Source organism: Heterocephalus glaber, unplaced genomic scaffold, assembly GCF_053883595.1.
Source record: "Heterocephalus glaber isolate CG9 unplaced genomic scaffold, H.glaber_assembly_v1.0 deba00000281, whole genome shotgun sequence".
Classification (NCBI taxonomy): domain Eukaryota; kingdom Metazoa; phylum Chordata; class Mammalia; order Rodentia; family Bathyergidae; genus Heterocephalus; species Heterocephalus glaber.
Window position 1 is genome coordinate 13,599,913 of NW_028258139.1, and position 221,173 is coordinate 13,821,085.

At 55.0% G+C, this 221,173-nt stretch overlaps 3 protein-coding genes and 2 pseudogenes across 10 annotated transcripts; 3 read left to right on the forward strand and 2 right to left on the reverse strand.

The window, feature by feature from the left end:
• The first annotated feature begins 35,797 nt into the window (after nt 1-35,797).
• Arc (activity regulated cytoskeleton associated protein) lies at nt 35,798-39,196 on the forward strand. Its single transcript, XM_004837875.2, has 3 exons — nt 35,798-37,762; nt 37,985-38,123; nt 38,357-39,196. The coding sequence occupies exon 1, from the start codon at nt 35,955-35,957 to the stop codon at nt 37,146-37,148; it is 1,194 nt and encodes a 397-aa protein (XP_004837932.1). The 5' UTR covers nt 35,798-35,954; the 3' UTR covers nt 37,149-37,762; nt 37,985-38,123; nt 38,357-39,196.
• Nucleotides 39,197-60,725: 21,529 nt separating this feature from the next.
• Nucleotides 60,726-99,909, forward strand: LOC101715296 (maestro heat-like repeat family member 5). The gene is given in 27 exon segments (XM_087186864.1): nt 60,726-61,100; nt 62,115-62,207; nt 62,675-62,791; nt 63,013-63,132; nt 63,686-63,827; nt 64,358-64,365; nt 64,501-64,623; nt 64,742-64,818; nt 65,456-65,597; nt 70,914-71,014; nt 72,854-72,977; nt 75,445-75,750; nt 76,795-77,714; nt 78,743-78,848; nt 78,851-78,889; nt 80,023-80,207; nt 80,439-80,575; nt 80,799-80,911; nt 81,077-81,220; nt 81,643-81,819; nt 83,100-83,255; nt 84,259-84,381; nt 90,408-90,510; nt 90,675-90,850; nt 90,853-95,350; nt 95,843-95,968; nt 96,053-99,909. Coding segments are annotated over 25 exon segments (4,083 nt in total). The 5' UTR covers nt 60,726-60,911; the 3' UTR covers nt 91,015-95,350; nt 95,843-95,968; nt 96,053-99,909.
• LOC147830236 (U6 spliceosomal RNA) lies at nt 98,233-98,329 on the reverse strand (annotated as a pseudogene).
• A 16,684-nt stretch (nt 99,910-116,593) lies between the features above and the next one.
• Nucleotides 116,594-192,807, reverse strand: Adgrb1 (adhesion G protein-coupled receptor B1). Of its 8 annotated transcripts, XM_087186890.1 has the most exons (32): nt 192,689-192,807; nt 179,302-180,299; nt 169,633-169,794; nt 168,804-168,914; nt 168,217-168,381; nt 167,949-168,113; nt 167,532-167,696; nt 167,033-167,197; nt 166,785-166,886; nt 165,504-165,610; nt 165,165-165,359; nt 164,815-164,883; nt 164,167-164,275; nt 159,696-159,839; nt 159,195-159,270; nt 158,931-159,033; nt 157,815-157,858; nt 143,083-143,227; nt 136,776-136,879; nt 135,048-135,150; nt 134,195-134,345; nt 133,598-133,667; nt 132,333-132,399; nt 130,428-130,513; nt 128,738-128,836; nt 125,524-125,695; nt 123,517-123,612; nt 121,779-121,833; nt 118,937-119,625; nt 117,967-118,002; nt 117,693-117,800; nt 116,594-117,386 (listed from the first exon to the last, which is right to left on the reverse strand). In XM_087186890.1, exons 2-32 carry the CDS (start codon nt 180,083-180,085, stop codon nt 117,186-117,188), a joined length of 4,848 nt encoding a protein of 1,615 aa, XP_087043016.1. In that variant the 5' UTR covers nt 180,086-180,299; nt 192,689-192,807; the 3' UTR covers nt 116,594-117,185. The 8 variants fall into 8 exon arrangements, with proteins under 8 accessions (XP_087043016.1, XP_087043006.1, XP_087043003.1 ...); XM_087186880.1 differs by lacking the exon at nt 192,689-192,807 and having other exon boundaries at nt 116,594-117,383; nt 121,794-121,833; XM_087186877.1 differs by lacking the exon at nt 192,689-192,807 and having other exon boundaries at nt 121,794-121,833.
• On the forward strand, nt 190,116-193,404 carry LOC147830237 (uncharacterized; annotated as a pseudogene).
• The last annotated feature ends 27,769 nt before the right edge of the window (nt 193,405-221,173 follow it).

Here is a 221,173-nt window from a genome sequence, read left to right on the forward strand (position 1 = left end):
CATAGTGACATACTCACCTGGCCCCTTCCCCTTGCAGACATTTCCTGTGTCCTTGTCAAGGGCCTGCCATGTTGCCATTGAGGACCCTGCAGGCCACTTCCTGGAAGGTCTGTTTACCAGGGCTGACCCCAGCTTCCTGAAGGTTGTGATAACAAGACATAGGGTCCTCCAGGCGAGGACTGCGGACCCCGCTGGGGTCTTAAGGTCCCTTAAGGGGTCTCCATTCTCAGTATGACCTCTCCAGACATAGTCCTGTGTTGTGTCTGGCCAGTGCTGCCACGAGAGGAGGCCCAGAGTGGGATGGGAGATTAGGACTCCATAGTGCAGCTCTCCTTAGGTAAGACAAGCAGCTTGTACTTCTGGGGTGCCGGGGGAACGCGGAATCCAGGCTCACTCAGCTGTTTTACAGGTAGGTGGTCCTAAGGCTCTTTGTCCTGGGAGTTGGTGTCTAGAGTGCTGGGGCCTGCTCTGCCTGGACTGCCTGGCCTACAAGTGCCAGAGAAGACCATCCTGGCTGGTAACTAGTCAGAGGGAGGCAGCTGCTCCCTGGCTGTGGGAGACTGGAATTCCTGTTGGATAGAGCAGCAGACATGGGTTGGTGTGGGCCGCCAGTGAGGATGCATCATTCCCAGGCAGCCAGCCATTGTCCATGGCAAGGAGTGTGAGAAGGAGACCAGGGCTCTCCGATGGGTGGAGGAGGACAGCAAAGTTTGGGCCAAACCGGGATCCATCCCCATGACATCTGTGGGAACATCTAGCTGCTCTCTGGGAGGAGGCAACATGGGTCCTGCCCAGCACGGTGGGTGTCCTGGCATATAAATGGGGGGGGGGCGGTAACACTCTGGATATGAGTGTCAGGACTGGATGGTCCTGTGGCCTGGCTCACCATGGAACCAAGAGGGATAGGCAGTGGGCCGAATGGCAGAGCCTGGGCAAGCAGCCGTGCTTTCCTGTTTGCCCAACACCCTCAGTGTTCCACCACAGTGGCCTGGAAGTGGGGTCCAGGGTCCTCAAGCCTTCAGTGTACGTAGTCAGACATTCCCAAGCACCACAACTTGGGCAGAGGAGGTAAACCATGGAGCTGTTTGAGCAGCGGGGGCTCTGAGGGTGTAATATCCTCACCAGAGCAGGGATTCCTGGGCCCCGCCCAGAAGCTCCGGTGGAGATGTGAAGCAAAAACTTCTGCCACAGCAGTGCTGATAGGGCTCTATCCCTGTCTGACCCCTCAGGAATGGGATGTTAGACCTTTGACCTCCGTCTCCATGATGGCTATGTTACAGACTGCACTTGGCTGTCCCCCCAAATCATCTGTTGAAATCCTAGCCCCCAGTGGGATAGTGTCAGAGGCGAGGCTTCTGGGAATTGAGTAGGTTTAGGTGAGGTCACAGGTGGCAGATTTGAGCCCTTAGAAGAAAAGGAGACTAAAGCTGGGCATTCGGCAGAAAGTCTGCCGTCCACACACCAGGAGAGGCCCTTGGCAGAAACCTGATCTGCCAGCATCTTAAAGTTGCACTCCAGCCTCCAGAGCTGGAAGCGGTCAGTTCCTTGTACTTAAGCCACCTGGTCTGGCCTTTTGTTACAGCAGCCTTAAGGGATGGAGACAGGTAGTAAGGAGAGGACAAAGTGTAGCCAACGCTGCCATCACCTAACAGTGCCAGCCATGGGCCAGGCATGGGGGTCTTGCAACAAGTGAGACATGCCCCCCTCCTTAAGGCTCACCAGTGTCAGGGGAATGGGACAGGCCTACCCATCTCACCCTGACCTGGGCAGAGGAGGTAAGCATGGAGCCAGGACCTGCCCGATGGCTGACAGAGATCCCAGTCTGCTTCTGTACAGGTGACCCAGGTAAAGAATAGCTTGACCATGGCAGACCCCGGCTTTTTGTCCACATGTGTCTCCCCGGACCACAGGTTTCACAGCAGCTGTGCCAGCCCTCCCACATAGTGTCTGTTTCCAGCTTCCTGTGAAAACTGCCATGGATACATGTGTATCTTATACTCTCCTCACCTTCCCCATTGCTTGTGCCAGGTTCCAGGCTCAGAACAGGTCTCAGGCAGATCCCCTGCTGTTCTGACTCAGGTCAACTTCTCCAGGGACAGGGACACCTGGGTATGCATCGACAGACAGAAGCAGGGCCCGGAGTACAGCTGTAGGCCAGTGCTGACCCCAACCCTTCCCTTCCTTCCTCTCTGGTCTCCCCTTCTGAGGTCCTAGTCTGAGCCCTGTGTGGCACCAGGGCTAGCCTGCTCTGCCTGTGTCCCCCTTCCTTCCCTGCCCACTGTTCTTTCTCCAGGTCTGCTGGCTTCCTCAGAGGCCAGGGACACTGCTTCCTATACAGGGCAAGTGAGGGACCTGGGATGCAGAGGGCTCCACCTGAGTTGGGGATACCCAAGACCTATCTGCTTCAGTCAAGGTGATCCTTGCGGGACCCTGCATCCTGGCCGTTTCCCCACTCCCCTGGCCTGGATTGGGGGGCCACCAGGCCATCTCCCCCAGGCAACACTGCAGAGCTTTAATGACAGCAGCCTCCTCAGTGTGGCATGTGGGTAGGGCTGTCCTCTCTCCTGGACTTGCAGGGTGTGGGGTCTTTGAGGGGTTCTTCACAGTTGTCTAGGGAGGGAGGCTCTGTCAGGGCTGGCAGAGACAGGAGCAGAATAGGAGACCATTACTCATGGGGGCTGAGCTTAGTGAAGAGGGCTGCTGAGGACATGAGCTGTTGGGAGGTGATGCTACAGTTGGGCCCAAGTCTGTGGGACCCAGGGCTGAGGTCCTCTGTCTATGACCCTGGCCCTTAGTGAGGGAACACCCCGAATTGGGTATGTGGCAGCCAGGACAGGAGTGGGGAGGCAGCAGGTCTGGGGCTGTGGAGGTAGCCTGTGCTCCCCTCATTTACAGGAAGCCCTCTGCCTGCTTATCCTCACCTGGTGTTGGCCCTCTGCCAGTCACGTCCCTGTTCATGGGACAGTACATTTTAGCACAGAGTTTTATTTTTGTCTGTAAGGCCTGTAGTACAGTGCTCCTTCAGTGACAGGAATGGCTGCATTTCATGAAGACACATGAATCTCTCTCTTGTGGTTCCAAAAACAGGCCATCAGGTCCCACTGCACCTTGTTTAACTGAACAGCAGGCAGTGTTTAAAACGACAGAGAAGAGAGGTCTGGGAATGGGTAGCTGGGAGAGGACCCCCTACTCCATGTGGGAGGCCATGGCGGGCTCTGGTGGGGTGGGGGATGTGCCAGGGTGGGTGCAGAACCTCCTGGCCTCCTTGGACTTGGCCCAGCCCTGGTCTAGATGGTCCTTAAACCAGAGTTCCTCTTCAGCAGAGCTACCCTTGGGCCCCTTAGCACCCTGGACATCCCGTCTCCGTGTATTCCTGGAACCAGACAGGGTCCACTTCTCTCTGGCCACAGGGCTCCAACCTCTAGCACCTCTCCCATGCCCTGTCCACCCCCAGCCCAGGCACAGACACAAGGCCCTGCCCCACAGGGTCTTGCCCAGCCTGGAGACAGCTGCCCCTACAAGATGGAGAGTTAGGCCCACAGCTCTCAAAAAAGGTTTACAAAATTTTGCTTTTCTTCTTGTAACTAAAACAAGTGAAAAAGCCAGGCTTTCTAGCTTTCTATTGAACTCAAAGAACTCATTGAATTGTCTCCCCTCATGCCATCTACAGGGGCAGTAAGTGCATTATGGGGTCCTCCTCTGCTAGTGTTTACATCTGTGTCCTTTGCTTGAGTCTTCAAGGCAGCCTTGGGGGATCCCCTGTGGCAGGGCCAAGTCAGGGTCTCTGTTCTGGCTTGGAGGACACCACCTCTGTGCAGAGCATAAAGCCGCAACAATTTGGGTGCCCACCCTGCTCCTGGTGGGCAGGGGATTGGACAGGAACCCTCTTGTCCTGCTTTCTTAGAGGCCCACCGGCTACACCCATCCCTCCCCAGGCACCATGCACACTGCTGCTTGTGTGCATGTGATGTATATGTGCCAGCAGCCAGCATGCCCACCAGGATCATCTGTGCCCACCTGCCTCAGTCTACCAGGATCAACCCAGGAATGTTTTCATTCAGACCTATGAGCATGACAGGTTCGTGCCCTGCTGATGCAGGAGTGCACACCCTGGTGGCTTTTCATGGTTCTCATTGAAATTACAGGAGCAAATTCCAGAATCCCAGGAACTCTGCCAAAGCTTTTGGCAGCCTGATCCTTGGCCACAACCCGTTGTGGCCCAGACGAACAGTCAGTCCCACCTATCCGATGCCCACCATGGGGAACCTTGCCCCTTGGTATCTTCTTGGCCCAGGCCCATCCACACTTGATGCTAGGTAAAAACAAAGGGATGAAGGGGCACCCATAGCTCCTAGGTACTAACTGCCAAAGACCCTACCCTGATCGCCTGTCACCTACATGGGATGCCAGCTGTGTGCAGGGCCCTGTGTTGCTGCTGGTTCACAGCAGGTTAAGTGCCTCTCACAATGGGCAGCCAGGCCTCCACAGCCTCCACACTGCGATCAAGGGCTTCTGAGACTTTCTTATTGATTTCATTTTATTTGCTGACATTAAGTGGCACTGTGGGCAGGCAGGCCTGGCTTCCTGGTTCATAAATGGGATCAGAGTGTCATTGTGAGTCCTTTAAAAGCATCACAAAGGACAGCTACGCCTGTCACCTGCCTCTAGTGTTTCATCTTGCATCAGCTGCTGTGGCTTCTGCAGCCCTCCCAGTCCTCCCCACCACTTGAGCCCTCAGCTGGGCTGGTGTTGAACTTGGAAGTCTAAGTCTATAGGCCATTCATGTACTGAAAACCAAGGGGTGCTGCCCGGGGTGGGGTGCAGGACTCCATATTTATGAAGCATCCCAAATAGGCAAAATCAGAAACACAAGTGGGGTCCTGGGGGCTGGGTGGTGGGGGGTCCTTACTTAATTGGGCAGAGCCTCTGTTGTGGAAATGAGAGTGGTGAATGAAATAAGACTACAAATTGTTCACTCATAGTGGCTACAGAGGTGCTGTTTATTAAGTATGGTTTAAACAGCCAAACCTGAAGGATGTGGACAGAAGATTCAGAGGAGAATACAGGGCCACCCAGAGCCCAGCAACAGCAGGGGTCCTGCAGGGACATAGGGGATGGTAGGACCACCGGAGCCAGGACTGAGTCACTGGTGGAAGCTGCGACCATGAGCTGAGTCACCAGTGGAACCTGGAACCATAGCCTGAGAAATCACACCACACAGGAGGTAGGAAAGAAGGGAAAGAGGGAAAGAAACACCCACCTGTCCCTCTTGTCCTGTCTCTCTCTCTCCATCACCCACCCGGCTGGAGCTCAGTTGACAACTTGTCTGGAAGGACAGAGGCTACATCCCATGGCCAGCCATGTAGTCAGGAAGGATGGCCAGGAAAGGGGAGCCGGACCCATGGGGGCTACCCAGGACTTTCCCATGTCACTCCATCACTGCCTACGTGCTGTGGGCCCTTCACTGCCCCATCCCGATGCTCAGTCCATGGGGTAGATTTGGGCCTGGAAAAATCAGGGAGGAGTCAGACCACATGGTGGAGCAGAGCCCAGGGTCATGTCCTTGGAGGGATGTAATGGATGGAGTGAGCCTGGTGGGGAACCCACAGGCTCCAGGAAGCAATTGGCCAGGCCTGCCAATGGCTGCCCATCCAGGGAAACTGCTCCCTCTTTTGTCACATTTATTGAGTGCCCACTATGTGCAGGCTCTAGGGATACCATTGTGAATAAGAACAATGCCCTGTGGACAGAGTCCCAGCCAGAAGGAAGCAGATGAGGAGAGAGGCCTTGACCAATTGCTGCATGTTTGCCATGAGCTCAGGTGTCTGTGGGCTTGGGGAGTGCAGACATCAGCTGCAATTGGAGACCAATTGGAGCAATTGGAGCCTGCACACATAGTTAGATCTGATTCCGTGTGGCAAAGGCAGAAATCTGTGAGGTTAAGCAAAAACACTGCAGCATATCCACCTCAAAGCTGTTACTGTGGGTCGTGAGTCATGCAGAACATGCCGAATCAGCCCACTGCAGACAGGCAGGTCTGCGGACGCTGTACCAAGGTGGCGAGTCACACGGAACATGACAAATCAGCTCATGCCCCGGCAGCAATCCACTGGACACCCGCCCCGCCCCGCCCCACTCCTCTGGCTTCTTCTCTGTGCAGCCACTCGGTTCCACACTACAAAGATGCAGAGGACACCAGACCACTGTACTGGGTAAGTTGGAGTCATCTTCACCTCCCGTCAGGACCGGGACTATCTTCAGGGGAAGGGCAGCTGGAACCTGCAATACAACTCTGCAGAGTTCAACCCTACAGGAGGACAGGGAGCTCAACTTGGGACTTGCAGCCAGAAATCTGCCTGAATCTCACGGGTCTGCAGCTAGCTTGCTGAGACTCATTGATTTATATCTGCACACTGCTACCCACGTTGTCTATTGTGACAGCAGAGACCTACCCTGAAAGAGGCCCTTCATCTTCATGGTTGTTTTTTATTCCCAAAATTAGTATTATTAGTTTGGATTTTTTTTTTCTCTTTTCTTTTCTTTTGCTCCTCTTATCTTTAATTTTTTTCCCACTCTTTGCAAATATTTGTTTTTCTCTCCTTTTTTCTTTTCTTTTCTTCTTTCTTTTCTCTTTCCTTTCTCTCTCTCTTACATTCGCTCTCTTGCTCTCCCACATTGTTCATCTTCCCTTTTTGTCCCTGTTTTGGTCCTCACTGGGAGTTCTTCTTTATTTTCCTATTATTCTCTTTTTCCTTCTCACCTGTGTCCTCTGGCCACATTGCTAACCTTCCCCTATCCTTCTTCCCATCTGTCCCTCCCTCCCCAACCCCTTCTAACTCCCCATCCCAAAGGGTAAAGTTGTTATATTGAAGAGTTTATTCACTATATGTTGGGTTGGTCCTCAATCTTGATTTAATTCACAAAGCTAAAGGTGACAGATTAATAACTACCACAAAATGTCATTTTTGAAGATGTACTTGATGCAATGGTGCTGCTGATTGTATCACTTGGGCTAAGGTGTTGGTGTTGATCTAGTCAATGAACCTTCCTAGTATAAGGAAAATGAGATAGCCTTAGAATCATTAGAGACTCAAAACTTAAAGACCAGCTATATCTGGAAGACACCTCTGAGAAGCAATCATTCCTTAAGGGTTCTAATTACAAGCAACAAAGATACCTACAATAAGCAATTTCAAACTATCAAACCAGAAGTTAAACCAAGGACAGTACCAAAAACAAAAATGAGAAGACATTGAAGCAAGGCACAAACTCAGACTTCCACCCCACCAAGGGTAAATCCTGGGGGAAATGAGATGGAGAAGTCCCATAACCTACCACCTGGATATCCTGAACTGATAGCACAGGAAGTAACAAAACAGATGAATGAGGCTCTAGAAAAATTCAAAGCAGAAATAATCTCCCAGATATCTACAGAGATGGTGAGCAGAGTGAAAGACATGATCAGAGGATCTAGAACAGAAACACATAAAAAAATAGATGAGCTCAGAAACATGCTGGAAGCCATGAATACCCAGCATAAGAAAGAAATGGAAACCATGAAACAGATTCAGACAGATATTCAGGAGATCAAAAACTCCGTTGAAAGTATCCACAGCAGATTAAGGGAATCTGAAGATAAAATATCACATATAGAAGACAGGATCACAGTTAGAGACCATGAAAATAGAGATTTCTTAAAAATAGTAAGGGACCATGAGAAATCAATCCAACAACTGCTAGACGATTCAAAGAAGAATAACATAAGACTGTTGGGGGTCCATGAAAAAACAGGAGAAAGCACAATTGACATAAAAATCTGTTCACAGAAGTAATAGTGGAAAACTTCCTAGACAGAAGTAGAGAATTGGACATACAGATAAGTGAGGCATATAGAACTCCAACTAACCATGATAAAAAAAAATCTACATCTAGACATATAATAGTCAAAATCCCAGAAACCCAACAGAGAAACAAAACCCTACAAGCAGTTAGAGAAAAACAAATCACCTACAAAGGAAAGCCCATCAGAATCATGGCAGACTTCTCAACACAAACCCTCAAATCAAGGAGAGCCTGGAGTGAAGTATTTCAAGCCCTAAAAGAAAATAACTTCCAACCTAGACTGTTGTATTCTGCAAAATTATCTTTCAAAATCAATGGGGAAATCAGATACTTCCAAAACAAAGAACACCTGAGAAATTTCATGAACACCAAACCAGCACTACAAGCAATTCTAAACAATATCCTAGAAAAAAGCAATGAAGGTCACAACTCCACAAGGCCCAACAGAGGGAAGCCACCAGGCAAGGTAAGACACTAAAGGGAAAGGGGGAAAAAATAAGAAATAAAGGAGCCAACAAAAGTAAAACATCATGACAAGGATAAATCAATATCTATCAATCATAACCCTCAATGTTAATGGCCTCAATTCACCAATCAAAAGAAATAGACTGACAGAATGGATTAAAAAGGAAAATGCAACAATATGCTGTATACAAGAAACACACCTAACTCAAAAGGAAATCCATAGACTGAAAGTAAAAGGATGGAAAACAGTTCTCCACATCACAGGAACCCAGAAGAAAGCAGGGGTAGCAATCTTATTTGCCAACAAAGTAGATTTCAAACCAAAACTAATTAAGAGAGACAAAGATGGTCACTACATCCTTGTGAAGGGAACAATCCAAGAGGAAGAGATGACAATCCTAAATATATATGCACCAAATACAAATGCCCCCAACTATACAAAACAAATGTTAATAGACATGAAAAAGCAAATAAACACTAACACAATTGTAGTGGGGGACCTCAATACCCCACTATCACAAATAGACAGATCATCTAGACAAAAAGTTAACAAGGAAATTCTAGAACTGAACCAAGCTATTGAACAAATGGGCTTAATAGATGTTTACAGAGTATTCCACCCCACAAAATCAGAATACACATTCTTTTCGGCTGCACACAGGTCATTCTCCAGAATAGACCACATGCTAGCTCATAGGACATGTCTAAGTAAATGTAAAAGAACTGAAGTTACCCTCTATATATTATCAGACCATAGTGCAATACAATTGGAGATCAATAACGTAAGAAACTGCAAAACCCCAACAAATACATGGAAACTGAATAACACCCTCTTGAACAACCAATGGGTCACAGAAGTAATTAAAGAAGAAATTAAACAGTTTCTACAAGTAAATGAAAATGCCACTACAACATACAGAAATCTATGGGACACAATGAAAGCAGTTCTATGAGGGAAATTCATAGCAGTGAATGCCCATATTAGGAAAACAGAGAAAACTCAGATAAATAACCTAATTCAGAACCTCAAGCTCCTAGAAAAGGAAGAGCATAACGAATCCAAAGCTCGTACAGGAGAGGAAATTATAAAGATCAGGGCGGAAATCAATGCAATGGAGACTAAGAGAACAATACCAAAAAATCAGTGAATCAAATTGTTGGTTTTTTGAAAGAATAAATAAAATCGATAAACCTTTAGCCATCCTTATCAAAAAAAGGAAAGAAAAGGCACAAATACATGCAATTAAGAATGAAAAAGGTGAAGCCACAACAGATCTAACAGAAAGCCAGAGGATCATCAGTACCTACTTTGAGAACCTCTACTCCAATAAAATGGAAAACACAGAAGAAATGGGCAGATTCCTAGACACATATGAATTGCCAAAGTTAAATGAAGAAGATATAGAAATTCTAAACACCCCAATTATAATGAGGGAAATTGAAAATGTAATAAAATATTTACCAACAAAGAAAAGCCCAGGTCCAGATGGCTTCACTGCTGAATTTTACAAGACATTTAAAGAAGAACTATTGCCATTACTCTTTAAACTCATCAAGGAAATTGAAAGGAAAGCAAGGCTTCCAAATTCATTCCTGGAAGCAAGTGTTGCTTTGATTCCAAAACCAGGGAAAGACCCAACCCAAAAAGAGAACTACAGGCCAATCTCCCTAATGAACATAGATGCAAAAATCCTCAGCAAGATACTGGCAAACAGAATACAGAGGGTCATCAAGAAGATCATACACCCGGACCAAGTTGGATTTATCCCAGGGATGCAAGGATGGTTCAACATTCATAAATCAATAAATGTAATATCCATATTAACAGTGTCAAGAACAAAAACATATGATCATCTCAATAGATGCAGAAAAAGCATTCCACAAAATCCAGCACCCATTCATGATAAAAACCCTACAGAAAATTGGAAGAGAAGGTCTTTATCTTAACCTGATTAAGGCTATCTATGAAAAACCAACAGTCAACATCATACTAAATGGTCAAAAACTGAAAACTTTCACGCTAAAATCAGGAACGAGACAAAGATGCCCACTATCACCCCTCCTGTTCAATATTGTTCTGGAAACATTAGCCACAGCAATTAGAAAAGAGAAAGAAACAAAAGGAATAAAGATAGGAAAAAAAGAAGTGAAACTGTCATTATTTGCTGATGATATGATACTTTACATAGAAGACCCAAAAAACTCCGCCAGAAGACTTCTAGACTTAATTGACAGATTCAGTAGAGTAGCCGGATACAAGGTCAACACTCAAAAAACAATAGCCTTGTACACAAATAACAGACTCACTGAGAGAGAAATTAGGGAAAAAATTTCTTTTACAATAGCATCCAAAAAAATGAAATATCCGTGAATCAATCTAACAAAGGAAGCAAAAGACCTCTGCACTGAAAATTACAGCACTCTGAAAAAAGAGATGGAGGAGGATACCAGAAAATGGAAAGACATTCCTTGATCCTGGGTAGGAAGAACCAATATAGTGAAAATAGCCCTACTTCCAAAACTATTATATAGATTCAATGCAATGCCAATTGAAATTCCAACAATATACTTCACAGAACTAGAGAATACAATCCAAAAATTCATTTGGAACCATAAGAGACCTAGAATAGCTAAAGCAATTCTAAGCAACAGAGACTTGGCTGGGGGTATCACAATCCCCAACTTGAAACTATACTACAAAGCTACTATGATAAAATCAGCATGGTACTAGCAAAGAAACAGATGTGAGGATCAGTGGAATAGATTAGAAGATGCAGAAACAACTCCAGACATGCTCAGCCACCTCATCTTTGACAAAGGAGCCAACCACCCTCATTGGAGGAAAGATAGCCTATTTAATAAATGGTGTTGGAAAAACTGGATTTCAAACAGCCAAAGATTAAAACTAGACCCATATCTCTATCACCATGCACTAAACTAAGATCGAAGTGGATTAAAGATCTAAATATTAAGACAGAAACACCAAACTTGCTGGAAGATAAGTTAGGTAGAACTCTTGAAGACATTGGCATAGGAAAAGACTTTATGAACAAAACCTCAGCAGCACGGGAACTAGCACAAAGAATCAATAACTGGAATCTCATTGGTTTAAAAAGCTTCTGCACTGCAAAAGAAACCACCAACAGAGCTAACAGACAACCTACAATATGGGAAAATTTTTTTAGCTGCTGTACCTCAGACAAAGGGCTACTATCTAGAATATATAAAGAACTGAAAAAAATCAGACCCCCCAAATTCAAAGACCCAATTCAAAAATGGGCATCTGAAATGAAGAGACATTTCTCAGACAAGGAAGTAAAAACAGCAAACAAATATATGAAAAAATGTTCAACATCACTGGTCACTCAAGAGATGCAGATGAAAACAACACTGAGATTCCACCTCACCCCAGAAAGAATGACTGCTATCAAGAAATCAACCAATAACAAATGCTGGTGGGGTTGTGGGGAGAAGGGAACCCTTCTCCATTGCTGGTGGGAGTGCAGACTGGTGCAACCACTGTGGAAGTCAGTATGGAGATACCTCAAAGAATCAGGACTAGAGGTCCCATTTGACCCAGCTATTCCCCTGCTGGGGATCTTCCCCAAAGAATTAAAAGAATCATACCACAGTGATATATGTGCACCCATGTTTATAGCAGCACAGTTTGTAATAGCTAAAGCTTGGAAGCAGCCCAGTGCCCATGAACTGGAAACCGGATAAAGAAGATGTGTTTTTTTTATAAAATGGAGTACTACTAAGCCACAAAGAATGAAAAACTAGAGTCATTTATAGCTAAATGGATGCATATTGAGGCCATACTCTTAAGTGAAATAAATAGGACACACGTGTAAATAACGAATAGTTTCTCTAGTGTGAGAAACTGATAGTGTAAATAAGGGTTAAAATGATTAAAATGAATAATTGATAATTTGAAATAGGAAAAAAGGTCCAAAGACGAAGGAGTGAAGGGAGGGGAAGGGGAAAGGAAAAACTATGAGAAAAGAAAAAAAAATGGAAATGAAATCTATGTAAATAGGGAAGGGCAGAGGGGGTGAGGGGCGCACAGGTAATGGGGAAAAAAAATAAGAACCAAGATACATCATGTACAGGTACAAGCACCTAATGATAAATGTAAACGAATTGTATACCTAAAATGTACCAATACGGGAACAAGAACAAAAAAAAAGCTGTTACTGTGTCGGGCTCAGCCAACGAACTTCCTCATTCATTCACTTCAGTCACTCATTGCTTCACTCATCCACCAACCTCCCTATCAACTCACCGATGCATGCATGTATCCATCCATCCACCCACCCACCCACCCTTCCATCCACCCATTCATCTGTTAAACTATTCATCTATTCATTCATCTCCCCATCTGCCTGCTCCTCCATTCATCATTTATTTTTCCACCCAGACATACACATTCCTTCTACCTACCCATCTGTCTACTCATTGACCTATTCACCCACCTGGCACCCACTCATCCATCTACCTCCTCATGCCTCCATCCATCCATCACCATCCAATCATTGACCTGTCCTTTTGTCCCTCTGTCTGTCCATCTGACACTGTGACCATTAATCATTATTGTCAATTTGACTAGATTAAGAAACTCATAGTAGATTAGTAAAGTACACTTCTGGGTGTGTCTTTGGGGTGTTTCCAGAGATGACTGGCATGTAGGCCAGCAAACTAAGCTTGCAGTCCCTATGAAATAAAAGGGGAAGGAGAGAAAGTCAACCTACTTTTGTAAAGCTCATTCTGCTTGAGCAGGGACATCTTTTGTTACTGCCACTGCCTGTGGACATCAGACTCCAGCTTCTTCAACCTTTCAGTGCAAACTAATTATCAACAACTCTTCAGGAAGCTTCCAGGCCTTCATTTTTAGACTGATGCCACATCCTTCATCCCCCTTGTTCTGTGGCTTCCAGGTTCTTGTATCAAGCAGTTACTGGATCTTCTGATTGTCCAATGAAGACAACCATTGTGAACTCTTCCTGCCTCTGATTCTGTAAGCTTCCGTAATAAATTCCCTTGAACAATTATACGTATATATTCTATTGATTCTGTTCCTCTAGAGAATCTAACCAACACAGCCTCCTGAAAACAGTAGTGGTACCCAGAAGCAGAGCTCACAATGGATTCCTTGTCAGTCATTTGCTCTGATGTCATAACCCCCTCTCCAAGGGCTGGGGATTTAGCTCAGTGGTTCCGCCACCTGCCTCCCCTCTCCAGGCATTCCCACCTTAGAGATGGAGAGTGGGAGCCCAGAAAGGGGCAGCAAGGTTGCAGTTTGGACTAGCTGAGCACTGGGATGTCTCCTTGACCCCGATGATCCTTCTTCCTCCTTTTCCTCCTCCTCCTCCTCCTCCTCCTCCTCCTCCTCCTCCTCCTCCTCCTCCTCCTCCTCCTCCTCCCATCTTGATATCAGCTCTGCTTCTGGGGCACGGGCTATACTGGTTTCCTCGTTATATCCTACATGTAAGAATTTTCCCAGCCTATTTCACAGATGGAGGTCTGAGGCCCCAGTAGGCGGGTGTGCCCCATGTCCATTCTCTCAGGTGCCCACTAGGGAGGCAGGCAGTCCCAAGGCTTCTAAGTCATCCTGTGGCCCACCTGCTGCCCCTTGAAAGTCACCAGGGCCCTGCAATGATTAAACCCCACCAAGTCTGGGAACTGGGGAAAGGGGGAGGAACCTCAGCATGGGGCCTGGGTCTTTCAGTGATGAAAGGTTCCAGGCCCAGATACACAGCCACCTGGGGTCATGGTCATGCTTCTACTTCCTGTAGAGCACTCCACCTCCCAGACCATGCCCAGACAACCCCAGGGCTGGCTTTTCACCCTGTAGTCCCCTGCCCTGTGGTTTCTATCCTAATCCTAGTGCCAAGGTGCAGCCTGAGCTGTCTGTGGTTCACTAGGGGAGCTCTTACCACCCCACCACCCCAGAGTCACCATGTTTTGGGGCCAAGTCAGCATGGCTCCATCAGCTTGGGACTCTCCTGGCCTCTTTAGCCTGGTTGTGTGGCCCCCATCCTCTGGATGCAGAGCAGACCTGTAGCCCCTGCTGGGGGCTTGGTGCCTCTCATCTTCATTGTTTCTTCCACTTCTATCCTGAATCATCTTCAAACATTTTTGAGCACCTGCAGTGTTCCAGGTCCTGGCCTGGGCCTTGGCATCCTCTAAGGGTTTATGATGCGAAAAACATACAGGTCCCAGGGCAGTCACCTGTGCTCAGTGAGTGATGTTGCCTCCCTGCTCCACATTCTCCGGGTCCAAGTCTTATCACCTGGCCCCCTGCCTCCACCCTATTTTCAGCTTGGCCGAGGGGAAACATTCTTTCTCTAGGTGAGAGATGGAACACTTGGCTAAGCTTCCTGGGACACTGATATTCCCCATTAAGTGAGGCCAGCATCCAGCAGACCCAGGCCCCATTCCTGCACCTTGCCCTTTGCCAGGGGATAGGCCAGTCAGCCACTCTGGGCATTGCATAGGTGGGAATAGCCCCTGGTAGGGGAGGTGCGGGCAACAGGGGATGCCCCAGCCCAGACCAGACCACAAGATCACAATCTGCTTGGCCTTCTTTGGAGTACAGGTGACCTAGAGATCAAGACAGTGGGAAGCAGGAGCTCAGGGCCACAGGGATTTGCGGGCTGGCTTTGCAGGCAGTCCTCCTGCCCTGTCCCTGCTGGCCCACGCAGAGGAAAGGCAGGCTCCTTTAGGATGGGCAGAGCCTCACTCCTTGAGAGGGACTTGCTGAGAGCCTCAGGGGAGGGAACCCAAGGAGCAGGTGCATAGTGGGTGGAAGGCCATGAAAGAGGGGTTTATACTGTGCCTTGGCTTCAGAGCCTGGCATGCAGTAGGTCCTAGGACCAAGAGTCAAAGGAGTGCCTGTTGCTTCCTCAGCCACCAGCTCTCTACAGCTCACATAGCCCAGGGCCACCTGCCTGCTGCCTCCCTGGAGGAAGTGGCGCCTGGGCTGCTGCCAGCCTCCTCGTGTCCTGGGCCACCCAGGCTACTGTGGAGATCGTAGTCTGGCCCTGGGCATGATCAGACAATGGCTTGGAGGGTGCTCATGGGACCAGGACCTGACTTCTCTCCCCTGGGGACTCAGACCCCTCAGTGGGGCCAGAGGAGCCTAGGAAGATGGGGACCCCAGCTCGGCATTGTCCCTGGCTTGGAAGGCCCTCCCATTTGTCAAGAGCTGGTAGCCCCCCAAGGCTACCCCATCTCTGTCCCAACTTGGCATCACCTTCTGTCATCCCTGGGCAGCTCTTGCCTTCAGGCCTTTGTGCTCCTCAGCTCATCTGGCCCTAACCACCTTGGAGGCTGATGGGTGGACTGGGTCCCTGCTGTGTGGACCCTTGAGGGTCACACAGCTCAGGGGGCAATGGAAAACCCAAGACAATCATGTGAGTCAGTGTGGTCAGTGCCAGAGTCAAAGCTGTGGTCACAGTGAACACTGGGGTTGGGTGAGGCATTGAGCAGGGCCCAGTTCTTCTAAGGGGCTCTGTGGTTTGATATGGTTTATTTGTGTGTCCCTCAAGGCTCATGGGCTGGAAGCTTGGTCTCCAGTGTAATGATGTGAGAGGATCTTTTAGAGGAGGGACCTAGTAGGAGATCTGCAGGTCATTGGGGTCCCTCCCTTGGAAGGTATTAAGACAGTCCTCATGGAACCCTGGTTAGTTCTTGCCAGAGTGGTGGTATAAAGACCAAGACTGACCCCTTTCCCTTTCTCTGGCTTTCTGTCTTGCCACATGATCTCTCCCTCTTGCCTGAGCTCCCACCATGATGCTATATCTCATGAGACCCTCACCAGGGCCAAGACAATGATGGTACCATGCCACTGAACCTCCAAAACTGTGAGCTAAATAAACTTCTTTTCTTTATCATGTTCCAAGCCTTGGGTAGTTTGTCACAGCAACAGAAAATGCACAAACATAGGGGTCCAGGATTCTGTAAACTGAGTAAGTCTCTGCATGTGCCTCCCTGTCTCTTAGTATTACTGAGATGTGGGCAGCAGGCTTCAAGTCCTGGATGAAGCTCTGATTGTGCTGGGGGCATAGTCTCAGGCACCCCCCCACACCTGTTCATCTGATTATCCATTTGAGGATGTGGCTCAGCAGAGCCCTTGCAGCCTGGCCCAGTGGTGCCCCAGATGGGGGATAGCCGGTCTCATACAGACCTGGAAGACTTGACTCCTGACTGCTTGCTTCTGCTTCTCAAACCACATGCTGGTACCTGGCTCTGGGCCTTGGCACAGGCCTCCTTCTCATCTGAAAGATTCATCCTGAGCCTTCAGGTGGCTGGCTCCTTATTACCCTTCAGGTTCAGCTCATAATCGGCACCCCAGAGGTTTCACTGGACACTCCACAGCAGTGGGTCTCCCTGTCTGTAACCCTGGCTGACTGGCTCCTTCCTCCCATTGCTTAAAGTGCCTCCACAAGGGGTTTCCTGGAGCAGTCTACTTGCCCCAGGGGTGACCCAGGGCCTTAGACACTCAAAGCCACAGAGAGGAGGTAGGGCCCACAGGAATCCACCCAAGGCTATGTAGGAACAAAACCACTGCAAAAGAACAGGTGTAAGTCCATTGGGGTAGCAAAAGCATGGTGGGCTAACTTAGCTGTTAGAGACTTGGTGCTAGTTTCATTGGGGGAATGGCGATGCCTTGTTATATTTCCCAGAAGCCAATATCATAGGACAAGAACAAAGTCCTTCCCAGTGAAATGATGTGACTGGGTTTGCTCCAAGATAATCCAGGAAGAGCAAGAAAGGACAGACACAGAGAGGGCCATTTGGTGGAGGCCAGGTGCTGAGCACCCTCCTTCTGCTTCTCCTACTCCTGTGTGTGCCAGGTTCACCATGGTGAACACCTTCCCCATCCCTGGCAAGGAAGGCTGCACCCTGCCAAGAGCCCTGGCACTCAGCAGCCACTCACTGAGGGACTTATGGTGATGGGAACTGTGCTGCAGCCACACCGGAAAGGGCTCTCAGGCCCACCCCAGGGCTCATTCCTCTTGGCAGGCTGTGCCCTGGGCTTTATCCCAGAAGCCTCTTGCTGGCTGACGCCAAGGTTCCCAGACACAAAGGCCTCTTTCCGCTGCTGCAGAGGAGGCTGGATACCTGGGAGGTGAGTCAGCCAGTGAGGGTGGTGAGTAACTGCCTGTGTCAGCTGCACCTGTGTGGGGAGCAGCAGGGAGGGTCTAGGGAGGAGGAGAGGAGGGAGGGAGGAACCAGGCTCCAGGACTGAGCCACCCCTTCATTCTCTCCCTTCCCTCCCTTCCTTCCTGTCCCCTCTGACCCATGCCTCTGCCCTCCATGCCTTGGGCACCTGTTCAGCCCACATGTCGTGGACTGCCAGACCTCCAGCCCCTTGCCGGGCTCCACTGGGGCACAGGTGCCCACATGTCTGGGGCCCGCAGGGCCAGGATGAGGATGCAGCCTGGACAGGCAGGAGTCTCCCTGTGGGCCAGCCCTGGGCAGCCAGTGAGCTGGGGTGTGCAGACACAGTAGGACACTGAGCTGCAGTGGCTCCTGGTGTCTAGCCCCATTGACAGCAGCCCAGGCAGAGGTGACAGACAGACTAGTTGTCACCACCAATCTCACAGCCTCTCCAAGGACAGACGCCCACCTGGGGGCAAAGGCAATGCTGCCCAGTATAGACACTGAGGGCTGTGACACCCCACCTATCACAGACCAGGGCACTTTTATATTCTCTGAGACAATGCAGTGTCCCCTGCTGGCCTCCTGTGGAATGTCAAGTGGGCCTGAGGTCTGGCAGTGATTGTGGGATATGGATCAATAGGGGCTGATAGAGGGTCAACAGAGAGTAGGATCAGACCAGCACTGACCCCAGAATATATGCCAAACCCCACTAACCCTGACCCTGATAACACTGAATTTTGACCCTGTCACACTGACCGCTCATCCTGGTCACAGGCTGAACTCTGACGTTGTTAACAGTCAGTCTGGGCCCTACTCATAATATTGAATCTTGATCCCAGTCACAGTCCACGTCCTGCCCCTGATCACATACTGAACCCTAATCCTGGTCACAGGCAGAGCTCTGATCCTAGCCACAGGCCTTGTCCTGACCCTCATCATGCACTGAGTCCTGATCCTTGTCACAGCCAAAGCCCTAACCCCGATCACATGCTGAGCTGTGACCCCTCTCTTCTGTGGATCACCCAGGAAGCCAGGGAGCTGGGAACCCTACTGTGTTTTGTTCTTAGAAGCCCAGAGCTATCCTGACTTTTCCCCTCATGTGACTAAGTGCTGTCCTTGGCCACAGTCTGCAACCCACCCCCACCACAACTCCATACGGAGTGAGGCTCCAGGCCCTCTGAGTGACAATCAGCCTCCTGGGGGTGGGTGGGTGACTGTGGAGCTGACTCACTGTACAGTGGGAGAGAGTATGCATGCCATAGCTTAGTCCCCAGTTCAGACCCAGGGCTGCTGCCTTCTGCTGGGGTGGGCAGGACTCCTGGGGCTGAGCCAAGACCCCTCCACTCCAGGCTGCAGAACACCTCCCCCACTCTCCCACTGGGGCCTGCCTCTTTGCTACAAGGGTCAGGAGGTTATCCTGAGGAGAGATGGAGGTCAGTAGGCCTGGGAATGGTGCTCATGGCTGTTTCCTAGACACACACCCACCTCCAGGGTCCCACAGACATGCTGGGCCCAGGACCTAGAGGTGGGGTTCAGATGTAGTACATACTTTCCCAGAGAGGCCACTGGAGCTAGGCGGAGACCTTGAGAACTGAAGGCAATCACCCTGGAGGGGGTGGGGCCATAATCTGAGGGGTGTGGCTATGGTCCAGGACGGGTGGGACCATGGTCCTGCAGGGGATAAGGCCCTGGAGAAGGTCCCGGAGAAGATCCTGGAGAAGGTGGAGCCACTGCCCTGGAGGGGGCGGGGTCGTGTCCTGAGAGGGCAGGACTATAGTTTAGGAAGGGATCAAGCTATGGCCCTGGAGGGGGTGAGGCAGCCTCCAGGGTGGCTGGACCCGCTTGTGAGTTCTCTATGTAGTCAGGGCTATGCAGCTGGGCTTTATTCAGACTGCAGTTGTGAAATGGATAGCTCAGCAGAGTGAGGGACAAGGAGAGCTCAGCTTGTTCTGGCCAGTGAGCTCTGTGTGGCCCCATGAGGGAGAGGGAGCCACAGTCTCATCAGAGAGGATGCCCTGAGCTTTGCAGCCTGGACCTGGCAGAGCAGGGCAGGTAGACTACTGGAGAGCCAGGGACAGCCTGTGTGGTGGCTTTTGACATCTGTAGGATCCCAGCAAGCCTCTGAGGGGGGACCATCATTGACATTTTCTAGAGAAGGACCTGGAGGGAGCAAGGGCAGAGGTGCCTGCTGCCCTGGCCCTCTGCACTCCCTTTTCCCTCTGGGATCCACGAACTGTTTCCTTGGAGCCTCTAAAGAGAGAGACTGGGCTCAGGTAGCCCAGAAGCAGCTGCTGAACAGGGGTGGGTTGGGGTGAGGTAGGTGCTGGGCCCTGTCCGAGGTGCTGAAGGGCCAGCGTCTGGGTGCATATTGCTGGGCCACAAAAGGCAGCAAGGGTGGGCAGCTTGTCTGAGGGCAGCCGGTGTGGCCTGTGTGTGCATAACCGCATGTTGCACACCTGCATAACTTGGCACGGAGGCAGAATCCTGTCCTCCCCGCCTACCACCCAACTGGGACAAGTGCCACTCACACCCCTCCTGTCCCCTCATCTCCATTCTGGGATCCCAGCCACAGGAACTGATGTGGCTGCCTCATATCCCACAGAGAGGTAGGGGGAAGGTGCCTGTGCAAGGCCCCCTCAGGAACAGGCCCCTCCTGTGACTGCTGCCTCTGCCCTGCGGCTTCTCCCCCAGGCAGGAGGCGCCCAGGCACATGGAGGTCCAGAGAGGTCAAGGCCCACCCTCTGTAATACACACCCACAAATGTCGGAGAAGGAAGGACAGAGGGGCCCTTGTCCCCAGTTGTGAGCAGAGCCGCTTGCCCCGCCCATCCTCCCTCTGCTCTGCTAGGGGGGCTTCTTTGGCTCTGGAGTTTGTCCCAGCTCCCAGGAGCCCTCCGAGTCCTGCCCCACCAGATAGTGGGAAGGGGTTTGCTTTACCACTGCTGCTGGCATGGGGACACAGAGAGCAGTCCCTAGGCCATCGCATGGGCAGCAGCAAAGAAGGGACAGGCCCCCTTGGCTGTGTGATCTCCAACTCCAGCAAGGGATAGTTCACCACTCCCTTCCCTTTGGAGGACAGAGGGGTGCTCTGCCCTTCCCAGCCAGGTCAAGACCACTGGCCGATGACAATGCCAGCAGAACCTGCCCTATGTCCCACATTAGACTCAGAGCTGGGTTCTGTGGAGAACAAGCCCTTGCTTGGATCCTTTCTCTGCCTAGTCCTATGACCAGAGCAAAAGGCCTTATCTTAGGCTCTGCCTCCGGGGAGCTTGGCATGGGCATGGCCACTCCGTAGGGCCAGCATTACTAACCAGGTTGCCTCAGAAGTGCTGGGAGATGGTTTCTCATGATCTCACACCTTTGCACATGGCCGAGAGTGTCTGCTCAGGTCTGTCCCAATAGTCCCCTCGACCAGGACCTGAGCAGAATACACTTGGACCACAAGTTCAGACCCAGAGCCAGAACCCTTTTGTTCTGAACCCAGAGGCGGGCCTCCCTGGGGAGGGTGCTCGGAGAGAGCTCAGGAAGAGGCTGAAGAGGGAGCATGACCTTCCAACCAAGACAGCAGCAGTAGCAAGGGCACAGTGACATGTGCGTGGGCACCTGCTCTTCCTGGGCTGCAAGTGCTCACCCAGCAGAGGGTGGGGGTTCTGGATGCTAGAGCTGGCCCGAGGAAGCACGGTGCTACTCACACATCACTGGCTGAGCAGAGGAGGCTCAGGTTGTTGGTCACTGCCCTCTGTGTTATCTCTAGGCCTCAGCAGTCCTCTCCGGGAGGTGATGGGCTGGCTCCTGCCTACAGCTTTCTTGGCTATTTCTCATCTCAAGGTCCCTGTCCCTTCCCCAAGGTGAAGTCGTCTCCAGGTCTTGGCACTTTCTACCTGGGGTAACCGTCACCTGCAAACAAGCCCGAGCTCCTTAAGGGCAGAGATGTGATGAGTCATCTCTGGGCTTCCCCAGGACATGCCATCCTCAAAGAAAGTCACCAATAAACAGCCATGGAATAAAAAAGATAAATCAACATGAAGTCCTTTGACACACAAACGAGGAGTGCAGTGAAGAATCTGATCCTCTGGTGAAAACATGGCAAACAAGTCTCCACTCTTGAGACCTCTGGCTGCCAAGGTTCTCCTGTCTCTGCTCCCAGGACTTTGTTCTTCTTGGGCCTTCCCAGTGTGTGTGGCCTCATGTTCCTGGCCTAAAGAGGAGGAGCTCCATAGGCTCATGAGCTGACCGCAGCTCAGCCATGCTCACTGTAGCCACTCAGGCCCAGTGCCTAAGATCCCAGCAGCACAGGCCTCCTCCTCCTGAGCCAATCCTGGTGCACACTTGTGGAACCCCTGGAGGGCTCTGTTCCAGCAGTAGGTGCACACTGGGCCCAATGAGGACTGCAGTTGGTTTCTCTGTCCTTGGCCTCAAATCATGAATGAGAGAGGGGAAGAGACAGGGTGGAACTGGTTGGTGGAAGAGTGGGAGGTTAGAGTGGATGACATAGGTGTATAGGAAGTGATTGCTCTCATCATGGGGTGAGGTATACTGATGATGAGAATGGCTATGATTGGACAGATGTTGAGCATTGAGAGTGGTGATGAAAGTAATGAAGGTAGCGCTCGTGAGGATAACCATGTCAGTAGTAGTAATAAAAATACAAGTGACAGGGACCGGGATGTAGCTCAGTGGCGCCATAACTGCCTGGCAAGTGCAAGGTCCTGAGTTCAATCCCCAGTATCAGAAAAAAAAAAATACAAATGATAGCTGGGCATGGTGGAGCATGGCTGTAGTCCCAGCACTCCAGAGGCTGAGGCAGGAGGGTTGCTGCAAGTTCGAGGCCATCCTGGTCTGCATAGTGAGTTCAAGGCCAGTCTGAACTACCTAGCAAGGCTCTGTCTCAAAGGCAAACAAACAAGGGCTGAGGATTTCGCTCAGTGGTGCTGTCGTCTGCCTCGCAAGCACAGGGTCCTGAGTTGGATCCCAGGTACCAACAACAAAAAAAAGCAAAAACAAACAAACAAAAAAGATAAAAGTGATGGGAAGAAGTTGATATTAATAAAGGGGATGGGAAAGGTGGTCCTGATTGTGGTGATGATGATGGTGATGGGGGTCACGCTGACTGTGGTAGTGAGGGTGAAGGTGCTAATGATGATGATATGGTGATTATGGTGTCGAGGGTGAGGAGGCAGTGCTGATGGTAATAATGGCGACGGTGGTGGTAGTGATACCGCTATCAGCAGTGACGGTGATGGTAGCAGAGAGGCTGACAACAGTCATAGTCCTGGAGGTGTTCCAGGTGATGGGTTGGGGCACATTGAGAGCATTAGTGTCAGCGGTAGAACTGGTGATAGTGGCATTTGGTTTTGGTAGAAGCGAGGGTGCTGGCCGGGCGGGTGCCACGGGTGAAGATAAGGGTGGTGATTGTGACTGTCAGGCTTGGAGGTCCCGAGGAGACTGAAATTCTTAGCAGAACCAGCTCAGCCACTTGTCTGTGAGTCCAAGCCATACTTCCCTCCGAGGCCTTGTGTTAAGTGTGGGCTTGCAGTGGAAGTCCTTTGGGTCTCTTGAAGGATTCCCCCCATGGAGGCTATGACATGGCCCCTCCTTCTCTGTCCAGAAAGACAGAAAAAGGCTGAGGGGCCAGGGTGCCCCTTGCGGCTGCCTTTCCCTCATCTTTGGCCTCCTGCATGCACTGGAGGGAGAGTGTGTTGCGACCCCTCTGCAGAGCAGTGGGGCCAAGGCTTCAATCCCTTCCTGCAAGTCCCACTTGCCCTCAGATTTCACCCTGGCCAGGTGAGGCAAGAGCAGTAAAGACACCATGTGTTCCCATCATTGTTGAAGAAATCTGTGGTCAGAGGAGGGGAAGTGACCAAGTGACCCACAGCAGGGTCCCTTCCCGGCACTGAGGCAAGCCCTCCTTAGGCTGCAGACTCCTTTTGGCTGGATTGTTACCCACCCTGGTTCCCAGGCCTGGTTTTGTCCTCTCCCTGTGGGCCCCTCTCCTTCAGCCTCGCCTGTAATGGAGAAGGGAGGCAGGAGGTCTGTGAAAGACAGAAAAAGGAAGGTAGGGATAAAAAAGAGGAGAAGGAGCCAGGAGAAAAGCTCCCTTAGTCGATTTAGGGAATAGCTTGGGCCGCCAAGCCGCTATGCCCAGAGCGTGAGAGTCCACACGGTCTCCAGCAGTGTGGAAATCTTTCCCCTTCTCATTTTATTAATAAAGCAGGGCAGCAAAGTCACTTGGCTCCCCCCATAAACGTGTCATTCTGCTGACTAATTCTTTTTAATTAGAAACAAGGAGGACAAAAAAATGTTGTCCTTGGGAGGCTTGACAAGTGTGGATTTCAGGAGGCTGAGCTGCTGTCACCCACCCACTGTCCCTGGCATCCCAGGTTCCCTTGCCATCCAGCCCGGAGGCTGAAGTCTCAGACTTAGGCCCCATGGTTCTGGGCACAGACTGAGCCAAGCAGCCTGGGTGGTGGGCAGATGCTGTTATAGGCCCTGAAGGGGGAGACACCCACACCCGCTTCTGAAGGAGGCCATAGTGCCATCTGCCATCTTCACGGAGTATTCTCCTTGCTCTTTACTCAGTCAGGACAGACAAGGACCTCATGGCATGAGTGTTTGGGGGTGCCAGCATGTGTGGGAGCCAAGGGTGGGTAACATCTCTCGGAGTCAGAGGATGTCCTGCACATGGGGACCTGAGGCCAGCCTTCAATGGCCAGAGGCAAGACCAGGCAAGGGGCATGGCCCAAGCTCCCTTGAAGTGACCCTTATCGCTCCTGGGCTCTCCTGTCAGTCTGCCACAACCACAGGCCTGCCTCCGGCTGGGGAAGGCTCGATGACCTGGAGTTTTCTCAATAGAAGCCCAGCTCAGGACCAGTGCAAGCCACCTCCAAGTATAATCACTGTAATAACAGCTGAGGCAGCTAACATTTAGCAAGAACTTTATGTGCCAGGCACTGCTGATTTAATCCTCCCCACCCTCCGCTGGGTGGGCGCTATTGTCATCCTAGTTATGATTACTGAAAGTGCTGGCAGGTTCTTTATTGTTGTTGAGCTATTTCACGTTGAGAGGATTGAAGGTCAGACGTCAGAACACAAAATGGGTATTTGAGAAAATGCTTTAAAATTCATCAGACCCCCTTACCTCTGGTACTCCCAGCAAGAGAAGCATCTCCTTAGTGATGAAATGTCCTTTGAGCTCCTATGTGGAAACAGGAGGGCTTGAAAGCCTCTCCAAAACAACCATATCCTCTGCACCCACCCCTGAGTCCAGGAGCTGCTCAGCAGCTGTGGTTGCCTCTGATCCCTGATCCCAAGTGGAAGGTTCTGGAGACCCAAGACAGAGCATCCTCTTCACTACCAGAACAGCCAAGCTACCATCCATGATCATGCACTCCCAGGAGAGCCACCCTGTGGATGGAAGGAGGAGAGGGGTCTGTGTAGTCAGAGAGCCAAACCCACAGCCCCGGGAGGCCAGGTGTCCTAGGTGTCACTTTCAAGGTTGTCTCATGACAGGAAACATAGCTCTCAATTGGGATACCCTCTCTTTTCCACCAGCTGGGAAAGTGAATGTAAATCTTTGCCCAAGGACACATAGCCAATAATGAGCATGGGACCTGAGCCTATGATTGTCTCCTTCAAAACCCTTACCTTTCATTAGTAAAAGATTTTGCCAGCCAGGAAGCAACTTGGAATTGAGGTGGTCATGTTGGTAATAAACGTGGTGGCAGCACTGTGAGTTGTGACGACGACGAAGGTGTTGATGATGGGAATGGTGGTGATTGGCAGCAGCAGTGACATGTGGTTGGTGATGACCATGAAGTTAGGGAGGTCATGGGCATGGTGGTGATGACAGTGGGAGGGCAGAGGCAGGGTGGTGATAATGGTGACAGTGGGGAGGTAGTAGGTGTGATGTGATAGTGAAGCAATGGGGAAGTCATGTGGATGCTGGTGATGATAATAAGAGGTGATGGGTGGAGTGGTGTTGAGGACAGAAGTAACGGTGGTGGCGGCGGCGGTGGTCACACTGGTTGTATTGGTAACCGGTATATGGCTGACAGGACCAAGGTGGGGATATTGAGTGCAGTGAAGATAGTGATGGAGGCGACTGGGGTGTGGTAGGAACTGTTGTTTTGTTGGTGAAGAAAGTGATGGTGAAGACAGTCATCATGACGGGGATGACAGTAGTGGTGACTGATGGCGATGGTGCTGCCATCGTGGCCTTGGCTGGGGCAGGTGCAGGGCTCACCTTGGGGTGGCTGTGGGCGTAGAAGAGGCAGTATGGGTGACGTGGTGGTTTTAGTGCTTGTAATGTTGGGGAGGGGACAATGGTTTGGAGTCATGGTGGCAACGGTAACAGCGGCCATGGTGATGATGGTACAGTGCTGGCATGTGCCGTGGCGTGCTGGTAGGCGTGGTGGTGTTGGTGGAGAATGACTGTGACAGGGGGCTGAGAGAGCTGCTGTGACAGTGATTATGTCCTCTTGCCAATGAGACCTTCACAGTCCAGGGAGGTGCCAGAGCTGCCTGGAAGAGAACACTGGATCTTAGGGGAGCCACCTCTGGAGAACGGCATCCGTGTGGCTCTCTCCTGCACCCGCAGCATCTACCTGGGAGGGATGGGACATTCTCCTCCTGCCCTGGTTCATCTCTCCAGTGGAAACAGATTTTCAGGGGCTCCTGAGATAGCATTCTACTTTCGATTAGAAAAATCCAGCGTCCCCTTGGTTCAGTGAAGAAGTTTCTTAGTGTGAGGTGGCCTAGCTCTAAATCAAGGACCCATCTTCCACTTCCTCCTCCTCCTGATGGATGACAGGCATATGGAAGTGAATAGTCCTAGAACTGGGGTGCAGGAGGGGTACACAAATCACAGCTGATAGAGATACATGGGCCATGGCCCACTCCCTCCTCTGGCCTAGGTGGGCTCAGTGGAGTCCTGAGGCTGGGGTTGGGTAGAGAGAGGAAGGTCCAGGGCCTCATTGTCTCCCAACTCCACTGTGGAAGGGCAGCAGTGCCTGGGCCTGAAGGCTGCTTCACCCTCCCTGCCCAAGCATCCTACCTGGCTTCTGTCTACCGGCTTCCAGGGCTCTATCTCAGGCCAGGGGGACCTGACCTATTAAGGGCCCAAGGCTGATGTCTGGGTCTATCTGGCCTCTGCTCAGAGGTTCCCTTGTAACAAGGTATCCCAGACCAGAGTGGGACAAACCCCTTCCTTAGCCCTGCCTGCAGATGGCAAACAGGCCCTGGGGTTCTAGGAGAGCTGAGAAGGGTAGGAGAGCTTTCTAGGTAAGGGGCAGGGGCCATCAGAGCCCTGCCTGGCCCCTGTCCAGGGATGGTCAGAGTAGTGCAAATAGTCTAGGTGGGTGCTGACTGCACCCTGACCTTCCCTGACCACCCACTCTGGGTTTGTAGGAGGCTCTCACTGCTCTGGGGAAGGCAAGCACCAGGCAGATTCTCCGTGAGGTTCCTTACTCCTTCATTGCTCCCAGCCTTACCCAGCTCTCAGCCTGCCATACCCTTCCAGGCCCCTAGGTCCCAACCAGAAGATCTTGGACCACGAAGGAGACACCCTAGCCCAGGTCCTACCGTTGCTGAGCCCTGGGGCTCCTCTTGCCAATGATTCCTTGGCAGGAGAAGAAGCCACAGCCCCACCGGGTCTTGTGAGTCAGACAAAAGAAAGTAGATGAGAATGCAACCTCAGAGCCAGAAGGTCCGGCTTCAGCTCAAGCTCAGCCTTCTACTTAGTCTCCAGGCCTCAGTTTTCCCATTTGTAAAGTGGGGTGACAGTGATTGTCCTCCCAGGCTGTTCTGAGGCTCAGTGAGATGTTCAGCACCCAGTTGAGCCCCCAAGGACTCCTGCTTCACCTCCTTTTCCAGAAATATCAGAGAACAACACTGGTGTCCTGCCAGCCCTGGAACTAGGAAGGGGGCCCTAGCTGGCAGGACCAGGTCCAGCACAAAATGGAAACCCAAGTGCTTTCTTCAAAAAAACAATAAGCATTGAACAGCAGATTACTAAGGCCAGCACAGACCACTCTGAGCCCAAGGTCCTGTGTGGCCACCCAGGTCACACACCTTGGACAGCCTCCAGCAGGAACCTGAGAACCTGAGCTGAAGGGTCATGTGGGTCACACCACAGGGTGTGAAGGGGACTCCACATTGAGCCTCCCAGTGAGCTGATAGTGCCTTAGAGACCATGTTTATCAAGGCACCCCTGCTGGTGTCGGGGAGATATCAAACTGAGAGCAAGAAACAGGAGGTTCTGGCCCTGCTGACACTTTCTGGTGAGGCTGAGATCCTGGCTCACGCCTGGTGCCTGGGAGACCCATGGCAGACAGAGAGGTGGCCATGCCCAGGCACCTGGAAGAGGTAGGAAGCCAGCTTGGGGCACCAAGTGCCTGCAGCTGTGTAGGACTTAGGAGCCTGCAGCCAGAGGACACCAGGTCAGGACCAGGAGAGAGGACTTGGCCTGAGGTCTCAGCCTAGGGGGCCTGTGGGTGTGGAGGAGCTGGCCCAGTCCAGGGAGAAGAAGGCAGCCGAGAAGGGTGAGGGCCCACATCCCAGCCCCAGGGAGATGTGCGCAGCCAGATAAAGATGGCCAGGGCTCAAGGCCTCAAGGGGTGCAGGAGGGCTCTGGTGTCCTCAGTTGGGTCCTTCCCAGTCCAGGGCTCTGCGCTCACCAGACCTGGCCCCTGTAAGAGATGATGTATCCCTCCACTGGTGGCACCACCGGGTGGTCAAGGTGAGGAGTGTTCGGAAGCCACACTGTCCCCATAATGTGGCTCTCACGGTATGCCCAACGCCAAGCATATATCCCTCAGCCTGGGCAGCGTCCCTAGGGTCTGCAGGGCAGAAGAGCTGCTGGGCTGGGCCGAGCGGGGCCATCCTGCCCCTCCTGTGGATACACAGGTCCTTCTGGGCCCAGGACCCTGGGGTTCGGTGGATGAGATCCTGAGGTCCAGGGAGCAGAGGTCCATCACAGATGGTCACACAGCTCCTAGTGGGTGGGGCAACTTGGCCTGATCTCTGGCCTCCCAGCTCAGGACTCGGGCTGTTCACTTCCGGTGGGGTTCAGGCCAGGCAGGGGTCCCTTCGGGGTGGTCCCGGGGCGGCCGCAAGCTGGTGGTGGTGGCAGCGGCAGCGCAGAGCCTGCCTGCGTGGGGAAGTTCCTAGCAGCGTCACCACACAGCTATTCTCAGTCTTTCTCCTTTTATGGTGGCGGAAGTGAGCCGCAGCTGCTAGGCTGGCTCCAGGGAGGCATTTAAATGGAAATGCAGAGAACAGCAGGAAAGCACAGCCGAAGGGGTGTGTGTGTGTGTGTGTGTGTGTGTGTGTGTGGCTGTCCCGGACACCACCCACTCCTGGCACAGGTCCTGAACACCCGGCCTCTCAGGGCGTCTGCTTGGGCCAGCTGGTAGCAAAAACCCCTTCCCGATGGAGGGTCCAGACACCCTCAGGGTTCCTGCAGCATGATTCAGGATGGGTAGGTGTTCAGGGAGACGGTGGGGTTGGCACTTGACCTGGCTAGGGCCCCAGTGGGCCAGGGATAGGAAGTGGCCACTTGGCTCTGACCCCCACCCAGCTCCAGAACCTCCTGGTGGCCTTCCTCACACCCGTACAACTCAGCTGCTGGGCTCCCTGGAGACCCTCGTCCCTGACCCGCTGGGCCCATTGCTGGGCCACTGGCCCTGCTGTGATCCCTACCTGCCTGTGCCCCTGTCCTCATGTCCTCCTAGGTTGCAGTGGCCCTGGGCCACACCAGGCTCAAGGCCAGCACTGTGGCCAACACGAAGGGGGCCCTGTGCTCGCACTTCCGCTCTCCCCGGCGCCCTAGCTGCTGCCCCCAGAGGCAAGCTCAGCCAGCCCTGCTGGCCCGGCCCACCGGGCTACCCCTTCCACCCAGCCATCCTTCCTCACTTCTGGGCTGCTGGCCCCAGCACACTTGACCAGCAGAGATTCTGAGGGGATACAGGCACACTCCGCGTGCTCGGAGCAAGGCCAGGGCTGGCTGGCAGTAGGTGTGTACGAGAAAGCCTCAGTAAGTGTGCAAGAAGAAGCTTCGACCGGATCAGAAAGCAGAAGGGTGTTCCACTACCTGCACGGGAGCACACACAGCCACAGATTTGCATGGACATCGCCAAGATGCCATTCATGCTCAGGGATCCAGTGGGAGTGTGCACAGGGCAGCTCAAGGCACAGAAGCCCAGGTAGCCCTCCTGCCAGTGCAGAGACTGGTTCAGGCTGTGTGTGTGTGTGTGTGCGTGTGTGTGTGTGTGTTTGTGTACTGGGGATTGAACCCAGAACTTTTGCACTGAGTTTCATCCCCAGCCCCCCCCCCTTTTTTTTTATTTTGAGACAGGGTCTCACTAAGTTGTCCAGGCTGGACTCATAATTGCCATTGTCCTGCCTCAGCCTCCTGTGCAGCTGGGATTACAAACATGCACAACCACACTTGGTTAGGCTGCTTGTGTTTTAACACTGTGCCAGTGTCTGTCCATTGAACGAGGGGTGGTAGGCAGGAGGGTGGGCTGGTATTCTGGGCGGACTGAAGCTCCTTGTCATGGGTCCAGCCAGCTCTTCCTCCTCTAGCCCACTCGACCCACACTGAGAAGAGCAGCCTTTTAGTCCAATCTGACCCCTGCGTGATTTGGGGAGGGGCCCGAGGGGCTGGTATGTGCATGAGGCCATGCGCTGCCTGAAGGAGACACAGGACAAGAGGTCTTCAGGCCTGTTCAGTGGGCTCTGGTGCTCAGACTCGGCCGCGGGCAGGCTGTGCTGAAGGCAGCCAGGACAATCTCTTTTGGCCCAGCTCCATCTGGCATTTCTGCCTCCCAGCTGTCTCCTAGCACATGCACCCCGATCTGTACCACAGTGCCCACTAGGGCAGTGCAGTCAGCCCAACTGCTTCCCAACAAGAGCCCTGGGGAGATGCCTGCTGGTGTCCTTCAGAGAATTCCAAAGCTGGGGCTGGGACTGGGGCCACCTGCTGGCCCTGACACGCTGCAGAGGGGCTGTGGCTCCACTGGCAGCAGGCAAGGGCCTCTGAGGGAAACCGAGGCCAGGGAAAGTATGGAGGCTGAGGGAACTCACCCAAGGTGGCATGGGACACAAAATGTCCATGGGAACCTGGAAGTCTTCCCCAGAGTATCTCACCCTGACTCTACTCTTCCTTGCTGTGTGGCCTCTGTTTCCCTTCTGAGTAATGTGTGAGGCTGGGAGAGGTGAGGAAGAGATGTCCCCTGAGGGTGGGCTCTCACACCCTGTGCCCTTTTGGAGGCCAGGTGGGCAAAGGGCTGAGCCTCTGGGGCCCGAAGGGACTCCTAGGCACCGTGAGTGGCAGGGCTATGCCGGATCTGTGGAAAAGTACCGAACTCCCTTAGGGGCTGGACTGGAAGAGCCGAGGCAGGAGGCAGGAGGCAGGAAGGAGAAGGGAGGAGGGAGGAGGGTCTGGTGTGTGGGGGCCCGGAAGGCACAGGCTGACTGTTCCAGGGACCAGGATGCACCAGCACACAGCCTGCCAGACGGAAGAGGAAGGAAGGGGGGGGGGTCAGGGAGAAAATGTTCCTGCTGCTCTGGAGGGGGTGTCTGGGGAGGAAGGAGCCTGTCACCTGGGCCCCCTGGGCCCCCCATCCCCTGCTTGCCACTTGCCAGCTCAGTGGGCTGGGCACTTGTGCCCACCTCTCAGGACCTCTGCCTGGGGATGGAGATGCCTTTGTGGGAAGTTAAAAAAGAACAGCTGTGTCCTGGTTTCTCCACTTTTCTTAGCCTCCCCCTTTCCCCACCCCAGGCCTTTGCCTCCTTCTTTGGTCTCCTCCCTCCTCCAGTCCCAGTGCATCCCTGTGCCCTCTGTGGAGTCTGGGAGTCTCACCCCTCAGCTCCCGGCTTCTGTCTCCCCCCCACCACTCAGCCCCATGTGGGCCAGATGTGGGCAGTGGAGGAGGCTGGAGGTCACTCCTCACAGGGCCAGTGGGGGGAGTAGTGTCCTTCCTTCCCCAGCAGCTCACCCACACATCAGCCCTATTTCAACTTCTGAAGGCAAAGGGGGCTGGTGGAGAGAGGAAGCGCCCAGAACCCTCTCCTGAGGGGCCCAGGGGGCGCCACCTACTCACCTCTAGTCCCAGACATGGCCATGGCGCTGTGAGGAGGGGCTCATAGCAGGAGGAGCTGGGGTGGTGTTCAGGCTTCCAAGACAGCTCCCTGCAGCCCCCAGCCCCAGCACTGCCACCCCTGCTGTAGATGGAAAGGTAAGGCTTAGGTGAGCAGCCACTTAGTCTCTGCCTAGGGAAGGATAGAAAAGGGTGCTTTCCTCAGTTCCTCAGGACCCCTGCCAAGCACCTGGGAAGCCCTACTTGTGCGAAGGAGGTGACAGCCAGAGCTGGAGGGGCTGGGAGCCAGCTGTGGCCCCTTAGGCCAGAACAGCAAAGGACACCAGGCATAAAGATGTGGACGGAGGCTGCCCATTGGAGCCCTTGGCAAGGAGCTGCAGTGGCCTCCCTGGGGACCCAGGGCCAGCCTGGTCCTTCTCCCCCAGCCCCACTGGGGAGGGTGTGGTGTTGGAATGAGGCTAGGTGACCCGGAGTGACCCCGGAGAACAGCAGGACTGGGGAGCCTGAACCATAGGGCTGGGCAGGAGATTCTACAGGTCAGCCAGAGCGAGGGGCAGAAAATCTGTACACCTCAAGGTGATGGGGCAAAGGGCAGATGACAGCAAGAGGGCCCCAGGTCACCACTGTACCCCTCCCTGCTGCCCCAGCTGCTTGCTCAAGGAAGACAAGGTGGGGGTCCCCACAGCTCAGACCAGTAGGGGCAACAGAAGCCCTGGAGAATGTTGTACATGTGTGTATGAGTGCAAACAGGTGTGTTCCATATGTGTGCATACACATACATGTGAGTGTGCATGGGTGGTCAGGTGGGGGAGGGCACTCTGCCCCGAAGCAGCTGCCCTCGCCCTCAGCTGCTCAGTGCCTACTGTAGGTAGGGGTTGGGGAGGCCTTAGTGGGCCAGACCCCCATTCTCTGGCCGCAGCCACCCCTGTGAAAACTCTGGCAGTCAGTGGAGCACAGGATGGTGGGTGCCAACCAGGCTGTGTCCAGGCCCTTGGAGCCAGGCAGGGATGGCTGAAGCCACCACAAGGGGGCCAGGGAACTTGTTAGGGAACTTGTGCTCTGAGGAGCAGGGTGGAGGTTCAGGGGAAAGGATGTGCTGTTAGGTATCCTTTGTACTTGCGGGGGCCAAGGCTGTCCATGAGCACCTGGGAGACAAGCATGAGTCCGTCAGGATGTCACAAGTCACCAAGCAGTTTCAGGCATGGGGTAGAGAATCAGGACAGGGAGGCTGGAGAGGCCTGAGACTGGTGGGGCGGGCTCCATGAGACTGTGCACTGGGGAGGGAGACCCCAGGCTGAATCGGGTGTTGCTGCAATCCTGGACCAGAATCTGGGGGCAGGAAGCCTGGAGCCCTGGGGAAGAGGCCAGAACAGAGAGCCATTTGCATCAAGGCTGCTAGATCTTAGTGCCGTGCATGCCCTTGTGGTCGCCCTGGCCTGCCCCTTTGCCTGCAGGACCTCTCTTTCTCTGGTCCTCCAGAGTCCTGCTCTGAGCCCTCCAGACCTCCAAAAACAGACCTGCTTGGCCCTGTGAGCATGGGACCTCTGGTTCCCTCTCTGCACAGGCCCAGCCCCCAGCCCCTAACCCCTCCCCAGCAGACCGGCACTCAGCCCCAGCCCCTCTAGTCAGGAAACAGGCTGGCTGGTGAAGCCGGAGGAGCAAAGGGCCCTCTTATAAGAGGCTTCCCATCCCCATCCCGGGCAGCAGGGAGCCAGCCCAGCCTCCTTCCCAGAGGCAGAAAAATGGAGCCTCAGGCTTCAATGTGGGGGTTTGCTGAGGGCTTCTGGGGTGATAATTGGGCAGCGATTAAGTGTTCCCAGAGCAGCAGCTGTCTCCTGTCACCTGTCACCATGACCCTACGTTCACGGCTTCTGCAGACCCTGCAGGGAGCGGGTGGGGACTCTGTGGGTCCTGGCCTCACTCCTTCCCCTGAGCCTCCCTTCACTCTACAAAGCACCTCCCATAGCAGTGGTGTGGATGGGCAATGGGAGGAGGTGGTGGTGGGCCAGGGTATCCGGGGGGTACCGGGCCACCTCACCAAGGGTCTGGTTTAAGCTGAGCCCTGAGCTGCTCTCTGGACTACCTTGGAAACTCCTCCCTCTGTCCATCCCTGAAAAGGGCTGCTGCTGGCCTTCCAGACCCAGTGTGGCAGTGCGGCACTCCCTGACACAATCACCAAGCTTTGCGTCCCCACGGGCATGGCCCCTGGCTCTTGCACGCATGGACACAGGTCCAGTCTCAAGCTGTCTGGTCAGCCCAACCCCAGAGCAGCTGGCTCCTGTGTCCAGGTGCCTCTGGGCTCAGATGGCCCTGCAGCCTCCAGCTCCTGGGATTCCTCCACGGGAAGGGAAGGTGCCAGTTGGTTCTCAGTCCTGCAGTTTCTCTACCTAGCTCCCCCTCCTAGTGGTGTGCCCCTCCAGCCTCCCTTCTTCATTCGTTCGCCCACTCACCTTTAATTAGAAATGCCAGGAGAGCCATTTTGGGGGAGTTTTTTTTTCCCCAGAAAGACATTCCCCTCAGGGGAGGAAGCCCAGGAGAAGGGGGAGGGGGCAAAGAGAGGAGGGAGGGGCTGATGTGGGGATTCCATTGGGAAGGAGAACAAGACAGGTGGGTTGGGGGCTCTGGGGATGTGTGTACATGCAGGGCTCTGAGTGGGGGATGAGTGTATGCCAGTCCCTGAGTGGGGGCTGTGAGTATATTCAGGGCTCTGAGTGGGGGTTGAGTGTGGGCAGGGGTCTGAGTGAGGAATGAGTGTATGCAGGGGTCTGGGTGGGGGTTGAGTGTGGGCAGGGGTCTGAGTGAGGATGAGTGTATGCAGGGCTCGGGGTAGGGGATGAGTGTATTCGAGTCGCTGAGTGGGGGGATGAGTGTATGCAGGGATCTGCGTGGGGGTTGAGTGTGGGCCGGGGTCTGAGGGGGAGGATGAGTGTACGGCAGGCCCTGAGTGAGGGGTATGAGTGTGTATGTGGGGCTCTGTGAGGGGAGTGTGGGGTGCATGAGTGTGCAGTGTGCCTGTGTTTGAGAGAATGACAGGGAGCAGCAGCAGAGGACATGGTGCCCTGGCTGTCACTGTCACTGCGCATCTGTGGGCCTCTGCCAGGGGTAGTGGTGTCACCTATTCCCAGGTAATATCAGAAAATAAGAGGCCCAGAACCACCCATCCAATCCAGCACTGCAGTAACCCTGGAGGGGCGTCTGCCTCTGTCCCTCCCCTACTGCACACGAGTTGCCAGGGAAGCTGAAGGGGCCTCCCTCCCCAGGGAATCTCAGCTTCCGGAGCCCCATTCCTTATATGGCATCTTGCTTTCCCCTGCCTCTCCCGGCCGCCAGGGCTGCCAGCGCCCTTCTCCACCTCCCTCCTTCTCCCGCTCCTCCCCTCCTCCCTCCCTGTTCCTGACAGAAGTCCTGGAGCCTCTGGCCAGGCTTCGGCTGTGACCTGAGGGCTCAGGCCCAGCACTCTTCACCCTTCCATTGGCTAAATGACCCTGCACCTCCTCTGACACCCCTTTACCGCCCCCCCCATCTCTGTAGCCAAGTAGCAACTTCCAAATACCCCGGGGCCTAAATGAAGTCCTGGGCCTCACTCACCAATGGCCTGGCTGTGGGGCACTGCGGAGTTCAGTCCAGCCACATCCAGTCCCTGTGTCAACAACCGCACCCATGCGGGGGCCCAGGCAGAGCCTCAGGTGGGTGTTCATCCTTCCCACAGAACCAGAGGATAGGCCAGGCTCTGGACTTGGCCCCGCGGGCAGGGGTGGGAGGACACTGGGTGGGTGTAGACTCCCTGGCCCCCTATCTGAAGGCAGAGGGGCCTGGAGGGGAGGGTCTGCTAGGGCTCCCCACCAGTGGTCCATCCTGTAAAGCCAGGCTGGGCAGGGGCAGGGCAGCAAGGACCCAGAAGAGCAGTGTCCAGCGGGCCCCTCTTTTGGGAAAGAGATCATGAGGCTCTGGGAGGGGGCACCAGTTAGCCACCTGCCTTTGCCCGCCCTCGCTGCAAAGACGTGGCAAAGTCCCCCAGGCTGAACAAGCCAGCCTGGTGGGAGGCGCGCGGCAGCATTAGTCACCCCGAGTGTGCAGGGGGCGGGCCCTAGCTTGCTCTGAGCCCCGGAGGTGAGAGTGGGCGAGGGAGGCGGGGCCTACGGCGGGCGGGGCGCGGGCTGCCAATGGGAGCCGGCGCGGGGAGAGAAGCCGCCCACGGCCGCGGGCTGCATAAAGCGCCGGTGGCGGCGGCTCGGCGCAGAGCTCGGCAGAGTTCCCAGCACCTGCCAGCTTCCTGCTGATCAGACCGCAGCGCCTGCCGCCCTGCAGTCGCCGGCCGCTGCGCCTGTCCGAGCGCCACTGCCAGTCCCCGCCAGTTCGGAATCCCACCGCCAGCGCTCAGATGGAGCTGGACCACAGGACGAGCGGTGGCCTCCACGCCTATCCCGGGCCGCGGGGCGCGCCAGCGGCCAAGCCTAATGTGATCCTGCAGATCGGTAAGTGCCGGGCCGAGATGCTGGAGCACGTGCGGAGGACCCACCGGCACCTACTGGCCGAGGTGTCCAAGCAGGTCGAGCGCGAGCTGAAGGGGCTGCACAGGTCGGTGGGCAAGCTGGAAAACAACCTGGACGGCTATGTGCCCACGGGCGACTCGCAGCGCTGGAAGAAGTCCATCAAGGCCTGCCTTTGCCGCTGCCAGGAGACCATCGCCAACCTGGAACGCTGGGTCAAGCGCGAGATGCACGTGTGGCGAGAAGTCTTCTACAGGCTGGAGAGGTGGGCGGACCGCCTCGAGTCCATGGGTGGCAAGTACCCGGTGGGCAGCGAGCCGGCCCGCCACACCGTCTCTGTGGGTGTCGGGGGTCCCGAGAGCTACTGCCACGAAGCTGATGGCTACGATTACACCGTCAGCCCCTATGCCATCACCCCTCCGCCTGCAGCTGGTGAGCTGCCGGGACAGGAACCAGCTGAGGCCCAGCAGTACCCACCATGGGAGCCAGGAGAGGACGGGCAGCCAAGCCCTGGAGTGGACACACAGATCTTCGAGGACCCACGGGAGTTCCTGAGCCACCTGGAGGAGTACCTCCGGCAGGTGGGTGGCTCTGAGGAGTACTGGCTGTCCCAGATCCAGAACCACATGAATGGGCCAGCCAAGAAGTGGTGGGAGTTCAAGCAGGGCTCAGTGAAGAACTGGGTGGAGTTCAAGAAGGAGTTCCTGCAGTACAGTGAGGGCACTCTGTCCCGGGAGGCCATCCAGCGTGAGCTAGACCTGCCGCAGAAGCAGGGCGAGCCACTGGACCAGTTCCTGTGGCGCAAGCGGGACCTGTACCAGACACTGTATGTGGACGCTGAGGAGGAGGAGATTATCCAGTACGTGGTGGGCACCTTGCAGCCCAAGCTGAAGCGCTTTCTACGACATCCACTACCCAAGACCCTGGAACAGCTCATCCAGAGGGGCATGGAGGTGCAGGATGACCTGGAGCAGGTGGCCGAGCCAGCCGGGCCCCCACTGCCTGCTGAAGATGAGGCCGAGGAGGCCCTTACACCTGCCCTTACCAGTGAGTCTGTGGCCAGTGACCGGACTCAGCCTGAGTAGAGGGCATCCCAGAGCCCCTGGCCTGCCTGCCACATCCAGCCTGTGGCCTTTGCCAACCAGGACTTGAGCTTTGGCTGACTCACACAGGGGCAGCCCTTGTCTAGCCAGGCCACCTCTAGGCCTCCCGGCCCTGCCCATACAGACACATGGCATCTAGCTGTGTGCAACATCCCAAACAGCAAAGGAGCCCCTCCCCTGAAGGGCTCCTGCCTGTCACCCTCCCCTCTTGTCTGTCTTCCTGGCCCTGGCCCTGCTTGGGCTGGCAAGTGGCTCCACCCTCCCGACTCTCAGGCCATCATAGTCCATCCTCAGCTTCCTCATTCTGCTCCAATGCCTGGGCCCTCTAGACACTCTGAAAACCAAGTGTCCGAAGACAGGGCCCAGTGGGCTCCAAGCCCCTGGGGCACCCAGGGCAGAAGCTAAGGCAGAACCAGTGCCAAAGGAACCTCAACTTTGGAGACGCCACCCCTGGCAGGCACTGCTGAGCCAGCTGACACCCTCCTCGCCTCCAAGAACAGTTGGCCAGCCTTGGGCAGCTTGGCCTTCCTCCCCAGGGAGAGCCAAATCCACAAATGCAACAGCAGCAGCAGCAGACCTGACGTCCTGGCCTTGAGGTGAGTCCCAGGCCCCAGGGCATCTTAGAACTGGGAGGGTCCATGTTGCAGGTTCATTTTCCAAGTAAAACTACTGAGGCTCAGAGGTTTTCCCAGCAAGTTAGCTGCAAGGAAGGCGGGTGGGTGCAGAGTCCCCAAGGAACAGGAGAGGGCTGGGTAGGAGGCAGCACTGGGGGAGCCTGCAGAGTCAGCTCACAGGGACCATGTTCTTTCTCATCCCAGCACAGTGATTCATGGCAACCTGGAGAAGGATCAGAACTCAGTTCCATGACTCACCAGGCAGAGGGTCCCAGAGGGCCTGAATCGTCAAATCTGACTGAGGCAGCAGCCAGAACCTTTGGAGCCAGGAGAATGACAACAGGTAAGGGAGTCCCATCCCTTGTGCCCAAGAGTGTCCCTCATCCATCCTAACCAGACACAAGCCCCTTCTCAGGCCTCAGTTCCTGGGCATTCCCTACCCTTCTGGGCAATCTGAGAGGCTCTTCCTGGATCCCAGATTTCCATCCCATCTGTCACCTACCCCTGTCCTTCCTGTGGGCCCAAATGTAAGCAGGCACTGTTGCTGACAGCCTGGCCTTTTCCTCTTTCCTTCAGGTCTCAAGGCTGTCTCCAGAACTTTGCTGTTGCATCTTGCACTGTCCTCTTCCCTCTCTCGAAGCAGCCTGCACAGAAGTCCCAGGACAGCCGAGAGAGGGCAGCTACGGAGAGGAAGCAGCCCGGCAGAGGGCAGCACCCCAGCTCTACCCAAGAGCTGGTGATGAAGACAGGCCAGCATGAGGGCCAAGGCCTGCCACTATGCCTGCCCCGCTGGCCACCAGCTGCCTACCTCCAGAGCCACTGCAGCTGGAGCGGGGGTCTGCTACCCTGGCATGCCCCCTGCTCGCTGTATGGCCATTGCCTGCTGCCAGAGCCTTTCAGGAGCTCTGAGGCCAGGCCCCAGCTGCTACTCCTGCCCAATGGCTACAAACCCAGCCCCAGGAGAGCCCCAGGCTTCTGTTCCTAGGCAGTCCCAGGCTCTCTGTCCTGCTCTGCTGTTGCCTAGGATGGACCCCTGTCACTGCCCTAGCACCAGCACCCTGGTGCCGGGAGTCCCTGGTGTCTGCAGCCCGAGGAGGTCCTAGTTGGAGGTTCCTCTTTCTGCCTTGCCCACTGTGTTCCAGATTCTGGGGACCAGCTCTGCTGGTCCTCCACCCTGTGCCCCTGCCAGCCCCCACAGATTTTATTTTTTGCACATAAGCCATGACCTTTACTCATTGGCTGGCACCAGCCACACAGAAGCCCTGAGGCCTGGGAAGACCATGGGCACCTCAAGAGGGTGTGACTGCCCCCTACCAGACCCGGCCATGAGTTTCCAGCCAGGATGTGTACCCCTGCCACTTACCTCGAAGACAGGCTCTTTTTTATAAGATTTTGTTAATAAAACACTGAAACTTCTCAGAGTGTTTGTGTTGTTTATCTGAGGTTATTAGTGGGTGGGAGCAGATGTGGGGAGGCTCCCTGGCCTGAGGTGACTTTGAAGCCTCCATGGGTACAGAAAGGGGGCTCAGTCAGGGTCCTAGATCCTGGAAAGGCCCAAGGCCTCCACACCCAGAGACCAGCTCCACCCCCCTCCCCCCAAGCCTGGCTCCCAGCCTGAGGTAGTGGTGCAGGATAGGAGCTGATTTCTGCTGAGCTGAGGACTGTCTCTCAGTGAGACTAGCTGGAGTTCAGGTGGGCAGCAGGGCCTGTGCAGGGTCTCCACTGCCCACACAGCCTGCTCAGGCCCTGTAGTCAAGGTGACATGATCAGTGTAGGAAGGGGACCCTGGCCAGCCCTGGCTGCAGGATGCCGGAGATGGTCTTCCTAAGCCTCATTTTCCTCATCTGCAAAGGGCAGACTATCACTGATACTACCTGTGCCTAGGCCAAGAACTTGGCAAAGAGAGAATTTTGCGGCCTGTGGGAGGTCAGCCTCCCCTGCCTCTGGAGAGGGTGCCAGTTTCCCAAGGGGAAGGAGAGATGGCCTGGTGTTGGTTCCGACCCCTGTACTCATCAGTGTTTGATGGGAAGCAGGACTCAGAGGAGACAGGCAGTGAGAAGGTAGAGTCTCCCCGGGCCAGCAGAAAATCTGCCACGCAGTTGGAACTCTGGGCAGGGCCTGAAGCTGGCATCCACAGGTGGGATTTCTTCTGCAGCAGAGAAGCCTCAGGGCTGCCCCACAGCCTTTCAGCAGGCTGGGTCAGGCCGTCCACATGGTGCAGGATAGTTGTCCTTAAGCCCACAGACCCTGGGCTTTCCTCACCCCACAAACACCCTCAGCACAGTCTCTGGAGTGGGGTTCGAACGGCTGGATGCACCCTGGCTGGCCGGACTATCTCAGCTTCCATGGTCATGAGCAGGTGCCTATCAGCTACCCCTGGCCTCTCAGGTGGGATTGCTGTGTTCAGAGGGGCCAGGCCAGGGCATCAAGGGCATTTTGGGTGGTGCCAGCCAGGCCCAGCAGAGGGGCACCTACTGGGCTTCTGGCCAAAGTGCAGCCCTCCCCACACCTGCCAAGGAGAGAATAGAGCCTGCAGGCCACGGAGAGTAGATCTGGGAGACAGGACACAGAAGGAGCAGCGAGGAGGGCACCTGCCACCAGGAAATATCATCACGCTTGTCCCAGGCCACAATGTGCACTGGATAAAAGGCTGCCTCTTCTTTACTCTCCCCTTTTGCTTTTAAATAATGAAACTGCTGCACAGAGGTAGGAGAAAAGTCAGGGACTAGAGGCAGCACCACTTGCATACACAGCAACCCAAGGAAAGCTGAGGGTTGTCCGTCCGGAAGTCACCCAACCTCATGACTGGCAGGCTGTCCGAGCACCAACGATGGTACAGCTCCATGGCTGTTTCCAAGAAAACAGGTGGAGAGACATGTGGGGGCTGAGGAGCCTACCCCACACCTCCAAATCCCATCACCGCCCTGACCATCTGCCCAGCCAGGTATCACCACTCAGTCTCATCTCCTGACTGCAGAATGGGTAAACTGAGGCACAGAATGAAGTGGTGCTTTCCCAGGACTTTGAAACAGACTGGGGCTGGAGCAAGGGCTCCTAAGGAATGCTGAGGGCTCATCTTGCAGGTCCTGCATGGTGGGGTCTGGCTTAACCCAAGCACTGCCTCAGGGAGCCGGTGCCACAGGCACCTGAGCCACATAGGTGCTCAGGATGTCATTAGCTGCTGCCTCAAAGACTCAGCCAGGGGATTTTCTGTCCTGCAAGGTCAGGCTGAGTGCAGGAATCACATCTGGGTGCTGAGAAACCACAGAAATTGGGAAGTAGGGAGCAGACCCTCATACTGCAGGCCCTAACCTTAGGGCTTCCTCTGAGAAAAGGAGCATCAAATATCTGCCTCCTGCTAGATGCAGGGGAGCAAAGGCAGATGAAGGAGAGTCATCCTCATGTGAGGGGACCCAAGGGCTGGATACAGGGAAGGAAGGCTGTGGGGAGTGCGGGTATCAGGAGGCCTGTGCCAGGAGGGACAGGAGGGCACATGAGGGCCCGAACAGCTCACTTCCTGGGTTCCCACCCCAACTGGACCCTTCCCACAGAGTAAGAGCCCATGACAGCCAAGAACCTGACCCCACCGTATGAAGACCACCCTCTAGGATCTGTCCCAGTGGCCTAGCCCAGTCCTCTGGCCCTCCCCAAGGGCACACTGAAAGTGGGGTACCCCTCTCTCAATAGGGGTTGCAGGCTGGGTACTGACAGGAGAAGGGGAGGTAGGGGAGAAAAGAGGCTCCAGGCAGGGCAGGGATGAAGGGAGAGGGGAGAGCCCAAAGCCCTCCCGTGTGGCCCTTCTGACCCCTGGCCTCGGGCACCCAGAGACCCCTCATTCCTGTAGGGTGAGGGTGGGAGGCTCCTGGTGCCACCTCATGTCGCCTGGTCTGTTCCCAGCTCCGGGGCTTCTCCCACGCTCCCCTGGAGCTCCCAGCCTGTGGCCTATGTTCGCACTACGTGAGCCCACTTCCTCTGGGAGGGGGCCGGGCAAGCCCCTTGGCTGGGGAGGTGGAGCAACTACAGGGATAATAGCTTCCCCACAGGGTCCCCAGGCCAGCCACCACCGATTCTCCCTGGGATGGAGTCACAGAGCTGGAACGGCCATTCCTTGTGTGGATGGGGAAACTGAGGCCCAAGAGAGCCAGGGAGTCACTAGGTAAGCCCAATGGCTTCCCATGCAAGTCCATGCTTCCTCAAGGCACTTCTCTTTTCTCCTGCCCTTCTCCAAACCAGCGGCCCCTCTTTGCCCACTCCAAACTGACCCCGACCTAAACGACCACAGTTAACTCCAGGGCTGCCCCAGCCACCTCCTGGACCTTGGGGGCAGCCTGGTCCGAGGGTGGAGCAGAAGCTTCCCCCATTTCCCGTCCCCGTGGGAACCCCAGTCTGCACAGTGGGTGCGCTCACCAAGCCCCCATCCTGACAGCAGGCTCTCTCCCCTCCCCATTTCCTGGGCCAGAATGGCCCCCAACTGTCACCCTAACCCTAACCCTGACCCTAACCCTGACCAGGCTCGGGCAAGCTCAACTTCCTAACCCAGGTGACAGCCTGCAAAGCAGCTTTGGGCTGTGTCCTGCGCTGGCAGATTGCCACTGTGGGGAAGTCACCCTCGTGTTTAATCACAGCCACGAACCACACCCCATGGCAGAGGACTGTGGCTCCAGCCCCTTTTCACACCCTTCTCAGCTTCCCTGGAACTTCAGAAATGGCTCTCTCTCTCTCCTCTGCCCTCTGTCTCCTCGCCTCTTTCTCTCCCTCTCCTTTCTCTCCCCACTTTCCTCTCCTCTCTCTCACTTCTCTTCCCTCCCTCCCCTCTCTTCCCCTCTTCTTTCTCTCTCCCTCTCACCCCCTGTGTCGTTTCCCTTACTGTCAGCTCATTCCCCTACTCCATCCCCCATGCTAGGATGCTTAGAACACTCCTGGATTCCTCCCTGGTCTGCCTGGTTCCTGGAGACAGAGCCCCACTCCCGGTAACTAAAATTCGGACAGAAGAGTCTTGGCTCAGGCCTCTGGGCCACCTCCTCAGCCGCTTGACAGAGCCCAATTCCAGGACAGGTCATCCTTGCCTACCCAGGAGGCCCAGATCCTCTTCTCTGGAGGCTCAGGGGCTGTGCCCGAGCCCACTCGCCCTTGCCTCCCTCTCCACAGTCCTCTGTCCCCTTCCCATCCTGCTCAGCACTCTGTCCCTCTAGGATCCCTAAAGCAGAGCTTGAGCGGACAGGCAGGACCCCTGCCCCTGCCTGCTGCTCCCCGGCCTCTCCCCTGCCCACCTCTGCCCACTGTATCCCTTCAGAAGGGCTCTTCCTCTCATGGGCCCCCAGGGCACAGCAGCCGGTCCTGAGTCCCTTTATGTCCACGCTGGACCCCAGCCCTGTACGGAGTGCTCCAAGCCTTGGCTGGGGTCAATGAGAACACCTCAGGGCACCCTCAAGGAGGCAAGTCTTGCTGGGGGACTGTCCCCAAACACAGCAGCTCTGAGGAGGGGGGACCTCTGGACAGGAAGTCCTGGCCAGGATGGCTCAGCTCTTTCCTCAGCGGGGAGGGAAGGTCAGGCAGCCTCCGCACTGTCCTCAACACAGCCCTTGCCTGCCTGCCTGCCACTCTGGATGCTCCGCGAGGGCCATGAAACCACCTTTCTGAAGAGAATGTGCCAAACTCCTGCTCACCCTCCACAGCTCCTGCCCAGAGACCACCCTGCCCTTCACTGCGTGCCATGGACATCCTTGACCCTCCCTGCTTTGCACTGGCACTTGCCCAGTGTTCCCTGAGGATAGAGATCCCTGCTCCCCTCCCTGGCAGCACGCTCCCAGAATGAACCCTCTGCACTCCCCCACCCCCACCCTCAGGGCCAGGATCCTGCTGCTGCCTGTCTGGCGTTGTCCCTGCCAGGAGACCGGGCTATGGAGGAGGCTATTTTTAGCATCTGCTATCCCCCGTAATTATCTTGTCTCTGCTTTGCCCTGGCACCTGCTACAGTCCCACTGGAAAATGTCAGTCCACCTCCCCATGCTCATGGCCATTGGGAATCTAGGGGGTCAGTGTCTCAAGGTGAGGGGTGGTGATTGCAGTCAAGAGCCTCCTTCATTCACACCCCACCTTTCCGGGGCCACTCTGTCTCTTCTGGAGATGTTGGCTCACCCCAAAAAGGCCAGGACAGCCTCAAAGGAGGTTTGGATGCTGCCCAGCGTAATAGGGAGAGGAGAGTGGCGGGGGCTTTCAGAAAGCAGCTCCTCTTGTGACTCCACAGCCCTCAAAATAGGGCCTGGCCTCAGTGAGCAGACTCTCTGGTCCTGGGATGAAGCAGGAGACTTGCGGTTCACTCAGACGCATTATTCCCTGGATCCTGTCCTTGGTAAGAAGGTGCCCTGTGTACTCTGGTTGCTCCTTGAAGCTGTGAAGCGACATGACTGGGGCTCTTCCTTCCAGTCCCTGCAGGTAGGTCTCTCACTGGCAGGGCCTCCCTGTCCAGGGCAGATGGGCAGGAAGTAGGCACGTGTGGGAAGGGTTGACCTGGATTGGACTTGTTTCTCAGCCTGAGGTCTCCAGCCTGCAGCGACTGGTAGAGTGGGGCTAGACCCCACCGTAGACCACACATCAGGTTTGTGAGGTTGTTGATGCCATAGACTCCCCTGCTTCCAAGCCTCAAGGCCAATTGCTGACTCCAGTCCTCACGCGGTGGCAGGAATCGCCCTTCCTTGGGGATGCAGCCCATCTGAGCTCCAGCATCCTCCTAGCAGCTTTTCTCTGTCACACCTCCTGGCTGACCAGTGTCCTAATGGCTCAATCCTCCACTGCAGGCGGGTGCAGCACAAGCTGTCTTCCACAGGAAGTCCCCGTGATACCTGTCCAGAGGATGTCCGTGTCACAGATAGGCTCTGGTCCTTGCCCATATCCATATTGCGGGCTAGGAGACTGTCCAGGTCACTGACCCTGCCCTTTCCCAACCACCCCTTGTGGGATGCAGTCACCTCTGTGCCCATTCCTATGTCAGGTGCCTCTGCACTCCTCCATCTGGCCAGGCCCTCTCACCCCATGTCACCACTGTGGTGGGCAGAGTGGCCCCAAATGTCTCCACTCCAATTTAGGTTAACTGGCCTGGCACACAAGGCAGAGTGCTCGCCACGCACCTCAAGATGAGATGGCCTGGTGTCATCACAAGGAATTGCAAGACGGATAGGAGGGCTGAGACAGGACAGAGCCACGGTGGCCTCAAAGGTGGAGAAAGGTGCCAGAGCCCCAGAGGGCAGGGGCAGGGGCTGTAGAGGTTTCTCTGCAGAGCCTCGAGGATGGTGCAGCTCCAGCTGCTGGCTCCTTGGTCTTAGCTCAGGGCAACCCAGGGTTGGGCTCTGACTGCGGAACTCAGAAAGCTCAGTGTGTGTTGCGTGGGGCACTGAGTCTGCTGTCATTTGTCACGGCCTCCTCTGGGACTGGGGTCCCAGCTCAGCTGCCTGGCCTGTGTAGATCTCTGGGCTGCCTGGCCCTGGCCCTCCTCTCCTTTGTGTGGTCTCTCCATGTTTCAGTTTCCTCACCTGTAAGATGGAGGAAGGTTGATGCCTTAGTTATTTTCTCATTGCTGGGACAAAATACCCAACACTCAAAGTTAAAGGAGGAAAGGTTTATTGTAGCTCATAGTTTGCAGAGGTTTCAGTTTATAGTTGGCTCTCTCAAAAGCAGGGCAGCATGCAGAGGCCGGTGCAGAGGAGAAAGAGTCCAAGGCAGGCAGAAGGCAGCAATGCAGCAAGGGAAGGCCAGCAGCTCTCTCTGTCCCTTATATTTCATCCTGGCCACATGCTCTTTGAGAGAGTAGCACTCAGTGTCTTAATCCTAGCATTGCACCATTAATCTCAGCATCAGATCCTTCATCCCATCCTCACACACCCGAGATCCAGCCACCTCCAAAGAACTCTACCTATGTCCACAGGAGGCTTTGGGGGGCATCCAGATAGAAGCCAAAACAAATGGTGTCTGCTAGAGCTGCTGCAGGATTGGGCGCAGGCCAGATGAGGGAGGACAGCCACCTCGGCTACTGCCCTTGAGGAGCCAGCCCCGGCTCTGGCTGCACCTGAGCATCAAAGGCAAAGCTGGCCCATGCATGTGGCTGACAGAGATGGCGAGGGTGGAGACTGGGTGTCTGAGGGGCCTGGGACAGCCTGGGGTGTCCTGGGGGTTCCTTTCCCCACTGCTGCTCATTTTAGAAGCTGTTTTTTTATTCACTGTCTCTGAATTTCTAACTCTCCCCTCCTCCATCTAGGCGTTGCTATGGGAACCAGCCAGGGCACCCACGGCTTCCCTGATAGAGGGTTCCACAGACCCTGGGAGTCCTCGAGAATGTGTGTGCGTGTGTGTGAGTGTGTGTGTGTGTGTGTGTGTGTGTGTGTACCTATGCACATGCACATAAGGGTTGGGCTTGAGAAGGTCCCTGGGGCTTTGGTTGAGGCAAAAGCCAGAGAGAAGTGGGATGCTTAGAAACCTCCTCCTTGCCCTGTGTCCACACTCCCATCCAGGGCACAACTGCATAACTGACACCCTCCCTTTCTTCAAGGCGGCACACTATTATCCCCACCAGGGGCTGTTACATGTCCCCACAGTCTAGGGACATCACTGTCACAGGGGCCTCAACTCCCTTCCCATTGTCTGCTGCTCCTCCCTCCCCTGGCCCAGCTCCCTTCCCCCTTCAGGCCTGGGCTTCCCAACAGTAAGAACAGTCGTGGCCAGGTGCAGGGCAGCGGGCCCAGCTCCTCCAGTGCGCCCTCCCAGCACACAAGGTTTCCCTCCTCATGCCCTGGCTTCCCTTTCTGTATAGGTAGCACTTGGTTGTAGTCACATCACCAAAACGTCCCGCACTCCCTCAGGCTCAGGCCACCTGAAGGAGAGCTGCAGGAGGTAGGCAGTCAGGGGCAGCTCTGTGCCCAACCCTAGCCTGGAGCGGCCATCCTCACTGACAGCAGCCCCCGCCTGTCACTGCTTCCCGCCCACTGAGAGTTCCGTGCCTGGAGTCCCAAGCAGCTGTGTGGGTGGATAGGAGCCCTGGGGCTTGCCCCCCCCCCCCAGGCTGCTGCCTCCTCCCTCTGTCTCCACCCTGGCCGGTGGTGTGGAGGGACCCACGGGGCAGAAGAGTGGTCTACAGAGAGGACACCATGGAAAGGCAGAAAGTGGGGGGTCTCATCTATGCAGGGTCTTGTACCCCACAAGGCCAGGCTCCCAGGGGATGGGCCAGGTCTCCCCGTCTGAGAAGCCCTCTAGGGCTGAGCCAGGCCTTCTCCCTCAGCCAGGGCTGGGGGTTGGGGTAAGCCTCTCCCCTGAGGCAGAGCTCCAGCCCTGAGCCAGATCTTCCCGCTCAGACTCAGACAGGGATGCAGGGCTGGGTCCTTTCTGCATGGGGGTTAAGTAAATACATAGTTAAGATTAATTTCCTCCCTTTCTCCTGTTTTCTGGTGCAGCTGGTAGAAAGCGCTAAGTCACACTGGTGGCTCACTTTATGCTTCTCTTACATGGTGCTGCCTGAGGCCGCCCACATGCCCTTGTCCAAGAGGCCCACAAGAGGCTGCTGGTGGGGACACAACAGGGACTGACCTTCCTGAGCAGGGGGTCAGGTGAGCCTTGGGGGAGACCCAAGGTTGGTGACTTGTACCACTCCCCCAGCAGGGCAGCATGGATGTGCATGTGACCCTGGGCCCCCCTCTCCTCAGCTTCCTCACTCTGGGCAGGGCAAGCAGGGACCTCACCGGCCCTGTGCCCTGGGAAAACCTTTACTCGGGCTCTGAGGCCCAGTGGGCTGGCCACTGTGGCCCCAGAGGCCCAGATTGGGGCTGAACCCACATGGCTGAGGAAGTGTCCTTCAAACTATGAATTATGCCAAGGCCCTGAGTGGTTGTTGCCAGTCTGACTCTGGCCAGTCTGCAGTACAGGCCACCCCCTCCAGGGGCGGACATCCACCAGCAGCTGGTCTTGTGCTCTCTGGGCCCAGTCCAGTTCCACTAGTCAGGAGGCCCAGGTCAGCCCTGCCCTGTGCAGCCACCAAGGCTTTGCCAGAGCTTGCAGACAGAGTGAAGACCCAGGTGTTGCCAACACAGACCTCCACTCCAGCCTCAGCTCCGAGGGAGTCTCCAGGCAGGGCCAGCACTGCACCAGCTTCCTCTCTCTAGTACTACTGTCATTACATGTCTGCCCAGGAAGGGACGAAACATTCCATCAGGACATGCTTCTGTGTCTCACACCTGTCCTCCCACAGGCACGAGTACTTAGCCCACAGGACTCGGCCTGGAGAGGAGCGCACGGACTTCCCTGTCACCCAGGGTGCAGTGAGCTGCCACACTGAGGTGGGGTGGGGCCCATAGCAGGGGCGGGAACAGAGCCCGCTGTCTGTCTTCCCCAGTTACCACCCAGGGCATGCCCCGCCCACATACACCCCCAAAGCCCTCCATCAGGAGCCTTCTGGGGGATCAGAGACCTAGGCTCCATGCTTGTCCCCCATGCACCAGCAGGTGACCTCTGCCAGGCAACCCAGTTTTCCTAGATCTCTGCTTCCCATCTTCAGAGAACATCAGTATCTTAGGTGGAGCTCCCTGCCAGGGACTGTGTGGTGCTCCTGTTGCACAGGCTGCCTGCAGCTTCTGCACCTGCGGGGAGGAGCAGGGTGGCTCCACCTGGGCCAGGTGTGTGCCAGACACAGAGGACAGCAGGCAAGGGGGTGGCCTAGCCAAGGAGCCCCACTTACCAGGGCAGCAGCCATGCTTCTGGAGCTGAGGGTTGGCTCTGGCTGACCCCGTCAGCCCTGTGCCCACCTCAAAGCCTCAGCCAAGTATCCCTGCTCTCCAGCACCGCCTCGCCCCTCCTGGTCACACTCTAGAGTCAGGAATCAGCCTACTTCTGGCCTCCTCAGCCAGGGAAGAGATATTAGAAAGGTTTTTAAATGTACCTAGGTGTAGTGGAGTGGCACATGCCTGCAATCCCAGCACTTGGGAGGCTGAGGCAGGAGGATTGCTGGGTGTTCAAGGCCAGCCTGGGCTACATAGTGAGTTCAAGGCCAGCCTGAACTACATAGCAAGACCCTGTCTCAAAAAATTTAAAAAAGGTTTTAAAAAGTAAAACCATGATTCATTCAAACATAGAGGAAATACATGTCAAGGATTTTATTTAACCCATTAATGAATGGGGGGACAGCACAAGATGAATACCAGCTTGTAATTTAAAACACAAAGAGGTCCCAGTTCTTGCAAATCCCCTGGAGAAGACCACTGATTGTTCAAGGGGCTGCTGAGCCAGCTCCACTTAGTCTGCTCTAAAAGTCAGAAGAGAGGGGACATGCCCCATGTTATTTTAGGAAACTGGGATGACGCTGATGCCAGACCAACCAGAAAGAGCTCTCAGGAGAAGGGTGGCAAGGGGGCTGGCATTATCACAGCAGAAAGGAAGGCGGAGGTTGGAGGGACAGCCTGTCCCCAGGTGAAGGCCGATTAATAAGCTGCATTGGGGAGGGACAGACACACAGACAGAATAGGACAGAAACTCTGGGTCACAGAATGGCCCAGCCAGCCTTGCTGCTCTGTAGGGCAGCCAGTGTGTGCCCAAGACCCCCACAAACCCACTGGAGCCCTACTGTGCAGAGCCCTGGGGCCCCCACCCCTAGCCTCATGCCCTGGGAGAAAAGGAGGCAGTGGGATGGTGCCGCCTTGGGGGTCCCTGACTAGGGGTTGCAGCTGGGATTCCCTGCCATTGCCACTGCCCAGATGCATAATCCAGCTTTGACTATTCTTTTGCTCCATCCTTCCGTCTGTCTGCTCACTCACTCAGTCATTCAACAAACTTTGAGGATTACAAAGTGTCAGAGGAATAAGGCAAAATCATTTTATTCCAAGGTTATTAAAATCTCCCAAGAGAGAATGATAAGGGAGGAAGAGCCTACAGCTCCTAGGCAAGGAGGTCAAAGTAGGACCGCGGTTCTCCCAGCCAGGGCCGGAAAGTCTCATGGAAGGAGAAGCCAAGTTTTCAGTCTTTCACTCCTTCTTCTCTCAGCCAGACCTCCCTCGCAGGCACTCTCCATGTGCACACCCGTCCTCCACGGGCATCGGCTGAGCACTCCGGGTCAGAGTCATTCTCTGCTACAGCCAGCAGGGAACTTGCGAGTCTGAGAGGGCAGGGAGGGGTCCTGAGGCTCAGAAGGGACAGCCTGGGCTCATGCTGGCCACAGCAGAGGACCAAGCAGCCTTCTGCTCAGTGCCTTTAGTTCCTACTGGCCCTCGGGGGCACTGGCACAGGAGGGGAGGGTTGCTGCTTCCTGCAGTCCAGGGTGCGGGCCTGAGACCCAGAGCCTTTGGGCCTCTCTCCACAGCTCCTTCCTCTGGGGCCTGGTTGCCTTGGCCTTCGAGCCCTTTCTGTCCTTCAGGGCCCATGTCCTGGGCTAGACAGGATCTTGGCGGCCATCCCTACCTTGCTCCCTTCTCAGCCTCCTGAGCACAGTCCTGCCTCAGTGGGAGCCTCAAACCTTCTTGGAATGCCTACAGTGCCTTCCCAAAACTGCAGCCTTGCCCTTGTCCAAATGCCCTGGGCCCACACCTAAGCCTGTGGTAGAAAAGTCGAACGGCCATGGCTGGGCCAAGGCCCTTGCCTGCTGCATTCTGTGCCCAAGACTGGTGAGGCCTTATTTCATTTGTCAAAGGGCAGAAGGCAGGAAAGGAGAGAGGGCGGAAGCCATTCTGCCCAGTGGCCTTAGACCTAACAGGCCCCTCGCTGCATACTTGTTAGGCAGGTAGTTAGACCTTAGCAGACCGGAGGAACAAAAGGGGCAGGTCCAAAATAGCAAGCAGTGCCAGTTTGGTAAAGACACAAAGACTCCAGTGTCTAATACCTTTATAATCATTTATTAAGTCTCAACTCCAAGGTGACACCATAGAGCACAATGACATCTTAAGGTACATCATGCACATCCCTTCTGATATCTGCTTCCCTGGTGGTCTAACTCCGGAACAAGGCATACTGCATTCCTGGCTGCCGTAGCCTACAGCCTAATGATGTCAGGAAAGAAACGTTCTTTAAAGACCCTCCTGCCTTGGGTTAAGACCTGCCTTAAAATAAGAACTTGGGTTTTGTAAGTTTCTTACATGATTAATGCACCCGAGGAAACAATGAACATCTAAAAAAGGACAGGAAGACATTTTGGATTTCCAAAGTATCTTCTAAACAAAAAGTTGATAAGCATCATAATTATCCCAGTTCCCTGGGGGGATGCATAGGACTATATCCAAACTCACACTTAGTGTAGGTGCCTTCATGGTACTGCCTGCCATCTCACTTGAGGGTGTTACCTCTCTCCATATCCATTTTACAATAAGTTCTACCTACACTTCTGCATGGCTGCTTATGTGTCTTGACTGAATTCTTTCATCAAGGTCACAAAGAACTGAGGACAAAGAAAGTGAGGGGCCGGTTCCTCCCTGCATGAGGGCCCTACTTCCTAGTAATACCATGGCTTCTTTGAGGCCTCAGGCTCTGCTCTGCTCAGATCTCTGCATGTTGTTCCTTCACCCTGGAGCCCCAGCACTGCTTCCCAGCCTGTGCATGGCTGGCTTCTTCCCCTTTCAGTAGAACATCACTTGCCTTGACACCATCTACTCATGCCTGTAAGACCGGGGGCCTTACCAAACGCTCCGAGGAGCTGACTGTAGTGAAGCACACCCAGGGATCCCAGCGGTGCCTCCAGAATGTAAGACCAAGAGCCTTACCAAACGCTCTGAGGAGCTGACTGCAGCGAAGAACACCCGGAAAGGAACACACCGGACAAGTTGGAAAGTAAAACAGACCTTTATTAGTCTGGCCAGAGGGCACTCCCGAAGCAAAATAGCTTAGAGAGGCAGCTGGCTCAGAGTCCGAGGCTGTTTTTATAGGGGGTTGAGGGGGAAGTTAACATATAGAATTAAAGAAAAGGGGACAAAGGTTAGTGGTCGACCGTCACGTATTGATGGTCAGCAGACATTTGCAGCTTGTTCTAAAAATTGTGGTGTCTGGAACATCAGTTCCAGGCAAACAAGGAGTTGAGTAGTTTACTTTGGGACTTTAGGTCTGCTACAGATTTTTATCTAGTGTCCCAAAACTAACAAGCATCTTTATCCATCAACTCACATTTAATCACAATGGAGCTGGAGAAAAGGAACAAAGGTTATGCAGTCCCACAGCCCAGCCAGATGCATCTTCCTCTCATGTCTGGCCCTGGGGTTGGACTGACTCTATCCCAGTACCTTACAAATAAACTCACTTAACCTCATCACCACCATAGCTGAAGGTGTTATCCTATAGGGGAAACCAAGGCAGAGAAGCTCAGGAATCTGCAGAAGGCTGACACCAGACCGAACCTCAAATCACTGAGAGCCTATTGTACTGTCAGCTCCGTTTGCCTGCAGAGGCCATTGTGGCAGTGAGAGTAAATGAGAGATGTGATATTCCCAGGCTCCTACCATGTTAGGGGAGCAATGAGCCAGCTGGACCTGGTTCTGGTGCCATGTTGACCCTCCAGAGGACCTTGGGCTCATTTTAGTCTCATTATAGCCATAAAAACACACTGGCGCCATGGCAGATCCAACTGTACCCACATTAGGAAGAAAATAGAAGGCACTAGATCCCTCAAAACCTCCTGCCCTCCTCTGAGCAGTTCTGGTGACAGCTAGCACACTGCATTATTGTCACTAGCCCTGTTAAAACCCAGCCCAGCCCTGCCATGGAGAAGGTACCTTAGGAGCAGGAATCCTTTTCCCACAGTTGGCCCTGGAATAACATCTCCGATGTCTCCTACAGCCATTTGATTGTCTGCAGATAGATTAAGTAGAAGAGCCTGCAGTTTTGGTCACAGGCCCACAGCCCCAGCTAGAAGAGAACAGCTTATAGCACTCATCCATGTTCCTGCCTGGCCCTGGTGGGCTCAGGCAAACACTACCACACAGGCCGCCTGTGGGAGATCTGCCTAGCACTATTGCAGCAAATATAAAACTCACAGTGTTTTAGTGTTGCAGCTCTAGGTGGTATAACAGAGTCAGGCAGAAAAGAACCGAACGCACACCCTGGAAGTTGGAGGCAGGCTTCTTTTGCTAGCAGACTGATCGGGAGATTTCTCCACAAAGTGATCAGTCCCGTCTTGATGGTGAACAGGGTTTATATAGATTTGGGAAAGGAGGGTAAGGATGTAGTGGCAAGGCAAGACACCCAACATTAGTTCATTGGTCAAGGTAGATACATTCAGCTTATACAATTGGATAGAAAGGCACACTAGGATTTACCTCATTTACATATGGTAGGAAGCAGGGGTCACAGAAACTCCACTGAGGACAAAGGAGAATGAAGGAAAACATGTCCAGCAAGTCTGAGTGAGACCCGGATGGACATGTTTCAGGTGTGGGAGGGGTCAGAGCTAGGAGGAGCCTCTTATTTGCTACCCTGTCAGCTGCAGCTGATGACTGCCTTGTTGCCTTTCTCCTTTTGAGGAATCAGTTATTCTATGCAGAATAAACGAATGAGTCAGCAGGTGGCAGGCAGGGCCACAGGTGACAGGAGGCAGAGCAGACCCTAGTGGTGCTAGTCTAGGATCTGCCTGTGAGTCCTGGCTCTTGCTGCCACCCCATCCTGATCCCTTGGCCTTGGCCTTCCGGGTAGTTGGATCAAACGCAAATTTGCCAAACATAGGGGCAGTGTGAGGCTTGCGTGGAGTGAATAGTTTTCTAGAGTTCCTGTGTGAAGGAAGCAGTTTGGGGGGGGGGTGTCCCAGGCCCCCCAGGATCTGCCCATCCCAGGACACATATCAGCCAAGAGATCTTGTCAGGGTAAGGGGCCCCTTGGAAAGGGGGGTGCAGACTGTCTCTCACGCAGTGCTCTGAGCCTCAAGGTAAATGTGTTTTTCCAAAGTAGTGTTCACAAATCACTAAGGAGCAGTGCCAGTGATCCAGAACAACCATGGCCCATTATAATAAGGCATTTTGACCCAGCGACAAGTTGGAGCCCTGTCCCGTCTCACAGGGGCATGGAAGCGTGGCTGTGTCCAGACCCTTGTTCTTGTCAGAGCCTCCCCATCTCTCCAGGGCAGGGTGGCATGGAATGACCCCACCTGTGCCTTCCTGTGGGCTTCCTCAGGGGTCCATCCCTCCACACAGCTGCTCATTCTTCTCGGCTCCCTCTGCACATCCTCTGGTGCTAGCTTGGCCAGGAGGGCTTTGGCATTCACTGCAAGACCTCTGCCCAGACAGTGGCAACTCCTGGGTTTTCTCACCTCAAGGCTCAGAAAAGCCACTGTCTGTCAGAATTCCCTCCCCAGCCCAAGGACACTTTCCAGCTGCCCCTTACTTCCCATGGGAAGGCTCCTCCATTGCTCTTTGGGGGAAACAATCTTAGAAATAAGTAAGCGAAGACGTAGTCATAGGAAGGCTCATCTGATTTTAAATAAGGCTCTCAAGCATGAGCCATGCCCTGGAGATGGCCAAGTCCTACACTGGGGTCAGTCCTGGTGTCCCACAGCAGTGGTGCCTGGGGGCCTCAGGGGCTGTGCATCCTCCAGGTAGCTGGCCTCCTGCCAGCCACAGCCAGTGCCCAGTCTGTCACCTAAGTGTCTCCAGTGGGGGTGTTTATAGGATGGAGATCTTCAGATAGGAGGGTAGCAGTTGGCTCAGCCATACCTCCTCCAGCTGTCACTCTGGCTGGTCCTGAATCTGAGACCAGAATTGACCACGATGTGCTCCTGGAGGAGTCAGGAGTCCTGCTGGACATTGCCTGGGTCCCATGGGCATCTGGACAGCTATATGCTATGTCTTTCCACATGTCAGACACTCTTGGAACATGGCCTGGGCAGCTGGGCTAGTGGTGCTGTTGGACAGTATGGTGCCCAGTGATTCCTGGCTCTTGCCTTGTTCAGACAACTGATGAATATAACAGTTTAACATTTATTGAAGAAAAAGAGAAGAGAAGAAAGGAAAGGAGAGGAAAAGAAGGAAGAGAAAAGAAGGTACACCTGCATGCAGGACGGCCCACTGCAAGAACAAGAGGGCAGTGGTAGTGAAGTTAATGGCTATCATTTGTATCTTCTTTTAGTGTCAGATCTAGGCTGTTCCTTGGAGAGCTTCAAAGCTGCTCTCTCTGCACATGCATCTCCGTCGTGATTTGACAGCTCTCTGTGATCAACAGGTCAAGCCAGGTTGTCCAGCCATAATCTGCCACATCCTGATCTGCCTCACCCACAGAGCTGGTGGCTCAGGGACGTATGAGGCCACACCTTGTGATCCAGCAAGCCCAGAGCTATGCAATGAGTGCAGATTGCTAGGCTCCCGGTGCCCGAGGCTCCCTCTCCAGGGATATAGTTTCCTCTTGGTGGCTGTCAGTCAGGATGGGAAGGATCTTAGAAGGGGAACCCTGGCCACTGGCTCTTTCTGGTTCCCCTACTCAGCTGACAAGAGCCTGACTTTCAAACCTGCCACTGCTGTCACCAGCGCATTCTGCCCTGTGGGGACATTTGCTGAGAAGTGCCTGCAGCACTGTCAGTTGAAGACGGAATTCTCAGGGTTGAACTTCCTTCAACTTTCAGGCAGTGGCTGTTGGGACCAGGTTCCTCAAGACTCCCCAGGGCCTCTGAATGGCCTTCTTGGGACACAGGCCCACCGAGTCCTGGAGAGAGTAACTCACTGACCCAAAAGGAGTCTCTCAGGGAAGGTATCTGTTCTCACCCTGCCCGAGATGGATACTGAGGTGGCCTGGGGGAGGCTGAGCAGCTTGGTCTTGGGACTGATCCAGTTTTAAGTGCCTCAGAGTCCCCACATCTGTTCCCTGAGAACAAAACCCCACAGTGGGGGCTCAGCAATCCTCTCAAAACGCTTCTCCAGGGCAGCTGGTGGTGAAGAGGCTTTTTGGGACATAGAGCCACACTGTGCCCTGAGAAGGAGTCTTTTCCTCTCTTCCCTCCTTGTCCTTCCCCAGCCGTTGTCACTTGTCAGGGAGATTTCCATGGTGGATTCAGTTTCTTCCCTGCCTGCCTCGACTTACTTTCTCCTGGTGTCTCCCTCACAGCCAGAAGTCTCTCCAGACATGCAGGTGACATTCAGAGAACCCCAACAAACTGCTGCTCAGGGGTGAATGGGTGGGAAGTCATGCCTGGCTGGGTCCAGTCAGTTTCTCTGGCACTGATTCCTGGACACGGGAGCGGAGGCTGAGTGACTATACTAAGACACCACTGTTTCTGGGGACAGCCTCCTGGAGTCCCCCTTGGATGTTGGCACAGGCACAAAAAATGGAACCAGAGACCAAAGTCCTCAGCAAGTTTGCCCTCAGGCTGAGCCTTGACTCAGGTGGTCCCGCCTGACCAGGCAGCAAGTGCCCTAGAAGGCCTGAGCCCTCCCTGTCTTCCCCTCAGGCTCCTCAGGGACTCCAGGCTCCTGACCTAGGGACTGGGGAGAGCCCCAGGCAAGCTCCTGTGTCCAGCTCCCCACTTCAGCCCCCCCCCCAGACCCAAAGGCAGTGTGTGATGGCCTTTTTTGTTCCTTTTTAAAAGCTACATCTCCTTTTTTTTTTCTTCCTGATAAGAGCAGCTCGTGCCACTGCAAATACATTGGAAAATTTCAAAAAGGATTCAGAAAGCAAAATTGCCTGGAACCCCAAGGCCCAGAGATAACTGCATTTTAAATTAGAATTGAATGGCTTTTCTTTCCCTTTGCATCCCAGCAAGCTCCACGTCACCAAGCAGTCTGGAGAAAGTGAGTATTCAAGCTTCCTATTCTTCGCTCTTTTTGAGCATGTGTGGCTATTTTAAACCTGAGAAGAATCCTGGAGTAGTGAATTTTTAATCATTTCTAATTTTTTCTGGAGATTGAATTCCTGGATGGGGGATTCCCAGCCAAGCAGCCGTGCCTTGGCTGGGAATCTGTGAGGGCATCACCTGGCCAGGCTCTTGGGGCTTCTGAGTTTGTCCTTCTTGGCACTCACTCTTGTCCTTTACCATCCTTACATGTGAATAACAGGTCTTCTATTTGTCTCTTTGCTTAGCCTGGAGGTCATTTCTGAGCCTTTGAACCCATAGGAGTCATTGTCATCTACCTGAGCTGCAAGTCAGGAAGGCAGCTGCCTTCACACATAGGCCGGCTGGGCCCATCCCGCAGCACAGTCAGCAGCTGCCCAGGGACAGGGTAAAAAGGAGCAGGGCAGGGCCAAGGGCTGGGAGGCTAACAGGGAGGGAGGGACGGAGGATTGTGCAGGGCAGTGGGAAGGATGGGCCCATGCCCTTCTCCCCAGACCTGAAGAGGAGGCTTGTGGTTCCCCGGGGGAGGAGGGGCTATGGCTGGCTGCAGGGCTATAGCGGGGTGGCGGGGGGGGGGCTGGCAAGATAGGCTTTGGGGCTGGGGTAGCCTTTCTCTAACAGAGCAGTAGGGAGTCAGAAGGGCCTAAGAGGCCCAGTCTCTGGGTCTCTCTAGGCAGCTGTGGCCAGGCAGGGCCTGGTTGGCCCATGACAGAGAGGAAGGACATTCTAGATGGGAGGGCTTGGAGCAGGTGGGGTACACAAGGACAGGAGGCCTGTGCCAGGCAATGAGTGACCTGGGGCAGGAGCATGGGTCAGGGCAGGTGGTTGCTAGGATCTGGAGGTTCCTGATCTCCCTGCCCAGAAGCTTTCCAGCCCACATCTGCCTTCTCTGGCCAAATTATTCTTTGGACTTGGTTGCCCCAGGCAACCCCAGCCCCCACTTCCTTGGCTTGCTGTCTGACCCTGACATGGCATTCCCTGAGTCTCAGCTCCCTTCCTCCAGGAAGCCTGCCAGAAACACTCCCATTGGCACTTCTACCTCAGCCTTGGCATGCAGTGAACTGAGAGGGGCTTTTGCCACCGCCATAAAGAGTTCTAGGGACCAATTTATGAAAGGGTTTTGTCCTCCTGAGAAAACTGTCTCCTTCAAGTGCAGAGGCCTGGTTCTGCAGCTGTGATGAGCAGGGCCTGGGCTTGGGTGCACGTCAGGGGAGGGGCGTTCAGCAAAAGCCAGGACTGAGTGTGAAAATGCACACATGTCCCAGGGCTCAGGCCCAGGCAGGGGGATGGCATCCTCTAGTGTTGTGAGGAAGGCAGGCTCCCTCCAGCCCTCCCCATTCCTACCCAGTGGGCAACACCTATGTCTGAGTGTGGGTGGGGTAGACAGCCAGGGGTTCAGAGTCAATGGGGAGAGGGTGCTGGGCTGAGTCGCATTGGATGCCAAAGGGGACAGGCAGACAGGGCAAGGGCAGCGGAGACCCTCAGAACCAGCACAGCCCTGGGAGTTTGCCCAGGTTACTGAGCAGGGACTTGGCCATCCACTGGGTCCAGGGGCTTCTGGCCATCAGTGATGCCCACAGGCTGCGGCCCAGAGATGGCTGGGTGCTGTGTGCCTCTGAGAGTGGCAGGGCCTGGGCTTGAAGGCTGGCAGACAGCAGCCCCTTCTCCCTTCACCCAGGTCCCACAGGTACCTCCCAGCCCTGCCCTGCCACCTCCACTGTGGGGTTAGGGCTGGTGAGGCTTGGGGTGACTGGATTATGAGCAGGTCAGGCTTGTAGTGATCAGTTTTGGGGTGATCATGGGCATCCCTGCATAGCCTCACTCTGGTTCTGGCCAGGGTCTGTCCCTGCCAGGTGCTGTCACCCTGAGACGCTAGGTCCCACGCTGACCCCCTGTGGTGGTTGTTTCCATAGACCCCTCACAATGTTCAGCCACTTGTCACCTCGGGAGGAGCAGGAGCTGGAACTTGGTGAGCAAACACTTGGGGCAGCCCATGTGCTGCTGGGTGTGGGGTAGGGGGTGCTCACATTCCCACTGCAGAGGAGCATGAGGTCTATTCTTTCCCTGGCTGTCTGATGTAGGGACTGGGATGACACACCCTCAGAAGGCTTGTTACCCTGTGGGAGGGCAGGGGCAGGGTTTGGTGCTAGGCCCTCTGTTCCTATTGTCTCCTTTCCCTTCAGGGCCATGGTCCAGGGGCAAGATGGCCACAGCCAGGGCTGTACCCCAGGAACCCTAGGAACGGTCAGACAGGTTGGGCACCTCCTGCCACCCAGCTGAGCAGGGACTTCATAACCACCCCTCTGCTGCCCCTCCTTGTCCTCAGGGCTTTGGGGACGCAGGGAAGGCAGCTGTTGCAAATACAACACCTGAGCTGAAGAGTGGTCCCAGTGCCTGACTGGTAGATAATGGGTGGGTTGTTATTGGGTAATTGAGTCATGCAAGAGTGAAAGAGTAGCTCCCCGAATACTCAGGAACTGTTTCCACTCTGTCCCCTCAGCTCTGTGCATCCAGGCCAGCTCTCTAAGGCACTGGACCAACTGCCGCCCACAGTGCTAGGCCTGCACACACCCAGCCTGCAAAGCCTCTTTAACCCCACAGGCGCTCAGGCCTGCTGGTCAGGCTTACTCCTGAGCCTGCTGGTCAGTGGCCTACAGCCTTTGGTGCTGAAGGAGGCCAGACAAGCATGCACCATGGGGAGCCCCCCTGCTGCCCATCCATAAACGAGAGAGAGGTGTCACATGGGTGCATTGAGGTTGGATGTGGTATGCATGCTTTGTAATGCTGATTGCCTGATGGTTCAAGTAAAAAAAAATCCATAATCATGTCCAAAGGTAAAAACCACTAAGGCCACAGCACAGGGACTGAAGTACTTGTCCTGTGACCCTGAAACACCGTCCAGGTCCTGGCCACAGCATTCGGTCAGGGCAAGGACACTCTGAAGCTCACAGCCAGGCCCTCCCTAGGAAAGGGAGGCCAAGCCATAGGTTGGACAGTGTAGGGGCCTTCGAGGTGACACCAGAGCTCTGGCCTAAGGACATGAGTCATGGGGGCTGAGTTTGCTAATGAGTAATGACAAACCAGTGACACAGCCGTACCTGACCCAGAGACTGACTTTACTTCCATCCCAAGATGATGCTGGCTTTGCAGTCATTTTCTTCACGTATCAAAGTACTGATGATCACTGTAAAAGCACTGGACTATGCAGAAATTCCTATGTACCATCATCATAGAGCTTCCAGAGCTCATCCTATTTATGAGAAAGGAACTTATCATATGTGTGGTTCTGCTCTTGATTTTTTTATTTCTAATTTGATACCAGCTTCTAAGTGATTTTTCAGAAGAAGAATCCCCTCCCCACATACAAACCAAGGTGTGAGAATGTATTTGTTCACATTCTTTCATCTTTATCCCACTGACAGTTAAAAAAGCACATCTCATTTTTCATGCTCATTTCTTTCATTATCAGCAATGCGGGCCATCTTTCCACTTAATTACTGGCTCACAGGTTCCTTTCCTTGTGTTTAAGGCTGTGGAGGGAATCCTTTGCTGAATGACTGGAAGAAGCCTTTCTTTCCTTTGCAATAATGGGGATTTAACCCAGGGCCTTTGCACTGAGCTGCTACAACCCCAGGCCTTTTTATTTTATTTTTTATTTTTGAGACAGACGGCGTCTTCTAAAGTCTCTAAGTTGTACGGGTTGGGCTGGAACTTGCGATCCTCCTCCCTCAGGCTCTCAGTGCTGGGCTTGTTGTCACAGGTGAAGCAAATAATTTTGAGTTTTTACTTGCAGTGGTCAATGGGTGGTTCGGGCCCAAGAAACTATGTTGCTGTCTGTAAGAGTTGTTTTCCTTAGGTTTCTGTCTTGGTTTCATATTTACAACGCCCTCCCCCAACTCTGGATTAGAGATGATAAAATTCATAATCTTCTCTGTACGCTTATGGTTTTAGCTCTACAATATAAACATGTCAACTGTTTGCTCTCTATTTTGGTGTAGGAGTAGGTTGGGGTACAGGTAACTTGCTGTTCCACACCACTGGCCATTGCTGTGGTACCACTGGTCCATCCACATTTTCCTAGTGGGTCTGAAGTTTTGAGTTGTGGTATGGATGGCCTGGGTCCCAGCTCTGTCCCCAGGCTGTTCAGCTGCACACAGGCCCTGCCGCCTGGGTTGGTTGACAGGGCTCTGCAACATGTCTCCCCCTATGTGCTATGCTTTCCATTTCCTCCAAATGCATTTTAAAGAAAGCAGTTTCTGCAGATCCAATAGGGATCCTGCATACACAGGTGCTGGAGGAGGAGGGGCTGAAGTCTCCCAGGCAACCTGTGAGGATTATGGGGCCTGAGATCACATGGACTGACAGGCGGCTCTCATGCTACTTTTGTGCTCTGGGCCTTCTGCAGACTGTTCAGACTCAGGGCTCCTGGGAGGTGTGAGAGAGTGCTGCAGTGACTCCTCACCCTTGGAGAGACAGTTAATCAGGAGGATCAGGGCCATGTCAGCCACAGAGCAGGACCGGGCATTGGACATCCTTTGTTACTACCTGGGAGGGCACAGCCAGGTAAGTCCCGAGGGTGTCTCCTTGCTGGGCAAGAGCCCTCTGTGGCCCTGACCCCTGCAGGGTCTTGGGGGACTCGGGGGGAGCCTGAGTCCCCTCTAGGGCTCACTGCATGGCTGGCACCACCATCAACCACCATTGGGCTCCCAAGGCCTTCATACTATTGGAATTCCTGACCTTCTACCAGGAAGTGCCAGAAGGTGGGAGGGAGTCAGGGCACAGGTGGCTACTCCACATCAGCAGGTGATGGGGCAGACACCCAAGAGCGGGGATCCTGTCCCCTCCACCCCATGCCCACCTAGAGCCTCCTACTGATCTGCATTCCCAAAACCCCCACCCCTCAGGCCTGCTGTGATCTCAGACTGGCTTTGGGCATAGAGTGGTAGTGGTAGGACCCCAGCACACTATGAACGTTAGGGAACCTTTTAGACCAGCTTGAAGGCCTGAATGGCACCAGAAGTCATGTAGATCCTGGGGTGGGCAGGGCTGTCTGGGCCCCTCTCCTCAGCGTCTGCTCCAATCTTTATCTCTAGCCTCTGGAGCCTGCAACCACTTCTTAGGGCCACTGTGAGTGACAGATTCTTTGAGCTCTAAGGGCTGAGAGAGGAAATACAGCAGGGCCTGTGTGCTCACAGAGGCCCTGTTACAAGAATACACAGATGGGCTCAGATTGGGGGGTGGGGGTAGGGAAAAGTGTCCAGTCTGAGGGAACTAGCTATGCAAAGGCCCAGGGGCCAGCATGGCAGCAGCATAAAGGGCAGGAGCACTCCCAGTGTCAACTTGCTGGCCACATTAAGCTATGCAGCCTCTGTGCAAAAGGTAGGAATCTGCTGGGGTCTGTAGCAGAAATCAGTGTGGCCAGAATCACTCAGGTTTGAGTCCCTAGCTGCTGTATGGCTTTGTCCTTCACCCCTTCCCCACCCAGCAGGCTCTCACTTCTGTCCACACTGGGCTATGTCCCTTACTGGTGGGGCAGGAGGTGAGGGTCTGAGCACTGAGCACTGAGCTCTGCCACAGCGCCTGGGGCAGCAGAATGCTATGGACACAAACATCAGCATGCAGAAGCTTCTGGAGTCCCTGTGCCTGGCACTGGAGCAGGCCAGGAAGAAGGTTAGTGCCAGGCCAGGGCCACTTGGAGCCCCTCAAGAGGGCTGGAGGTGACAGAACCCAGCCCAAATCCATAGGAAGTGCTGAGAGGCTCAGGGGCTTCATGAGCAGTCTCCTCACCCAGGGCAGAGCAGGTTGTCCCCACCACTCTTGACCACAGCCCAGCCTAGGAGCGAGCAGGGAGCACAGTGACACTCAGGGTGTGCCTTAAGGGGCCCAGAACTGGAGGGTGGTACAGTAGTCAGCACTGGGTTTGGGCATCACCTGCAACAGTCAGTACACACAGAGCAATCCTCGGGGTGCTCAGACCCTCCCCTCAGAGCACTGCACATGGATACCAGTGTGACCCACCCTTGGGCCACCAGGCCCTCCCCACAGGGCCCTGCACACAGACAAGCCCCAGGCCAGGGGTGGGCACAGCCCCAGCTGGCCACTGGCTCAGTGCTTAATCCTCGCCTTCTGCTGCCCAGACCCTCCTCTTCCACCTCTTTGGGCTGATCCTTTGTGAGTGCACAAGTGTGGCAGTGGTGAAGAGCCACCTCTCCTGCCTTCTGGAGCTGTCCCACCAGGACGCCAGCCAGCGGGAGGTGCGTTAGGCCCTTGAGGTCCCTGGCTCTCTTAATCCTGCCAGCCTTGTCCCTTGACCCTTACTCCAGTATCCACTGCTCAAAGCAAGGAGCAATGTCGGGGCGCTGATGGGCTCCACCCAGCAGACGGTGTTCTCACGGCAAGGAGCGGGTCCTCGGGAGACCAGAAACGTCCAACACTGTCCCCTGGGGGCTGATCCCTGGTATCCCACCCCCCACAGGACATCGCACTGGCTGTGGGCTTGGCATCCACTACGCACCTGGAGGAGGTGTGGTCCCTGCTGGAACACCTGGGCAGCACCTGGTTCTTGAGGTGGAGGAACCTGTCCTCTGAAGGACAGGTAGAGAGGCCCCTGGTGGCCATTCTGCAGAGGGAAGTGCAGAGCGGGGAGGGCCTCGGCCTTGGCGCCTGATGGTAACATGGGATCCCGGCGGGCTGGTATGTGGGACAAGGCTGGATGAAGACGTTCTCTGTACTTCTCTGTTCCTGGAACCCCATGAGCAGAATTCGGAGCTGCCATTGGGTGCAGGATCTGAGGCCATGGGGCCTGCAGGTGCTGTGTGTAACCCAGGCCTCAGTTTCTTCTCGGTGCACCTGACCCAGGAGGGTATGCTGAGCAGCTTCATTTTCTTAGCCACTCCCTGCCCCGGTTGCCTTGCTGGAAGGGGTAGGCAACGGAAGACCTGCCTGTGTGAGGGTGCTGGCTGGAGGGTCTTTCTGGAAGAGAGGGCTGGCCCCAGGCCTGGGACCTGGTTCCTGTGGGCTATGGACACAGCTGGCCACCACCTGGACCTGTGCCAAGGGCTCAGCTTCCCTGGGCTGGAGGCTGGTGTGAGCTGGGAGGGCCTGGGGTGGGTTGGGGCTCATAGCCCCTGCCACTCGCTCACTTGCAGCACCCAGACACAGACATGCACAGGAAATGGGTCAGCAGCACTGCCTTGTTGTGCTATGGACAGATGGCCACACATGCCAAGGAGCAGATCCTGCCCTGCGTAGACAGCATCACCTCGAGGATGGTGCACTACTTTTCCTGCAGCCACTGCATGAGCCCCGGTCTCTTCAGGGGCGGGTGAGAGGGCAGGGTGCCTCAGGTCCCCTCACTTGTCCCTGTGCCGACCTCTGAGCCAGTGGGGCCTGACCCAGGGGTGTAGCCAGGCAAAGCCCATGGGTCCTGCTCCCTGAATGCAGGGTCCTAGGCCCCAGCTGCAGGGTTAGGCCCTAGGACAGGGCCTAACTGGATTGGGCAATGAGGCAGGCAAAGAAGGCTGTGTGCCTTTCACATCTCTGAAGGATCCACCCTGGGACTCCAGCAACCCAGGAAACACAGCCAAGGGGCTGGGTCTCATCACCTGGACGGCCAGAGCTGCCTGAGTTTCCGGGGCGAGGGGTGCATATGTTATGATGTTGCATGTGCGGTGTACATACGCTGTGGTATGTAGATGTGCAGTGTCTAAGTCATGTTCTGTGGGTGCTCTGTGGATGTGTGTGAAGATGTGCTGTGAGGGTGTGTGTGTGTGTGTGTGGATTGTGTGCGGGGTGGATATGAGTGTGAGAGTGATGTGCAGATGTATGTGTGGGGGTGTGCTGCGTGTGCGTGTGCACTGCGTGGACCTGTGTGTGCACCTGCACTCTCTGGTACCCTGGTCAAGATTGGCAGTGTGGCAGATTTCTGTCACCTGTCCTCTGACCTGGGCACTTGTTACTGTAGGACAATGTCCTTAAAGCCAGCTTCCTTTCAGCTGCTGTCCTGCTGACCAGCGTTCTCAGGTGCGACTATGGTGTCCAGAGGTACAAGTTCACCCGGATACCAGAGTTCATCCAGTGCCTCCTGGTGAGTGACACGCCAGGTGTCCTGCCCTGTGGGGACTCAAGGATCACCCAGAGGGCAAGGAAACTCAGTGGCTGGGCCAGATGCTACTGCCACCTGGGCTCTTCTTCTGCCCTCCCAGTGCATCCTCCAGGAGGAGCCCAACTTCCTAGCCACCCTTTTCTGGCAGAAGATCATCTTGGTCATTATGGGGCTCAGGTAACCTCCCTGGGGTCCAGGACAAAGACAGGTCAGGCCCTCTGAGGATAAAGGAGGCTCAGCATGCCAAGGATGAGGGACAGGGACAGCCCTGCTAAAACAGTGCTGGGTGGGTTGAGGCTGGGACAAATCATGCATGGGAGATTAGGTTTGCTTTGTTTCATGACTAAGGTATGTTTATAATGCTGACACACACCAAGCCCTGACCTAAGTTGCATCTGAGACTACTCCTGTCCCTCGCTGAGCCCTAACTCTGGTCAGACAAAAAGCCCTGACCTTGTTGCCCTTTAATCCTTGACCTTGGCCACAGATTAAGTACTGACCTTTGTCACCAGGTGACCCCTGGTTGCATTCAGCCTTGTCTTGACCAAAGAATAATTCTTAATTTTCTCGCAAGAGCCAAAGAACCCAATGGAATGAAGCCAAGGAGTTGGGTTGGCTGCAGACCCTGTTGTCACAGGTTCTTTCCAGTCCAAATATGCCCCCCTTTCCCCAGGCCCAGCCTACCTGGAGTCTGAGGCAGGCTTGCATGCGGATCACATCCTCACTAAGTTGTGCCTACCAGATTTGTAGGGAGCCCCAGTCAGACCTCTACCTGAGCCCTGACTGCAAAGGAGTCTTCCTGGGTTTCTTGCAGCAATCTGCAGCCCAGCCTCCAGCCCTGGGTCAAGTCCAGGGTCCTAGAAGCCTGCCTACAGAGTGTGTATGTGCTGCCGCCTACAGAGGAGCTGCCCAGCAGCCTGCCTTCACTGGACCCATCCCCTGACATCGATGTCATGGTGACTGCCTGCTCTAACCATCCTCTCTCTGTCTGGGCTAGGGGCAGGGGGCTGGGAGCTGTCAATCCCTGCTTGGGGAAGCGGCCGAGGAAGGAGTTGGGGGTCCAGGCTTGGTTCCACCCTGGCTGCAACACAGACTTGCTATGACCTTGGGAAAACCCCAGCCCCGGGTGTCTTGCAATTCTGTGAGCTGTGTCCAGCTTTCACAAATCAGCTTCACTGAGCCCACAAACTCCCCACAGCCTCAGGTGCTCCTGGTCCTTTGTCCTCAGCTAGGCGGGCAGGGGACTTGCGGGCAGGGGACTTGCAGGCAGTCACACACATGTCTCCCACTGCTTCTGCCCACAGTCAGCATACAGCAAGGGCTTAGCAAATCCCAGGAACAAAAAGAGTGTCCCCTCCACCACAACTACACCCCAGACTGGGACAGCTCTGTCCTTGGATGGGGCACAGCTACCTCGATGGTTAGGTGCTGCCCCCCCCACCCTTGTATGGGGCCTATAGCAACAGTGGAAAATGCATGTCCCCACAGCCACACGCAGGTTAGCAGGTACAGCAAGATCCATGGAACAGGCCAGGTGGGAGCTGAGCTATGTGCCTGGGCTGGCCTCCTGGGGAAGTCTGCTAGACAGAGGCCAGCATAGCTGTTCACTGGGCATTCTCTCCTGCAGAAAGGGAGGGTGCTGCAGGAATCTGAGGAGGTGGCGGGATCTTGAGGAAGCCCATCTCCCGGGAATCACCAGGGCGTGGCAGCCGTCTTGTGGGAGACCTGGCTCTCTGCTGCTCATCGGGGCCTGGCCAGTCCCTGAGCTGTGCTCCAACAACAGAGAGACTGTATCAGGCAATTCTTGGAGCTCTCTGCAGCTGGGGAATGGGTTCCAGAGCCTTCAGAAGGGCCAATAGTAGGCCTGCCTTCTACCACAAATGTCTACTTTGGCCCAGGTGAGTCCTAGCACCCAGGTCTACACTGGGTGTCAGACACCCAGCCACAGGAAGTGATTCACGAAGAGCTGTGTTTTAACAGGTTGATTAAAGTAAAACTGAGACACAGAACACCACACACATTCAGAGTGTGTACTTGCGCATGTTTTGACAGATATATATGTGAAACCATCATCAAAATCAAGACTGTCAGTTTCCAAAGCTTCCTGTGCCCCTCAGGATCCTCCCTCTGGGTCCTCTGTGGGTGCTTCTTATCTCTCTACACTGACACACTAGCCCACTCCATCACTGAGCATACATTTGCACTTTTTTGTTTTGTTTTTGTTTTTGGTACCAGGGATCAAACTTGGCTCCTTGCACCTGTGCAGCAGGCGGCGAAACTACTGAGCTAAATCCCCGGCCCTACATTTGCACTTTTAAGAATTTAATGTGAACAGAATCACACAGTACTCATTTACTTTGTCTGGGTTTTTTCATGAGTGATGTTGAGATCATCCGCGCTGTGGCTTGCATGGTAGACCATTCTCCCCTGTTGAGGGCCATTTCATTTCCTGGATATGCTCCTGCTCTCTGGATGAGGGGCATGGGTTCATTTCCAGGTGTGGCTGTTACAGGCGAGGCTGCTGTGAACTTTCGTGTTCAGTTCTCCATACCGACATATGCTTCAGTGTTCGCTGGGTCAATACCTAAGTGTGGTCAGTAGGTCATATGACAGGTGAATGTTTAACTTTTTAGCAAATTTTGCCCAACTGTTTTCCAAAGAAGCTGCACTACTTCACATCCAACAGCAGTGTCCTAGATGCTGGTGGTTCCACATCCTTGACAGCACTGGGCACCGTGAATCTTTGGCACATGAACCATTGTGATGTGTGTAGCTTACTGTGGTTTTAAGTCTCATTTTCTTACTAATGATGTTGGGCATCTTTTCATGTGCTCATTTGGCATCTCTATATCTTTGGTGAAGTGTCTGAATGTCACAGCTGCTTTTAAAATTAGGTGAACTCTTCAGATATATAATTTTTAGATTTCCTCTTATACTCTAGTTGTGAGTCTTTTATCTGATATGTGATTTGAATATATTTTCTCCCAATTTGTGGTTTCTTATCCTCTTAATAGTGTCTTCTGAAGAGCAGAAGTTGTTAATGCTGAGGAAATCTAATTCGAAGTAGTTTTTTCCTTCATGGACTATGCTTTGGGCATTGTACCTAGAAAATGTTTTCTTAGCCAAAGGTCACAAGATTTTATCTTGTATTTTTTTGCTTGAAGTTTTATGCCCAGGATTTATATGTAGGTCCATATCTTAGCCCACTTGGGTAGCTGTAACAAAATATCATAGCTCAGGTGGCTTCTAAACAGACATGTGCTCCTCACAGTTCTGCAGGACAAAAGTTTGAAATCAGGGTGCCAGGTGACTGGTTTCAGTGAGGGCTGCTTCCAGGATGCAGATGTTGACTTCTCCATTTCCTCATCTGACAGGAAGAAGGCTAGAGAACTCTCTGGGATCCCTTTCATATGGGCATTTATCCCATCACCAGGGCTTCACCTCATGACTAATTCGCCTCCCAGAGCCCTCACCTGGTGTTAGGATTTCAGCATATATATTTGAAAGGACACAAATAGTCCACAACTATCCATAATCTATTTTGAATTAATTCCTGTAAGATACATTGTACAGATTGAAGTTTAATTCTTTGCATATGAATATCTTCCTGTTCCAGAATCACTTGTTAAAAAGACCATAATTTCTCTATTCAATTATCTTCACACTTTTGTGAAAAATTAATGGGTTTATATCCCATATATCCATAAGATAATTCACAGGATTTTGTACTTGGCTTTTCTTTTCTCCCTGAGGTAACTAGGGATTGAATCCAGGGGGAAATGAGCTACATCTCTAGCCTTTTTATTTTTTTATTTTGTGACACGGTCTTGCTAAGTTGCCAAGATGGCATTGAAGTCTTGATCTTCCTGTCTCAGCATCCCCAGTAGCTGGGATTACAGGCATGGTCCACTGTACCTGGCTTTATACTTGCCTTATTTGAATAAGGGCAGTTTACTTCTTCCTTTCAAATCTGGCTGCTTTTTCTCTCTCACTCTTAATTTATTGCACTCACTAGAACTTCTGGTACAGCTTTGAATACTGGTGGTGAGAGTGGGTATTCTCAGCTTGCTCCCAGCCTGAGCGGGGGAGCATCCAGTCTCACCATTCACCCTGATGTCATTAGGAAGTGACATCTCTATTGCGGGTACACTTCTTTGTTCTGAAACTGATTCCATCTGTAATGCGGTAGCCCTTCCTCCGTGCTTTCCCTTTTAACCTGTTTGTGTCATTATATCTAAAGTTTGTTTTTTGAAGGAGACCTGATTAGATTAGGTCTTGCTTTTCATACAGTGTGCTAGTTTCTGCCTTCTCCTGGAGGTGGGGCTCTAGCCCATTCATATATAGGGAAGTTGGGGTTGTGCTACTGTCTTGCCATTTAGTTTCCATTTGTCTATATAGTCTTCACTCCTCTCTTCATCTCTTTCTGCCTTCTTTCAAGTGATTTAACATTTTTATGGAGACTTTTTTCTTCTTAGTGATAGCCATTGAGGGTTGGTTTTTTTTTTCTGGTGAATGTGTTAGGATTTATAGTATACGTCTTTAATCCCCCTCTCTCTTGGTCCTGTACATTCATATCTATACTTATACCTATGTCTATATTTATATCTATGGGTCCTAAATACACACCTAGATATATTTTTCTATCCATAGATCATATACCATTACTTATAATTTTATCTATCACTAGACTTAGATCTGTCTATCTATATATCTATTGATTTTTTAAAAATATTCTGCCTGAGAGCTCCTGTTGTTCTCATGGTTGAGTGTACATGTGTGTAGAGATTGAAAAATCACTTGGTTGAAAATCCCTGATACATGGATTTGAGTAACACAATTGAATAAGCATGATGTGATAGTTAGTGGATTTCCACTCAGGTTGCTGTGACTAGGAACTATGCCCAGAACTTTGTGAACTCTGGGGACTGTCCCCTCTTCTCCCCTAGGAGGCTACTTTCCCGAGCCCTGGGTAGTGTCCACACCCTCTGCAGTGACACTCAGCCAGGACTCGAGGGCCCCTCTCAGAAGTTGCTCCTTCGAGCAGCCCTCTCCTCTTCCTCTCTCTGTCCCATGCTGTCACGGCCTTGCCTTCCAGCCGGCCCTCCACCAGTGGGAGAAAGGCACAGAAGAGCCTGGGAGTAGTCTTGGTGGCCCTGGGATCTGCAAGAAGTGGCTGCCCCACTGCCTGACAACTCTCCTCCTCTAGGACAATGAGAATCAGCGGCCAACACATGATGGAAAACTCGTTTAGATGCTCACTCTTGTTGTTGGATTTTTCTCTTCTTGTCTTTCTTCTTCACCTGTGCTGGGTGATCCTTGAGGCAGTGCCCGGTCCGTAGTGCATCTTGGCCTTGTGCTCAGGAAGTTCTCTGTCTGTGAGAAAAGGATTCCAGTTGTACGTACACTTGCATCCACAGTATGTCCAGCTCTTTCAGATGCTGAGGAATCTCCAGCCCTCAGGCCGACTAGGGGTAGATCATAGCAGGATTGAGCACAGTGGCACTTGGGCATGGCCCTGTTACAGAATATTTGTGCCTGAGTGGATGCCACTGCCGTCCCTCAAGTGCTTGTGTGACTCCACATGTGTGATTATTACTCACACTCAATGAAACTCTTTCACCTGCTTATCCCATGGTCCTCAGGGAGCTGTCAGGGCCAACTGCTCCCAGGGCAACAGACCCAGGCAATAGATCTAAGGGTGGCTTTGTACCTGCTGGGCTTTCTTTTTCTTGGTACCGGGGATTGAACTTGGGACCTTATGCTCACAAGGCAGGCGCCAGAACCACTGAGCTAAATCCCTGGCCCATAAGGCAGCAGTCTTTTTTTTTTTTGGTACCGGGGATCGAACTCAGGTCCTTGCACTTGAGCAGCAGGTGGAGAAACCACTAAGCTAAATCCCCAGCCCCCTGCTGGGCTTTCATACCAGAGGACATCAGCCAAAAACACACTCTGGGAGAACGAAGAGGGTCAAGAGAAAGGAGGGTGCCTAGCTGGCCCCAAGGGACACAGTGTCACAGAGCAAAAGACAGAGGCACAGCATCAGGGAGCTGGAGAGACCCTAGTTGTACAAGAGGACCCTGCCTGAACAACTAGGCTATCCCTTCCCTGCGATACCTACATCGTCCTATCCACGGCGGACTCTGTGGTTCCGCATGGCTCTTACCTGCAGAGTCTGTCCTCAACCACTGGGGCAAGGCCAAGGCAGACACTTTGAGGCCGCACAGGCAGGGAAGGCAAGGGTGTGACACCAACTGACCTGGTTCCCCTGCTAGGTGCTATACAAGAAGACAATGCGCGCCCTCTACCTGCTCCTCCAGAGCTTCTTCTCCGAGAACCCCAGCATGGATGAGGTCTGCTTCCTCCTGCAGGTGAGGTGGGCTCCAGCCCCAGCCAAGCAGCCTGCTGTGCTGTGAGAGAGAGAAGAGGAGAGGGAAGCACAGAGGGAGGCAGATAGACTCACCACACCCCCTGGGATCCTTCCTCAGCACCAGTCAGGCATGGAGGTCTCTCCTCCACAGGGGCCTGCTGCATGGTCCAGTGGAACCTGTATTGTCTCAGGAATCAGAGGGCTTCAGTGATGGCAGGTGATCTGTGAAACTTGGCAGATTTTTGCCTACTGCATGCTCCCACAGTGCTGCCCAAGTTGTTCTTCACTGGCAAGCGGTGCAGCGGGAGTAGATGTCCTTGTGGAGGGGCGGACAGCACCTGTGACTGGCCCTGGGCACTGTGCTTCACAAGGGTTAATCCCTGTAGCCCAGAGGGACTCCAGTGTCCCCACTTTACATAGAAGGGAAACAGGCCTGAGAGGGCCTCACCCCTGACCTCCTGATGGCTGGAGATGGAGAACGGGAAACCCTGTTCTGTATAAGCCCAGGCCCTGCCCAGGACATTCAGGCACAGGTGTGTCCCCAAGAATGCCACATGGCTCAAAGGGAAGTATGAGGCCTGCTTGCCCAAATTGGGTGCTTTCCTCTTGCCTCTGAAGGGAACTTGTCCAGCCCGAAGCTGCTCTGTGACAGCCTGGGGCCCAGGGAGGGATGAAGGAGGCTGGAGTGCAGACCAGGCTTGGGACAGCCTGGCTGGAAGCAAGGGGGGTCAAGGGGGGTCCTCTGCAGTTCTGTGGCTACCTCTGGCCAGGCTGGTACTGAGGGGGAGCAGGCACAGTCCTCTGTGGCTCTGTGGGTTCTCTACCAGGGCAGCTATGAAAAGGCTGAGCCTCCTGAAGAGCCAGACTCCTAGCTATGAAAGGCTTTTGTCTCATTTGGGGCTGTGCCAAGTTGCCAATGCCCACTATCAGAATTGGCCAGAGCTTGATTTGGGTTGAGGCTGCAGCTGATCAGTTTAGGACATAGTTGTCCCCTCTACCCTTCCCCCATTGGACAGAAGCTCCCTTGGGACGGGAGCCCAGGTGTGCGGGTCAATGTTTAGCACTGTCCTTAAGGGCTTGGGGTCAGGTGACAGGACTAACATCCAGGGAGCTAGTGGTCCAGCCAGGAGCAGAGAGTCCAGGGACAGGGGAGGTAGGAGCAGAGCTGGAGGAGCAGGAGGAGGCTGTGTCCAACCCCCTGAAGTGACTCAGGAAACAGTGGAAAGAGAGATTGCTAAATTCCTCACCTGGCCTCCTTTGCTCCCCACCCTTTGCCGATGCAGCATAAGGCCCTTTGGGATGCTGTCTCCAGAGACACAGGGCTCGTGGGTTTCCTGAGAATCTGGAAGCTCTGGTATTGCCTATGGTGTTATGAAAGAGTACAGTACTGATCCTGGCCTGGTTCTGGCCTACAGCTCCCAAAGCCCTCAGACTCTCAGAATTGTAAAGTGCTCTTTAAATGAAAGATAAGTTAATATACTCCATTTATTGCCAGTTGCTCCAAAGTGGGGGCACTCATGAGTACCGAGCCCTCAGCCTGGGGATCTGATCCACTCCCAGGTAGACAGTGTCAGAACTGAGAGCAACTGGAAGATGCCTAGGTGGTGTCCTGTGGACTTGTTGGCTGGTGTTGCCCTGCCTGTGTGAGAGTAGGAAATCATGTGGTCTTGCATCTGAGGTGGCTCCAGGCCCAACCTGGAGGATGGCCCCTTAGCTGAAGGAACTGGCCCATGCCCAGTGGGGAGGCTGATGTTCTGGCTGGTCACGTTTACCCCTGTTAGTTAGCCCCACGCTGTGTTGGGTTGGAGTTGGGATAGAGGTGAGCCCATGGGCACTGGTCCTCAGGCCTGCTCGCCCATCTCAACACATGGAACACTGGCTGCAGTCAGGTAAGAGCCATGAGCGGCAGCGGGCTGTACAATCCATCCTCCTGCTTCTGCAGTATGTGGTGGACACCCTGAAGTCAACAGTGAGTCTCTGCCCACTGCCCCAGGGAGCACCTATGTAGGGTGCACAAGGTGGATCCACCTGGTAGACCATTCCAGGAGCACCCAAGGACTAGAACTGTCTGCACATGCAAGCTACTGGCTGTATTGGGAGAAGACAAATACTCTGCCCTGAGTCCTCATGCCTGGGGCTGAGGCTGCTACAGTTCAAATAGGAGGATTGAAGGAAACTGGGCAGGAAGGCTATGGAGGCAGGAAGGGAGGGCACTTCGGCTACCTGGGAGAAGAGTGATCCCTGAGGAAATAGCCCTAGAGGGACAAAGAGCCCATAGTGGTAGGAGGAACCAAAGAAGCCAAGCAATTTTGGAAATGAACCAAGTAGGAGTGTTGGTAAGACATGAGTAGAAAAGAACAGAGGGTGAAGAATTAGGTCCCTCTTCCATGGCCTGCGAGGTGCCATGTGGGAAAGGAAAACCCTTTGGTCAGGGTGTGCTGGGACAAGCAGAGCTCCTTATAGGAACAGCAGTGTCCCAGCTCCCAGCAGAAGCAAAAGAGCATCAGAAGGCTCAGAACTGGGTGCAAACCCAGAACCATGACATCTGTAGAGGAGGAAAGATCCTCTTTACACAGTCGGGATAGGCAGAGACTACCTGGACAGAAGGCAGAAGGCTGTAGCTGTGGGGGAAATAATGATTAAATAGAATTCATGAAAATTAGAAACTCGTGCATCAAGAGACAGGACCCAGACCAGCAGAAAAAGTGCACGATGAGTGCACCTAACAAAGAACTTGATGTGGAAAATATAATGACTGCAGCTCGGTACAAAGGTAGCCCAAATGGGCAAAAGACTTAAATAGGCATATTGTAAAGCACATGAAGTCAAACAAGCTTGGCATAATTTGTTACAAAGTAAATGCAAATCAAAATCACAATGAGATAGAAACCCATACATACCCACTAGGAGGGTACAATGAAAGACTGGTGATACCAAGCGTGGCAGGGCTGGACCAGCCAGAAGCACCAGACAATGACAGTGGGAGTGTACGTGGGGAGGACCACTCAGCAGTTTCTGTGAGAGTTAAGCAGGTTGTCTCTGATGACACTCTCCACACACCTCATCAGAATGGTCCCGGGTGGATGAGCCCAGCCTCCGGGCTGCTTCCACCCAGGTCCTAACTGCTTGGCTCAAAAGCAGATCCTGGCCAATTCAAGGTCTGCTATGTCTACTCCCTGCATCTCTGAGGCTGGATACTAAGAGGAGAGATTGCAGACTAACCCCCTCCCTCAACGTGCACATACACAGATACACACACACACCCCTACACACACTGTGGTTGTAAAGATTGCAAGAGACACACACTAGCATTTTTCACACTACTTTACTTTATTGAAGTAAAATTTACATACAGTAAAATGGTCCAACAAAATGTTGTTAAGCAGTGTATGACTATACATTCAACAACGGAAAGGAAAACATGAACATAATGACAGAATAGATATGAAATATCAAAAGATAAATGGTGGGCCGGGGAGTGGTGCCACCACCTGCCTCACAAGTGCAAGGTTCTGAGTTTGATTCCCCATACCAAAAAAAAAAAAAAGATACTCAAAAGATAAACGGTAACTATAAAAAAAGTCAAATAGAAATTGTTAAAATACAGACTATAGTACTTGAAGTGAAAAAGCCACTGGATTCTGTTTACTAGTGGGTCAGACACTGCAGGAGAATACATCAGTGAACCTAAAGACAAGACAACTGAACCTACCAAAATTAAAGGAAAAAGACTAGAGAAAAAATAATCAGAGGATGGGATGTACTCAGTAGTAGAACACTTGCCGAGCTTGCAAGACCCTGAGTTTTATCAAAAAAGAAAAAGTTAAAAATAATCAAAGCAGGGCCAGGGATATAGCTCAGTGGCCCAGTACCTGCCTGCCAACCGTGAGGCCCTGAGTTCAATCCCTAGTACAAAAACAAAAACAAAACAACAAAAAACAAAGCAGCAGTGAGCTGTGGAACAACATCAAGTGAAACTGGAGCCAAGGAGAGAGGGAGAGGTCAGGGACAGAAAGAAGTTGAAGACACAACACCTGAACTTACTTGAATTCTATGAAAAATATAAACTTAGAGATCCGAGAATATCAATGAACCCCCCAAAAGATAAACACAAAAACCCACACCGAGGCACAGCACAACCAAAAACTGTTGGAAATGGGAATGATAATGATAAATGGGAAAATCTTACAGTTGCCCAAAGGAAGAAATGTGAGCCTCCAGGGGATAAGGATGAACTCCACCTAATTTCTCATTATTGGCAACAATAAGGATTCCTTCCACAGAGGAGGATGCTGAGGACAGAGAGGCACAGGGCTGACCTGGGTTGGAACAAGAGCCCCTTTCTGACCCAGCCAGGGCACTTCCTATAAGATGCTGGGCTGAAGAGGGGGGCCCAGGAAGCCAGGCCTGGCTCCGCTTCTTTCCCCCATCCCTAGGAAGAGGCCATGCCTTCTCCACTGGGCCTCCAGTTAGGCCTGCTGACCCTGCTGTGGTGGGACAAGGATGCAGAGACCCAGAGCTCTGCCCTCCAGTGTGTCTATCTACTCCTGCAGCTTTCCATGCAGCAGAAGGGTGAGCTGCAGAAAAGGGGCAGAGGCAGGGAGCCCCCTCCCCAGGTGGGCCAGACCTATAACTTTGAGTCTTGCACAGGGATAATGGTGGACCTGCGCCAGAGGAAGGCAAAGTGCTTCAAGGTCAGGGCCTCTGGAAAAGGGGAATCGGAAGTCCAACACTTGGTGAAGGTGAGGCCTTCCAGAGCTGGGGGGACTGGATGAACCCACTGGACTCCCAAACTTCCCAAGAGGATTGGATTTCTCTGATCCCCTCAGCAGTTATCCAATGGGGCCAAGGGGGTCCTGAATGGCCTATGCCTGGGAGCAAGTGGGGCACAGTCAGGATGGAACACCCTAACAGACCCTGCCCTTCCAAGGGAGAGGACACTATCTCTGCCTCACCTTGCAGATTCTGTCCAAACATGAGGGCATTTGGAACTGCAGGCCCGAGGTCTTCCTGGGCCTCCTCTGGGGCTCTGTGGGAGGGAGACAGCTCATCTTGCTTTGCAGGGGATGCCCTGCCTTGGCACTGCCCCTTTGCCCAGGCAGCCTGGAATGGCCCTGCCCCCTGCTCCCTCCCTGCCCTCCCTCTGCTTTCCTTCTCAGACCCAGCCCTCCTCCCCCAGCACTGCACTAGGAGACCTCGGGTAGAATATCCCATCTTTCTGGGCCTTGGTTTCCTCGCCTTCCAAATGAGGTTCCTTTAGGTCTGAGACCCTCATGCCCCTGGAGAGGGTGAAGTAGGACAGTGTCACCTTTGTGCAGCTGGAGTCCCCTGGGCCACACACCCAGCTGAGCCTGTGTCTCAGGTGCTCCCTCTCAAAAGACAGTGGGCAGGGATCTGTGTTCACCAAGGACTTGTTCTCAGGGGAAGTAGGGTGAGGGAAGTGAGGTAGGGTAAGGGCAGGAGCCACAGGGAGCTGTGAGCTATACACAGGCAGAGCACTGGCCACTGGCTGCTGGGTGGGGACCCTACTGTCCCAGGCAAAGATGCTTCCTCCCATTGCCCCAGGAAAATTCTCCAGAGAAAGGGCAGCTGGGAACTATCAAGTGACAGCCCGTGGCTCAGCCTGTGAGCAGCTGAGGCAGCTGGGCCCTTCTGGGGTCCCCATATGTGCCCAAGGCATCTACATGGAGGTGCACACGGTCCTTGTTCCATCTCTGGGAATAGCCTAGCCTGCAGCCCCGGAGCAGTGCTGACCAGGGCCCCTCGCTCCCTTGCCCTGGGTACAGGCCTTCGACAAGGTCCTGAGTGTGGCACAGCACACACAGCTGGTGCTCACACTGGTGCACAGCCTCAGCAGCTGGAGTCTACTTCAGTCTCAGCTAGCCTGCAAGCTCCTCCTGAGGATCTTTGAGGGCCCAGGCATCAAGCTGGAGCAGGTAGGCTGGCACTCAGGCTCCCCTGGATGGGCATGGTGCCTGTCCTCAGTCTGGCCTGTGTCCCCCTGCACGAGAAGGGGAGTGGACGGCCATACACCAAGGCTATACGTACTATCCACGTGTGTGCACCCACAGGCCGCACCTCCCACCAGAGACCACTGGGGCCTCTTTCGGCAGCCTCCTCCCAGCAACCCTTTCTCAGCTGCCTTTGCCCTTCTTCTGGGGGCAGGCTGGGTGAGTAACAGGTCCTGGGGAGGCCACCAGACCTCTGGCCCCTACTCCTGTCTCAACAGTGCCCTCCAGATGCAGTTGCAGAGACGCACTGCCTCCCTGGCAGCCTGCCAGAGACTGAGTGAGGCAGTCCGGCTTGGCCAGTGTAATGTAATTCAAGATGCACCCCACACTGATGTCACACACTGCTGCCTGGCCCTACCAACTCAGTTGCTCCACACTTGCCCTTTGTGGAGGTGGCATCCCACCTTCCCAGGGACCAACAGGCAGAGTGAGGGTGTGCAAATTGGCAGAGCGGCACAAGCTCTGAGAGCCACTCAGAGGGGCCCCACCCAGGATCTCAGAGGCCCCCTGCAGTCTACTCTCTGGGCCCGTCCTGTGCAGGTGGCCGAAGTCCTGCATAGCCTCTTCCAGGAGCTGCCAAACATCCACTTTAAGAAGGCCCAGCAGCCCATGATGAAAGCCATGATGGCTCTAGGGACCCAGCACACACTGGAGGTGGCCGAAGTGCTCCTGTCCCTGTGCCACCCCTCAGGGAGGTAGGTTTCCTCCTCAGCCTGCCACCCCAGGGGGGATGTTGTGTGGCCTCCCAGCAATGCCTGGGCTCTGTCACAGGCACCAGGAGGCACATGCCTGAGGGCTTCTGCCAGGCACACCGCCTTCCTGGAATCCAGGCCCAGGGTCCACAGTCCCCAAGGGTATCCTGATCCAAGGTCATTGAGTGGGGGCTCCCAGGGTCCCAGAAGGGGGATTCAGCATGGAAATATCTCTCAGGCTCGAGAGATTCCATTGGCCAACCTGCTGCAGAGCCGGAGATCAGGTGGGTGCCACAAAGACAATGACCCTTGCAAGCTGCCCTGTGACCTGAGGGCCTGAGAGCCAGAGTCCTGGGTATGCTCTGCTCCAGCCACCATGCTGGCTACAGCTGGGTTTTCTGAGTGTACTCTGTGGGTGACAAACCCTTGATCTACAAACCGTGGGCAGGCCTGAGGGGAGTGTAGCCCAGAAGTGTGTTAGGAGTGCAGGGCCAGGAGCCTTGTGTCACCATTGCACAGATGGTGGACTCTTTGCAGTCAGATGGGTGCTGGGACTTGGCCCATCTCAGGGTGCACAGGGAGCCCTTGCCAGGAAGCCTGGTGGAGACATTCAAAGCCATGACTGCAGTGCTCCCTGGATTTGGGGGCCATCTGAGGAGTTTGTCCCTCCTTTTCCTGAAGAAGAGACAGGCGGAGGAGGGCCTTCTCTTGGTCACAGGGGAAGGGTAGAGAAGGGTGGGAGTACATGCAAATGCCAGGCAAAGCTACCTCTGCTCAGAGCCTGGGGCAGCCCCTCCATCAGTCATCAGAACAAAGGCTGGGGACCCCTCCCCAGTCACCTCTCCTGAGGGTCCTGACTGTGTCCACATCACCACATCCAGCAGGTCACCCTGCTGATGGTCAGCGGGGGAGCCACCACTTACTGGTGTGTAGAAGGCCTCCTCTTCATCCAGAAGTTCCTCTGGGGTTGTGAGGCAGCACAGCCTTCACACCCACATGGCCAGTGGTGGCATAGGCGCCTGTCTCCCTAGGCAGATTCTAACCCTGTGGATGGCCCTGGCTGCCAACTGCCAGCTGGCTCAAAAGGTCATGAACCTGCTCTACATGAAGCTCAAGCTCCACCCCCCACTTGCAAGGTCACCCAGCCTACCCACCAGGTCCAGCTCATCTCCCTTCTGGTGAGCTGGGCCCCAGGCTCTGCATTGAGGGGTCCAGTGGGGTCCCAGGGTGACACTGTGCTACTACCAGAGGTCTGGCCCTCTGCCAGGCCCTTGTCAGTTTGTGACTGCACAATTTTGGGGAGACTATTGTCATTTGTGAATATGGGCACCATGCTGCCCCTGCACATGTGAACCACTGAGTGCCTGGGACACTGGCTGATTGGTCAGGGGCCTGGCCATAGGGCCTCACTGTTGCCATTAGTACTAATTTCTCCATGAGGGTGCCAGTGCAGAAAGATCAAATACCCCATACACTCATAGCAAGGGGCCCCCAGGTCACATTAGGAAACAAAGCAGCAGAGAGCCCTGGCTGCCCTCAGGGGCTCACAGTCACAAAAGATGCCATACTGTGGGGACAAGAACCATGAGAGCAGATGGAGGGGTGGAAAGAGATTGAAGGAGACTTCAGGGAGGGCAGGTGAGGTTTGGGAGAGCAGCAGGGCAGGCTTAGGCGGTGAAGAACACTGTGGTCCGTGGGTTCCCTATAGAAGCAACAGGAAGCCTGGGAATTTGACTAGGAATGACCTGGCAAGCTCAGCACTTTGACAAGAGGACTCTGGGGCCAGGGAAGGAGCAGTGGAGCCTATAGTGCCTCTAGAAATGGGAAAAACCAGGGGGCATGGTGACCACAGGATTGTTTAGGGGCAAGTGCCCAGGGGTGCAGTGACCATTCATAGCCCCACGCTAAGGAAATAGGGCCAGATGGGGTCAGAAACAGAAACCAGAGACCCAGGTTAGGAAGCCAGTGAGATCGAGAGAGACATTCACCAAGGATGGGTCTGGAGGGGACCTTTCCACAGCAAGGCTAGAGAGAGCCTGGCAGGTCACCAGAGGGTAGAGCCAAGCAAAGGTAGGGGTCCAGGCAAATTTAGGGGGTTGGGGCACAGCTCAGCCTGTCCTGTCTCTGGCTGATGCAGGAGGGGGTTAGCCAGCCCAGGTTCAGCTACAAGCACCCAACAGTTCCTGATACTGAGTCCCAGGGTGAGATCAGGTAAAGGCAGTGGGATCTGGGGACAAATGGACCTGTGGCCATTGCTGCCCACTTCTCCACTCATTGGGCACCTCTGGGCCTGCTCTACCACCCACTGCAGGCCTTGGACACCATTTATGAGCTCCTCTACACCCAAGAGTACAGGGCTACAGTCCACTGGGCTTTTGCGGGGATCCTTCTGGGCCTGCTCACACAGGTACACTACCTATTTGAGCTGAACATGGTCGAGGGCTTCTTGGACTACCAGGAAGACATCCTGGACTCCAAGCCCCTTGGCTCCTGCAGGTGAGATGTGAGGCAGCCTCAGGCCCAGTTCCCCTCCTCCACTTCTGGACCCTCCTATTGGTCCAGGGATCCTCCCAATAGGTGCTAGGTGTTGAGGGCTCAGGAAGGAATGGACTGTTCCACAGGGAGGGGCAGGGGACAGTGAAGTCCTGAGCAAGGGGAACCCAGAGCGCAGCAGCTGGCCCAGGTCCCAGGGCCTCCATCTCCTCCCAACACCTTTCATCACCCCAGGACCTGCCTAGAAGCACTGAAGGGCCTCTTCTGGACCACTCAGTACTGGGAGGTGTTCACCCACGTCAAGCTGCTCAGGGGCTGGGAGCTCTTTGAACACCTGGAGACCTAAACAGAGGGAGTGACCCTCCCGGCCAGGTGATCCCCAAGCTCAGATGCCCTGGCTGGGAGGGTCCGGATCACACCCTGATGGGAGTCCTGCTGGCAACTTATCCCATTGGATCAGGCATCCAACTCCACTGCCTGACCAGTGCCTGAGATCTGTGGCAGTGTCCTGCCAGCCCCACCCCCATCCTTACCCTCTGCCTGGTCAGAGAATTGGGACCTCGGAGATCCTGTTTCTGCTTCTTCCATCTGACGGGGCCATGGCCCTTTATGGCTGTGAGGTTAAGGCTGTCTTGGGGCAGCCCATCATCTCCCTGAAGAGCACTGAGATGCGAGACAACATCGTGGCCACCCTCATCATTGGAGAGGTCAACCTCTCCCTGGCCACCCACACTCTGCTCCTTACACTGTCCCCTGCCCTTTAGGAAGAAGGTCCAAGCTGGACTTTCCTTCTGTCATTGATATGAAGGCATCCTGACTTCTGCCTGACACATGTCATGGGCTGACTTTCCCTGACTGTGCTGACCCTCCAGTTTCTCAACAGCTCAGAGGTCTCTAAGCACGTGGCCCAGAAGACCATGAACAATCTTCTGAGCCTGGGCCTGAAGAGCCCCAACTGGCTGGTGCGGGCCATGAGCCTGAAGGGCCTCAGGAGCATCCTGATGAACCCCAAGAAGGTGAGAAGGAGATGGGGATATTTGTGGGAGATGTCCCTTCCATCCCAGGAGGATTGCAGGGAGGAGTCCAAAGAAAAGCCACCAAGGTAGGCAGATGGGGAAGCCATATCAACCAGTGCAGACAGCACTGTGCAGGGTGGGGATTCTGATTCTGCAGGGAGCTCTGAGTTCAGCACTGTTAGCCTACTTCTGGGTCTCCCAGAACAGGACCATCGCCTCATGACGCTATCCCAGGGGTAAAGGGCCTTGCTTCTATCCATCTTCCTGTCCAGCCTGAAGGGGAGGCAGGGAGTGAGACTGTGGCCAGTCCAGCTAGGGTCTTGGTCCTCCGTCCTGGAGATGGGCAGGTACAGGCTGGAGGAGGGTCAGCAGTCCAGGCGCCCTGCCCCACTGGGGTGGTGGTGGGGGGTGTCTCCCCGCAGGTTGCCCTGCTCCATGGCAGGCTCAGGGATCTGCTGGACAGCCTACGGCAGCCGGAGCCCCAGGACCCCCTGGGCCTGATAGTGATCCTGGGAGACATCCTGCACCGCCTGGGCCTCCGGGATATCGGCGCCATCAGCGTTCAGATTGCCCAGCACCTGCTGCAGTTTTTCGAGCATGTGAGGGGAGCAGGGCGCGCGCGCGCGGGGTCCGGGGTGGGGGGTGGGGGGTGGGGGTTGCAGGGGTATGGCTTTGATATGGGCGGGGTATGAGTCTCCCGGAAACCTGCGATCCTGGAGCCCTGCACCCCTGCCAGCCAGGACTATACGCAGGCTCTTCTGAGCCCACCAATCAGAGAGGCCGTCGCCGTTCTATGGCGGGCTTGTGGGTACTGTCCTCTGGCTGAGCAGCCCGGCCGAGAACCTAGAAGCGGATGAGAGGTTCCGTCTGAGTCTCGGAGCGCTAGTGGTGGCCGCGGAGCGCTAGTGGTGGCCTGAGGGAACCACCACTCCATTTAAAAATCGTGCTCACCGCCCACTCCAAGAGGCAGTGAAGGCGAGGCCTCGGGCTGGAAAGAGGGCCTGGGGGCTGTGGTAGGGGAGAGAAGGGAGACCCAGGTTCTCGTTTAGAAAGACCCTGGGGCAGCTGCTAGGAGAATGCCGGGAAGGGGAGCCGCCTGAGCGGAGCATATGGTTTCAGGGATGTGCATAATGTAGGCGAGGTCGGCAGGGAGCGAGTGAGGGGCTTAAACTGTGCAAGGGGAGCAGCAGGAAGAGGGGATGCAAGACTCCATGGAAACTGATTGGACGACCGGTTAGCTGGGGAGGTGGGAGGGGGAAGCTGCCGTTGGTTCCTGCAGGTGAGGAGAGGGCGGCAGCAGGAGTCTGGCTGGGGCAGCACAGGGCTCAGCCTTTCGTGGAGGCGTGGGGAGGGGTCTGGGTTAAGATTGAAGAGGTGGGGATCAGTATCACCAAGGCTGCCAGTAGTGCACACCAATGGAGGTGCTGGACTCAACCCTTACCTTAAATCAAGGACAAAGGCAATGTTACTACCTTTTATTTACAAACAATGAAACTGAGTCACAAAGAGAAGGAAACTTGCTACTGTCACAGAGCCAGAAAGGGACAGATCTAGCACCAAGGTCTGCCTGAGGACCTATAGAGCAACCAAACAGAGCAAATGCAGAAGGCTGCTCAAGACTGAAGGGGGTGTGGTGAGCAGAGCAGGAGGATCAGGGAGAGGGGGCAGGGAGAGGACAGTTGGAGCTAAAGGGAATGAGTTGGATTCAGGTGCCCAGGGGCTGCTGGTCAGTGGGTTTAGGGTGATGTTGGCTGGCCCTGACTGCCCATGGCCAAAGTGAGGCAGGTGCTGTCCATAGCAAGTCACAGGCAGAGCTGGAAGGCTTGAAGGGATTTGGTGTGTTGCCTGCCAGAGCAGAAGGCCTACTCCTGTCCCCTAGGAGAGGGCAGAGGTTCGTGGAAGTGCCATCTTCTTGTTTGGAGATGTCATCTACAGCCGTGGCAGGAAGTTCCAGCAGCCGCTCAAGAATTTGGCCTTCCAGGCCCTGGTCCCTCTGCTCTTCCACTTAGCCGACCCCTGCCAGGAGGTGGTTATGGTGAGCAGGCTTCCCGGGCTGGGGTGGCCGGAGAGCCTAGGCTGTGGGAAGACCCAGATCTATGAATGGAGACCAGAACTAGGCTGGGCCAGACAGAGCAGGTTGGGCCTCGTCTTGAAGGTGAGTCTGCGGATGGAGAAACGACCACATTCCTGTGATAGTCCTTTGGCCACCTGCTGTCAGCTTTTCTACTCCTGCTGCTCTGTCAGCCCAGGGTCTCGGGCACCTCCACTGGCTGCAGAAATCTTCTCCTCCCCTGCCTAAAACCAGCCTTGGGAGTACGGCATCCAGGATCTTCTGCCTCCACTCCTCTTCCCTGGCCAGTGGGCCAGACTGTGTCCTCCTCAAGGGCACCAAGAGTCTCATTACATGACCCCCAGGTTTTATGGGCCCTGCCTTTGTGTAGTGTCTCTGACCTCCTGTAACACCCCTTTTCACTTCTGGACAGGGCCCTGCTTCTTTTCCCTGGACACCTGATCTGGCCTCTACTTTTTACCAGTAGGCCAGGCACCACTTCTGCTGGCCCTGGACAACTGCTCTGTGCAGACCTGTACCCTGTAACCCTTATACCACCCAAGGGCCTCTCCACTCATCCCAGACCTCACATTCAACAACCAAACAACCCACCAAGCTTCCTTCTCCACTGTGGGAAGTTAAGCCTCTTTCCCAGACTTAGAAAGTATAATTCTTTTCTCTGAGGCAAGGGGGCCCAAGCAGACTCCTTGGGTGGCATCTCCTCCTTGGCCTCAGGTAGGAGGCCTGGGCAGCCAAGGTGACCACTGGCCTCTCTGTAAGCTTTGTGCAGGTCCAATGGGGCTTAGGATGGGGACACTTTGTTGGGTCCCCCTTCCCTGGGCAGGCAGATGGCATGGCCAGGACCCCAGGTGTCCTGGGAGAGTATCCCTGCAGAATCCTGCTCCCCTTGGGGTCTGTCTGGGAGGGACACGAGGATGGGGTAGAGGCTGGGGACATTCTGAGTGACCTATCTGTTTTGCATCCACAGGGGACCAAGTTCACCTTCTTTCGTTGCACCATCTTGCTAAAGCGGGAGTTCCAGAAGGAGCTATTCAGCCAGTTGACATGGGGCTGAGGGCTGGAGGCTGAGTATGACATTTTTGTCTACATGGTAAGATGTGAGCCCCCTGTGGGAGAAGGGCTGGGGACAAGGGGGAGGAGATGGATGTGTACAGTCACCCCAGCCCTGAGGAGGGTTGAGGGAGGGGATGGACAGGTGGTCCTGCTGATGTTTAAGTGAAGGAGGGTGGAGCATACCTCCTCTCAGCCCACAGGCCTCACAATAGCTACTAGCCTCCCTTCCTTCCCTCCAGCATTGGAGGGTTCCTTTTCCATTCTGTGCTTCAAGGTGACTGTCCTATACCCCCAGGGCTTGGACTTGGAAGGCCAGAAAAACAGGATGATTTGCTACTATATTTTGTCCTGGTCACCTCCCTCCTCCCCGAGGATGAAGGGCAGAGCCACTTCCTGCTTGAATGTGGAGGAAGGAAAACATGTAAGGAGGGGAAAACCAGTGAAAAGTCTCCTGGTAGTGCCAGCCAAAGTGGCCCCAACAGTCCCTGATGGGCCACATTTAGAAGCTGTGGACAGTTGGAGGATGGAAAAGGCCAAATCTCTGGGACAGGAGCAGTCTGGGAGGCTTCCTGCAGTAGACAAAGCCAGGTGGTCTCAGAAAAGGATGGAAGTTTCCTTTCAGGGGTGGGGGGAGTAGCACTGCCTTGAGAGTTGAGCTCACCAGGAGCAAACAGACTGGGCTCCCAGCCACAAGTGCCCTCTCAGGTTCTTCCCCAGTCTTTGTAGGGTTGTCTTTGCTTGGAAATGTATGTGGATTCCTCCAGCACTTCAGGTGTGGATTCTGGGCTGGTTATTTGTGTTGAACTTGTTTTTGCAGTCAGTGACTTGTGCGTTTGCTTTGCTGATGGTGTCTCTGGTTGCGCAGAAGTTTCCAAGTCCAGTATAGTGTAACTGGAAGTAGTCCTGTCTGCAGTTTATGCTTTGGGGTCTTGTTCAAAACCTCCTCCCTGTTCCTTATAATAGTACCGCATCCAGCAGGTCCTAGAGGGGCCTCCATGTTGAATGCAATGCTGAGCTCCTTGCCTGTGGGAAGGGATGCTGCTTACCCATTGTCCACAGTGGTGCCACCTGTCACCTTATAGTTGGTGATGGTGACAACAGAAGCCTGGACCCTGGGAGGGAGCCCAAACACCTCAATTCTGACTTTAAGTGTTTGGTGTCTATCAGAGTCCACTTAGGAGGCCGGCAGGCACAGCCACTTGAGCAGGGAAAGCTTAATGTAAAGAGGCATGATCTGCAGTTGGAAATGAGTTATAGTATAAGGGGGCAAAAGCCTTAAACAGCACCCATACAGTGCCATGTATAACATATAATAAGTAATATCCACTCCCCTGAGGTGGGCGCCCAGAACCCCTCCAGAAATGCCAGAAAAAACCTCTCCTAGATCACATGGAGCAGAGGATACAAGATCATCCTGGGTATCTGGAGGCAGCTACTACTGCAGGGCTGCAAGAGCTGACCCTGGAGACCTGGGTGCAGCCTTGCCCCCTGCAGGGTCCCTGCATTGCTGCCTCCTGTGCTGAGGGCTGATCAGACCCTCGGATACCTGTAGGGGGGATCAGTGGGGAATAAAGAGAGACAGAGACAATATTCAAGGTACAAGGTGGGCAGGAGGAACCTGCCTGTAGTGGACAGACTCAATAATCTCCAGTTGACCCACTTTTATTAGCAAGCAAGAAGCACGGGGGTAGGGGTAGTGTACTTTTCATGAACAGCAAGGTCAGTAAATGTGTCAGCATGTAAATGTGTAAACTAGTAAGTGGGGAACAAGTTAATGGCAAACAGATCCTTCTGTATACCCAGAAAACTGCATTCTTTATATTGTCTTCAGTAGATGTCATCTTGCCCTAGGAGTGCTATGTTTGTGAGTTTTCTACACACAACCACGAAGCCTGTGGTTTTCCTCTAACTTCTCTGTTCCTAAAGCAAGTTACAATGGCCTTGGATCCCACAGACCCAAGTCATGTAGCCTGGCCCCCGACACTTCTGGATCTTCAGGGCCAGCTATGAAGGGGTGGATAGACAACCCAGATCTGTGTTCACAGAGCAGGCAAAATGGGTGAATTTGAATCTGAAAGACAAAAAAAGAAAATTGGCAGTGGGCACAAGGGTCTGTATCTCAGATGTGTTTGACCTCATTCTGTTGTATTTCACATAGTTTCACCTCAGTTTCTTGTTTTCATCTTCTTTGCCTCTATTTTTTTTTTGCACTTTATTAAATTCTTTTATTGGTACATTGTAGGTATACAATGTAATTACATTTCTCATTGGGAATTGTACCTTTGCATAATGCATCTTGGTTCTTATTTCTTCCCCATTCCTAGCCCTCCCTTCACCCTCTCCACCCGTCCCTATTTACAAAGACTTTATTTTCATTTTTTCCATTTCTCATCATTTTTCCTTTCCCTTCTTTCCTTTCCCCTGCCCCTCCCACTACCCCTACCCCTTTGGACCTTTTCTTCCTATTTTGCACTATTGATTATTCATTCTAATCATTGGTACATTTTAGGTATACAATATAATGACATTCATCACTGGAAATTTGCACCTTTACATAGTCTCTCTTGGTTCTTATTTTTCACCCTTGCCCAGCCCTCCCTTCAACCCCTCCAGTCCTCCCTATTTACAAAGATTTTGTTCCTATTTTTCCATTTTCTCATATTAATCCCATTCCCTTCTATCCTTTCCCCTAGCCCTCCCACTTCCTTCTTTGCCTCTTGATGCTTCATTTTGGGTTGCTTTCCAGCTTTATCTTCCAGTCCCGAAATCATTTTCCTCCATCTCTGATTTGCTCTTTGAAACATCCACTGCCTGATGTTTGTGAGCCACTTGCTCCCTTCAAGGGTCTTGCCTTTGTCTTCTGAGTTCCCATTCCCATAAATGTGACCATTTAAGAAAGTAGCCATTGTCTGCTCAGTGGCTGACCTCGCTGAATCCCTGTGCTCAAATTCTCACCCCTGCTCACTTTCCCTCATTATCTCAACCCTTGTCCTGTGTGTGGTTCAACTTTCCCTGGGGATCTTGGGTCTTGCACTCATGCATCTCCGTGGTTGCTGCTGACATGGGATGGATTTGCTGTTAGGCTCCTAGGTCGGCCTAGAATGCAGGCCCTGTAAATCCCAATTCTAATTCTTATGTGGCCCTCACCCACGGGTGTCATGCCTCAGGAAATTGTTCTTTTCCCAGATAAGCTGAAAACGATCTATTTTGGGTCTTTTCCCTGTCCTTGGGGTCTTCCCAGTCTGCTGACAGGGCCCCTCTTCTTCCCTTGGCTCTCAGGCCTTAGGGCTGATTTCTGCATGGGTGGCAGGGTTGACTCCACCCTCCACATGGGGAAACAGCCTCACACTCAGGGTGGCCTGAGCTTCAGCTCTGGGGCTTCAGGTACTGGTTGTGTCCTGCCAAGTTCTGCCCTTGGGTGTTCTACTTTTGAGCTAGTTTAGCAAAGCAGTTGAAAAGAAATTTGTTGTTAACAGATTCTTTCATCTTGGAGTTATTTCCTTGTACGGAGAGGAATATGCATTACCATTTGTGTTTTATTTAATATTCAGCTTTATAAATATTGTTAATTCATCAAAATGTCCTTTTAAAGCATTAAAAGTCAACATTGCTAACATTACATTTGCCAATTACTGAGTGATCCATACATTAAAACTTATTTCACAGAATTTCCCCGAACATATTGATGACATACTTATTGGCACACCTCTGAGTACTTAATTAAAATACTGCTTTAAAGTATCAGATTTTCTAGGCATTTCCAACACTGCAGACAAGGGTAGGGTGTCTTCGGATCACTTGATCTTGCATCTGATCTCCCTCCTCCTCCTCTTCCTCTTCCTCCTTCTTCTCTTCCTCCTCTTCCTCCTTCTCCTTTTCCTCTTGTTCTTCCTTTCCCACTCAGCCTTTAGGGCTTTCACAACTCTGCAAGATGGCTATGGTTTTATTAGACCCCAAAGGAAGCAGCTGTCTGGCAGTACCCCCTCACCCAGGGCACAGGGTTGCTGACCTCTGGGCCTGGCTGCAGTGACTTTTGCTTGCCCCAGCAGACTTTCTTTCTCAGAAATCTTGGCTTCTCTGTGTCCTGGTGTACCCACAGGTGGTGTGCAAGGTCAGGATACTCCTCCTCCGGGCTGCCACCTTGTGATAACTGAATCCCATTAGGTCATGGCTCTCTGCCTCTCACCACATGGGCCCCTGAGATTAAGCCTCTCCTGCCAGCTGCTGGGCAGGGATACGGGACTGCCCCATGCCACAGGCTGACTGCCCCTTTTGCCCCCACAGTCCTCTCCATCCCTGTCCTGGACTGCTCACAGCCCTGATTGCACAACCATAAGGAGCTAGCTTACACCAACATCTTGTTTTTTTAAAATCCTAAGTACAGAAACAAAATACCCATAGTTAATTACAGGCTTCCCCAGTTTGTCAGACCAGAAATAAGTCGCATGTGATGAATTGCAGCTTCCCTTCCTGTTGGTCAGTGCCTCCTTTCTGCTTGTATCATGATTCCCTTGTCTGTAGCCTGTGTCACCTGCTGGGGCAATTAACCACAGCACCACAGTGGGCTGAACAAAGGGACATCCACATTCCCCTCCCAGCACCAGGAATGCCTGTCCACTGGGAATCTGCCCAAGCCTCTCCCCTGGCTTCCACACCCCCTAGGCTGGTGGCGCCATAGTTCCACTATGAGGTGTTCTCCCTCTCTGTGTGTCTGTCACTGCATCACACTTCCCCCTCTTATAAAGACACTGGGCATATTGGGTCAGGGTCCTTCCCAGTGATGTCATTTTACTTTGATCAGCTCTGTAAGACCTTGTGCCTGAATGAGGTCACATTCTGAGATGCTGGGGGTCAGGAATTCAACTTGTTCATTTTTGGACACAACTCCACCCTTGTGGCCATTGGAAGATTGGGTTTATTTTGGGGATTGCTGTTCCCATCAACAGCTTCATGGCTTCCATGCTCGACCCATTCCATCTAGGGAAACAGATACCCCTTTCCCTTCAACCTTTTTCCTTTTGAGTATTGCCCTGGACATTTTAGGAAGCACTCTTCTTTCTGCCAACATTAGAATGTTCCAGACCCTTCCTAATTTTTTTCCCACTCCAAGACAGGGTCAACTGCAGGGAGTCCTGGGTCCAGGCTGCTCTGGAGAACATGCTCATGGTTTGGTGGTAGCCAAACTACCTGGAATGCACAGTGCCCTCAGGTCTGCTGATGACTGAGGTGCTCTTATATGTTGAAGGTGGACCAAATTGAGAAGGATCTGGGTTTGCAAGGAGGATATCAGAGTCCGAGGCGTGGCTAGATGTGGAAGTCCAGACTGCCGGGGATCTGTTCCCACAGAGCTCAGGTGGAGGGGTCACAACTTAGCTCTGTGTTAGGCAGATGGTGGGTGCCCATCAGTGGGTCTGGGCTGGGCAGGAATGGCCAGATGTTAGTGCCCAGCCATGGGAGTGGTCAGGGCAGCATGACAGCATGGATATGGCTCCAGGGTCTGAGGGGTGGCCTGGGGCCAAGTGCCAGGGTGGTAGACTTGTTAGAGCTCTTTGTCATGCCAGTGGCAAAGAAGCCAGTTCAAACAGGCTCAGACAATAAACTGATCTACATAAGGGAGAATTCTGGGAGACGCTGCTCTAAATGAAGCCTCCTGACTTCGCCCTCTTGGGAGCTGGCTTCATCCTCAGGGTTCCTCTCCTAGAGGTGTCAGCCCTGTGGTTATACATGTCCCCCCCACGCCCACACCTGCAGACCTCTGCTCCTCACCTGACCACACTCCCTGCATTCCATCATCCCCTGGCTCAGTGCTGCACTGGGGTGGACTGGGGGAGAGTGGAGGATGTCCAGGATGAGGTTAGGAAGAGGTCACGGATACGGCTGGTCTGGATGGTTTGACCCCTCACCCCCAATCCTGAGGTAGAGGTGAGTAGAGAAGCTGGGCCTGCAGGGCTCTGGTAACTGCCCTTCTCACTTTCTGGAATGGGTACTGGGGAAGGGGTGCTGGGGCCACCAGTGGGGGCCTTGGCTGGAGGCATGTTACAGAGGCCACCTCTTCTCCCCTAGGTGGAGAGCAACATTGGCAGCCACCACTGGTTTCTCATGCAAGCCCTGACCTACCTGGGCAGCCCCCATAGGAACCTGAAGCTGGCAGCTATGAAGTTCATTGGTAAGCACTGCCCTGGCAACCTTACTCGCCCCTCCTTATTGCATCCTCCTCACTCCCTACCCCGGCCTGCATAGGAGATGGCCTTAACTTCCCTATGAGAGGCCAGACAACCCGATGGCCAGCATCCTCCGTGGCAGGAGATGCCAGGCCCACCTGACTTCCAGGGGGCATGCTGCAGGACTACTTTCTGGACCTCTGCTTCCGCCTGAAGAAGAGTGATGCAAAAACCCTCAAGAAATGTGAGCTGGGCCAGTGGCCAGAAGGGCGGCCTCTTCCCAATACTCCCAGGGTACCTCTGGCTGAGGGTGAGGCCTCCCTTCCACACTGGGATCTGAGGACAGGCTGTGTCCCCTGAGGGTGCCCCAGGCTCCATGGCCATGCAGTCGGACCATGCTCTCCCCTGCAGATTTCAATGCCCTCCAGGAGGATCCAGATGACCTGTGCCGCAGGTTCTACCTGAGCTTCTCAGAAGACATCATGGAGCTGTCCCGCTATGTGGCCTAGAGCAGGGTTCAGCAGCCACTCAGCCTGTCCCTTCCCTGTCTTTGTTGAGTTCTATTTTAATTAAATGCTGCCAGAATGCACCCTGGCCTCCTGGCTCTGCCTGCCCACACCCATGCATACAGCCAGGTGTATGTGTGGCCTGGGCTCTCCCCTCTGGCCAGACACCAGCAGCTGCAGGGACCAGGGAGCCCAGGACCGGGGGGTCATCTTCCACAGCTCCTCCCTACCCTCTCCTATCCTTAGCACGACCTGGATGGTCCCACATACTGCCTGGTCTAGGCTGCCGGCCTCCCTTCATGCTCCGCCCACTCCCCACTCCTCAGCCCAAGTGGAATCTTCTCTGTGCACCTCTGAACCCTTGTCCTGACCCAAGGATCCTGATGATTTGCCACCTCCCCATCTACTCACTCTGCTTTAGCTGTGAGCCCCTCACATGCCCAGCCCAGGGGATACCCTCTCCCTCCTTCCAATTTGGCTGTGTCTCTGCTGTGTGGATTCCTGGTGTGGACACCTACCCACCACACCACCAGTGCACACAGTTTCTCCGTTCCTCAGCTTAGTACAAGCTCCTCAGCAGTGTCCATGGCCCCTGCTTCCCATGGTGGCATTAGGACCCAGGTGGTTGGCTGGTGTGACACTGAGGCTCCTTAGCTCATAGTGACTGTGCAGTGAGTGCAAATGCTCAGGGGGATTGGCGCCTTGGATGTGGTTCTTATCCCACAGTAGTACCACGGCCTGCCCAGGGGAAGCTCAGATGCCTGCAGCAGCTGCCCCAGACACAGGTGATGGGCCATGTCAGATGCCCAGACATCACCTAGGACCTCCACCTCATAGCCACATCCCAGAGAGGCAGACTCATAGGGAAGATGGGGCTTGAGCTCAGCCATGGAGGCATCTGGAGTGAGGGGGAAGGCAGCTGGGGGACCTGAGGCTGTCTGTCCAAGGGGCTGAGCCTGAGAGTACCCAGCCAGCTTTGCCTTTCCCAGCAGGCTGAGGGCAGAAGCCCAAGGCCAGAGCTCTGCTCCCCACAGTGGCCATTATTCCATGCCTAGCCAACTGTCTCCAGTGGAAGACTGTGTGACAGGTATGCTGAGGGCCAGGGAGTAGGGCAGCGGGGTTTGAGGCACAGGTGCATCTGGCCGGACCTCAGGAGCCAAGAACAGCAGGCATGGGTCTGGATGGGTCAGGCTGTGCTGACAGGTTTCTAAGATCGGTGAACGGGGGAACTGAGGCCATGGTGTGGGAGGAGGGTGTGCATGGGGGAGCACCAGCTGGGGACAGAATTGTGTTTGGTGGGGTCAGAAGGCTGGATGGTTTTTAACCTCTCCGGTGAGCAGAATAGATGCTCCAAAGACCCCTCCCACTAGACAACTGCTTGATCTTGAATAAACTGCAATAAATGTACTTTTTAATGTATTGCTGGAAAATTCTAAAGGCTTAAAAACCAAAGCCAAAATTGAACCCCAAACAGTGAGCTGACCCCAGAACAGCCAAAGAATCAGGAAAACCCCCTGGGGACTTAGGCTGTGGCAGGACTGGGGTTGGAAGGCCCCACTGAGCATTTGGTTTGTACTCACTGCATGGTCACTATGAGCTAGGGAGCATTAGTGCCACATTAGCCAGCCACCCAGGGTCCTAATGCCAAGATGGGAAGCAGGGGCCATGGGCACTGCTGAGGAGCTTGTACTGGACTGGGAATGGGGGAGATTGTGTGCACTGGTGTGTGTGTGTGTGTGTGTGTGTGTGTGTGTGTGTAAGGTGTCTACAACAGGAATCCACATAGCAGAGACCCACAAAATTGGAGGGAGGTGGAGGGCTCCCCTGGCTCGCATGAAGAGGAGGTGAAACCCAGGCTGCACCAGGGCAGGACTCTGGAAGGGGCCCCTGGGGCAACACCCTCCCATTCCAAGCAGAAATGCAAAGCTGCCCTGCAAGAAGGTGCTCTGTGACCCTTAACCCTGATGTGTCATTTCATTGGATTAAGAAATGACTAACAGAGTAGTAAACCATACTCTGGGTGTGTCCAGATGGGTCATGGAGGAGGGATCTTGGGGGCTATATATAGTCCCTTGCCTGTTCCTCCCCAGCACTATCTACCTGCTCTGGCTTCCCAGCTGCCATGAGCTAAGTAGCTTTGTTTCTCCACACCCTTCTACCATGATGCCTGTGCCTTGGGGCCAGTTGACCCTGAACTGAATCCTCTGTGACCATGAGTCAAGTTAAACCTCTGTAGTTTGTTAGTGTCAGGTGCTACATCCCAGCAACTGGAAGGCTAACACATGCTCCCGCTTCAGCACTTGTCTACACAGACAGAATGCATTAAACCCTATGCAAGCTCCCAGGGAGAGCAAACAGACCCGGGACAGAAGCCCCACTGGGTCAGCAGAGAAGGCTTAATGGCATCAGGCTCCCAGGGACTTCAGATCCTGGAACGAGCAAGTACATCAGTCAAAATGCTTATGTATGCAACATCACAGAAGCAAGAGCAGAGACAAGAAATGAGCAAGGATAGGGAAACCTCAAAAAGGACCAAGCAGATGTGAAAGATGATTCAGAATTTTGAGATAGAAGAAAATATGATGTTAAATCTCAATGGCTAAATTAATAGCCTATTAGGCACAGCTGGAGAGAGCACTAATGAGCTGAAAGCCAGATATGGAACCACCAGAAATTCTCCAGAATCTAAAGTCAAATGAAATATGACACACACCTTGGAGTACAGACAGATAGAAATCCACAGGTGAACATAAGGTGCAGAACACAAAAGAAAATCTTTAACCAGAAGGGAAAAGAGGCTTCTGACCCCAATCAACAGACTTGACTGGCAATGACAGCAGCCCGAAGAGAAAGGATGACACTTTCCTGAGGAAGGATGAGGTTCCCAGCATCATGAACCCAGCAGAACTAACTTGCAGGTGTGAAAGTGAAATAAACATGTTTTCAGATACACCAGAACTGAGCATGTGTTGTCCTGGTGGCTACAGACACAGGCAGCTGTTGCAATGGACACAAATGTGTACTCTAGAAAAAGGGCAACAGAATAGGAATCCATGGCAACAGGAGCACTAAGAAACACAGTCTCAAATACCATGAGCAGAATCTTAGCAAATGCTAAGACCTACTGTAAAATCATGGTGGTCAACTTAAAAAAGCAGTAACAGAAGAGAAAAACAGTGTGTTTTGGCTGAAAAGCAAACCAACAGAGCACCAGAGAGCTCATATCCAGGTTCACAAACAGGTACCTGATGTGCAGCAAAGATGGAAGAACAAACTAACAGAGACAGGATGAATTATTACAGTGCTCATGTTGGACATTAGCTTTCTATGTGTAGAAAAACAAAACTGGCTCCATATCTGATGCCACACCAAAGTTAGCACAAGAACTCCATAGGCAAGAAAGGGTTCAAAGTTAGTAGAATATGAAATAGAAGGTCATTATAACCTATGGGTGGTGGAGTACTTCATAGGCAAACTTCAGAAGCACAAACTATTGGACAAAATGTGATGTATTTGATTATGACAAAATTAAAATGAAAAACACAACACAAAAGCTGGAGAAAATGGAAGGCAGTCCACAACAAGCCAGAACTACAATTCTGGACAATACCACAGTCACTGGATTTCTCTCTAATGAAGGACATCATGGATAAAATGGAGAAACAGGCCAAGCATGAGGCTCCTGCAGTAGCTGAATGAACTGTCCAGGCCATACCAGAACCACAGCCAAGGAATCCAGTGAGGCAGCAGCCCTAGCAGAATGGGTCATGAGCACAGGTGGAATTTACAGCAGAGGGTTCCCCTAAGCCCCAAGTGTATAGAAAGGAGCATAAACTGAGTAATAATCAGGGAAATGCACATTAATAAAATGATATATCACTTCATGCCTCTCGTTGGTGTTTGGAGTTGGAGAGAAGGTGAGGACAGAGCTGTGGTGCATCCTGATAGCTGCAGTGCTGTTTTGTTGTGGAGATGGTCTGAAGCCATATGGCCACCTGAAGTCTACGAGTTGCTGAAGCCATCCATCCCAGCCCTGAGCTTACCAACCATGCCATTTTCATACCAGGCCCAGAGGGGGCTGTGTGAGGATGCACCTGTAGCAGTGTTTGTCATGGCAGAGTTTGAGAATGGTGAGGGAAGGCTTGATACAGAACTGTGAAGCAGTGAGTAGTAATGGATTAGGCCCTGGTCAAACTCTGGGAAATACAGAGAAAAATTTTCCATACTGTCTCCCACTGTGTGTAACCAGACCTCCTGTTTGTACGTGGAGCAGCCAAGGTCCCTGAGAAGCCAGGACCAGTAGAAGCAGTGTGGAACTCACTGTACCCCTGAACTGGAGGTGAGTCTCACTGCCTCCCTCCTCCCCCTGGTACCTCCTGACTTGAACTCCAGGTCAGCTTGAAACCCAGACATGTTCATCAGGTGCAGGAAGAAAGTGCGTCAAGACAAGCCCTCTGTCTGTGGTCCCAGGGGTTGGAAACAGGATTCCTGCATGTGAGGAATCAGAGGGAGGGGCTCCCCCAATGAGTTTTATGTCCTCTGCTACTCCAGTCCCCAGGAGTCTGGAAGGAAGAAGTGGTACAGTGCCAGCCAAGGAGACATTGAGACTTGGAAATAAGAGTTTGGTGAGGGAAGGGTACTGCTCCCCAGAGCACCTCACCTAGGAGGTAGAATCACTCACACAATATGCAAATCCGAACCCACCACCAACGTCCCAGCTTTCTCATAGGGAGGCTAGAATGGGGTACCCTAAGAGTGTAAATATATTGAGGGGTTACACAGAGGACAGAGCTTGGAAAAGCAACCCCAGAGAGTTGTGTGTGATCCGCAGGTTGCCCTGTCCTAGATCCACTCCTGATCCCAGACTAGACCACTGCCCAGGCCTCACACGTATGCTGGGGTACAGACTGGAAAACTTCTAGAGCTGAACCAGCATCAGAACTGCAGCTCCGAGAAGGTGAAGCTGGCAATGTGAACTTAACTGAGCAGACTGGATGCAAAAGCAAACAAAAAATTAACATTCTTCATTGTATTTCAACAGGACCCAGAACTTCACAACAAAATATTCACAGTGTCTAGGATGCAACCCAGAATTATATGAATGAAAAACCTGGAAAAAATCTCAGCAATCACAAGAGACAAAACTCAACAGACATTTTAATCATAAGAAGACTCGGGCTGGGGATTTAGCTCAGTGGTTTCACTGCTTGCTGTGCAAGCGCAAGGACCCGAGTTCGATCCCCAGTACCAAAAAAAAAAAAAGAAGAAGACTCCATGGCTGAAGTTATCAATGACTTTAAGCAAGTATTGTAACCATGCCCAAGAGGTGATTAAATGAACAGAATACTAGAACATTTCAAAAGACAAACAGAAGTTAGAAAAAGAATCAAATGTCAAGACAGGGTAGTGTTGGTGACAGAATATAAAAGTCAATCCACAGGACAGACTAGACAGCCCAGAATGAAGCCACTCAAACAATCCACTGATCCTTGACAAAGGAGCAAGGCCACACAGAAATGCAAAGATAGTGTTACCTGCCATCTTTGGCCAAAACCAACTCAGGATGGATCTTAGACCTAAGCAAAGCATGCAAAACTATGAAACTCCTAGAAGATAATGGAGAAAAAATCTGGAGCAGCACGGATCTGGCAAAGAGTATTTAGACACAACATCAAACACATAACATTGAAAGAAAAAATGTCAGATGGCTTTAAAAACTTCTGCTCTTCAAAGATACTGCTTCTAGAATGAAGAGAGACAAGCTGCAGATTAGGAAGCAACTTACAAAGTGCCTATCTGATAAAGAGCTGTTATCCAAAATATACAAAGGACCTTAAAAATTTGTATTGCATATATTTGTGCACGCGGTGATTACATTCAGCTTGGAGTGCTGATACATATAGGTACTTATCAAATCTTGATCACTTTTATTCCCCATCTTTGTCCTTTCATTCCTTTCCTAGATCCCTTTCCCATCTCTGTAAGTACCTTCCTGTTTCTTCATGGCTCTTTCATTTTGCTCTGTAAGTTATTTAGATTTTGGATCTTTCATATTAGAGAAACCATGCAATATTTAACCTTATGTGTCTCATTTATTTCATGTAATATTATGGCTATATCACTTATTTCATGTAATATTATGGTCTCAAGATCCATCCATTTTCTTACAAATGACTCAAATCTATCCTTCTTTATTGCTGAGTAGTACTCCACAGTGTATATTATACCACATTTTCTTTATCTATTCATCTGTTGATGGGCATATAGGGACTTCCGTGATTTAGCCAGTGTAAGTTGTGCTGCTATAAACATGAATATGCTTGTATTATTGTAATATGATGACTAGTTCTTGTGGGAATATATCCAAGAGAGGTAGAGCTGTGTCAAATAGAATTTCTATTTTTAGTTTTTTGAGACATCTTTATACTGATTTCCATAGCGATTGTACTAGTTTACATTCCCACCAACAATGTAGCATGGTTCCTTTTTCTCCACAGCCTAACTGGCACATGTTGTTTTTTGAGTCCTTGATCACAGCCATTCTTAATGGCATAAGATAGAATCTCAGTGTTTTGATTTGCAGTACTCTAGCGGCCAAAGATACCGAACATTTTTCATGTACTTATTGGCCATTTGTTGCATAACAAATGAAGTCTGAGAAGTCTCTGTTAATTTCAGCTGCCAATTTTTTGATTGGGTCTTTTACTTTGGGGGCCATAATTGTTTTGAGTTCTTTATATAGTCTAGATATTAGTCCTCTGTTTGAGGAGTAGCTGGCAAATTTTTTTCCATTCTGTAAGCTGCCTCTTCATTCTGTTGGTTGTGTCCTTTGCTGTGCAGAAGGTTTTTAATTTGATATGATCCCATCTGTTGATTCTTGATGTTATGTCTTGCGCAATTGGGGCTCTGTTCAGAAAGTCCTTGCCTATGCCTGTGCCTTCAGGAGTTTCACCAGTTTTTTCTTTCAGTAGATCCAGTCTTTGTTTTTATATATGTCTTTGATCTATTTTTATTGGATTCTAGTACAAGGTAAGAGATCTGTATCTAGATTCATTCTTCTGCATATGGATAATTAGTTTCCCAAGCACCATTTGTTTAAAACATTGTCTTTTCTCCAGCGTATATCACTGGCCCCTTTATCAAAAATCAATGGCTGAAGGTGCCTGAGGTTGTTTCTACATCCTCCATTCTATTCTATTGGTCAATATGTCTTTTTGTGCCAGAACCATGTTATTTTGTATGTCATCCTTGCACAGGGGCCATGCTAATCTTCTCTGTATCGTTCCAATTTTAGTATATGTGCTGTCGAAGCAAGCACAGAACCAGGTTGTTTTTATAACTAAAACTTTGTAGTACAACTTGAAGTTTGGTGTTGTAATGCTTCCTGCCTTGTTCTTATTGCTTATCTGGGTCTCTTCTGGTTCCATACATATCTTAGAATTATTTTTTCTAGTTCTGTATAAAAAAAAGTGATGGTATTTTGTTTGAAATCAATTAAATCGATGTATCATATTTGATAATGTGACCATTTTGGTAATATTAGTTCTGCCTGTATTGCCCAGCAATCCAAGAACAGAGGATGTCTTTCCATTTTCTAATGTCCTCTTCAATCTCTTTTTTTAGAGCAATACAATTTTTATTGTAGAGGTCTTTTACTTTCTTAAATTTTTTTTTTTTTTGGTACCAGGGATCGAACTCGGGTCCTTGCACTTGTGAGGCAGGCGGTGGAACCACTGAGCTAAATCCCTGGCCCCTTACTTTCTTGATTAGGTTAATTCCTAGGTATTTTTTAGTCTATCATGAATGTAATTGTTTTCCTGATTTCTTTCTCAATGGGCTTATTCTTGGTGTATAGGAATGCTATTTATTTTATATTCTGCCATTTTGTAGAATGTGCTTATTAGTTCTAAGATTCTTCTGATGGTTTTTTTTTTAGATCTTCTATGTTAAGGATCATATCATCTGCAAATAAGGATAGTTTGATTCCTTCCTTTCCTACTCAAGTCCCTATTATTTCGTTCTCTTGCCTGATTACTCTGGCTAAAGTTTCAATGTACTATTTTGAACTAGAGCGGTGAGAGCAGACACCCTTATCTTGTTCCTGAGTTTAGAGGAAATGCATTAAGTTTTTCCTCATTTAGTATGATGTTGGCAGTAGGTTGTTATAAATGGCTTTTATCAGTTTAAGGTAAGATTCTTCTATACCTTTTTCATCAAGGATTTTATCACGAATGGATATTGCATTTTGTCAAAACCTTTTTCCACTTCCATTGAGATGTTCATGTGATTTTTATCCTTCTGTTTATGTGACGTATTATGTTTATTGATTCATGCATGTTGAACCATCCTTGCAACCTTGGGATGAACCCACTTGGTAATGATATATGATCTTTTTAGGGTTTGTATTCTGTTTGAAAGTATTTTATTGAAGTTTTTTGTATTCATGTTCATTGAGGAAATTAGGCTGTAATTCTTAAAACTCAACAATAAGAAAACAACTTGATTAAAAATGGGCAAAAGATCTGAACTAGCCAGGTGTGGTGGCACATGCTTATAATCCTAGTCCCCTGGGAGGTAAGAGCAGAAGGACTGTGGGTTTGAGCTCAGACTGGTTGTCTAAATGACTTAGTGATATCCTGTACCAACACAAAAAACAAAAAAGGCTTGGGATGTAGCTCAGAGTGAAGGCCCTGGGTTCAGTCACCAGTACTGCAAAGCAAAATCTGACCAGGCACCTCACCAAAGAGGATACATAGGTGGCAAATAAGCATGTGAAAAGATGTTCCATGTCATATAACATCTGGGAATTTCAAATTAAAATAACTCAGCAATAGCAGTGTATACATATATTAGAATGTTTTTTTAAAAAAAAACCCAAAACAAAACAAAAAACCAACAACCTGGTAACACTACCATGTTCCTGAGCCTGTGGTACAATAGCAACTCTTGCTCATTGCTGCTGAGAAAGCAAAGCGGTACAGCCACATAGAAGACAGTTCTGTGGTTTCTTACAAAACTAAATATGGTCTTACCACCTGACCCAGCAGTCTGAGGCCTTTACTCAAAGGTGTTGAAAACTTAATGTCCACATGAAATCCTGTGTGCAGGTGTATACACCAGGCTTTAGGCACAGTTGCCCAAACTGGAAGCAACTCAGATGCCTTAACAGGTGAGTGGGTAAGTACTTTGTAATACATCCAGAAGACAGGCTGTTACTCACTGCTGACATGAAATGACCCATGAAGTCACAAAAGACAGAGAAACCATAAATGCACTTTACCGAATAGGCTGCTGGCTGTGGGATTCCCTCTGTATGACATTAAGGAGCTGGCAAAACTATGGAGACAGGGGAAGATCAGCAATTGCCAGGAGTGAGGGAAGTGGGAGAGGGGTGGAACAGACAACACACAGTAGGTTTGGGTGTGGGAGAGTGTTCTGCAAAGTACTGTGATGGTGGATAAAAGTCAATGATGCATGTGTTAAAACCCACAGAATATACACTGCAAAGAATGAGCCTTCATGAAAACTGTGGATGTTGGTTGCTAATAATGTGTCAATATTGGCTCATTAATTGTAACAAATACACCACACTAATGCCAGATGCTAATAATAGCGGAAACTGTGGGAGTGGGTGGAGGTGTGTGTGTGTATAACTCTATAAAAATAAAATGCTGAATGAAAAGTAAACAAAATGTAAAAAGAATAGAATTTTTAGAAATGAAAACATACAATAACTGAACTAAGAAAAATTCACTGGATGGTCGCACAAGCACAATGGAAATAAAACAAATTTGAGGATAGATAAATAGAAATTATCTAACCTGAGCAACAGAACAGGAGAAGATGAACAAAATTGAAGTGAGGAGCCAGGCATTTAGCTCAGTGTTTTCGCCACCTGCTGCGCAAGTGCAAGAACCTGAATTCGATCCCCGGTACCAAAAAAAACAAAAAAACAAAAATGAAGTGAGATGGAGGTACCTGAAAATCAAATGTCTAACACCTGCATCTTCACAGCTCTTGACGGAGGGAGAGTGGTGTAGGAATGGTGTTGGGAGGAAGATAGATAAATATTGTCCATTTTTGGCAAAGACAAACTTACAGATACAGATATGAGCTCAAAACAAGATAAATGAAAAGAATTCTGTGTTCAAACTCATCATGATTGCATTAGTCAGCCTTCATTCCTTCTCCTGAGACATGATATCTGGCACCCACAATTTAAAGGTGGAGAGATTTAATTTGTTTCACAATTTCAGGGGACTCAGTCCATGGTTGGTTGACTCCAAGGCACCTTCATGGTGAAAGGGCATGGTGGAGCAAAGCTGCTCAGTTCACAGCATCTGGGAAACAGAGCAGGGAACAATGCCCAATAAGAAGAGTCTAGGGATCTGACGTAATTCCCAAAGTCGTACCTCCATGAGCCACCCAAATACACCCAGCAGTGGGCTTCACTACTCCCAAGCCAGTCAAGTTGACAGTTAAGCTTAGTGGCCACAGTGATCATGGTGCTGAAGCCTAAAGGCAAAGAAAAAGATCCTGGAGCAACCGGAAGAGCATATAGGTAGAACAGTGACTCCAAAGACAGCAAGTTTCTCATTAGAAAACACAGAGGCCAGAAAGTGGGGAAGCTGTCTTAGCTACTTGTCTCATTGCTGAGACAAAATACCTGACACCCAAAGTTAAAGGAGGAAAGGTTTATTTGGCTCACAGTTTGTAGACGTTTCAGTTCGTAGTTGGCTGGCTCCAAGGCAGGGTGACATGGCAGAGGGGCGTCACAGAGGAGAAACAGTCCACAGCAAGCAGGCAGATAGGAGCACATTAGCTCTCTTTCTGTCTCTTACCTTTTATGCAGGCTACTCACACCCTAGGGCAGTGTAGCACTCGCATCCTTAATCCTAGCCAGAACTATGCCAAACAAGTCAGTGGAATGATTCAGTAATCATACACCTTGATGCCAGAACCACACACTCTAGATCCAGCCACCTCTTTTTCAGAGGTTAGCCCTCCTCGTGACTGCATGAGGCTTTGGGGGAGCATCTAGACACAAGCCATAACAGGAGCAGAACTTCATAATGCTGAAAGAAAGAACTGTTGATGAGAATTCTATATCCAGTGAAAATACTTTTCAAGAATATAGGTGAAATAAAGGCATCCTCAGATGGAAGAATACTTTGATGTAGTTTGTACACTCTTTATAAAACTTTGCTCGAAATGAGTCTAAATGTAAAATGCAAAACTTTTAGAATAAAATATGAGAAAATCTTTGGGACTGGGGTTAGGAAAGGAGGTGTTCAATGTGACACCAAAAGATTAATCCAAAAAGAACATATATAACAAGCTTTGTTCTGCAAAAGACACTCTCAAGAGAATAAAGGGAAGAGTTACTGAAGGTAACTGGTAAGGACATAGGACAGCTGGAGTTTGCACCCCACACACTGCTCAGTGTAAGATAGCACAGTCCCTCTGGAAATCTTTAGGCACTTTTCTTTTTTGCTTTATTGATTGTTAGGAATCAAATCCAGGGCCTTCTGCAGGCTAGGCAAGTGCTCTACCACTGAACCATACCTCAGCCCTAGCAGTTACTTCAGAAGTTATTGTACTTACCATAGGATTGTGTACTTACCATAGAACTTGGCATTTCCACTCTTTGGTATTTTGCTCTAGAGAAGTAGAGATGTTTCTACACAAACTCAGACATGACATTCACACCCACTTTGTTCACAACCGCCAACATCTGGAGGCAACTCAAATGTCCTTTAATAGGTGTATTAGGGGTCTATAGAGGAATAAAATCAATAGAAAATATATGTATAATTATGCAAGGTAACTTATTAGGTAACCTTATTGGATCAGAGGCTAAAGAGTCCACAGTGGTCCTCTGCACACTAGAGATGCAGAGGATCCAGTACCAGTCAAAAGTCAAAGGTCTAGGGCCAGGGATTTAGCTCAGTAGTTTCGCCGCCTGCTGCGCAAGCGCAAAGACCTGAGTTCCATCCCTGGTACCAAAAAAAAAAATGTCCTTTCTATTTGGGCCAGGGATTTAGCTCAGTGGTTTCACCATCTGCTATGCTAGCGCAAGGACCCAAGTTCGATCCCCGGTACCAAAAAACAAAAAAGTCAAAGGTCTGAGAACTCCCTGTAGAGTCCCTGGAGCGAGTCTGCATTGGAAGGCTCAAGAAACAATGGCCAAAGGCAATGGTAAAAACTGGAGCACTTCCAAACAAGAACGCTTCTTCCTTCTTTCCCTTGTTATTCCATCCAGGCTACAAGCTTATTGGTTCGTGCCACCCATATCCAGGGTGAGTCTTCTCCACCTCAGTTTGCTGGCCTATATGTCAATCACTCATAGACACACCCAGAGCTTTACTAATCTGCCAGGTGGTTCTTACTCAAGTCCGGTTGACATATCACAATTAATGATCACAATCCACTCCTTGTCTACTTGACAACCAGACACATCTGCTTAAACCATACTTAACCCCAAATACAATAGCAAGTTCATAATTACACCTAACATGATACAGCTAGCTGTGTACAAACAGAAACACACCAGTTTCCTCCCAGAATAGAAGGCAAAGTTTTTTTGGGGGGGATGCTTAACTCCTGACATTCCACAACTTAACTATTATAATCTGATTTAACAATACTTGAGTATTGACAGTCAATCAATGTTGTGTTACAAAGAAAGAAAACTAAGATACCCGCTTAATATATGTGTACATATGCACAAACATATTAACAAAATAAGAAAGAACCACTCATGGCAATTACAGTAAATCCTCATTTTTTAAACTGGCCACATAATCATAGCTAATATTTATAATGACTTTCTTCTACCATTCTGTATTTCCTTGGCCCTCCGCAAGCACTTCAGCAGGTTTTAGTTCTTTACTTGGTGGGTGACTCATACTTTCATTCCTAAAGGATCTGTGGCATTTGTCATCCTGCCTGGATTGACACTGACCCATTGATTTTAATAAAAGGCACAGTAATACTAAGAGATGCCCTAAAGGATCTCTTACACATCAAACATATTCTTCCTTACCTCCATTGTCAAGTAATAGCCCAATCTCCCCTTGGTAATTGAGATCTATTACCACCACCAACACAATAAACTCCCTTTTTAGCTTGTTGATTCAGAAGCATGAGGAGCCCAAAGTGACAAGGGGGAAGTCTTAGCTTCCCGTTCAATACAGTCATTGTTCTGCCTCCTGATAGAATCCTTCCCCACTCTGAAACTAAGACTGCCAGGCCAGAGGAGCATCAGGTCACAGGAACAAGAAGCAAAAATTCTTCTAGTGGGTCAACAGGGATAGTGTGAGTAGTGCCATTCCAACTTCCAGCCCTTGATTCTTGGACCCATGAATCCTGGGTATGGAGGAAACAGTACCAGACATATATTGGACACTGATTCAGAACACGTACAGCTTTCTAGAGAACCTTGCCCCAGCCGTGCATTGCCACCTAGTCAGCATTCTAACTGCATCTTTAAAAGCCCATTCTACCTTTCTATCAATCCAGCTATTTCTGGATGATGGGGAATATTGCAAGACTAGTGAATTCCATGAGCATGAGCCTATTGCTGTACTTATTTTGGTGTGAAATGTATTCCTTGGTCAAAAACAAGGCTGTGTAGAATACTATGACAGTGGATGAGCCATTCTGTAAGTCCACAGATGGTAGTTTTGGCAGGAGCATTATGTACACGGAAGGCAAATCTATACCTGCAGTAAATGTTTATTCTAGTAAGGACAAAGCACGGGCCCTGCCATGATAAAAGTGGTCCAATATAATCAACCTCCCATCAGAGAATGGTGCCATACTGGGGACTTGGGGTTGATTTCTACTGCTGGCAGACCAGGCATTCAGAATGGCTGTAGCCAGGTCAGTCTTGGTGAGTGGAAGTCCATGTTGCTGAACTCACGAATAACTCCTATCCCTGCCATCATGACCACTCTGTTCATGAACCTATGAGGCAATGACAGTAATGACTGAGGAAAGAGGTTGACTGCTACCTACAGTAGGGGATCCTATTCAATTGATTATTAAAGTCTTCTTCTACTGAGGTACCTTTTGGTGAGTATTTACATTGGACTCAAATATCTTCACATCCTTCACTCATATGGAGAGGTCTATCTACATATCTCTTCCCCAATGTCATTTTCAACCTTTTGCCAGTCATGTTCCTTCCAAGTCCTTGACCATCCAGCCAAACCATTGACTACAGCCCATAAATTGGAATATAGTTTCATATCTGGCCATTTTTTCTTCCAAGAATAATGTACCATGAGGCACCCTATCTGAAGTTCTATGAAGATTTCCCTTTACCATTGTTCTTCAAGCCCTCTACCACTGAGCCATACCCCAGCCCTGGCGTTTTCCTCCGAAGTTGAACAAATACTTATCACAGGACCTGGCATTTCCACTGTTGGGTATTTGCCCTAGAGAAGCAGAGATGTTTCCAGATAAACTCAGACATGAATGTTCATAGCTGCTTTGTTCACAGCTGCCAACATCTGGAGACAACTCAGATGTCCTTCGATGGGTGAGTTGATAAACTATCACATGCCTAGACTGTGGATGCTACTGGGCAAAGAAAAGGAAATGAATGGCTGATGGAAAGCTTGAAGCAGCTAGTCTTTCAAGATTGCATGCTGTCTGATCCTGTTTTCATGACCTTCTGGAAAAAAAGCAGAAGTGGAGAGATGAAGAGGAGAGTCAGGTTGCTGGGTAGAGCTGGGGAAGATTTGACCAGAAAAACACTCCAGGGGTGGGTGGGTTCTGTCCTGTGACCTGTCCACTGGGAGAGCTATACGAATCCATGTCACAAAGCCAAGGACCAGGAAAGGTCAGGAGGAGCTCTCAGGACACACATTAGGCAAAATTCACTGGGCACTTTCAAATGGGTGAATCTTACCATACACAAATTGTGTCTCAGTAAAATTGAACAAGGATGTGAAATTCAAGTCCACATACCAAGTGTTTGTTAGTCACCATACATGGAGAAGGCTATTAAGTGTGGTTTCATGTAATCTGTGATATTTAGGGCTATATTTTGATTAAAATAAACCATATCTAGAAAAGAACAGAAAAAAAGTATCAGATCAGATACACACATGGCAACCAGATGGGTCTTTTAAAAAATGCGTTTAGTGAAAAAATTTAAAAGACATATTTAGATGTAGAACAATATGATTTAAATAAGGATTCGCTTTGATCACTGTGCCCTGGTTATGTAAGATGTTAGCAGTAGGGGAGGCTGTGGACAGCCTGGTCCACCACAGTCTTGGGCACTCTTTGCAACTTTCTGTATACCTGAAATGATCACAAAGGGAAGAGAGCTTTTACAAGAAATAAGCACTTGTTCACTAAATGGAGCAGTTACTGATAGGTGGAGGTGGAAGGATTTGGCGGATGCAAAGGAACAATAAACAAATCAATGAAGATTCAACAAAGACAGAGGCATCACATGACAGGACAGGTGCTGTGAGCTGAGCGTGGTTAGCTCTGGGTGGGGGAGGAACACAATGGACAGCTGCTTGGTTGGGGGCCTTGGAAAGTGTGTGCTCTGGGAAGAAGACTTGGGATGTCAGGAGCAATGGTGAGGTCAGGGTGGGTCACTACATGCAGGCATACCAAGTACTGCCTGCTGCAATAGGAAAATAATGTCTCATTTACATAGTTAAAAAATACAGGACTAAAATAATTGGAAATGTACCATGTGAGCTTAAAGAGAAGGATTTGCGTCCTAGGATGTGATGTTTTGAAGGGGGTTAAAATGAGGTGTGATCAAAACATGTAGTGAATGCTTAAATTTAAAAATGTATTATAGTAAAAGACACATTGTCATTAGTCCCTCTTAAAATACTATATCTTGCTTGAAATACATTTACCCCACCATTCTTGCCACTTTCTGAAGCAGTTCTGGAATTCCTCTTTCAGGAATCCCTTTATGAAGTATCATAAAAATATGGTGACCACCTGCCTTGCAAGCACAAGGTCTCGAGTTCGATCCCCAGTACCTCCCCCCCAAAAATGGTGAATGCTGCTGCCAGGTGCCATCTAACAGAAAGGCAGGCTCCTAAAAGCATGACTGTACCCTCATTCACCTTATTCACCAGATCTGGCTCTTGTGACTTCCAGCTCTTCCCTAAAGTCAAAATGACCATGAGAGGTAAATATTTTTGAGTTGAGTCAGGACATTGAAGCAGCCATGAAGACTGCCAGCACTGCTTCAGAAAGTGGCAAGAACAGCAAGATAAGTGTGTCTGAAGGGAGGGGGAGAATTTTGAGGGAGATTAATGGCAATGTGTCCTTTAGTAGATTTTTAAAATTCAAACATTCACCATTTTTTGATCATATACCATATATTGATAAATCTTAGACCTCATTACATTAAATAACTGGTACAATTTCAAAGGTCAGCCAAAATGAAATAATGCATGATTTCCAGATCAGTGAAAGATAACAGTGAATTTAAAATAAATATATTAAAGATACAATGACTTCAAAAAATCAAGAAGAGAGACTCTTTTTAAAGTATAAAAGTAGGACAAATCCCAAACACTAAGTAAGATGAAGAAACATGTCCAAATACTTCAGTAATTACAAAAATGTAACTAAAAAATTAAAAATTAATGTTAAATTGAGTATGGTGAAGCATGCCTATAATCCTAGGACACTGGAAAGCTGGGGCAGGAGGATCACAAGTTCAACCCCAGCCTGAGCACCTCAGCAACTTAAGGAGATCCTGTCTCAAGATTAAAAAAAATTAAAAAGGGCTGGAGATGTAGCTCAGTGAGAAGGCCTCGGTTTAGTCCCCACTACTGCGCGCACACACACACACACACACACAAAGTTTAATGTTATTGGACTTTGAAAATCCACTTGTATGGTACTGTGTGAAAAATACTCATGGAAATACTATTTAACAAAGGACAATGAAGGTCTTCATATTAGTACCAGACATAATGAAAAAAATTGGACATGGCTACTTCAAAATGATCCAAAAATTCAGTTCTCCAGGAAGACATACCAATTCTAAACTCACATTCCTCAAAATGTACAAAGGAACATTCAATAGGATTACAAAGAGAAAAGAAATAAACCGTTGTCATGGTGGGACATTTCAGTATGTCTTTTCCAATCATCAATAGGTCAAGCAGATGCAACATAACTGGAGGTTATAAGAGAAGGGGAAACCCAAATGCAAGTGTCTCCCTCCTTTCCACACACACAGTCAGTACTAGCTGAACACTTCTGTGACTGGATGTGGGATGTCTCCCACATATCCATCCACCCTGCCACTGATAACAGCTGGGCATCTTTCAGTTCAGTTCTGACACCCACCTGGAGAAGGTATCAGACCCCACAAGGCAAGGGCTCAGTCTCCAAGACAGCTCAGTTTAGATTCCAGTCATAAGCTCAGGTCTCTAGAAATTCTGAGCAAGTGGCAACAAGCTGGGGTTCCTACGATCCCCAGTTTAGATTCAGTTAACTTGCCAAAGCATCTCACAGAACTCCGAACACACTTTATTTATCCCTCCATTTATTCTTTTTTTTTTTTTTTTTGGTACCGGGGATCAAACTCGGGACCTTGTGCTTGCGAGGCAGGCGCCGGAACCACTGAGTTAAATCCCCGGCCCTCTCCATTTATTCTTAAGGAGGGGGTAACGGATACGAATGACCATCAGAGGGAGAGATGCAGAAGCCAAGGTGGGTCAGCACCACACCCTTCCCAGCTCTGTGCCACCCTCCAAGAAATTCCTCTGCTCAGCCATCAGAAGCTCTACCAACTCTGTCCTTTTGGGGTTTTATGGAGGCTTCATTATGTGAGCATGATTGATCACTCATTGGCCTCTAGTGATCAACCTGACCTTCTTCTCCCTTCCCCAGAGGTCAGGAGTGAAGCTGAAAGTCCCCATCCTTTGTTGCTACCTTGGTCTTCACTGGGACCAGCCCCATCCTGAAGATGGCTAGGGGTCCCCAGCCAGCAGCCATGTCATTGGCTTACAAAAGTCACTCATCATGTCTGAGATTCCATGAGTTTTAGGAGCTGTAAAAATATGTCAGCTGTGCATACATGTACAAAGACAGAACCAAATATTAATAACATCACAAAAACATAGAAGGTTTGAGCAGTGAAATTGGTCATCTTGGTTTAATGAATGTAGAAATGACTATGCTCTAGCAATTAAGAAATAAATGTGGACGTGCTTGCTTCAGCAGCACATATACTAAAAGAAATAAATGTGGAATATTTATAAAAATGATCACATATTATATGCAGTATAATTAAATTAAAAATCATAACAGATATCTTTTAAAATCCCATATTTTGAAACTTTAAAAATATATAAAATCACTTATCAGTATGTACAAAAAAGTAATCATAGTAGAAATTTTAAAAAGATTACAATGGAATGATAAGAAAAAAATAATGCATATGGAAATTTGCAGGATGGAGCTAAAGTAACACTTTGAGGGAAATTTATAGACTAAAAATACCTATAGTATACAGTAAAAAAATTAAAAGTTAATGTGCTAAGAAACCATCTTAAGAAGTGAATTATTTTCACTATAATAACCCTAAAGAAGGAAGGAGATAACAGAGAGCAAGAAGTAATGAAGGGTGACATAACATAGCGGATCCACAAAAGCAAATGTTTGTACTTTAAAACAACTCCTCAAACAAGCAAGTTAAATCAGATGGGAGAGGAAGTGCAATTCAGACATTAGGGGATGACAAAGGGGACCCAAACAGACAAGTCAGTGATTTTAAAAAGTAATGAGAGAATATTATGAGTGCCACATTCCTACACATTTGAAAACTGAGTTGAAGTAGATTTCCAGAGAAATACAATAAACTAAAAGTGACTCGAGAAGAAACAGAAAGCCTGTGTAGCTCTACGAGCAAAAATGAGAAGAGTTCAGTTCAGGGAGGTGTTGAGGGGACTGGCAAGGGGGAGAACTCTGGTGCAAAGGTCCAAAGGGAATTGGGGGCAGCAGGAGGTGGTCAGAGTGCTGGGCCCATCAGAAGCAGGGACACAGGCTGCACTGAAGCACTTAGGGTTTGTGCCTTTGGGAGAATGAGGATAAAAGTGTCTCTGTCTGTTACCTGTGTGGGGCCAGCATGGCTGAGGCACCTGAATAGCCAGGCCACCAGGTCATTCGGGGGGCAGAATGGGGTGGGTCTTAGTTCTTGTTGTGGTTTTTATTTATTTATTTATTTATTTATTTATCTATTTATTTCTGTACAGGGGATTGAACTCAGGACCTTGTGCTTGCAAGGCAGGCACTGTACCACTGAGCTAAATTCCCAGCCCTGTGGTTTTCATTTTGGAAATGGTTTGGAAATGGTGCTGTGTTTTTCTAACACTGCTCCATGGGCACAAATACTTCAGGCACAGGTGTCCTGTGTGGTGGTTAAGAGCTTGGTCACTGCAGCCCAATGCCTGCGTTCAAACTCACCACTAGCTTAGCTCTGTGACTTCAGGCAAGTCACTTCCCTCTCTGTGCCTCAGTTTCTCCTCCTATAAAGGGAGACAGTGATAGTACCCCACCCCCCTCAGTGATGCTGGAGGCTGTTACAAATACCTGAGTCACCATTCCTCAATCTCTTCCTTGGTGCTGGTCTTCTCTGAGCCCCTCCCCGCCACCTTTGCTAACATCAGATTAATTTATTTATTTTATAAGTCCTTATCAAGTTAATTATCATAAATACAGATTAACAGCCAGACTAACAGGCCAAAAAACATAGAAAACATAGAAGACAATTATACTAAATCAAGGTACAATTTTAGATACATTGTTCATACCGGGGCCTCTGTCAGGAGCTCTTGTGGCCACTGACACCATCCCAGCTGCTGTGTGGAGACTGGTAGGACCCATGGGATCACGAAGCCCACTGCCCTTCCTCTCCTGTACTTCCACGTCTCTATCTGGACCTCTGTCCTCATCCCTCCATGCTTGCTTTCTTGACTCTTGCCAATGTTCCTGTTCCCCAGGGTTCCTCTTAGCTCACCAATGTCAGATGCTGGCAAGGGCCTCCTCAGACAGAGTGAACCATGTGTATGATGGGCTTCAGGGGTAGCCTTGCCCTCCGGGGAGGCACCTCCCACTCCCACCGCTCTGCCAAAGCCTGACACATTGCCTACAGTGACTTTAGAGAGACCCAGAGCCAAGGCTGGGCCAGGTCCAGATGAGTAGAAGGCTGTGTAGCGACAGCCAAACCAGTTGAAATGGGGAATGGGGACATCTCTAGGGCTGGCCAAGCAGTAGAGCCTGGACCACTTGGCCACAGTGCCTCCTAGAGACCTATTTGTAACCTGGGTGAGCCAGAACCCTCTCTGGAGCCTGGTCCCCCGAATCCCTTGTGGCCTGAGAGCCAGGCCTCCCCTTCTGATCCAGCAGGTGATAGGCTCCAGCTGAGGCCAGAATCCCCAAGGCTTTCCCAAAGATGCCCACTCCCTGGCATCTCCTGCTGTCCTTGGCTCAGCAGCCACACCCCACTAGCAGACTCCAAGGCCAGGCCTTCCCTTCAGGCTCAGGAGACAGAGATTCCTGTATCTGTTCTGCACACTCCCTGCCCCACCCCACCAGCTTCTGAGGTGCTGTCACCAGGCCAGCACCTTCCTCATGTCCCCCAGGACTCACACATACTTTCTTTCCTGTCCTAGTCCCCTGGACTACCCTTGCCCACTGGGGAGATTAAGCACAGCCCTTTGGAAGGACTGGGGTGCAGGTCTCTAGAAGTTGGGGGTCCTTGACCCTCAATGGGCTGGGAGACATCAGGAAGGACACAGTGGGGAGGGGAGGCATGGGTGGGTGAGGAGGGTCAGCCCAGCCCTGTGCCCACTACAGAACCCTGAGCGATGGGGCATCAAGGTCACTTGCTTCCTGGCTTGTGCCTCTGCCCCCCACACTTGGGACACCTAGGAGGGAGCACAGGAGCCTGCTAGTAGGGCACTGCCTCCACTTTCCCTCCCCGGGTGGGTCCATATGGTGTTTTCAGGAAGTCATATTGAGCTCAGCAACACCTCCTCCACTTTCCAGGGACAGCTGTGTCTGCCCTGCCCTGTGGCTGCTTCCCCTCCCCTAGATGGGGTCCCTCCTTCTCCTAAGAGGCCTGGAATGGAGTGTAGTGCAGGAAACCTACCCCGACATCCCCGAGGCCCCATGGACATCCATTTATAGCCAATGCCCTCTGATTTGGGGGAGAAGGGGTGTGATTGATTGTTCTAAGAATCCTTACATTTAAAATTAAAATTTTAAAGGTAGAGATTCTAAGATTCTGTCATTACAAAGGCCAGGATCCCAAGCACAAGGAGCTGCCATGACCCAGTGGGCACTGCCCAGGCCCCTTACCCGTGCAGGCCTGTAAGGGAAGGAAAGATCTGGACCTTAAGCTGACGTGAGCGGGCGCTGGCTTCCGGCTCTGCCAAGGCCTTATTTGGAGTTTCCGCCGCGCGTGGGGCAGGCGTGAGACTGGCACATCGAGAGCTATTCAGGGATGTTCCTCCAACCTGGTTATTTTTAGGGCCTGACAAAGGGGAGCCGGCAGTTTCCTGATGCTTTAAGGGGTGCCAAGTCGCAGGCCTGGGATCCCAGAAGGGCTCCAGCAAGCTCTGGTGGGGAAACCAAGGATCAAAGGGAGATGTCTGAGGCTGGGCAAGGAGGGGGCCTGGCCTCCTGTGCATGGTCAGCTGGGAAGGCCAGTGAAAAGAAGGGACATCCCTGCCTGCACACTCTTGGTAGGGCCTTGCCTCCTTTCGGCTCTCTGCGGGCTCTTCTAGGGTGAAGGAGGAGGAGGAGTGTACTCTGAGGCCAAAGCTAAGGGATCCCCCTGACCCTAGCTGGTCATCAGCCCCTCCCCGGGAATAAAATACTTCAGAGCCAAGACATGGCAGGGATCTGGCAAGTGCCCAGCGCTGTGAGACTTTACATCTATCAGAGGACTGCTGCCTGGCATCCTGACCCTGGTCACCTGGCAGGTGGGCACACAGAGCCCACCTGGTGGTACTTTCTCTGGGGTATGTTGGGTGAGCTGCCAGCTGTTCTGTCACTTCCTGGGCACCCAGGAAGCATGGGGAGCTGGCAGCCCTCCAGGCCTAGAGGTGACCAACACATTCTAGACTTGTAGGGAGGTCACTGGACCTAGGATGTGTTATGCAGGGCTGGTCAGGGCAACCAGCCAGTGGCAGGTTCAGGAACAAGTTCCTGAGCAGGCAGGGCAAGGTGCATCTGCTTCTCTCTGGAGGCAAGCCCCAAGGGAAGCAGTGCCCGGGGGTCTGGGTTTCTTCTGGGATGAGAACAGGAGGACCCAGGGCCAGAGCAGAAGCTCCCAAATGCTCACAAGCAGCCCAGACAGCAGTGAGAGGCAGCCTTTCAGGAAGGACTGAAGAACCAATCTCCTGAGGGCAACAGGAACCCTCATACTACAGGAGGGGACAGATAAGTTAGATGTGAGGAAGAACTTCCTAACAGCAAGTCTGTTTGCTCACTGAGACCAGGAAGCCAGTGAAAGAGGTGGTCGTGAAGGGCTTTACTGTAAGGGCTCTAACCTGTCTAGAAGCAAGGCCGCTCTGGGAAACGGCTAGGGGGACCTCCTTAGCTGCCACTGCCACTTTCTGAACTATTTTATTGACACCAGGAAAGGTGATGAGTAGGTGTTGGTGAGAGAAGGGGAGGAGCAGGTGGAGCCAGGTTAGAAGGAGCCTCCTCCAGATCTCAGCACTGTATGTGCTGACAAAGAAGCACAGTATCCGGCGGCTGTAGCTCCCGTTGGCTCCCTGCCCCAGCTGACTCAGAGACTCTCATCATTGTCCTTAGGTGCCCTTCCTTCCAACCACCCATCCTGAAGTCCCCAAGGTCCACAGAAGCAGGAAACGAGTGACTACAAGATCCTCGTTTCCAATCCCATAAGCACCCATTACCAGCAATGGAGACTGGTGGCTTTTTTTGCGGTGGCTTCTTCTTCTGGTAGCGTCAAAATCACTCTCCACCATGACTACGACCACACCCGTGACCATGACCACCGTCACCACCACTACCACCACCATCGCCCAAATTCCCAGCTTCAGCTCTATCCACAAGACCGTTAATCGCCTTTGGCCCCATAAAGTTGCTGCCCTCTCCCTCGGTCTGGCTGGTGCTGATGATGGCAGTGGAGGGTGAAGAGGAGTTGTTCTTAGCTTCACTGATGACTGGCTAGTGAGGAGAATGGCACTGGCACTGGAGGGCTGACAGCCGAGAGAGAATCTTTCTGGATACTTGGCCAGCTCTGGGCTGTACAGAAGATTGGTTTCTGGTAGGGGAACAACCAGGAGGCCTCGCTGCTGTACTGGGTAAGTCACCCACTGGACAGTGTCCAGAACATGATCCAGGAGAGCTGGGTTCCAAGCACAGGGCACTCACTACTTGTGGAGCCCTGACAGCAACACTTAGCCAGTGGAGTCTGCACATCTTCACTGGAGATAAGGTCATGACTCTCAACACCAGGAGCACACTGCTGAACAGCCGGATGAGGGACAGTGGGACTCATGCAGAAATCCAGGAGAGGCCCATCTCAGCTCTAAGCATCTGGAGTCCTGGCCCAGAATTCTTTCCTGAACACAGCTCAGCACAGGACACTGGGGCCCACCCAGAAGCCTGGGGTTTTTGGTGAGTTAACAGGGCTTCCCTGGCTGAATTCCTGCTTCAAGACAGGGAGCAGACAGTGATTTCGATGATGGGCCACTGTGAGAGGAGGGCATAAAGGGCTGGGCAGCTGGGAGCCCCGGCTGAGGGGGGCCGCGGATATGGCCTCTGGCACAGGACCTTGGGGGAGGAATAGGAACCAGGCTCTGACCACACACTGAGCCCCTACCCTAGAGGTTCCAGTTTTGAGCCATTTCCCTCATGTGCAGGTAGTGTGTGGCTTGGGCACTTTGTACTGTTTTTTTGTTTTGTTTTGTTTTGTGCGGGGGTTGCAGGGGGTGACCAGGGACAGGGAAGTTGGGGTGCCAGCCAACATCACATTGGGCAGTGCACAAGGACAATGGTGAGCTGAGCAGAACCCTGCCCCCAGCACCAGCCCCCCAACCCCAGCCCAGTGCCCTGTGGTGCCACACAGGAAGGTGCTGGGGGCTTAGGGCTTTCTCTGCCTGCTCCCAGGCCCTCTCAGCTTCCTGCACAGTCCTCGGTGCTCATTGGAAGCTCTCAGGCAGATGGGCCTGGAGTACAGGGTCCCTGTGGGCCTAGGAACGTGTGCAAGGCATGTGAGGTTCCCACTTGCCTTTCTAAGAGGGCTGTGACGAGATGCACATGCCTTCTTGCGTGGCAGATCAAACACATGTGTGCACAGATGTGCAAATGAACAGTGGCACGCCATGGTCTGGGCCAGATTTGATTGTCCAATGTCATGTTCTGGCATTTTGGAGTGTACAGGTCAGCAGCTCAGGAACTGTGCAGATCATAAAGCCCTAATTCCTGAGTTGCTAGCAGCCGGTGGGCTGTGTGACCTCCTCTGGGTTGCTGGTCACACACTATCCTCTTCTTGTCCCCAGTCACTGTCCACGCATCCTTGTCAGCAGGGCACTCATGGCTAACTACAACTACCTGTGCTCGCTGGTTTGCCACACACAGCAACCATTTTCCCTGCTGGTGAGGACCATCATCCACCCACAGTGAGATCTGCAGAAGAGCCCCAATGGGAAGGGATAGGACACAGGTGAGGCCACTTGTGGCCACACCTTCTTCTGCTTGCTTGGCATTGTTTTTCCTTTGGATGACACGGCTGGGTGCTGGGGACTCCAAATGGTCCACCCTGAACCTTCTCCTCAGGGTGCTGGCCACTGGCCTCTGCCTCCAGGGTCTAGCTCAAGTTGGGGTGTGTGGGGCAGGAGGGGCACAGTGGGCTCTGTCCACTGCATGTTGCAGCCCAGGTTCTGTACAGCATCAGGAGCCCTCACGATGAGGAGTCTGGGGAAGAGGCCAGGCTAGGGTCCCCCTCAGCCTCCCTGCCTCTCTGTCTTGCAGGCTGCTTGAAGGGCTCAGGCTGCCCCCTGCTGGAGACTCAGAGAGAAGCAGGAAAAAGCTCCTCAGAGCTGGGGTGGGCAGGGAGAGGCTCCCTCTGGGCACATTCCCACTTGCCTCTCAAACTTACCCCACAGACAGACAGGACCACCGGGCTCTGGGGGTGTGACACTCATGGGAACAAACAGAACTGAGCCTTGTGTCCTGCCTGGCCCAGGACAGTGGGGCAGGTGGGTTCTCTCCAGGAACTTGTGCCATGGAAGGCTGTGGGGAGCGAGTGGCCACCCTGAGATCCCAAGAGCCTCACTTCGTGCTCTCCTCTTCGTACAGTTTCAGGTTGTTTTTCAGTCTGTCGGCTAGCTCTATCCCTGGGAAGATGCAGGGAACAAGGGAAGTCCGGTGTGCCTGAGAATGGCATCGATCCCACCTGTGAGGAAGGCTGGCAGGCAAGGGGTGCCAGTGTTGGGGTTCCCTAGGGTTCCCACAGCCCTGGGATGGACTTGGGGATACAGTACTGCTGGCCTGGGAGTCCAAGGCCAGATGTCTAGGAAGACCACACACAGAGGACTGGGTTTTTAATTCTTTTTATTGAAGAAAAGAAAAGGAGAGAAAAAATAGATTCCCCACCCTGCTTCTTCCGGAGCAGGTTTAGTCCTGCCCGGGCCATGGGTCAGGGCTGTGCTCTCCACCTGGCTGGGGAGGGGCCTGAGGCCCTGGAAGGGAGTGGGGTCTGGCTGCTTCCCAAGGGGTGGGGGAGTCTAAAAAACGGAGCCAGGCCGGTGGGCCACAGGCTGGTCCTCTGCAGCGGCAGCTCAGGTGGGCATCCCGGGGATGCTGGCCGAACCCGGCCTGCCACTGTCCATAGCTGGCTGCCCTCCCGCCTGCCCGCCCGCGGGGCTTGCCCGAGGAGGGCAGAGTCTGAGGCACCTTTCAGCCTCTGGAGCCCTGTGCCTGCTGAGCCACGCCACCTCCTGTCCTGCGTCTGGCTCTGGTCCCAGCACCATGGGCCCTCCGCCTGCCTGGCCGCATCCGAGCGCCCTGAGGCCGGGGTGCGGGCCTGGCCCGCCACCACCGCGAGCGTGTCTATGCCCGTCCTGCGGCCGGAGCGGGCAGAGCAGCATCCCTCCTCCTGGCCCACCACAGGGCCACCGCCTGCCCGCTCAGACCTCAGTCTGGAGGTCGATGATGTCCTGGCCCACCAGCGGGATGGTGGCGCCTGCCTTCTCCCATTCCACGCTCCGCAGCTCCAGCGGGGACGGAGGCAGCGGCTCCAGCTCTTTCTTCACCCAGGCAGGTGTGCCGTGGGCCTTTCGAAGACTCTCCCATGGCCGCTTGCTGGGGGTCTGCTGCTTCTCAGGCTGCTGAGATCAGCCGTGCAGGGATGGCAGGGGCGAGAGGAGCGAAGAGGACAGGACCGAGAAGAGGGGCAGATCCCAATCAAGAGAAGGGGCAGCGTCCCCACGAGCAACCCCCATGCTGGCCCCAGATCAGGTCAGGCCCAGGCCCTGCAGGGAAAGGCCTGGTGCCTGAATGACAGCCACCAGCTCCACGTGTCCCTGCTCCTCTAGGGCCCAGCACGCCTGCCAGGCCAGTGAAAGAATGAAGAGGTGGTGTGGGGTGGGGAGCAGGCAAGGCACCCTGAGGGACCCGCCCACCCTGTCCCAGACCTTGCAATCAGGGCCCATCGCCTCCTTGTCCTTCTCAGCTGCGTGCTGCAGCTTGCGGTTCAGGTCCTGGAACATGTCCTGGTGCCGCTTCCGTGTGTGCATGATTTTCTGCATGGGGCAGCACATCCTAAGCTAGGAGGGCACCGGCCCCTCCGCCTGTGTGTGGGCCAGCTCCCGAGGAAAGGGCTCCAGGGGCTGGCCACACGGCCCCTCCCCTTCCCTGTCTGGTTAATGGGGGACTGGAGTGTCTAGCAAGAGAGGACACCACACCCACCTCAAAGTCCAGTTCTGCATACCGTGACTTCCGCCTCTGTGGGGAGAAGGGGTTTGTCTCATTGTTACAGATTCCAGAAAGCTATCCAGGCCTTGAGTCCAGGGCACCCCTTTCTCTAGAGGAAAGGAGCCCAGAGCCCTCCCCATGTGCCCTCAGTCCAGACCAGAGCAGGGGCATGCACCTAGGTTATACACGGTGCCTGATCTGGTTTGGGCTGCCCTTTCCCTGGAGACACTGTGGCCCAACCGGAGGCTAAGGATGGGGCTGGGGGCAGTGCCTTCTGCCAGAGACCTGCTGCCAGGGCCCTGAGGCCACCTGCTGAAGCAACTCCATCTATACACTGTGTCAGGTGTCAGTGCTGGAGCTAGGGTCAGGCAAACAGAACTTGGAGCCATCTGGCTGGGCAATTCACTAGTGAGCTCAGGATATGAGCTGCATGGGTTGCATCCCCAGATGTGAGAGCCAGGGAGTAGAGTGCGTCTTTGGGAGGGTTGGGGCACCCTGATGGTCCCACACACCCCAACTCTTTGTCCTGCAGGCTGAGTGGGGCCCAGGCCAACTTAAGCTACAGGCTGATCCAAGCCTAAGCACAAAACGGGTCGCACTGGAGACCCAAACTGCGGATCTGGGCACCTCTGGATGAACTGAGGCCTCTGCAGGCCTGGGTGGGAACCGTGTGATGAGAGGCCCTCTCAGCCTAGGCTTTAGGAAGCTCTCAGTCAAGGTGCCTGCTGAGGACAAATGCTGCAAGGTATAGAGCAAGCAGCCCAGGTCCTGGGCCAGGCCACCCCTTCTCAGGGTGCAGGCAAGGGCTACCCCTACCCACCCAGACTTTCTCCCTGCCTGAGGATGGACCCTGGTTGCCATACACCTGGGACACCCTGATCGGCAGTGTGCCCCAATTGTCCCTGTACTGCTCGGCTTAGGGTGCCCACCTGCTCCCACCCTGGGGTCCCCAGGCCACCCTTACCTCCAGGGAGCTCACGGACAAAGTGGCCACATTCTCAGTCTTGGGTCCAGCCACTGTGCTGGGTCCTGCATGGGGCGCTGGCTCTGCTGTGTCCCCTAGGCTGGGAGGTGCTGGCTCCAGGGAGGGCAGTGGGGGCAAGGGCTGGGGGGGTGGGGGTGGGGGTGGGGGTGGCGGGGGGGGCTGGGCAGGGGGCGCCTCAGGGGGCTCCCTGGTGGGTGGGCTGCGGGTAGGGAAGCTGGCGTCAGGCGCCATGCTGAGGTGGATGAGGCGGGTCTGGGGCATCTGGTCGATGTTGATGCTGTATTTGGGCTCCTCCTTTGGCTTGGGCCGCAACGTGGCCGTGGCCGTGGGCAGGATCACGTAACTTGTGTCCAGAGCCTTCTCCTGGGCGCGGCTCAGCTCCGAGTCCAGCTTCTTGAAGATGTCCCCATCGCCGACGAAAGAGGCTTTGGGTGCTTTGTCCTTCTTAAGGGTGAGTGAGTGGTTGGGGAAGGCAGGCAGGGGACCCCCGGGGCAGTGCGGCGAGCCCTGCAAACGCAGCTTGGACACATTCGCTGGCAGGCTGTTGAAGGTGGATGGCGGTCCCTTGGTGTGGGCCAGCTTTAGCTTCTCTTCCTCAGGCAGTGACGGCCGCTTGAGTGTGCCTGTGATGGTGGCCGTTCGGCAGGCCGCAATGTCCTTGTTCAGCACTACGGGGCCAAGGGAGGCAGCAGGGAGAGGTGGAGGGTCAGGGAGGTACAGGGCAGCCCCCAACAGGGGAGGCCCACCCTGGCTGCTATCCTGGCCCTGACCTGCTGTGACCCTGGGCCTGTCCCCCAAGGCCTGGCACACAGCAGCTGAAGCTCCAGGGCACCTCCTGCCTGCCCCGCTGTGGACACACGATGACCTCCCACATAGACCCTTCCCGCAGCCAAGAAGAGCTGGTGAGGGCCCCCTGCTAGAAGCGCAGGGACACAGCTGACATCACAGCATTAGGGTTAGGGGACAGGTCTACTGGCCCCCGAGTGCTCCCACTGCCCCCAGCCCTGGAGGCAGGGTATGCTGGGATCCTTGAGGCCTGGTGGAGGGCTTGACTCCAGGCTCCCGGGAGTACTCAGGCACCTCCTGCCTTGTCACACTTGGTAGCCTGCAAGCCTGTGGCTAACTCCAGCTCTCTGCCCAAAAGGATTTTTGCTGGTCCCGGGTGGTGAGACCCCCTGTAGCCCCCCGCCACTTGTTGGATCAGCTGACCAAACTCTGACCTAGGCTCCAGCCCTCCGCTCCACTGCCCACTGGAGAACCTGAACCTGCCCATATCCCTGCTGCCCAGGCCACCTCTCTCTCCATACCCCTCTAGTGGGTCCACTCTCCAGAGCCAGCCCTGACCCTGTGCCCACCACACTGTGGATGGGCTCCCAGACCACACCTGGCCTAGCCCCAGCCCTAGCATCCACCACTGTTCCCTCTGTCCTTTTGTCAGCAGCTGGGCCCTTGGCATCCCCCACAGACTGCTGGCTACCCAAGCCACATGTTCCCTGGTTCCCCTAGCAGTATCTCAGGCCACCCATCTTGGTCTCTTCTCTTCTCCATTGTTTGGGCAATGACATCCTGTGCCATCTTCTACCTTGGGCTCTCCCAATAGTGGAGCACCCATCTTCCCCATCAACCCAGCACAACCCCTCCCAGGGTGTCGAGGCCATCTCGGAACACAGGCTCTAGCCCAGCCAGCCCAGGGCACCCCGCAGCCCTACAGGTTGCTCACATTCTTCCCCAGGAGGCAGAGGCAGAGGCAATACCACCTGCTCTGCCTGTGCCCGGCTGCAGGCAGAACCCAGCTTGTCCAACCTTCCCCCCATGAACTCTGGAGAAGCCTTGGCCCATGGTGCCCTATGCACCCACCAGCCACACAGGATATAGAAGGCACATACTGAGGAGAAACCATTGTGCCCAGAGGCTAGTGCACAGCCACACAGGGCTGGGCCCAACCTCTAACGGCCCAAGTCCTGGGGTCACCTCTCAGAGACATGGTGGAACTGGATCCCTGCAGACTGAGGACAGGGGTGGTGGCAGAGATTTTCTGTCCATCCTTGAGGTCACCTCCTCCAGGAAGCCCTCCCAGGGTCCATCTGGTGGCAGCTGGCATTCCTCACCTAGAGCTGTCCCAACCTCTCTGCCATGGCTACCTCTAGAGAAGGTGTTCTTGAATACCTGGCCAACCAGCCAGAGCAAGACCAGGTGGCCCTTCCACAGGTAGCCACTGCCTGCCACTGCCTAGGCACCTGGTCCACGAGACACCACTGGAGAAGGAAGCAGACCCTTATCCATTGACATTTGGAGTCAGGGAGGAACTTCCTCTATTGCACAGCTGATTCTCATTTTGCACTTGCTTTCAGGAAGCTCAGAACTAGCCCAAGGCTCCAGGAGCAGACCTTTTCTCTGATTCCTTCCTGCCTCTACTGATGTCCTCCCAGCCTGAAAGCTCAACCTGCCTCTCCCCATGCTCAGACCAATGATGAGAAAAGCGATATCACACAGGTGAGCAAGGAAAGGCAGGAAGGAGGGGTGGTGCTATGGTGAGGGTGGGGTTTCATGCAGTGCTTTCCCAGCCCCACTGCCCATGAAGAGGGTGCAGGGAATGACAGGACGCGGGAGGGTGCTAAGCGGGGTGTGTGGCGGGAGGGTCCAGGTGTGGGCTCAGGGCAGGTTCCTGGAGCTTCCTCCAACTGTGTCAGAGAGCCTCCTGCAGTCTGGGGGTGAGGGAGTGGGGATGTGATGGCACGCGAGTGTGCACACACACACAGACACACACACTTGGAGGAATGAAGGAAGCAGGTGAGCCAGCCTGGCCACCTGTCGCTCTCACCTGTGGGGCGCTCACCTGATCTACAGGCCAGGTCCACGTCCTTCTCAAAGTCGGTCTGCAAGACAGAGATGAGGGTGGTGAGTTCCTGCCATGGAGTGGCTGCCGGCTGCAGGTAATGGGAAGGGGCCACCAGAGCCAGAGCCACACCTTGAGGGCACGTACACGTGCATGTGTGTGTGTGTGTGTGCTGGCTCACAAGCACTGAGATGTCCACATGCTTAAGATGCCTGTGTGCTCCCATGGTGTCACTAAGAACCCCACACAGGTGGCCATGCCTTTGCATGCTCTGTATGCCTTCACATATGTATGTGAGTGCATGTATGTGTGTTTGCAAGTGTGGTGAACGTCTGTGTATTCATCTGATCAGTGTGCCTTTGTGAGTGTGGGGAGTGTATCTGTGTGTGTGAACAGTTGTATTTGAGAGGCTAAGTGCATGGCATGCATGTTTACACACACATCAGCGTGTTTCTGTAGAGGTGTGTGCATTTGAGTGTGTTTGAATACATGTGCGTGTGTTGTATGGGAACTGTGTGCTTGTGTGCAGGCACACACACGTGTTCTCCTACCAAGTCAGGACTGAGCAGCTGGCCTCCACCCCTCTGGCCTCTGCTCCTTGCCTCCCAAGCAGCCCTGGGCCTCCAGCACCACTGTGCACCACAGCCTCAAAGCCACTCTGGATATGACTGGGGCAGGCAGAGCAGGTCGTGGACATGGACCTGGGTCCCTGACTGGCACAGCCACCCTTGACCAGTGGCCTGGTCCCCATGGCAGTTCTAGGGGAGCATGGGTCTAGTGCAGGTCCCACCAGGGGCAGCCAACCCTCAAGCTTAAACTTCTAGGTTCCTTCCCTGAAAATGCAGGAGAGGCTGGAGGAAAGACAGTGCTCCCTGAGGTCAGAAGTGAAAACAAGAGGAGGCGAGGGCTGGGGATTTAGCTCAGTGGTTCCACCACCTGCCTCAAATGCTGAAGGTCCTGAGTTCTATCCTCAACACACACAAAAAAGGGGGCGATGTGGGGAGGGGGATGGCCCCATGACAAAATACTTGTCAGGGCTCCTGACAGCTGCTCCCTTCCAGAGGAGAAAATGAGGTCAGAGGGGCTGGGCCCCCTCTGTGCCTGGAGCTGGACATCTGTGGTGGGTGTAGGTGATCCCAAAAGGGAAGAAAACAGCTGGCTCCTGTACCAGACAAGGCTGGGGGAGATGCTAGGGTCCTGGGGCCTGGGGCCTGAGGAGAGGTCCGGGCTCCATTCTTCCTGTGCACCCCCAGGTACCTGAGCCAGAGTCAAGACAGGGACTGCAAGGGGCCTAGGGGCAGCTCTGGTTCTGGGTGGGTCAAGGACATCTTGGTCCTGGCTTGGGGAACCGGGCTGCCAGGGCTCAGTGTGGAGGGTGGATGTGGAGTCTGAGTGTCCCTGGGGGCTACTGAAGGGTTCCTGGAGAGGCTGGGCTGGAGGCCCTATGGGGGGCCTGGATATGGCCCTGGGTATGGAGCTCTGGGGATGCAAAAGGGTCAGCAGGAAGATCTTGTGTTGAGCAGGGTATGAGGAGGGTATGAGGTGGACGCCAGCCCAAACTCGCTATCTTGGTCCTTTCCAGCTCAAAACCCTGGCCCAGAAATTTCACCTTGATAAGCCTCAGTTTCCCCAACTGCAACCTGGGCTCAGACCTCCTCTAATGACCCAGCTGGGCCCAGTGAAACTCCAGGCACAGGAAGGACCTGGAGGCCCCCAGTCCTACCATGAGCTGGGCATGGCCGTTCTGGAAGGAGCCCCCTGAATCCCCGTTGCCTTCCTCCTGGCGGTCCACCACACGGCACTTCACGGCATCCTGGACCTGTGGAAGAGGGGAGATGTCAGCAGGCAGCTGGGCCCCCAGCGCACAGCTCCCCGAAGGCGTCTCAGGGAAGGGCCCACCCCAGTGAGGACACTCCCACGAGGGTAGAGAAGGGACAGTAATGTGTCACAGCAGACTGAGGGGCCCTCTCCTCATCCCTGGCACTCTGTGCCCTTTGCTATATAAAGATGGACCTGCAGGTTCCAGGCCACTGAGAAGGTGCCTCGAGCCTGGCTGGCCAGAGGCTGAGAGAAGGACCCCCCACCAGCTTGCAGCATGGCCAGAAGCCCCCATACCGACTACTCCTTCTCCAGCCATTTCACTAAGACCAATGAGCTCTGTCGAGGGGATTCTACCAGCCAGAGAGCCAGTGTCAACGGCAATGGGCTGGACGCGGTTGGGCTACAGGAACTGCAGCATGTAAGCTTAAGAGGGAGTTCACCAAAGAGCACCAGCACGCAGAAGGACATGGAAGCCAAGAGCTGCTTGACCATCCACCTCATGGTCCAGACACAGGGCACAGCCTAGAGTTGCTAGCACCATGAAGCAGAGCTGTGTCCCATACACTGGCCATCCTGGAACCTGTGGAAGCCCTGTGGTCCAGTCCACATTCTTAATTTCCTGATGATCCCAGGCTCCTGCAGATTGGGCTCGATTGAACATCCTTTATCCTTTGATCCTCTCAGACAGGTCCTGCCTGCTGCCCCAACCGTAGCTCCAGCCAGCTGCCTTTGGGAGCCACCTCCCTATATGGGACTCTCCACTCTGCTGCTGGGTGGATGGGAGGTCACCTCGCTAACTGCGCAGCTCTGCAGCTGCTCACTTCTCTGAGTGTGAGTTCCATACGCTCCTCTGTCCCAGGACAGTTCCTCCTCTCCTTCCCTGCAGGCAACTATCCTTGTTCTACAAAAGCCAGGCAGCTGGCGAAAGAGGCCAGAAGGGACCTCAGGGCAGACAGAGGCCTCACATCTGCACTGGGTGGAGCCTCTGTAGAAGAGAGCAGATCTTCAGGTAGATCGAAGGACCTGACCATCACACAGTGCTCAGACAGCTGGGTAGGTGGCGTTCTTTTGGACAGCTTAGGGACTGTCTTCCTCCCATGGCTGCCTCTCTTCCCAACTCACTGTTCCCCAGAGGCTGGCCAGCGGCTTCTCTGTAAACAGCTGTCTTCAATGGTGGGAGCTGCCCACAGCTGAGCAGGTGAGGGCTGAGGGCAGGAGCTTCAGGAGGGACCTTCACAGCAGGGCTGCAGGGGAGGACACTTCTCCCAGGAGAGTAACCCCAGGGGCAGCACACTGTTCCCACCTGTTTTCAGGACAGTCCTTGTCTCCAGGGCCCCTACATCCACTCATCCTGGGCAGAGGCCCCAGGTGGGGGAGGTGGGCAGCCCCAATGTCCATGACAGGACAGGAGTTGCTCCTTCAGAGGACACCACCCTAGGCCCCCAGGTCTGTGGCCGGGTCAGTGGCAACCTGGCTCCCCACTACCCTTGACCTTTGTCCTGCAGCCCAACCTCCCACTGCTGCTCCTGTCCCCACCTCTCTGGTTTGTCCACTCCCATGTGAGTGCTTTAAATAGTTCCCAGCATCATTCTAGGAAGTTGCAGAGAACAGGAGAGGCCATGGTCCCTCCTGCCCCTCCAGCACATCCTCGTTCTGACTCCAAGCAGGGGTCTTAGTCCATTGAGCTCTGGACAAGTCACCCTTCTTCCTGTCCCTGCCAGCTGACTGAGGACCTTGTCTAGTGAGGGCCTGGTTTTGATGCCATCTAAGAAGGTCCCGAAAATGGCAGAAACACCTGTCTTGGCTCTGGTGCTCAGTAGGCCCACGGGGACACAGCCCCATCTGCCTCAGTCAGCCACTATCCCTGACTGGCTGGGGGCCAGCAAGGTGGCAACATGTGGGGACCCACCTCTCTGCGCAAGATGCAGTGAACCATCACGATGACGAAGCCCTCCAGTGAGTCGAAGACAGCGAAGAGGATCTGGAAGAGGGCGGAGCGGCGGTCGGTGACGGCGAGCACGGCCGACATCCAGGTCAGCGCCAGGAGCGGCAGCACCACACAGGAGCTCCACAGGGAGGCCCTGGGGACGGAGGGCGTCAGCTGGGCCGGCGGAGTGGCTGCTGCCCCAGCAGGTGCCTCCCGCCCTCCCACTCCCCTCCCGAGACCCTCAGCCTGGCCCCTGGGGCTGGAGCAGAGATCTGCCCAGCAGTTCCAGGCCTGAGGACTCTCAGGGGCCCAGCCAAGTGGAGCTGTTTGGGAGAGACTCAGGTTCCTGACTGTCTGGGAGGCGACAGGGGAGAGAAGGCAGGTTGGAAGGGGACGGGACAGGGACCCAGGGGCTGGTGGATCTAGGAGACACCTGGTCCCAGCTCCCAGGGCCCTGGTTTGAGGACCCAAAAACCCAAGTGCTGAACTGCAGTGCCCTGTGGCCAGTGGAAGGGGAGGAACTCAGTGAGAGGGAGGGAAAGAAACTGAGGGGACACACAGCAGACAGGCCAGGGGGTCAGAGGAGAGAGCAAGACAGACAGGACGGAGACGACACGGGCGCTTCCTCCTCTCCTCGGGCTGCGCACCCCACCCCCTGAATCTGGCCCTCCCTCCTTCAGACGGTGCCCCCACCCTGGCCTGGCTCTCCCTCGTCACTTGCCACCCAGGCCTCACATGGGTGCTCACAGGTGCTCTGGGAACCTGCTTTGGCTGCACCCTGGCCCTAGGTGATTCCCAAGCCCATGTGTCCCGGGGAGCAGCAGCAGCAGGAAACCCAGGCAGCGCTGCCCCTGTGGGGCTCCTAAGGGTGCCAGAGTCACGGTCGTCGCCAGGAGGCATGGCTGGCACCAGGACAGGCTGCTCTGCTCCTCACTCAGGGATGGCTCTGCTGTCCTCGGAAGGAGCAGCGGGAGACAGGCAGCAGAGCTGAACAGGGAAAGGGTCTAGGCCGAGGTCAAGGGCAGCAGGGCTGAGAGCAGAGAGGCTGCAAGGACCCAGGGCAGCCAGGCACAGGATCCAAAAACCAGCAGGGCCTTGGCAGGGGCCTCAGCAGTGGCTCAGCTACGTCCCTAGTGTTGAGGACTCTTACCACCTCCTCTTCTAGGCCCTGTCCTCGTGCTGGGGCCTGGCCCTGCTTCTCCTCCAGCAGCACTGGCCTGGGGGAGCTGGAGCCAACACTGCTGTCACCACCATCAGACAGTGCCATTGTCTCCTGGGATTCAGGGCCAGCTCCCCAGTCACCCACTCTCTGGCTCAGACCAGAGCCAGGGGTGGTCCTGAAGACCCCCATCAACTGGGTCAGCAGGGCTCCAAAGCTGGATCCCACATGACCCTCCGTTTGCTGGACTGTGAGGGTGGGAGCACCACAACTCTGTTCTGAAGATGTGGCAGGTCGGCCCTCCCCAGCACGTGGGCCAGCTCCACTCCCCACCTTACACCCCAGGCTGCAGCAGCTCACTCCATGTCCTCGTGGGTGGCAAGGGCTGAGGCAAGCAGGCCTTCAGAAAGTGACTCACAGTCACTCTGGGCAGGACTCTTCCTGGCTCAGGGCTCAGCATCCCCACCATGACCATGGGCCTGGTAACGTCTCCTCCTGATGCACCTGCACCAGAGTGAGGGCAGCACGGCCCACCCTACCCACGAAGATGGCTTGGCCCCAAATTATCGTCCTTGTTCCCCTGCAGGGAGCTGGCAGATAGCATGGAGCCCCACAAAAGATTTCTGGGCCCCACAGCTTTTCTGCACAGGCCCAGAAAGGACCCAAGCAGAGGGAAGGGAGGCTTCCCTCTATAGTTGGACAGCCCAAGCCTGTGGGGTTACTGCCTCTAACTTGCTGCCTGGCCTTGAGGGCCACTGGAGCAGAGCTCCCACAGGCCCCCAAAGGGAGAGGGCCATGCAGCAAGACCATTAGCCCCAAAGACCCAGCACTGCTAGGGCAAGGCCCCTGGCCTGCAGGTCAGTGTGGGCCCAGCCCAGGGCAGGCCACTGCTTGGCTGAGCCCTGTGCCTTACCTGCCCCTCTCCTACCACCAAATCTGTATCCAGGTGAGCTCCCCCAGTTTCATGGCTGGCACCTTCTCTCCACCACTTTGATTTTACTAAAATCAAAAGCTCCTAAAATCCTGGGCTGCAGTGCCCAGCGGGGGAGCAAACACAAAGCATCCTTGGCTCCAGGGTCTGGGGACTCAGCATCAGTGTGACCTGAGGGAGGCATGGACAAGATGCCCTCTTAGAGCTGGGAAGCCTAGACACTCCAGGCCAACGAGCCATGCTCACCTGAGCCCACGAAGTCCTGCCCTGCAAAGCCCCAGAAGATGCCAGGTCACTGTCCACTAAGCCCAAATTGGCCATCCCTGCCCCCTTGACTGGGCTCCTTTTCGATACCTCACACTTGAGTGTTCACAGACACACAACCCACATGCGGAAGCACATGGCTACATGGCCGTACACATGTGTTCATACACATTCACACATATACATGCTCCCCAGCAGCTGAGGACACACACACACACACACAGCCACTCTCACACACATGCACATACCTCCTCACACATATCTGCAAGCTTATGCGCACGTGTTTATATGCTTACACTTCCATGTACATGTCCCTTCCATGTTCACACTTATGCACACTCAACATGCAAATCTACAGATGCACACTCCCCACTCCTGCTACACACACCCACTCATTTGTGTACACACTCACACCTGCACACACACCTACTCTCACAGGCATGCACTTGCAGGTTTGCACATTCACACAGCCCTACCTCATGCCCGAGGGTGGAGTTGCCCATCAGGCAGGCCAGAGCTGCTATCCCTGTGCTGCTCTGTGCAGCCCCATAGCCAGGGACAAGAGGCAACACTGGGCTCTGGGGGGGACAGGGCTCACACCCATCCTGACTGCCACCTGGCCTGGCCCACTCTGACTCCCGCTGTGTCTCGTGCTGTACATGCACAGGCCCCATAGTGTGAGAGAGAAACTGGGGGCAGAGGCAGGGAGAGGGTGAGAAACCTGGGGAACCCGAGGGGTGGCAGAAGTTAGAGAATTGAAAGAACATAAAACAAACAAATGTGACTGAGAAGAGAGCAGAGCCCGAGGCAGGCTGCAGCCGAGGTGGCAGCAAGGCACTAACATGGCATTACTGGTGGCGTCGGAGGTGACATCAGTCGCAGAGAGGACTCCACACTCGGCACATTTGAGGGCGCGCCCGAGGGGGGCCCGGGGCAGCTGACTGCAAGTGAAACCAAAGGCTGAAACAAAAGCAAACACGTTCTCACGGAAACCAACGGGTGACAGAAAAGAGTAAAACAACCAAGAGACCTCACTTACAGGCCAGACCTGCGCAGTGGAGCTGAGCATGGACACAGCCTTGAGCCGCCTGCGGCTGGGCATCAGGGCGGGTGGTATCAGGATGTGAGGTGCTATGACCAGCTGAACTTGGCCTCAAGTTTGCACAAAACAGTCAACTCCTTGAGGGGGCCAATGTCACCTTCCCCTCTTCCCCCAGGTAGGGTTGCAGGTGTAACGACCCACTTGCCAGCACTCTGATGGTGGGGACAGGGTTGGTGACCTGACCTGGGCAGTGGCCTCCTGCAGGGCCATGTGGGAGTGTCTGTGCTTGTGTGCATGGGCCTCTCTGTCTACATGATGACAGGTATTTGCCTAGAATGTCCATGGTTATGCTCCAACCCCAGCTGCACCAACCACTCACCCTCCTTAAACCTCAGTTTATTCCTCTGAGAACATGAAAACAGTCTGTTGCAATGGTTATTCATTTTTGTTTGTTTGTTTTTTATTTGAGACAGGGTCTTGCTAAGTCACTAGGTTACCCAGGCTGGGCTTGAACTTGTGGTCCTCCTGTCTTAGCCTCCCAGAGGCCGAATGCCACCATAACAGGCTTCAATGCTTATTCTAAGTGCAAACCAAACAGACCTTGGGAAGAGCACTTGGCCCACAGCTGCTTCTAGAACTCAGCAGCTGAAGTCAGGGTGTGGTGCAGCGTGATGCCCAGGCCCACAAGAAAGCCCTGGGCCTCCCTGGTGTGGGACCACTGCCCAGAGCGTGTGAGGTGGGGTGGGCAAGGCCTCAGAGGCCAGAGTTGAGGCCCAGGAAGTGGAGACCAGGCCAGTCAGCCATACAGCTCTCCCCTTGGGGAAGGCTTCCTGCTGCCTTTCACAGGGGAGAGTAGGAGGAGCCAGGAAGAGAGAGACAGAAAGGAAGAGAGACACAGCAAGACTGGCACAGAGGGGAGGGCGGGGTGCACCCCACACGGGCGCCGGCCAGCCGGCAGGACAGACAGCAGCAGAGGTGGGGAGGAGGGCTCATTGAACAGGGCAGGGCTCTGCCCCAGTGTCCACGGGACCAGCCTGTCTCTGAGGCCCAAGGCAGCAGCACCCACCCTTGGTGCTGAGCCTCTGGGAGCGACATCCCCCATTGTCCCTGGAACTGTCCCCTCTGACAAAGGCCCCACAGGATAAGGAGTCAGTTGCCCAGAAAGTTAAGGTCCTGCCTTGGGTAATACCGTGAACCTAGGGACCAGGGACTGACCCCCAGCTGTGGACCTCAGGGTGCACTCCTACCACCCAGAGCCCAGCAGAGGAGGGGCCTCTGTGAGCAGCTTCACTATTCCCAGAGACTTTACAGTGCCCTACCCTGTAACAGGTCAGAGGCAGAAACGGGCACAGAGTGAGGTGTAGCCCGAGCAGGCCTTTGTGCTGTGCCTCAGTTTCCCCACCTGCTCCAGGGTCCCCAGCACTGTCCGACTGGGCAATGGGGCACCTCCATCTGCAGGGCTAAGTAAGGCGCCACACAGCCTGGCCTACCCTGCCCTCTCCTTCAGCTTCTTGTCTGTGATGCCGTCTTTGGACACCAGCTTGTTAAACACCAGGATCCCAATCACCATGTTCACCTGTGGGTAGAGAGGCAGTGTGGGCAGGCGGCCATACCCATGGTGTTCTGCATCCCACCCAGGTTTACCGTAATGCCCCCACCACACAGACCTGTGCCAGCCAGGCGAGGGCTGCAGTGACCTCAGGTCCAGATGCATCCATAAGGAACCCACTCTTTCCTGTGCCCCAACCCATAGCACCCAGTCCCTTCCATCTCTCCAAGGACAAGGAGCTCACCACCCCCAGGACTAGGGATGCCCTCACCAGCCTATTTTGGGGACCCCTCTTTCCTGACCTCTCAGCACATGGACCCTCAATCTCACTCATGGTCTCTGCAGGGGACCCAGCACCCTGGGTGCTCCTGGGGTCTCACACATCTCTCATGCTGCTGCCCAAGATAGGAGGGGTTCCCAGAGTGCCCTATAAGAGCCTCCACAGCCTGAGGCCCCTGGGCACCCGAGGGCCCCCTCTGACCTTCCCTGGTGGTGGGGACACATCCTAGCTGTCTGCACCTCACATTCCTACTGCAAGAGTCCCTAAGCCCCTGTGGGGCTCCTACTCAGCAGGAGGCTGCAGAGACTAAGAGGCCCAGGGCCTGGCCTCAGGGCCATGTGCCTAAGTTTGAGGTAGAGACCTGGGACCTCGCGGATCCTTGTGCCAGGGTCCCTATGCCCAGAGGTATAGGGTGGCCAACACTGTCCCCATGTTTCTGCAAACTCAGGATTGCACTCACAGGGCCTGCCTACTGGGGCACTGTGAATGGAGACTTCCCAGCAAATGTTACCACTCAGTGGGCCTTCGGCGAGGGGTCTCCCTTGGGCAGCCTTGCTGGGTGATATGGCCAGGGCAGAGAAGGGTGGACAGGCCTTGCCCTAGCTACTTGCCTGCAGCCCAATCACAGGGGCCAGGGCTTGGAGTCCAACAGCATGGACCAGTGAGGATGGAGCTCCTGCCTCATTAGTCCCTTGCCTTTACTCCCCAGACACCTAACATTAAATGGCCCCTGACCTTGCTGGCCCTTGAGGCTGGCTGGGAGAGAGACTGACAGGTGCTACAAATCCAGTCCCTACTTCCTTCTGCCTAGGTGCCTTTGAGGAACCAAAAAAGCAGTGAGTCAGGAGGCCAGAGGGGTGGGGAGTCTGAGACCCCTGATGGACACAGCCCCTTCTCCATCCACATCCCTAAACTCCCTGGCTCATTCCCTGCGGGGCCACCTAGGTGCCCAGGGTCCGCATGTGCCTGGAAAGGGAGATAAGGGTGAAGACGTGGCATCACCGCTCCTCAGAGGCCTAGAACCCCAGTGCTCCACAGGAACACCAGCCCCAGGAGGCAGAGGATGGGAGGCAGGCTCAGAGTTGGGCACAGCACAGACCCCAGACCATCTGTAACTGGAGACAACAGCCCCTGGCAACATATGCTGTTTTGTACTTGGCACCAAACAATGGACTAGAAAACCCCAGGATCCTGAAAGGGAAAGTCCTACTGGTGCCCGCCAAGACAAGAAGGCCCAAGCCATGGAGCTGGGTGCTGATGGCTGTGCAGGTAGACACATGGTCCAAGTCGCTGGTTATCCATCTGTCTGTCTGCCCCCACCACCATGTCACTCACCAAACCTGTACAGACATGCTGGCAGGAATATAGCTGGTGCCCAATAATCAGGCAAGCTGTGTTCACAGGGACAAAGGCAGTTGCCTCACTTCTGCACCCCCAACACCGAGGGCAGGTCAGAGCATGACTGTGGGAGCTGTCCACCCCTGGTGACCAGACCAGCCGAGGGGGCAGGTGAGAAACTGAGGTCAAGCCCAGTGTGGGACAAGGGGAGAGGGCCGAGGTCAGTACCAGCACAACGGCAGCGGCCGGTCCCACGAAGGCATACAGCAGTCCCCCCTCCAACGAGAGCCAGCAGCTGGGGAGGAGACAGGCCAGTTAGCGCCTGCCCACCCGCCACCACATACCAACAACGGACATGCTGCTGCCAGCTTCTCAGAACCAAGGGCACAGCTGGGAGGCAGTGAAAGTGGTAGCGCTTATTAAGCACTTGCAGCATGCAAGGTACGTCACTCTCGGCTTTGGAATCCCCAGGAGCCCTTCGGCCTTGATCATCACCCCTAGCTACAGATGGAAGCAGGTCTAGCACAGGCATGTACCACCTGGAATGACACAGCATCGGCCTGACTGTCTCTCCTTCCCCTAAAGTCCCCTCCCCAGCTTATATTCCCACTCCCTGGATTCCAACCACAGCACCAATGCTGTCTGTTAAACACATGCTTCTTCATCCTTCAGAAACCCACTTCAGTGCCCTTATCCCTTTGGGACTCTGGGAGGCCAGGTGTCCCCTCCTCTCAGCTCTGGGGATAGTGTCCACGTTTCCACTCTGGACTTCACCTTGACTGTCTCTGAGTGACTGCATCCTCATCTGTGCCCACTCCCCGCCACGCACGACAGCGAGTCAGACCCGCTCCGGCTCCCCGCTCAGCTGGGATCAGCTGCTCCTCCCACCTGCTCCCCTCATCCCATCCAGCAGCCCCTCCACAGGTCTGTCCCTGTCTCCTCCCCCATCCTGAGCCTTCTCTCCTCATCCAGGGAGCCCACACTGCCTCTAGGAGAACCCAAGTAATCTGGTTCCGCATTCAAGGCTCCAGGACCTGGCCAAATGACTATGGGGACCCTGGGATCTCACCTAGTAATAGATACCACCCCTGCCCTGCCCCAAGGGCACATGTCGGGGTGCTCCTGCTCTATTCTGAGGGGTCCGGGCCTCCCCATTAGTGCTCTGCAGATGGGGACCCTAAAGCCCAGTAGCTAACAACTGTCCAGGCCACCTAATAGTAGGGAGGTGGGAGGCCCTAGCACTCCAGCCCGCCCTCTCCACCCCTACCTGACCGGTTGGTGGCTCCAACCACAGGGCCACAGCTCCAGCCACAGGGCCCACCCTCCCTGAGCCTGAGATTGAACCCAGCCATACAGGGGATAGGACTCAAGTGCTCCCACTTTCTAGGGCTGCAGAAAGTCTCCTCAGAAATGGCCAGTGACAGACCTCCTCCTTCCCCAGCTGCCATCAGACATCAGCCCGGAGGTCATTCAGAAGCCCTGCCTCAACTCACTAGTTCATGGTGCTGTACCCTTTGGCCTTGGTGAATCCCACAGAAATGGCCACAACCAGTGCAGGAAGCCCTGGAAGAGAAGCAGAAGAGTAGGTATCAGCCCCACCACCACCCATGGGGGTCAGCCTCACCTCTAGCTCCCATCCCTCTCCTCTCCAAGCCCTGCCTGTGATGGAGGGGAGAAATGAGCCCCTGAAGCCCGGTCGGGGTGTGACATTGAGCGTGTGAGAGGTGGACAGGAGATGGCCACATATGAAAACCCGCAGAACCAGGAGCAAGGCTGCCAAGTTAGCAAAGAAAACCCAGTTCCCAGTGACACCAAAATTCAGATAAAGCAGGAATCATTTTCCAGTAAAAGCATGTCTCAAATATTGCTTGAAATAGACATGCACTAAAAATTACTCCTTATCTAAAAGTCAGATTGGCCAAGCTGTGTTTCCCCTGGCTACCCTGGGGAGGGACAAAAGGCCTGGAGCAGAAGAGCCCCCAGGGGTCTCCTCCCCAGGATGGCAAGGGAAGGGCTGCAGCGCAGGGACCAGCAACAGGAGGGTGGCTAGGAGGTCAGAACACAGCCTGCCCACAAGGCCACGCACTCACCCCAGCCCAGGCAGACGAAGCGCTTTCGGATGAGCCGGTTCCGGAGGCGGCCAGTCACAGCCATGTAGGACTGCCAGGCCTCGGTGAGTACCCAGCAGAAGGAGGACAGGAAGAAGAAGTGCAGAAAGGCTGCCACCAGCGTGCACACCACCTGTGGGCAGGTGGCCAGGGGACTGGGCAAGCGTCCCCAGCCTCCTGCTGACTCCAGTGAGTGCCCGCCGAGACCAGGAGAGGCCCAGCGCAGCGTCCTCAGCTGGCACCCGGCCAAGTGCACAGGCAGGAAGCAATGGATGACTTGGTCCCTGCCCTGTAATGGGCATTCAAGTGTAACCCGCCCAAGGTGGGTGCTTATGTGACCCTGCCCACAAACTGCCAGGGACAGACCTCCCCCTCCAACTGTCACCAGATGCTGGCCTAGCTGTCTCTCAGAAGCCTCATTTCCAGCCATCTGTCCAGCAGATAATGAATCTGGGGCCCAGAGAGGACATAGCACACCCTAAGGACCCACAGCAAGTCACAGACAAGTATGCTGAGGCCATGAGCTTCTGCCATAGGACACAGCAGTGTTTCAGGGCCAGGCTTGCTCTGTCTCATTGAAATTCTTGTCCCCAGTGCATGACAGTCTCAAATAAGCACAGGCCCTTACCCAAGGGCTGGGCCTGTTGTGTTTTGCTGGACAGAAATGAAGAGGATGGGCATGGGAAGCAGAATGGTGTGCTTGGGGAGGAAGGCCACAGAGCCCCACTGTGTGCTGTCAGACTCAAGGCTGGCTGGGGTGGGACCCATGCTGAGAGAGCACCATGACCCCACCCAAAGACACTGGGATATGTGTGGCAAGGCAGAAGGCACCTACCTTGTTGCGGGTCTGAGTCTGCCCAATGAGAATGAGGGCATTGGAGGAGATGATGGATAGGCAGAAGTTGATGAGGATGACAGACCGCTCGGAGCGGATGTACCTGCGAGAGAGGTCAGGCCTGAGACAAGCACCCAATGGGTCTCAGCTTCACAAGGACCAGGTCCCTACCTCCTCCCTGCAGTCACAGCCACCACTACCACCATCAGTATCACGACTATCATCCCCATCACCATCACCGTCACCATCAATACCATCACCACCACCGCCTTCACAATCATCACTGTCATCACTATGACCACTACCATGACCACCAGCATCAGCACCACCACCTCCCACCACCAGCACCCCTTAGATAGTGAGATCCACCCAGGTGAAGAGCAGAGGGTACAAGGCTGAGCCTTGGGGACCCTGATATGCCTTTGATTTACTGCATGACCTTAGGCAGTTCACATTCCCTGAACATATGTGGATCCCCACTTCCGCATGGAGCACATCAGAACAGTCCCTACCTGCAGCTAGGCAGGGGTGCATGGTGGACAATGGCGCTGGTTGGGAGAGGTTTGAAAACAGTCAGTGCAAAGCCTCACCAGGTCTGAGCCAGAGTTCAGAACCTCTGCCCCCATGTTTTAGGATACCTAGTACCTAAGGTAGGTGCTGGTCAGTGGCGGGGGGGGGGGGTAGTCATAATACCCTACAGATCCCAGTGGGAAGAGCACTGGATGCTCTGCCCTTGGGCAGGACATTGGAGGCCACCTGCTTTAATGGTCACTAGTCATCAAGAGCGCTCAGGCTCCCCCTCCCCCGAATGCATCGACCCCTCCTTGCCCAACCTCTGGCAGCAGCCGGGCCGTCAGTTCCAATTATTGGCTGACATCACACTGCCCTCAGAGCCAGAGTGGCCAGGCGCAGGGGCTGCATATCTCTGCCTACACCAGGAATCCCAGCTCAGCCCTGCAGCAGTGACCTTGAGCTTACCCTCCTTACTCCCAGCTACTCAATAGGGCTGCACACAGCTGGGCAGCGAGGCAGGCCCACCCAGTGGGCACATGCCTGCAGTCACACCCACTCCAGGTGGGGACACATGCTCACAACATATCTGTGGCCACCTCACCTGATGCTGACCCAAACCGGCCCCTGCCACTCTCATGGGCTCCTTACTGGCTCAGATACAAGTCTCACAGCACGTATCTCCCTCTCCCACCCAGCTCCAGCAGGGCCCACAACCCCACAACCCATACATGGGACAGACAGGGCCTGTCCCCTGTGGCCTTGTGGGAGGAGCACAAGGCAGGGGTGCGCAGAGGCTGTGGGCTCTGAGCCTGACCTAGCCTCAGGGGGCACTTTCTTTCCGGTTGCAGGCACGTGGACCCACAAGGACACTGGGTGGCCACAGGCACCCCAAGTGGGCAAAGGGCAGGTGCGCAGCGTGCCCAATTAGGGTGCATGCCTTGGTGCATTACTAAGGACAGCAGACACTCCCACGGAGGTGGACCCAGGTGGAGAGAGTGTGGCCCGCTCATCCACCCCGTCCTATTTCTGTGCCCCCCCAGCCCCAGTGACTCAACGCATGTTACGGGTGGAGTGGGATGTAGGACTGGTGCAGGCCTGGTCGGTAGCAGAGGTGAAGGTGCTGTCTGTGGTGCTGGTGCATGGATGCTGCAGGTGACTGGGAAGGTGAGAAAGTGGACAGGGACAGAGCCATGGGCCCCTCAGCCCAGCACTCACCTCCACACAGACACGTAGATAATGACCAGCATGAGGAGGGTGAGTGAGGACACGCCACAGCCCACAATGAGCGTCACGGATGGCACGGTCGCCTTCTCCATCGTCTGTGGTGCCAGAGAGATCACAGGAGTGAGACGTGGGCCAGCGCACCCAGGCCACCAGTCAGTGGAGGTGTGGGGGGCGGCACCAGGGGGGAAGCTCCAGGGCTCCAGCCCCTCCACACAGCTCCTGTGAGAAGGCTTCTGCCTCAGCACTCCAGGGCTGCAGGACCTTCTCCACTGGGCTTTCCCTTCAGGGAACTCATGTCCCTTGCTGAGGGCTCCACCCACCCTCTGCCAAGCCCAGAAATAAGTCCCTTTCCCCATGATGTCATGGACCTCCATCCCGGGGAGACTCACCCACATCAGCAAGGTCAAGGACGCTAAGGCCTCCGGGATAGCTCTTGACCCCTGGCCCTGCAATCCCGGGGATGGGGGGACATGCCTGGGCCTCATCTGAGAAGCCCACCCCCAGAGCTGTAGCTCATGCCACTGGGCATCCAAGCCTTGCCCCAACTCCTTTCCCTACCCTAACACTCCTCCCATAGCCCACCCAAGCTCTACTCCTCCCTCTGGCAGATGCCTCCATTTATTTCCTTATCTCAGCTTATCCTTCTTGCCTAGCTGAGACTCACTCCTGCCTCCCTGCAAAGGCCACTAGGTGGCTGCTTGTTCCCACACCAGGGTCTTTGCACCAGCATTCCCCACCACCTAGCACACTTCCCTACATGTGGCTGGTGCTTTGGTCAGTTGGATCAAAGCTCACCCCCTCCTAGGGTGGCCAGGGTCAGGCCCACCCGTCCCACCCTACCTCCCTGCCACGTGGACAGCACAATCCCCAGCACCCAGGCTGGTCCCTCTTATATAGGAATGTGTTTGCCTTCATCAATGGCAGAGCTACCGTCCACACCAAGCACCACACAAGGAGTCAGAGAAAGGTCTGAGGTGCCCTTCCCAGCCTACTGCCCCCTGGCTCTCCAGAGGAAGTGAGTCAGGAGCCACACAGGAAAGCAGACCTGGAGAGAATAGGTTTCCTGTGGGTTGCCCACCTCAAAACTGGCATTCTGCCGGCCCCACTTTATATCTGACTTGCTGACAATTCATGGAGCAGCTCTCAGACCCCTGTGCGGCTGCCACACTGCAGAATGAGACTCCTAGCCACAGGCCCTGATGCCTTCTTCCCCTGTGTGGGGCTTTTAGCCTTCTCAGGTCCCCAAATCATCTCCCTCCCTGCTCTACCCACTCTGCCTGTCTCCTCTCCTCTCCTCTCTGAAAATACACTGTACCCTCCACTCATGCATATGCTCTTCCTGGGCCCGGCACTGGCCTTCCCCACATGGTGAGCACCACCTCCTCCTGGCTCCCCCTGTGTCTCCTTGGCCGTGTCTCTGGGTATCACCCTGACCGAGCCCATGACTCCTATTCTTTCACGGCCCCAGCTTAGTGTGCCAGGCGGATGAGTGAAGGTGTGAGAGGCAGGGGCTGGGGAAACTGAGAGAGTCACCCAAGGCTGCCCAGGCTTAAGCACATGGTGGCATGGCAGCATTGCAAAAAGGCTGACACACACACACAAACCTGCATTTGCACACAGAGCTGAGGATTCTGGGAGAAGGGAGCTATGGCCAAGAGCGCGGGCTCTGGGATCAGTACACCTCAGAACTTGCTGCAGAGCCTCAGCACCCACCTTGGAACTTGCTGAAGCGCCTCAGGGCTCACCTGTCCCCAGCCCCATTTCCCTGGGAGCTGCCTCACCCAGGTGGGCCATCAGCAATAAGTCCTTTGGACATGGCACTCAGGGCCAGCCCCAGGCACTTCACAGACACACCCCGGCTGCAGTGTTCTTCTTCCTCAGGCTCACAGCACCCCTAAGCTCTGGGCCTCTTGCCACCTTCCATCTACTGGTTGCCCACTGCTCTGCAAAGTCTCAGGCCTCAGCCACCACGCCCTGACTAAATGCACTGCCCTGGGCAGATCATATCAATTGTTACTTGCTCCGAGCGGCACCCCACCAATGCTCTTCGAGGTGGCTGACCTGGGGCTCCAGTCTCAGGTGACAGAGACCACACACCTGACACTCCACAGATGTGCAGACGCACACCAGGTACAAGCAGCACTTCCTGGGCCAGTGCCATGCTGGGCTCCTGGTGTGTGCTGGCCACCTTTGCTCCAGCCGTGCCTTCTCTGGAACGAGGTTAGCTCCTTCCCAAGCAGAGATGCTGCCATCCTCCAGGCAGGCTCTGATGACCCCGGAGGCAGGCTGGTTGGTCTTGCTCACCTCAGCTGTCTCCACCAGGGGTGTGAGGCAAGAGGGACAGCACTGCATCCCCAGAGGGGCTCTGCCTGCTCAGACCCCCTTCTGCTCGAAGCGGTGGTCCTCTGGGATCAGTCCCATCCATCGTACTGTGACCTTGGATGGCCAAATGGACAGGGCTACGTAGGGGGAGGGTAGACCTGATAAATGTTCCAAGGCAGGTCACAGGTGGCCGGGCAAGTGCTTTGTGCCTATGCCACGGCTGACCTTAGCCCTGACTTCTGTGGCCATCTGCCTCATCTGCCCTCATTAGGCCTGGAAGCCACCAGCCAACCCACCTGCCTGCCTGCCCCTTGTTCCTCCCCACCTGGCTCATGGTCCCTCCTGACAGAAGGGGACAGGCAGAACCTGGGGGATCAGGGTGCCTCATTAGGAAGGCCAGACCAGAGACCTCGAGGGCAAGAGACTGGCCCCAACTTCCAGAGAGGAGGCAAAACCAGGCTGGCCACCTGCTGTGGATCAGCTCCCATGCCAAGCTCAGTACAGCCCCAGGGCCTTTGTACGGGCTGCTCTTGTGCGCATGCTCTTCCCTGACCTTCAGTGGCTGACCGTTCTCTCAGTAAAGTCTCTGTCTCACAGAAGCCCTCCTGAACCAGCCTCCTGGTTCTCTGCATGGAGAGAGACACCATTCCTAGACCTCTCCAGGATCCTGCACCCCCTACTAATGGTTTTCCTTGTTTACATGGTTACTGTCCATTCCCATCACATGAACTTTCCATTCCCAATTTTCTCCCCAGTCCTCTATACACCTTACGTCCCTAGGGACTCCCTTCCGTCCTCAGTGTCCCCTTTCTCCTGTCACTGATCCAACTCTACCTATGACTCCCAAATGCCCACAAAACTAACCCAACTCCAGCCACAGACTAAGTCCTGAACTCTATCATGGCCTGGGCTCAGCTCACGCCTTGACCACTGAATCCAGTTACAGGCTAAACCCTGACCCAAGTCACATGCCAAGCCTTGATCTCAGTCACATTCTGAGCCCTGATGCAGGTCACATCCTGTGTCTTGATCTTGGACTGGTCATATGTGAACCTGAGCCGATCACACCCTGAGCCCAGATCCCGGCTGCACACAGAACGCTGACCCTGGCCATAACCTGCAAGCGGTCTATGCTCATCACAGAAGTAACACCGAAACCTGTGCTTTTGCAGACTATTTACTACGTGCTGGGCTGTGTCGAGCGCCACAAATACATCACCCAGTTGAATCCCCACCGCAGCTCCGGGACAGGTGGCCTCATCCCACTCACAGGTGTGACTCAGAGCAGTTATTCAACCTTTCAGCAGCCATGGCCGAAGGTGGCACTGCACATCTGCACCCACACCCTGGCTGCAGGCCCAGCTGGGGGCTCCTCCTGGCCTCGCCTCCCCAGCCAGTGTTTGCCCACCCTGGCTTGGGGGTCTGCCCCTGGAAGCTCATCTCTCCATTATCCCAGGCCCTTGTCTAAGCAGCCATCCCTTGAGGCCACAGCTTCTGCCCACTCAGACCCAACTCCCCATGCGCAGTGCAGTCGTCCACCCCCGCCAGCTATGGACGGGAGCACTGTCTCTCCTCACAGCAGCCCAGCTCAGCCATGGTCAACCCCCACCTGCTGGCTTGCTGTTCTTCCCTCACTCCTGCCAGGTTCCCTGGGGCACCAGGACCCCAGCAACACCCCCCAGTGCCTCCTTCCCAGCTCCCCTCTGCCTTACCTTAGCTCTGGCCTTGCCAACAGTGCCCACACCTCTACCTTTCCTCCCCCTAGACCCACACCTGTCTCCCACATTGCTGGCAGATGCCTGCCTTTCCAGTCTTCCAGGGATGGCTATCACTCCTCCCCACAAAGCTCAGCTGGTGAACTCATGTGTACCTGTAAGACCCCCATCCAAACCTGCTCCTGGGGAACTTTGGGAAGGAGGCTGCTGCACCCCAGTGTTAAACCCAGCTCTCCCTCCTCCAGCCTGTGCTGCCTCAGGCCTGTCTGAGCACCCATTTTCTATCTGCATCTATCCTGGGCCCCTCCACTGACCACTTAGCACTGTTAGGACGGGGATGCTATGGGAAAAAGAGAAGAGGACAGTGAAGGCGTCTTTTGCTCAGCTCTGGGAGCCCAAACAGAGCCAGGCACAGTCTAGCCCAAGAAAGTCACGCAGCCCAGCAGGGCTGAGCACTATCCCACCTTATAGACGAGGACACTGAAGCTTGGTCTCAAGGCTAGTGCATGGCTCTGTGCCAGCTCCTGCACCCTTGGCTTCAGCTGCTCTGTCTGATATATGAAGAGAGGGTGACCGATATGGCCCTGCTGGCCCTCTTCCTTTATGACCCCTTGCCTTGATGGTAGAAGTCTCCCATCCCCTTGAGTAGCCACTGACCTCTCCCCACAGGATAGGGTGGCTCTCCCTCTTCAGGCCCTGGCTCCTGAGCATAACACCCAGCCACCACCTTGCTCAGGGTTCTGACCTCACCCACAGTGTCCTCACATTCAGCCCTGCACACAGAGAGCCCCTCATTTTATAGGGGAAAACTGAGACTCAGAGGAATAGCTCAGGGCCACAGGTTGCAAGGCCAAGCCTGCATTTCCAGATTCCAGTGCTGGTCCCCCATGGCCCAGCCCTGGGCTGGGAGAAGGGAAAGGTACATGGTCATCTACCCTTCCTGCCTGGTCCCCGCACCCCCACAGAATAGCAGCCCCTGGAGATCATGGTGGGGCCCTGTGATGGCCAGGCCAGCCTTGTGGTGCCCCAAGTAGGTCGTGCAGGGGCAGCCTGCTACTTTTATGTTAACAGCCATCCAGCAGAACACCACCTCTTCCAGGGAGGTGCTACCTGGGTGCTACCTGGGCCTTGTCCAGAGAACCAGCAACAATTGCCTACAGGGCTGCCTGACAAGGGGGTGGGCACACTGGGGTCAGGGCCAAGGGCACAGACCTCTGTCCAGGCCAGATGCACCCTGAGTCCTTAGACAAGCCCCTAGCCAGACCCCAGTTTCCCCACCTGTCAACAGAGGAGTCCAGTGGCAATGACTTATCAGATCCCACACAGCCTGACCCTGTGCAGACAGCATTCATTGTCCACCTTAGCCAGTTTGCAGAAAACAAAGGGATGGTAGAACGCTTTTTGAGGCTTGGCACTGTTTTCCCCATTGAACCTGGGTTCTACCACGCTGGCTATCTACCCTCAACATCCAGGGAAGCCACACTCCTTCTCCAGCCTGCTCTCATGTCAGTGATGGGACCCTTCACACAGGGTCTGGGCTATTCTCCCTCCCCTCAGCGCAGGTCCCAGCTCCTGCCCTCTGTAGTGTGCTGCTATAGGCTTGCCTGCCAGGTGCCCCTGCAGGACCTGGGCCTTCCTAGGGCTGGTGGGGCAGCTTGATAGGCCCTGGGCTGGGACTAGCACCCAGAGCCCTGCCAGCAGGCTGGCCCCAGATACTGTTGCCATAGAAACTGGCAGCCCCCACAAGCATCCCAGGAACAAAAAGGAGGCCCCTGAGACAGTGGGGCCTGCCTGGGGACTTAAGCCAGGCCCAGCAGCCTCGGCCACCCTACAGCCCTGCCTGGGGACACGGCCACCTCTGCAGACAAGACTCCACTTACAGTAGGTGCTGAAGGGGTCATAGAAGGTAGCAGCTTCTCCTGCTGTGAGTCACTGGCAGGCCAGGGGAGCAAGGGAGGGGGTATACACGGGGCTGACCTCCCCAGCGCCAGAGCTCGGGACTAGGCACCCCTGGCTCCCTGGAGATAGCGCTCAAGGTCCCTGTCCCCATGGAGAGTGGACATGGGACCCACCATCAGGCACTTCCTAGGGGTCTCCAACTCCACACTTCCGCCGGCCTGGGCTCCCATTCATCCTCTCCAGGGGCCACCGGCAGCTGCCAGGCACAAAGATCCCCGGACACAGGAAGAGTAGGCACCCTCCCTTCCCCCGCTGCTCCCGCCCACTGTGCCCCCCCTCGCTGCCCCCACCGGGGGTCTCACCGCGTCGGCGCTGAGCTGCGCTAAGATGGCGAAGGTGGAGAGCCGGTCACACAGGCAGCGCGTCCGGAGGGCGTCGAGGGGCACCGTGCGGCAGCCGCGCCACGACCACGGCCCAAGCTGCGGGGGGGCGGCGGAGGAGGAGGGTCTGGGGGCGGCGGGACACGGGGGAGACAGGCAGCGTCAGCGGCGGCGGCCCGCTGGAGCCCCGAGCGCCGCCCGCCCCTGAGCCCGCAGCCGCACGCGCCCCGCTGCCGCCAGGCCCCGCTGCCCGGGCTCCCATGGCCGCCCGCCCGCCTGCCGTCCCCGCCGTCCCCGCCGCGCGCCCGAGCCTCAGAGAGCAGCCCGCGGGAGCGCGGGGCGCGGGCGCGGAGCGGAGGGCGGGGTTGGCCCCGTGCCCGGACGCCCCGCCCGCGGGAGGGGCGACCCGGAGAGAGGGGGCGACCGCAAGGGCACGGGGAACACGTGCCTTGCAAGGATGCTACGGACCTGGACCTGGGGGTCGGAGAGAGACCGCTGCGGAACGCCCAGCCCCACCGCCCAGGGCGACCGCTGGAGCTGGTGACCTTGGGACTGCTTCATCCCCCGCATCCACCTCCCCCGAGGCCCGTCTCCCCCGTTGTCTGCCGCTCCTCTCGAGGACAGACACAGCCCTCCCCGCAGGGAGGCAGCCCTGGGCCGGAAACTTCGCTCTGAGGCTTGACCCAGGCCCCTCCTGCTGTCTGACACTGCCCCGTTCCCATTTTAGCAAAAGGACTTGCTGCTTCTTGGTGCACCAGGAACTGAGCGGCTGGGCAAATCACTTCTCCTGCTGCCTTGCCACTGAGCCACATCCCCCAGCTTCCTGGCAGCCCTGTCCAGAGCTTGCTAGCTTTTCCCCCTGGCCCTGGCTATTGTAGCTAGTGCCCCAGGAGGGCCTCTCAGCAATCCTACCTGCCTCCCAGGGGCCCCCCAGGTGGAGGTGGAGAGGTGCACCCTAGGGAGTGGTGGTCTTCTGAACCCAGGGCCAGCAAGGCCTCACTCCTCCCTATGGCTCAGCACTCAGACCCAGCACTAGCACCCAGCACCTGGCCCAGGCCTGCAGGACATGAGCCCAGGGTCTCCTCGGCACTGATGGCCTTCCACAGCTGGCCCCAGAGTCCTTGAGCTATAGTTGCAACCTAAGCCAGCCACGCACGAGGATTCACAGGTGTCCCCTTCTACCCACCCTCTGTACCAATAGGAACTTCGAAGTGCAAAGCCAAAGAGGACTTTGCATTTGCACTGTGGACTGGCAATCTATCCAGCACCCTCCCTGCCGCCCCCTCCCCACCTCTGAGAGGCTCCTCTGATCAGACACCTGATTTCAGCCTCGGGTGCAGCCTAGCTACATGACCTTGGGAAGTTACTTAGAACTCCTGGCCTCAGCTTCCTCGGGGGTGGGGGTGGGGCAGTCTGGAGTGCATGCTGGTGCAGATTGCCTTAGATGGGTAGCTTTCTTCGCTCTGTTCTCAATAGCCCAAGAAGGCATCAGCAAGTTGTGCTGTTATTTTAGCCCATGAGGAAGGGACCTGCTCTGGGTAGTCTGGCGGGGGGGGGGGCATGAAGCACCTGTTTTTCGCTAAGACTCCCCCACCTCCTTGGAAGGACTTGCTCCAGACAGCAGCACCAAGACCCCACATCCCAGACAAGGCAGGACCAGGAGGAGGCCTAGGACTTGGGTGCTGAAGGGTTAGCTCTGGACTCTGTGACCCCAGGAGCACCCCTCCTCTTCCAGCCTGTCTGCTCACCCTGAAATGCAGTGTGAGCCTGAGGCAGGGCTTGGCAGCCTAGGGTTCCTCAAGGGGCTCTCCTCCCAGAGAAGGACCACATGGAAGGCTCTAGAAGTGCAGGCTCAGCTCTCACAGATGCCTCTATCTGAGTCTTCTGGCCTTGGCCTATCTGAACTGCACAGACCCCATGGGCATCTGTGGAGTCTCCCAGACTCCAGGCACTGGGATAGAGGCACCACTCCTAGCCTGTTGCCCTTTGTTCCTAGCACAGGATGCCCCAAACTCAAAGTCTCAAGGCAGAGACCCTTTCATCCTCCCCCTATGAATGAATGTGCAGGTCCTGCTGACCACAGGATGGGCAGATCTAGGGGTACCAAGGGATAGGGAAGGAGAGTGGGGGTCCCTGGAAAATTCTGGAGCTCTTGGTGGCATCCAGGATCTTTCACCCCACCAGAGGTTATACAAGGTCACACTCAGGTGTGCCCCTTCACCCTCTCCCTTCATCCTCTGAGCCCTGCAGGACAGGAGCCTCCAAGCCTTGGCTGGTCCCAACCCTCCCTTGTGCCTGAGGTGCCACGGAGGAAGTCCCAAGCCTGTTAAGTCTCAGATCAGACACACATGGCCAGTTTAGCCCAACCAGGAGACCCTAAAATGCCTGAACTCCAGGAATGTCCTGCACTGAATCTCTGCTCTGAAGTGCTCAGGCCAGGCATATGCACTCCTGCTCTGAGCTTCAGCCATCCCACCTGCCTGAGTATTGCTGGAAGGTGAGGGGAGCCAGGCTGGCCAGAGGCAGCAGCCTTGCAGGTTCCCAGCTACAATAGTGGGTCTGTAGGGCACCAGGCTGACACTGCTGGCCACCACTTGGGAGAGAGGCCAGCCTGGGAGCTGGTGACTGGCCTTGGGGGCCTTATCAATTAGCTTATCAGCCTTCTGGAAGCAGGGGAGGGCAAGGGGCTGCCAACCTGTTGAGGGGATGTGGCAGAGCAGAGAAGGTGCCTGCCTCTGGTCTGCATGGCATGCAGCAGCTAGCCACTCTGTAAGCTGCCTGGACCTTGGGCAGGGGCACTTGAGTGTGGGCACTGGGGCCCAGGTAGACCTTGCACAACTACCATGCAGATGCCCCAGCCTCAGCCTTCCACTCCTCCAGCAGGCCTGGCAACTTGTACCCTGGGATCATCCTCAGCCAGCTAACATGCAACTCATGGACAAGGACCTCTCCTCACCCTTCCCTATACCCCAATAACAGCTTCCATCCTGGACCAAGGCTTCCTGTGCATTTTATCATTTGTTCTCTGTAACAACCCTCAAGTCAGCTTTGTAAATAAAGAAGCCGAGGCTCTGAGGGGTAGTGGTTGCCCAAGGCCACATAGCAAGATAGCAGCAGGGCCTCAAATCTAGCTGTCATCCACCTGCCCCCCCCCCCACTGGGTGAGCCACAACTGCACTGGACTAAGCACTGGGACCCTCAAGGGCGTCCAGGAATCCTGATACCTGTGACTTGCCTCCAGGCCATCTGAGCCATGACGGCTTTCCAGGAGTTATAGAAGCCTTTCTGACACCACTGGACCTTGGACCTGACAGCACTGGAGCTTGGACTGACCCTTGTCAGGATGGTGCCTGAGGACCCTCCCATGTATCTGAGACATACACCTGAGAAAGGCTGGAAGCCCCCAGCCCTCTTCCTTTCAATGAGAGCCCTATCGAGCATCCTCTGACACTCCGATCCTGAGACACAAAATCTGGAAGTTCTTGCCCAAGTCTGACTGAAATCTTCCCACTGCAGAGGCACTTGTTCCCATCCCTGCGACACAGGTCATTCTCTCCTCATGCACACAGCCACTGCTTCCACACGTGGGAGACCATTTGCCACCTTTTGTCTGAGCTACAAGATCTGGGTCACAGAGCCAGGTCCTCCCTCCTGAGCCCAGGCCTAAGGAATCTGGGTCAGTCACACTGCTTCTCTGCAATGGGTCCAGGGCAAGAAAGGCTGGGGGCAGTGACACCTCCCAGGACCAGGAGAACAGAGGCTGGGGTTAGAGCAGGAGCCCCTCCCTGCCTGAGTAGGGACATGGGGCCCTCAGACAGGGCTCCGGAGCAAAGCTGCACCGCCCCCTCCAGGCTCTCAGGAAGAGCCCAGACATTGCCCACTGTTCTGCAGGCCACAGGTAACCTGGACCATGAGGACCTTATTACTTGAATCCCCCTCAAGGTCTCCAACTACCTCTAGGCCAGCAAACCCAAGGCACAACTTCCTGTCCTGCCCTCTCCACCTCTTCCTGAAAACAGGGCTACTGCACTGCTCACCAGGGGGCAGGTGCTCAGCCAGGACACCTAGAATGCACAGATGGATGGGCAAGGAGGGGACAGAAGCCAGCCAGGCCCCTCTTCAGCACCACCAACCTGCACTGGCCACACAAAAACCAAGTTCTTATGCTTCCCCTACCCCCATGCTACAGCGGGCCATTAGTGAGCCACAGTCCTATTTTCTTGGTGCTCCAGAGTCTGACCACTCTCAGCTTCTGAGGACCCTACTGGGACCCCTCCACTATTCCCAACAGCTATGGCCACCAGCCTCAGCCCCGCTGCCTGTGTCTGGCCTCCCCACACCTCTCGGCTCCCTCCTCACGTGGGTCAAAGGCCATACTGCTCCTGGGACCCACAGGGCCCACAGGGCCTGATCCCAACCTCCCTGAATGGACTCCCCCACTCTCCCAGGGCCACACTCGGGCTAGGGGTCCCTGCTCCCTGCACCCTGATGACCTCTAGCCCTCTCCATATTCAGCAGTAGCCACAGTCCTCATCGAGCTGCACATCCTCACCTCATTCACCCTCAGCTCCCAGACAGGCTCACCGCCTCGTCCCCGTGTCCCAGATGTGGTGGCTCAGAGGACACCCCTAGCTGGCCTTTGGGAGAGGATGGGTCCTTGCTTTCACTTAGGCAGCCCCCACAAGGTACCTGCTGCAGAGCCCCGGCCAGTGGGAGCCAAGGATTGGGGGACACTGAGGGGCACGCAGCCAGCCTCAGGTGCCGTGCTCACCCAGAATGTAGGAGGCCAGCAAAGCCCCAGAAGGGGGAGTGAGCTGCAGGGCCTAGCCCCTACCCCTGGGTAAACTCCCTCCTGGCCACCCAGATAGGGCAGTGGTCTCCCTGTGCAGTGGGCACCCAGCTGCCTGTTCAAAGAGTGACAGAGGCACACAGGACCGCATGCTCCAGGGACCCTGGAATAGTAATGCAGAGGGTGCACCAAGAGTCCCCCACCCGCCTACCACACCAAGGCCTTCACTGCAGCATGACGCCTCCTGCAGCCCACGAAGCAGGTGCTATTATGGGCTTGTGCACCATTGGGGTCCCTTGGATTTGATGGGCTAATTCACACTCCGATGTGAATGACTCACAAAGTGTCCTCCCACACAGCAGAAAGGAGCCATGAGTGGGCACAGCACGCCCCAGCAAGGGATCTCAGACACTGGTAGGGGGTGGGAATGGTGCTTCTGCCAACAAGGGTTTCTAGAGCCCTTGGAAACTTCTCAGCCTCGCCCTGGAGATCTTTCACAAGGTGGACTCAACCTGCTCAGGTACCACCCCCACTTAGGCCTCCCTCATCAGGAGCACCCCTCCAACCCACCACCAACCCTTTACCCCAGGTCAGGATTGGTGCTGCTGCTGCTGCCTCCAGAAAACCCCTCAAGTGGCCTCCTCCACTCCCAGCTTATCCTGTGGCCAGACTGCGAGAGTCCCAGGGCTCGGCCCAGGAACTCACCAAGGCCTGGAAATCCACAGGAAACTTTGGCTCAGTGACCTCCCACCTGACTGGCTTGGATTTTTTGGAGTCCAGCTGCCAGGCGAGATGCACGTTGCCCTGGGCCTGGTGTCCCTGCTGGCAGGCTGGCACTCAGGATCTCTCCCCACACTGGCCCTGCCTGATCAGCATCATGAGTCTGTGACCAGGGCCTTCAGGGTTTCTTAGGTCCATCATGCCAGATGCCAATCTCCTCGAGGACTCCTGCCTGGCGCCAGCCACGCTGAGTCAGGGCTTTCAGCCACAGGTCTCCCCCAGTTGGACCCCCCCCCCCCGCCACAAGTGCTTCCTGACCCATCCACCCCCTGGGCAGACACAGACGCCAAGGGCTGGCTGCCTGGCAGAGCAGGGCTCCTGAGGAGGGTGGAATACTGGGCTCCCAGCCCAGCACAAAAGCCATCTGGCTCGGGGCACTGGGGTCTTAGCACTGGTTCCCCAGCCCAGGGCCCAGCACCCAGACCACCTGCCTGGGCCTCACCCTCACTGGGACTCCCACCTGCAGCTCTGTTCCACCTGGCTTCTCCCTACTCTGCCAGCCAAGGGGCTACTGCTCAGACACTCACCCCCATGCTTCAGCTGTTGGTATCCAGCTAGGAGGGCAAGGAGCAGTGTGTTTACTCACCCAGCAAGCACCTGCTGGCCAGTGGGCAGTGGACACCAGGCACCCCTACAGGCACTGCCCTGCCTCTTGCAGATCCAAACCTCACCACCCATTGTAGCCAGCCCAGCCTTGTCTCCTCCAACTCCCTATCTGCTTATGAGCTCTTCCTCTGCTGTCTCCACCCTGGCTGATCCTATACGTCTGCTGCAGTCTGGCTCATTAATTGGGCCATGGTGGTTCTGCTTACCATGGGGGAGTGCAGGCAGCAAATTCTCCTCAGAACTGCTCCTGCCTCCAGCATCTCCTTATGTCACCACAACCTACAACCTCACAATGACCACTGAAGTCACTAGCAACCACATCAATGACAGCGTCAAGAGTATGGTCACTGCCACCACTGTCACCATCAGCACCATTGAACTGACAACGCCACCATCACTACTGCAGATACCACTGTCATCAGCAACATCCTCAACACCACACCATTAACACTACCATCACCATCATCACGTTACCACCATTAACACCCCACCGACGTATTACCAACACCACTGCTACCGCATCACCACTACCAACACTACCATGCTAAGCAACACCAATACCACCGTCATTCCCAATGCTACCACCACTGCCAACACCAGCACCATCACCGCATTACCACTACCAACATCACAGACCACCATCATGACCACATTATCATCTCCATTGCTAACGCCACTATCGTCAGCAATGCTACCACCACAAACACTATCATCATTGTCACTGTCTTCTCTCCATTACCAATACCAACACCATCATCAACGGCAACACCACCACTACAACACCATCGCTACTACAAACAATACCAACACTACCATCATCAAGACCACTACATCACATCATCATACTACCACGATCACCATCGTCACTACCGAAAGCGTCAATCACTCACTACCAAAAGCGTCAACCCCACACTAGTTACCAGTGCTGTTATCATCACTACAAACAGCATCCATGGCACAGTCCTTGCCACTACCATCACTGTAGCCCTCACCCCCATAACTGTCCCCTGATGGTCCCCACTTTTACCACATGCTCACCTATGGTTACCACCTTACCTGAACTATGAGCAATATCACCAGGGCCTCATCACCACCAGCACTTCATTTTGTCCGAACCAGAGCTGTTATTCTCACAAGGACTGATACCAGCACCAGCCTGACAGCCACTGTCACCAGCCTTCTTTCAGGACCATGGCCAGGAAACAGTGTGGGCCAACTTGCCACCCCCATCAAGGCATGGCAGCTGGACCCAGGCATCATACCTTCACCTGCCACACCCCAACCATGTACCCCTCCCAGTTTACCTCCCTCCCAAAGACCCTGTAACCTCAGTCATCCCACCTTTTCCCTCTTCGCAGGTTACCTCCACAGCAGAGGCAGAAGGAGAGCAGACACCCATGTGTCTGCTGTCCTCCCTGCGACTTTGGAAGTCCTTCCTTGTATCCACCCCCAGTCCTGCCTTCCTGCAGCCCAAGTCAGCCCTCCATGGATGAAAATAGTCGGTGGCTAGCCTAAATCTCACCACAGAGTGCCAGGGTGGTGGGCTCCTATTAAGACTTCTGCTGTGGTAAGTGAGCAACTTCCAGCCACTCCCAGGTGTCTCTCTGGCCTTGCCCTGCAGCCACACCCCTCCCCGCCCCTGCCATGCCTCTTCAAGGTTGCTGGAGCCATTTGAAAATGAGGTAGCCTGGTGGGGCCAAGGCCGTGGGCCTGGGCAGGGGATTGGGACAAGCATGGCCACCCTTCCAGTGCAAACTTCCTATATCCAGCCTGGCCTGTCTGACCTGGGTCAGAGCTGGCAGATGGTTGAAGGCCTGGCACACAGCAGGTACCCAAGAAGTTCTGCTGTTCCCTTCTGTACACCCTCACCCCAATTCCACTGCAGCTTGGCCACCTCCACAGCCCGACAGCTCCCTTCTCTGTATCTAAAAAGTGGTGTGGGGATTCCAGTGAGGGGCTGAGGGGTCAGCTGCTTCCACCCATGAGCACTCTGCTCCCTGCCCCCATCCCACCTGAACTACTTGCTCTGCGGCACTTACTCCAGTCGTTCTCTGCCTTGGGGCCTTTGCACATGCTGTGCCTCGGGTCTGGGTGCCTCACACCCTTTTCCCAGGTGGGGTCCAGCTCCCCTCCCTCCTCCCAGGATGTCCCTCTGGCCTGAGGTGGCACTGTGTCCCGACGACTGGCTCTCAGACTCTGGGAGGCCCTCCTGGCCTGCAGCCTTTCTGGCTCCTGTGTCTTACTGCCTAGCATGCCATTCACACATCATAACAGCCCTGTTTCAGTTGCAGAACCCAAGCTCAGGTGGCAGAGGGCTTGCTCAGTGGCCACTTCATGGTAAGGAGCAGGACCTGCCCCCACCACCAGCTCTCCCTGTTCAGGTGCCAGCAAGGTGCCTGCCTATAGTGAGCACTCTGAACCACAGGCTCCACCCTGGCACAGCCTCAGGGGTGGACAGGACCCAGTGGACCCTAGCCCAGCAGCCAGAGGTACTGCAGAGGCTTGGGGAGCAGACAGGACTCTAGGGAGGGGAGATGGAGAGGGAGACTGAGGCAGGCTGTACCTGGCAACATCTGCCATCTCCCACCTCGAAGCCCCTCCCCAACCAACCACATCGCGTGGGATTATCACAAGCTGTCACTGGGGTGGCTTTTTCTAGAAGAAAGAGGAGTAAGGATGGGAATCGAAGAGGGGATAGGGAGAAGGTGGCAGCCAAGTGACATGGGATAGAGTGGCAGGAGAGAGGGTGGCAAGGGAGGAACAGCAGCTCTGGCTATAACTGGCAGCAGCAGTGTGTAGCTGCCCCGTGGGCACCTGGTAGGCTCCTGGTGACACCTCTCTGGTCTGGGGACAAACACTGTCCCTCTCCCTACAGCAGCCTGGCTCCAGGTGCTCCGGTAAAGACAGACATGCCTGGGTTTGTAGAACCAGCCTGGGCAGGGCCTCGCAAGAATCCCAGAGCTGAGGTGGTGGCTATGGGACCCATTTCCCTGTGTGTCTTGGTGCTCGCCTCACCGGTACAAGGATCTTCACCCACAGCAGGAAATGGGGGGGCTCAACCAGGGCCCAGAGTCTGCTGTCCAGTCGAGTGGGCAATGTGTGGGGTACCTGGGGGCAAGCCTTTGTCACTGTGGTCGTGAATTCAGGGAATGAGTGAAGGAATGAATGGGTGAGCTCCCAGTCCCCAAGGGTGAGTGACCGCAGAAAGATGGGCACACTCCAGTCCCCTGGGCATAAACGGGGAGCACCTGCAGGGACTTGCTGCAGACAGGGAGGAGGGAGACTAGTACAGTGAGGGGAAGTAGGCCTGTGGAGGAGAGGCCCGGAGCAGAGGACAGAGGAGCCCAGGAGGCCTGCAGGGCTGCACTGAAGAGGCCAGAGGTGGGGGGTAGCCACCGCAGCTGCCCAGGCCGAAAAGCTGGGTCTTTTCCCAGCTATGGGGTCTCATAAGGGCTGAGGGAGATCCCTGGTGGGGCTGCCAGCCAGCATAGGGCAGCGATCCTCATGGCCTCAGACCCCAAGAGCCTGTCCCTGGGCGTGACCGCAGGACCCCATCCCTTCCCTCCAGCGCTGACCTGCCACAAGTCCCTTACAGCAAGGATGCTGCGGGGAGACAGCCTGGCCAGCACTGCTGCCCACCCAGGGCCAAGGGAAGAGGGTTCCAGAGGAGACACAGGAAGGGCTTGAGCTGGCGTGGGACTAGGACAGGGTAGTCTTGTCCCCAGACCTCCTCCTGCCCCCAGACCCCCTCTAATTCCCAGCTCCCTCCTACTCTCTACAGGGTGCATCCCAGGTTACCAAAGCAGCCTCTATGCTGAGACCACCCTCCGCCTTCCCCCTACTCTATGCCCCTGCCCCCATCAGGAACCAGCTGGCGTGGGAGAAATCGGTCTGGGAACCGGCCGCTGACAGCCACCTGGGGACCCTGCCAACTCCAGCTTCCGCTTGCTTCCCTCCCTGCCCTCTCCAAGGAAACCAGGGAGGACAGGAGGGGCCAGGCTCTTAAAGGGACCAGGGTGCTCACTCAGGCAGGGACCCAAGACAGGTCTCCCAGGACAGCTGGGAGACTCAACTAAGTTGACCTTCAGATGGTCCTGGGCTTGTCATTGGGCACTGAGGCCTCAGTTCCCCACCTTTACTACTGAGGAATAAAGGACCAACAGGCAAGAAAGTTTGTGAGTGTGAAACAGGGCAGACTTAGGGGTATCTGGCAGCTGTTCCAGGGAAGGAGTCCAGAGAGTGGAAGAAATCTACTCTGCTGCTCAGGTCCAGGGAAGCCCCTGTCAGGCACTTTGAAGGTCCTGGGAGCCCACAACCTGGCAAACCACATGACTTAGTTGAGGAAGAATCAGCTGCAAGACTTCTCAGAGCCTTTACAGTCAGTGGACTGAGAAGCTAGGGGACCCTGCCCTTCCCAGACCCCTCACGCTGCCACTGGAAGTGCCCTGGCCTGTTAATGTCCCAACCCTGGACCTCAGTTGAGCCACTTTCTGAGAGTAAAAAGGATAGTCTCTGGGGATCTTGCTAGTTCTGACTTTTATATTCTGTGTAACTCTGATCTTTTTAAAAAGTGTTTTAAAACTGCAAAATATTTGCAGTCCATTCAGAACTGCAGAGCTGTGTCCAGTATGTGGCTGGCCCATCAACTCCTCCACCACCAGCCTGTCTGTTTGTCCAGCACCTACCACCTCGCGGTCTACAGCAGACTGATTACTGTCCCCCAAAGTACATGTACATACACCCCTAGAACCTGAGTGGGATCTTTTATGGAAAGAGGGCCTCTGCAGTGTAATAAAGTTAAGGATCTCGAGATAAAATCATACCCGAGTTAGAGTGGACCACAGATCCAGTGGCCAGGGTCCTTACAAGAGGAAGAGAGGTCAGAGTCACAGAAAAGGGAGGGCTGTGGAGAGAGAGAACCTGAGGATGCATGTCCAGGGCACTGGAAGTTGGGACAGGTGAGGAAGAGTCCTCCCCCAGCCTACAGGGAGCGCAGTGCTGCTAGGGCTTCCGCAGTCACAACTGTGGCCTCTGGAACTGTGAGAGCAGAGGGCGGCCGTTTGAAGCTGAAGGCTGCCTGGTTGAGGGCATTGGGATGGTCTGTCAGGGTGGCCCTGAAGACTGATTCCTCATCCTCCCACGAGTGGCCGCCCCTTCCCCCTCTCAGCCTTCACCACCACCTCATCTGTCCATGTGCTCAGAAGTTGCCTCCCTGCTCAGTCATCGCTCATCAGCTGGTCAGTCACCTGCTTCTGCCTCCCCACCCTCACCTCACTCTTGCGCCTCCCCATTACCAACTGTGCCCAGCAGAGGGGCACTCACTCACCCTCCAGTGAGCCTTTGCTATACTCACTGCTCAGCCAGCACCAGCACTGGGCACAGGTGTGATTCCACATGGCCGTCACTGTCCTTTCACTCAGAGACAAGTGGCTGAGGGGCTGCACAGGGTGTGCTGTGTCATGATTGGTCTCTTCTGACTTGGGCCCTGGGAACTCTGCAAGGCCCCTTCCTCCCCTTATCCCACTCCAAGACCCCGCCCCCAGAACTTGCTGCCACTGCCAGGTCAGGGTATGGGGGACCAGAGACCTTGAGCGCTGCTATTCAGTCCGGGGTAGGGACCTGTTATCAAGGGTATTTGGGCCTGAGAAATGGAATTTGGTTATATAACACTGGCTGAAGGGCTGGGGGTTCCAGGGACTCCGGGCCCCGTGTTTACAGAGCATGGCAGATGCCTGGAGGTGGGTGCTGAGGCAAATGTGCAGCTGTGTGTGAATTACTGGGGGTGAGGTAGGTAAAAGGAGCTGCCAGTGGGCAAAGACTCTGGCTCCTTCTTTCCAAGAGAGATGTGTCATACTCTCAACTGTTGCATGTGGCTGGAAGAGGAGGTGGTCCTACAAACACATGACACACGTAATGCATGTGAATGTGAACAAGTCATCTCAGCTTCAACATGGAGTAGGCAGGGGTCAGGCTGTGACCAGGACTACGGGTAAAGCCTGTGATCAGATCAGGGCTCAGTGTGTGACCAGGACCAGGGCTTAGCATGTGACCAAGGTCAGAGCTTACATGAGTGACTGAGGTCAGGACACAGCATGTGACCCAGGTCACAGGGCTTAGTGTGTGACAAGGTCAGAGGTCAGGACCTGGACTTAGCATGTGTCAGACCGTGTTTGGGATCTGGGCTCCTTCTGTGCCTACAATAAGGGTTCGACTGTGTATCATAATTATGGCTCTAAGAGGTCACCTTGTCAGCTGATAATCACAGATGGCTTTCCTGTCCTCCCCTCCCCTAGAGCCCCCCACTCCCCATGCAGAATCCCTCCTTGGACTCTTAGTGCTTTCTCTTCTGAACACAGACACCCACACCAGCCCAGACCTAATCCAGGCACACCGTGGAGCAGACCCAGTTCTCACTGCCCAGTGCCCCTACTCAGGTCAACTGGGAAGCACCTGGCTCCTTGGTTCACACAGGCTAGGGGCCCACCAGCAGCAGGGGGAAGAGCCACCATCCAACAGCACAAAGAGGAAGCCAGGCCAGAATCAGCACCTCCCCACCACCCTCCTGGCCTGGATGCCTTAGTCACCACGAAGATTTTGTGGACCTGATCTCTGGGGCCTGGAGCCAAGCACATCTGGGGTGGCAAGCGGGTCATGGGGCATCCCCACAGCTGTGAGAGGAAGGGCAGCCCGAGTTCACACTGATGCCAAGGACTCAACCATGGTCCTCTGGCTGCCCTGTTGCTCCCCAAAAGTAGGCTTACTCCAGCCCCAGAGTCTGCCCTAGCCCACCCAGCATGTAGTCCTGGGTCAGCCTGGGCCTCAGGCAGTGCCCCTGACCAGCTGGGAATAACCAGAAACACGGGGAGAGCTGTCAAAGCCAGGACACTGGTTGCACTGGTATTTAAGCAAGCAGGAAGTCAGGCTCCCCAGGGCACCAGCATGACCAGCTAGGCGAACCAGGTGGCTACTCTGGTTGCTGCTGCAGCCAGTGAGCAGAACTGAGTGGCCCTGGGCGGGGTTGGGGGCTTAGTGGGGAGGATGGGTTCAACCTGTTTCCACAGCAACACTTCCATTCCCTGAAAATGCAGAACTCCAAGATGTCCCAAGAAGGCCACAGGGGGACAGCCTGGTGCCTGGGAGCATAGGGACATTTTTCTTGCTTTTCCTTTTTCCATTCTTCTCAGATCCCCTCTTTTGCATAAAAAGCTTATGTCACTTGTAAAACCCGAAGAAAGCCATCATCAACAACCAAAATCAGAGAGCTGGCTTCCCAGCCTGGCTCCCAGACCCACAGCAGCAATGTGAGGTAGCAGCCGCATCACAGGGCCTTTGCACAGGCTAGTCCTTCTGCCACCATGCTTGTCCTGAACCCCATCACACAGAGCTTGCAGGGCCGCTGCTCAGATATCACCTCCTCATGAGGTTTCCCTGACCGCTGCTCAGCAGCCCCTCACCGACACAGACCCTGTTGGCTCCAGTTCCTAGCACATGCCAGGACCCAACATTTCATACTGAGCCGGCTCTTCTGTCTTCACTGTTCCTCCTTGCTGGGGAGAGGAAGCTGAGGGCCAGGACATTGTGGAACAATGCCTCACCCATGGTCAGCAGTCACTGGAGGATGGAGGTGAGTAGGCAACTGTCCCATCCCCCAGAAGCACCCTCTCCTCAGTGCCTCTGTGCTGCCAGCCTCTGCTCCCCATGACCTCCAGCCTCCGTGTGGCTCCAGCTGCTCTTTTCCTGAACCCCCCCTCCACCGGGCCACCTTATCCTCTGCCTGTCACTACTGTCACCCCACAGCCCCCAGTGCCACGGTCTGCTATACACACTGCCAGCGCCTGGGCCACACTGAGCACTCACATGCTGCCTGGCCTGGGGAAGGTGTGGAGGGGGCCAGAGTGGAGTGAAGAGGGTGGGCAGTGGCTTCACTACCCTGACTGCCCAAACCCCCATGGGTGCTGGCCTGTCGGGACCTGATGCAAGCCCTGTCTGCCTGGCTCCAAAGCTCCACTCCTCTGCACCTCTGGAGCGCTCCTCCAGGCACTGCACCCCTTCCATCTGATCACTCCTCCTCACCTCCCTGTGATGGCACGTCCCAGCCTGCAGTTCCAGGCAGGGGATAAGCATCCAGCCTGTTCCTGCTGGCGCCTACTGGACATGTGACAGTGAACCAAGCACAGGGCTATGGGGCTGATGCAGTCCCTTGAGGACCCCTGAGCTCCAGCCCATCTGAATATTTGGAGTCTCAGGTTCCCCCTAAGCTGCCTGCATCAGCTCGGTGACACTATGGCCTCTCAGTGCCTGGTGCCCTGACACCAAGACTGCCTGCTCTGGGACAGGACCAGCAGGACGCTCCCACCCTCCCCACAAGCTGTGCAGGGCCATGGGAGAATGGGAGGGGGGGCTGGGAAGTGGTGGCAGAGGACGTGCCAGCACCCAGGGGAGCAGGGAGGGCAGCCCCCACCCTAAAGCATGCCCCTCCCCTGTGGACTGTCCCGCAACTACCCCACAGCCTAGAGCCACTGAGCCCGGGTGAACTTACACATCTGTCTCATCCCACAGGATGCAGGTCTGGTTGGTTGTGCCCTGGGAGAGAAGGGGGGGAGTCAGGACATCTGCCCTGCCCCACCCAAGGGTCCTTGACCGACCACCCACAGGTACACTAGGCCCTGCCTGTGTGGCTCCCTGAGAAATGACACGTTATGGGGAAGCTGCTCCAAGAAGGCTGAGGCCCAGAACACAGAAGGGGCTGGACACGGCCATTCAGGCCTGGCTCAAACCCTAGTGCCCAGTGAGTCTCAGCCAGCTCCTGTCCCCTTCCAAGCCCAGACGTGATAGCAGGCTGGGCCATGTGACCAAAGCCCAGCCCTGATGGGGTAATGGGAAGACCCTTACCTGAGGGTGAGTGGGTAAGGTGGGCTCCACAAACACCCCCATCTGCTCATGTCCTTGGTCCCACAGGTATGTCCAGGAGTGCTCCAGGACATTGTCCCTACTAGGCCTGCTGTGCCAGTGGGATTCATGCTACTCAGAGAAAAGGACACTCTGCATTTACGGGACCAAGTTAGTCTTCACCCATGTGATAAGGGAGAGAGTCAAGGCACAGAAAGGTTGAAAAACTCCAAACTGGAAAGGACAGAGCTGGGTTCTTCCTATGGCTTCCCACAGCCCTGGCCTGGAGTTTGTGGCCTGGCTCTTCCCTGATTGGGCAACATCTCCCTTGGAACTTCTGCCTGAGATCATTCAGGGGCCAGGGCCAATAGGGCTAGAGGAGTTTTGACTGTCACTTCCCTGAATGAAGACTGAGAGGCCCCAGGATCTCCCTGGAGTCAGTCACCTCCCCAGGCCCAACCAGGCATCCCTGTACACTTGACCTTTGGGAAGTCTTACTAGCCTAGGGTCACAGAGCAGCAGGGCCTGAAATCGAGGCGCCTGGCCCAGGGTGTTCCAGGAGGATGCTCCTGACACTAAAATCCCAGGGGCTCTGCAGGGGTGGGCTTGGCAGTCTGCTGGGGTTCCAGCAGAGGGGCCCCCACTTCCTACTCTCATGGGTATACTGGCTGTGGAAAGGGAGGGGCCCGGTAGGTGAGCCAAGGCCTCGTGCATGGTCAGACAGAAGCAATCGCTGCACGCAAACTCGTGCACCTGGGACACTCACATTGTACATGTGGGCAAACTCGATCTCCAAGGGTGTGAGCAGGGAGCGGGGTGGGGGCTTCACAGTCACAGAGATGACCTTGGAGTTGAGCACGGTCGTGTTCCTGGCAGGACAGACGGGCAGCAGCGTCACGCACCCAGCCTGTGTCCTCTGGCCTGCCACCCTCACCGCCTCCACACAGCCCAACCTCCACCTCCTCTCACCCTGGCCTGCCCCTTGCTCCCGCTGGGGGTCCGGACCACCCTGCCCGCCCGCACTGCCCACCTCTGCAGAGCCAAGAAGCTGCCCAGATTTCGATAGAGCACGGTGCCGACTACGAACACAGATGAGTCATCCGCCTCTGGAAGGGAGCACCTGGTCGCCCGAACTGACCTGCTGCCCGGCCAGCCCTCGCGGGTCTCCTCCCCTACCCGAAAGTACACATCCAGGGCCTTCGGGAGCTGGGAGAGGGGAGAGCTGCAGACCCTCCCCAGGTAACCCCCAAGGGCTACGTTGGGGCCAAGACTGGCTTCTCTCCTGGGAACCGGAGCCTTGGTCACCGTGCTTCAGCAGTCCCTGCCTCTCCCACAGTGAGCTGGTCCACCTGTCCACTCAGCTCAGCCCATCAGGCCCCAGGAGGGCAGGGAGGGCTTCCTGGAGGGTGCTAGCTGGGGACCACAGAGGAGCAGCAGGGATGCCCTGCCTGATGCGGACTGGGCTGGACCCCAGCTGAGCCTCCCAGGGTGCCAGACTCTGGGCCCAAGTCTCCTGCTTCCTGGGCCTCACCTGCCACGCCCGTGGAGAAGACAGTCTTGGATACTGTTACCCTGTCCTCCGGCACCTTAGCCCAGTCGCCAGTGGCCCGCCAGCCCTTCATGGGGAAGCTGATGTCAGTGGCACTGCTGGCAGGAAGCTTATGGATGCTAAGGACTGGGGCAGGAGAGACAGAGACAGTCACACTAGGAGCCTCAGCCTGGGTAGCAGCGAGGTGCAGGAGTGCCTGCAGATGGGAGTTGGGGACTGCTGCTGGGGATGACCTCCCACTCTCCCCAAAGCCCTCGCCACTCAGGCTGCAGACCCCAACCCTCACAACCCGGAGAGGCAAGTCCCCAGGGCCCGTGGGTCCCAGACGGGGACTGTGAGGGGCAGTAGGTATGGCCACAGCTCCAGAGGCCAGGCCCTGGCTTGCTCTTGATGAGATCCAAGAGGTTCCTACCCAGCCTTGCAGGACCCAGACTAAGACTCCAGACCCCATGTCCCAGCAAAGGTCAAAGTTGAGTCAGGGGTCTGTCTTGCGGCTATAGAAGGATCCACAGGGAGCCATCGCTACCTGGGCATCCTCCCTTCCAGGGACACAGGTCAGCTGCCTCTCAGTGCTGTGGCTGCTCTCTCACTTTCCCTCACTGTTACATAGGGTGGGTAGAACCTGGAGAAATGGTGGCACCCTGGTGGGGTTGGGGGCAACTAAGCTTCCTGCCTTTGTGAGGCAGTCCAGGGGTATGGGTGGGCTCTATGCTCCGGGTCCCTGATGGAGGGCAGCAGGTATGGAGAGGAACTGGGGACAGAAGAGCAAGCTTGGGGAAGTGTGGCTGGGAGAGAAATCATTGGTGCTGGGCCCTCTGCCAGTGGAAACTGTCCCTGGGGCCTGGCTAAGACCACCCAGGCAGAGCCCTAGTCCCACCTCAAAGACAAAGCCTCTCAAGTTAGGGCTCACAGACTCCTCAACCTCATGAGCCATGTACTGGGCCTCTGCCCACCACTCCTGTGCACACAGGGCCAACGATACGGCTGGTGGACAGAGGAAGGACCCTCCTCAGGCAGGTGGCTTCTATGGCCTCCTTCACCCGCTCTGGGTGACACTCCCCTCTTCCCCCAGAGCCTCACATCCTGGCCTCTCACACAGATGTGGGGAGAGAAGGGCCTGGGAGGCTCTGGTGGCCCTCATGGAACTATGGGCCCCTACAGGGTGTTCCTGCCCTGCCCTGTCCTGCCCACACCTTTGTCAGGCCACGCGTTGTGCCTTCTCTGCTGCCCTGATCCTGCCTTGGTTCTCCCGACTCCCCTAACCCCTGCCACCACGGACCTGGTCCCCTCTGTGGACAAGGGGGTCTTCTCTACAAGAGGCCCCTGAGACAGTACTGCTCCTCCTCTCTGAATCTTAGCACCCAATACAGCCAACCCTTACTGCTGAATGTATGGCTGTGAATGGTCAAATTCTTACGTCCCAGGCCCACCCTGAGAAGGCACTGAGAAGGAGCAGTGGACACACACACTCCTTTTGAAGTACACGTGGATCGGGGAAAGTAGACATGACCATGGCGGGTGATGACATTTCCCAATAGGGCAGTGGGGAAGTCCTCCCTTTGGGGGTGAGTTTGGAGATCTGAATGAAAAGTGTTCTGGGCCAAGATCTAGGAGAAGCACATGCCAAGACAGAGAAAGGAGGTGCCCTTGAGGTGGAAGGAGTGAGGAGTGAGGGGCAGAGTGCAGGAAGGAGGAGGGGACCATCTTGCTGCAGCAGGGGAGGAGTCAAGGGCTCTGAGAACGACCCTTCAAGAGACGGTCTTGCTCTAGCAGTGGACAGTGGGGAGGTGCACAGGCTGAAGTAAGGGGACTTCAAGGTTCTAGAAGGAGCTCCAACTCGAGCATTGTATGTGAAAAGCCTCTTAGACACCCCAGACAACAGGAGATGCTGGATCTGGATGCAGGAAGCGGTGGGCAGGAGTTTCAGGCCTGGGAGGGAAGAAGCCCAGGGAGCCTGGGGCTGCTTCCTGGGGGTGCAGGTGGGGAAGAGACCAGCCAGGGTTGGGGACAGTCCAGCCTTCGAGTGGCAGGAATGTCTTCTGCCCAGTGGAGAAGGGAGAGGGATGGAGGGAAGGCAGGAGGCGGCCAGCAGCCAGGGGCCACACACTGCCTGGGGTGGAGCTGGGGGACACCGGGGGGACACCAGGGACTGACCACAGGCTGCGCATGGTGAACATCATGCACTGGTGACCCGGACGCAGAGCAGAGGCTGATGCCTGATTAGGTGGCCAGCGTACAAAGGGAGCAGAGAGGAGGAAGGACTGCAAAGGTGGGTGCTGGGAGCTGTGTAGAGCCACAGGGGAGGGACCTGGCACAATGGGGTCATCTCAGGCACCAGTGCAGGCTAGGGAGGAGGGCCAGGGTGGCACGTCCTATGCCAGCGGCTTCCAGGTCTCAGGAGCCGAGGGTGGGGCTTGAGCAGAGAAGCAGGGTCTGGGTGAGTGGGTGATGGGCTGGAGCGCGGTAGGGGACATGTTTACACCATGTGGAGTGTCAGGGGTGGTTTGGGAGGACAGAAGGCCCAGGTGATGGCAGGCAGGACCCTGTGAGAACGGGTGTCACCGTCCCGAGGGACCTGAGGGACTGCAGATGCTGCTCTGACCCAGAAGGGAGTGGGGGAAGCTAACAGGACTGCAGCCTGCGGGATGTTCCAGAGAGGGACACCACAGCACTGATCAGATTGGACCCTGAGGATCAAGGTCCTCAGGGGACAGAGGGCCAGTGCAAGGGATACACATGTGCAGTCCCCCCAGTAAACAGGGTGCTGATGAGAAGCTCATTCCGCCACGACCCAGGGAGACCTGGATGAGGGACTCTGGGGGGTGGTGTCTGCGGTCTGAGCACCTCGATTCCAAGCTGGTGGTGGGGATGACCTCAGAGGGACACAGAGGAGGGAGGGGGGCCCAGCCCGGGAGCCCAGGGCACAGGACGAAGGCAGTCTGTCCCCCGAAGACTGTAGAGGTCAGAGTCCTGGGGGACAAAGGGTGGCCAGGGCCATGGGGGAGTTTGCTGCTGATGCACGGGGGTTCCCTGATGGCTTAAACTGGGTGGGTGTGAGGGGAAGTGGGGTGCATGTGGGGATGAGGTAAGTGGAGTACAGAAGTTGTAATGGTAGGAGATTATGGCGTATGCAGGGTGGAAGAAGGGCTGCACAGACATATGGCCTGCACGGGGTGTGCCAGAGCATGTGGAGTCTGTGGGGAGCTTGGGGCGTGTAGCAGGCATGGGGTGCACTGGTGCATAGGGTGCCAGGCCATGAGCGTGGCTGGAGGAGCCCAGGGTCTGTGGTGACAGTGGGTGGCTTCCCTGAGTGGCCATCGGCTCAGGGTTGGCTCCTGGGTTGTGAGTCATGGTGGGCCGGCACCGTGAGGTGCTGGGCCAGAAGGCTGAGCCCTTCCTGGGCCATCCCTGTATGGCTGCACCAGAGCCCCTCTGTCTGGGCTGCTGCACCTCTCCCAAGAGAAGAGGGCCTGGGAAAGAAAAGGGGCCCCTCAGAAGGCTGGTGCTGTGCAACCCACTGGCCAGAGCCCTCCACAGCATCCAGCTTGGCTACTTCTGTCAAATGAGAGCTGGGCCCACTGGCCTCAGGGGTACTGCAGCTGTCGGAGCCCTGGGACCTTGAGCTCCTAGAGTGGAGAGCAGAGCCAGCACAGGGGCTCAGCTTAGAAAGTGTGGGAACATTTGTCTGGCCCAGGATTGCTCTTTCTGAAGGGACGTTTAGCATGGGGAATAATGGCCAGTCTCAGCCACGTCCCTGAAAACCAAGTCTTCCCCCTAGGAAGGGAGAAGTTTCCCTCCCTGGTACTGTTTGCATCCTAGCTGGGGTCAGCACCTACTCCCAGGTTCTTCCATAAGGGAGGCTTGAGAAAAGTGGCCTATGAGAGGAATTCGAGGGCACCGGGGCAATGAACATGAATTAGATTTGCAGTGGACACTGGTAAGGACAGCTGCCATCCACCTCCCAGTCCCAGGCTTACATCTGTCTCATCTGTCACTCTCCACATCCCTGTAAGGCAACACAGTCATTGTCCCATCTCACAAACGAGGGAATCGAGGCTTAGCCAATGCTTCGAGCTGGGAGAAGTCCAGGCCCCTGATAAGGGGTTCCCAGGATTGGAGAGCAGAGGTAGCTGGCTGCACAGGGCGCTGAAGTGACAGGAACAAGGAACCCTGGGCCCCAGGGGTGCAGGTGAAAAGGTGGCCCAGGGCTGGTCATGGAGGTGCCCGCAACACAGGTCTCCAGGCCCTTTCCAGGTCGGACCCTTTCCCGGGGCTCCCACCATGGAGACAACAGAAACCTACAGTTGACCTTAGACCCTAGCCCAAGAGGGCCCACAGAAGGGTTCCAGTCACGGCCCTTGTATAGATGGGGAAACTGAGGCAGCGACCCTGTCAAGGGCTGCAGGGCAGGCACAGAGGCCAGTGGGGAGAGGAGGCCTTACCAGGGGCTTACCTAGGTTGTCCGTCACCTGGTACGCATCCCTCAGGTCCTTCATGCGGAAGCCAATGACATCCACAAAATCCTCCACCAGCCGGAAGAGCTCCTTGGCATTGGGGCCCATCTGGGGGAGAGGAAGAAGCCTAGAGCTGGGGGTGATGCCTACACCCAAGCTGGGGACCCTGTTTTCTGCACCCTAAAGAAGCAGGGTCACCTCCAGCATGAGTGGGCCCCATTAGTGCTCCTAGGGGAGGGGGTGAGGACTCATCAATGATCCCCAGGGCTGCGAGCCAGATACTGCCCTGGGGACAGCAGTGGCAGGCTCAAAGTCAGCCTGGAAGGAGGGGAGGCTGATCCACCACATCCCAGTCCTCTGGACTTGCACTGTGAGATCAACAAAGTTTCCCACTCCCCTCAGGAAGCCCCACAGGACAAGCTATGGTCCTTCCACAGAGGGACAATGGAGGCTCACAAGATCAAGTGGCTTCCTCAAGGTTACCCAGCTGACAAAAGGCTACGGTGGGATTCAGACCCAGAGCCACCCAGCATGGCCACAAAGGTCCCCTCCCTCCCCAGATTGGCCTGGGACTCAGGGGAGTACCAGGGATGCCCGTGCTCATCCTGACACTGTCAATTACAAGGGGCCCAGACTCTTGTCCATACCAGCTGGGCTTCCTCCCACTTCTCCCGGTTCTCCTCTGCTAGCAGGTTGCTGATGATCTGGACAAAGTTCTGGAAAGAAGAACCAGTGAAGGTGAACATGGTATCACTGTGATTAGGACCATGGCTTAGTCTATGAGGACCAGGGCTCAGTGTATAAGTAGGAGCATGGCTCAGCCTCTAACAAGGATCAGGGCTCTTGTGTAACCAGGCATGAGGAGTCAGTGAGTGATCATGATCAGGCTCACAGACCTGTAGCTAAGGCTGGGTCTGGGTCTCTGACTGAGGTCCAGGCTGGCCTCCGACCACTCTCCAAGACACCCCTCTCCACAGCTGCCCTTCAGGGAGCCCACCTGCACATCCCCTGGGGTGGGGCTGTAGTAGGCCCTCCGGAAGATCTCAGTCATGTTCCTTAGGACATCAATGGTGGACAGCAGGTCCCCACTGTAGCTGGTCCCATCTTGAGAGATCTCCACCAGGGTCTGGATGACCTCTGAGACTCCCTCCCCTGGAAGTCCACGCTGAGCCTTGGCTAGGTGCTCCCGGGTCTGGGGAGGATGGAGAAGGCTGGATGGGTCAGTTTGCATGGCCTTGCAAGCAGGAGCTAGGGGCCTACCCCATCTGGAGGACCCTCTCTGGCCGCCCCCTCAAGTCCACAGAGTAGGCGTGGCATGGGGAAGGGCCACCCTCACCATCATCTGGATGTTTCGGTAGTCAATGGAGACGCAGCGGATGTAGGTAGGGGGCTCCCAGTAGGCGATGCCCTCCTCGTCCAGCTCACAGCGCCGCAGGATGAGGCCTGGGGAGACCTCCCATGTCTCAGGTGGACACTCACTGCCAGGCACAGGAGTCCCCACACAGCTCCCAAAGGAGCCACTCTGCCTGGGCCCTCTGGCCTTGCTCCTGGAGACTGCACATTTCTGAGACATGCTGAGCACCTGCTCCAAGTGCTGGGGACCCAGCAGGAACCAGGGCTTTGGTGAGCCTACTGCCTGGAGTGGAATCCTTGGCTGAGTCAGGGGATTGAGGTTCAGCCAGCACCCTGGGGACAGCCAGCCTGGTGCCCTGCTATGCCCAGAGGGCTGCAGGGACTCACCAGCTGGGGACATGGGTGTCAACAGCCTGGAACAAGAGCTCACCCTGATAAAAGACACTCCCAGGACACCCCAGAGGAGCAAGGACAACCAAATGCACATGTAGGTGATGGCCACACAGGACTGTCATGGCCCTGTCACCCAACAGGAACATGATGTAGCCTGATGCAGAACCTCTGAACCACTGATTTAGATGGGGACGCAAAGAGGGGGGCACTAGAGGTGCCTACATGTGGACACCTACATGGGACATTTATTTTCTGCATTCTGCTTCTGTGGATTTGCCATATGCCAGCAATAACATGGGATGAAAAGGAAGGTAGGAGCACCAAGCATGACTGGCAGTACTCAGCACCCACTGCCATCCCGGTCCACCAGGAGCCACCTCAACCAATCCCAACAACACCCCACGTGGAGGATCTCCTAAGGCCCTCAGTTTACAGATGGGAAAAATGAGGCTCAGAGAGGATAAGTCATTTCCAGAATGTCACACAGCACAGGGCAAAGCCAGTGTTTGAAACTGGACTTCCAACCTCCTTGCCTGCTGCCTCTCAGGTACAGAAGCCACCTTCCCTTCTTCAAATAGGGGCAGTGAAGAAGACCAACACTGGAGTGCAGCCAAGTCCCTTTCCTGTGGCCCACTTTGCTCTTCCACCTCCCTAGCACCTGAGGGTTATAACCACTGGCATTCATGGGGAACTTCTCCTTTGCCAGCCCTGCAAGCCCAGACAAAGTGTGTTGACTGTACTGTGCCTCAGTTTCCCCAATGATGGCAATGGGGCTGTCTGGGCCCCAGGTCTCAGTCAGAGGGTGCCTGCAGGGACTTCTCTGTGAAGACAGGACAGGAACTCTGTATATAACTTGCTGTCTGGCCCTCACCTGTGGCATTGCGGGGACACCGGACTGCAGCCACCTCTCCAGCTGGTGTCTCTTTCCACACCATGGCCCCAAAGTTGTCCTCGTCACAGATCTCATGGGGCTCTACCAGGGGACCAGAAACAAGGGCAGGAGTTTGGGAAAGGGCTGGGAGCTGGCAGCAGGACATCCACTGTCCCAACTAAGCCAGAGTCACTGGCTGCTCCTGTGTTCTCCCCAGGGCCAGCCACAGCATGGGAGGGGGGTCTCACCAGGACACCGCTGGGTGCCGCACTTTCGGTACTCATCCTGCGGGCCTTGGCAGGCTGCTCCCCCGAAGAAGGGCCCGGAGCAGCCACGCTCTCGACGCTGGCTGCCACCCCCACATGTGACACTGCAGCTGCCCCATGAAGCCCAGGCCTGCCATTTGCCATCCACTGCAGGGGGTAGTCAGACACAGAGGAACAGGTGATGGGGATGGAAGGGTGGGGTCCGGGAGCAGCAGAGGTACAGAATCACTAGGCCATGGGGACACAGAGACACAGCCCACAGGACCCAAGGATGTGGACAAAGAGACCCAGGGATGAAGGGATGTGAGCCATCAGGAGAAAGAATATTCAGGCCAGGGAGAAGAAACCGGAGATCAGCTTGACAGAATAGAACAAGGCCGCACACAGAGTCGTCCTCCCCACAGGCGCCATGCACCCCAACTCCCCTTGGCCCACACCTGGACCCCAGGCCACAACCACCCCCAGGAGGGGCCTCCCTGACCTGGGCACTGCTGCAGGAAACAGTCTCGAGTCTCCACCCAGTGGCCCTGGCACTCAGCACCCCCGTAGGAAGGCCCGTTGCACTCCCTTGTGCGCTGCTGCCGGCCCTGGGCACAGCTGGCAGAACAGGCGCTCCAGCTCGACCACTCATTCCAGTTTCCATCCACTGCCCGGCCCAGAGGGAGGAAGGAGACAGGAAGCCAGTGTGAACACCCAGCCCTCCATAGCCAGCCTGGGACACCGTGTGAACACCCCCACAGCCACCAACCCACGCCCCACCTGGGACTCAGGTGAGCATGCCAGTCAGGTCTCAAACTCCCACCTGGGTACAGCCTGAGGATCCAACCTCAGAGCACCCAGAGGCGGTCTGGGGCAGGCAGAGCTGGCCCACTCCCCCCAGCAGCTCCCTCTCACCTACCAGGGCACAGGGCGATGTTGCAGAACTTGGTTTGCTTCTCTGGACCTTCGCAGGGGTTGCCTCCGAACTGTGGGGGCCTGCAGGTGCGCGTGCGGTCCCGGAAGCCGCGGCCGCAGGTGCTGGAGCAGAGGCTCCAAGGCGACCACTCGTCCCACGCACCGTGCACTGAGGGGAGGACGCAGAGGCGCTGCTGCTCTTCGCCTGGGGCCGAGGCCCCGCCCGAGGCCTGACCCCACCCCGCCACGCCCCTGCCGCGGACCCCGCCCACCTGGGCACACGGCGGAGTTGTTGCACAGTCTCTGCTCCCTCAGCGGACCGCTGCACTGCGTGCTGTAGGAGGAGGACACGCAGAAGCGCGTGCGGGTCTGCCAGCCCTCGCCGCAGGTGCTGGAGCACACGCTCCACGGCGACCACTCCTCGGCCGCCGGGTCACCTGTGGGCAGAGACCTGCAGCATCACAACCCTGGCGTGTCTGGTGCCAACGGGGCTGCACCGGACCCGCCGGGAGGGGCCATCCCACGCGGCAGAAGAGGACAGGCTGGAGCTCAGGCTGGTCTTGAGGTTTGCGGGTTACCCCACTGGTCAGGCCTGGAACACGTCTGGTCCCCGAGATCTGGTCCCGATTGCAGTGCCCCCTTCAGTGCCCCTAAAGCCAGTCTGCCTGGAGACCAGAGCCAGGTACTATACCTAAGAGGTCAGTCTCATTACGGCAAGTCATTAAAGCTATTCCTTATATAATTAGCAGCAATTGCTAATTTAAGAGTATTTACCCACAGACCTAGACCGGGAAACCAGCCCTCCCTGGCTCAGCACCCGAGTGTGTGCACCCCAGCCCTGCCCGTGCCACCAGCTCACCAGTCTGGGGGGATGGGAACCCGAACTGTTGCAGGTCGTCCCCCAGCTCCTCGCGCCGCCGGGCATCTGTGGACCGCAGGGACTGGCTCCGGGAGCTGGCACGCCCAGCGGCTGCAGGATGGGCTCAGGTCAGAATCCTGCAGGGGCCTCCTCTGTCCTTGGACACCACTGGACAGCTGGGAAACCAGGCCCAGAGCACCAGGCCTGGTCACCAGGGGCACCTTCTTGGGGGGCCTGCCTTTCCTGCCTAGCAGCCCCTCCCTCTCAGCCGCCAGGGCTGGCAGACCCATGGTCACTTGCAGGACAGCTCCTCTGCCCCTGCCCTGCTGGATGCCCCAGGGTTCTCCCTGGGCTCCAGAGATGAGCCGCCTCCCCAGGAGAGTTCATCACGGAAAAAACCCCCAAAGAATGACAGTCTCATTAGAACTTGATTTGACTTTACGGAGGCAACTAAAAAATGCATGAGGTCATTAAAGAGCCTTATTAGAGAAATACATTCCGGAGGCCTGGTCCAGCTGGGCTGGCCTGGCAGGGCTTCCTAGGTGAGGGAAGAGGGCGCGTGCGCCATGGCCAGCACTGGCCTCCCCATCATCCCAAAATCCTAACTCACACCTGAGAAAGAAACTTCATCTATCCCACCTAGCTTCAAGTACCACAGCTCCTTCTGGGCCCCTGGGCCCACCCTTGGTGGAGCTCCACCCCTGTCCCGCCCAACCTGGGTGGGGCTCCTCAGAGCCAAGACACACCCTCTTCCCATCCTGCCCTTCCCGCGCGTCTCAACCCCCCCCCCGCCCCCACCAGATCAGCTCCCCCCCCCTTGCGCACTCACGGCCACAGGCCTTGCGGTTGCACAGACGCCCCTCCTCCAGCACCCCCTCGCAGCCGCCGCCCTCGACGCCCCGGGTGGGCAGGCAAGTGCGCGTCCTTGTCTGCAGGCCTCCTCCACAGTCTCGCGTGCACTCGCCCCACAGGGACCACAGCTTCCAGCCGCCTGAGGAACGCGGGAGAGTGAGGTTAGGTCAGGGGGCGGGGCTGGATGAACGTGGGGGGCCAGCAGCGCCAGACAGGGCCTTGGGAGGCCCGGTGCCACCCACCTCCCAGGCATGCTCTGGAGGGCACAGGTCTGCCCTGAGATGGGACGCCCCAGGGTGAGGCTGGCGAGCTTGGCAAATGAATAAGGTCTACCTCCTAGCCACCCCAAGGTCCTCCTGACCAATGGAGAGCAGAGCAGCTTTGTAGCTAACTAAGGCTTTGGTTCCTACACCCCTGATAGCCCTCCTCTAGACCTCAGGCCAGTTTCAGGCCCAAGCCCTGCTCCTCCCAGCCTGTGTCCTCATCTGCACAGCAGAGCAATGGGTGGCTTTACACATCCCTGTCTCCAGATGTGGGCTGAGCCATACCTCGCACCTCACAGGTCCCACTAGGTCTCACAGCTGGTGGCCTGACCCGGCACAACCTCCCTTAGTCCCAGCAGAGAGCTGACCATCCGCCAAAGGAGCCTGGGGCACAGCCTGCCAGGCCCGGCCGGCTGGCCCTGTCTCACCCTCTCTCACGGGGCTTCCTCCATCTTGGCCTTGCAGGGGCCAGTGTTGCCCCAGCAGCCGAGACTTTCTGCCCCTGAGGGTCTGAGCCCTTTCAGGTGGCCTCTAGGAATGCAAGTCAGTGTGGAGTGGCCGTGGCTGGGGCACCGGAAGGGAGGCTGTGCCCATCTGTGAGTCGGTGTGAGGCTGCATCAACCAAAGGGGCTGCTTGTCCAGATCTCCTGCCAGTCCCTCCCACTGCATGGCCTTTGACCTCACCATCTACCTGTCCCTTGGGAATGCCAGGCCGCATGCGTGGTCCGGGTTGGCAGCCTTCCCCAGGTGCCTATTCTTGACTGGCCTCAAGCCTAGACATGGGGAATCTCTGGGGAGGGCCCCCTGACCCTGAACCTGGTCAGGAGGAGGTAAGGAGACAGGATGGCCTTGCCACACTCCCACCAGGGGGATTCGCATTCAGCTGAGGCCACAGCCTCACACTGCCTGCTGGGGATCCTGAGGACCAGAGAGAACAAATGAAGCCCCTCCACGGATCAAGAACCAGCTGGAAGAGGGTAGGCTACTCCTGGTGGCCGGAAGCTTCTGGTGCTGTCTTACATGTGGTTTAGGGGAGAGGACCCCACCTCATGGTTTGTAACCTCAGGGAGCTGGGGAGGGGAGTAATCCACATCCTGGATGGTCCTGGGGTTGCCTCCCGGGCCTCACACTCATAGTCTGCTCAGAATAGCAGCAGACTTAAAACCCAGGACAAATCAGCAGGAGGAGAAATAGCCAACAGGAGCTTGGAACCGGTAGGGCTCTTTGGATTCCTTCGACGGTGTCCTGATTGATTAGGTGCTCAGCCCTGGAGACAGCAGGGTTCTGTCATCTTCCTCACGTCGTGCTCATATGGGCCAGCAGGGGGCGCCAAGGGCAAGGGGCTGGATTCAAGGCAAGGAATCACCCTCACAAATGAGGACTCATTCTCCCTGCTGGGGAGGGTAGGGTGGGAAGGGGCATCTTCCACATCTCCGTGCCTGTTTTAGCAACTACTCTCCTTGCTCTCACAGAGCTGCAGCCCCACGGGCTCCAGAGAGAGTACTGGGGCAGGGGCCCACAGAGGCCAGGCTCCCTGTGCGCTGTGCTCCACACCGTGTGTCCGCTTGGTGGAACACAGCATGGGGACAGAGCAGCAGCCAGTGGTTTCGAGCCACTCTCAGTCTGGGTGGATGTCCCTCCTCTCACAAGGGAGACCTCCCTGCCCCGAGTCCAGATAAGACAGGCTGCCAAGGTAACGAGACACTGTGCCCTTCATCTGGGAGGAGGAACAGAACTGCACCCAGCTGTTGGACCCCAGCCCCACAACCTCCAGGGAAGGCTGCTTCTCCTCCCACAGTGGCTCTCCATGGGGCACCTTGGCCCTGGTGCTGGGGGCCCTGCTCCGTGCCTAAGACTTCTGCCACTGCTGATTCCCAGCCACCCCTATAACTCAATACCTTCATGTGCTTACAGTGGAGGAAACAGGGTGCTCTGCATAGCCAGGGGCTACAGTGCTGGCACTCTAAGGACCGGAGAGCTAGCACTGGGGAAGTGCCAAGGAGGGGATCGGAATCTCAGGTTCTGAGAAAGAGTTATAAATGTGGGGGCTGCTGTATAAATATCATGTCATCTTCAGATATGAACATGGTGGAAAGGCCTCAGAGGGGAGTGAAGGCACAGGAGAGGGGAGCAGATTGGCATGACTCCCCCAGGACAGAGCTGGGGGTTGACAGTGACAGTCCCCAGCATGGCCTGCACGTGCACGACCAGCAGGAGGACAGGGCACCAGCTGCCTGCAGAGCAGGCCCAGGTGACCAGCTCAGAGGCTGCCTGTCACATGCCTTGACTCAGGACAAGAGGAGCCACAATCAAACCAGGTCAGATCCCAAATATCGAACTAGGTCAGGTTCCACATACCCCTGCCTGCCCCCAGCCTAGGCCACCTGCCAGGACTAACCATGGTCCAGACCCTCTCAGCCTCAGGTCTCATCTGCCACAGCCATCCCATCCTAGGGATCCAGACAAAGGAACGGAGTCTGGGGAGGCAGGCCTGGCATCAGGGTCTGGGTGGCACATCCTGCCAGTCCCCCACCCCTGCCCAACCCTCACAAGGAAGCCTGAGGGATGAGGAAATGGCAGTGGGAGGGAAAGAGAGGGTGTCCAAACCCAAGCCCGGCTAATCGGAGGATGCCACTCGGTTCCCATGGCAACTGCTGCAGAGCGCAGCCTTTCAGGATAGACCCAGGTTAGGCCTCAGCTGCCAAAACACCCACTATTTCAGGGCTGGTTACCTTGGTGACCCAGGTGGTGAAGATGTGGGAGGGGGAGGGGACAGGAAGGCTGGGAGAGGGGACCCTGGCTCAGGAGAGACTCGGGGGAGAGGGGACAATGGCTCAGAGGATGGAACCCCTCTCAAGCCTATCCCTGACTCATCACACTGAGCCCTGATCCAAGTCACAGGCTGAACCCTGGTCCTGGTCACACATTGAGCCCTGACCCTGTTTGCAAAGAGTCTGGTCACAGATTCCTGTGCCTGGTCACACACTGAACCTTGATCCTAATCACAGACTGACCTCTGATCCTCACCTGGCTTAGGGTCCCTGAGCTCCAGCACATACTGCGCTCTGATCCCAGTCACAGCAGGATCCCCAACCTTGGCCACACTCCCTTCACTAATGAAGGCTCAGAAATGGTAGCAGCTATTTTTATTATCATTTTCAATTTTAATGTGTGTCCTCACACACAGCTGACATCTGATAAATGTTTGCCGAGTGAATGCATCCATGCCAGAGGGGGAGTTACCCAGAAGGACGCCCAGGCCCGCAGTGCAGGGCACAGTGGTGCTTCAGGGATGGCTGGGCCGCCAGGGGGCAGCGGAGGAGCCACAGGGCTGGGGGGGGGGGGATGAGCTGCCCCTCCAGGCCCGGAAAGAAGCCGCCATTCTTCCCCCATCAATGCCCTCTCTGTCTGGAAGCCTCATTTCCATCTCATTATGGGGATGAATAGAGCCAATTATCAGTTGCCGGCGGGATGGCCTCACCCAGGAGCGAGGGTGCACCGGGAGAGGGCTCCGCGTCCTTCCCAACCTGGTGCCCTGGCCCGGAGATTGTGGATTCTCCAAATCCTGTACTCCGAGTGGGCTGGGTTGGAGCACCAAGGGTGACCCCTATCCAGGCCAGCCTTCCAGTTTCAGAGGTGCCCTAGAGGAGGGGAACTGTACACTACCAAACTCCTCCAGCAGAGGGCTCCCAAGTCCAGCAGGTTGGGCAGCCTCTGGGCTGCCAATCAGCTCCTGCTGGGTATCACCACCCACTCCCACCCCCACCCCCCCGCCACCCCAGGCACTCACTGCATGGTCCTGGGACAGGGACCACTACCCAGGTTCCCAGCAGGGCCCTTCTCCCCTGCCACCCAGCTGGGGCTGTCCCGGGGCACCCAGGCTCTAAACCTGGGCTCTGGACCCGAGACTTACGGCCTGGATCCAGAGCAGAGGAGTACCACCAATGGGGACAGGGTGGCTCCCTGCAGCCCCTGCCCCAGCACAACTCTGAGCCTTGCTCCCTTCCCACACACAGTGGTCTTAGCCCACTGTCTACAGGGCTGGCAGACCTCTGTGAGCACTGGCCTCTCCCAGCCTCCTGGAACCACCGTCCCTTTTATGCTTGTTTTTTGTTGTTTTGGGTTTTTTGGTGCTGGGGATCAAACTCAGGACCTTGCGCTTTCGAGGCAGGCGTGGTGCCACTGGGCTAAGTCCCCAGCCCCTCCCTTTATGCTTTACACAGACCTTACCAACAGATCTTGCCCCATTCCCTCCCCAGACCACAGAAGGAAGCAGGTTCGAGCTGCCACATCTGCAGCAGCCACATCTCTGCATCTGGCAGGTGCTCTGGGTCCTGAGGACAGTGCCCTAACCCAAAAGCTCAGACCATCCTGAAGACCCAGATACCTCACTGCCCCTCCCGGGCCTCAGCTGCTGGATGGAGTGGCAGAGGTTACCAGCTGCCTACCTCACATTCCCCTTTCCCAGTCCAGACCATAGCTCAGCCAATCTCACAGCAGTGGGGCAGGGAGGGCTGAGCTCTAAGGCGGGTGACACATACATGGGAGTTTCCAGTGGATGATGGCATCCACGTACCCAGGGCCCCGTACTGCTCTTTCCATCTGCACCAAGCACTGTCCATGATGGGCACTGAAGCCTTGTTTCCTGGACTTTTCCACATTGACCCTTGTACAAAAAGAGAGGGCTGCCTGGACAGGATGACGCCAGCATCCCTGATGGTGGAGGTCTGGCACCCTCTCCTACCCACCTCCACTACAGCCCAAGCTGAGCCCAGTCCTCCTCCTCCAAGTTGGTGCCAGCCTCACAACTTCCTCCCAGGGCTCGGTGGGCTCCTGGGGGAACAAGCTGAGCCTCAAGGGGGCTGCGTGGGGGTCACCAGCCACGCAGGCCCAGAGCTGAGTGATGACCAGCTCTGGAGGCAGGGTGAGGGGAAGCCCAGCCCCAGTTCTGCAGCCCACCCATGATCCCTCATACTCTTTGGGACACACAGGCTGGAGCCTAGTGTCACCCACCCACACACACATGGGGACACATAAGGTCCCACAGAGGGACACACACACTCCCACTCCCAGGGTGCTGCTTTTTCATTATCTTACATGTCGCTTCTGCAATAAAATTCTTTAATTAAAACATGAATATTTAAAACAACCCTTGAGAGAAACAGCCCATCTCAGCAGCGGCAGAAAGATGCTGAGAGATGGAGATGGAGTGATGGGGAGATGGGGAGACAGGAGATGAGAGAGAGGGAGAGACAGAGAAAGGCGCAGAGGAGACACCGAGACAGAGATGGAGAGACAGACAGGGAGGTGGAGAGGCAGGAGAAAGTGACTCAGAGAGACAGAGAGATGCAGAGAGAAAGAGCGGGCACCAGGCCTGCCAGACACAAAGGGAGGGAGCAGAGGGACAGCTGCTCTGTCTCAAGGAGCATTTGTGGAACCTGGCCTGTGACATGGTCATGTGGTATGTGGCTGGCCTGGCAGGGGCAGGGCTGAAAAGGGCCACAGGCTCACCAGCCACCTGCTGGCCCTGCTCCTCTCACGTGCCAGGTCCTGCTGGGTGGGCTCAGCAGGGGCGGGCTACCTGCCCTGGCTCACAGCATGTTGTCCACATAGCAACCTGACCTCTCTGGTCCTCAGGCCACACACACACACACACACACACACACACACACACACACACACAGAGCCAGTAAGGCCACTGTAGGAGAAGTCCCAGGAGGCACCACCAGGGAGCTCTGCTGTCAGCCTGTCCCTACATGCTGTGTGACTCTGACCACAACTTTAAACTCTCTGTGCCCGAATTCACTCAACCAGCACTCAGTGCCTGCTGCATGGCAGCTGCTGCATGGCAGCTGCTGCCTCCCTGGGCAGGGCCAGTGAATGGGCACAGGCCCTTGATGGCGTGCACACCTCAGCACAGCCAACCAGCAGTAGGCACAACACAGGCAGGAATTCTCAGTACAGTCAAAGGGACATGTGCTGCAGAAAGAGAAAGAACAGGAGAAAGGGCAGGGCTGGGGCTGGGAAGGTCACTTCTGAGCAAGGGCTGGAAGCAGGAGGTGCTCTGTAGTTATCCAGAAGAGCAGTTCAGGCAAAGGGAACAGCTTGTGCAAAGGCCCTGAGGCAGAACCCATGCTGAGGAGCCTATCTTGTGGGCTGCTGCAAGAGTAAGCTAGTTAAGCTGTAGGTGCTTCCAGCACAAAGCAAGCACCCGCTAAATGACTGCTATGATACAACTACGCTCATTCTGGGTACAGGACATGGACACCAGGCCCCAAGCTGGGTGGCCACATTCTACCCCACCCATGGAGACATGATCCTGCTTCCTGTTGGCATCTGCCCGGGGCCCGTATACTTCCCGGACTGTCTTCCACAAGACTTCCAGCCGATGCGCTGTAGCTCTGCACTGTGCTTTGTCAAACAGCTGCACAGAGCCTAGCCTCTGCATAGACGTGCACAAACGCACACCCATGCGCGTGCTCATGTACACATGAACACACAGGCACACACACTATGCATTGCATATGCTTATTTGCACCCACACATATGTGCACAAGTACATGCACAATGCACATGTGAGCATGCACACATACATATACACACATGTAGCACATATATGTATAACTTACAGTGTGAACACAAATATGAACACAAAGTACTACACAGGTACATACACAGAATTATACGTGCACATGTATGGGCTCACACGATACACACATATACACAAAGCACTGCACACACATGCACCCCGCAAACCACATGTGCATGGTACACATAGCACACATACATAAACACATACACCATACTTCCATGCACGAACACACACACAAACACAACGCACTGTACACACACAAAGCACCATATACACGCCCACAAGGGTACACGTGCACACACACACACGCACACGCCCTCCTCCCTGCATCCCAGCACCCTCTCTCCAGTCTGTGTGCATACTCCAAACTGATCTCCCAATACCCCTGCCTCCAGTCGGCCTGGCCCCAGGCCCTCCACAGCTCCTGCCTAATCACCAGCAAGGACACTGATATCTCATCATCAACACTGCTCCTGCCTAGAATCACTCCACTCCACTCCAGTTCTTTATGGCAATCTAGGAAAGCAGGTATTTTTACTCTTCCTGTTTTCAAGATGAGCCCAGGGGTATGGGAGAGCTGAGGGACTGACCCAGGAATACACAGTGGTCCAGGTCAAGCTGATTTCAGTCCCGGCTCTGGGTCTCCAAAGACACGGCCCAAATGCTATCACCCCAGCCGGCCTGTCCTAATGCTCCCAGTGCCGTCGCTCTGCTCACGTGACACCCCCTGCCCAAGACCCACTCGGACCTATGGACCTCGCACCCCACTTGTCCACCTCAGTGGATGGTCCCGCTCTTGACCACAATCCTAGGCTCACATCCTTTGGCCCACAAGGTCATCAGCTCTACCCGAAGGCCTCTCTCTTCCTGCCCTCCAGGCCATCCTCAGCACCTCCCCACTCCCATGCTCGGTCAGGAGCCTGGCACAGCCCAGGCACGTCACACTTCTGTTCTAAGCCTTCCCAAGACCGTCTCCATCTCAAGAGCAGGTACAAACTCCACGCCGAGGCCAGGCCATGATACCCACAGCTCCTGCTGTGCGGCCTGTGCAGAGCAGGTGCTCAGCAAAGTGTGAGGCCCTCCATGTGCTCTAAGCAGAGTTTGGCAGTTCTTGGGCACAGCCACTGCCCAAGACGCAGGCCCGTGGCTGTGGCTGTGGGCTGGTGAGATTCACCCGACTCGATCAGGGGAACCCTGCAGAGCAGTCCGAGGTTGGCAGATGAAGGAGCCACAGGTCAGAGCAGCCAAGTGATCAGGGTGGCAGAGTAGGACACAGTCACACCTGCTTGTGACTGAAAGCCCTGTCCTGTGCTCTTCCTCCCCCAAGCCAGCCACCGCCTCACTTCCCTGATCCCCTAAGAGGATGGCATACGCTGATCCATTCTCCCTGAGTCCCCCTCGGACTGGACTCACTCTCAGCACAGCCACACCACAGAAGCTGCCCTTGCCAAGGTCATAGTGACCTCCAGCCTGGCCAGCCGGTCCTCAGCTCCTCCTTCCCTGCCACCGGTGGCATCTGACACCACTCATCTTGCCCAGGATTCCTGCTTGGTTTCTGTGCCTCAGCCCCAGGGCACCACCTCTATCCTCCTTGGGGAGCTGCTGGCTCAGCTTTGCCCCAGTCCAACCATCCCTGCCTCCTGCCTGGCTAAACTCATGGATCCAGGGTCACAGACAGGACTAGGTTCTAGGACTCTGGTTTTCTTTGTGACCATGTAGCCTATTTAAGACCTGTGAAAACACAGGCCCTATGGCCCCCTGAGACTAAGGGCTGCCATGGCCTGCTGCAGCCCTCCCAGCGTCATGCCCAGCCTCAAGCACATACAGTCAGCCCCTGCTTGTCTCTCAGACTTGAGCCCCACCCCACCCCAGCCAGTCCCCCAGGCCTCTCACCTATACCCAGGATGCCCTGTCTCTCCTCTCTCTCCTGCAGTTACAGGACAGCAGGGACTTTGCCTCCTGCATACCAGCCTGACCAGCTAGTTCTGTAACTGCACCGACCTGCAGGCCCTGGCCACTCATCACCACCTGTATCGGCCCTGTCTCACCCAGGAGATCCCAGTGCTCCACACGCCAGCACCCTGTGACTGGCCTGTGCTCCCTCCACTCTGGGACACACCAAGCACCTGCCCACCTCAGGCCTGGGCCCGTGTGAACCCTCGACACGGAATACTATGTACCTCACACCACCCAGAATGCCAGACAAGGTCCCAGTCCGTGTGCCCTCCCTGACCTTGAGTGAGGCAGCAGCCTCCCCAAGGGACCGGCCTGAAGTAAGTCCTGCAACACCCTTGTCACTGCTCTCTTCCCTGCTGGGGAGAGGGGTCTGTTTGTGGTGCTCACTGTCTGTCCCCAGTGCCTAGAGGGTGTCCTGTGTCCAGGCAGTAACTAGCTGTGGGATATGCTACACTCCACACAAAACCCCACCTCCTAGCAGATCACAAAAAACCCACCTGTCCACACTGCCCATGCAGCCCAAGAAGCCCTCGTGTCCAGGCAAAGACGCCCCTGCAGACCCCAGCCACAGCCACCTTGGGCCCATTAGAATTGTCCTCTCTGCCCTCTCCCAGCTGGGAATTTAAATGCTCACCGGAAGGAATTGGTCCTTCACTCTCAGAGTGAGTGGTGACAGCACTGGGGCCCAGTGGGCGGGCCTCCTGTCCTCAGTGTGCCGGTGGAGACTTTTAGCAGTGCACAGTGGCCTCCCAGACTCGGCTCTAGGGACACTCACTTGGGCCTTGCACCTCTCCTGGGAAGGGCACCTCTGCGTTTTCTCTTGGCTGTCACTTACCTGCCGAGCCGTGCCCACCCCGGTCCTGGGTCAGGCTGGTGAGGCAGTTCTCCGGGCTGCCAGCCACACTGTCCCTCAAGCAGACATCACCATGGGGGACCAAGTGGCTGGAGGCAGGGTCTCCGGCCTCGCCACCCAGGCAAGCACAGGGGGTCTGCATGATGCCACAGGGGTGTGAGCTGCGGCTGCCGGCCAGACAGGCATCCAGCCAGCGGCACAGCATCTGGCAGGCAGCCCGGCTGGGGTTGCGGTTGCCCACGACCAGGTACTCCACAGAGAAGTCATCGCTGGGGCCTAGGGCCTCCCCTGGAAGACCCAGGTCTCCGTCCTGGGGTGGCTGCTGTCGCTGCATCTGCAGGAACTGCTTGCTGGCCTGCAGGAAGGCGAGGGGCGCAGAGGGGTCACAGAGCCGCAGCACCTCGTCAAAGCTCTCCACACCCAGGTAGGTGCGAGTGGACTCGAGGAAGGAGTCGAACTGGTAGGTGCGGACCCGACCAGGGCCGCTGCAGGGTGTGGGTGCCTTGGCCACCTTCATGTAGAGCGTGTAGCGCCTCGGGTCTGGGTTGCGCAGAGTCCAGGAGCAGCGCGAGGCGTTGGCTGGGAACACTGCAGCTGCCGAGAAGTAGCCAAAGAACTTGCCCTGCACCAGCGTGGTGCACGTCTCGGCCCCAGGCCCGGTGTCTGCCCCAACAGCCGCACGTGCCCGGCGCCCCAGAAGCAGCAGCAGGAACAGGAGCGGTGCGAGGATCCAGAAGGGGCCCGGGGCGGCGGCTTGGCCCCTCATCCTAGCTCGCGGGGCCGCCGGGGTTCCGCGCGCTGGGCAGGCAGGAGCAGGCCAGGCCTTGACATGCCAGGATCCGGCGGCAGGCGGGTTGGGCCCGGGGCAGGGAGCGGAGGAGAGATGGATGGGGACAGGGCAGGACTTCAGGCCACAGAGAGGGCGGCGGTGGCTCCTAACGTCCAGGGCCCTGGCGCCTGCCTGTGGCCACCAGTGGCAGCTGGAAAAGAGAAAGCAAAGGGCATGGCATCAGCTCCAGGGTGCTGGGTGCTGGGGGAGGATGGTGGCAAGGGCGGGGGCTCTGGGCAGCAGACATGGCCCCAGCACCCTCCGAGGCCCCTGCTCCGTCCTCCTGCCTGCCACCACCTGCAGGGATAGGCCCAGCCAGGGGCGTGCCTCTCTCCTCTGCACACTCTTCTGAACAGGGAAGGGTGACCATTCCACCTGGGACTCTGGGTCATGGCTGCCTGGCCAGCATCCTGGTGTGGCTCCCCTGGGCCCTGGGCCTGCTCACCGCCCTCTAGGTCCTCTGAGGGTAGAGGCCAGCTCTCCTAGTCCCTCTCTGCTCTCTCCTTCAATTACTGTCCTCCGTCCTGGGAGAAATCTGCAGACCCTATAGGCAGGGAAGCAGATGGCAGAATAGAGAACAAAGGTCATTTAGGCCATTCCTCCAGGTGCCAGCCAGCAGACCCCAGGCCCTGCCATAGCCCTGGAGAGGGAGTGGATGCAGACCCCTAGGGCAGGAGGGATTGCCCCAGGGGTACGGGCTCAGATGAGGTACCCAGCAGTGACTGCCTGACCCTGCCCTTTGCCTGCCCCCTGTAGCTGGAACCTGGGGCTCCTGCCCCCTCCTCACCCTCCCACCTGCCCCTTGTGTCCTTCAGATCCTGGCCCGGGGCCTAGGGAGGGACAGAGGGGCAATGGAGCCACCTTGCCTCAATCCTACTTCTTTGAGGATGCACAGTGACCCCTTTTCATGATGAGGAATCCGAGGCACAGGGAATAAGTGGCTTCCCCAAGATCACAGTGAGTAGGACTCAGACCTGAAGCCTGGACTGACTCTAACTGGTCCCTGGCGGGGACACCTCAGTCCCAGAGAGGGCCCTGACTGCATGGCTGTCCTCAGACACTTGTAAGCAGGACACCCAGAGCCACCCAGAGCTCGTCCAGCTGGACACTGCCCATCCTGGACCCACTTTGCTGTGGACCTTGGCAAGTTTCTGCCTCCAGACCTCAGTTTCCCCATTGTCCCTAAGCCCTTGGCCAGACCACGTGTTCCACCAGCAGCTGAGCAGTGGGGAGAGAGGGAAGTCACCACCAGTCTCCCTCCCCACCGGACCCTGCCACACCAGCCACCTGCTCACAGGAAGGAGCAGCCCCCTACAGCCTGAGCACAGCTGGCCAGTGACACAAGGTTGGTCGTGGCTCTGCCTCTTCTTCTGGTATTCGTCCTACATAGGCCTCCCAGGCAGAGCCAGGAGCCTTGGAGAGCTTGTCTGTAAAATGGGTGGGATCATCCCTCCTCTCCTAACAGGGGTAGGAGCAGGCCAGGAAAAGTAGAGCCACTGTGATGCAGAAGTGGCCCCAGCCGGGAAGGGAAGTAGTGGAGGCTTCTGCATCACTGAGGCAGATGTGGCCAGCCAGGTGCAGCCTCTGTCCTGTGGTCCTTAAGAAAGCCACACCTGTGTCACCAGCATCTCATCCTGGCACCTCCAGCACACCAGAGCAGCACTGCCCATGTCCCTCACCTCCTGAACCCCTAGCCAGTCCCAACCTCGGACATCTCAGGGGTGCCTTGGACATGGCATCGCACAGTTCCCCTGCCCTGGCTGCCCTCCCCATTCATGAAGCTGAGAGGTGGCAGCCAGGATCCCATAGCCAGCCTGATCTTGGCATCAGTGTGGGTAGCAGTGCATTCCACTGGTCCTGATGATGGGAGGAGCTTCAGCCCCAGCCTGGCCTCGGCCCTTAGTCCCAAGCTGGGCCTTGAAAGCAGCCCCACACTGCAGCACTGCCCTGGGACAACTGCCCCTAACGTCCTGTGGAGAACCAGGGATCAGCTCTGGTTTGCCCCTGGGGAATGTGGGCCACACCAGTGGAAACAGCCAGCCCAGCCTGTCACTGTCTCCCACACAGCTGAGAGCCCACAGGCCAGCCGGCCACACGCAACCCCTACTCATGGTGCCAAGATGGCCTACGCAGTCCCGCTGGCCCTGATCCTCAGGCAGCATCACCGTGAAACCCACCACCTCTCCCCAGAAGGGCCTACACAGGCCCAGTCAGAGTGCTGGGCCCTCTCCCCCCGGCCGCCCATAGAGATCTCTGGTTCTGGGGGCCTGGGCTGGAGCAGGTGCAGAGCTGGAAGGCACAGGGTCCTTCACCTCTGTCACCCATCAGAAAATGGCACTAGCAGTGCTGGCTTCGAGGGGCCTGGTGTCCACTGCACCAAGTGGACTGTGCAGGCCTCAGAGGCCAGCTTGGAGAGGAAGCACAAAGAGCACACTTCCCGACGAGAAGTGCTGCCCTGTCAGGACTGTGTCCTCTAGGCAGAAGCTCCATCGTACAGGTGGACATCATGTCCACAGAGGAGCCAGAATACCTTTACCTGCCACTGTCCCAGCACCTGAAGGTGCTAGCCAGCCTTCGGGCACAGGCCACCACCTCCCTGGGCGCCTATCAGGTGAGAGGCCCCGGTGTCTCCTGGTAGGTAGGCAGGGGCAGCAGCCAAGGCCAGCAGCAGGGCGATTCCCACAGAATGACCTCCTAGCAGCTGTGGGACTTCCCCATGAGATGGGGGCAGGGGGAAAGAGTGTCCTGTGGGAGGAGGCAAAGGGACAGGCCTCAGAGCCAGCAAGGTGGGAGACGTGGAGGAGACACTTCCGGCCGGGAAACTAAGGATGATGGAGGATCCAGTGAGGAGCCAGAGTAAGGGGCAGGTTAGGTTCAGACAGCTGTACCCTGAGGCCTAGACCAAGGACACCATCCAAGGGGCTCTCAAACATGGGTTCTGAGAGTGCTGGAGTTCCCAAGGGGGCGGATCACAGGGCACCGGGGAGTCAGGGTGAGGAGGGGCCACAGTACAGCTTGGCCACTTTCCAGTTGCCCTGGCATTGTCGAGAACACTGTGGATTTCAATCGCCCCACATCCTAGGCCTTGGGAAGGATGGCCGAGGCTATCCCAGCCAACATGAGTTTGAGAACCACAGAATGGCCTGCCTGGTCTTGCCCTTTCTGGCTGGGTCACAGGAGGCCACGGGTACAGGTGGCACTGGCCTCCACCTGCCCACACTTAGTCTCTGCCCCATCCCCAGCAGTGAGGATCCCCTCCCCTCCACCTGCCTGGCCCCTCTCATGAGACCCTCCACAGCCTTCTCACCCCAAAACAGGCAGAGAGCAGGGGACACCCAGGGCCCCTCTCACTGGATTTCCCTATCCCCATGCCAGGCCTAAGCCAGGGTCTACAGTCTAGGTCACAAAGCTACAGAACCAGTCTGCAATTGAGGCAGAGAGAGCAAAGGCAGGGTCAGGCACTGAAGGTCGGTGTCTTAGAGGGATGGCACTCGAGCAGGGTCCTGAGGGTGAGTGGGAGTCAGGACCTATCAAAGCTTCACTAGGGGCCTCTATGACTGCAGGGGACAGAGGCAGCAAGAGAGCAGCAGGAATCCCCCAGCAGTGGGGCAGAGGGTCACAGGGTATGTCCAGTGGGCACTTGGGGAGGTGGAGGAAAAGGAGGATCAGAAACATGTGCATGTGTGCACCCGTGCATGTGTGTGCAGGAGTGCATGTGCACGCATGTGTGTGGGTTTACACAAGGTCAAAGATAGGAGGAGAATCCAGGTGCAGCATCACGCTCACTGGGCAGGGAGAGGAGGATTTGCCCTGGAGTTTAGTGCCCTGGAGTTTAGCTGCCAGAGGCCCAACTTGAGTCAAAAGCTGGCTTCCCACTGGGCAGTCACAGGTGACCTTGTGGCTACTGTCATTGCACACAGCAGCCCCTCTGCCCTGCTCCCCTGCCAGCACCCCCTCCCCTCTGCCACAAGCAGTGCATAGGCTTCTTGGCCAGGAAGGTTGGAGGAGGCAGCCCGAGTCCCTGCCCCACCCTTCCATCCACATCCTGCCCTCCAGGAGCCCGGTTTCCCTCCAGGAGCCCGGTTTCCCTCTCAGTACGGTTTCCCTCTCAGTACGTGTCAGCATCAGTGCTAGAAGATGCTCTGTGCATCAGGCAGGGGCCCTGAAAATGGAGATGCAGCTTGGCCTGTCCTCAACTACCAAGCCCGCCTGGCTGACATCTGAACCCGCCCTTCTCAGGCCTCCACTGCAGCACAGATCTCTCAAGAGCTCTGGGGCCCAGTGACAGTCAAAAGAGGTCACAGGCTCCTGCCCCCTCCCACCGTGCTGGGGTTCCAACGGGGCCCTGGGGCCCCCTCTGGCTGGGCATTCACATTTAACTATGGTATGAGGCCCTCACTGGCCCTCTTCCCACTGAAATGGATGACTGTCTCAGTCCCCAGACCACAAGGTGCCTCTCAGCAACTGGGTCCTCATATCCAGGCCTGGGTAACTTCAGGTCTTCTGACACTCTGCCTCCTCTTCCGTAGGACAGTGACAGATTAGCGGCAAAGCCTCCACAGGTCCCTGGCCCTCTGGCACCTTCTCCAAGGTCAAACTGCCCTTGCTGCCAGGAAGTTCTCCTAGAATCTAGTCTCCATCCCTTCTGTACAGAGGGCACGGGCCAGCCTCCGTGGGGCAGAGCATCCTGCCGGAGCCCACAGGACGGCCTTGGGGAGAGGCAGATCTCGGAGCATGGACGACAGAGTGGAGGACTCAGGAATAGAGGCAGCAGACCAAGGAGGCCGCACTAGACAGGTACAGAAAGCAGAGTCATGGGGGGAGAAGGGGCCCTGGGGATCAGGGCTTCCGGAGCCCGGGGCTGATGTGAGATCTCACAGGAAGCCCTCACTCAGCGTCAGCATCCCTGTCTGGCTGGAGGGGTAGGCCCCTCACTGGCATTCCCTCACATGCAGGGTGCCACGCCCAGCTCCACCACTATCCCAGGGACACGTCCATTCGTGCAAACCACACATGCACCCGCCTCACAAGCAGACCTGGGTTTCAGTCAAGCCCCATGCCTCAGTTTCCCCTCTGTACTACAGCGGGCGATGGAATACTCTCAGAGGTTCTTCTCCCTGAGCCTTCTCCCACCTCAGTATGTCCTGTTCTCTCCCTCAAAGCCTGGCAGCATCCCCGTCCTGGGCTAGTTCACACCACCAGACCCGACCCCAGGCCCAGGCCGCTGCATCCCTTCCCCACCCACCCCAGGCCGCCAATGGCATCCCCAGACACCAGCCACAAAAGGCACTCTGTAGTCCTCAGCCTCTGAACAGTGCCCGCCTGTGTCCTGAGAAGAGGCTGTGCTGGGGGAGGGTGGATGCCCTTGGCGCGGAGGACTGCCCAGGCGAGAGGGCACCTCCCTGCTCAGGGTCCCCATGGCCCTCCGGTGGGCTCCCAGGCCTCCCCCAGCCGAATGGGCAGACCTAGCCCACACTCACTAGTGGGGGTCCAGTGGGGGCTCCACCATGGCCCAGGACAACCTGTGTGTATCCAGGGTTCAGAGACACAGGGGAGCTGAGAGTCCAGGACAGGGCTCCCCCAGACACACCAAGCCAAGAGGGGTTGCTCAGAGAGCCGCCGCCTCACTCAAGCCTCCCCACGCATCTGCTCCACCTCAGCTATGCCGACCAGGCCCCGAGGCAGCCAGGCCTGCTTTCAGCAGCCCCATCGCTCCATGCACAGCAGAGGCAGGTGCCCCAGGCAGCCATCCCCACAGGGTGGGGTGCCAGGGGCCTCACAACCACACCTGCCAGGCCCAGCCCTGAAGCTGGCCACCTCCTTTGTCCACAGCCTGCCTGGGCACAGGGGCTGCCCAAGGAATGCGGCCGGGGGCCAGGCTGAGCTGCCAAAAGAGAGTCACAGAGAGAACATGGGGCACCCTGAGGTGTGGCGAGAGGAGCCCTGCTGGCCAGACTCTGCTCCAGGCTACCCCATGCCCTGCCCTGGCATTGGGCCCATCCATCCCCCGCCTACAGAGGCGACGCCACGATACCGCTGACACAGAATGGAGCCGAGGCCAGAGGGGCTGCGGAGCCCCCAGATGCCTTCTGGGGAGGAGGCAGCTGTCGCTCCTAATGCCCCTCAACGCCAGGCTCCAAAGGGGATAGGAGGCCCCTGCCTCACTGTCCCACCTCTCCTGAGACCTGTCACTCAAACCGCCTACAGGCCCTAAAGATGCTCTAGCCTGGTCTCCTGTCCTGCTGCTCTCAGGTCCCAGGATGTTCCAGGATGGGTCTGACGCCAAAGTGAGGATGGACGCGTCATACAAGAGCTGTCACTGGAGGGCAGGGCTGCTCACTGCATGCTGAGGGACAGAGGAGGCTGGCACTGAGCCTGGCCCCACCCTGCAGGTCTCTGCACAGCTGCAGAGAAGTGGGGTGTCCTGTAGGTGGGCAGCTGAGTACCAAGGGGACCCAGTGTGTGTGTGTGTGTGTGTGTGTGTGTGACTATGTATTTATGCAGTGTATAACTGTGTGTGAGTTATTTGGGGCAAGTTGCGAGCACACAAAGTCGTGTGTAAATATGTGGACAGGTGCTGTGTGCATGTTCTGTGAGTTATGAGTGTGCACATATGCAAGTGTGTACACGTGGTATACATGTGACAGTGTGCCAAGTGTGCAGCCTGACTATTGCATACATGTAGCATTGTGCAGATGTGTTTGGAGTGTGTGTGTGTGTGTGTGTGTGTGTGTGTGTGTGGATGCAAGCGTCCCAAGTCTGCAGTGTTCAAGGGCAAGTGGGGCAGGAGACTTGAGAGCCCTCAGGCCAGGGGCCCTGGGGAGGGTCTCTGGGGCTGGGAACCCGAGTATCAGGAGGACAGAAAGGGCCATGGGTGCATGGCCTCTTCTCCCTGTCCCTGGATGCCACTCTCTCCTCTCAGGTTTAGAAAGCATGTTTGTTTCACTGGCACGGGGTGAGACATCACCAAGCCCCACCCTGCACAGTCCTCTGACAGGGCAGCTACAGTGAGGCAAGTAAGTCAGGGAGGTGCTGGTCCAGTCACTGTGCCAATGAAAGGGGGTGAGGTGCCCATTGTATGACCTCCAGGCTGGTGCCTGCCAAGGCCTGGGAAGGGGTGGACATGATTCAGGTCAGTGGCGAGGACAGTAGGGGCTAGGACCCCCTCACAGTACCATATGTGTCCAAATCAGTCAGGGGCCACCTCGGTGCAGCTCCACCCAGCCCCCTGGGGCCCTCCTTCCAGCCCTTCCTCTGCCTGTCACTCCAACGCCTCAAATGCAAATCCTGCTCAAGTCAGCACCCCTAGAAGCAGCCCAGGGCTGGGTAGAAGACAGGGGCAGGTTCCCAGGTGGGTGCAAACACCCCCGGACCCCGGCGGCCTGGGCCTGGTTTCATGATGTGGTCAGCCCTGCCTCCCATATTCCCGGACTCTGCCAGCTGCATGGACCTCCTCCCCAAGCAGGTGCACACTGCTGCAGCTACGAGGGCCACATAGCACTCTGGACCATGCCGCAGATGGCCAGACATCCAGGGGCAGGGAGACGGGCAGTGGATAGAGCGGATGGTGCTGAGGGAGGCAGCCATGGCAGGGAAGGGTAGGTGAGGCAGTGGGAAGGCTGGGATGTGCCATAGTGGGAGGGTGTAGAGGGGCAGTGGGGACCATGGGCTGGGGGCTCAAGATGAGCCTGCCGGAGGCTGGTGTGGGACCCGAGAATGAGGAGAGAGGGTGAGGATAGGTGTGCGTGGGGGTGAGATGTGTGCTCACCTGTGCTGGGCAAAGATCTGAACAGAAAAGGAAGCAGGGGGTAGAGGAGAGTGAGGATCCAGCTGCGTGAGGGCAGGCCAAGGCCAGGGTCCCTGGAGCGGCAGGGGTCCCACAGTGCACACAGGTCACTGCGCTTGTCCAAGCCCTGCATGGGTTGGACACCCACGCACCCTGCTCACGGAGACTCCCACCCTTCTGGAAGGATGACAGGAAGCCACAGCAGGGCCGACACAGGCAGAGCAGAGGCCCCGATGGACAAGGCTCTGCTCACAGGCCAGCCCTTTAGCACTGACCCCTCTTCCTGCTAATATAAAGGAGGTAGCAGGAAAGGAGACGGGGTCGGGGCGGGCGGCACTCCCTCTGGGCACATTGTCAGCTTCCCTCAGGCAGCTCTTCACCTTGGCCTTGAGGCAGGAGACAGGGAAGCCAAGGTCCCAGGAAAACAGATCTGAATGCAAGCACCTGCACCCCACTGCTTCCCTTACTGGGTCCTGCTTGCAGAGGTCTACATCCCTCCCCCTCGGACCCTTCCCTGCTCTTCCAAACCAGGGATTTACGGAGCCAGCAATGGGCCACAACCCAGGATGTGAGCATCAACGAACGCGCCCCCTGGAACATGCAGTCGGGGCCCACACTTCCACCTGCATGTGTGTTGTGTGTGTGGACAGGCACGTGAGCAGAGGGCTTGTGCACCCATGTGTACCCTCGTGTGTGTGTACCGCACATATCCTGGTGAGCCCACACAGGCAGTTCGGGCAGAGGCACATTGACCTCCATGTCCCTCTGTGGGGCGTGCGTACTTGTAGTTGCACTGTGCGTATGCTTTTTTGCTGCACGCTGGGTGGGTGAGGCTCAGGCCACATCGGGCTAGGTGCCGTCCATCTAGCTGTGGTGGATGTGCACATGTCCTTTGTGTGATACAGCGGTGAGCGTGGCAGCCCCCACAACTGGGTGTGCATTTTTCCTCTTGACCCACTCCCAGTGACTCGGCTTCCCAAAAGAGCACTCAACATCTCTCTGGCATGTGTGTGTAGGTATGCATACTTCCACTCTGCACAGCCAGGGCACCTACACTAAAACCTGGTTGCCTCCCCATTGCTCCCAGAGCACAGGGCAAGGCCTTCAGGATTCCTGGGCAGAGCACCACCCTCCTTCGAAGCCCCTGGCCTGCTTTCCAACTCCAGTTTGTGTCACAGCTGCATTCTCCGATGCCCCAGGACTTTTGCACAGCTGTTCCCTCTGCCTAGAACCTTCTGACCCCTTACACCCCCTACCCCCTGCCCAAATCTTCTGTGGGCTCTAGTTTAGCTGTTGCTTCCTCTTGGGAGCCGCCTGGGGAGCTCCCCAGACCCCTAGAAGTGTCTCCCTGTGCCTTTCCTTCCATTACCTTTCCCCTCACCTTCCCCCTAGTCTCAGGGAGTAGGGCTCTGCCCACCAGTGCATTTCCAGTGGCTAGCGTGTCCTGCTTCCTCTGTGGGCATTCTGGCTGTGCGTATGGGTACCTCAAGCCATACCCAGGAAGCTCAGCTCTGCTATGGCTCAGCTGCGGATAGGGAGGCAGGGTTCTGGGCGGCAAAGAGAAGTGGGTTTGAGGGCACTGAGAGGGTTAAGAAAGCCTTCTGGGATCGGGGTCTTGAGGGGTAAGAGCTTTCTTCCCAGGGGTCTGTGTGGGCGCACAGGACATAGTAAAACGGGATGATCCGGTCCCGCTGCACAGGGTGTGAAGTCTGCATGCCTGCACACACTAGGAAGCCGGCGGAGGGATGGACACTCACGTGCATGCGTGCATACATGTACACGTGCACAAACACGCGCGCTCATGCCTGTGCACCGCAGACTTAGGCCAGGGGAGTTTGGGGAGAAGCGAGTGGGAGGCGAGGTGCGTCACAGGCCCTGGCGGCGCGAGCAAGGGACCAGAGAGGGCGATGGGGGCTGCCCAAGATGGGGCCAGAACGCCACTGGCCGCGGAGGAGACGGAAGGGGCGGGCAGGCCGGCACGGATGCGGCGCGGGCGCCCTCTCCCGGCCATCAGAGGCAGCGCGTCTGGCCCTCCGCCCTCCGCCCTCCGCCACCGCAGCCCGGAGCCGGACGCCTGGGCCTGGAGCCCCACGCAGTCCCCAGGGCACAGACTAGGGATCCCCCCAGACACGCTCCGGGAGGCGGGGCCGGGCGGGAGGGCGGGCTAGGAGACCAAGGCGCCGCGGGAAGCCGCCCAGGCCTCGCCGCTGGCCCTGTCCTCCCGGGGCCTGCTCCTGCCTGACCCCGCGGCTGTGTCCGCAGGCGCGAAGCCGCCTTGGAACCTGGCGGGCCCAGACGCCGCAGACCCAGCACGCTGCGGACCCAGAACGCTGGGTCTCGGGATGAGCGCTAGAGAGCGGGGCCAGAAGGGCTCCATGAGCACCGTCTGAGTCCCCATACCGGATGTGGCCAGAACCTGTGGTCTAGCAAGGGACTTGGAGGGCTCCGCGACTTGGCTGCGTCCCCTCCCTGGCCCGGGATCCGAAGGAGTGTGCCATGACGCCGAAGGCCACTAATCGCCTCCTCTCCGCCCCCGCGCAAGACCGCTGCGGGGACAAGCGCCCTTCTCTGGGATCGGAGGCGGCAAATTCCCGGCTCGCGTCCCCAGCTCAACGCCCGCTCGAGCAGCAGCCGCTGGCCTTGGGGCTCGGCCCCGCCGCCTGGGCTCCGAGACTCCCCGGCTGGTCTCCCCACCCCAGGTTCGGGCGCAACAAGTCTGAAAGCAGCGCAGAACAGCAGCGAGCACGCCGGCAGGGATAGCGCAGGGCCCGGCGCGGGGCGCCTGGAGCTCGGGGATCCCCGAACGCGCGCTACGTCCGCCTCCGGGGACCCGGCGCAGGCTGCGGGAGCGCGGGACTGATCGCAGGCGGCCCACACCCCCTTCCCAGGCCCCGACTCCCTGCGGGCGGGGGCGCGCCCGGGAGCCCGCGCCCCCTCCTTCCCCTGCTTGACCTTGCTCGGGTACTCAAAGCCGGACCTGGCGGCACCCCGGCGTCCGGGCTCGGAGTTTCGAAGACGCCCGTGGTTCGGGAGGAGAGCTTCCCCCTCGACCTCCGTCGCTGCCTTCTCGGCTGCGGGGGTTGCAAAAGAATGGAAGGTTTGAGGGCTCCGGGAGAGGTTACATTCGCTTTCGAAGACCCCAAACACCAGATTCCGCCTCCCAGATACAGAATGGACCCCTGCCTCCCCCTCCCCACCCGCCTCCGCCCGCGCGGCCGCAGCTTTCCCTCTGCGGAGACGCTCGCTCGGAGGGGGCGTGCGTTTGGGTCCGTAGGGAAGGCCACCGAGGGTCTCCTTGAGTCCCCGGGGTGCGGCGGAAGTGCAGGCTTCCCAGTCCCTTGCCCAACGCGCCTGCCAAGAGGCTCCTCCGGCCGGGAGTGCGCGCCCCCTGCCCACCCACACTCCTTCCGGCCTTTCAACTCCTTGGGAGTTGCCGCTAAGGCATCTGCGTCCCAAACCCGGGGGAAATGGGACGTGACGGGGATCTTACAGAGAGAAAGGGGGTTGGAGGAGTGGGCTGGGATTGGTCCGGTCTTAACCCGGGTCCGTGCGCTCCAAAAAACTTGGAGGCCCAAAATCAAAGTGGAAAGGGTAAGGTGCCCAGCAGGCTGAATCTGGGGTGCCAGGCTAGGCGCTCCGCCGGGTTACGTGGGAGTGACCAAGCAGGAGCCGCGCGGCCAGGCGGAGGGACCTGGGCTCAGCGCTGCGGCCTTGGACGAGCCCTCCGGAAGCCAGCAACGCTCTCTGCCCTGCCTGGGGGCCCGCGGGTACCAAGGGCGAGGGTTCCTGGCCTCATCCCTGGAGGGGGCGAGAGGCGTGCTCGCTCCTCCAGGCAGCGGCGCGCGGCTCCGAGCAAGCGCAGCGGCAGTGCAGGGCGGGCGGCCTCAGTCCGCGAGGGACGCGGACCCAGGAGAGATCGGCGTCCGATGCCTCTGCCTCACGCAGAGAGGGCGGAGGGCCGACCCCAAAGTTCGAAGAGGCTTATCCGAGCTGCCGCCTGACTAAGCCCAAAGAAAGATGAGGAGGGAATGAGCCGAGGCGTTTGCGTGTTCGTGATGGTATGGGGCACCAGGATAGCCCTCCGCCCTAATTGCGGGGGCAGGGTGCCTCCGGAGGTCTCCACACCCATGCCGAGTCTAGTAGGGGCCGCGAAGGGAGTCTGGGGGCTTCTCTGCCTGCCTAGGGCTCTGTGCGTGGGGGAGGATGTCTCGGGCCCCTAAAATGTATGGAGGGGACTCGGTACGATCAGGGACGGAAGGACAACTCGGGGTATCTCTCTCCAGCCCCCCGCGTCCGTGCGTGGCTGTAGAGGGCCGCGTGGGCTCCTCAGACCCCTGCCACGTCTGCTTGTGCTGGGGCACCGCGGGAACGCCTTCTGCAGCCCACCCCGGGTCTGAGCCTGCGAGGAGGAGGGGGCGCCTTCCCCAGCCTGCCAGCCGAGCCGGGCTGTGTGTGTGCGCGTGTGTGTGGATGGGGGGAGGTGAGCCGAGCGGAGGAGCCTCTCCCACGTCCAGGGTCGCCCCCTCCTCAGTCTGCCCAATGCAGGCGAGCCAGGACCTGCCAGATTCCGTCGCCGTCACCAGAGGGAGAAGGGGGCCTGTGGAGGGGTCCAAACTCTCGAGATCCGAGCTCGAAGCTGCGAAGCCCCAAACGGCGAAGTTGGGAAGTCCGGGCGCGCGCCCCTTCCCCGACGCCCTCCTGCCCCCGCGGCGCCCCTCCACCGCGCCCTCAGCCCCCACTGGAGCGGTCCTTACCTTCCCGGGCAGCCGCGGCCCGGCCGGCGAGGAGGCGAGGACTTGATCTGGCGAGTTGCAAATCCTCCGGAGCGACTCGCGTCGCCGGCGGCCGAGCCTGGCGCCCGGCCGGAAGAGGGGCTCCTCGCTCCGCTGCCGCCCCCGGCCCACTCCGGGCCTCGCCGCGACGCCCCCTGGAGCGCACCCGCAGGCGCGCGCAGGCCCCTCCCCACCCCCGCCCGCTGGAGCCCCCCGGCGCCGGGAGGGTCCGGATGCCCGCGCTGCAGGCGTTGCGGGGAGCAAGGTCCGAGCCCAGTCAGAGCGCGGTGCGGTGCGGCCGTCAGTACCACCCGCTCGGCTCCGCTCGCTCCTCCGGCCGCCAACGCCGCGCCCGCCGCTGCCTGCGCCTGCCGCTCGCTCCCTCTCCGGCCGCGCCACCGCTCCGCTCCTCGCGCCGGCCCCGCTCTTCTCGCCTTTTTTCCCCTTCCTGGGGGGCGGGGGGGCGAGCCGAGTCGAGCCGGGGGCGGGGCGGCGCGGGGAGTAGGAGGCGGAGGCCGAGGACTAGGGGAAGGAGGAGGAGAGAGGCGAGCTGCTCCCCCGCCCGGCTGCCGGCGCTCCCCAATCTCTCGCTCTCTGAAACTGGATCCCGAATCGGGAGCCAGAGACTGCATTACGGATTACATCAGGCTTTATAGAGCTTCCAGATCACACATTAGAGGGGGAGCGCGAGCGGGGGGCGGGATGTGGGGGAGGGGCGGGTGAAATGCCGGCGCGCACACCTAGGACAGCCGGTGCCTGCCCGGTGCAGCAGGAAATCCAAGAGTTGGGTCTCTCGCTTTTGGCCTCTCCGGCAGCAGGGGAGTGGCTGCCGTCTGGGCGGATGGGTGAGGATGATGGATGAGGACGTCTGTCGATGACAGACGACGGATGGAGAGAAGGAAGTTAGGGGCTGTGCACATAGGTGCGTGGGTGGATGGGCACTGGAAGGGTGGGTGAAGTACGGGGGTGTAGATGGAGGTGGTGGGCAGGAGGATGGATGGATGGACAATGGACGGGTCACTGGAGATTCGGGTGGGATTGCAGGGGAGAGGGGAGCGGAAGGGGGTAGATGATGGGAGCATGGCGGGGAGGTGGGTGAGGGTGGATGGAACTGCGGGTAAATGGATGGGCAGCACATGGCGGAGGCCTGCAGGGATGGGTGGGCCCGTGCAGATGGAAGCATGATGCGTGCATAGGTGGATGAGTGGGTGGGTGGGATGGATGAGTGATGAGTACGGAGATGGAGGCAGGACTGGGGACCCATCCACAGGGGGCACTAAACTCCAGTTAGATTGGTCCAATCTTTCTTGGGGGGGGGGGCGCTCCTGTCCTGAGATACTGAGGTAAGGGGACTGGGGACAGAGCAGAAAGGAGGGGGATTTGAAAGCGAGGTCTCACCTACTGTTGACCCTTTGTATCTGTCCCCAAGCATTCGGTTCTTGTTTGGTGACGGGACATTCCAGCCCCACATTTGGATTTTGTTTCCATCAGATGTTGGAGATAGGCCCTTTCAGCTCCTTTGCCTCCCACCAGAAGGCCTCCCCTTCCCTCTGCTGCTTCTGAGCCCTTGGGAAGATATCAAAGGGGCCCCTCTTTGGAATGATAACCCAAGTCCTGGAGAAGTGACCCCAGGCAGAATGCTTCTGCCTCGGCCCCTTATTCCTGTTTCACAATTTGTGGTTCACTCTGAATGCAAGACTCATTACACCAGAGGCCAGTAGCATGCATAACATCTAGGCAGGCCACTGGTACCACTGCTCCCCAAACCCAACATCTGGCCCAGCTGTTTGCTTCCCTCTGCATGCCTCAGGGTATCACCTCTGCCAGCACCAATGTGGATCCACAGCCCTGCCACTACACAATCTGTCAGAACCCATCCCACACTGTTCTCCCACCCCCCACCATAACCTCCAACCAGCATCTCAGGCACCAGCCTCACCCCACCCAGGGAGGAGGGCCGCTCACATCAGCCGGGCCCAAACGCATGGTACATCCTTCCTGGCAGAGCTGTGTTCACACCATGGCCCTGCAAGGCCAGTCTGTGACCTGAACCTAAGGGGTGTCCTGAAGGACTGGCCAGAAGGCCACAGGTAGCCAGGGATGGGCAAGGTGGTCCCCCTTTCCGGGTCAAGTCCTTGAACAGCACCATAACTCTCCCCTCTTCCGGAACATGGCCTGCCCCACACGGTTGACACCAACACAAAGGAGGTTGGGTCCTGGGATGCTTCTGAGAACCCCCTGCTGCATACCTCCCCCCTTGCTTTGGTCTCCTCGCTGCAGTAGCAGCCTGTGGCCACCAGGGGGCCTCTGACATCAGGCCAAGAGGCAGTTGAGGAGCTAGGCTAAGATTTCATTCGGTCTTTTCTCCCTTCCCCTTCTGGCAGCGAGAGAGAAGGGCAGTAACCATCCTTGGATCCTCCTTTTACATCTAACCTGGGGGTACTGGGGGGCCCCCTCAGACTGGATCATCCAGGACAAAACGGTCTCCCATCCCAGACAGACTTCTGGTGGGGAGGGCATGCCCCTCCTCTGCCTGCATGGGATTCCCTGTTTACCTCACCATCACCACCTCTGACTTGCTCTTTTCAGAAAATTACCCCTCACCTTAGTTCCTAACCCAGAGCTCGGAGAGGTCCACCTCCCAGAGGCAGAGCAGACCAGAGCCTGGCTGTCCCTTACACCTCTCTGCAAGAAAGGAAAGTAGTCAGAGTGGATCCTGAGAACAGCGGATAGGAAATTTGCCCTGAACCAAGGCCACACTGGCCCGACTAGGGCAACATCCCACAGCCAGATTAGCTTCCTTCCAGGGACCTGGAGAAACCCTGGTGCTTAGAATTGGTGATCTCCTGCTGAGCCAGCCCCAGACAGCTGGGCCCCAAGCCTTGGAACCCCCGCTCAGGGATATCCCAGCGTATATGCATCCCTTGGTGCCTTCTAAGTACTATCCGTATCCAGAAACCAAACTCTAACCAAGCCATAGACTCAGTTGTGACCCCTGACTAACACTGAACTCACTCCTTGACTACAGACCCTAGTCATAAGCTGAGCCCTAACCCTAGATGCCCACTGGGACTCGACCCTGGACTCAGGCTGAACCCTGATCCCAGCCACAAGTTGAATCCTAATCCTGGTAACATACTGAGTGTTGATCCAGGTACACACTGAGACCTGACCCTGGTCCACTTCTGAACCCTAGTCCTAGTCACACCCTGAGCCTGGACCCTGGTTACACCCTAACCCCTGATCTGGGCAGGTTTATACACCTGGGCCTTTGGTTTCAAGGCTGAATGTTGGCATCCCTGAGGTATGAGAATCAGTGAAGCATGGAGGGAGAAGGAGCTCTCAGCATGAGGGCAGCAGGAAGCACACCTCAGAGTCCTGTTTCTAGCCATTTCACCCGAGATTGTCCCATCTTCAGAAAGGAGAGGAGTTTATTTGAGGTCATGTTGGAAATGGGGCCACAAGCAGGCTCTGCAACTCCTAGACTCATGGTCTCCTCCTGCCGTCAGGGTCCCCTAAAGCAGGTGAGGCCCCTTGGTATCAACCATCCCTTCTAGGGCTAAGGCTGCCCAGGAGGTAGGTAGGAGGAAGGCAGCCAAAAATTCTCCCTTGGACACACTGCAGGCCATCCCAGCTGCTCAGTGGACTCTGCAAGTCTTAGGCAGGAGAATGTGGGGAAGGTTTGTCGGAGGAGAGAAGGCAGAGCGCCAAGGTACCCCAGTTCTCAGTCGACAAGGTTCTGAATGGCGCGGCCCAATTGGCCTCCTCCTTCAGGAAGACTCCCTATTCTTTCCAGTGTCCCAACACACTGCAGGCACTTCTAACAGGTCCAGTCACCAGCCAAGTCACACAGTCCATGACTCTCTCCAGTTCCAAGTTGAGCTGCCTTGCCACCCAGCCTGGGTTCCCAGGAGGGCAGAGAGGACATGGAGACCATCTTTCCCTGCTTTCTCCCTGCCCTCTTTTCCTTCCTTCTGCTACCACTTTGCTTTCCTTCCAGCCTGCCCACCCTGGCCCTTGGGGTGGCGCAGAGAAAGCCTGGCTCTTGGGCCCAGCATCCATGTCCAGTATCAGCCTCTAGATGGTGCTATCCATGGCCCTGCCAGCAGTAGTGGCAATGTTCTGTGCCCATTCCATCTAACACAGCCACCATTAGCCATGGTGGCTATGGACTTGAAATGTGGCTCATAGCCTGAGAACCTGAATTTTTAATTTTACTCATCTTTAATATAAATTTAAACAGCCACACATGACTGCTGCCTGCTGTATCGGAGGGCACCACTCTGGACAGGGAACTGGCCCTGGGGTGGCTTCCCAAGGCTTCCCTCCAAGCAGGACTCCAGGGTGTCTGACGCTTGTCCTTAACTTGTCTCTAGCAAGTACACATTTGTGACTCCAGATTGGGCTGCGAGCAGGTGAGCCACCAGCACACTCTCCCTCCCATCAGGGGTCTCAGGTGACAGTGGGGGCACTCTGGGTGGAATGAGATTGTCCCTGCAACCAGGTGGCTGGCTGTGTCCTGGCACCTGTGTTTTCTGGTTCTGTGATCTCAGGAAAGTTACCCTCTGTCTGCCTTACCTTCTTCGTCTGCAAGTGGGGTCAATAGTGGTACCTCCCAGTGTGGTCTTGGTCAGGACCAAGCAAGCAGATGGGCAGGCCTGGCCCAGGCACCGAATACCAGGTAACCTGGTTTCCTGTTCCCAGGGCCACTGACTGTGTAGCCCTGCCTCTCTGCTGCCTTCCTGCCTGTACCCCTCAGCCCAGCCCACAGGACGGGACACTTTCCTCCCAACCCTCTGGGTCAGCAGGCATGACAGCATGACAGCATGACAGCAGCAGATCGTGGCCACCAGGTCCCCTCCTTCCCTGTGACTCCATCCCCACCCACTTCAGAGCCACTCAGGAACTGTGGTTTCCTGAGGCCCCACTACCCTCTTCGTCATAGCTGCTTTCACCTCAGGCAGGACAGGGAGATGGACACCTCCCAGGGAGCTGGCTTATTGTGGCCCCACCAGTCCTTAGTCCCTCCCAGCTTCCTCCCCACCCCTTTCTGCTTCCCCAATCCTAGGCAACACTTCTCTTCACAGATTGAGGGGGTCACATGGGGGACACCGGGCCTGGGAAGATTAAGGTCCCTACAACTCAGACAAGGCGCATGCTTCCTGTGGGGCACAAGGCTGGCTCTGCAGGCAGGGAGAGGGAGGCAGGCAGGGTGGCTGGGGCCTGGGGAGCATCCAGTCTTGCTTTGCACTCTGGCCAGCCCACATCTGTTCGGTGACCAGGCCGCCCTTGGCAGGGCTGGGCAGATGTTACAGAGATGTGAAGTTGCTGGCCTAGGGTACACAGCAGGTCCTGGCCGAGGCAGGACCCAGGGCAGGCTGGCAGGGGTAAAGAAGAGGATTGTGGTCATCAGAAGGACTCAGGACTAAGTGGCTTGCATCGGTTCTCCCATCTAGTCCCTGTGGCCACTGGCAAGATGTATGAGGCTGACTTCTCTCTACAGGCCAGGAAAGCCCTACCCATAGACAAGGGACCCCCAGGGCACAGACTCTGCTCAGGGAATCCTGATAGCAGTGCCAACCCAGTCCACAGTCTTCCACCCAGAAGCTTCAGCCACCATGCTTATGTAACTGGAGTGGCCCTGCCCATTCCACGAGCACCCCCTTTGCTCACTTTGCCCATCCTGGGAGGCAGGAGATGAGGGGTGTTTCAGGCTATTTTCAGCCACTCGTTCTCACAACTCTCCATGTGAGAACTGGGTGCGATCAGCGGGTTTTCCTGACACCCCTCAGGCCCAGCAGAAGAAATGCAGGTCAGAGAGAGGCAGGTGGCACCAGCTAGGCTGCAGGTGTCCTGGGTTCCCAGGAGTGGGGGCCTGGGGCCTTGGAAGCCTCTGCCAGTGATGAAGTCTTGATGTACGTTCCTGCCTGCCCGGCTGGCCTTGTTTCTGCCTCCTCTGTCCTGTCCTGGTGGAGGCAGGGAAGGGCCTCTTCCACAGGTAGAACTACAGCTCAGAAAGATGATATATAGGACTTGCCTAAGTTCACACAGCCAGGGTCTGGGGTTGACACAGAGCTTGCTCTCTGAGTCATGTACTTGTCCCTCAAGGAGGTCTTCAACATTGACAGGACAGAAAGAGGAGAGAAGAGTGTTCCTCAGAGATCCCGGGGCCAGAAACGGAAGGAGACACATCAGAAAGTTGTTTCTAGCCCTTCCCGGATCCTGAGTTCTCAGGGAGTATTCTGATCCCTTGTCACCATCTCAGCCCCAGGCCTGGGCGCATACTGATCCTAGTCACAGACTGAGACCTGATTCCTGATCACTACTAAATTCTGACTCTGGGTACACACTGGCCCCTTATCACAGACTGATCCCTGCTTCCTGATTATCCCTGATCTGGGTGTACGCTCATCCTCCATCACTGACTGAGCCTGAGTCTGGACACACACTGATCCCTGACCTATAATCACAAACTGAGTCTGACCCCTAACCCATCCTAGTCATACCCTGAGGATACACATTTACCAGTATTTATCAAGCCTCTCTTTGAGGCCTAGCACCCTGCCCACACCAGCCAATCCTCCTCCGGCTTTTCTTCCTCCTCCTCCTCCCCCTCCTCCTCCTCTTCCTCCTCCCAGAGGCCCATTTCCTAAAGCAGAGACTGGGTGGGCTTCAGGGCCTGTGCAAATAGCTGCCCCAGCCTCCTCTCTAAGCCCCACATCCTGGCCTAGTGAGGCCCCGGGAATGCAGAATGCCAAGCCAGCTCTCAGTGGAGGGAGATTAAGCATTTAATAAACAGCACAGTAAAAATCAATAGAGGCAATCAGAGAGATCTGGAAGCCAACAGGAGGGGGCTGGAAGTGGGCTGGCCAGCTCTGTGTGTCACCTGCTTACCCTCAGTGAGCTCTGGGCCGTGGACCATGAGTCAGCCCCTCGCAGGGACAGGCCGCTTTCTCCCTCATGCCTGCCTCCATGCCCAGGTCCCCACTAAAACTTCTGTGCCCCACCCTTAGACCCTGAGCACCCTCAGGAGACCCTCAATGTACCTGGCTGTCCACATGTCCTTCCACACTCTGGACCTGATATCCAAGTGCCAGAGTCTTTCCAGGAGACATCGCTGCCTTCATCTGTCATTGGTGGGTGGGGAGGGGCTGGTCCCAGCATCCCAGGACACAGCCCAGCCTGTGTGGTGGGTGGACAGATAGGCAGAAGGCACAGACAGGCATCACAGCCAGCTTTCTTAGAGGAAAGTCTCAAGCCCCAGGGTGTGGGGTGACATTCTGGGGCGGGGGCCCAGAGGGTCTTATGGCCCTGAAGTCTGAGAGCCATCTGGGGAGGATGAGAGCAGGGCTGAGTTTGACAGTTGACATTCCCTTACCCTGGGCCTCAGAGGCAGCCACTCCTTGACCTGGTGACCATGTGTTTCTGTCAGCACTCTCCCAGGAAGGTCTCAGCTGAGGCAGTCCCATGTCTTCACCAGGCCCCTCTGTGAACTGCTCACACTGCCACTGCTTGCCCTGCTGTGTACACAGCATTCTCAGTGGGGCTATCATCTTCGATCTTACAGATCAGAAAACTGAGGCTTAGATGGAGAAGTGGTTGCCCAAGGGTGCCCAGCTTTATGTACCGGAGCTGGACTTTGAATCCAGCACCCTCCACACACAAACACTCTTGGACCCTGGCTCATGGGTACTGGAGTTGCCACTCCCCAGAACCAGCCTTCCTGTGTCCCACCCACAGGGACGATAGAGCCCAGGAGGTCTGAGTCAGAGAGGACCCTGTCAAGAAGGACACAGGCTCTGAGTGGTAAGGTGACCTCCTTGCAGGTACATAGCCCTAGGTGGAGAAACCAGATCGGAGCCCAGTCCCTGTGACTCCCATGTCCTCCCGCAAGGGTATTTCTCTATCCTTTCCTGTGTGTGGCAGGAGGGACTTATGGTCAAAGACCAAGACATACAGAGGGAGGAAGCCTCAGGAGAAGTTGGCCCCCACATACTGTGGCGGCCCTGGTTCCCCCTGTTCCTTCTTCCCCCTTCCTTGGTGCTATATTTTATCCCAGGTGATTGTATGGTGGAGGCATCACATTCTCCCACAGCCACTTCCAGAACTAGAGGAGAGAAATGGAGGCACATCTCTGGCTTCTTGGGGATTGAAGGGTGGTTTGTATAGGGGCTGGAAGGACCCCTCAGGAGGCAGGTGCCAGAGGTGGAGAGCTGGACCTGTCCCTCAAAAATTCACACATTGAGGACTTAAGGTCCCAGACCTGAGGGAGCATGGGTGGAGGTGACCTGCATTACCATAGATCCTACCTGGTGATAGGAAATGGGGTAGAATTGTGATGAGTTCACACCGGAGTAGGGTGGGCCCCAAGTGCAATATGATCAGTGTCTTCATGAAAAGAACAATGTGTGAAGGGAATACTGGGAGAGGGGTGCTCAGAAATGGAGCTGGGACTGGAATACAGCATCACAACCAAGGAACTCAGCACACTGCTGGCAACCCAGAGGCAAGAGCAAAACAGAGAACAGACTTCCCTGGAGCCTCTGGAAGGACCAGCCCCACCAGCACCATGATCTTGGCCTTTCCACCTTCAGAACTGTGAAGCAGTTCTGTGGTTTAAGGTACCCTCGTACGACAGTCCCCTGGCATTTACCCAAATAATATGTCTTTGTATGTATTATTTAATACATATTATTGGTATGTATTATTACATAATATGTATTATACATAATACGTATTATAATACGTATTATTTAGTATGTATCATTATGTAATACATATTATACATAATACATATTATAATACGCATTATTTAGTACGTATTATGTAATAAAACATCCTTGTACATATTTCAGTATGACAGTCCTTGGTATTTACCCAAAGGCGTTGAAATCTTAGTGCCATACAAAAATCTGCACATGGATGTATATAGCAGCTTTATTCATAATTACCAAAACTTGGAAGCAACCACGATGTCTTCTTCAATAGATGAACAGACAAATACACTGTGGTACATCCTTATAATGGAATAGTATTTGGTGCTAAAAAAGAAATGAGCTATCAAACCATGGAAAGACACATGGGCCCTGTGATGGTTGGTTGATTGTATCAACTTGAGAAATTTAGTTAAGAGAAGCAGCATTGGTTCATCAACTCCACACCCTAGGGTGGCTCGTCACCTGGATGGTATAATGGGGAAATGAAGAAGACCATATCTGCTTTTGCTTCTTCAGAGGAGCTCCAGTCTTTGCCTTCACCTTGGACATCATCTCCCAGCTTCCATCACAGACTTTGGCTTCCAGCTTGGATCCTTCAGCCTTCCGGCATAGACTCTTCATCCTTCCATTCCATTGCAGACCCATCGGCCTCCTCTTGTGGACTTGCATGGGACATTGCAGTGAGCTCTAGATCTTCAACTAAATCCTTCAGTCTCCAGTGTGGAGACCTTCTGGACTCTTCCTCATCTGATTCTGTGGGTGGCCATTACATACAAGCTAATCTTGTAAATTCATATGTATTTGTATATCTTGTGTTATATCCATTTCTCTAGTAAATACTGACTCATACAGGCCCCTTAGATGCATATTAAGTGAGAAGAGCCAGCCTGAAAAGCCTATAAGCTGTGTGATCCCAACTCTGGAAAAGGCAAAACTGTGGAGGCAGTAAAAAGACCAGCATAGCCAGAAGTCAGGGCAGGGAGGATCCTCAGGACAGTGAAACTGCTCTGTATGATACTATGGAATGGATACGCCACTATATCTTTGTTCAAACTCTTAAAATACACAGCACTGAGAGTGAACTCTGATACAAACTGTGATCTTTAGTTAATAATTAAGGGTTATTGGCTCATGTATGTTAACAAATGAGCTGCAGGGACATAGGTGTGAATAATGGGAAAACTAAGTAGGGAGATCAGAGTATGTTGGACTCTGCACTTTCAGACACATTTTTCTGTAGGCCAAAATCTACTCTAAAAATCCACTAAAGAAATCCATAAAGAAATAACTGCACTGGGCCTGCCATGTTGTAAGGAAGTGCAGGCCATGTGGGGAGGATACAGGCACAGGCCCAGTCACTTGCTGAGCCCTCCCCCCAGCCACATGACTGAGGAGTGCTCCAGGAGTGTGGGTCACCTCTGAGCCATTGTCTCCCAGTGGAGGCTTAGACACAAGTTATCTTTAGTCAGGACATCAGGGAGAGTGGAGGCACCACATTCATCACCCTGTCTTTCCTGGACACGAGTCTCCCTTATTTCCTAAAGCCCCCTGCACTTAGGTGAGGCCATGTGCCTGTGCTGACAGATGGAATATGGGCTATGGAGCCAGGCCCTCTGATGCCCTGGACCCACTGCCCCTCCCCTGCTGCCTAGGGACTGGAGACCACAGATGGAAGAGCTTGCATCCAGGTCGTTGTGTGACAGACACCTTCCTGCCACCCTGGAGCACAGGCCCTGAGGAGCAGCAGGAATCATGTGTGAAGTATGTGCCATTACCCTTCTGTGGCCCATTTGTCCTAGTACCAGCTGATGGAGTGAGTACAAGATCTGGGGAGGGAGGAGGCTGGGGAAGGAGGAAGCTAGGGCAATGGTGGAGGCAGGCAGCTAGAGGAACACGCATGTGTGAGCACACATGTTTGTGATGTGTGCATGTGTGAATATGCACGTGTGCATGGGTGTGAGTATGCACACGTGAGCATGTGATCACAGAGTGACCTGAGAGTAGGGGACCTAACCCCTCTGTCCCCGGCCAATACCCCAAGCTCAGAGTAAAGATGTGGGCCCATGTCAGGTTGCAACAGGACCACGGGGCTCCTACAGGGTGACTCAGGACAGCCAGCTACTACACATGCAGATCAAAATTTCTTTAAAAAGAGAGAGAGAGAGAGAGAGAGAGAGAAATGTGGGTTGAGGCAGATCCCAACCCAGGCGACTCTGTGGACTGGCCTCTCCTCACTCAGACTACAGTAGGAGTTTCCCAGCCATCCAATAGCCACCAACTATGCCCAGGGAAAGGGGTCAGGCCCTAGAGGTGGGAAGGCAAACTCTGCCTCCACCCTTTGGCTGAGCCCTTCCTGGAGGGCAGTGCCAGCTCCTCCTTCCTGGGCTTTGGAGCCCCTTGTGGCTCCTGTACCTCCCCACCCAAATCCCAAGGCCCTTTCACAGGCCTGCCTTGATCCATGGCATCATCATTTTGATACTTTGCTCAACCAGCCAGCCAGACTTTTCTAGTCCTCCTGCTCCATGTTCCCTTGTGTCCTTGACCTAGGACCATGTTATCCTTGAGAGGAAGCTTTCCTTTCCCTGTGTGATGGTGATCCCTGCCTCAGTATCTCCATGTGACCTTACATAGTGACACACTGTGGGTTGGGATCACAGGGTGAGACTGAGGAGAGGCCTCACTTTCTGGTGTCACTCCCTCACACACACCACCGTAAGCCAGAGTTCTAGCTGCCAGATACTGAGTCCAAGGCCTATGAGAGAGGGAGGGAAGAGGGAGGAGGAAGAAGAGTAACTGGGAGAGGGCACAGAGAAGAGCTGGGGCCTCTGTAGAGCGGGGCTGATGCTCTATAAAGCAGAGACATGGCAGGAGCATTGACCTGTAGAGTGTTCAATCAAGGACTGATATTTTAAGTCTTTTCCTTCATCCTCTGGCTTCCCTAACCCAGACCTTTCTCTGGCAAAGGCAGGCAGCCCACCACAAAGGACCATGCTGCAATCTCCCAAAGGACCATGGGGAATTTGCATGTTCATTTGCATACTGTTTGCATTCCAGTCAAAGGCAAATCAATCTTCCAGCTTCTGGAGTTGGTTCCTGGAACTGCAGTCCTCCCAAGACCTAGTAAATGTGTAGTTGCTGGGAGGGCGCCAAGGAGGGGACCACTACTGGGAATAGACTTCATATGGTGATAATAATGCACAGCATTTGTTCAGTATTTTAAAATTTACATAACACTTTCAAATATTTCAAATTGCTTCACTCTCAAAACAACCCTGAGTTTTGAGGAGTGTAATTCCCTTTTAAAAGTGGAGAAACTGACACTCAGAGGCAGCAAATCAATGTACATGGTCATATGGCAAAGAAGTAACCTGACACAATCTCCTCTATTCCTTTAGACTGGTGGTGGTGAACCTATGCATGTGTGCCACAGCCAGCTGTTTGTTATCATTGAAAGCTCCAAAAGGTTCACCATCACTGATCTAGAGCAAGATGCCCAGTAGGCTTCACCACTCAGCCACCTGGCTTTATGCAGTTCTCTGCCCACAGCATAATGGAGAAGGTGATGGTGGTGGTGATGGTCATGGTGATTGTTATAGTGATGGTACTGATCATGGTGATGATGATGTTGGTAATAGTGGTAGTGGTGATGGTAATGGTAACAATGGTGGTGAATAACGGTGGTGATGCTATGGGGGATGGTGATGATGATGGTGATTTTGGCATTAGAATGGATCTGCCTGGTAGAACTGACCCAGGAAGCCCAGAACAGGAATCTGTATGATGCTTTCCTAGATGTCTCCAGAACCAGTGAATGGCTTATTTAATATCAATGTCAATCTGCCCAAGATCAGTCTGCCATCTTCTCTAGTCTGGAGCTGCAGGAGGGTATGATAGTCACTCCTTCTCAGAGCTCCCTCCACATTCCCCTACCAGGCAGCCCCTCTGGCTATGCTGCCACCTCCTCCAGAGGAATGGGCAATAGACACGCCACGCTCCTTATAGCCCCAAAATGCTCCATCACTCTGCGGCCCTTCCCCAGCCCTCGACAGCACTGCAGCCCAGGCCTGTGTCTCCTCCAGCTCCTTTTCGTAATCAACTAGAACTGGGCCCAGGAAGCTCCCATGGTGGAATGCTATGCAGCAGTCTCTTGTCTCTGAATGCCATCCTGCAATTGGAATCTCCCATTTGCTCTGCAGAGACCATGAGCTGTCCTATATAAAGCACTGAGACAGGGCCCACTGTGTGGCCAGGTTTCATCGCTGCTTCTCTCCCTACAACAAGCTGCTTGACATCCCCATTCCCCTTCTTGGGCACATAGGTGGTTCTCTGGGGTGCCTGTCTAACAGTGGAAGTACCTGTTTGCAAGAGTCCACAACTTTGAACTTCTAGGCATTGCCATACACTTTCCAGCATGGATGCTCCATCAGGCAGGCATGCAGGCTGTGGCACCAGCTCTGGGCTGGCTGCTAATAGTTACGCTTGTCAGTTTGCCCTGTTTTACCTGGCATGTGTGATGGGCATCTTGTTGTACTTCTCATTTTATTTGCCTGTTTTTAGATATTCCCACTGGCCTTGGAAGCTGGGAGGGACAGGGATTGGCATCAGGGAAGCTAGGACAGGTCACTGGGCAGCATCTGCAGACCCTGATGCCTGAGTGGCAGAGGGGTGGTGGCAGTGTGCAGGACCCTGCCCTGAGCATTGGTCAGAACTGTGGCCATGACCATGGCCATGGCCAGGCAGAACGTTGTCTCTTGCTGGGCCTCATTTATGAATCTCAGATTACCTCTCACCTACCAGACACACCCTGAAGAAATAAGTAGTCAGCTGCATGATGACCGAGTGTTCCAGCTGGCCTGGAGGTGCCCCTTAGCAAGTTGCTTACTAGCCTGGGTGTCGACATCACTCCCCTAGTAGAAGTGGCAAGCTTTGCAGGTGTTGGGTGAGTAGGGGTCTGAGGTCTCCTCTGGACCAGCTCTAGCACCCTTCAGAGTGGGCCAGGTCAGGGGATACAGGGCTGGGGCTCTTGCTTGTCTGTCCCCTCAGGCATCCTGTTGTTTCCAAGCAGGCCAGGTGACAGTTTAGCCCCTCAGCCTTCAACTCCCAGTCCATGTGTGGAGCCCATGTCCAGAGTCCTGGGTCAGGTCTTAGGAGAGTGACACAGTGGGATGGGAGTGGGTGGCCTTTCTGCTGAGTGGAAAGATCTCCAAGGAGGATGTGGTGTGGTAGTGGCCTCCTGGGTGGCATGAAGAAGCGCAAACTGGGAGCATGGGTTGTTTTCTAGGGTGCATGTTGGAAATGTGGCCCATTCTGACTGCAGGAGGAAGCTGCTATCACCTGCTGGGCCCTGGCCATTCACCTGTGGGTATGTGTGGGCAGGCCTCGCTGCGCACCTGAACCAGACCTAGAGAGTGGAAGGAGCATGGAATCAGACCACGGGGCTCAGGTCAGGAGTACTGGGGACTTTTCCTGGGTCACCCCTACCCAGGTGCACTGCTCCAGCCCTCTGTGACACTGGTCTGCTGCTGGGATGGGTGAGTGGAAGGCCACGAGCCTGGTGCTCTCTTATGTGACCCAGATCAAGGGCCTTGCTGGTGAGTGGCAGAATGTTGCCTGCCAGATTGAATTAAGTGCCTTAAAATTAAAAATACATGTTTATTTTAACTGGTTGGGGTGTTCAGAGGGAGATGAAAGGGAGGGGAGATGAAATATTACAAATTAGATAATTAAGGAAGCAGAGGAGAGTGTGGAACCAACAGTGTGGAGGACGATTATGAATTCCCCGCGTCATGCCAATTTAGAGGATGGAAAAAAGAGTTAGAAGCAAAGGGAAAAAATAAACAGGCAACACAAACTCGGCCCAGCCAGCCCAAGTAGTTCCCATTAGTGTTTACTTAGGGAATTAATCCAGAGGAATGTGCAGCTGAGCGGCCCTGGCCTGGAGGGACATAGGTAGATGCCACTCACAGCCCAGAGCCCTGACAGGCCTCTCACAGGGCCATGGCCTTGAGGTCACCACAGGGCCATGGCTATGAGACCCCCACAGGGGAACCACAAAGCCAGCTTGTAACCGACCAGGGCTGAGGCTGAGGGTGGTGATGTCTGTCTGATGATGATGATTGCAGAATGGACAAGCCATTACCCACCATCCCAGCTCTGTCTGATGCTTGCTGGCGATGGGCTGATGATATCAGGAGGTGCTGGAGCCAGGGTGCAGACAGTCAGGATAGTGAGGGGGTTATGTGACTAAAGGAGAGGGGGCCTGATTGCTGGCGCTTCTTGCAGGGTGGGGCAGGTGGACCCCAGCTCCCACCCTCAGCAGGCCAGGGGTGCATCCACATGGCTCTGAGCCTCTGCTTCCTTGGCTCAGAGTATTCCTATCAGGAAGAATTTGGGGCCTGTAGGTGGAGGTGACGTGGCATGCAGTCTTGGTGGGGAGGTCGGATGGGCAGGGACACTAGGGGTACTGATCCAGAGAGGACAACCTGGTAATGTTGCCAAGAAAAGCCTACATTGGGCAGGATTGCTAGGAGCCTGGAGTGGAGGGAGGTTTGGAGGTGCTGCCCCTGGATCTCTGGAAGGACAGCGTTCCAAGAGTGCAAACATATCGGTGGATGTGAGCCTCAATACACACCCACACAGCCCAGTGTCACACCCTCTGCACACTCCCTACAGAGCTAGAATGGGGCAAGCGGGTGATGTGGGTCATGAATGGGGCCGCCGCTTGTGTAACTTGTCCCCCTGGGCTGACCTCCTTAGTGCCCGCAGCTGCCTGCCAACTGCTGGCCCCAGATTTAGGTGGCGTGAAGAATATCAGCCTCCCAAACGTCAAGAGGGGGAAGGTTATTGCCCCCAAAAGAAAAGGAGAAGAGGACATAAGACATCTCCCTACCCCCTCTCCAGCCTGGCACAGAGGAAAGTAAGCCACAAGCAGAGGCCCTGGGAAGCCTGTGACCTGCTGATTTGAGGATGCCCGGCTTGTCCTTGCCCTGCAGCATAGTACTCACCAGTGCCAGCAGGGTCCCCAGGTCTGGATGGGGTCTGCTGACTGCCCCTTGGGTTGCTGGGACTCAAGCAGCCAAGAGGAATAGCTGGGCTTCCTTAGAGAGGAAGGTGCGGTCTGCTGAGCCCACATGGCATCCAGGTCCCCAAGAGCCCCAGGAAGGAGCCACCTGACCTCTCTCAAAGATGGGGAAGCCTCATGGCCACCACACCAGAGCTCACCTGGGGCTTCAGTGATGAGAAATGAGGCCACTGTAAGGTTCCTGGGGAGGAACATCTGAAGGCCTGCCTACCCACCCCATGCATATTCCAGGCCTTGGGCATCTTGGGTCAGAAATCAAGAGTGGGAATTGGGAGGTCAGCACTCTGAGCGGGGAAGGGATTTGCCCTGACAGGAAGGCGGCCTCATGTGGCCACCCAACCTGTGTCTTCCTGACCTTTCCAGAGCCCCAACAGGGAGGTGGGATGCCCATTTGACAGATTTAACAGCTGTGGTCGTCTCAGGTTCCAGAGTTCTAGTGCAGCTTGGTGCAAGGAGCCCACATCTGGGTTCCCAACCTTTCCCCTGGCCACAGTGGAGTCCAAGGCTTGTCAGAGACTCCCAGGTCTCTGCCAGGGGCAGGGCAGAGGCCAGGGTCGGTGAGGTCCCCCCTCCTCTGTGGTGTCGGCTCTCTCTCGCATATGGCTGGGGCCTGGCACACATGGTCCAAACCCAAGGCTTCAATCTCTCACGGGAGAGAAAGGCATGCTGGCATATGCTGGCACATGCAGCCCATATGTGGATGTAGGTGTACCACATGCACATGGGGACACATGCCTGTCTATACACACATGAATACAAACACATGAAGTGGACCTATGCACACAGTCCTCATTGTGCAAGTGCAGTGCCTCTACGCTGTCATAAACATGCACACATGTATGTGCACACAGGCATGCATATGTGGGCAAGTGTTTGTGAACTTACACACATCACCACACAGTGTCCACACAGACTGCATACTTGTGTGAATATGTATGCATATCACAGATACATAAGCATGAGATGCTCTCAGACCTCACTATGTAGGGCACATGACATGCATTGGTGTGCACCGTGTGTGCATGCCTGGCGTGCGTGCTGCAGAGGAAGAATGCCCTGAGACATCTCACTGGCCCTGAGAAACTGGGAGGTGTGATGGGTGAGCCTCAGGGCTTATCTAAAGGTCGTGCTGTGCCATTCATGTTTCCAGGAAAGGTGTGAGGTGCTACCTGAGAATCTTAAATTGAGCCAAATGAAGACTGGCAAAGTGCCTGGGCCTGGGAACTCAGAGCTGCCAGGTGCTCAGTCTCATCCTGCCTGCCCAAGGGACATCAGCCCCCACTTAGTCTGAGGACACGCCCAGTCTCCGCCCAAGACCTCAGCCCTTGGTGTGGAGACACTTCCCTTCCTTCACCCCATTCCTCTCCCCACAGGAAGCCTCCCTTCTCTGTGCCCCAGGCTCCTTCCCTCCTCAGGATAGTTTCACACAGGACAACCGAGATGTACACTTCTCCCACAGCACCTGGCTCCCTCTAACAGAAAACTGGTCCATTCAGCTTAACCACAAAGGGAGTGGATCAGCCCATACAAATGGAAAGCCCGGGACTATTGTGAACTTCATGTGAAGTGTGCTCAGGGCTCTGGCTCTGTGTTTCTCTGCTCGTCTCTTTGCTTTGCCTCTTCTTCATGAATTGACTTTGTCTTCATGATGGCTTGCTCCAGGACAACTTCAATGGCCTCAGCCTTCACCCATACGAAACATGCTCCTTCCATCCTGTGTCTTGTAACTTGTGGTACATAGTGGCTGCTGGAGGTCTAGCTATCACCTCTACCTTCTGGCCATCAGGAAGGAGCAGGGAAGAAGAAAAGCTATGCTGCTCTTTAAGGGCACTTCCTGGAAGATGTGTACATTGTCTCCCACAAACACCACTTATCGGGAATTAGCTACACAACTGCAAGGCAGGCTTGCAAGTGAAGTCTTTGTTCTGGCAGCTTCTCACCTTGATAAAGCCCATGATGGGGTCTGCAGGTGCCACCTCCCAGGTAACTGTGGACCATGAGACACCAAACTACCCTAGCATGAGCCTGTCCCAAAGATGGCTCAGCCATGGCCACCTGCTGTGACCCAGGGATTCTGGGATGACCCAAATGCTGCTGTACCCTTTTTACTCTGCTCTCTGGCGGGAGCCAGGGCAGGGGGCAGTGAGGGACATGGATGGTGGGAGAAATGCAGAGGCAGCTGGGGTCACTTTGATGTTCTGGGTGGGGAAAGCAGGGTGGGTTGAGATGAGCAAGACCCCAAGTTTGGTGCAGGCCATGCTCAATGACCACCAGTGGCTGCCCTTCATAGTAATGGAAGGTGGTCAGTCCAGAGGAAGGGACGGAGGTCTGAAGTGGAGGGGGAGAGTCATGTGTGCCTGGCATAGGGTGTCCACATGGCCTCACAACCTCCACAATCAGCCACCCACCCATCCTGCCCTCATTGCCTTGCCCCAGATTGCTCACACCATGTGGGCATCACACCCACTGGCCGTCCAGGTGCTGATGTGCCATTTAATTAATTAACAAGTCTTTGCCACAGCTCTGCAGAGTCTTCACACAGCCAAGTGTGATGGACACATACAAGCCCATGCAGACAGGAGCTGGTCACCCCTGTTACCTCAGGCTGGGGCCTGCAAAGGACCAGAAACTCCTTCCTTGGCTTTGCTTCCATCCAGCATCTCTGCTCTCCCACCCTTGCCTTGGGGCCTAAGGAGTGGCCCAGTGGACAATGGGTGAGGCCTGGATACACCCTGATAAGGTCACACCACTGGCTTTTGTGGCTCTGGGTCCACATCTAGCATTGGCTGTTGATCCCAACTTGTCTGTAGGGGATCTCCTCAAAGCTATGTGGCCCCCTTTCAGGCCTCCAGCCTAGTGGGGAGGTGGGCAGAGAAGAAGCAGGTCACCCACAGGAAGACAAGAGGTAGAGATGAGGAAGGGTTAGGGATTGATGGGAATACAGGTAGGGAAGGAGTGTGTTGGAGGATGGCCTGGGTTGGGGTGTTATAGGAGATCTAGCTCCCCACTCAAGATGCTCCCAGAAGGGATGTCCTTAAGCTCTGCACCCTGGGCTCATGACCTTTCCTGGGTCTGAGGCCCTCAAGACAGACAACTTAAAAATTTAATTGAACTCTTGGAGGCTGAGGTAGGAAGACCACAAGTTCAAGGCCAGCCTGGGCAACTTACTGAGACACAGTTGCAAAATAAAAAAATAAAAAAGGGCTAGGGGTATAGATCATTGCTGAGGCCCTAGGTTCAATCCCCAGTACTGCTAAATAAATAAATAAATAAATAAATAAATAAATAAATAGGGCCAGGGATTTAGCTCAGTAGTTCTGGTGGCTGCCTTGCAAGTGCAAGGCCCCGAGTTTGATGGCCAGTACCAAAATAAATAAATAAATAAATAAATAAATTCACATGTGAAGTTCTAGATGGTCCATATTTTTACATGTAACCATCACCACAAAAGGCTCACCCATGATACCTACTGCAGCCACATCTTTCCTGCAGTTCCCCTGGTGAACACTCATGTCTTCTTAGTTTGTCTTTCTGAGATGGTCAGGTGGAAGGATCCTCCTAAAACTGGTCTCTTTACTCAAGACAATGCCACTGAAATCCAACCACCTTGTTTGGGAATCAAGAGTTGGTTCCTGGGCCGTGGATTTAGCTCAGTGGTTCCGGCGCCTGCCTCACAGTCGGAAGGACCTGAGTTCGATCCCTGGTACCAAAAAAAAGTTGGTTCCCAGGTCACCAAATACAGTGTCACCCTCTGGAAGCCGCAGAGTCTATTTAGCCATTTACCTGTGGACATATGTTAGAGAGTTCCCAATCTGGGGGTGTAGCAAATAAAGGTGATCTGAAGATCTGTATATAGGTTTTTGTGAATACACAGTTTTGTTTCACTTAGGTAAACACCTAGAATGAGATTTCAGCATCTTTCCATCTATCTTTGTAAAAAAATTGGCCAAACTGTTTGCTGAGTGACCAGGCCTCTCTGTATTCCTGCCTTCCAGCTGCTCTGTTTTTCGTTTTAGCCTTTTTAATAGCCATGAGTTGGAGTTATGGTTTAGATATAAAATGTCCCTCAAAAGCCTTATGTGTTCAGAGATGGGGCTTTTGGAAGCCAATTAGATCATGGGGGGTGTTATTTTCATCAGTGGATTCATCCATTGCTAAGTTCAGGGCTGAATGTGCTGTTAGGAGGTGGAACCTGGTTGGAGATGCATCACTGGATGTGTGACCTGAAAGGATGTATTCTTGTCCCAGGCTGCCCCCTTCTCTCTGCTTCCTAGCTGCTACGGTTGGAGCAGCTTCCCTCTGTCACACTCTTTCACCATGCCATTTCTGCTGCCTTGGACCCAGCAACCATGGACTGAGCCTTTGAAACCATGAGTCAAAATAAACCTTTCCGTCTTAAGTTATGGGTGTCAGGTATTTTGTTTCAGTGATGAGAAGGTGACTAATACAGGTAGCATCCCATTATAGTTTGAATTGCATATCCTTAGGACTAATGATGTTGGATATCTTTCTGTGTGCCTATTTATCACCCCTTTGGTGACGTGTCTGACTATGTCTACCCCCATTACCCCTTTTCTCTTAACTTTTTATTTCAAGATAATATAAGAAGTGGCACAGTAGAGTGGTCTCTTAGTCTAACTTCACTTGAGGATGTCCCCTTGTCCCTTTAATTCCTGAAGGCTCTTTCTGCTAGGCTCCAGGCTGCACCTCCTTCCTCTGGACACTGAATAAATCCTCTGCTTCCTTCCAGTCCCCATGATTTTTGATGAGAAATACAATATCACTTGTATAATTTTTAGCTTTTAAATAATTCATTACTTTTCTGTCTACTTCCAAGATTCTTCTTTCTGTTTTTAGTTTTTAGCATTTGACTTACATGTGTCTGAAATGAATTTCTTCAAATTTATACTACTTAGGATTCTCTAATGTTCTTGAATCTGTTGGTTTATGTGTTTTACTAAATTTAAGAATTTTTCAATCATAAGTTCTTCAAATATTTTTCTGCATTACACTCTTTTCTCATCTTTCTGAGACCCTGATTTCATGCATCTGAGAACTTTAGACATTATCCCACAGGTCCAGCAACTGCTTTTCTTCTTTTAACGTTTTTCCCTTTTTCACAATGGAAACTTAAAAAAATATACATATATACGGGGTCTTTATGCTGAGCTTTATCCCTAATCCTTTTTACTTTTTATTTTGAGAATGGGTCTTACCAAGTTGCTAAATTCCCCAGACTAGGTTCAAACTTGCGATCCTCCTGCCTCAGCCTCCCAGAGTGCTGGGATTATGGGCACGAACCACTATGCCAGCCACATTAGATACTTCCTATTGGTTGTTGTTCCTGTTCACTAGTTGCTTCTCCTGTCATTACCATCCTGCTTTTGAGCTCATATCTTATTTTTGTTATGTATTTCTTAGTTCTAATATTTTCATTTGTTTCTCCTTTTCTTTCTCCCCCCCCCTTTCTCATTTTCTGTGATTTCTATCCTTCCATTTATTTCAAGAGTGTTTATCTTTACTGCTGGAGCATTTTTATAACAGCCACTTCTAAGTCTTTGTTTGAATCCTAACATCTGCTTTGTGTCAAGTTGGCTTCTCGTCACTATTTTGTGCTAGATGAAATGCAAACTGTTCTTTTCCTGTCCTTCATAGGCCAAGTCATTTTGGATTGTGTCCTGGAAACTGTATTATTTTATGAGACCTGGATCTTGTCTAAATCCTATGGAGATGGAGACTGTCTTGTTTTAGCAGCCAGTGGCCCCAACTGGGTCTCAGATGCCAATTCTGATCAGTCTTTCATGGGTTGTCTGGCTCCCTGCATGCTCAGCTTGGGGTTGATCCTAGGCAATCATAAGGAACTTTATGGATCACCTGCCCAGGCTCCCTGTCTCCTACTTTCTGTCCCCTAGGACTCCTCCTTTTTGTCTTCTGGCCCAAAGGGAGCTTTTCATTAAGATACTCTGCTGAGCACTTCCCGTGACTGTGCCCTCATCTAGGACCACATAGGGTAAGGAAATTCCCAGTGTTAAGGAGAAAAATCTGGGCTCCCTCACCACCTTGAGAACACAGCATCTCCTGTCAGAGAGGCCAAGTCCTTCTCTTAACTCCCCAAGTGCCACTGGTCCTGCTGCTGGTACTTTCACCATGCTGGCTATAGCAGATGGATGGACTGGGGCTGGAGCTGAGATCACAGAGACAAGGAAAGAAGAATAAATGGAGAATGGTCCCTTCTCTCCCCTGATTTGCTTCTTGAGTCAGACTGGGAGAGATTTTCTTCCATCACCTTCTGTCAGTGTGGATGCCCATGTCCAGGCTGTAGGCTGCCTGGGCCCAGACTGGAGGCCCCCACGAGAAGAGAGGCTCACTGCTGTTTAGGGGTACAGCACTGTACAACTAACCTTCCCAACCTACATGCTAATATTTCTTTCTGGGTCCTTAGGGGTTGCTCCCTGCATTCTCCTGGGGGTTCACAGCCACATACAGTGGGGAAGGGAGGGTGGAGTATGCTCACCCCATGTTTGCTAGAACTGGAACTCTGGCACTTTTAACACAGACATTCCCTCCTCTGCTTCAGCCTCCCAGGGTACCCATCTGTCTCCAAACAGGACCAGGACAGGGGTTGACCTGCACCTCTTTTCCATTCCCAGCAGTGAGGAGCCCCCATGAGGAGTCCTCATGGATCGATGCAGAGGCTGGTACCCATCTGGGCTCCCTCTCAGGTAGGGACTGGAGACCAGGGCTGTCTTCTCGTCCACCTTCCTTTGCCTTCAGCCAACTGCAAACCCAACACTGCGGCCTGTTCTGTCTCTGCAGCTCCACCGTTAGAAAACCCTGAACAGGAGTAGCTGTGAGACAGGGCCTGGATGTGCCACAGGAGGATTCTGAGGCAGGGGGCCATGCCACTTCTCACCCACAAGTCAGCCTCAGGACACCTTGGTGAGGTGACCAGAAGGGTAGCGTGACAATGGGCCTTTGGGTCTGCAGGGGTCCTGGGCTTCACCCTTGCTGTCATTGCACTGCTGGGCTCAGGCCCAGAGGCCAACAAGGTGTCCTTTGGCCTCCCTACATGAAAAGCTTTCCCCATTTGGATGCCAGGCCTGTCCTTCCCACTTTGTGGAGTTCCTATTCCCACAGTCCTTGAAGTCCAAGGTCTTTGCCCTCAGCTCCAGACCTTGCCTTCCCCTAGACAGGTCTCTTCCACTCATTTAAGTGTGGCTTAGCCCTTTCTCTGGCTCTCATCCCCATTCTCACCTCCCAGGTGTGGCCCACACCACTAGGAGCTGTGGCCACACCTCTGCATGGCCGTGTGTATAGTGCGTCCACGCCTGCACAGAGGGCCTGGAAGGTGTGTAGAGGCCTGGCCCAGAAAACTGGGGCTGGGGCCCTTAGCAGCCTGATCCAGGGGCCCCAAGAAGCATGGCAGTGGGAGAGATTTGCACAACTGATAGCCAGCCATTAGCCACTTTTCCTCCCCAGCCTGAGTCTCCTATGGTCATGATGAGGGGAAGAGCCCATTGCACGGACTGTGTGTTCCAGAATGCTCTGACCCCCATCCCCCCATTCCAGCTCCCTTCTCTGCCTGGGGTGCTGGGCAGAAGCACCCAGGAATCAAGGCACAAAGGGGCTGAGCCCACAAAGAACAAGCGGGCCCAGACAAAGGGTAGGGAAAGTAAAGCCCTTGATTGATGGTAGGGCATCATGGTGTCTGCTGATAGAGGGGTGCTTCATGTAGGTGGAAGTTGGAGGGTACAATGGGGTGCATTCAGAGCCTGGGCTTGGGTAGGAGGAGCCCTGGGGCCTGTGCAGCTCTGCTTCTCCCACGGGTTATGCAGTATCTTCCATCAGTCACTCAACAAACATTACAGAGCTCCTAGCTTGGGCTGGGCACAGGGCAGTGTGAGAGGCCTACTGTAGAGTGCATAGGGAACAGGATTCCTGTGGAGGTGCTGATTGGTGATGCCCTGGAACTCCTCAAATGTTCAAGCCCCACCCTGCTCTTTGTGGATGCTGGACTGTCCACTCAGCTCTGCTTGGGTGGATGTGCCCTGCATGTTCCTGCTCCACCCAGGGGGCCACTGGGTGGACTCCAGCAGTCCATGCCATCCTTGTTATGGGACTCTAGTCAGCTAGTGGAGGGGCCACCTTGCCCTTCCCCCAGGAGCAGAGAACTCCCTCTTCCCCCCACCTAGCACCACCTCTCAGAACCAGAAGGGTTGGGCTGTGATGGCCAAAAGGACCTCCCAAGACCTGGCAGCTCTCGCCCAACCCCTGTAGCCAACACTGATGGCTCTGAGCTGCATTGGGCCTCACAGTGCCAGCTAGGCTGACAGCAGACACTTGTGGAAGGGGGAGTGAGAGCTGGGGCTTGGCTGGGAATCTCTGGTTCCCGTGGAAGCCACTCTAAATGCCAAGGTTGGAAGAGGGGACAAGCTTGGGCCCCCAGGAGGTGGCTCAGGAAGCGGTCCCGCTCTGGTCCCTGGTTCCTTTCATGCTGATGAAGCACATGGCTCAAGTAGGCCTGACCCACAGCAGTGAGCTCCAGGGAGACAAGGGTGAGCAGAGGGAGGAAAAGCCCCTGGAAGACTCACCTAGGGAAAGGCCACACACTCGCATGGCACAGGCCTCACAATGGAGCACCTGGAGGGGACAGTTCAAATCCAAGCAGGATCCTGAGCAGGACATGGGGCGGATCCTGTCTGGGTTCCAGGACTGTAGGAGCTCCTTCAGTGCCTGGACCAGGCTGAGCCTCAATCCTGGGCAATCTGAGCCTTGATCCTGGACACACTGAACCCTGATCCCTGACCCTGGTCATACTCTCAGCCCTGACCTTACTGTGCATCCCACTGCTGCAGGCCTTGCTCACAGGAAGCTGGGAAACAGAAGGCTGTTATGGTAGACACTCAGCTCCAGGCTTGGCAGGGTTATATGCCACTGGCCCTGGAGCATGTGGCTCCACAAACATCTGCCAACAGGTCGTTGGCTGTTCTGGGCCCAGCTCCAACCTAGCCCTGCCCCCTGGCCTGTCCTATCCCAGGCTCTGCTCCAGGCAAGAGAGGCCTAGAGACCACACAATCACTTAGCAATAGTGACTCAGTGGGCTCCTCCTCACTTTATTTTTATCTTCATCAAGCCCTATAAATACAGCAATGATCAAACACTGTCAATATCCCAACGCCTCCTGCTCTGGTGCAGGCCCACCCTCATAGGTCGTGAGAGGACCTGGGCAGAGGGACAGACACAGTAGGCTCTTGGTGAGGGGATCCTCAGCTTGGAGCCCTGGAGGACCCCATCTTCCTTCCCATGGACAGTCTGCACACCTTTCTTTTTCTCTGTTATGGAGCAAAGCATCGGCATTACACTTTCTTATGGTCTCAGTCTTCCTGCTTGAGAAATGTCGTGAGCATCTGCACACATGTGACACAGCTCTGGCCCCTGTATTATCCACTTGGGAGAGGGTAAACTTAGCTGTTGGGTCTCTGCTGCCCAGTACTGGGCCAAGGCCCTCTGTAGATGCTTGTCAGGCAAATGAACAGACAGTGGATGGGGATGTGGGATAATGGGAGGTGCTAGGGTTTTCAAGTTTTATGCCCACAATGATATGTGGGGGGGGGGTGTCACCCATCTTTGAGGTAGGGCGGGGACTGTCAGGTGGTAGAGGGCAGAAAGTGTCCTGACAAAGCATAGTGTCCCTCAACTCCTTCACATTTGTCAAAATGTGGATGAGGATGGGGCCTGGAACAGCCCTCAAAGGGCTGGTGGAGGCACCAGAGTGGGGGGCGCAAAAGCCAAAAACCCACAGGTGTGGTCCTGCCATCTGAGCCAAGCCCCGTGGACACATTTCCGCGTGGTTGGTCTGGGGTCCTATTTCCACTGACAAGGATCTGAGGTTCAGAGAGCTGCAGCAACTTGCTCAAGGTCACACAGTAAGGAAGAGGAAGAACTGAGTTCTGAATAGTGGGTTACTGAGATGTTTATACACCCCTGAGATCAGAACTCCTGGTACTTCTGGGAGCCACAGCCTACCTGGGGCCCGGCTGGGTGGTGGGACCAGCTCTTCACGTAGCAGCTAGAACAAGCTGGAGTTATTCAGCTGTCGTCATGACTACCCATCACCATGAGCCAGCTACCCATGTGTGTGAGGAGGCAGCAAATGGAGAACTTGATATGAGAAGACCAAGGGTTTCCCAGCTTTCTTCTTCCCTAGCAGCCATGCTGGGGCCACAGCTGGGCAGGGTGTTCCCTCCAGGAGGAGCAGGCTCTTCCTCCATTGGAAGGGAGGCTGTGCCTGATAGGTTCTCACACCTCTGTGCCCATGTGAGATTGCACTGTGTGTGTGTGTGTGTGTGTGTGTGTGTGTGTGTGTGTGAAGGTGTCTGTGTGTGTCCAGGGAAGGGTCCTCAGCAGGGTTTGAATGGCACTTGGTGATTTGCAAATACCTAGAGGGGACTGCTGCCCCTGAGTCCTGGGTGGGATGGGGAGGCTGAGGGTGAGATGGGGAGAAGGAGGTTGGACCCCAGCTGTGGGCTTTTGGGTCAGGGAAGACTCCAACCCTCCTGCACAGTCCCACAGAGCAGAGAGGAGCCAAGAGATCCTTCCACCCTCCAGCAAATGGTCTCAGCCACCCACCCTGCCTGGTAGCATGGGTGCCTTGTCAGGTCAGGGCCTGCCGACCAGCTGCCCACCCCACGCAGGCGAACAGGCCCAGTGTAGAGGTGGAAACCTCTGGGCTGTGCTGGGCTCAGGAGCAGCACAGTGGATCAGAGCTGCAATCTGGAGCTGGGTAAGGCCAGCAGGAGAAGATGGCTGGAGGGATGGCAGAGGGCAGGACGGGGAGCCCTCATGCTACGGCCTAGCCTCTCCAGGGCCATTAAGGGCTGTCGGCAGGTGGACTAGGGACTACTCGGTCTGACCCAGGGCTCTGCCCTCCTGCAAGTGGAGGGTACCCCACTGGGAAACAGAACTGAAGCAGATGCCCCTCTTTTCAGGTGGGGAAGAGTGAAGGGTGCTGGGGCCAGGGCTACCCATGTGGGGGCCCCAAGGCTGCTCAGTGGGGCTGCTCTAGTCTCACTCTGAAGTCACACCAGCCTTGGGCCCTGAGCAGGAAGCTTTTCTAGGATAAGGACTGGTCTTTCCCTGTGGTTCTGCAGGGCCAGACATGGAGTAGCCACTCTGGATCCATATCGTTCACATCCTTGGGCTGAGCTGACCCAGTCCCTGCCCTATTTGTCCCAGGGGAGCTGTGCCCCTCCTCAAAATCCATAATACCTGTGAGTTCTTTTCCTCCACTTTGGTAAACACAGAGGGCAGGGACCTGGGCTGGTTGGCTGTGTGGCTAGTGCTTGTCTATCCTAGTGCTGAGCACATCCTGGTCCCTCATCCAGAGCCCCAGGGAAATGCCTGGCTGTACCCTCAGCCTTCACTCACCTGTCCCCAGACCCCCTTCTCACCTGGTGGCATCTGTCAGGGATGGTGAAGGGACAGTTAGGGTTCAGAGAGAATGTAGGTGGAGGCATCAGGGGGAACCCGAAGGGCAATGGAGGAACACTTCTAATGTGGGCAGGGATTTCAGCCCCTGGGGACTTTTACCACCTGTATGAGGAGGGAAGAGCCACAGGCTGCAGCCAGAAGCTTAGGGCTCTGTTCAATCCCGCTGCCCTGTGGCCTTAGGGTCCTCCCTGCTGCAGGACTCAGTTTCCTCCAGATTATTCTAATGATTTCAAGTTCCTTCCAGCTCAGCCACTCTAGCTTATTATTCATTCACTCAACAAACACACAAGGCAAACAATGTGCCAGTTACCACCAACAAGGAGCCCTAGATTTGGGAGTGGGAGGCAGCATGACCAATGTGGTGCAGTAGGGCAGGGTGTCAGACTGAGGACCAGGAGGGCTTCCAGAGTGGGTGACAGGGCCAGTGGAGTCACATCCCCAAAAGCAAGGGAGTAGCCTCCAGGCAGAGGGCTCTGCTACAACTAGGAGAACTGGCTGCTGCAGGCAGGACCTGGTACCCGGGCAGGTGTTTGTGTATGGTCCTGGCATGACTGTGCATGTCTCCAGACTGGAGCAGGTGAGCACGCCAATCTGAGTCGTGGTCCAGACTTAGTGAGACAGGGACCTGGGAGGCAAAGTGTGGCTGCCTCAGTGATCCTCTGTTTCTATCCACAACCTGAGGTGGGGCTGTGGCTGCTTTCCTCCCACACATAGTGCTGTCAAGTGAGCTTTTGCGGCACATTCAAGAGGAGGGAGCCCTGGAAGTATAGACTGTTGTGATTTTGCAAAGCACTGTTCTCTCTGATTTTACCTTCTCTCATTAGCATCTCATTACTGCATTTCCCTGTGTGCAGCGGTGGGGGCTATTTTTGGTTTCTGGGGCTGGGGCTGGGGGTTCGCTTCAGCACAGCAGGGAGAGCTCTTAGATTTCATAACTAGAGGTGAATGTGTGGGACTGTATTTATGTATGTGGATGGATGGAGTGGAGGAGGGGAAAGGGAAAGAGAGAGGGAATCTGGTAGATGCCTACATCATTTTAGAAAAAGACTTTAAAAAGAGAGGCAGATGTGACAGTCTTCTGCAGCAGCCATGTTAGATTCATATTGCTCCTGCTTGGCAAACTCCTGCTTATCCTTCAGCACCCAGCCAAATGCTCCCTGGGAAACTTCTCGAATACTC

Bases quoted from the DNA above. Each gene is read 5' to 3' on its own strand.
- Arc (XM_004837875.2), top strand. From the start codon at position 35,955: ATGGAGCTGGACCACAGGACGAGCGGTGGCCTCCACGCCTATCCCGGG.
- Adgrb1 (XM_087186890.1), bottom strand. From the start codon at position 180,085: ATGAGGGGCCAAGCCGCCGCCCCGGGCCCCTTCTGGATCCTCGCACCG. The intron at 168,382-168,803 runs GTGAGCTGGTGG...CTCTGCCCACAG, and splicing joins GTTCCCATCCCCCCAGACTG to GTGACCCGGCGGCCGAGGAG. The intron at 118,003-118,936 runs GTAAGGGTGGCC...TTCTCCCCACAG, and splicing joins TGTCCGTGAGCTCCCTGGAG to AGGCGGAAGTCACGGTATGC.